Genomic DNA, 232,476 nt, shown 5'->3' with positions numbered 1-232,476 from the left:
TAAATTTAAGAGAATGAAAGTATTCTTTCTCTAAGAAAAAACTCATTAGCTTCCCTGGAAGGAAATAAAAATGAGTTAAAATTACATTAAACCAAGTACAAAAGCAGCGAATATTGCATTAAGGCAAGACAACGCACCCAATATTCTTTGTGCTTTGTATTGAAATATTTTTTTCTTTATTTAAAAAGAGAAAGATAAAGGAAAAAGTATTTATTGTGTTTATTTTATAAAATTTAATTTAAAAGATTATTTAATATAAGTTCTAAAAACACAGTTTTACTGATTTAATATATTTAGTTTGCATTAATATAGTATTTTTAAGTGTTTGAAATTATTGGCTCTTATTTAAGTATATTTTTAGAGAAGGGAATATTATTTATTATAATATGAAATTCTCAAGTTTTACTAGTAAAAACAGAAAATTTATCAAATCTGTTGTAACAACTCTAGTAAGGCTGTTTACATGTACTGTATAATGCACAGACAATATTATGTTGTTGCCAAGATTTTAATGCAGCTGATTTTTTAATAGAAAACATTTTGTCATACACAATGATATATGAAAAATAATAAAATTTGGGGAAAATTATTACTTTAGTAATTTTTTAAAAAAGCCGAACCAGACATTTCTGTACAGCTATTCAAATGTTCCTTAACTGAGATTTATATTAATTCAGAATGTTTTGATTTCCTCATTTGTTTTTAGTTAGCAATTGCAAAGAACTAAGCAACTTTGAAATAGGAATAAATATATTTTTTCTGAAATCACATTGTTGTCATAAGATTTGTCTATAGAATTGCAAAATATTAATAAATAATATTTTTTCATTTATTTTCTGAATTAATACTTATGAGTTGTTAAAGTATGAAGAAAGATTAGATACAATAAAATTATGATTTTCTACCTACAAAAATATTGAAGTAACCAATTAAAAAATATATAAATAAAAATTGAAATGTTGTTATTACATTATTTATGGATATATATTATATTTATTCAAACACCATTTGAAATGAATTTCAAATTCAGTTGACTGAATTTGTAAGTACAAATTATTAGAGGCCTTTTTGGTTACCATTTACAACTCTCTAAACTATTGGAATTTGTGATTGCTGCCACTTCCAGGATTATATGGCATTAATTTTTCCAATGTTGATGACATTTGGTGGCAGGTCTTTATTATCTCAAAAACTTTATTTGATTCTACATTTTTAAATGATATTGTTTAAAATATTTCATTTATTCTAATGGGCATGTTACTGAATTAAAAAAAAGTCTTTATTAATGTTTATTCGTATATTTTTCATTAATGTGTATTATTTTTTAATAGAACCTGTTTAGATTTTTTATTATAAAATTTTAAGCAAGTACATTAAAACCTTGTACTAGTAAATTTTATTCTGCTCTTTTTTTTAAGATAGGCTGTGGTTGTGATATGAACTGTGGTCAGTGTGTGCAGCAAATAATACTCCTTTTCTACTAATAGCATTCTATTGTTTTCTAGGTAGAATTATAAACATGAATTGCAATACAGTGGTACCTTGAGATACGAATGTCCTAACATACGAATGTTTTGGGATACAACATGAAATATTCTAAAATTTATACCTCGACATACAACGAAAAATTTGAGATACGAATTTGCGATGTGCGATAATTGCATAGGTGATCCCTAGATGGCAGAGTGTTCGCTCAGCTTTCCTCCTGCCGCTTCTGCCCGCTATGTCACTCTGTTTGGTTGTTGAGACCAGAGTCCTCTGTATGGCCGCCACGATGTGTTATTCACTTTGTTTGTGCCTGTTTTTCGTGTCATTTTGGATAGTATATATACTGTATTCTGCATATTTTGTTATTTTAACCATGGATCCCAAAGTTAAAGACAAAACTGGTGAAAAGAAAAAGCCTAAGAAAATGATCTCAATGGAAGCGAAACATGAAATTATTGCAAAGCATGAGCGTGGCGTTCGTATCATCATATCAGGAAGTGTCTGATTTTATGGAAAAGACACCCAGAGAAATTGTCTACAGGGAGAGCGAGTGCCTTATTTGATGATAGGTGTCTCACATTTTTTCGTAACATTTTAAAAAGAAGGCAGAAACAGACCTCTCTTGATCGTTACCTTGTGAAGGTCTCACGCAGTGAAAGTGAGGCCAAAAAGGCCCGACGTTACAAGTGATTATTAATAAACATTGTGTGTTATTAATATATTAATAAATAAATTAATAAACATTGTGTTTTATTACTAGTTTATTTATATACAAATTGTGTATATTATATGTAATTTAACTGTGTTTTGGGTTAGTTTCATATCGCTAGAACGCATTAATATATATTACATTATTTTAAATGGGAAAAATTGCTTTGAGATACGATTTTTTTTGCCATACGACGATGATCACAGAACGAATTAAATTTGTATCTCAAGGTACCACTGTACACTGTTGCTCATTGCTTGCCACTTGTGTAAGAGTCTATTAGAATTGGTTGTTGAGTTTGAAAACATGAACTTTATATGAAACCACTTTTAGTTACTTGCTTATATCACACTCACAGCTTTATGATTGATTAGTATTTTTTATTTTTATTTTTAGTGTGAAATTTTGTCTATGAAGATGTTATTTAGAGAAGCAATTTTCTAGTTATATCTGAAAAATCTTTCGGTTAACATTTATTTTATGTAGGAAATTAGTAGACTGAAAAATAATTATTTTCTTATTGTAAAATTATTTTTATTTTGGATAATAGAATTTTGTGAAGAAATTTTTTTCAGACATGTTTTATTTGTATTTTTAAAAACATTTAATAAATAAAATTGTTTATGTATTTATTTTAAGTTATTATTTTATGTGAATAAATATTTATCAGTTGCTAATATTTCTTAATAGTAATTTAGACTATAATATCTAAGACTGAATAAAAACCTGTTTACTTTTTTTTATACAACCTTTGTTGTGTGGGTAAATTTAACACTTCAAGTTTTAATTTATTTAAATTGTAAAAAAACATGGTTAACATTTCAATAGAATTATATTAATGTTTTTTTTTAATTGTGTATTCTTACTTTTGTAATGATTACAAACAAATTTTTAACATACATTATTATTTCTTAGTTTCAAATCTACATTCTATATAGACTTATTTTCTCATGTATTACCTAGCAAAACATTTTTTTCTGGATTTCATTGGATATTTCAAACCCTTTTTTGTGGATTGCTTTGGGAATCTTGATTTTAAATTATTGTTTTAAAAAATGCCACTATGTATCTCACTTGTCTATAGCAATGACACTTAACTATCAAACTAACTTTCTTTTGATTGTATTATTGGGAATAACATTATTTGGTTAAGTATAACTGATAGATCATACAACCTTTTCTTTTTTCAACTAGATGTCCTAAGTATGATGGTTTTAGTGAACATTTTATGTAATTTTAAGCATAAAAAAAGATCTGCTCAAATCAGCAACTTTAGGTGTGTTAGTAAATTAGTTCTGTCATATTTTCATGTTAACTCAGAGAATAACTAGTAGTGACTATCTATTTAAATGTACTATTTCAACGTTTGCTTTAGATTGGCTGGTAAAAAAAAAAAATGACCTACATATTTGTATTTTTACTGAACATAGTGCCACAAACATTCAGACTGTAGACACTTATCAAGGAACTATATGCTGAAGTACCTATTTACACTGATTATTAATCCCTTTCACAAATTCCTTACCTACATCAGAAGACTTGGTACCATGTTAAGCAATTTCCCACTTTAGTAAAGTCATTGTGCGATTGTGGATTAGGGCTGTGTATTATCATACAGAAGATCAATACTCTTTATGGATATTCCCATAACATCCATCTTAGATTATATATTGAAGTTTCTTCAGCATTTCACTATAGTCTTTTAATTAGTTATAGTTCTATGAATTTTATTTATTACGACTTTGTAGATGCTACATAAATTTTAAGTAATAAGCGAAGATGAATGATGTAAATTATTTAGATTAGTTTTGTCATCTGAATTACCTTGCAGTCCCTAAATACTGTAGCTATAATTTGTTTGATAGTGCTTGCTTGAATTTATTTTATTTTTTAAGCTTATTAGGTGAATGATTGCTCATCACCTTCTAAAAATAAAGTCTGTCGCTGAAGTTCACTTCACCATCAACACAGTTAGTTTTCAGTAGATTTTAGCAGCAGTGTATCTGTCTATTATAATGAATGAATTCTGTACAACACGCCCATACAGAATTTGTGAAAGATGTGTCATACTGTTACTTTACTTGACATGAGTAGAATGAATACAGGTAACAAGGTTATGCACCAAACACAGTTTGGTGCTGTGCGGGTAGTGTAACCAGTTAATTTATTTTCTTCAGCCAATCTGAAACTGATTTTGAAATAGGGCACCAATACATCAGATGCTAATATTAGCATGTAAGATTGGTATTACTTAAATTATCAGGTTCTTATTCTAAACTAAGAAAAACTTTGGAAAAATCCAGTGCATTTTTTTTTAATATGATTGCTTTTTAGTCAGTCATTTGTAAGATTTTTTTTAACTGACAATTATATTGTGTATATTTTTAAATATGAATATCTTTTAATGATTTTGAAACATTCAGCAGATTCATTGTTTGTTAAATATTTGATTATTATTGAAATAGTAACTTTTGCTAGTTGATATTTTGTGCCTTATTTTTTCAATATATATGTGTGTGTGTATGTGTGTATACCAGATATTTATTGATTATTTAAGTTAAGCATAATTGCTGTTTAATTTTAATAGTGACAGATTAAGTTAACTATTACCCATATACTACCATTGATGGGTAGATGTATCTGATGTGTCTGTTCGCTGTAATTCTTAAACATTTATTAATTCAAATAGTTACCGAATAATTTGTGCTTCCTTGGTTCTAGGATTTGTAGCAGTTATTTCTTTTTATTAAAACGTTTCATCTGAATCTGTTTTAATTCTTTTACATTCAAGTTGGGATCCACTGATGATCAGTACCTCTATAAGCATATCTATATCTATTGGGATTTCTTTTTTTATGATTATTTAAATGTATGGTGTAATATTTTATTGAGTATGAGTTTTTATTCGTTTTACATCCGGCATCAAGCTTCCTATTTTGTACAGCCACAAAATTTTCATATCATATCCTCATGTTAATAAATAAAAAAATAGTTTTGAAAAAATACCAATTTTTTTGTTCCATTGTAATAATTACTACTTTTAAAATAATTTTATTAAAACACTTGTTTGGTTATGTTTATCTTTCTAGTAAACTCATATTGTTTCCAAATTTTGACAAAAATTATTATTGAATTGCAAATTCATGCTTTTACAGGATACTGGAAAATACGGTCTGCTAGCATTATTTTGGTCTTGAGAGATCAGTACTCTTTATTGGATGAAAAAATCTTATCCATTCTAAAATGTATTTAATTCCCTAAATAAGGAAATAGTTAACCATTTTAAAGTATCCAGTTTGGTTGTGATTTCCATACAGAAATCACAGCCAATCTATTACAGTTTGTAAGGTGGCATTTTTACTGTCGTTCCAAAACTTCTAAATACTCTGGAAAAGAGGGAGGTTAGTTTTAGAAAAAACCATATTCAAAATACAGCCAGTAAATAAAAACACAAGCAACTTTTAAAATACTGAATAACTTTTTGTGAGAAAAATAGTAAATTTTTTTACTGTTTGTTTTAGCAAATTAACGAAAAACTTATCTCCTTTTTTAACTTGCATTAAAGAATTTTTTATTATTATAAATACAGAATGTATCAAATTTGATTTCTGTTTGTTTATATTAATTTTAAATAAAAACATGTTCCAATGCTCTTCCATGTTAAAGTACTTAATTTCCAGTATATAAAATGAATATGGGGCAGTTTGATAACAATATTCTAGCCGGTTTGGTTTGGGTAGGAGATGGAGTTCTGAAAGGAGTACATGATTTTATTGTAAAATTATTTTAAAAAAATAATAAGTTTTATAAAAATTATAAAAACGGATGTGACTGTCTCAAAGATGTGTTATGTTACAAGATGCTTTTAGTTCCTGAACATTTTTTATCATTCTGTAAAGGAAATATTTATTTAAGAAAATAAATATATGAGCCACATTACATAAATTTTATTAAAGTTTTGCAGAATTTTTTTTATAACTATTTTATTTACTGATGCAAACATCATGTAGTCAGTCAAAGGATACCTGATATTTTAGCAGGCTCTTTCTTCCTTTGGAGATTTTTAAAACTTACTTGTGGTGTTTACAATGCAATAGAAGTTTTATTCACACAATCCAAATGTTCAGAATCATAGCAAGTTGTAACTATGCAATTAATTGTGTGTTAATTGTCAAAATTAATTCATCATAGCTAATTATGATAAAGTGTGCAGCACAGATTGTGACCAACTGAAGGATGTTATTTCTAAGAAAAAGGGTATTTTACAATAGTCATTCGTTGATGCGATTTGCACAAGCCTTCTTCATAATTTTTGTTTTTAACTGAACTAAAAGCTAAAAGTTCTATTAAGTTACTTTTTGAAAACAGTTTGGGATTTTATAATATGTTCTTTCTCATTTTTAAAATAGTTTCTGTTTATTTAATACTACTAAAACATTACAGTTATGTAGGAAAGTAGAGTGCAATTATAATTAAAATTGCTAAGTCTTTGCTGACCAAAATGCTACTAGTACGATAAATCTCAAAATATTTAGATCTGCTTGATTTCTTACTTTTTTCTAAGGCATATAAACCTAAAGAAAGTGGGCAATGTTTCTGATTATGCCACCCTAGGTTTATCACATATAAATTCTAAACAAGGAGAAAAGGAAAGCATTGTAACATAAAATCTTAAAATATTAATAGCTTTTTTACTTTTCAAAATCACAAAGTTGTGTGAAATGTTTATTTTTGTGGAAAGTAATATATTATTTTTCTGTATCCTACTATGCGTTTTGATTATGTCTTAAAGCCTTTACAGTTGATATAGTTTTAATGTAAGTGTTAAATATTTTCTTCTATATTATTTAATTTAAAAAATAAGATGTAATGTAAATAATGGTTACTATGCAAGTTGATATGATTGTTGGTATCTGTTTAATTATTTTAAACAGTTTGTGACAACATGACTTGGTTTTGTATTAAAAGTCATATTAAAAAAATAAATAATTAAAATGAAATACTTTCAGATTATTTTGAACTTCCTTTCGTTTTCTATAAAAACAATTAAATACAGTTGTCTGTAATCTTTGACCAGGCATCTGAGAAAGAAGATTGAACTCTTGTATAAAATAATTAAATTAAACTAAATTTCCCGGGTCCAATGTACTCTATAAGCTTTATGCAACAGTTAAAGTATGATAAAAATATTGTATGACAGTGAGAACAAATGATTCACTGATCAAAAACTAGTGCATTTTGTGGAGCCAACATATTACCAGTCACAAACACATCCAAAGGTTAATAATGTACAGAAATGGAATTGTAAAAAGCTGCATGTAACTCCAGAATCCTTAACATTTTTAATATCTCTCAAAAGAGAGCAGTCATTTAAAACAGTAGTGTTCAACTATATTAAAGCTGCTTGCCATGGAAATTATATAAAAATGAGCAAATAATCTGTATCAAACTATCGACCAGACTTAAAGCCCTATCATGTTATCCTGTATCACATGAAATCAACATAAACATTAATGAGATATATTTTCATTGAAGTAATTTTTGAACAAAAATTTATGCATTCTGTATATACAAGTAATAGCAATTTGAAGACCAAACTGACCGAATGAAAGATATAGTTATTCTCTTTGAATAACATTACCAGAATTTTTTTAAAGAGCTGGATTGCATCAGAATATTCAAGATTCAATTATCAAAGAAGTGTCAGAATAATTAATGACCTAAATAAAAATTACATTTTTACAAGATATCAGTAATCACTGATCATAGATGTTTATTTTCTCCATTACAAAGCTTTGTATTTCAAGGAAATTTACATACAAACTGTTGCAGAATAATTACATTGACTTATTTGAAAATTTTGATGTTGAAGTGAATCATATTTGAATGTAGCTAACAATCTGAAGCATGCTGTTGAGTCTCATTTCTATATTTAACAAATATTAGTGAGAAATACGCTTATGAGATATCTCATGAAAAAATAGTGATTCACGAACTTATACTAATGTAATGTGTGTGTGTGTGTATACAGTATATATATATATATATACACAGTATATATATATATACATGCAGTATATGTATATATATATATACATACAGTATATATATATATATATATACATACAGTATATATATATATATATATATATATATATATATACATACAGTATATATATATATATATATATATATATATATATATATATATACTGTATTGCTTCAAATTTAGGACACTCCTTTTTTTACAGATTGAGGGTCAAAATGTCAGGTGTCTTCAATTGGAGATCTAATGCCAGTTGATATATACACATTGTTAATAAGTGTAAAATTAAATTTTTTGTTTATTAAATGAGAGTGAATGGCTGACTCTTGTAGTATTGTTTATGCTGATTTCTTATATGTTAATACATTTGTTCTATCAGGCTCAGTTTTTTGTAAAAATTTATGGTGAATGTAATTAAAATACATTATGTGCATTTTGTTCTCACGTAAAATCTATTTCTTTTTGATTTTCTACTTGTAATTTGCTGTAGGTAGATCCCTCTTTAGATTCCAGCAGTCTGCTAACATTTTTTGGTTCCATTTTTCCTGGTATTGTTTTTCCAGTGTAGATATCTACACTGGAAAAACATTCACTCTTGGTGAAAGCATTCTCCATTTTCATCACTGATAATGCCGAGATTGTTAGGGAAAAATCCAAATGTGAAGGTTTTGAATCCATATGCCCTGTTCAACATTGAATGGAGACTAGACAGCAAGATTGAAAGAACATTTGTCATCGCGTACAGAACGTATACAAATTTATAGAAAGATGACTCATCTCAAAAGCTTTATCACTATTGACTATTATAATTTAGTAAAGAGTCATTGTTCTAGAATTTGTGCATGTGCTCTATGCATGATGACAAACATTCTTTCATGTTTCCTGTCTAATCTCCATTTGATGTTAAATATGTGTACGGTATACTTCTGCAGTTGTAAATCAGCCCATTTTTTTTCATAACTTGTTTGTTTATTCTACCTGTTTGTTGTGTTCTTCTAACCATTTCATCATGGAAAAGCATTTCACATACAACACAGACTTTAAACGCTAGGTTATTTTACATGATGAACAGATAGGAAATCGTGCTGCCAGTAAGAACGCTCTGTAAATGAAGCAAATATGCATCCATGGCAAAGTATGAAACAGAAATTATTTGCATGTAAACGAACATAAAAATATTTTCTGGGACCAAAACAAGGGCAATATACAGAAATCAATGCTACTGTTTTAGCCTATTTAAAGTAACTCCTCACAAACGATCTTCCAGTGACAAGAGATGGACTGATGTTAAAGTTAACAAATGAAAAATGTGATTTAGCTGCAATTACGACTAGATGTCAAGGTTAATAAATTTTTAAAGATCGTATTTGTGCACAATACAATCAGTGGTTGAGTGAAAATAATCATCCCTTACACCGAGCAGCAAAATTAAAGGAGCTTCATCAACTATGACTGTAGAATGGATTTCGAAAGCTTGGACTGATCTGCAATCAGAAATAGTTGAATGTCATTCTTGAAATTATGCTTGTCAAATGCAATGGATGATTCTGAAGACGATGTTCTTTGGAACCACAGTGATGCAAATGAAACTGACTATGATGACTCGACAACATAGTAAGCTAATGAGACACACTGTTTAGTCACCAAAAAATTACTGTGATTAGTGGTAAAATAATGTACTTAAAGGTAAATACATGTGTAGCCAACTACATTACATCTGAGGTACTATAATACAATATACAGTGTTAAGTGCCTTCAATTTATGTTTTTTACTGCATATTTGCACAATTCAATAAACTGTTGAGTTATAAATTTAAGCAGTTATTATTTTAACTTTTTATATTCATTTTTCAAAACAGAATGAACTTGATGAAAAATACTGATATATATAATATGACTTACTGTAATTTACAGTAAATAAATTATACAGTATTTTAATATTTCTATTGGATATTTTCATTTTTCCCAGAAATGATCTACTAAATTTAGGGTGCATCTTAAATTCAAAGAACCTAGATATGTGTGTGTGTGTGTGTATATAATATGTAATATATATATATATATATATATATATATATATATATATTTTATTTTTTATTTAAGTCAATACTTACAAGACCCATATTCCTCTGCACCAATATATTGTATTTTTTTTAATCAAAAATCAACTTGAACAACCCAAGTACAGAATTACAAAGTAAATGAAATGACACCTTATTTATATATATATATATGAGAGAGAGAGAGAGGGTTATTTACAGACAAAAACTACTCGTACACCATACTAATAGTAAGCTCAATAAAAACTTATTTAAAAAAGTGATTTTCAAATCAGTTTTCATTTAAATACTATCTCAAGCAATGCATTATCTTCGTCTTATGTTAAACTGGCCAGCTATCATATAAACAGATGAGTTGCATACAACTAAGCCAGCTACTGAGAGAAGGATGCCAATTTAAACTATTCATTGTTTTTTAAATTTAATTATTAATTTGTAAGCGTGTATTTATGTTAATATTGTCAATGTAGTGTTTTTCTATATTGTTTGTTTTCTCCAACCAGTTTTCCAGCTACTGACCGTCTGGGTGTGTGTGTATAGTCAAATGCAATTATCACTACTTGCTTGCCAGTTCTAATGTAAGTGTAAATATATACTGGTAAACATGTAATTTGGAACAGACTCAGGTTGACCACTCCTGAGACATGTGGTTAATTGAAACCCAACCATCAAAGAACACCAGTATGCACAATCTAGCATTCAAATCCATATAAAATCAACTGCCTTTACATCGGTTTGAACCTTAGAACTCTCAACTACAAAGATCAACTGATTTTGTGGTGATGAGTTTAAACATTAGACTAACCTGGCAGATTAATGTTTTTCTATAATTTTATTTATTATTTTAACATTCAAACATTGTCAAACATTCTAATGTTTATAATTGCGTTTACGTGTAATGAGGTGATCAGCAATCAGCAACATTTGAAAAAATTCTTTTATATATATGCTCTCAAATGTGCTAAAAATATGGATCTATATGGTCCTACTAAGATCTATTAGTTTTACCAGTTTATAATTTATACATGTTTTTTAATTTAAACAAATGTTTTGCTAAATTGGTTTAAAATTTATACTATTATTTTTTTTAAATCGATCCTTTCAGGACGCATATCACCTCTGTATTAATAATTCAAATATGTATGATTCAACATGATCTACCCAAGAACAGAAAATAAAATAAAATAACATGACATTCACCTTATTTTTACATATGTTTCCTATAAAAGTACTTTTGCGGTAACCCACATCTTCAGTTATAGATATTTTTTTGTAAAATCTTTGTACAACTACAAATTAAACATTAAAATATAAAAAATTAAAATGAAAAGTTAAAAATATTAAAATTACATATAAAATATATGACGTTAATTAAAAATAAAGTAAAATAAAATAAAAACATACATGTATAAGGCCAGCCAATACCATATTACTGAACTATTAAATAAAATTTTTATGTAATATCTGTAAAAGTTCTACTATTTATTGTAGCTTTTATAAGTATGTCGTCCTCAAATTCTGTTAGTAAGTTGATCAAGTTGAATCGCCTACAATTATATATAATATACTTTTCAAAAATATCTAGATTTTTATTATTATTTTTTATACCTCTTTTCTAAAATTAATTTCTTTTTCTTAAGAAAGGAGATATAAAAAAATAATAAAAATCTAAATATTTTTGAAAATTATTATATAAATATAGGCCGGGATTCAACTTTATCAACTTACAAACAGAATTTGAGGCCACACTAATAAAAGCTGCAATAGATAGCAGAACTTTTACAGACAGATATTACATAAACATTTTATTTTTAATTGATGTCATATATTTTATATGTAATTTTAATTTTAATATTTTTAACTTTTCATTTTATTTTTTATATTTTAATGTTTAATATGTAATTTTATACAAAGTATTTTACAAAAAAAAATATCTACAACTGAAGATGCGGGTTACCGCAAAAGTACTTTTGTAGAAATCATATGAAAAAATAAGGTGATTGTCATTTTAAATATCTAATTTGTATTTTTATTATCAAATGGAATTAATGAAATATTTATTTTTTGTGTTATTTTTATTAATATTCTCTATAAAATTATTCTATATACATTTTTGGCTACATATAAATCTGATTTGTTTTATTTCTTTACCTAACTCTTGTTTTGTTATTGTGTACATACAGTTTTATGCTTTATGTATCATACCATACGTAATTATTTTGATTTGATTTTCTTTGGGTAGAGTGTTATATTTATTTTCTAAAATTTCCTGTAACTATTTGTTTTCATTAATGTTTTTTTCTTACTTCTAAAAAACTTATCTATTATTATCTGTTTTAACAGTAAATTTAATTTTCTGTTGTAAGAATTAATTTATTTAGAAATGATTAAATGTTTACTCTGTTTATAATAAGGTTACATTTTACTAAATTTCATCTACATATCTTTTCTACAAAAAGATATTATATATGGGTTATACCATACACTATATACTTCTTAAAATGTTGTATACAATTTTCAGACATACCAAATAATGGTAAGCTTACTAGCATTTAAATCATTGAATATAAAATAATACAGTTTTACATATTTTACAAATGATTGTAACTATGTTATTTGCTGTTTCAGATTTAAAAATTAAATTTATAATGTTTTCAATGACTTTGAATCTAACTATTTATATCATAAAATACCACTTTAGTATTACTTGTATTAAACTATATAGTACTATAAACTGATAAACGACATAGATATCACTTCATATCGATTCACTTCCATTACTTATGTTTCAAATATAAATCTAATTTTAATCAATTTTAGAAATAATGCAGATGCCATTTTCAATTTATGGGTTTACATTTCAAAATATCATTGTTAAATATAAATGAAATTGTTATGTACATTGTTTCATATTAGTAAAGACAATATAAAGTATTAACCATAACATACTGCTGCTTTAGCATCTTTTGTGTGAAACTTAGAAAAGCTACTCAAACAGACAAAATAAATGCTAACTAGAATGCTTTTACAACATATCACAATCTATAGAATGCAAATTTAATTTTAATTATGTAAGTACTATGACTGATGAAGTAACTTATTTTTTTTACTACTTGGCAGCTTGAAAGTTGATATAATTGATACATTTTATTAACTCTGCTCCTCAATGCTCGAGATAAAAAGATGTATGTTCTACACCCACTGAAAAGGATGTCATGATATGCATTACAGATAAATCAAAACTGTATACAGAGCAAACATATACAGCACATATTAATAGAAATATTGGAACAGGCTTACTTTGTTTAATGATATCATGGGTCAAGAACATGTCAATGATAATGTACACAACTGTGTGTGTATAACTGTGTAATGTAACTACAATACACAACACTAAACAGAAGCTCACGATAAACTTGTATTTATAGCCACTGAATGTATTGTAGTTGGTTTTAAGTATTAGTCTTAAAAGAATTTGTTCAGTTAACACTGGATTAAATACATTCAAGACACTGCATTAGGATTTTATACAGTGTCTGAGTCAATACCAATGTAATCTACTCAGTCTTGCATACACCATAAAAGATATATATCATGACAAACTGAATTAATTTAATTAACTTCAGGTTGAAATGGTGATGTTATTTACAACTGGAAATAAAATTTCTTTAATTTACAAACAACTCCAAATTTATCTTTTCATAGTCTATTATCCACATGTTTGGTTTTTGTGCATCAACTGGTATAGTTTTAATGTATATATAATCAAACTGCTTTGCTTACACTTGGGCAATGCTTCTCTTCAATTTTCAGATTGCTTTTACCCGGATTTTCTAAACATAATGGAATCATCCAATTGTACACAGCTAAAATACAGTACGTACTGATTGAAGAAATAATGATAGCGTCTTTTTACTTCAACAAATAAAACCTCCTATTTCTGTTATTTCAATATCAGAAATTTGGTTGAGCATAAAATGGTGAGAAGTTAAAAATAAAAAAAATGACAGACTAGTATATAATGCATGAAAACATTCGTACATACTGGTTGTACTATCAGTTTGATATCCAGCTAACTTTTTAAATATTGTACTAAGCACATATTTCAAAACAAAAGAAAAGTCTTTCAAAAAATGGCCGAATTATTTTTTTCTAAGAAAAACATGGTTTGATAATCTACTAGTAAAATTTTCCAATTTCCAACCTCTCTGTAGAAAAATATATGAAAAACAACAGATTTTTTAGCCAAGATTTCTCTAGTAATGAGATAAATTGGTTTTAATGTAAACAAGAGAGCCCTTCAAGATTTACAAAGGATCCAGAGAGAAGACAGTTTCCTCAAAAAATATTTTTTTATCTCTTGTTGCATCAACAAAGTAGTGGTCTGAAGGGTAGATGTACTTTACAAATAATGCAAACATATATAAAACTTAAAAATTATATTTAAAAAATTTTAATTACATTTGTAGAAGATTTATAACAAAATAAACCTATATTAATATTTATTTTCATTTAAAGTTCACTCTTCTTCTTAGCTGCTTTTGGAATAGATTTAACAATTTTATCAGCATATTTGGCCATAAGATTATTACACTCGCGTCTTGTCAAGCTTGATAAAGCTATTCTTCCTACCTCCTAAAATTAAAATATTTATAAATTAGTACAAATAAATCTGACAAAGAGTAACTAACTCATAAGACTATATATTATCTTGATTACACTGTAATTTAAAAAAAAAGCATGAAGCCCTTTTTATTAAATAATTTTTTTTACTGAGTTTCATTGTATTTGTAAAAAGCACATTGCTTTCTGAACAAAATAATAACAAATGTTTCATTTAACAGAGAAAAACACTTGGGTAGTGTTAACAGAAAATGACTAAAAGTAACAGCCATAAGCATTCTTTCACTGAAACCTAGCTTGGAAAAAGAGGAATATATATGTAAAAAAGAGAAAATGTTTATGTTTAGAAATATACAGCAGGGATTGTATGTCCCTATGTAGCAAAATGACATCAGGTGTGCTTAAAAATCTTAAGAGTTAGTGACGATAACAAAAAAAAAAAAAAAAAACAATGAAAAATGTCTCCTTGAATGAGCTCATTCAGTTGAACAAATTAATGCAGTTCATAAAAGTGTCTGAAAATTAAGAATGTTTATTCTATCTGTTTGCAGCAATTAGATTGCAAATCATCACATGACAACCTTATAAAAAGATATGTCTGGCATGGATGTAATATTTAATTGATATGGGAACTAAAGCTAGAATCATACATTTGGTGATAGACTCTTTAAACAAAGCAGTTGACAAAGGTTTTTGTAGAAAGTAATTTTCAGTGATGAAACTAACTTTCATGTTAATGGATATAGCAAAAACCAAACTGCTGTATCTATGACAAAATTATTCAAGAACAGCAATAATATATTATCTGGTGCAGTTGAACCCTATTTATTTATTTATTGAAAAATAAAACAGCTCAGCACTTACAATAAGTGTTGAATGCTACTGCAAGATGATAAATGAACCATTGCAGCCACAACACACTAATAGATTTAGATGACATGTAATTCCAATTAAGACAGTGTAACATGCCATACAAACAATGACTTCACTGAACAAATTTCAAAGGCAGAATTCTTCACAAAATAAATGATGTCCATTGATCTCCAAAATCATGTAATTTGACAAACTATTTTTTTCTTTGGGAGTTATGTGAAAAAGTAAGGTATGCCAAACTACCTATGAGCTCATGAATGACATCTGGTGTTTAATTTGTGAGATTAAACCATAATTATTCTTAATGTTATTAAAAATTTTGGTAAAAGTATGGTTAAGACTAAAAATGACCATGGGGCCATTTCCCCAGTAATATAACCTGCACATAACTGTAATTGACCATATTATTAACTGATATAAAGATGTTCAAACTTTTCTAAAATAGCTATATTTTTTTTTTTTAATGCCCAGCAGCTCTTACTGGAAAACCCCTTTACAGCAGCTGTGAAAGTAAAACAGAATGAAACTATTGTTCCTTGACAGCAGCATTCTTTTTTACAAATGGAAAAAACTTAATGGAGAATAACTTAATTCTTAAGTTATTGAAGGTTACAGTAATTTTTTTATAAGATTCAGACTTGCAGATTACATAATAATGAAAGACGTTCTATTCATTAGTTCAGTAGTGCATAATTCAGAAATCTTAATTCTCTGTGTTTTGAGAAATCTCATCTCAAAAAACAATGAGATATTTATAAATAAAATCTGATATTTTGACATGACAACAAATCATAATAAAATGCAGTTTATAAAATATTCTTCTTGTAGTATAAAAATTAAAATAGTTACAGTTTTAAAGTGTGTTTTAAAACACAGGGATACCAAATTTATTTCTCTCAAAGAAAATTTTGGATCAATAAGTTAAACATATTTTATTAGAGAACATCAATTCATTATTAAGAAATTAATTCTTATTTAAAAATTAAACATAAGTCCTACTTTATTTTTATTTACCTGTAAAAAATTATCTTTATTTTCTACTTGTGTATGATTTTTTAATAACATCAGACATCATTTGATGGCAAATTATTTAGCAGTAAATGAATAAAAACTACAATGCAACAGTTAAATTTGTCATTTATTAAGTACTTATTAGTAACTGATTTTATATAGGCACATATAATGATACTACAACAATGTATGCTGCATATGAAAGGTACCACAATGCTTTCTCATTTCTGCAAGTACACCAATATTTTTATCCAAGCTGAATAGCAAGTAATATAATCAGGACCTCAAATTACCCTTGCTTAATATGTTGAATAGCCATAATATTAGATACAGGTAATAGTACTTTTTGCCAACAACATTAAATAAATGAATAAACATAATCACTACTTATTGAATAAAAAAAAAAAATTGCAATATAATTTGATGTCTTAATTTAAGTTCTACTGCCTTACAAGTAGTAAATCTGTAAAGATGGAAATTTTATTATCAGTGACCAAACATTTACATGAAATTCATCATAAAAAAAATTGTTTGCCATGACTGAATTTCTCCAAACAGAAGAATGTCAGTAATTAAAAATGTAAAAAAAAAAATGCAATCAGTTTGGACTATATAGTGCATATTTACATTAAACATTTTTAGGTTTCTTTAAAATTGAACCATAAATGTTCCTAACAAAATTCATGAAAAAAAAAGTAAAATTATCACTAATGAATTAGGATCTTAAATGACACTAATGGATTCCTACTTTAAAAAAAAATTAAATAGTAAAATCTGTAAAAAAAACATGTGTCTTAGTAAGAATGATTTTTATAAAAGTAGCATCAATACTGAACCTATTATTATGAATCATTATTAAGAAGTGGATAGAAAAATATCATGATAAATTATTTCTAATACCTTTTCATCAATTAAAAAAAAAATAAAACATTAACAGATTTAATAATACGCTTTTAGTCTTTTATAAACATTTTTTGTAGCCTTCTTGTACAGTCCTGTATTTTTAAACTATTTAAAACAGTTAAGTACTTAAGTTGTATATGCTTTCTAGCTATCAATATAATACAAAAATATGCAAATACAAATTCGCATATTTATTGCTTTACCATAATTTATTTAAATTTTCTGTATTTAACATTAAATAATTTATATCAAAAAATTCAAACTGGCATAGGTCCTGTTTAGTTGAAAACATACCATTATATTCCTTATAGCTAAGCCCATTATATGGATGCTTATTTTTTTTATGTTTCAGTTAGTATACCTTATTTTATAATTGCTCAAATATTTGTATAAATATGCCTGTAAAACATTAAAAAACACATCCACTAATTTATATCTGAAAAAACTGAAGAAAACAAACACAAATTGGAGCGAGCCATTACTCAGTTTTATGGCTTTAAATTTAATGAACAAAGGCTGTATAAGTTATAAGCGTATTATTATTTTTTTTTTTACTGCAACAATCATGACAGTTCAGTTAAACAATCACCAGTTATATTTTATATACGTTTAAAAGATAGGGAAACAGGTACTAATTAAAACTGAAACCCCATCATTTGGGTTTCAAATTCATAAGAACAGGTTAAACAGTTTAAAAAAAAAGCAACAATAGATATCTTTAGCAGATAAAATGAATGGAAATAACTGGAAATTTTTCCTCCAAATGATTTAAAACATACACACCAAAATACCTGCCGAAAATTCAATTGCTACAGAATTTATTAGAAGTAAGTGCCCTTGGAATATCCTCTGATCTATATCAGGAATATTCAAGTTTTGAATCAATATCAATGTTTTTCTTTTGTAATCTTTACCTTATTAGCTGTGCTAAATAAAACTAAATCAGGTGAAGCCCCAGGTATAGGATTAAATGATGCCCAATTACTGATACAGAATGTTGAAGGAAAACATTGAAAAAAAAATATATATATATATATAAACATATTTTATTAAAGTATCAACTACATTTCCACACACAATGTAAATAAATAAATTGCCTACATTTTCACACAGAATGTAAATTCACTCATGCAGACTGGTAAACTAAAAATAACAACTGGCCTAATGGACCAACACAAAATTCTCATCATGGGTCTGCAGGATAAGAAACACAGACTAGGATGCCATGGAATCTCAAGATATAGGCTCTACAAAGGTACACCTGGGAAGAGTGATAAAAAATGTCCCACAGTTTGAAACAGGCTTTTTAGTCGGTATCAAAACAATAAACTCCATACAAGAATGCAAGTCACAATCCCCCAAGAATCTCAACGCTCACACTAGTGTAGAATACAATCTACACTATAATAAATGCCCATGCACCCACTAATAATAAAAATAACTCTCCAAAAGACCGTAAAGAAACAGCAAAGTTCTGGGATCTACTTGACCTTAATGTAAATAATACCCCCAAAAACCATGTTAAACAATTAATCTGAGACTTCAATGCTTAACTACGCAGAGAAAGAAGATACCAGAACATCATTGGAAAATGGCCCTCCCAAAAGTAAACAAACAAAAAATGGACAGACTCATCAATCTCTGCAGAAACCACAATCTAATCTCAAAATCCACATACTTCAAGAGGAAACCTCGAAATCTGGTAACACCCGAATTACACTAAGGGAGAATGTCAACTAGACTATGTCTTCATGGACAAACACCACCACAAGGAGATCTACAATGTAAAAAAGTCCTCTGAGGAGTAGACACAGGGTCAGATCAATATGTAGTCAAAATTAAAATTAAATTTACTCCCCAAAGAAAGCAACAAAACCAAGCCCCTAAAACTAAAAGAAAAATGGATTGTACCCAACTAATCAAGAATGAGAAATACAAAAAAAAATAACAATCATGAATAAACTTTAAGATCTAGTCAACAACCTTAAACATATCGCAGAAGAATTAGCCCCAATAAAATCCCCCAAAAAAAATAGCGAATGTGACGAAACAGTGGAGAAAAGACATCAAGCACAGCTAATTTCACCTAACCCCTAAAATCAAAAACATCCTTCCAAAATCTAGTAAAACAAAGAAAAGAAACAATAAAAAGACACCATAAAAACACACCAAAGTCAATGAAGAAGAATTCAATAAAACACAGTCAAGAGACTTCTACAAAACCTTAAAAAAAATCAGCTCCTAAAATGTGAACCCCCAACCCTACCCTACTAATAAAGAATGAAAATGGTAAACTGGCCCATAACAATACAGACAACGCAGAGATCCTAGCTAAATATTTCAACAAACTCCTATATTGTGAAGAACCTACAGAACTCCTAAACTTCAACATCCAACACCCCAACAACACTACCAGAAAACATCAACCCTCCTATAATAAAAGAAGTCTACCACCAAGCATTGGTTGAGATGAAGAATTACAAAGCAACGGAAGAAGATCATACTTTTGCAGAAATCTGGAAATAAGCAGGAACGTCAGCAAAAATTCCTCTTCATCAATAGCTTGACAAACATCTGGATCAAAGAAGAACTGCCAGAACACTGGACGATAGCCTTCATTCATCTGCTATACAAAAGAGGGGACAAAACAGACCCAAACAATTACAGGGGAATCTCACTCCTAGACACAACATGCAAAATTATTTTAAGAATCATCCTCAATAGGATCAGTTCACAACTCTAGAAAGAACTAGGAGAATACCAGGAAGGTTTCAAATCCTGGAGGAGCTGTCAAGACCAGATCATGAGTCTCAAGCTAATAACGGATTACAACAGGAAAAAAACAGAAATGGTGACAACCTTTGTAGATTTCAAGAATGAATGTATCTACAGAGAATCCCTACTAAAAATTTTATGACACCTCAGACTACATACCAAATTAATAAACATGTAAAACTGACCTTCACAAACGAAGGTAAAACCTTCAAAGTCAAAGGTAAAATTCAGAGGCGAGCTCTAGGAACCATTTGAGGTCAAAACAGGATTGCGCCAATGCAATGGGCTCTCACCGCTATTATTCAATTCCACTCTAGAAATGGTAATGAGGGAATGGCTCAAAAAATGCCCCCTAAAGCAAAAATAGGCCGAAAAATTAAAAAAAATTGTCTTGGTTTCGCCGACGACTTGGCACTGCTAGCAAGTAACATCGATGAAGCCAAATCACAGATATTAAAACTTCAAAACATTGTAAATAAAATTGGCCTCAAAATATAATTTGAAAATACTGAATTCCCAAAAACAAACACTATTAAAATAAGTAAACATAAATGGTAATAAAATCAAATAGTAACCCAATTTAAATACCTAGGAGAAATAATAAACCTAAACAAAAAATCCTCAATCCAAATAAGAAGAAAAATTAGCTAAAGCTCAAAAATTAACCTGGTACACTTATAATACAAAATCCTTATCAATAAACACAAATATAATATTCTGCAACACAGTTATAAAACCTGAAGCCACTTGTGCAGCTGAAACACTCTTCCATCTGAATGAACAATCAAAGACAGACTCCAGAAAACTGAAAGAATCTGCATCAATAAAAAGTACCAGAGAGACAGGCAGTGATGTATTGTGCCCAACAAAGTAGTGAACAAAGAGTTAGAACTCATCACTGATACCATGCGTAAGAGGAGACTAGGATTCTTTGAATATATCATGAGGATGCAAGATTCAAGACTTCTGACACAGCTAGTACAGTACAATCTCAACTCCAAAAACACAAAGACAGGATGCAGATGGATCAGAGAAATAAGCAAGAATCGGAAGGAAACTGTCTTCACACCAAAAGACACCACAGATAGATAAAATTACACAAGAAAAACTCACACCATGAACATTTTCAACACTAGAAAGGGCACAAAGATCGAAACATATGAAAAAGTACTGGGAGGACCACAAGGCCCAAATAGTCCCATTGAAGAGACTTGGACAATGGACTGGCTGAAGTGATCTGATGCGGTCATAAAAGATAATGATAATAATAATATATAATACATACACTAAGTAAATCCTAGCTGAATTAACAAAAAGATTTCCATTAAGGTAAGGAACAAAAAAAGTTAATTTTATTATTATAGAGAAATTACCCTATAATATTATAGGCTCTATATTATTATAGGACATAATGTTTAGGATCAGACTTTGTAACTTTTCTCCAAAATAATAACTTTAACAAAAGTCTGACTGAGCCTCCATGAGGTGCACCTGGATACATCCAGAACAAATAGGAGAAATTTGTCTGCTTCATCTATCATCAAATCACATGTGTGTGTGTGTGATATATATATATATATATATATACACACTATTATAAGAGATAAAGTTTGTCTAGGGTAAATTTTAAAACTGCAAATGAAATTTGAACAAATTTCTACAAGCACAAATAAAAATAAATATTGATTGTGATCATGGGTTACTGAATTTTGGTATAAAAAAATAAAAGTAAAAACTAAAACCTACTTAAACTGATGTAGTCCTAAAACAAACAGTAATATTCTTTTCAAAGTATAAAGGTTATAATTTTTGCTAATTGGAAATAATTTCTCACCACTTCAAAAAGCAGGCTACAACTTCGTATACAGAAAAACTTTGTATACTTTAGACGTATATTTTGTATGCGTTAGGTGTCATAAAAAAAGCCAAGATATTTGTTTTAATTGGGAAGTACAAATGTGAATACGCTTACTGTCTTAAGTACTACTTAAAAACAAAACAGCTTTTCACAATGATGCAAAAAACATATAAACACTTTGCTCCACCACGAATCCACTTTTGCAAACCACCTCATCGAGATAAAACATACATGTACAAACAAACAATAAAAAACATTACACACACAAGCAATTTAAAACATAATAAAACAACATTCTAAATAAACAAACACAATTTAAATCACACTCAATTTGTAAACAATAAGATAAACTGTGTAAATTATTTTGATGAGCAGATTGACCTTACTTATCACTGACCTTTTCCTTACTGAACTGACTCAGGAACTCCTTCTCCTGTCAATTGACTACTGCACAGTAAACCTAATTGTTGAAGTGGCTATTAGGTAAAACAAAGTTCCCTTTCATAAAAAGAAAAATTTATAAATGAAAAAGATCTTTGAAAACCTAATTCAAACAAGGTTGCTATGTTAAAGAGCAGCACAACATTCAACATTTCCAATGGCAGCTTTTGCACAAACTTAATTTAGAATGAAACCTAGCTCAAAAGCTTTATAACATCACTTTTAAATAAAGTATAATGTGGCCAACATTTAAAATATTTTAAAACTGTAAATTGATGTAAAACTACACACTATTATTAGCAAACTGCTTGTTTAATATTATACACCATGAACAGGTGTAAATATAATTATTGGAAAGAAGGAATGTGTATTTTTATTCTAAAAAAAAAACTTTATTTAAGTTATAAAGGATACTATTTTGGAAGATCATCGTAGATAAAGGATTTCACTTCACTCAATCTATTTAAAGAACATCCTCTGCAACTCTGTAACAAAAGAAAAATATTATTAACAGCTGATTCTAGACAGAAAAATAAGCAAAAATAGTTTATACACTATAAACTAAATCTACCCTAAAAAAAAATCAATCTGAACATATTTTAGTTGCTAACCTTTTATGCAACCCTAAGATGAGACTTTTAAGCAGACTGTATTTTCCAACAGATTACAAATAGAAATAGAAATTAGATTTGGGTTACACACACAGATTGGTACAAATAAAAAAAAATTTATAACTACATGGAAAGCTGCTTCCAAAAGATTTTTCATTAAAACTTATAAAAAATCAGTACTTAAGTCGTATACAGTCTTTCATTGGTGCCGTTGAAGCCAGCGTTGAGGTGTTAACAAAACTAAAATAACCACTCAATAATAATACTAATGAAGGCTTAAATAAAAGCTTTAAAAACGATCTGAAAGTGCTTCTTCCAGACACTTCAAAAAATTAGTTTATTTTTTTAATGTTACTACTCCTTTCCTTCAAGCAAATCTGTTAATTCACATGATTTATAAAATATAATAAAACTAAATAAAAATAAACATGGTTTCACGTAAGATCTTGTGAATTACGATGCTAGTTTTTTTTTAGGATTTGCACATAGAGCTTCACTTAATTTGGTTAAGAATTTCATAAGTTCCAGGTAGAATTAATTACATACTTGTAACAAGGTGAAAATAAGGCAAAATTTTAGGACTCTAACAAACAATTACAAAATATTATTAGTGTAACTGTTATTCCTACAATATCTTTAATGGTGAAGAATGAGTGGAATGGAATTTTATCAATGTTATTTTTTGTTCCAGTTGGGTTTGATGATCCTGTTTTGTGTATAAATATTAAGTGCGTTATTATTACTGCTGCTAGAATAAATGGTGAAATGTAAAGGATCGGTTTAATGTTGGGTAATCAAATCCACCTCAGATTCACTATACAATTTTTTCTCCTGGATTTGGGGTAGCTGAGATTAAATTTGTAATTACTGTTTGTCCTCAACTCTATCTACTCAGCAGTTGATTAACATCTATCTTTTTAATGAGACCATTAATGTTAATTTTAAATCAAATAATAATATTGAATTTTGGATCTTTACAGAGCATAGACTAATAAATACTGTGAACTAATTTTTATAAAAATGATAAAAAATAAAACAACATATAAAGAGAGCTTTTTGACTAAATGATATAAAGTTTGTCTTTAGAGTAGATTAATTAGGCATTTATCTGTTTTTGATTTTTAACCTTTTAATTCTACTTTTACTTTTCATGTTCTAAAATTTTCTTTAACCTATGTACATAACATAAAAACATTTTTCATTACTGTTCTGCTGCAATCATCACTTTTCTGCAAAATGAATTTTCTAGTATGTCTACTATAGTAAAGCAAGGTTGCAGATGTGGTGGAGACTTAAAAGAATTTAACATTGCATCTTGCATAAGATTTGTTGATCAGCATAAAAAATAGAAATAATTTTTTTTTAAATATTATAAATAATTTTATAATTTAGTTTTAGATAACATGGAAATACTTCTCAGAAATAATTTAGAGATATTTATACAGTTTAAGACTTTTTTTAAGTGTTAATTTCAAACAGGATAGGACACCACTTAGGTAGTCAGTTTAATAATACATCAGTCAAATTCTGATTTAATAAATACACAACATACATGATTTGAATATAATTTAATTTGTTCACTGGTTAGATAAAACCAATCTCTTTAATCTGATAAAACAAAGATAGATCAATAATGTACAAGTATACTAATGTGATTTTCTAACCACTTTAAGATATGCACCATTAACAAGCATACTACTAGTAATTCATCTAGCTCTGAAAAGATCATCTGGAATAACTACTGCATAAATTTTAGGTAAATTGTTAAGATAATGTAAAAAAGCAAAATACAGGGTCTGTTAACTGGACAATCCCAGCCAACAGAATCGCATCATGCACTTATCTGTTGATTACTGGCTGAAGCCTGGTTTTATCTTCACTAATGCAAAAAAAAACCATATATATAAATTTTAGGGGACCCAATGATGATGCCTACTAAAACAAAAAATACCGGACAGACAGCTTATTCCTTCTTTCAAAATACAGAATAATAAATGTGTGTGTATTGTTCAGGAAATGTCATCATTATCACTAACTTAATTAACAAATACATTGACAAGGACCAAGTAAACCAATTATTGTACTATAAACACACAATAATTGCTAATCATAAAAATAGAATTAAATTCTTATTAGACACAATTTTTGTAAGATACAACACACATGAAACATAAATCCTAGTAAAATTTTTAAAAAAATTCATAACACCAAATTTCTACCAATACTCGTTTTCTTTCAAACTGTCTATCTTAAAAAATAGTTTCCAAACTTGTTTTACTTCAATGTTTATTTTAAAAGTAGTACCATATTTTAAAACCTGTACCATGAAAATCTTAATTCACTTATCTCAATTTAAGTATAAATATTTTCCAAAACAGAAACCATTACGAGTTTACACTACAATAAGCAATATTTGCAATAACAATAACTGTACTGTTTCATTTATGATAATTTTTAATCAGTAATAAACCAACCGGTAAACAATCTCCTAACAAACAACAAAACGTAAACATTATTTTTAAGAGATTATACAGAAAAAATTAGTTTACATTAACATATTTTTTTAATAAAATATTTAAACGAGATAAAAGTTAATTATTTTTGATAAATCTAACCTGTACTTCGGCCCGTAACAAACCCTCAGTTCTAATGTCTGCAAATTTTGACATAGTGGTCCGAAAGCTTAAACAAAAAAGGAACATAAAACATACTGACATATGATTGAACATATTGTATGGATAATTTCAAATCAATAAGTAGAAATTTTTAGTATAAAAAGAATAAGATAATATCACTACCCCAGCCAAATGTAACGAACAAATATTATCAACTCGCAAACAGCAGTAAACAAAAAACGAGCTGTAGTTTATATGTATGTGATCGTTGTTGCGCTATCTATTGTATAACTTGTATACTTAACGTAAAAGTTACTTTATGCTACGCCAACAGATAGCAGCAATTCACTTCGTCTTCTTTATTGTATCGTAATATAAACAATATTGGCAGACGTACATTCGCTCCGCCACTTTTTATGTAATGGTAGTGGAGCGATATACATTATTATCATTATTAATGCGTTTAAAATTATTTAAAAAGAATTTTGAAGAAAAATAATAATTTGTAATGGAAAAAACAAATGTACTACATTACCAGAACTCGGAAAAATGTAACTGTATTTCTCAAATTGAACAATATACTGAATTTCTAAGAAGTAATAAAAAACAGAATTTATAAATAAGTTATTATTTTTTATTTTTCACTATTTTTCCTATTGTTACAACAAAAGAACTCTACTGATGTAGTAAATTTCGACTACATCTACTGAATGTAACATTCTTAGTGATTACACTGAATGTTATCCCAACATCATCTCTTCACTATTATTGTATTCTATTGTATTTATGATTTTATTTAAAATTTGTGTTTATTTATTGGTATTATCCCAAGGAAGTCCTAACAATAATTAAAGATCTTCCTGAGATAAAAAAATCAATAATTCAAGAAAAGGACAGATGTTCCCCAGGATTCGGCTTAATATCCGAGCAAATGAAACTACACCGCAAAATTAAAGGTTTTGCAGACCAATCTCTCTTTCATAAGCTTGCACAAATTTTTTTGAAAAACATTTGTCTAATCGATTGATCAAATTATTGATGAATGAACCACATCTTATGAATTTGGTTTCAGAGCAGGGCACAGTGCAATTCCACAGTGCAACAAACGCATAGCAAAATGTATTGCATTGCTTCAGATTTTGAATGTAAATCTCATGAAAACAGAGAATAAAATATTATGTTATTGAACAGAGATGTTATTATGTTTGCAAGCTATAATTATGATCTGATATGGAATAACAGCCTTTACAAGCTGACAATTATTATCCTTCTAATTACTTTCTTACATTAATATTTTACTGTATGAGAAACCATTGCATACTTCTATATTTTGTTTTATGCAGGAGTTCGCCAGTTTAATCACAGGAGTATTAGTTTTATTACTTCCAGTATAACATTTACACTGCCGATATCTCTGGTATTTAAGGAACGGTATTTAAGTCCTGATTATTTGCTAATTTTAAAACTTTATTACCAAGACGCTTACCAAATATTAATGTGATTCGTCTATGCGAACTTGAGATATAAATTTTTATATAAAAATAATAAAATGGCGGTCAGGGGGAGAACGAAGAAGAAACTACCATTTTTCCTAAACATATTTTTTGTTTAGTTTTACAAGTAGAATCCGAAAAAGTATAGCCAGCCCACCATTTTAGAAACACTCTGTATATTAATAAAAACCATTTGTTAAAGGTTCAATTTGCCTGTTGGAATTACATTAACACTTCAGCATCACTTAAAGGAACTCTCTGCATGGCTTAAAAGTTGGAAAATCAAAGTGGAACTTTGAAAATACCTTTTAAAATCAGTAAATTATCATCTTTGTTTCTTCTTCTAAGAACGTGCCTACCAGTATTAATTAATAATTTACTTTTCCATAATGTAATACAGTAAAATATTAAGTAATATTAGATAATCGCTATTGAACCAAACACAACTCAAATGGCAAACATCTGCCAGAATCTATCTCCATGTTTTTCTGGTACAAAAGTTTCTTCGCCATTTTCGAAAAAGCTAACAATGTATCTTTTAAAATCTATTTGAACTTGGATGTGAAATCTATTGAAGAGCGAAATGCTATCAAATATTTTGTACAAAGGTTAGGTAGTCTAAGATGCTCAGTTAATGGCTTATCATAGAATGTTTGTAAGGGGACATTACAAAATTATTCAAAATAACTTTATGAATTTTGCTTGTAATATGAGATTTATTTTAACTGCAAAACACGAAATACGATTGCAACAGTTTTTTTATGAACTGTTAAATCATTTTCTAACACCACCTCCGTAATAAACAATTAAATCTTACTACGAACGATTTTGCCATAAAACGAGAGGTCATAAGAGTAATTTTGTTAAGATTCACGCTCACACCACACACCGTACAATCGTTGAAGAAGAGTATATAAGTAATTATATGAATTAAGCTTAAAGTAATCTCTCATTAATCAATCTTAAGATTTAATTCAATACTTCTTCATAGTTAAATACTGGTAAGTTTTTAAAGGAGAGCATCAGGAAATCTCCTCTCATATTATTTTTATGCTTCATTTCATCTCACATTTACTTAGCAAATTTTCTACCGTACATAACGTACAGAAACAAATAAATAATAAAGTAATATTGCATTCTTCCAGTAAAGTAATAATTTTGCAATTTTACACTAAAAATTATATTGGTGTTTATTCTTTACCAAGCAATGTTTTATGAGAAGTGCAAAACATGTTTAAAGTAAACATGTTTAAAATTCGACCTCAGCATAAATAATAAGTTATGAGCTTAATTATAATAATTAAAATACTAGAAGGACCGGAAATTAAAATTCAGGCCGTAAAGAGATATATTTAACAGGAAATAATAAATACTTTATTTTATTCTAATACACACCATTAGTGGCTTGGCAGCAATGCTTTAGAATCTCTTTTGACGTATGGTTGGCTTTACTGCAGAACTACCGTGAATTTTGAGTGTTGTGTCGAATTAGTCGGTGTTTTTGTTTTGCCTTCATTATTGGAATTGTGTTCCACAAACTTGTGTGCTGTGGTGGATGAGATACTGAGATCCATTTTTATTGCATTTGGGTAATTGTTCTGCTTCATTCTTTTTTGTCTTTTATCACTGGAAAAAAGTTGTTTTCTCGAGGTTAACTGAAGGTACCTTTCTTTAAATAGTGTAATATTAGTAAAAAATGGAAATAATGTTTTTTTTTATTTCTTTAGAAGTTTTGTATCACGACGGAATAATTTCGTCTACTGAAAAGTTGTGTAAAAATTACCATTATCGATTTTTTTTACAGAACTTTAGTAAAAAAAAGTACAAGGTACAAAGCACATAGTCATATTTTTTCATAAAAATAACCATTTTTGTAATTTTCAAGGTTGACGCTGAAGGACAAAACATTTTTTTTTGTAATCATGTTCAGTTTATTTTAAACAGTAAAAGTAATTTGTAGAAATTTGTTTAAGATTACTTTTTTATTAGTTATGAATAAGATCTGTTATGAAAGCAATGCTAAGTTTGATTGTCACTAATTTATGTAGGTTATTGTGTATTATTCGAATCCTAATTTCCAGATTAAAAAGTTTAAAAATTAAAAATCTTAACAAATTATGTTAAATATTAAAATTTTTGAATAATAATAATTTGGAAGTTCATAAATAAACAAGACTGCTTTAAATTATTTATTGAAATCAAATTCTGTGTTATTGTTATTTCTTTGATTAGGAAAAACATTGATTCAGATTCACTGTTTTTCCAGATTACATTATTTTACTAATTAGCCAATTTTAATGTAAAATATTTAGTTTACATGCCCATATTAGTACCATTAATTCCATGTATACTAACTAAGATTATTAAAATGACAAAAGATTTTTGCAAAATGTTTATTTTGTTTGTTAGAAACATAATCTCTAATGTTGAAACACTACATTAATAAGATCAAAGATGATTGATAATGAAGATAAGAGAAGTGATTTTCACCTATTTGATAATCTGAGTTTACGACCTGTGTCTGATATTCGTATCCTTTATATTGCAGAATCTTTTTTTACGAAATATCTCATTTTTGATTGTGGTTCTTATATTTATTTAGTTTTAATGTTAGCTTTAATCTTTTTTATGTTCTAAGAAATCCCACTTTGTATGATTTTTAAAACAAATAATCAAAACATTTCAGATTATTTACAATGGTAAAAATTAATTTTAATTTCTTTGGTCAATTATTTTATTTTAAAGGAAATTTAATTTATGTACCCTTAAAATTAAATAAACTGATGTATTAAAAAGAAAACCTACTATTAAGTAGAAATATACTAAAGGAAACTTGAATTTTTAATTAAAAAAAAAAAACTTTTGCATATTTAATTTGTAAATCATGATAAATTATTTTATTTTTGTCTTTTAAACTTTACTTTAAATTGTTTCCTCAAGCTGGTGTAAATTTGAATGCATGCTTTCTAGTTTGTGACAAATAGTGTTCTAATAAATTATTTTGTTAAAAAGTATGAAGATGTTTTTCATATAGTTAATTATTTGTTCTATTTTTGTAGTTTTACACCCTTTTATTTAGCCTTAGAAACAGTTATGTCTTAAGTTTATTTATAAATAGTTTTTAATTTCATACAAAAACAAAACTGGGTAAAACGTTTGTGTTATTTATTGAATTCTCTTAAAGATATTTTTAAAAGCAGATAAATTATAAATGTAGGATAATGTTTTATGTTAATTAATAAAAATATTTATGATTATATTATTCTGTTTGATATATTTTAAGGTTTCAGCAGGAGATGAAGGTATATTTTATTTGTGGAAAATTTGCCAGGATTGTATCTTAATTTACATTTGCATGAATATTTACATCACTTTGTGGTTTGTACCTATGTAAATGTGTATGTAAGGATGTGTGGCATTATGCTATTTTATAAAATAATTGATGTGCCAAATGTTTGTTGATTATATAACTGGCTGTTACTTTATGGTGTTAATACATTTTATATTAATTATTGTTTTTTTTTTTTAATTTCTGGCTAGAAGTTATTCTAAGTTATACCTAAGAATGTCTTTACTGTATTATCTCTTCTCTATCAGTTATTTTCACTATACCTTGAACATTTGAGAAAATAAAGGTATTTGAGCTGAGGGTGAGATTTCTATGTCTAAAGGTATATTTTAATAAGATATTCACTAGGGATCACTAGTTAAAAATATAAACATTTATTGGCTGATAATCTTTATCTTGATGCCTAAAAAAAATGTTTGTAGGTGTATGTTTGTGCTCTGTATATATCTATAAGTATGTAATTTTATTATTTTTATATTTTATTTACTACCATTATCGTTTATATAATGTGAAATTCATCTCATGGTAGTGATTTTACTGTTTTCGAGTGTTTATTCTTAATATAAAAACATTGTTAAGCATTGTAAACATACTACATCTCTCATATTACAATTTAGCATCTTAACATATTACATCATATTAGATGTAATATTTACATCTCTCAAATTACATCTCAACTTTCATGTTTTTCCATTAATTTAGATTTCTAATTATAAAGTTTATGCAGTCACCTATGTACTAGGCATTAATTATTTCTTAAGCAGATATTTACTTTTAATGCTGTGTCATTTTGTAAATGCAATGTCCCCACAACTTTAGCTGATCTTCTGGATAATCAATTTTTATATTGAAGATCTTCTTTGAAACATTCTACCCTTATGTAAACATGTCTTAGCCTTTTAAACAATTTTCCTATCATACAAAAATTACTACTATATATTGATAGTATAGATTATGTATACTGGTAATATGCATTCTACTAACAAATACTGAACAACACTGCATTCTTCAACAATAAAATACCCCCTAAAGTTGCAGAAATTATTAATAAAACCATTGGGTTTTAAATAATACAATTCATAATTTTATTATTTCTATCTAGAAATAATAAAATAACAGCATTTATATCTAGAAACAAAAAATGGTTAATGTCCACATATTTTTATCAGTGTTGCCAACTTAAATAGAGAAATATACCCTATGTTTTTTTTTTATGTGCTGGTTTGTATCTTAGGTTATATAATATGCCTTATATTTATTTATAATTCTATATCTTTTGCTAAAGAACATATCATTTGTGTAATGATGCCAATATATCCACAAATTTTTTACATAAAGAATTTTTTGACAAATCTTATTTTATTTAATTAATTTTACATGGTTTATTATATAGTCATTCAGCAATTTATCTAATATTTTAATCTACTGTGGTAAATCACTGCTCCTTGACTTTCATGTTTAGCTGATAAGTATCGAAATGTTTTTGCTGCTTATCCATATTTCAATGCTATCCAGTCAAAGGTTTTGGATATACTTCTTGATACAGGTTTGTTAATTTTTTGTTTACATATTTTTTATCTATACTGGTTACGTATATTTTTATCACAGAATCTTAGCATTGGTAATTTTTTCTTTATGCTTTGAATATTATTTATGTTATGAGAGCATATTATTTCACTTATAAAGCATCTAAACTTTAACTGCTGTTTTTCAGCTTCTTTATTAGTGGTTAGAAAAGTGTCTAATTTATTTTTTTTAATCACATTTTGAATTCAACATTCTTAAAATTATAATCGTGGACATATTTATACACTTTTTTATTCGTTTATTCACTTTGATAACTGCAGGCTGGTATTCAGTTATAGCTGCTCTCATTCTCTTTCTTTAATGATGAATGAATTTTTATTAAGTGAAAAGTGTTGAGCCAATTGTTATTAGAATCCAGAAATTAGTGATTTAAAGGTAGAGATGTTGCCACACTATTGTGGAGGTCAGTCGAGTAAGATGAAATTGTAGATGAAAGACTTTACCAGGAATTGTACTATGCGAGGTGTGGCTATTAAATAACAAGACTAATGCTGTAAAATATTTTATTATAAATTTATACATATTTAGTTATTATCCCCTTCAATATACACCCCTTCTCTATCCCTACAACATTCCATGTGAATTTTCCATATTGGGGCAGTGCTGGAAGTCTTCTTCTGTGTGATCTTTCACTGCTTTTACTTTCACAGCTTCAATAGTCTGAAATCTTGTTCCTTTTAATGCAGATTTGACCTTGGGAAACAGATAAAAGTCACATGGTGCCAGGTCAGGTGAATAAGGTGGATGGTCTAACACTGGGATGTTATACTTGGCTAGAAATATCTTGACAGACATTTGCAGTGTGAGCCGGTGCATTGTCCTGATGAAGAACCCAAGACTTGTTCTTCCACTATTCGGGTTGTTTTTTCTTATTTTTTCATGAGTTGAGCAAGGACCTCAAGGAAGCAATGTTGATTAATAGCTTGATCTTCAGGAACCCAGTGAAGGTACACAATCCCATGAATATTAAAAAAAAATATAAGACCCAGGCAAACATCATCTTCAGCATCTTCTCGGCCATCTTGGAAATGCTTAAACCATTCAAAAACCCGTGCACATGATAAACATTCATTACCACATATACTTTTTTTAATAAAAGATAAGTTTCGACAGTGGTTTTTCCAAGTTTTGTATGAAATTTAACGACAATTCTTTCCTCTAATAAAACAATTATTATTTTTTTGGCAAAATAAAAAAAACAGATCTTATCCAAATGAAGGCCATGGCCAGACTAATATGTCTACAGAAACTTAGTGGCAACAATCGAAAGAGAAGGCTTCACGCTACGCAGCTGTCGGTCGTATGAATTTGACGCATGTGCAGTTATTCTGTAACAGCATTAGTCTCGTTGTTTAATAGCCACACCATGTATGTATTTTTTTTTAACAACCAGTTTCTTTAATTAAAATTAAATTTGAAATATGGTTTCTTTTTTTAATATGGAGTCAAGTCATACAAAGCATCAAATTCATCAAAATTCAAACTCTTCAGCTCATTTTCTCTGAGATACATTAAGATTTTAGTGTCTCAGACTTCCTATTGAATAGAAGTAGTAGTATATAATGCAATATTTCTTTTTTTAGAAAAATTCCCCAGTTTTTCTAATGGCTATGATGTACATATATATATATATATATATATATATATATATATATATATATATAGAGAGAGAGAGAGAGAGAGAGAGAGATAGCATATGAGGTTCATAAAGCAGTAATCATAGTTACTTTCTTGTGGCTGTACAAATGGTGCTTGTTCCGCATTCATTGTGTTAATTGGTGTTAAGTAGTTATTCTGCTGCTTTAATCCGATGTTAATTGATTATATCACCTATTCATAACATATTGTTCAAACTCAAATATATCAATTATGATTTTCATTATAAATATATATTTGAATATACATATATATTCATTATATGTACATAAATGAGTTATTTTATGACAAATATATCATCTATTGGTGACAGGTCTGTATATGTCATCATTTTCCATTGTTTTCAGTACATACTTAATTATTTATTAAAGATAATACTATTTTTTAAATTTTATTTTAGATGAACCATTGGTTGTATCTGCTCCCACTGGTTCTGGTAAAACAGTGCTTTTTGAATTGGCTATCATTCGTCTCCTGCAGCAGATTGAAATTGAGCAATATCAAGATTTTAAAGTTGTTTACAGTAAGTAATTTAGTTTAGTTTTCAGATTACAGTTTATGAATTTTATTATTAGATAACTGTACATGAATATTTTTCTGCTTAGTCATTTTGTTAAACTGAGTATTGGCTTACTATTGTGATTGTCTTTTAATTTTTGTGTGTTCATACAATGGAATTAATAATTTTAAATGATTTAGAATTGTTGAGATCTATTTCTTCATTCCGTTTTTTAATTAAAGTTTATATTATACTCAATTTGTGATTAAAATATTATTACTGTACATGTTACTATTTTTATAAGAAAATAGCTGCATCTTGATTCTTATCTGTAATAACTTAATTCTGCTGATAAAATTTTGTCATTTTTATGGAAAATTGTAAAAATAATTTCCTCATTTCTTTATTGCTTTGTCACCAGAAAATTCTTATATACAGATAAGATAACATTTAAAAAATATAATGTTAGGCATGGAAATACTAGTAACATAGTTTGATATTGATAACAGAAATTGATGGCTAATATGCATTTATGTGTGCTAGTTGCCAAGTTGTTTAAAGCTAGAATACAAAAGAAATATTCAGACCTACACTAAAAAACAGCATGACTGATATAGCAGACAACTTATGTGAAAAAAGTTGTGTTAAGTGAAAAATTAAGTTATTACTCAATTATGTAAATTAATTCTGCTTATAAATTGGTTTGTGGCATTTGTGTATTTTATTTCTGGAGGAATTCAAAAGTACTTCTCAAGGTATATCATTCTTTGGTGCTTGTAAATATGTACCTCTGACCTTTATTAGTAAATTAAACTGTCTTATTCAATTAGATTAATTAAGATTAATCAATATAATTAATTAAGATTGATATTTTGATGATTTTTTAGAGTAAACCTGGAATAAAATAATCTAATTTCCATGTGTAGTTATTATTATTTAGCACTTTGCTAAAACCTTTTTTATAAATCATTATAATAATTTGGTGGACAAGAAAGGACCTTATTATACTTCTGAATAAATGATCAGTTTATATAAAAATTTGCCAATCAGTTTATTCAAGTAACACTAAAATATATATATCTTTATAAACCTGAGTTTTCAGCATTTTTGTCTAATGTATACCAGTAATATGTACTCAAGTAATTTCCACTTATGTCTTCTAAAATTTTATTGTACCTATTTTTTTATTTGGTATCAATGCATATTTGTTTTGCTGTTATTTCATACATTTGTTATCTAGATAAGATTACAAAAAAAAACAAAATCACTTACCTTGCTACTTTGTTTATGCCCTAATTGCGAGAGTCACACTAAATATAATGCTGAAATGGAAGTAGTTATTTATTTGCTCGGATGGCTAGATTTGCTGCTCCTATTAGTTTATCTAATTTGTGCTCAATTAATTTGATTCATAGTTCATCTGTGACAGTGTTTTGTCAAACTTTTTTTATTATACCTGTATTTTTTAATTTAACAATTTTCATGAAGGAATTTTTTTATAATCTCCATTTTTTTTTGCAGTAAGAATCCCTTTTAATGATATGTTTATATAATAAATGGAATTCGCTTGTATGCAGAATTGGTCATGAAAGGCCTATCTGTTATGAAAGGCTTGTCATGGATAGATTTTTTTGAAGTATTCCATTCAATCTGAATTGAGAATTGAATTACCAAATAAATGTGTAATATACATTAAAAAAAGTGTTGGTTGATGTGTAATAAATCTGGTATTTACTGAGATTTAGTGAGAAACCAAACCAAATTATTAAATAAAATGTTTTTAAAAAACTTATTTCAAAAAATTTTCAGTCATCATTACAACCATCCATGGTGATTTGTTACATATTTACCGATTGTTATGTAGAATTTGATTGATAATTATCCACCATAAAAAAAAAAATAAATAGATCTTTAATGAATGTTAAAAATTTATTTTAAACATTCTAAGAAAGTGATGTTTAAGGATTGACCAGGATTGACCAGTGACCAATTAATAGTCAATTGTAGCTGAAAATATTTTAGGAATATTTGATTGGTTAAATGTGGGTTAGTAATTAGTAAATGTCAACTGCTAGCAGTTACTGCATTCTTAGTTTTTTAGTGATCTCACCATTACAGGTAAATCAAATGTAATGTTAAATATATATATATATATAAATGGCATTTAACAAGGTGATTGCCAGTAACATATAAACAAAGTCTATTTAATTTGTTGCTTTAATAATCATGATTGAATGCTCATTTTAATTATATAAAATATTTTACAGTTATGTTGTATATGCAATTATTACTTCTACTTTGTGAATTAATAATTTCTGTGAGTTATTTGCAAAGCCTGTGATGTCAATTTGTAATGGTATACGGGATCATAATTTAATAATGTTTAAATGACTGAAACTTTATTATGTAAAAAAAAGTTTGCTTTTTACTTTTTGCTTTGGTGGAGCACTTCTGGTGTCTTCAATTGCTGTTTGTTCTGAAGTATGAAAATCGGCAACAATGCTTCTGAATTTCAGAATCTTTTTATCATATTCTCGCTTACTGTTAACAATCTAATTGCCCTTATTTTTATCACGTTATTTCCTCTTATCTATGTACTATAACCATTGACATCAAGATGATATTATTTCTAAGAAATGATATCATCTCTAAGAGATGATTTCTATGTTTCAGATGATTTCTCTTAGTTTTAAGTTTATGATAACGTTATATTACAGGTAAAGTAATTATATTTTTATTATTTGGATATAATCTAACAAATTTCTTTAAAAATTAATTCAATTATGTTATATTTAGTGGCACCAGTGAAGGCACTTTGTGCAGAGAGATATAATGACTGGCAAACAAAATTTGGTTCGCTAGGCATAAATTGCCTTGAAGTTACTGGTGATTTTGATCTGTTGACTTTACATACAATACAAAATTACCACTTAATTCTTACAACACCTGAGAAATGGGATTCTATGACACGTCGTTGGAAAGATCACACAGCTGTAGTACAACTCATCAAATTATTTTTAATTGATGAGGTATTTAATATTTATGAAGTAAAAAACATATTTAATTTTATATACTTTGTTGTTTTAAATTTTTTATTAACAACTATAATTGTACTGCTAATGTTTACGCCAATGCGTAAAGTAGATTTAATCCAACACATTCAATACGAAAATATCAAATGCTAAACATTTGGGCATTTTTGTATTAATTTCATTGTTCAATTTTCTGTTTTATTATGTTTTAATGTTTGTATTTGTTCATGTTAAAAACTGATGTTTTATAGGTGGGCGGTATGTTGCATTTCTAACACAATTTATACTTCCAACAAATACACATATGTTTATCGTTGCTAAGGGCAGTTGTTTTGGCAACGGTAGGCATTAGGAAAATCTGTCCACTTTTAACTATTAAACTATTCAGTTCAGTACAAGCTTATTGTATCATGTGTTATACTAAACGTTCTTTATATAAACGTTAGTTTAATTAAAACCTAAAACCTATGCAGGTGAATCTTATTCACCTGCATTTATACTAAACATAATGAATTTTTACTTAAGATTAATGAATAAACGACCATTGCCGATGCAGATGCTCCATTCAGTTCTTGTTTGAAGTATTAAGTACACATGCAACTGGGACTAGATCTACAAAGTTTCTTGGTTTTCAAAATTACCGATGCTACTTCTATTTTGAAGCATAATTTATCACAAAAATACATGGAAAATGGGTATTTTTAATGAACATTTATGTAATGCGTCAAAAACATTTCATAAGAAAATAATATACTGTCTTCATCTAAAATTAAGTTCCATATCATTACATATTGTGTATTTAATATTATGTTTTATATATTCAGATTTAGTTTTTAAATAATCTAAATCAGTTTCAAAGCTTTGTCAATCTTCTCAATTTTATAGATTTCATTAAGAACTGTATTAATTTTGTTTTTTTATATATCTTACTTGAGAAAAATGTAGTGATAGAATCAGTGCACTAACATTATTAATAATAATAATGAAACATTATAATTTTATATATATATATATATATATATACACACAAATGCAAGTTAATAAAACATGTAGAATAATATTAACTGCATGAAATTTAGATGTAATTGATTATATTGTAATTAACTTTCTTTTTTATATTGGAATGTATTATCGTGGCCTTTTTTTTTCTATAACAAACTAGAAATGCAAGTTTTTTTTATTTATTGATAAGTATGAAGATGTTCATAAATCAGAAAAGGCCAGCGCAAATGATAAGAATTATTGTAGTTTATTTTTCTAAGTTAATGGCATTTGTTCATTGCTAATTTTTTTTTTTATTATTACAGAATATGTCAATAATGCAACAGTTTTTCAGTTATACTATATTTATTGATGTTATATTTATAAGTATATGATTATGAAAAAAGGTGATTTAAGTTCTTTTGTTTCCAGGCTTTGTTAAACTGCAGATTTTATTATTGTTAGCCTATATTCAGTTTATTTTGTGTGATAAATTAAAGTCCAATACTTTTTGACAAACGAGTTATGTTTAATTTTTTGTAATTTACCCAACAGCTGGTTTAACTGTAAAAAGTGTGCTTTTTCTGACAATGTGTAGGCTGTTTGCAGATTCTATATTCAATGCATTAATTAATATAGATTTGATCTACATGCAGTTAGTTTATATGAGAATGCAAGTGTTTAATTCTTATTTAACTTACTGTAACTCAGTATTAGCAACTTATACTCCATTTTGAGAATTAGAATTATTTTGTACACGGCTGAGTTTTGGTTATACTTTGTGAAATCTCTGAGTCAGAATTGAGAAAAATTATCTTGCTAAAAATAAGTGAAACTGGTTTAGTATTTTCACTAAGAATCTTGCAAGACCTGTTAGGATGATCCCAATGTACAACTACATCTTGTAATTATAATAAGTACAACAGTAGATAAGGAAAAAAATGTTTATCATTTTTGCTAAAACCCAAATTTTCCCTGAAATTATTATTATAATTTAACAGTAATGACATGCTTATGTCATTACTGTTATGGCAGTGGTATTCTCAGTACTGGGAAAAAATTTTGCTGATTTTATATTTGTGCTAAGTTTTTCTTTTTCTCTCTTGCCTGTTTATTGTTATTCAATCGGACAGTGTAGATGAAAAGAACAAAATGCCTCGATGTCAAACTTTGACAGAAAATTTCTAGAGCAATTACCCCAAATATCTTCTGCATTTGTGCTAAGCCTTGAAAACTAGGGTATTATAAAATTCTAAAAAAATAGTACAAAATTCTGCTTTTATACTAGCAAAACTTTCTCCCTACTGAGTGGAAATACTGTGTATATAGGATTATTTTCCATAACAAGGGTGTATAAAATTAGTTGCTAAGTCCTGTCTTTTTTATGCCAATACGGCATGTAAAATATTTGAGGTACAAATGGAAATAGTCAGAATGTCTTTCTCTAAGAGTAATCGCATTCACTCTACAGTCAGTATCAGTGGAAACAGATTTCATATTTCTGAATATCAGCTGCTTTCAGTAGTCTTGGGTACTGACAATATGACTAATTACCAAATCATTTCATTTTTCACTTTCTAGTATAGGATGCTCACTATTCTTGGAACTGGCAATGTCATTTTTAGGATTGTCTGGTGGGGAAGTTAGGGTTAGCTTCAACCATTACGATTAATAACACTTAACCCTATTCAACATGTTTTCATATCTGTTATTCAACATCTTGTTTATGGCTTTGTTTATTAACTAATCAATGCCATTATTACCAGTTAACCATTACCATTATATACCTTATTTACCTTATTACCAAATAATATTAACAATGTGTTGTGAATAAACTCATATACGCGTAATTTGTATTAATTTTAGAGTAGGCAAATTGTCTAAATTCAGATTATGAAATGCTTTTTTAGAACTTTTGACAACTTTATTTGATTTTTTTTGCCTTTTGTTATTTATTTTAGGTACATTTATTAAATGAGGATAGACGTGGTCCAACATTAGAAGCAGTTGTCTCTCGTATGAAAACTGTGCAAAATATTACTTTGTCATCAAGGACTGCTTCTGCTTTACGGTTTATTGCTGTTTCTGCAACTATACCAAATATTCTTGATGTTGCCCAATGGCTTGGAAATGAAGTTCCTGCACGTTATGAAATGTCAGTGTTTGATTCTAATTTTTTTTTTTAATAACTGGTCATTGAACTAATGTTAATCCTGTATTGGCCTTTATGTGCCAAGGCACTAGTTATTGTTGAATAATATGAATATAATACTTCAATCATTGAGATGAACTAGGTTGCAGCTAGTGATACCATCATTTTTCAGTGTTTTTTAATGATCTTTTGGGTTTTGTTTAATGTTTTCAATGGTCACAAAATGTTTTTTCATAGTATTTGTTTTTTATTCTTGGGACGAGAAGAATAATTAACACAATTTAAAGTCTGATAAATGTAGTTGGGGTATTATTTTTGACTAAAATCCTTGAAACACATTACATAATAAAGAATACAGTCACAAAAAGTATTTGATTGAGCCTACGATTATCCTAATTTGGTTCTTTATTTTGGTGTTGCTATCAGCATATGATTCATCACTGGATACTGTATTTTAGAGTAACAGTCATTTATAACTTAATTTATAATTTCCTCAGTAATTTCCTGATTATACAATATTTGCTACTATGTTTCTCATTTTAAAAGTGTTGGTGAAAATAGTTTCCTATGAACCATATGAGATCCCAATCTCTTTGATATATTTTCCTAATATTGATTCAGTGATAAATCATGAGCAGTTTCTCTTCCCTTCTTTTAACATCTTCTATGATTGATCTCTTTGGTTTTCTAACTCTACCTCACCTTAACTGACCTTAACCTCCCCTTAAATTTATGATCATTTTGGATGTTATGTAATTTATAAACTCTTTATTCCTGCATAACACTGTTAAGTTTTTCTTTCATTCATTTCACACTGTTAAAGCACTTAATCTCATTTTTTATAAAAATTTGATTAACATTTTTCCAAAGTAAAGTATTGCAAAATCATTGAGCACAACAAAATAACATTTACTTTATTTTCAAATTTGAAATACGCAATCGGCATAAATTTATATATTACATGTATCAAGAACATATATACTAAAATTAGAAAATAACAGGTTTTCATCTTGACATTTTTAATTTTACTCATTATTCGCATAAATTAACACTTCTATCAACATAATTAAAAATTAAATTGATAATTTTTTTTTCTGTCAGTGACCATATCCAATGTATATCACATTGAAATTTTTCTGAAAATGAAGCTCTTAGAGAAAAGGAAATACAGCACAGACAAGTACTGAATAATTTGTAACAGCTTTAAATTATATGAATTAAAGATATTAGCATCTTTAATGGAAGTAAGTAAACATGCATGAAAATAAATGTATCGGATTACCAGAATTATACAACATGCTGGGATCATATATACAAAATTACCATGTAATTAATTCTAATCTAATTTGGATATTTAAAAAACTTAATATATCTTAAATCGATGGTTAATTATCTACCTGAAAACAAGTGACGTAACTTTGATTTGGTTATGTGCTTAAGATCCATCCATCATAAACTTGTGTTGTGAAATAGGTTCACCTATGCATTAAGTAGAATATTTGCAAAACAATAAATTTTCTTCAAAATCATTAAATTTAACATTTGTAAATATTATAAAGACTAATATTTTGCAACTGATCCTGTAATAATTTATGTGCATATTAGTAGTTCAAATTCATACTGTCAAGACATGATCTTCAACAGTTTATAAGTAGTACTTTTAAAAATAAAAGATACTGTAGAATTCATTTCATTTTATTAGTTTACATTTTATGCTACCTTTATCTTTCTTGTGTTGGATTTTTACCTTATAGATATCCATTTATGTTTAAAAGGAAAAGGAGGTGTGTTACATATAAAATTGCATAAGGTAGGCAATCTGTGCTATGCAAGAGGTGTTGTAGGCAGTCTGAGATTTCATTGATTTAGATATTATTAAGTTAAATCTGTGCTTTTGAATGAGATTACATAAATGACAAACAGTTGTTTATAAGTTTTATTCTTTTTCAAAGAAAACATTGCGCTTATTTTGCACTGTTTAATTATTACTTAGTATTGTTAATTGATAAGTATTTTTCAAGTCTATGATTCATCATCTGCTATTTAAATATTTTCTAAGTAAAGTGTTACTTGAGATAGTATTTCAGTTAAATAAAATAACAGTTGATTTGTCAATGAATTTAATAAATTTGAAAAGTACTCATGTAAATTGGTAAGTTTAACTTGAGCTTGGTATTAATCTGGTATGTTTATGGTGGTGGTAATAATTAACTGCAACAACTGGAAAACATCCATCCATATATATATATATATATATATATATATATATATATATATGCAAATCAACATGTCTTGAGTGATTCATAATCAACACCCAGCAAAAACTACTGATGATAAATTGATGAAAATCTGTATACACATTCTTCCTTATGGTGTAAGTGCACACTAAGGAACTATTTTTTTGAAATTCCAAGTTTAAAGGGTTAAAATGGAATTTACTATTTTTTTTTAAATTTCTCTGTAACAAATGAAGATATCAACTTTATTTTTGGTGTGTGTAATCTTCATGTGAATATCTAAAATCCAATTTCTAGATTTTTCAGAATTTGACCTTAAAAGGAATGAAGAAAGGTAAAAATCTTTTTAAGAATGATTGCAAATCTTCAAGTTTTAATGTGTAGCAGTGTTGAGGTTTTTCAAAATACTATATATGTATGTGTGGAAGGACATACATACATCCTTCCAAAATATTCTGTGGGTTAAATAATTAGAGGAAGTTATGAAGTATCAATATTTACACCCTTCCTTGAACTAATAATTTGACTAATCACTACAGTTTTTCTTATAGCTATAGATGGTACAGCAACTGTATAGTTATTGCTAGGAATGCAAAAACCTGAAAAGGTAGTAATGTCTATAACCTCCAACCATTCGATTGAAGCTGTAAAGTAAATAGCAGCTTGGCCATTATAAAAATACTTATGAAGATTTCTTTATATATTTATGTATATTTATGCAAAACTGATATTGTTTTTAGGATTGGTGAAGAAATGAGACCCGTAAAATTAAATAAAATTGTTTTGGGATTTCCTTACAATGAATCAAAGAGTGCGTATTATTTTGACATGTCACTCAGTTATCAAATTCCTAAAGTTATTTTTAGATATTCAGAAGGAAAACCAACTTTGGTATGTTTTTTGGTATACTGTTATTTATTATTGAATATTTGTATTTTGCATTTATGATAGTATGAATATTTATCTGTTTATTATATGTAATGACACAATTACTATAAATATTTCAGTTCTGAAATATTAATCCCAAAACTGGGCTAGTTAATTTTAGATTTTTTCTCTACATTATATATGTGTTTTTTTTTTAAATTTAAATGTAGTTTAAAGTATATTTAGTTCAGGTTATGTTTAAATGTAGATTTTTGTTTTCTTTTGGGACTGTCTGGAGACTAGTTCTTAAACGAGTTACACAAATCCTAAGGTAGAATCCTTATCTTCAAGGTAACACAAAATGATAATGAGTTTAGTAACATTATGGCTGAACTCGTATGCAGCGAATATAATTTAATCTAATAGTAAATGGTAGTATTTAGTTGAATGGGGCCAGGTGAGACTTTCTTGAGATGAAACATTTTCCAGAAAGAACCTCCTTTGGTCTAAGTTTTAGGGTTCATCTGCTTTTCTTGAAATATTTTTTTCAAGTTTGAGAATTGTTCAGTTCTGGAGCCCAGTTAACAAGCTAAGTATTGTAATAATTGACTCTTTTTGCCTTAAAAAATAAATAAATCGGCGATTTATGTGAAGTACAAGTACAGGCAAAGTTTGAAATTTTCAAAGTTTCAATGTCATTTTTTTTTCATTGTCACAAATTGGCTTCAACAACACATGGCAATTACTAACCTTATGGTGGCCCTGAAAAGGGCTGTTGTCGTCGAATGACTTAGATGGCTCATAATTCATAACCTTGTGGTGACCCTGAAAAGGGCTGTTTTTTGCATTAGCTCTGAGAAGATTTGTTGGGTCTGGAAGCTGGTCTCTGGCAAAGTCAGGGAGTTGCGGCTCGTCCATTGAAGTCCGACCAAGCTTTCCCCTTAGTGGCAGTTGGGTCTCCACTACAGCTCGGCAGTGGTGGCCCTTAGAGCCCCGCGGTGTCGGGTCTCCTTCATCAGTTTGGCTGAGGCGGTTCTCCCCAAGCAATTCCACACTGGGCTAGCTCCTGCTGCTGAGTCCACCAACCAGGGTGATTAAAGCCCAGCACTCTGGAACTGGAGTGCCAAGATAGTGTCCGCATCCAGTGGCTCCCTCAGTGAGCTGGCCAGGCCTACTGCTCCAACGGGGCTGATGTCATCTGCCAGGAGGTCCCACATTAAGGTGGCCAGGGTACTTCTGTCTTCTTCCATCTTATTCTTCTTCTTCTATGTCTTCTCCAGGTGGTAGTCGATGATGAATTGAAAATTTACATTCATGCACACTTTTATTGGAGCCTAAGAGTAGTGGGGCTGCAGCGCCGCTATGGTGGGAGAACTGCACGGTCATCTGTGCGATGGATGTGTATCAGCACATTTCTCACATTGTTGCTACTGTGTTCGCCCGCCGATATTAAATTAGGCATTTATGGGATAACAACTCCTCCCCATCTAGGCAGCCGCATACGGATCCAGATCTGATGGATCTTGCTGTAGTTGAGCTGTCAGGCACAGTGGTGTGCAGGTTTCAGCCTGGAGAGATATGTACCTTTAGTTGGATGCCTTTCTGGTCAATTTCATAAACTTACCCAGTTTATTGGAGGACAATGTTATGGGCCTTCCCATGGAGCCTTGAATCCTGCATACCGACCATCGCGAGCAGGGCCAGTGTGCTGTCTGACAAACACTGGGTCGTCCACCTTGAATGTTGGTTGCTCTTCTCTATTGCCGGTGAACGTTTTTTTACAGTAGACCTTCTGGTGTGCTGCTGCCTTCTCCTCTCTTTCCTCAATAGTTGAGGTGGTTCCTTTGCTTTTGGGTGCTGCCAGTCCTCGAGTCTCTTTAACTGACTCTGAATGACCAGTTAGTCCAATTTCTTAATGCGAACAGCATTCGTGGCACACTCTTATCACATGTTAAGTGTTCGACATCCTGCTCAAGATCTATTCTCAGCATTTTTTTCACCTCCTCATTACGACGCTCCGTGGGATTCGTCCGTGGATGGAATATAAGTATTGTCCAGTGTGCAGTGTGTCGTTGATGGCATAACTTCTTCCAATTCTAGCTCTTGGGCACGCTCTTTTATTGGAGCCTGAGAGTGATGGGGCTGCAGTGCTAATATGGTGGGAGAACTGCACGGTAGGAGTGATGCTTGTATCAGCGCATTGCTCACATCGTTGCTACCGTGCGCTCACCTGTCGATATTAAATTAGGCATATATGTGGTAACATCATAATAGTTAAATAATATCAAGTTCTTCAGCCTACTGCGTGCTAAAAAACATCATTTGTTTGTTAATGACATAACATTTACACATTGACATCGATTTTTCTTAACTCGAAAAAATAGACAGAAAAACAAAAATATTGACAAAGATGAAAAAGAAGAGTTTTGTTAATAGGAACTATTAATTAACTATCATTAATCATTCTTGAATTTTATCAGTGTTTGGCACCCATAATGAATCATATAGTCCATAAGTAGAAAATTAAAAATGTTAACTTATACTTATATCTATTTTTATAAATAGACAAATTAATGTGCTAAAAAGACTAGTCACTTATTCTTAAAAAATAATGATTTCCTCAATCAGACAACAGAACTGTTTATGTATAACTCAACACAATATTGGCTTATAAGAAAGGACCTTGTTATGTTTCTATTGCTATTTTTAATAAATTGTTGAACCATTTAAAAACTGTTCCTACCAATTTATTAATAATACAGTTAAAACATTTTTATTTATAGGAGCATTATTACTCTGTCTATGAATTTAAAAAAAATAAAATGTTTGTATTTTCTGTATCTTGTTCAAAGTGACATAAATGTGTGCTGAAATAATATAATTAATGTTTTCTGAATTGTGAATTATTTGATATTTTTTTTATAATTAATATATTCATATATTTTCATTATTTTGTGTATATTTTAAGTAATAAATATGGAATTTAATTTAACATCTGTTTTTTTTATTTTATAATAGTGGCTTTTGTGATACTGCTGAAATCAAGATATTATCGTGTCCCTTGATCTATCCAGGCAAATGCCAGGGGCAGTTCATTTTGTTATCTCTGGGACAGTAAAATGATCTCTGTATACTGCTCAGAATAAAAGTCACATTTCCATAAATCATAGGAGTAAAGGAATTAAAATATTAAAAAAAAGATGAACCCAGTTTCCAGCACAATTATTTGTGTTTTTTAGTTTAGAGAAACAAATTTTAAAGAATTTATGTGATGAAGATCAAAGTTAATACTTCTACATTACCAAATGTAGAAGACCTCAATTTTTTTTGAGGTCCATTAAGAACTGCAGATACTTTCAAGGAATGGACATTTTGACTGGTCCCACACAGAACCAGACATTTCATTGCTTATTTTTCTAAAAATTATCATTATTAAAGTAACAACTTAAAATTTCAATTCAATTGACTATCATAAAAAAATTATCAGTAAGGATAAAATTGTTACATCTTGTAAATGTTTTTTTTTTTTTGGTATTTTAAGGACATCAGCTGGTAAGGTCATTATCCACTGAAATTGTTGAATAACTAAATTCACTAACTTCAATGATATATGCTTCACTGAATATGCCTTTTGCCTTTGGTATTTTCCCTTAATTCACATTTTTTAACTTTGAGAGTATTATTCTCTGACAATTTCAAGGTGTTGTGGAACCATTAAGTTTTAAAGGTGCAGTTTATCATCTTACTCTTTCAATTCAAGACCCTTGAATTTATGGTGTGACTGAAATATCAACATTTTTAAATTGCATTAATTTAAATTTAAAAACTTTGTTATAATATTTATTTTTGTTCTTCATATTGATTTTTTTTATAGATATTCTGCAGTACCAGAAAAGGTGTACAATACACATCATCTGTTCTCATAAAGAAGGTCAGATGTGAATTATCTGATGAAGAAATATATTATTTGCGTGAAGCAGCGCTATCATTATCTGATCAAAAGCTTCGTGGTAAATGTTTTTGTCACTTTTTTATTACTGATTTTTATGCATTTCTTTGTTACTAATTTTATATGAGTTGTTATAAGAATAGTATCTAACCAAAAGCTAAAATTTTAATGATAATCAACTTGACCATTAGCTATTATGTTATTAAAACACTTTAATAATGGCTCATGAAATGAAGTGGAAGATTTAAAATTTCAAGGAATATAATTTTGGGACTATAATAATAAATGTAAACGAATATTAAACTTTGAAATACCTTGGTTTCTCACAGCTACAATAAGAAACAGCAGAATTCTTCTGGGTAAACAGTACTTGCTATGATATATGAAATTTTCATAGAAAATAATAGTCACTTAAGTTGAACATTATTATCTAGTATTAATTGACAAAAGTTGATTTTTTTTCATAGTTTAAATGTGTTTTTAACTTTGAAATATGCTGATAAAAACTTGGGTTGAGTTTAATCAGTGGAAATATATGTAAACTACATTAATCTGGTTTTTCAACAGTTCTATGAACTGACAATTTTGGAGAGCATAGTAAAATTACAGTATTCTAGTTTTATTATTTTAGGAGTTTTACATTGTAGTTTACTTTTTTGACAGAGCAGGATGCTTAAATTTACTTGAAAAGTATCAGGTTAGTTTGGGCTTTTGTATACTGCTATCAGGTAGGAAACAGACAGAACTACAGACAGGTCAGGTATTTTTAAAAATCTCACAAAAAACTACCAGAGGAGAAAAGAATCAAGGTTGAGGGAAAGGGACTAAAACATGAAATGAGCAGAAAACTTCATCCAAAGGAGATCTCAGCCCTCTCCAGACAGGGAGAACCCATCTTATCCACAATCCTTCAGGAGATAGAGGTAATTTTTCTCAAATGAAAGCAGAATATTACCTACAGTTTTACAAAGACCAGTTTAAATATATATTGCAAAAAATTCCTCTTTCTTCATGCAAAAAAGCCACCTAAGTTGAACCACTCAGGCTTCCTTAGAGAAAAATCTTGCCTAACCCCAGAACTGTGTGGTATTTTAATCTTCAGAACTGAACTAAGTAAACATTTAACTGAATCTCCTACTAGACAGGAATAAATACATTAAATAGCCTTTTAATTTGGCTTTATGTGAATTTTGTTTTATATATTATTAAATAGGTTAAACAGATATTATATGCATTTTGGCTGTAATTATAGTCAATATTCTAAATAGATGATTAATATTTTTGACTGAACATAGTGGAGGAGGAAGGATGCTCTTTTGATAGATTGGTAGATATGAAGATCAGTGGTACATAGTTCATAGTTATACTTGCAATTGTCCAAAGAACTGCATGGGAACATTCAAAAGAGTACTCTTTCACTGTTTGTCAAGCATGCTGCATTTATGTGCAGTATATGAAAATATAGTAAGTATAAAAGTCAAGCCTGTAGGTTCAACAATTCGTTCCCTCACAAACACATTTTCTTCTTTTCAAAACCATATTATGTTTGGATGGTGAGCTGGCAACATTTGCAGTGATGCCTTCTTGAATCTTAATTATTTTTTAAATGTATGAAGTATGATTCTCATCTTAGTATTATTTTGTGCCATGTTATAAAAGTTGCTTAATATGCTGTGAATATAGTGCTAGCATTTTTTACTAGACTCATCTCAAGACTAAGTATTTTATTCCAAGAAGTGCCATGTTTGTAGGAAGCATCTTTTATTCCCAGTTATGTAGACTTGAATTGGTTGAGCCAATTAAAAAATTATTGACTATCAATTAAATCATTATTATTAGGTTATTCTCTGTTAATTCTTTTGATAACTGGTTCAATAGAAAAAAAATACTAAATTACGAGTATAACTATGAATATGTATTTGATGATTACAATTTTTAGAAAAGTTATCCAATTTATAAGCATTTTTATACCATCCCTGTTCATTCAGTACTAAGTATAGTATGAGTCAAAATTTAAAGCTAAATATTTAATATTTCTTCGAAGAAATTCTTCGATGGAGTAAACAATAGCTTAATTTAAAATTGCTTTAATCTTTTTATAAAAAAATTTCTATAATCGCAGGTATCATTGGTAATCTCTTCATGATCTTTTGCCCTACATAAAATAGGATGGCTTCCATTTATCAACTAATGTTATTCTATGGCTTTCTATGAACCTACTTGTTCGATTTCTTGTGTTGTAATTTGTAAGTATCTGAATTTCTTTTGAAATCTGTCTGTAACTAATTAAAGCTTAATAGATAAATAATAATTAAGTTATCATTGATTATTAAAACTCTTTAAAGGATGTGCTTATAGACATATAAGTTTATTAAGACATGTTTCTTATTTCTGTATTTCCCTTTTCCTATTATATATTTAACTTCTGTAGCCTAAAAATCTTTACATTTTTTTTAGGCAGTGACTTCCAAAACAGGATTGAATTTGAATTTGAGAGATTATTAATTCCTGTTAAGCTGCTCTCATCAATTTTTTATCGTAGCATCTCCATATTAATCTAATAGTGAATATATTTCAATATATTATTTTGTAAATATAATTCAACTTTGAGCTATAGCATTCCATTCTGTTTGTACTGTATGCTTAACTAAAAAATGTTTATTGTTGCACTTGATTGATATAATTATTATTTTATTATTAACATTTTTGATATTATTAGTAGTTAACTATTTTTTTAGTTATTTTAAAATTGAATTGTATTTTGTGCAGCACGAAACTATAATTATTCTGTGCAAATAGTAGTGTAGTTAAACTAATAAGGTTGTGTAAATGAATCTTTTGTTATCAAATTTTTTATATATATTTATTTTATATAAAAGTTTTAACACTATTTTAAAACGTCAAACAAAATGTGTAATTTGTAAAACTTCTTCTTACTATCTTGCTTAGTCTTTTACTACTACTACTACTACTACTACTACTACTACTACTACTACTACTAGTATGTATTCTTTGTAATTTTTTTTGTATATTGTCATATTGGTTAAATAATTAGGATGTACGCGTTAAAATATTTCTACAATTTATGCATTTCTGAATAAGTTAATGTTTGCTGATTGATATGTAAAATTTGACTCACAAAAACTAAATAATAGGTAAAAGACAGAAATCTGAAAAATATGAATTCAACTTTATGGTGTACATATACATAATTTGTCAAATATAACACGATACATTTTTTATTAATAAGTAAAGATAGAATATATTTTTAGTATAGTTAAGGAGTTTATCTGATTGCAAAAATGGTTTATTTTAAATTAATAAAAAGAAAATTAAATGAATTACTTTTTTAATTGTAGACTATATTTTGGCTGGAATTGGTAATCATCATGCTGGAATTTCAGCATCAGATCGTGCTGTTATTGAAGGGCTCTTTCGTGAAGGAAGATTACCCATTTTAGTGACAACAAGCACTTTAGGTATGTTGCAATGCAGTTTTTTGTAAGCATTTTTTTAATAGGTTAAATTTCTTACCATTTTATGAATAACCTTTTTTCTTCACTGGAGCAATCCCATGTAGGTTTTTGAGCTGTCTGTTTCTTGGAGTAATCATGCTCACTTAATTTTACTATTTTTACTTGTTTTGTAATGCTTATCACAAGTAAAATGAAAGATTACAGGTCTTCCTACTTACTAATTTAATGTGTTCTGATAACAATTAGACATAGCGAGGCATTTTTCACATACTGTAAAATCATCCTAAATTTAAAAAAAAATGAGTAGCTGTAATTGGATGAATGATTGAAAATAAGAAATAATTGATAAAGGAAATAAGCAAATAAATAATTAAGTATTGTTTAGTTAATGTTAATGTTATTAGCAATAATGTGGTAGTAAGTACTTGGAGTAAATAGTAACTTTTAAAAAATGGTTCATCAACCATTTTCAATGAAATATTTAAAATTTTTTCATTTCGTTGGTTTCTCATACGAGTATGTTCTCAGTTTCTTATTTTTGCCAATATTAGCTCCATGTTCTTTGATTTTGTTAGTGTAATTCATGTTAATGAAATAATTTTATTTATTTTTTATTGAAAAACAATATATTTTGGTAAATTTCATCATATTAGAGTTTATAAAATGTATTTTTCAATTTTTGTTTTTATATGTCTGTACAGTAGCCGCCACGTAACGGCCAGCTTGGATGATCAGCCTGCATTTCACTGCTATACTATTGTTCTCTGAAACATTGGCACATTGTGATTAGTCATCTCTTAGTAGCATAAACATGATGCACCTTTTGTTTACAAAGCAATGTATTTTTGTGTATTTACAGTATTAAGAAAGTGACATCATGTTTCAAATACAAAACAGTTATTATTATTTTATTTTATTTTTGTTTCTGTTCTGCTTTTCCTTGTATATAAAGTTCCATTCTGTGGTTCTGCCTCTTGGTACAGTTCTTTTTGTGTTCTGTATGAGGTCTGTTAAAAAAATAAGTGAACATTTTTAATTACGCACCAATGGAGATATTTAGTGACATGCAGTTGGCAGTATTGTGTTCCACATAACCTCCTCTGTAACCACATGTTCTTGGATTGTTGATATCTCATTTAGGTTTTGTGTTGTTGTTGTTTGAGTATAACATGTTTACGTGTTAATTCTGATTATTTGATGATTGAACTTTTGTCTCAATGTTGTAACCGTAAACCCAGTTTTCATCTCCCGTTATGATCCTTTGCATGAATGTTTCATCATCATTGGCTTGTTCAAGAGGTTGTCAACAAACATTCACTCTGCTGTTCAGTTATCAAACAAGGAACAAACTTTCCTGCAACTTGATGATGTTCAATTTTTCAGTCAAAATGTCACGGCATGATCCAGTTGAGATGCTAATCTCTTTTGCAAGTTCTCTTGACAGTCAGTCGGTGATTTGCATGCACCAGATTGTGGATTTTCGGAATGTATGTGTCATCAGTTAAAGTCTAAGGCCTTAGTTGAGAGTCATCTTCAATTGACTGATGACCATTTTTAAATCGTGAAAACCATTCGCAGCATTGCATACGACCCAGAGCATCATCTCCATAAGCCTGTTTAAAAACTTGAAAAGTTTCTGTGAAAGTTTTCCCCAGTTTCACGCAAAATTTTACACTGTACTGTTGCTCCTGAAAAAAAACATTACAAAAATTGCTACTAATACTTAAACACATTGCACTCGAATAACAATAACACAAAAACTAAACAAGATATCAACAATCCAAGAACATGTGGTTATAGAGGGGGTAATGCAGGAAACAATACTACCAACTGCACATCACTAAATATCTCTGCTGGCATGTAATTAAAAAAGTTTGGTTATTTTTTGAACAGACCTCATATTTTGTTAATTAGTCAATTGATGTACGATACAATATTTTGTAAAAAGTTTTTATTGTGGTTTGTGGTTTGAAGTTTTTAAAGTAGTTCATTCACGTGTGAATAGTTATGACTGAATTTAAGTCTGTTGTAAAAGGTAAAATCTTTGAAGACAGGTGTACGAAATTGTAAACAATATGTATGATTTCATAAAGAAAGCATTTTTAACTGTTGGAAAATTAAAAAACGACAACCATTTATTTGCTACACAGAAGTGTGAAGAGAGAACTGCAATTGCCTGTGGCATTTCCAGGACTCAGGTTCAAAGCCTAAGAAAAGAAAAAAATTAGAGAAAGTAAAAAAAGAAAAGAAAATAGAAAAATGGCCCCTTGGATTGAAGAATAAACATTCAAACCGGGGGGTCCGAATGTTTATTTCAAAACTGTTACATTAATTTGTTAAAAATTGAACAATTATTTGGTAAGGGGAATTACTAAGATCGAGAAACATGTTTTTATGTTGAGTAGTAATCGTTTCCACTCCAAGCTCACCATTAAAGCAGCAACTATAAATATAGATTACTATTACAGTTATCATTATTTATGTTTACAATAATAAATTAATAAAAAACGTCTTCACAGCATTCAGAACTTTGAATGACACTCACCTTTATTATAAATGCAATTTGTTTGTTTGTATAATGTTTATTCATGCAAGATTAACATAAAAGTTATTATAACTTTCTTCATTCAAATGTACCAAGACATAATGGTGGTATCAAAACATTGCTATATGAAAGTACCATTTAATTTCAAATGTTTTCTTTGATTTCTTATTCTTTACTTTTTGGAACAAATCTTTGTTAATCTTTTTTACAATGATTTGTGAATTTTATCTCTAATTTATTGCTTTGTTTCTTTGTTTATCGCTTTTTTATATATTTTAATACTCTTGAAGTTTTATTGTTTGACAAATAGTAGAGCCACTTTTTTAAAGAAGTGAATTATGGGTTCTACATTTTATTATTTGTTTTGATTTTGAGTCCATTTTTTTGAAATATTGATACTTCTATGTATTGCCTGTGATACTACTGTTTGGTGTTTTGAGAATGGAAAAATGGGCTAAAATTAAGGCACTTAAGCATTTAACTTTACTCTTAAATTATTTTTTTTTGATTAATGCTCTCTCCTATATTAGGTAGTAATTTTCTTTATGAATTAATTAGTTTGGATGCAGTATGTTGTATATCTGTACTAATGTTAAGAATTTGTGTACTTCAATTAATTAATTAAAGTTACCTATTCCATGTTTTTTTGTGGTAGCATCGTTATTGTGGTAATAACATTATTTCTGGTTACAGCATTTAAAAAATAAAAATAAAGGGCCTTAAAAAAATTCTTACTTCAGTTTCATTGCCAGTAATAAAAAACAAATTAAATTCATGTAATATAAAGAAACAAAAATTATGTTTGAGACTCAATATTTTGATTATATTTGATCAAAGAATCTGGTTGTATTCTACTCAGTCAAGATGCAAAAAATTAAAGTTGTCAAATGTAAAGTTTATTAAATAAAAATTTATGGTTTTTTTTTCATTTTGGACTAATGATGAATACCAACTGTCATGGTTATTAGTCTTTTCTCAAACAAAAAAGAAGAAAAATGTTTTTCCTCCCTGATAAAAAAACTAGTGACGTAGTCAAATAACTAGTCTTGTCAAACAGATCATCCAGAAAATGAAATGTCAACAACCCCAAAAATAATAAAAGGGCAAGGGTGTAAAGGGCTCTTGCTGCTTAAAAATTCATTCATTTCTAAAGAAATGTTGTCAAATGTGGCATAAGAACCTGTAATTACTTAATAATATAACACAATTACTTAAAAATAAGTCTGTTAATATTTAAAAATTACAGAACATACAAAAGCATAAAAATCTGCCATCTTTATAATAAAGTAATAACAACATTCATTTATTGCCTAGGTTTTCCCTTAGGCTGTTCCTTTTAGCTTATTTTTTTCTCCATCTTCCTGACAGCCACTACCTATGATTGCAGGATGTCTGCGGCCTTGGAGATGGAATCTTCCAATCCTTTGCAATAAATCACAGAAGATGTTTTGCTGCTGACATCAGTTGATACCGACCCAGATGATGCAGTGAGCATTGCATCAGAGTCTAGGCTTTATGCATTCCCTGCTAAAATGTTTGGGGCAGCTAAAATGCTTGCCTTCTCACTTAAAGGCCTTTGTGCTTTTTGGGGTTCCCATAGTTGGTTGTCCAATACTCTTCTTTTTTTTAAATATCATATTTCTTTTTTCCCAGTTCCTTTAATGGGAATTTTTTCAATCAGTCCTTTGACTTCAGGCTTCCTCTGTAATTCGGTTTCACTTTCCTTCACCTTTTGACTGGTCAAAGGCTTATTCCTAGGATATACAACAGTCTTTTGCTTGGAAACATCTGCTTTTTCTGTGTCAGTTTTGGACTAGTTTATCTAATTGGTTGACTTTCCAGTTTTTCATTGATGATACTATGTTTGCTAGGACTGGTGCCAGTTCAGAGATTATGTATTTTGGTGTAAAGGAAGCTGCAGGAGCTACAGCAACCTGAGCATAAGAGGCAGCCTTCGGCAATCAACTGAGCACAATTTTTCTAGGTTTGAAATAGCTGATCTTCTGAATGGTCTTTACCTTCTTATTGCAACCTCTTTCTTATAAATTGGACAATTTTGCGATCTTGCAGGGTGATGTCCATGGCAGTTGACGCAAACTGGTAGATCTCTGCATTTGTCATCCAGTGTAACAGGTCACCCCAAACACAGATCTGTTCTCTCTTGCATCGCACTGCTGTATGTCCAAATCTTTGTCATCCAAAACACCGTAATGGAGTCAGGATGAAGGGACAAACATCCCTTATGAAGCTGGCTTTATGAAAGCCAGCTCTTATTTTTTCAAGACAGTAGGTTTGTTAAACATCAGGACATGCGACGCCGAGGCACAACTTCTCCATTGCTTCATGTGTTTAATCGTCAACACGCAACAACTTTTGTTCATGAAGCTCCTTGATGATTTCCTATTTTGTGCAGTTCAGTAACTCCCTGCATACAACAACAGCCTTTGAGGTATTTAGCATACTGTGTGGTGCAACCTTAATGTCGATGACTCCAATTTTCTTCACCTTCTGCAGCTGTGATGATTGTAGGTTTGATGGTTTCAGCAAAAAATCCCATAGCAGTTTTCCTTTTCTTCTTTACAGATGCTCCTGCTGCTTCTATTATTCCTCAAGCGACATGAAAGAACTGATTTTAGAAAAATCTCCTTGTTTCTTCTTTATCATCAAATATTTTGGAACTGATCCACAGCTCTTCAGTTGAAACTTAGTTCAATCTGTGTTTTTGGTGTCACTGAATTGAATTCTCTTCCTTTGCTTTGCTTGTGAAGGAAAAAGTTCTCCTGGATGAGGGTTTTTATGTGGGCCCTCTGCCACAGAATGTGTGGAAGTAGAAATTTCCGTACATGAAGATTTGCCAGTCAAGATGTCTCAAGGTGCAGGCGGAGGAGTAGTTTGGCATGCCCTAGACCACTGATCTGCATGAGTTCCCCCAGTCAGCCTGCTGCAGGTAGCGAAACTGAAAAGCGTGACTGCGACCAGCTTGGATAGCTCAGGACTGCCAATCCCGTACTTCACAGGAGCTCCTGAGCAATATATTATTATTATTACTATTATTATTATGTTGTAATACTCAACTTTTTAAAACCTTTTTTAAAATTAGTTTTTTAAATATAGAATTATGATAATGAATTTAATTACTTTTTTCAGCTATGGGTGTAAATTTGCCAGCACATTTAGTAATAATCAAGTCAACAGATCAGTTTATACAGAATACTACTCGACCATATCCTGAGGCACATATTTTACAAATGATGGGGAGAGCTGGTAGACCTCAATATGATACTTCAGCTACTGCAGTTATTATGACTAAAAATTCGTGTAAGGTAAGTTTAATCCATCTTGTATTTAAATTTAAAAGTATATTAATTATAATAATAATATTAATTACACTTTTTGGGAAGGCTAAAAAAACTTATTCCCATTCATGTAGTTGACATCATTGCTATCGAGAGATTTGTATCATGATTATCACATTGTATTACTTCAATTTGTTGTCCTAAAATTATGAAATAAAAATTTTTTAATATAAAAGAAGCTTTTGTGATATGTAAGATACAAAATAAAATAAAAATTGTTTAACCAGTTAGATCTTAAAGAAAAGTAGGTGCACGGATTGACCAATCTGTTTCATACATAACAGGTGTTTATTTCTATATAGATGTCTTGAGTCTTAATCTGTTTATATTGCCTTTAGTTTTGACAATTAAATATGAGATATGTTTCATAACCTGAAAAGTATATCCTTTCAAATATGCTTGCTTAAGAAAGAAAAAAATATTTTGTTTTAACAACTTATAGTTTGCCGAAAAGTACGATATAATTTACAAATTTTGCTAATACAAGAAAGAAAACTATGTCAGATTATATTAAATTGGAATTAAATAAAATGTTTATTAATTTAGGTAACAGATTGTATAATTTTGTTTTGATAATAAATCATAATCTTGGAATAATCAGCAAGAAAATAATAGTTTCAATTATTTATCTACTACGTAATGTCTATGTGATACAAAATTGTTATCCTTTCACAGTAACTTTTTTTTTTATTATGTGTAATCAGTAAAAGGAGTTATAATAATATTAATACTAGTTTATTTTGCTTACTATCGATAAATTTTCGGATTGAATTATTTTCAAATATAAACTGTATATAAATTATTACCAACAGCATAACTACTGATTTAAGCTTGGCATCTAAATTATTTCCAACATTATCTTAACATTTTATTCTGTTTATTATTTTTTAATATTCTGATGTGATGGATAAACAGTGAGAGCATAAATAGAAATCTGAAAGTTTTGAATTCTGTCAACAGTGAATAGTTATTAAAAAGAATTGAAATACTTGCTAAAAATTTTAGAAATTGTTAATTAAAATTTTGAAATATTTCCTCAGATTTTCTTATTTTGAAAAACTAAAAAAATATAAATATTCAATGATGTTAATTAATAATTTATTAAGTTATATCACAGCTGTAGAATATAATTTCCTGAACAGCATCATAATTCACTCTGAAAGTGGAATAATTTTCCAAGGGACTTTCAAAGCTAATTATCAGCATCTGCTTCGGTAGAGTTTCTGATAACACTAGTGTTAAATGCTCCTCTTCTTAAAGAGTTTAGAAAGCTTAACCATTAATTAGTTCCACAAGACCTTTGGAAGAGAGTTGTTTATAATTTTCAATATAAATTATAATTATTTTAATAATTGTTTTATAAGTACATTCACTATACTGCATATATTATTTTTTTGTTTTGTAAGGACTGTAAGATTATTACTTTTTCATATGAATTTTATTAAAATAATAAAAACATTAAAATTTATTATTATGAAGCATGCACTCTCTTTAGTCAGTAATCAATTACAACTTATTATTCTACTACTAATATACTATCTGTTTATGTAATTAGGAACTGTTTATTAGGAAACCATTTAAATTAAATATATTACTTTTCTGAGCCAATTATCATTGCCAAATTTCAGTTCATTTATTATATTTTTGTTACTGTGTATTTGTAAAATATATTTTGTATTTAGAATAATTTATTTGTAAGTGATCTACTACTGATATATTTATTAATTTCCTATGTTAATTTGAGAATTTGTGTTTTTTTATTAATATGATGTGAATAAGTAGATTTTGTTTTCCAAATTTACAAGCTTATGAATTGTTAAAATATGGAATTACCATGAATACGTAGTTGTACATGGTGATTAGGAACTGTTTATATTACTGGCATTTGCAGGGTTAATAATTGTTTGAATTTTGATATGCATAATTTAAAAAATTGAGAAGTTTTGAAAGATCAACTGCAGTACACTTTTTTAATGGCAAAGGTGATAAAAATAATTTGCTATAATCTGAGCTAGTTTTTGTTATATGATAAAATCCTTTAGAGACTGCTGATGTGGACTCTGAGTATTGGTGCTGTTAGTCTAACGTTTGTGTTTGAATTGAGTTTTGGACGAGTGTATGCATTGTTAAAAATTTCTAAGGATAAACTGTTATTATTGTGACTGTTTTTATATTTTTTTTTATATAAAAAAAAAATTTAATTTACTATAAATTTTTTCATTTAAAATATTATTTTTGTATGCTTGTAAATTTTGAGTTGCTAAAGCATGTCAAGTTTGTGTCCTTTGATATTTGTATGTGGGATTTTCACATGTAGATATTTCTGCATGTGTGGCTTCTTTCAATGAGGTGGTTTATGAAGTTGGATTCAGTGGTTGAGTGAAGGTTGTCATATATCCTGAAAAGCTGTGTTTTCATAATAATAAAATAAACTAAAATGATAATTTCTTTCTAATGTTAAAAAATCCCTTAATCTATATGTTGGATGAAGAATGTAATTTTAGACAGTGATTTTACAGTTGGAATTGCATTATTTAAAAATTTCAGTGAATGGTTGTCCAGCTATAGTAAAATTAATAATACTAACTTGTTTTTTTGTCATTGTTTTATGCTGTTAATAAAAAAATTGTTGCATTTTAATTATGGGACTGTCTTTTCAGGTATCTTTTATGTCGCTTTAACAGATTGTTTTTTATAGGTTATGTAAATGATCTTGATTGGATAACATTATTTGCTGTAGTGTATGATGACCTTATGCAGAATAGTTGAAAGACTTGAATATAACCCTCCTTGTATGTATGAATATATTAAATTATATCTGCATGAAGTTAGTAGAAAAAAATATGTAGATGGCAGTCTGTAAATTTATAGGTACAAAAAATTAATTAAACTAACTTTTTAATTAATTAAATTTAATTTTATCAGCATTTTGATGTATGAAAGACTGTTAATTCTTAATAAGTTACTAATGATTTAAAAAAATAAATGTAAAATAAATTATGCATATTCAAAATATTTAGAAATGTGCTACTAAAAGATCTTTATGAAGCTACTATAAATCCACTTCATCGTTAGTGTTAATATTGCTCTGTTGTTCATGATCCTAATCTTGTATTGGTTATAAACAGACTCCTTTAGTATGTGGTTGCACATTATATTTGATCTATATCATACAAGTATATATATATATATATATATATATATATAAAATTATATGACATTTGAACTACCAAAACAGAGAAATTAGATGAGTTAAACTTAACATATTAATTTTCAATAACTAATTTTTGCAATATCCTGCATCTTCAGTTGGTATTAAATTTTATATGCATTACATTAAAACATATTCTTTAATTGTTTATCATTTTATTCAAAATTATGTTTTATATTTTCAAATTTTTAATAATATTATGAGCATACATATTTTGTTGTCTAGTACTGGAATGGATTCAATTCCAGTACTAAACAGCAAAATTAAACTGTGATATTTATTAAATCTTTTTAAATAAATATTTTGAATAAAAACTGCAGGAGAGGTGTATACTTAACCCTAATTAATCTAGTAGTATTAAAATACTGCTACTAACATTCCATTACACAAGCTATGCCAAAATGGTTAATGTGATCTGTATATGTGCATTTAGTTTCTATAATGTAATATAAAAATGTTAAATGTGTTGTTGCATGTAGCTTAGTAAAATCTATATACTAGAATATAGAAAAAATATAGTAAAAAAATAAATAGTGGTTGGCAGTCTTCCTCTAGAAGGCTAAACTTGATTTAACACAGTTAAAAGGTTTATTCAGTGTTAATTGATATTTAAGTTATCATAGTGAATAGGGGCAGAGGGGAAATTTTTACACCAATTTTATATGGTCCAAGAAGTAATCATTATGTAATATCAAGTAGAAATAAACTGTAAAATTCTTGCTAGTTACAATTACCAACAAAATCTGACAATAGGTTATCTGCTGTAGAATAAGGGAAAACAATATACATATAATACAAAATTTATTTTACAAATATAAAAGTTATAATTTTTTTTTTATTATTATTTTGTTTATAAAAAGTGTTAGCTTTTTTTTTTTGGTAACCAAAATTATGATATAAAATTTTTTTGTTGAAATATAAAAAAAATTAAGTATTAATACATTTTGTTTATATAATAAATAATAAATAAATCTAATCTATATTTATGAATATTATGCTCCTTAAAACAATATCAATATAATATTTATAGGTTTAATGAAATTTGAGCTTAAAATGGCATTATTAATATTACATATATATATATATATATATATATATATATAATGTAAATTTATGAAAAACCATATATCAGTAATGTAATAGAAATTCTATGATAATTTCATAAATTAGAAAAATTTAAATAAATTAAATATAAAAGTTATAAGAAAAATTAAGCAATGCACTTTGAATAAAGTTTTGTTAAATTTTTAAATCTCACTCATTTAAATATTGTATTAACTTTAAATGTGAAATAAATATATTCACATCATTAAAAAATAAATAACTTAATAAATAAATAAATATCAGTTGTAATCTTCATATTTCCTGGGAATATAAAATAAATATATTACATAATTCCATAAATTATAATATAGTTCAAGGTTTTATCCAAATACTTGGGCATTATCTTGGTATTCTGTTTTTTGTATAAAACCACTTTCACCTTCAACTGAGTATGTTACTGTCATCAATCGATTGTCAGGTAACAATACATAGTATTTTCCTTCAACTTTTCCAGCTTCATTTCCTGACTCTTCTTTACCATGGTATAGCTGTTTTTCTTGGTCTTCTACTTTGTATTCATACTGGTACTGAAATTATTAAAAAAATATGTTTAATATATATTAATTAATTTAATAATGTATCTCAAAATATTTTAATACCTTAAGAAATTTATTTTTTATGTTAGTGGTAACAGCTATGCAAAATAATAAAATAATAAAAATCTAACTAAATTAAAAATGTTAGTTTTCATTCATGTCATACCACTTTTGTTATGGTTCACCAGTTAGTAGTGCTGAGCTAGTAGCAGAACTAAGCTGCAGCTAGTAGCTGTTACACTTTGGATTCATCTGAGTCATTATTACTTTTAATCAGCATCAAACATTTAGGAAGTCTTAATTCAACCTGTGAGTATCTTTTTATAAGATATATATTCAAGATATGCATTTGTTTTGAACTGCATAAGATAATGCACTGATACCCATGATTATTTTTATCTGGTAAATGAATTTCATTGCATTGCTCTAAAGTAAATTTTCCAGATCATTATAACATGAATTGAATAATTATTACTTGAAAAAATTATATAATCATAAAGACCATTTTAAGATATTTTTATTTATTTATCATCATAACAACTTAGTGATGGATTGTTATATTGTTGTAAAAAGTCATTCTGTTATTCAAAGTATTTTTATCTGATGAAATTTCAAGAGAATAAGTTAAAAAAGGAAAAAAGTGGTTCACAGTCCCATATTCCAGCCACTTAAGGTTACATTTAAAACCCCAGATGTGGGGAATATTTTACAAAAATCCCCACATCTGGGGATTATTCTTTATTTAGTTTATCTGTTTCTTGTTTTATTTATATTCAGTTTCTCACTTTTGCGTTTCTTCTGAATGACTTATTTTTCATGTGGGTGCCTACTCTTTCTTCTTTTTGTCCTTTTTTTACCTACGATACCTATATTTCTAATAAAATTAGCTAAAAAATAAACTTAAAAGTAAAAAATTATGTTATATTTCTAAAAATATGACATTTTAAAATTGACACAAAGTTAAGGGTTAGTTTTAGGTAGCTGTTTATTTCTTACTTTTTAGTTTATTTTTTAATAAATTTGAACTTGTACATAATCCATTTTACAAATTTTGAATATCATACTCCTTCATAAACATATGATGCTTCTATCTAAAAGTCCTGTTACTTTGTTTCCTTGCAATCATTACTATATATTTTTAAAATTATGTTCCTGTTTTAATATTTAAACACAATAGTAAGATTATTTTATTTTATGTAATAAATTGTTGATATCTTAAATGGTGATAAATTGCTATTTTACAAGTGATTACTCAATTATTAGATTTACTCATAAAGAATTAGAAAAGGCACTCAAATTGATGGGGTCTTGGCCAATCTAATAACTAGTAAGTTTGGTTCCTAAAATAATGAGAAAATTTACAGGAATTAGATAATTGGATGTTCTCAAAATCTATTCAAATTTTATCAAATCAATAAAATGTTGATGAATTTCATCAATCTTTTACTATGCTTAAAAATTAATATATCTAAATTTTTGGTTTCACAGTTAATGCATTAAATATTGCATTAGTTAGTGAACAGAGAGAACTGTAATGACTATCATGTATTTAAATTTTCTCTAATCTACATTTGCAGATAAAGTTTACTTACTGGCATAGGTGCTTCATCTTGAGGTCGGGAATGTGAAAGAGCCACTAATACTAATAATACTAATAAACAGCACTTCAACATTGTGATTTGAAATCTACAAAAGAAAAAGATAAAAATAGAAATTAATTAGAAAAATGTTTGTTATGGCTATCTCAAAACAAAATATCAATTTATAATATAAATTTATGTTTTGCTATTGACTCATTTATTGTAATAATAATCAGCTGTATGCATAAAATTTATTGAGAAAAATGAAACTGTGGGTGACCCAAGAATCAAACCTAGGATTTTTTTTTGTACACATTATCCACTGTTGGCAACAGCTAAGATATTTAGTCAACTTATCAGATTTTAAAATATTGTAGTTTATAATACTTTAATGAATCATTGTCAACTCTTCACAACTACACAGCTTATGAGAATATTTATGGATTCAATAAACTTTTAACTTCTCATTCAACTGGTGGGGAAGAAAATTATTCAGTTTGATAGTATCGCTTCATACCCTCTCCAGAATCTCTTCGATTAACATTGAAAAAAATTTTAACATTGTGATATTCTGTTATTTTTCATAAATGTTCTATGTTGGGTGCAAATAAAGTACTCAGTGTTGTCAAAACAATCTAGCTTTCCTTGCCCCTGAGTTCTCATCACAAACGTCAGGTTTTTGTAACATTTAAACTGTCCTTTTTAAAAGATATGTTTTACTTATAAGGGCAAGTAAAAGTTTGAAAGTTGTCAAAAAGAATAGTGTCCCCTGGGTCCCTGTTAATAAGGAATAAATTTGCTATTCAACCCATTATTCTTATATAAGTAAAAAAAAAATAAATAAAAAAGAATAATAAGAGGAGACCAGTTAGGTTAAAAAATACTTTTTTTTATTTAATTAGTAAAATATTGAAACCTTTTCAGTTAATAAAAATTTAAATGCTTAAAGAAAATAAGCTGGCAGGCAACATGATTGCAAAACTTTGCTTGCTATATTTAACCTCCATGGGTTAAAGAAGAGCTGTCCTTAAACCCTAGTCCAATTTTGTAAAAAATTAATTGCATCAATACCCGATACACCACAGTCACCGTCCCAAATTTTGTGGTAATATGTTCACTTGTTTCAAAGATATTAAATTAAATAAATTTCAAAAGATTTCTCACATATATATGGACTATATCTATTGGTTGGTTTATATTCTTGGACTCGGGAGATCTCAAAATATCAAGAAATAAAAAATTTGAAACCCAAAATTTTGATCCTTGTCAATGTTTTTCATAATTGCAGTATTCTACACTGTAATAGTATAGGAAGTAATTAATATTTAATTCAAATTAAAAGTTCTGATTTCTTACATCCCCTTCAGTTAACAAGAATTAAATGATTGTTATACTTGAACATTTTAAAAATTGTTCTATTACATTGTCAAATAAAAAATACATTTTTAAAAATATATTCTTAATTTTCTTCAATTAAAAATCAACTGATGTAGACACCCTTCAATTAGAAATAAATAAATATACCAAAATAATAAATATTTAATAAAAATAAAATATCTGTAATGCAATTACTATACATGTCGTGAGCATGTATGTGATAACTACTTCAACTAATTCTTATTTAGAAGTCAGTTGTGTATTATTTTAATAATATTTATAACACAAATCATATCAAATTTTTATACATATATATATTTCCGTTTACTATTCCTTGGCTTAAACAAATAACAGATTTAATAAAGAAATTCTACTTGACACTGAGGAATTGAAGCTGAGTTATTTACCAATTCAGGTGAATCCAGTTTATTTGCCTTCTGGGTTTTGAGACCTGTACTGGGTTCTCCTTAAAAAATTAGAGGGGACATCTTTCATAAAATTTCGATTGAAACATTGAGAGGTTCTCCAGAGAGTCTTGAAGTTTTGAAAAATACACCCGTCTGAATTGGTAACTTCATCGCCCATCTGCTTGATTATTTCAAGTTCTCTAGTGTGTGTGTATGTGTGTCTGCACATGCGTATTAACTATAGTTGTATATTATAACTAATAGAATGAAGTAAAAATTTATTTTTCAGCTATTTTTTGACAGCAGTAGGCAGTGAAATTAAAATATTCACTCACATTCAAGTTAGATGCTGTTTTATGAATCATATCTTTTGTCAAACAAATTTTATTTTAAAAGAGATAACAAATTTACTTTTTTACAGTTATGACAAACTTTCTATTTTGATGTTTTTCTTTTAAAATTATGTTTTCTTTATTTACTTTACTATTTCTCATACTAGCTTACTTTTTTTTTTATGCAAATAACTTCTTAAAAGTGATTGATCCAACTTATCTGAAATGGCTCATTCAAATTTTTAAAGTTCCACAACCTATAGAGATTTCAGTTTCCTTTTATTAAAACTGTTTTATGGTAGATTGTACATTGAATTTTTAAGAAAATTTGAAAATGTTGTTTATTATTTCTGTTGATGTTAATAGTCTAGAGACCTGCCTATAATAATCACATGTTTTTGTTTTATTTCTTAATAAATATTTTATTTACTTTTTATTTATAGTTAATTATGGTTGTGGCCAATGTTTTAAGTACAAAAACATTGGCCACAACCAATTCTCTGCTATAAGTAAAATACTAATAACAAAAAAGTTCCAACTTATTGCCCAATCTTTATACAAAAGTTCAAAATTTTTTATAAAGATTAAATTATATTCTCATTAATTTTTTGTCATTAAAACAGCTGGCAGTCAAGCAAGAGAATGAAATAAATGGTGCTGGGAAAGAATGGATGTATCTATTGATATATATTTCTGGAATAATTTACTGTGTACATTTAAATTGCAGCCATGACCAAATTAGTGCACAAGTTTCATTGATACCTAATGAACTGTTCTGTTTTGATGGCCAAATAGATCGATTAAAAGGATTTCCATTTTTATGTATGCAGTGATAACATTTATAAGATTGTAAAGCTGATTATTTAAAATAATAATAGTAATCGTTTTTTGGTTATCTAGTTTTATAAATCCCTTCAAATCTAAAAATATAGAAATTAAAAACTATTGGTGTTAAAATACCTTGAAACTTTGCAGCAGTAATTAAAACCATTAAACAACAATAAAAGTTAATGGTCAATGGTATGGTAAATTAGAGAAATAATTTTTCAGGTAATGCACAAAGTGGAAGTACTGAACATTCTGTGTCTTCTGTTTTGTTGGCCCTGCCCTCTTACTTTAAGCACACCTATAGTTTAAAATTTGCACCTACTCTGTTTTGTAACATTTCTCTTCTGTTATTTTTGAAGGTTTTTTAAAAATATTTATTACACTTTTTAAACACTTTTTACCTGATTTATTATTTTTTTTGGTTGAATTTATTTTTTTACTGTGTATGTATTTTTCTTCTCCTTTTTTACAATTTCCTTTTTTATACCAAATATACATTTTTGTTAATTGGTTAATTACACACTTACTGCATTTGCTACACACAGTCTGTTAATCCATCATAATTTGATAATTTAAAAATATTCGTAATCTGTGCTGAGGTCGTGTCATTAATTGAATACCAAATGATCACAACTATTCTTCTAAAATGAAATTTAAAATATTTAACTTGAAATTATGTTAGAAGACATTTTATATCACAACTGATTAATTAGTAGTGATGCTTATCATTAAACCTTAGCAGCAGAGTTTACACACATGTGTCTGTTTATTACAAAATAAGTTTTATGTATATAATGAGTATACTACAAGAATGTTTAATTGTTTCTGAATAATTAAAAATTACTGATATTTAAAAATATTTCTTTAGTGATATTTTGTAATTTTAATTTGAAGTAGTTATTGTGTTAACTTATTTTCTAATAATTATATTTTTTATGTGTATTTTGTTTAAGTTTGCATGTTTGGGTTACATGCAAACTCATTATTCCTACTTATCATTATTACTTTTTTTTGTTTTATCCATGGTGTGGGAAAGTTCCATAGTTATTTCCATATTGTACCTTGAATAGAATTATTAAATTATATTATGTAATCAGATTCCACAGTCTATTTGCATATGTGTATGTATATGAGTGTGCACGCATGTATACACTCGTACACATACATATATGTAGTGAATGTGTACATGTGTGTCCACATTTGCACACACACACACACACACACACACACACACACACACACACACACACACACACACACACACACACACACACACACACACACACACACACTCTGTATTGTACTCAACACTGTGTTGTATTATTAAATATATCTTTCTTCACTTCCTAATACATTTTAAAACTTTATAAGCTTTGGAATAAAGCATTATTAACTATTAATTATAAATAATAAAGGTTTTTTTTAATTCTTATATTTCTAATATAAAATGGGAAGTACATTTCAAATCTTAATTATAAAAAAGTAGTTTAGAGCACTTTCATGTAGATTTTTAAATTGGTTTTTTTATCAACTGCTATTGCCATTAAACACCAATGTCAACAATATACACTAAAGACTCCACTCTGTAATTATTTCACTGACATGGGCCATCAGTGTATTAAAAATGGCTTTGACCATTAGCATTTTATTTCTTTAGTTCTTAGATTACTACTTTCAGTTTCAGAAATTCATTTTACTGTCACAATAAACAAGTTTTATTATCAGACATTGTCAGATTAGGTTTCAAACAGTACAGTGGACTATCAGTGTGGTTTCAAAGAAGGGAGACCCTGCGTGAGAGAATTAATAAAATTATTGAGAGACTCTAAGAATACAATCTCAAAACCTATTTAACATATTTTGATGTTTAAATATTTTTTGTTATAATGGTCAGGAATTGTGTTACGAATTACATTTCAGAACAATTAGTATCCTACTCTGAGAACTTAAAGAATTGCAGTTGTAACTTTGTATAAAAGGATATTAATGCTTACTGATGCAGACCTTGTAGTACCTGATGAAATGCTAATAAATTGAGGTACATGACAAGGGTGTGGTCTTTCATGTACTGTTTTTAATATTTATAAAAACTACGTGATGAGATGTTGAAAGTAAGAAATAAGAATCAGATATAAACTGTTAAGATTCTATTAACTTCTTGTTGTTTGAAGATAGGTTTATTTGTTGTTATGTATCAAAATGAAAGCAACTTTCAGACAGTTTTTTTTAATTGTATACTATTACTAGTCATTATAAGTCAAGAGTTTATACTAAAAAGATGGAAGTTGGGTTCTGAGTGAAACTGTAAACAGCATTTCATATAGCTGTGTTATATCCATAACATCTGCAATCGCAGGGGCTACCATCCTGGAAATTGAAGGATATGAAGCAAAGATAAAATCCAATTTATATAACGTGTATTAATAGACTGATTCTCATCGATTTCCAAAGTTAAATAGTGATGTGTACAATTTCACTTTATATTGTTGACATTTAATTGCTAATAACTATAACAGTTAATTCTGCTTAAAATAAAAGAAAAATAAGAAGCAAGTCTGAATAACATCTTAAAAGAGCTGTCCTACATACGTTATCATGCCTAGAATGTAACATATTTCTATGATGGATATATTTTAAATTAATTCTAAATGTTTTAGTTAATTCTAATTATCATGGATCTTCAAGAATTGCTGTATAAATCTATTAGTAAAATAGAACTAAGTCACCCCCCAATAAAAGATGGGTTTTTGAAATTAAGAACTGTATTGATGGCTAATCATGCCAGAGAGAACTTAAAAAAAGTGTTATTAAAGATGTAATCAACACAACTAATAAATGGGCAGCAGTTTATGTAGTAGTAGCGTAGTGGTTTCTAAATCATTTGATTCCTAGCAAGAGAGGTATTTTTTCACCTATTATGTCATCCATCTCATCTTTCTCATAAGAATACACGTAAAAGCATGTCTGAAATAATAGTAATTATAAAAATAACTCTTCCATTATTATTTATCAGTGTATACAATCTCTGTTATGGTTACAATATTTTGTTTTTAAAATTATAACATTAAACATTTTTAGTTACATATTCATTGAAATAGAACCAAATGAATACAGGCTATGTGTTAATAATATGAACAATGTACAATATTGTGTTATCGTATATATAACTATTTACAAATACATATATACATATGTTTTACTTTCTCTTCCTTATCTGCTATTACTTGAAATGCAAATTTTATTATGGTTCTATGTTAATGTATAAGTAACAGTAATAATAACAATATTGCAAGTTATTATCTTCTACTTTTTTATTTTTTTTATTGTTTTGTCATCCTCTTTCCTTTTGTCATAATTATAATTATTTTTAAATGTAGTTTCTATGAATCCATATAAGTTCATTTTTCTTTCTTTTGATTAAGAAATGCTTGGTATTGTACGATGTAGAACATCTCTTTATTAACTGTCGTGTTAATATATTATTTCATAAGGTTTAATTATTTTTCACTTCAGAAAAGTCTATATAAAATTGTTTTGAATCTTCTATGCTGGAAAATTTTAATGCAAATTAAAGTTTAAATTCAATCTAAATTACTTATTGTAAAATTTATGAAATATTAATTACTGAATAAGGATTCTACTGGGTAGTAGATAGGTAGATTTAGTAACTAGTATGAGAAGAAATTAAAAAAAAAAAACAATTTATGAATATTTTCCCATAAAACAATTCTGGGGACAGGTGAGGCTTTCCTTAAGGAATCCTGAGCCTGTTCTCTAGTAGTTTTATATCCGAGAAAAAGATTTTTTTTTGTATGTATTTAAGCTGGTAATTGAAAATAGTTCACCATAATTTACACCTCCATGGTTAATGATACCTTGCTTTCCAAAGGAATTATTGGGATGCATACCTTCTATTTGGAGGGTGCTATATGTACTGACAGGGTTTGTCTTGTTTTAAATTCATCTGAGAAGATTATATCCCTTTCTCATTTATCTTATCCCTTTATCCTTGATGTCGTTCAACAGGCTTTTCCTACACCAGAACCGTGATATGATTATAAAGATTTGTTTGATTTCTGTGTCACTGGTATATTTGTACTGTGGTGGAGAAAGGTTGGTTCTGTGCATAGAATTGTCTAAGGACCTTTTTCCTTTCTTGTGGCTGTACAAAAAGTCTAACTATTGGCTAAGATGCTTATCAAATTAGGTTAAACTGTTTTACCCTTTTTATGCAAATATTATATATACATTAATAGACTATTATGTATTGATATGTTTGACCTATCAATTTAATTAAGGCTTTCTCCTTTTACCGGTTTATTTGCTCTACCCATAAGTTCTTCTTTGGAAATTAGTATCAAAAAATAATTCAGATCAGGATTGTCAAACATCAAAATGCAAGATAGCAGGGCTTAAAAATTAATTCTGATTGATAACAGTATGAGAATGGAGTTATTGTGTAACTCTATTCATCTGGATGTGTTGATTATTTGAATTTATTCAGCATCAGGATATTTTAAAAATATACATTATTTATTTTTTATGAAACTAAAACCTATTTCTTTTTTAATTTTGTCCAATTTTTAAATGTCATGTTTGAACAGTATTATAAAATCCAAATTGTAGAATTACTTTTATATATACATTTTTTTTTTTTTTTTAATCAAAAGGTTTAGATTTCCAGTAAATTAAAGATTACATAAATTTTAGATGCATTAATTTATGTATGAATGTAAGTTGCCTTTTGTTGTTCCAGTATTGTGTTAATCATAGTCATCTTTCATTCAAAGTAATATGAGTCCATAGTGATTGTATTTTAAATCAGTCCTCTATTTTGTTGATCTATTTTCTTCAGAATTTATTTTATTTTAAATGAAATTATTCTGTATATATTATTTTAGCTTATTAATATTTACATTTAAAATGATTACAAATAAATTTTTGTATTTTACACTTCACACTTATTGTGATTTCATTAGACTGTATGACATTTCAAGATTTTTCAAACTTTCATTTATATATAAATGAAACCTATCTAATTTGGAATGAAATAGCTTATACTGTAATCCAAATTTGGTTTAATGATACAAAATTTCTCAGCTTGAAGTATTATTTAAAAAAAATTGAAAATAAGTATTTATTGTAACATGCTTTTGTTTATGTAGTTATTTATTTTATAATCTTATATATTAGGAGCTATTTTATGAAAAAATAAATCTGTCAGCTTGATATGATAATACACTGTTCTGAAAGGTTGAGTTCACTTAATTGTGTAGTTAATTAAAAATAGATTTAAGTAGCTTTATTTTATTTAATTTATTAAAATAAATTAATGATAATTGCCATTAATTTAATTAATGGCAATGATCAACCTCATGCTGGAGAAGCCCAAAAAGCAAAAATGTTTTATGAAGAGTATCATTCAGAAATAAATACATTGGATGTTTATAATAGTATAAAGTAACTTTTGCTGATAGTTAAGTTAAAGTTGTATACTTTTTAGATGTAATGACAATGTGAAAAATGATTATATAATCAGTTAAAAATAGTTCATTCATGATGAGAATATTTAACAGTTTTCATTGCTATATTTTGTAATTATAAGAAGTCCTTGGAACATCTAGTAATGATTTAGTTAGAACTGTAAATAGCTTCATTCCTTGATTTTGATAATGTACATATAGCTGTGTTATTAAATAGCTTCACCAGGCTAAGGTATGTTGTTAAGTAAAGTCTAGCAACAAATAGTTGTCATCAGAAAGCACAAAACAGAGATTTGAGTATGTTAAAATTTAACATGGTACTGCTAGGGCTTGATTTGTCAACATTTCTCAATGATGGAAAATTTATGATCTCTATTATTTACCTTTCCTCAATGCACTTTTAACTTTACTTAGCATTTTCAAATGATAGTTTAATACTTTTGGGGGTCATAAGAAATATTTTGATATTAGTTACTAAAATGTTACTTTTTTCCCTATATTCTCATATATAATCTACAAAATCTTCTGATTTATAATTGTTTTTCGGATGTAATTGAATAAATTAAAAAAAAATAAAAAGTAAGCTAAAATTAGGAACTAATTATATATGTTATTTTAGAATTAAATTTAAAAATATTTTTTAAAAAACTGAATTAAAATTTAAGATCACAATTTTTGTGGGCGCTTTACCATCCTATATTACATTTTGCTAAATTATATAAGGTTTATTATGAAATGAAGTTTATAGTAAAAGGTTTAACTGTTCAGCGACAAAATTTAATGTTAATATATTATTTAATATTCATAACCACAATTTCATAACAAAAAAAGAATCTGTTAAAATTATTATTTTACTAGGATGTGATAACTAGTTTTTTTAATTACTTAATGTAACAATTTAGAATTATGTATTTTATTTCTTCTTTCTAAAAATTATGTTCACTTAAAAATCTCCTAGGTATAGTATAAATTTATTTCTTATAAGTAATATTTTGGCTGACACATGTAAAATATCAGATATCATCTGCATTTTGGTGGGCTTGGCACGCTGATAAGCTACAGTATATTTGGTTTGGTAAAAAAGAAATCAAGAAATCACTTCACATCCCACTTTCCTTAGTAAGCCAAGCCTATGATGGGATATTTGTTATTCTTAAGAATTGCTATGTTATTTTGAAAGTGACATGTGTCTCATGTCAGGTGCCTAAAACTATTATTGTTATAGCACTTAATTTGTATTACGATTCTCTGGTAAGTTATTAAAAATGAATTTGTAAAATCTAGATTATACTACTGTTTTATTTTTTATGAGGTATTTAGCATGCTTGAATTCTGTTGTTTAGCAGACAAGGCTTTTTGAGAAGTTTGATATTTCTTTTTATCATGTAATAATTTCTATCCACTTCTTGAATTAACCTCAGTACTCAAGGATAATAGCCATCAGTAGTATTTATCATTATTTTTTTTAATTGATTTAATAATTAAAATTGATAATTATTTACTATTTCTGTTATAAATGCGCAATAATAATATTTTTTTAATGAATTTTTGATGAAAAGTGCCATATTCCATTTTTATCAGTAAAAATTTAAATGTGTTGGCAGCCAAACCTACTGATTTTTGGTGATGTGATATGAAATATAAGTCAGTTTTCTAAGAATAAAAAGCATCGATGTTAGGCTTAATAGTGAAGAATGAAGTGGTTTTTCATTACCTTCTTCAGTAACTTGGAATGTATTGTTGGTTGTTAGTATTCCAAGCCATAGAAATTCATATGATTATTTAGTCATAAAAATGGCAAATTATACTGTTCACAGTAGGGATTGGCTAATGAATAACACTACTCTTAGAGAAAGTAACTGAAGTAACTCTTGATTAGTATTACATACACTTCAAATGTTTTAGATGCCTTGTAATTATAATTTTAAGAAAGTTGGTTGGAAAAACTCTTCTTGCATCTTGTAATAATATAAAAGTAAAGTTAATAGACTACTTCAACTTTGTGTGATACCCATTGTATAGAAAGGAATGGTTGGCCTCCAATATCCATTGCTGGGATTTTGTGGAGCTTATAGTACAATTTTGCTTACCTAAAAATTCAATAAACCTACACCCGAATTGTTTTATAATTTATTAACTTAAGTTTTTTTAAATGCAAACATTAAATGTAATTATCATTACTAACAACAAAATTATACTCCAGGGGAAACAGACTAGTTAAATTTGAATTAATATTATCCAAAATACATTAAAATATTATTCCATTAATAACTGAATTATAGTCAAATATTACTTAATTTTATATCTTACAAGAATGTTTTTTATGCCTGTTTTTCAAAGTATTCTGGGCTTACATAAAAGGTTTTGGGATATTTTTATGGCTACAACCTATTTTTGATAACATTAAGTTTTTTAACATCTCCAAACGTAAATTTTATTTAATTTTGTTATTGGAATTTTAAAAGTTGTAAAAACTATACCTTTTTATATAGTGTTTAATTGCTTTGTGATAATTATATATTTTTTTAAATTGTTCTTTTGAACTCAATTAATAAATGTAAATGTTCAGTTTGTGTTGTATTTTACATATAGTTGGATCAACATTTAGATAAATAAATTAGAAATGTTAGGTTAAAAGCTTAAAGTGTTAGGAAATTTAAAGTGATTTTTTTTCTAAATTAATATTTTTGGGAGTATGTCCTGTCGTCCGTGAAAATCTTTTAATCAAAATTAAGGGTGATGTAGAGTATCTATAATTCTGTAAACATAAAGAGATTTTTATATGTGAAATCTGCATGTTTGTGTCTCATGAGTACATTGTTTTTTTGTAATGCTTTATCATTATTCATTAGAATTGCCTTTTTTTCAGTAAGCTCTTTAAATTACAAAACTGCAGATCAATGACAGTCAGAATATAACTGACCAACTGATAATTTCAATTGAATTGACGATTTTATTATTTAAATTAAAATATTATGCCAATTTTCAATACTTTGATAATAGATTACATTAATTAATTTTTTTATTAAAAAATTATTGATTTTATTTAATATATTATTGAATAAAACTTAAAAGAAAAAATCATTCATCAATTTTTACAATTAATAGTTTGTGAGTTACATTTTACAAAAAACGTTTTCTCTCTTCTTCAATTGGTAGATATACAATTTTATATTAACAAAAAGACCCTGTACAATAAGTTTTTAATTAAATTAATAAAAATTTTCATACAGCTTATTAGAAATGTTGAAAATATTTTCATAATGTTGCTTTTCTGAATAATAAAATAAAAATATAATCAAATTGATTTAATAATCATAACTTATTTACAATTTTCATTTCAGTATACATAAAATTCAATTTTTTTTCTATTGCATACTGTCTAAAAAAAGTGATGTATGTTTGAAATTGTGAGAGTATTGTAATTTAATTAGAAAGCTTTTAACAAATTATAAAAAATTTTTTATTAAAAAAAAGACGAACTGATACCTCGTTGTTTTAATGTTTACCTTCTAATATTATTAAAAATAAACTAAAAAGTGTTTATTTTATTTGTTCACTTCAAAACTACAGATTGGTCTCCAATTACAATTATATTTTAATGAGGATAAATTTTTTTAGCACGTGAAAAATTCTAAGTCTGATTGGGAATTGAATCAAGAATCTTCTGTAGAAAATTACTAAATGCTTTTTTTAATTTTCTTACAGATTAAGATATGTAAATAATTCAGAATTTGTTTGTACTGTTTTTTATTATGCAGCAGTTTGAAATTTATTTACTTAAACTTTTTTATGTTACTATTTATAGTGGTTATAATATCATTGATTTCATATAAAGTGTACATTTATAAATTGTGTGCTTTTCATTTTACTATGTGTATGTTTCAATAAAATAATTATGATGTACTTACTGTTAACACCACTGTCTCCTGATGGTCTGCACAAGGGAAGTGCATCAACAAACTTGCGTCTCTGTTTTATAAGTGCCGCCTTTTCAAGGACACCCACGCTTATGGGTGCACTTCTCTCCCCCACCAACTCTCATTATACCCTCCTGTCATTTTTAGTTGAATTTATTCAGCCATCTAACTAGACACTTCTACTACCTCCCCACTTAGAAACACACACACATTCTAAAGTCAACAACTCTTACATCTTTTTCTTTTTCTGTCCATTTAGAGAAAGTCTTTCCCTTAACTACTTTTTCTTATCTAATTTATACTAAAATATTGGTTGCATTTTGAACACTGTCATCTATAAATCTTAGGTAAATCATTGTTTTTTTGTATTATTTGTCTTTGATTCTACTTCTGGGGTCAATAGGGTGAAAGTAGCGACTCATTTTTTACAGATCATTCATTCTGTTAAATATCTGTTTCCCACAATATTGACTGATAGTAGAAAATAAACAAATAATAATATCAAATTATTACAATTCACATATCTTCAACTTTTAATCTCTTTATAAAATAAGGAGATTATTGGGCTTCTGGTATATCTATATATATATATATATATATATATATATATATATATACTCGTATAATGATAAACTTATTAAACGTTTCTTGTGATTCAATCCATTTTGTGGGAAACTGTTAGCTTGCAGGTAATTATATTGTGATATTATCCTTTATCTTATTTCTTATTACACTTTTTTGTAATCACTGTTTAGCTGGATTATTCTCTTCATAGTTCATGTATCATACCCTTCTGCATGATAAGATTAAATAGTAAATTTATATAAGACCAATATTTAAGAGGGCAAACTTCCTAACTAAAAGCTTGCAAAATGATATTTTATTTTACAGGATTTTTTAAAGATAAAAAGATTAGCATTTTCACAGTTCTTCTTCAGTGACATCATCGGTCAAGATCACTCTGCTCAATAGATTAATTGAAAGCCATAGATGACTTTCATCAGGTCCCTTGTTCATATAATAAGTGTACTTTTAGATTTTTTTTATTCATGAGTCATTCATTAGATCAATCGAGGATGCGTTGTTGATTAAAATTCAACAGTAGAATGATGTCCGTTGGTAGTATTGAGTAGTCGTTAATATTAAGTTATAACTGGTTTGGTAGAGTACTGAATTACCAATGTCCCAGCAATATCTGTGTAACTCCGATACACAACTGATAAAATTAGTTAAAAAATAATATTTCAAATTTGTGTAAGAGAAAATAATTTTTTATTGTATCATTTGTTAAATATTAAAATAATAAATAATTATTTAAAAATTTAATATTTTATTAAAATAAAATAAATATTGTATGCATAATTACCCCAAAACATAGAATTAAAGAAAAATTTATAGTTTTTTTTTGTTGATATTTAGTCAGATTTTATTGTTATCAAACTTCAATGACCAGTATTTTACTATCTTGACTTCTACTTAAGTCTGTTTCTAATTGGTATTATTATGACTTTGGGAAATTTTAAGGTAAACAGTAAAATTTAGTTTCATTTAGAAAATGAAGCGGGATAACAATCTGTTATGTAATTTGACAATCGAAATGGATCTTTGGTTTTGGCAATCAAAATCGTTGCTGTTTGATCTAACAAGGCAGTTGTAATTTTAAATTTACAATGTACTAAGATTGTCAAATATATTTTATACATAAGGCAATTTTAATAATCTTTTTGTGTTAAAATGATGTTTAATATGTACCATATGTTAAAACATATGGTTATATGTACAGCTGATTTATATTAGGTATTAATAATTTTAATTTATTGTTGCCACGTGAAACTTAAACAAACTTTTTATGTAACAAGTTTTTGTTGTGTGTTACAAAAATGAATGATACTAATTATGAGCAACGTTTTGCAATCAAGTTTAGTGTTAAACTCAGTGAGCATTTTAAAAATTGAAAAGGATGTATGGGGATGATGCTCTGTCATGAGTCCAAGTTTTTAGGTGGTTTAAAGCATTTTCAGATGGCCGGGAATCAGTTGCGGACGATCCATGCTCTGGAAGACTGTTAATGTCAAAAAGTGACGACAGTGTTGGGCAAATCAGAGACTTGATACGGTACGACCGGCGATTAACCATCAGAATGATTCCAGAACAATTGAATTTTAACCGCACCACAGATCATCAAATTTTGACAAATAAATTGGACATGAAAAATGTTTGTGCAAAATTGGTCTCAAAAAACCTCACTGTTGAACAGAAAAACAACAGGGTGGAAGTGTGCCACGATCTTCTAGGGTGAATTGAAACTGATCCTGATTTTCTACTTGTAATAAATGTTATTACTGGTGATGAGTCTTGGATGTTTGACTAAGAGCCATAAACAAAATGCCAGGGCAAGGAGTGGCACACTTTAAACTCACTGCATCCCAAAAAAGCAAAAATGAGCAAATCAAAACCATGTTAATTTGTTTCTTTAATAGCAGTGGCATTGTCCATAAGTAGTGTTTACCTACAGGACGGACTGTAAATCAACATGTTTCCCGAGAAATTCTTGAAAGACTGCGGAAAAGAGTTAACCACGTGAGACCAGCCATCAAAGGCAATTAATCTTTAAGGCTTTTTTAAACTTTATTATTTACTTTAAAACGCTTTACAATATGAAGTGCTATTTAAAAAATATTGGTAGCAGGGACTTCTTTATTGTTATTATTGAACTCTTACTAAAATAATGGATTTCGAAAAGAAATGGTTAAAAAATATTTGCACGAGTGGACATACGCGGAAAAATATATTTTACAAAGATATACAGAATTATTGACGCACTCAAAGAATGTTCCCGATCATCCGAAAAGTACATGCGGGTACACATAATTTTTTTTTTCTTTCGTTAAATTTTAAGAATGCGCCTATTTTTATGACGCTATTATTATAAGACAATACTCGTGGTTTTTAAAAAAGTGTAAACCGTATGGATTTGTTTATTCAAACTTTAAAATAATCCATTGATAATTTGCTTTGACGTGATTATTTTTGGTGTTAATAATAATAATAATTATTATTATTAATATTATTATAGTTTATAGATAATAAAATTGTATCTTAGATTATTATTATTGATATTATACATTATTAGGTAAATGTTTATTTTTACAAAGAGTTACGTGTCTTTACTAATTTACATAACACTGAGAAATAAAACTTACAGTTGAAAACCCCAGAAACATTTAAAATACATTTTTGATCATACTGTGATAACAAAGAACGTGCGGTAGCATCTGCTCATGACAAAATATTACATACTTTGCTGTCACGTTTATGACCCCTGCATCTACTGTATAAATAAATTAATTATATATATATATATATATATATATATATATATATATATATATATATATAAAACGGTGTGTGTGTTTTAAAGTAAATTGTGTTACAGAATATAGTAGTTACGGTTGTTAGCGAAATGTTGATTAGATCAAAATACTGGCCAACAAACGTATTTATATGTACACGCATTTTCCGTGAAAATCAATAACTTATTGTGTTTTATTTGCACTAAGAGGGCCTTGAAACGTTGACATGACATTTGTAGAAACCTGGATATCCAAAAATTTTGACCGATCGCTAGACTTTCCCTTAGTCTAGGCTGCTACAGCAGTAATAGTCGGTAAATTATTAAAAAAAAGAATGATTTGCCTAAAATATGTTACCATTAATTGCACTAATTATACACATACATCCAAGCGAAGAGTTATTGTTATTATGTAACGAACGAAAATCGTTCTTAACGATGCAACTATTCATTTAGAACTTTTATGGGAGTATATATATATATATATATATATATATATATATATATATATAAAACGGTGTGTGTGTTTTAAAGTAAATTGTGTTACAGAATATAGTAGTTACGGTTGTTAGCGAAATGTTGATTACGGTATTCATTATTTTTTTATAGGTCAATATTCTTTTCACTTCATATAAACATACATATCGGCATTTACGTAAAATAAGCGCGAATAGCGTGGTATTTTATGATTACCGCGGAAATTTGGCTTTTTTTTTTCTTTCAATAAAAATAACAAAATTAATTTTTTAAATTAACGAAGAAAAATTTCAAGGATAGTGTTAAAATTAAAAGGATAGTGTTTTTTTACGATAAAAAAATTAAATGTAGCTCGTTTAAAAGAATTTTATGCGTTGTACTAGATGACAAATTCTCGAGGAACGATTAAATTGATTCGTTTGAAAACAAAATGAAACATATTGTTTTGCTTTGAAGCGGCGTATTAAAACGCTAAGCTTGCTATCATTTAATATTTATTATACTTACGTATATTCCTGTCTGAAGTTTAGTATAATCTCTTGGGGTGGTCCTATCAGAATATTAGAACAAGTTTACACTAAGTGAGCTGAAGGTTTGCTCCGGTTTTTGTCAACCGAACAGTCGGCCGGCTTGGTCGCGACGGGCGAGCGGGGTTTGTTGTACTATCTAACCAGGTGACATCATTCGATTACTAATAATATGACACTATATAAAATTCAAACGCAACAGCCTAGTACACTAGACGCAGCAGTTTTTGAGGGGCAAATTTTCAGCTTACGTATTGTACAAGGTATGAAGATGGCTCGTCAGATCATTATTATTATTATTTTTTTTATATTTAAAATCATCATGTAGGCCTATATTTAGTGAATTAAAAGTTCTAACTTATCCGTGAGTTTGTATTTATACACCTTAAATATTTTACACTCCTTTATGGGCAATCGTGTAAAAGCAACCCAAACCTGAATTTTCTGAATCTCCATCTTTCGTTTATATATATATATATATATATATAAGCGAAATATGATATATATGTTATGATACATGTTCCAGCCGCTTAATTCAAACGTTATAATACAGCCGTAGAAAAATTATTATTATGAATATTAGTCGCTTCTAATTTATTTTATAATTGAGTATTTTATGGTTTTTACATGATTATATGCACGGGATGGGATTCGTTGTGTTATCTAACAGCAGACGTGTAGCTTACGTATTGTACCGATTAGAATAAAATATTTATTTATTTAAATTTAGTTTAATATTTTTAAAATAATTAAAATGTAAAGTAAGTGAAAAAATAATTGAAATTGGAATTAAAATCCAAGAAGAGAAAATAGAAATCTTTAAATTTGTTACTTGCAATCATTTGTTTTTCTTTACTTTTACGTTAAACCAAGATGAAGTGTTAGTGTGTGGATTTGTTGATCGAAGAGAAATTAAATTTGTTATTAAAAAATGGAGAGATAAATATTTATCTGAAATCGATAAATTTAGTTAAAAATCCGACTTTAAAAATGCTTTACAATCGCTTGTAGAACCTTTTTGGAAGATTTTTTCAGTTGTCGTTTAAATGTATGATTTTTTGAAGTCAGAGGCAAATGAGAAATTACATGTATTACTAATAATACTAAGTTTGGTTTCAATTTTTTTTGGTAAAAACCTTTAGATATAAAAAATTGGAAAAGGTTTTTTGTACTTTTTAGCGATATTTTTTTAAAGTCTGTTTGCAAGAGTGTTTATTTAATTTAAAATGTTCAAATGTTATTTTACTTTAAAGTACGGATAAAAAAACAAAAAACAGCCGTCCGTAGGAATAAAAAGACGCCCGCAAGAAACGAGAAAAATCTGAAAACTAATAAAAATAAGAAATGTAATGCAGACAAACGATGTTTCGAAGAATACCATCAAACGTAAACTAAGATTGTATGGAATACAGGAATACGTGATTAATTTACCTTTAGGTTTTTCTAGTAATTTTCTTTGTTTTTAATGTAAAAACACCTTGAATATGAAATATTCATATGCTAGATAACAATATTAAGCGATGGTAATTATAAATAGAAAATATATTTAAATCGTTTATTTAGATAATGTTATTATACATTAAAAAAAAACAACTGATATTTAAGTTATATTAAACTGGTCTTTTCATATAACTCGTTATTTTATTTTCTTAGTGTGTACGTTGCAATCTGTTCAACTATTATAATTAGCAACCCCTACCCTAGGCCCAACTCAATGAAATGAGGATGATATGTATGACGTGTAAATGAGGTATAGTCTTGTACAGACACAGGCCGACCATTCTTGAGACGGTGGTTAATTGAATCCCGATCAACAAAGTACACCGGTATCCACTGTCTAGTATTCAAATCCGTATAAAAGCAACTAACCTTAACTAGGATTCGAACCTCAGAAAAATTCGCTTCCGATTTCGAAAATCAGCTGTTAAACAACTGATTTGCGACGACGAGTTAACCGCTAGACCAGCCGGTGAGTTTATATAACTTAAATGAAAGATTTTTAAATAAAAAAAATAAATATGTTTGCAAAGTTGATTGTAAGATATTTTCTTTTTTTTGTCACAGTTACTTGATATTGTGTTGTAGCAAATATCCTGATATTGAAAATTATCATTTTGAATACTTTTCACGGGAAAGTCTGAGAAAAGTAGGAAAATTAAGGTAAACATAGTTTTATTATTAAATAAAGAAAAAAAGACATAATTCTACTAAACTATTTAGAATCTGTTTACTTTTTTTTTAAAGGTATTTGTATTTTAAAAGGTGTGTGTAAAATTACTTTCTTTCGGAAGATTTTTTTGTTATTCTGGCAGATTTTTCTTTGTGGTATGTCTGATTAAAATAAGAATAAAACTGGAAAACCTGAAAGAAAATCATTGTTTTAAAAAATTTCTCAATAAAAACGTGTATAAAATATAAAAAAAAAAAATAATTTCAATTCTTTTTTAAATTAGATTTTTTAAGTCGGCGTCAAACTAAAAACAAACAACTATATCGACCTTTGATTTGATTTCGACTTAAAAAAAAACTGAAATTTAAAAAATGATTGAAAGGTCTTTTTTCTTTTTATGGTGGTTTTTAAATCGGTTTTATTTATTTATTTTTATTAAACGCAGATTTCTGCACAGGCATCAGGTCACTGGAATTCAGATCAAATGAACTGCAAAAGTATAAAAAAATGATAAAAAATGAAAATTAATTTATTAATGAAAACTCAACTAAATATTTATTGTAGACGGATTACTTCCCTCTGTTTCTCGAACATTCTAGTTAATTTAAAGTAAAAAAAAAAGCGGCGAATTTTTGCATAAATTTCCCGGCTTTGCTCTTGACAGATTTTATTTCAAATACGCCAGATGGCTTTTAAATATTAATGACTTAATTCGCAATTTTTAGAGTGCAATTGTTAAAAGATTAAAATGTTTAGTAAAAAAATTTGGGTCCGATTTGAATCCCCTTGATCGAATGACGTCTCTACCTTAAAAAGTTTGCAGTATTAAAAGTATTTCAAAATGGAAATCGGGGGTTTAAAGTTATGTAATACTCGTATTTCTTAAGTTTCACGTACGTTGATTAATTAATCATGAAATAAAAGAGCAACTTAAACAGTTTTAGCTGTGCGCAAGCTCATAAGCTGTTTCCTATACCTTCCGCTTGAAAGCGCTAGAAGCAAAGATGGCGACCCCTCCCCCACAAGAAAGCGGTCTGTGTTTTGCAGTTTGCAAAGTGTGAATATGTGATCAACATGCATTCCGTTTGGAGTTCCGTTGTGATCCCCGAGTGACAATAATATTCGTAGATGGTATAAACAATTTGAAACCGCTGGCTGTATTTGTAAAAATAAGAATACAGGACGACCGAGTATGTCCGAAGACAATGTTGAACGTGTAAGAAAGTCTTTTGTGCGTAGTCCTAGGAAATCCGTTTGGAAGACTAGTCGTGAATTAGCAATTCCGACTAGTCTTGCGTGACGTTTCTGTGGAGGGTTTTAAGGAAACGCTTACAACTGCGTCCATATTATCGTTTACAGCTGTTACAAGCTCTAAAACTTACAGATTACGGTTTGCGTGGTGGCTTTGCAAATGAAACTATACACCGTGACGATGAAGACTTTCTTTATCCCGTCGAATTTAGTGACGAATCAACATTTCACGTTAGTGGAAAAGCAAACAATTATAATGTGCGTATCTGGGAATAAGAAAATCCTCACGAAATATTACAGTGTGAACGAGACTTCCCAAAACCGAATGGTTGTTATACCGTATTCCGACGGCAATTTTACGGGCCGTTATTTTTCGCGGAAGCAAACTGTGTTTGGAATGAACTAATCTTGATGTGCTACAACTATGGCTCGCTCTTTCCTGAACTGCAATTCGAACCGTAGAATTTTATTTGGGAACAAGATGGTGCGCCTCGTCACTGGCATAACGCTGTACATGATTGGTTGAATGAAATTCTTCCCGACAAAGTGTTGTTTGAGGTAGCTTGACAGCTACCTCATACAACACTTTTAAAGGCAGCCAGAACTTAAAAAACAAATAAATCGGAAATTAAAAAAATTCGAAAATTTAAAAAAAACTTTAGTCGGGTCCTTTTTTAAATAATTTCCCATGTCGTCTACGTAATACTTTAATACTAAAATGGAGTTAAATTTTTAATCTTGGAAATTTAAGTTAAAAAAAAAATTGATATTTAAAGTACAGGTCCTGATCAGCATCCTTGCCCTTTGGGGCTTAAAAGATTAATTATTGGAGTTATTTACTTTAATAAGTAGGCCGAAATTGGTGAGATTTTATTCAACGAGGCTAAAAAATATTATTGTTTACTATAAAAAAATAGGGCTATCGTTATGGCCACCTTGTCCGATGGGATCGAATCAGCCCAAAGCTAGAAAATATATAGCTAAATATTTTTTGATGAATTTCAACTTATTTGTTCAACAGATTTTCAAGATACGAGGTAGACACTGTTTAGAAATAATTTTTAATATCTCCCCACCCCTAAATCGGCATTGATTTAAAACTTCGGAAATTTATATAACTTAAAGATCGATTTTATATGAACGCTATAAAAAGTAAACAAATTAAAAATTGGATCCTCCTTTTTTAATTTTGTCAAAAAATTAATTCCTTCAATGCTCCATCTTTAGAAATTTTTTTTCTAATTTCCGAAGAATTTATTTCGAGCCAGACCGGAGATTTTAATCAAAATACTGGCCAACAAACGTATTTATATGTACACGCATTTTCCGTGAAAATCAATAACTTATTGTGTTTTATTTGCACTAAGAGGGCCTTGAAACGTTGACATGACATTTGTAGAAACCTGGATATCCAAAAATTTTGACCGATCGCTAGACTTTCCCTTAGTCTAGGCTGCTACAGCAGTAATAGTCGGTAAATTATTAAAAAAAAGAATGATTTGCCTAAAATATGTTACCATTAATTGCACTAATTATACACATACATCCAAGCGAAGAGTTATTGTTATTATGTAACGAACGAAAATCGTTCTTAACGATGCAACTATTCATTTAGAACTTTTATGGGAGTACTAGATTCTGGATTGAATGTATATATTTTTATATATTACGTATTAAATTTCGCATCGTTACCGCATACTTCTTGTTAGTAGAATCGGTCTGACATTTTGGCTTCTTAAGTGATTACATGCTTGTAGAGATATATGCTGCGCAACAATATACTGCTGTTTGTATGTTTCTTTTTGTTTGTTCATGTAGCCATGGGGTATTATAGTATGTAGAGTATATATACATTACGATACTTTAGACGCTATCATCTTTTTATAAGTAGGCCGTGATATTACACGACAAACTTTAAATCTAATTGAATATGAAATTATTTCGCTGCGTAATATACTGAATCAAACCGATATAATTTATTCATTTTTATGACAGTAACGTACGTGTGTAATTTTTATAAAAAAAATTTCACCCGTGGTGAAATGTGTTACAGGCTATATATATTTTACACTATTCTCTATTGTTCTTAAAAACTTAAGAATATATTTTACTATTTCTTTTATTATTATTATAATCTTTTTTTCAGTGATGATAAATTTTAATATCAAAATATTCGTTTAGTAATGATTATTGTGTGTATATGGTATTTCTGGAAGGCTTTCGTAAATCTATTGCGGAGTAAGTAATTTTATTACTTGTTTATAGAGGAAAATTGAGGTTATATTGAGAAAAAAGTGGCTAGCTAATTCAGCTACTTTTCGTCTAGAAAAATCTTATTTATCTTTTGTTTGTTTCTTTAAATGTTTCACTTACCACTTTGCAAAGCCAACTGACAAACTAACAATTTGCCGAATTAAACTTGTTTATGAGAATCTGACTTCAGTTGCGCTATACCTTTTCGTGACTAATAGATTTAACGATTTTTTATTGTGTATCTACAAGTGCTATTCAGTAATTGTTTATTTAATTATATTATTTCCCAATATTTGTTTTTTTCAAAACTATTGTATTCATTACGTTGTATATGTAATAAGATTTATTCTATTTTTGAATTTAGAAGACACTTTATAACGGTATCTGTTTTAAAATTGTTGTTACATTTACTTATACTCGTATTGCTGTTATGAAATAGTAGCAATTTACGATTTATTTTTCATCAGTTTAGTTAAATAAAAGATAACATGTTAAAAAAATAATTTTTTCTTACAGTTATAAACTGTATTTGTTAAGTTAGAAAATAACTTGAATACGGCAAGAAGTTCTAGATTTCAGAATATTATTCTGATATCCTTTTCAGGATTCTGATTCCTTGTAAATATTTGTAAGGAATTTCGCAAAAATTCCACGTGATCTTCCGTTCACTTCTGACTGAGTAACTCTTGACTTTTCAATTTCCTGACTTCATAATCTCCAATCTGCCTCTCGATTAATACGCGTAAGATATTTCTGAATACACGTAAAAGTTCACTCTTTCAGGTTTTACTCAATCGTTAAACCTTTCCCCTACTACTGTATAGCACCTTACCTTTTTCGGTAAGCTATTTTAATTTTCGTTGGTTTTCGTTAAACTTACTTTTTTTATATAATTTTTTCTTCAGATACAGTATTAAATAAAAATGAGTAGGAAAAAGGTAAAATATAGCGGGAGTATTTTCTTGACAGCCATAAGTTAGTTAATATTGTATGGTTTCACTGGCAGCGGTGCTTACAATATTGTTAATACGGTAAAATTCTTTTTAGTATCAATTAAACACTTCTCAGAAAAGATCGACAATTCCGTTTCGATTTTCGACAATTCAATTCCATTTTTGAACTCAATTTGTTAAATTCAATACAAAATAAGAGGTTTACAGTTCGGTTTTACAGTAGATTTGTGATGAAGGTAAATATATTTAAATGTTTTGTCTCAGTAACACAATCGAAACAATTTTAAAAACGTAAGAAAACTGATATTGGATTAGAACAAACTGTTTTTGCATCGATTGACTTAACGAGTTGAATATTCTCAAAATTAATATTATGTTAATAATTATCTTTTGTTAATTAAATTTTTTAAAGATTTAGTCGCAAGTATAACTCCAATGTAAGGAAAATATTTGAGGCGCTAAAATATAAATAACAAATGCAGTAGCGTTGTGGAAAGGATATTGTATAGTTTACATGAAAAACAATTCGTGTTAATAAGAGAAAAAAACTTCCGCAGTTAAGACCGACTTTTCATTATTTTATTTTTTTTACTTTTGAAAATGTATCAACTCATTCTAATCAAAAATCTTACAAAGAAAATGAATTAAGAAACGAATAGAAAACAGAAATAAGTAATAAACAGTCAGAGACAAATTAAAATAAACTAAAACTATACACAAATATAACAAAAAAAAAAAATTAATAAATTTTATTAACAATTTTAATGTAACACGAAAATCAGTAATAAGCTAATAATTATTCTGACGCTCTCACTATTCTGTAGTCAGGAACGCACTGATTTTCAGACTACAACACACTAGATACGTTCGATTAACCAGTAGACCCTACACACAAGTGTCAAGTTTCAACTCGCTCAACATTGTGACTCGCTGCATAAGCGCGTGTGAAAAATACACCGATACAAAGTCAACATAGCCCTAAGATAATAAACATAACCAGTCATCATGAACCTCAAAGTAGGTAACGCTACCTGAATACGCCGAACAATAGACACCGCAAATACAATTTTCCAGCTTGAAGCATTATAACGAACCACGCTCACGCGTCTAACTTTTTCTGCCAAATCTTTTCGACCTAAAATTGAGTGTAACTCTTTCAACCAATCTTCATTAAATTTTCACATGCAAAACTTCAAATACACTAGTACAGCATATTTAAATTTCAATGAAATTGATTCAGTAGTTTTGGAGATTTTCGAACCAAAAATATCATTAACTAGGAAATCACAATTTAAGTGAATGGTATTTTCATACTTCTCATATCTCAAAACGTAAAGAAAATTCTTTTTCATCCCCCCCCAGCCGTATCATTTTTAACATTTTTAAATAAAAATTCACCTCAGAAGCCTCTTACTTATTTTTTTTACTGGGATACCTATCTCCACACGGTTATAATGAAGTGCTACAATCGATTTAGATATTTTAAGGTATTTTTTTCTAATGTCTTAATCTGTAATTGGCAAAAACTGATAAGATACATATTTTTCTGTATAAACACTCCTGTCTTGTACAAATCCGGTTTTCACAGCGTTCTTTAATTCATCCCTCTTTTATAATTATACTGTTTATTGTGTGTTTTGTGACAGAAATATTTTTTACATAACTAAAAAAAAAAGAATTACTAAAATTATGTATTTGATTATAAATAAAGCTTGAACAATTGTAAGAATTGTTGATTTGAACACTGATTTTTTTTAAATCTTTAAAAAGTCTGAAAGTGTACGCTTAAATTTTCATGAAATATATGTGTTGAACTGTTTATCCTCTTCTGTAATTAGTATCACAAGAATTCATAAATTTGGTGATAATACTTTTTTTTTCTTGTAATGTAACGATAAATATTTTGTATAATTATAAAAAAAAATGTTGAATGTCTGTAAAAAAAAAACAAAAATTGTTATTTATCTTTTAATTGTCCTATGTATCTATTTTAATATTTTTTTAAATTTAAAATAACCTTTCATATATATAAAACTTGTTATTTGTTATTCGCTTATTATGTATATATATTCTTTATAAAATAGAAATTAATATTTATTAAAGTGATGATGTAGCAGCATAGATTATAATACGTAACTTGATAAAAAAAAAAGTATAAAAATTCCTATTATCTGTCACGTCAGTCTGTAGTTTTATTTCTTTACATTATAGGTTATGCGACTTATTTAGTACTTGTCACGATTAGTATTCGACATTATTTAAATAATTATCTAATTTTAATATTACATCTTGTATTATTACTGTTTTCGTCACATTTTATTCAAACAAACTACGGTAAGGTTTTTTAATTGAAAAATGTTTTTTTCATTCTAGTATACACAATGATTTATCAAGTATTTTAATTTTGTTTTTAAACTATGTAGTTTTTTAGCGTAAATATTTATAGTATATTTTATATTTTTATGAGCGCGAGCTACGTTTTCTTTTGCTTAAAATATTCGAAATCTACATGACTGCTTCTTAATACGTGTACGCATGTCATGGAAGAATGGTTTCGGGTTATTGGCCTTAAATTCAATCGGCATAAACTTCATTGGTGAAACTTTATTCGAGAAGACTTAATTTAGCCTCTCTATTGGTCGATAGTAAATTTAAAGGTTTTGAAGGCGTATACTATTTTTTCTTGTATTTTGACAAGTAGCCTGTTTTTAAATTCGCACGTAACACACAAAGTGTGCCTAGGTAGGTGGTCTGTTATGCTATTATGTTTTTATAATAATCTTAAAAATATATTTTCTTCTAATAATAAAATTTAAGTAAATTTTCTGGTGTCCAAGATTTATTTAAAATAATTAAAAGATCGAATTTTCGTTATTTTATTTTGTTTCCGTTTGAAAATGTATCGACTCATTCTAATCTAAAATTAAAAACAAAAACTTTTGATCGATAAAAACTAATTACTTGTCAAAAAACAAGTTTCAACTCGCTCATCGCTGTGACTCACTGCATAAGCGCGTATGAAAAATACACCAAAGTCAGCATAACTTCAAATTGAGCTTATGTTGTTTGTTTTCAACCTTAAATTGAGCGTAACTGAAGAACGACTCGATCTTCATCAAATTTTCACGTGCGTAACTTCAGCTATACTCTACTACAGTATTTCTAACTTGTAATGTGATTGATCAAGTAGTTTTGGAGATTTTTGAGACACAAAATTTTATTCATAAGCCTATATATATAAAGATACCCGAGTTTAAGTAAATTGTATTTCGTACTCCTCGTACTTCAAAACAGAAAGAAAATTCATTTTCACCTTCCCCCACTCCCACCATGCGACTGAAAGTAATACCGTACATTTCTTCGAAAAGTCGATTAAAAAACAGAAAAGGATTATGGAAAAAATACCTTCTCTTATTAAAAAGCCTGCAAATACTTTCGCTTCCATTACATATTTTTAATTTAATAAAATTTACCCAAATTAATTAAAAATTATTCTTTCTTTATATTCGTATTTCATTCATTCATTTTGCCATTAGGCAGTGTTCTGCCATTAGAGCTGCCGCTCTCCACCTTGTTCTATCTTTTTCTAACCTCTTTGTTTCCGCATATTTTCCTGTTTTCATAATCCCATTCATTACTTAAAATCTCTTCCTTCCTCTTACTTTCCTTACATTCACCAATCCTTCTGTCTAATCTACTAATAAACACTACTAATAACATATTCAAGACTCAGGACCATTCGTCCTAGCCGGTTCCTTTTCCTATATTCAATCGCATTTAGTATTTTCCTATTCTCTCCGATTTTCCTTTATACTTCTTCATTTGTATTATGGCCTTTCCAACCGACATTTATCATTCTTCACCACACCCGCATCTCAAAAGCCTCAATTCGTTTTCTGCCATATTGCTATTCGCATTTATAATTCTCGAAAAAAGATATACAGTATCTGCAGTTTATCGTGGTGTGACTAATTTTACGAGTGGATAAAATAGGGAAATTACTTATGCTCCGGAATTAAAATCTGTAGAGCTCTGGACTAAGAGAATATGAGGCTACCCTTTACTGGATAATCTTGCTGAGATCTTCTGTACAAATCACGGAAATTATTAATTATCACCGGTATGCAAACTGTCGTGTAACGAAATTGTAATAGACAATACATTTTTTTTAATAAAGATTCTTTTAAAAACATTATGTTTGATTTTACAAGTAATCGATTTCAAAATTTTATTCAGACAGTTAATCTCTTTTATTTAACAAATAATTTACCAATATAAAAAAATTATAAATTGAGGCTTTAAGACGTTATAAACCGACTTTTAGGTCGTTAAGATAAATGATGAATCTATGAGAAAATTTAAAATCTACAATTATCTAACTTACTTTTAGCAAATTATATTCCATATAGTTAATTACCTGGTCACTAAAAATATTACAAAACCGAAAAGAGGATTAATTTTGGTAAATATCTTAAAATAACAATGTTATCTCTTTTATATTACTGAGTCGATGTAGAATACAATTATTTATTAATCGATGTTGAAAATTGATCTGAAAATTATCTTTTGGTTATATTGTTTTATTTCTACAACATAAAATAATAAAAATAAACACTTATACTAGTAAAAAAGCAGTTCAACAAATTTTTTTCCTTTTTATTAAATAAGTACAAATTATTCGTACAAATTATATGGGAATCTTATAATTTTAAATATTATGTGAATTATACTTTACTTGCAGAACGTTTAATTTTTTTTTGAATTAATTTAATCCTTTTAAAATGACTCCTAAACCTTGAAAAATGTGCATGAAGAACTGTTAAATAAAAATTAACATATTGGGTAAATAAAATGTCCCTCACTCCTCCTCAAAAACAACAAATGAATGAATAGTAGATTTTATAAAATACCTCTAAAACGGGTAATAGATTAATTAAATCTTTCTGTAACTTTATATCTGTGAAGTATGGAAATGGGGAGTCACCTGATAAAATTATACAATAAATTTATTAAAGATACTAAATAACTTAAAGGAATACTTTAAAATATGCGCCAATATCTTTCTTTATTCAGTCTGTAAACATTTGGAATTCGTAGTTTCTTTTTAATATTTCTTGAACAGGATAATTTTTCTGATAGAAAGTGTAGTATACATACTTGTTCTCTTTAATTTCGAAAGAATGTATTTTAAAGTTTAAAAACTTACATTATTTCGGGTAATGCATTTTTCTATCGCTGTATAATAAATTTTGTTTTGGGCATACGTGTTTGTACACATGTTTTTTATAATTTATTTCCTTGGATTTTTATTTAATATTTTAAGTCAATTGTTGACTTTTCCTATGTTTACAGGGGTTTCTAGTGTACACAGAGTTGTGTGTGTGTGTGTGCGCGCGCACACACACACACACACACACACACACACACACACATTAAATTATATTCTAATTACTTTTATTATTCTTTGTTGGTATATTTAGTTTTTTCTTTCTTTTATACTTTTTTTACAGTTAGCTTTTACACTTAATTCTGTTGGTAAATTATCTAATCATGGACATTTTAATATGCGAGCATAAATATCATTATTTATGTAATGAGAATTTTACGTGGCTCTTTCCTTCAAGTTTTATCTCCAGTTTTTTTAACACATCATTCTTGAAAATTTTCATATAAACTAGAATTAAATTCTAAGATTTACTCCAACAATATCTTGAAAATATCTGGGACTTCTCTTTTGAAACAGGAAAAAAGATGAAACAAAACGTATTAAGTGAATAGATGAAACCACGATATACTACTAAATGAACAAACACATTTCAAATCACAAATTTTTTTTTACCGTATTCTTAATACGGGTCTGCTTAATTATAAAAGAGTAACTCGCAGCACTTTTATCACCCGATGCCAGTATGAAAACAACAGCATTAGTCACTGACGATGTTTGTTATAATTTAGAGTTGTAAGTTATGGTAGGTGGTGGTGGTTGGAAGAGGCTATAAAAGGATAGTGGGTTGTGTAAATACACTGATGAAAATCTGACAGAAGCCAAATTGATGACTGTGTTGTTTTATCGAGTTTAGAGGGTCTAAAAGACGACCTCCGATAAAGCCCATCAGAGGAACGGAGGGGGTGTTGCGGCGATCGGGATCGCCACAAGGCGGGTGTCTGCCCTTAACGAGGATCAGAATGCTGAAGTCGAGTAAAAACATTTTATTATACGATCCGGTTCGGCGTGTCATTGCAAAAGTTAAAATTTCAATTTTATATTATCGCCGATCGTCATAGACACGAGAATAGCAAACAGAAACCGTATGGATTTCTTAATTTCCATTGGTATTTAATGTCGTATAGTATAGATATTCAAAATTCGTTCATACACTTGTATTAAAAGAAGGGTGTTAAAGAAAAGCAAAGAAGAAAGATGTTCGATTAACATTCTTTAATAGTTAAAAAAAGATCTTAACTGAAATATTCAATATTTGTCGTGGGAAGAACGGATACTTTATTTAGTAAATACTAATTAATTCCTATTCTACCTTTCATACAGAAAGGTTTGGGTTCGAACTTAGTCATAGTTCGTAATTTTTACACGTAAAAGAACTAATTTCGTATCATGTTAAAAGAAGTAATAGAGAAAGAGCCTGGACAGCAGTCCTTTGCTGCTGGTTCTTTCTTATTATCGACGGGTATTTATTTATTTAATGTCGGTTATTTGTTGGTTTTGTTTATAGACAGAATTGTGGATTGCGTTCCGACCCTTACAGATCAGTTTGAAAATCATTACTCGGGCTGACTTTGGGAGACTAGCAATGCAATCGCGTCTTTCTCGCGAAACGATTCCCTTCAGCCCGTCTACTAAAGGCCTATCGGTGGTAGTGCCTTTCGGTCTATAAGGAATGCGCCTGATGGGTCCTATTGGAGGATCCAATGAACTCCCTTCGCAGGAGGGAGTCGCATGTTTTAGCGATAGGTCAAAATTGTAAGTTGGAGGAAAGAAAAGGACGGTTGGTGAATTAAGGTTTTGTTTATGTTTCACGGTTATATAATCTTTTAATATTCTGTAATAATTAACGGTATATTATTTTGTATCAACTTAATTGTAAATTAGACGTATATTTCAAGGTTATTGTATACATGCATTTGTATTTATATATTCTTACTCTAAAAATTCACTATAATTACAACCTTGTACGGCGGAATGATTGCACTATAATTCATTTTAATGATAAACTGTGCATGATGTTTAAAATTTAAAGATAATAAAAAGTTAAATGGCATTTAACTTTTTATTATCTCTAAATTTTATATGTATATATTCCATTCAATTTTGTTACGATTACCTTACGATTTCAATAATGAGCTTATCGATTAATTATTATTTTTTAAATAATTTTAAGAAACTGATTGTTGAATTATATGTTGTAATTAGATATATACACTTTTTTTTGTATATATATATATATTTATTATTTTACGCCTACTTGTATTATTACTGTTTAATTTGTCAAGTTCGATCGGTGAAAGGTTTTTAATGTTAACTTTAAACTTGAAATGTTAAAATGTTAACTGTTAGTTTAACTAGCGATGATGTAACTTTACGTTTACAATAAAATGTCACCGATAAATGTATTCATGTTGTTATATTGTAGTCTCAGCATTGTATTTAAAATATTTGAAAGTTTATCGACGTAATTATTTATGATATAAAATTATAAAATTTAAAAATGGATTAATTAAGCGATAAAAATAACCTTAAAAGTAATATAATTAAGCTATTAAAATCGGTATAAGAAATTTATGCGACTGAAGAAATGACCTCAGATTTCAATAATAGTTTTTTATTTTTATTTTGTTAGAATTAATAAAAATAAATTTAACAAAGCACGCTTTCGGATTAGTAATTAGAATATTTTTTTTAAATTATAGAATAAGAAATGGAAGAGGGGGCTGGATATAGGCTGTAATACCATACCCTTGCGTGAGCCCATGCTTATGATAATACGGTAGACAAATAACAAAATGAAAATGCATTTAACTCGGTGGGGATCTATCACATCTCTTGCAATCCGATTTGATTTTATTACAAGTCCGCAATCGCCTGTTAATATGATCAACAAGCATTCTCCTGCAGTACACTAAGTGAGCTGAAGGTTTGCCCCTGTCTTTGTCAACCGAACTGTCGGCTGGCTTTGACAGGACGGGCTAGCAGGGTTTGTTGTACTCTCTAACCAGATGACATCATCCGATTATTAAAACATGACAAATTTGTAGGGTGTTAGTTTTAAAACGCAACCCAGTTTAACGAAAAATAAAATGCTATTGCGATTAGTTATAAATATTACAATTATTTATGCAAAACAGTATTGAGATAAATTTTTTTTTATAAAAAATGTTGAAAATGTCCACCACCAATTTCATCATTGTAAGAATTTACTCTCTTTTTTCATATTCCGTGCAACCTTTCGATATGTAGCTCTCCCAGTTTATCGCAATTCTTGAGTTGTGTTGGCTTTCAGCTCTTCAATGGTGTGTGGATTATTTCTGAATGCACAACCTTTTAGATATCCTCAGAGAAAAAAATCTCCAGGAGAAAGATCAGGTAATCTAGCTAGTTATAAGCCAGTCGATATTACTCTCTTACCAAAGAAATTTTCAAAAGATCCATTGTTACTCTTGCCGTGTGGCACATGGTCCCCCTCTTGTTGGAACCACGAATTTCTGTCATTTAATTCTAAAATTGCAATAAATTGCGTTAAATTTCTTGGTAAAGTCTGCATTAAGAGCGTTTTCAAAGAATATAGAGCCAATTATTCTTCGCCTGGAAACTGCACACCCCACACCAATTTTCTACTGGTTTAGAGGTCATATGATATGAGGATTATTGGAGCTCCAGTAGCGATCATTCTGACTATTGACGTAACCACTCGATTGAAACAAGCCTCACCTGTAAAAAATACTTTATCCAACACTTTAATGCTCTCCCAAACAAACCGATTAAAACAGTGACAATAGTGGAGCCAAGCAGCATAATCAACAGGGTGTAATTCATGTGATACATGAATTTGAAGGCTTTAAGTTAAGTAGCCGGGGAGTTTTAAAAGCACTATACCGAGAAATTCCGTTTTGTTGCGCAAGTTTTCGTAATGATTTGCTAGGTGAGTTTAAAAAGGTTATCCCAACATCTTCCAATGATGATAATATTCATTCAGTTCAAACCCAGCTCACACAGTTGTAGAGACTCTCTGTTCACATTTCATTAAAGTTTGTGCTTCAACCGGTAAATCTTTACTATTACATATATACTCGTGTGTGTGTGTGTGTGTTTCGAGATGAATTATATCTTAACATTTTCTCATATGCCAAGAAGCACGGGTAAAAATTTGGTTGCGATTAATCGTGTAGGTTTTTGTTTATCCCGAACAGACAAAAACCCTCTTCCTCTTTATATAATCCGTGTGCTACTAGGTGAAGGCTAGTTCAGTTTCAAAGAAATCATGGGCTCATTAGATGAATAAAGTCGTTTTTTAATAAACTAAATTAAAAAAAAGAAAAGAAGAAAAACCAATTATCGATAACACTACTTTCTTTTTCCTGTTTAGCCTCCGGTAATTACCGTTCAGATAATACTTCAGAGGATGATATGTATGAGTGTAAATGAAGTGTAATCTTGTACAGTCTCAGTTTGACCATTCCTGAGACGTGTGGGTTAATTGAAACCCAATCACCAAAGAACACCGGTATCCACGTTTTAGTATTCAAGTCCGTGTAAAAATATCTGACTTTACTAGGACTTGAACGCTGGAACTCTCGACTTCCAAATCAGATGATTTGGGAAGACGCTTTCACCACTAGACCAACCCTGTGGGTTATCGATAACACTACTAAACCTGAATTTGGCATCTCTTCAAAAACGTGAAATGTAAGGGAGAATTAAAAAAACTTTAGTTTTTTAACGCAGATTTTTTTTCTATTTTTAAAAAAATTACTTTATTTTGCGATTTAGTTTAATTTGTTATCAATGTATGTTGCCCTATTAAATACAATAACCGTATGAAAACGACGTTCGCAACACAAAGGTGAGAACCCTGCTTCTTGATAAAAGAAGAAAAGTAATGCAGTAATACAACATGCAGAGTGTTACTAAATGTGAACTAACACTCTGGAATACGTATTTTTTTACTCTAACTTTTCGCAAAAAATTTCTTTAATATCAGAATCATGCCCGGCTATATATCATAACACTATAAAAATCCAATATTACACAACGATTACGACAAAAATGGAAGAATATCTTCAAATTTTCTTTCTGTAGACAATTTAATTTTTCATAAAAAAATGTTCTTACATTACTTAGAACGAAGCTTACATCTGGTTTACCAGAACAACTTCCTTTACTATACATGAATAATCAATTTTTATCCATTTAATGAAGTGTACTGAATATGAAAAAAAAAATCCGTATTGAATTGCGAACTTGCTGTTTCTATTAAACTCGATTTAAAAAAAATAAGGTTGGTAGCCCATGTATTAAGGTAGGATTTGTTTGACGATAAAATTAAATATATAAAATGCTGTTATATAAAATAGTTACTTAAAACAAAGATTAAATCAAATAAAGTAGGATCATTTTATCGTGCAAATCATAACGCTGCACACTATAATTCCACTATGGACTATAATGCAGAGATGCATTTGATTTGATTCACGGAATGCAGTTATGCACAACCGGTAATGTCTTACAGCAAGTGTTAGGAATATACACAATTTTCCTGATGGCAAGTCCAAACCCTTCGCACCATTTATTATGAGATGAATTCCATTAGCGCTGATGTCCTACGAAGGGTGTCAAAATATATGGTACGAAGGATTCGGACCTGCCTTCAGGAAAACGGTAGAAATTTCCAGTACTTGCTGACATTACCAGTTGTGTATAACTACATTCCGTGAATCAAATGAAATGTATCTCTGTATTACAGTCTATGATAGAATTATAGTGTATCGTATCACGACGTGCACGATAAAATTATCGCATTATAAAATTACCGATGAAAAAGGTATGTAAAAATTTAGAGTTTAATAGAGAAAAGAAAGGAATTCAGAAATGAATCAAAACTGCCAAATCAGAGATCACAAATAAATAATTATACAGTAAAATCTCGTTAATTCCAAATCAAACAAGAAAAGAAATTCAATAAATACGGAATTTTATTTACTCGGTTAAAGAATTTTTTTTATTAGAATTTGGTAATAATGCAGTTGAAATTGTTTTCCTTTCTTTAAAGTAATTTAGTTAATGATATGCACTTACAATGCTGTACATTACTGATAGATAGCCAGTGTGTTTGTCTGTTTTTCGTTATGATACTGTATATATCGATAAATAGCTTGAAAGCTTCCGTTCCATTTAACAGTTTTTTGTATTGTTCATTTAATCTGCAAAGTATAATTATTTCCAATGCTTTTGGTATCGGACACGGAAGATTCCTGTCTTTACCGTCCTTTCTCACTTTGCTTTATTAGTTTTTTTGCTTACGCTTTACCTAAATAATTTTTCGAATAAATGAAAATATCAAATTATATGATTTCAAACAGTTTGGGTTTCATTAGATTAGAGTAAAATTACAGATAAATTAATTTATTTCATAAATGAAATTTTACTTGTGATCTAAACGTAAAATCAGATTCAAGTAAATAAATTTAAAAAATCAAAACCGTTGGTTTAAACTGAAGTTGAGAAATTCAAAATATTCGTAACGTACGAGAGCTCGGCAAGTGGTAATAAACTATTGATATTTTAAATCGTAAACCATTTTATGCTTACGTACAACAAACATATACGTGACACGTGTATGAATCCGAGCAAAATTCCTAACTTGTAATGGATTCAGCTGTAAACTATTCACCCACCATCTTTGTCATCTTGCCAATATTTTTACCGATACAAAACAAAAAAAAAAAAACGTTGAAAATTTACCGACCTAAGTCGAATGCATAAGTCATTTAAGGTGATTTTGTCTTCAGTTCTTTGTATTAAAGACATTAATTTTTTTATTTATAAAATAATAAACTATTTTAATTTATTTTAAATAAAACTGAGATTATGGTTCAACCAATCCAATTAAAATAAATAAATAAATAAATTAGGCGTATTATCTGAGATACACGTATCAATAGTCAGAACTCCTTTTATTAAGAGTAGTGACGTTTATTTACCACCAATTCCTACGGTGGACAGTTTATAGTCAATCGTACACTTGTATGGTAAATATTGCCGAATTTTGGAGGGCTTGGCGTAATGGTACGCAGCAGTACATTTGGCTCGGTGAAAAAGATAACGGAAAACCACGTTTTTCACTTTTTCAGTGTATCTGGGATGGAATGCTTGTTATATTATTAGAAATTTACATATTATTTTCGAAAAAAACAAATTAAATCGATTTAATTTTTTTTCTGTTTTATTTTTAATTTTCCTTGAATTGAACGCGAAAATAGGTTCGATATAGAATAGTATCAGGTTATATTAAAGATTAATTGTCGAGTAATAACCATTGATAACGACAAAAAATTAAAAATACTTTAAAACATTTTCATAAATAATATATTTTTTTGTTAAAAATAAATTTTCATGTATGTCTAAGTGGAAAAATCATATAGATTTCCAGTAGAACTTTCTCTACAAAGTAAAACAAATTCTTCAAAATCGATCCATTTGGTAAAGCTTAAGGATTTGAAAGAAAAAAAAAATTCCAAAAGGGTAAAAATTTAGTCTTCTCTTTATTTTGAAGTCCGGTTAATAATAAAATAAAAATGCTTGTTTCTTAAATTTTTTATCGATTAAAATTGCAAAATTTGAAAGTTTACTTTTTCAAATTTCATCATCCAATAACGGTAAATTTTAATTAATGTTCGTGTTTTATTATTCGATTTATGAAACAAACATTTTTCGTGTAAAAATAATCATTCTTGATTGAAATACTTATTATTTGATGTATGAAAAAATAAAGTGGAAACTGTTTATCCAAAACCGCTCAGTCTTTATTAGGACATTGATAAAAAATTACTTAATTATCGCTTAAAAAGGCCACAGTTTTACACATATTTTTGTTTTTTCTCACGAGCAAGTTAATAAATAATAAAAAAAATCTGATGTGGACACCACATGACTTCCTTGTACGCCTATTAAATTACATATACACATTTTTTGCTGCACTTCATTTAAATTTATTTCATTTTAAAAGTGAGATACGATCCTTTAGTTCTTTAATAAGGTGGACAGTTACACAATTGCTAAAATATTAGTTTTTATTAACATCAAGTATTTATACAATTATTAATTCAACAATATTACCTGAAATATCAGGATGTAAAAGTCTCTTTATTACTGTTTACATAAATGTAAATCTTATATCTAACTAATACTATGTTCTTTAAATTGTTATGATGTAACCATCACAAAATGAAAATAAAAACGAATAGTCAGATGTTTCACCAAATGTGATGTGGACACCACGTGACTTACTTGTACGCCTATACATACAATTTTATTTCATTAATAACTTCTGGTATTTTTTCATATTTTTGAATTATTGTGTATTGTAATTTTTTTTACAGTCAGAGGTTAATATATTAATAAATAAATATATTTAAATTTTTAAAAAAGTTAAAAAATGGAGATGAAGTCTGATTCGAACCGATGTGCCTTGTTGGCCTTATAAGAACCAAATATTTCATTAATTAAAATTTCATTTGGCTATAACTCTGAAACCAATGAAAATAAGTACCACTTATGATATATCGTTGAAAAAATCTCAATGAGGGCTTATTACTGCAGTTAAGAAAAAGTCCAAAAATCCAAATGCTTTTGGATTTTGTGCTTTTTTTGGACACTTTTGGTTCAGTCAATTGCAGTCAAAAGGGGAGGTGCATAACTAGATGTTACAATTCTAAATCCAAAATTTCAACATAATACGGCCAATCGTTTTTGATTTATGCGAGATACATACGTACATACATGTATACGTACGTACAGACGTCACGCCGAAACTAGTAAAAATGGATATTTCCGTTGAAATCTGAAAACAGAAATTTTTCGCGATCACAATACTTCCTTTAGTTTGTACAAGGAAGTAAAAAGGACTGTTTTTTTTTTTAATTTCTTTTCAGATTTGTAAAGAAAATTTAACAGACTTATTGAAGTTACATCGATTAACAGAAAAATGTTTGTAAAAGAATAAGATAAAGCTGATTTAAAAAAAAAAATTTGGTACTGTTTAGGAAATTATTCTGCTTTAAACTTACTGGCAAGCATGTAATTTAGAATAATACATGTTACAACATATAAGATTCATGAAATAAATGATTTAAAAGCTTCTATTTTTGAGTTTCTTTTAATTATGTTTTGAAAATTTAATAAAAATTAAAATTTTTGTATAAAAAATGTTTATTTCTTAAACTGGTAGAATTTATTTTAACATGTGAAAAATTATTAAATTTATTCATTACTTAAATGTATTTTTTAAGTATTTATTTATTTATTTATTACTTTTCGTACTTAATGATATAAATTTTTATTAAATAATTAATTAAATAAATAATTACGTAATCAACATAAGAACTTTAATTATTGATTTTAATAATTAATTTTCTTAAACATAAAATATAAATAATTAATATTCTTTGTATTGCATAAATATATAAATGAGATTATAAAACAACAGTGAGAATCACGTCTATAAATATATGTTTGTCTGTAATGTGCTGTGTGATAACGCACTATATATTACATACATAAAATTGCACCTTGATTTTTTTTTCAGTTTAAATTTTAAATGCCAGTATGATAATTATTGTTGATAGCATTTTAAATACCATAGTATGTACTATTCTTATAACCTACTGCGGTTTTAAAATTGAACAGGCATTGACCTCCTACTATTCTTCTTTTTCGTTTTCTTAATTATGATCAAGCGGTCGTCATTAACGGATGAAGATGACGATATTCGTACTTGAGAAGGCCGTATCGTACTTTTTACATTCCAATTACCACTGCGAAGAATTTAATTTTTATTCATGTTTTGCTTGTATGTGTTACTTCTTTTATGTTCTATTGCTTCACTCGTAATTGTGAACACATTTATATGGTCGTGTATTGTTTTGATTAAATAGACGTCTCGTGTACATTATTATATGGTTTAGAAAATAACATTACTTTAACACTTTCATGAAATTTAATCTGTTTATAGTTCATAGTATGCAGTTATTTTGATCGCTTAATTTTTTGTTTATTTATTTTTAAATTAATATTTCAGTAAAATGATGATAAATTATCCAATTTATCTGATTTGTTAAATCTGACATCTGAAATTAAAAAAAAAAATCTTTTACGAAATTATTTTATATATACATTACTATTATGACCGTGGTTTGTGCGGGTTCTCCTTGTCAATTTGGTTTATTACATCACGCGCGCGCGCACACACACACACACACACACACACACACACACACTCAGTATGTATTGCCATATTGTTAGTTATGTCACTAATTTAAAATTTGTTTTTCTATCCTGATTTTTTACAGATTTAAAAAAGAAATAAAACGGTTTTCAATTGTACCGATCAAATGCACCTATTTCAATGATTCTTAGAGTATTTTTTTTTATTTTCTAAAGAAAGTTCCTCTGGTGTTATTATTTCTTAATTTTCTTCCAAATAAATCAATAATTGTGGATGAATTAAAAAAAAAAACAAGTTCATTCATCTGAAAAGAAATTTTTGTTTGTTTGTTACTGCTTAGAATCGGATTGTTATAAAGCGATGATGTAGATTGAATTCATTCTAGTACATAAAGAGTGAGTCAAACGTATGGAAACCCCTGAACAACTTTAAAACCGTTCCAGATAGAATACTGTAACTTTCAGGATAAAATATCGGTCAACTACTTTACTTTTTGACGAGAAATAGAGTTTTAGCCCCTTCTCCGGGGTTGACCCAGGGATTGTAACTCAAATATTTTAAATGGTAAGACCCTTTGTGTGTTACATAATTTTAAAGGAGTTTGTAATACAAAAAAAAATAGTATAAATAAAAAGTTAGTACGATATGTATTGGTATGTCTGTTGCATCGAACAGTTCCCAAACTTCATTATACGACGTAACTTATCATCAAAGCCCCTCATCATTAAAAGTGTGACCCTCTCCTGTTCACTAAAAGACATATTGATAGCAATGTTAGCATATAAAAAATTAATTCATTAAAAAACAATTACAAAAAAGCTAAAAAAGATGTAAATAAAAAAAGTGGTTTACAAATGCGGTAAAGAAAGACAAAATCAATTAGCCAATCGATCACAATAAATTCTCATAAGAAACTATCAGTATAGTAATGGAACAATCAAAATGGAATATTATATAATAATGAAGTAAGCTTCATTCTTGCAACAACGGTAAGAGATCATCAATGATCTGCTGCTAATCAGCATAATTAGGTGACAGTATTGTTATTTATTTACTCATTAAATTGGAACAAAAACAGTATTTTGTTTTTGTTCCAAAAACAGTTTTTGTTTTTGTTCCAATAAAAAATAAAAATGTTTTAATTTTTAAAAATTAAAATTTAACTGTTGAAATAAATTTTAATTAAATTATATTAAATTTAATTCAGTTTAATTTCTTTTTATTTGATTTTATTATTTGAACTTATTAAATTTAGTAATTTTCAAAATTCAAATTTTATCCCACCGCCATTTTGGGTACAGACATTGTACCAACTTTAACTATATACTATTTTTCTTGTCTTAAAAAACCTTTAAAATGAAGTATCACAGAAAGGGTGTTACCATTTTTAAAATATTTGAGCTACAACCCTTGGGCCACCCCCAAAGAAGGGGTTAAAATTCTACTTCTCATCAGAAGTAGTTATACCTTATCCTGAAAGTTACAGTATTCTATCTGGAACGGTTTTAAAGTTGTTGAAGGGTTCCATACTTTTGACTCGCTTTGTAAGTATTTTCATCTGAAATATAAAAAAATTACTTCAAAAAATTGAAATAAAAAGTCATATTCACCCATAATGTCTTTACTGCATTCCTTTTTTTAATTTTATTAGAATGCTGGTTTCTGGCTTTTATGTTTATGTGAACGGGTTTTTCTATACGAGCAGTGTATTTTGTACACTTACATACATTTTAAATAGATCTAAATAAACATAAAATTAAGTAAGAACTGACTTCAAGTAGAGGCATGACAAAATTTAAAAAATGATATTATTTATTCATTTCTTAATTAAATTTCATGATTTTGAACATGATCCAAATTAGCGTTATTTGTTTGTAGATTGCCTTGTTTTTTTGTGTTTTTTTTTTCAATTAGATGTGTACTTAGAAAGTCGAAATTTAATGAAAAATTCTTTAAAGTTTTGTATTGTTGGTTTTTGTGTAACAGTAAAATTGTATGACAGGCAACTTTTACTGTTTTCATATTTTTGGGTACGGAGATAGTTATGTATAATTTATGCATAGCGAAGGGTGGGAATTAATACCTACTCCGTTCCAATAAATTACTACACACTTGTGTAACTTCTAAATAATTACAATTAAAGCATATCTGGGTATGTTCTGTGAAATCCTTTATGAATTTATTTCTCTTGATGTAAGCTATATCACTGATGTAATGTGGTGAAGATACGCGAAGAACAGTTCCTCAGTTGTTCGTACACTATCTTAGGTTGAGTACATATGTGTCAGTGCCATAATTGAACCCCGACGAACTCAATATCCCTCTATAGACATTCATATCTAATTTAATCAAACTGTAACATTTTTTTGTTTTTCAATCTGAGTATTGCAGATCACACAAAATGTATAACATTTATTACGCTTTGAATATTTGTGCGTCAATAGTCTGTATTTCTATTGTTCTATCTGTTTATTCAACTTCTCCAAATGTGAATTATCCATAACGAAAATATTAATATTTTTATGAGAATTGGAATGTTACATAAATCATTTTTATTGCAGAATGATGTTGGCAAAACTTTTAGGTCGGTTTACTTCTGCAGTAATATGCAGTACATTTTTTCTAAAATCCTTGGATTAATCCAACAAAGCGCCATTGAAATTTATTTTTAAATTTTAAAGCTGTGTATATCGGGAGGTTCAGCTTTATTCGGTAAGCACGTTAGCCCTCTCTCTCTTTTTCTGTTCAGCCTCCGAAAATACCGTAAGGTATTACTTCAGAGGATGATATGTATGAATGTAAATGAAGTGTACTGTGGGGTGCCGCAAGGATCAGTCCTGGGGCTGCTGCTATGGTTGCTTGTCATAGACGACCTCCTGCTTAAAAGTTTCCCTGATGGAGTGGTATTGCTGGCTTATGCGGACGATCTCGCAGTCCTGGTGGTGGGCAGAACGGTTGATCAGGTACAAGAAAGAGCGAACGCGGCCACCCGCATTATATATGAGTGGATGGACTCTAGGGGTCTGAGTTTGTCATATGAAAAGTGTCGGTGTATTGCCATAACAGGCAGAAGGGTACTAGACTCCATTGCTGTATTTATCAACGGTTATGTCATTGAGGAGGTTCACAGTCTGAAGTATTTGGGTGTCACCCTCCAGAGGAATGGTAAATACACTGAACACATAGATAACATCTGTAAGAAGCCGAAAATATGGTGAGGAGTCTCAACATCATAATATCAACGCAGAACGCCCCTAGGGCATCCAAGCGCAGACTGTTAGCATCAACAATAATATCTTCACTCATGTATGCGGTACCTGTATGGCATCAGGCGATAGACATTGGTCGTAACAAGGAGAAACTTGTCAGGATACACAGGAGGATACTACTTGGCGTGGTGGCCGCTTATAGGACGGTGTCCTACCAAGCACTCTGTGTGCTTGCGGGTGTGCCACCGATCGATCTTATCGCGAAATACAGGGTTGAGAGGTCTAAGGGAAAAATAGAACAAGAGGCCAAAGAGGAAATCAATACTTTGTGGCAAGAAAAATGGACCGATGATGGTGTGAGTCGATGGACGAGGCGGCTCATCCCTGAGATTACATCGTGCGTAAGAAGAGGATACGGTGAAATGGATCACTACTTGACACAATTTTTCTGTGGACACGGCGTATTTAATTATTATTTAAATAAAATAGGCAGAAGGGAAGAAACAACCTGTATGTATTGTGACCAACTTGACGATGCGGAGCACACCTTTTTCATGTGCGACAGGTGGGCCGTCTTGAGATTTAATCAGAACATCAATGGATTAACACCTGACAATATAGTGCAATTTATGACTAACAGTGAATATAACTGGAACGCAGTAGCAGGTTACGTTAGGCGGATTCTAATCCAGAAATATGTTGATGAAAGAAGCCAAGGATATTAGTATAGACTAGGGTAGGGAGGACAGCCTCAGCGGGGAGGGCCGACATGCCGAGGTGTGTCGGTTCCAATGAGCCGCTGGGGACTCCAGGGGCTCTAAGTTAGGAATAGGAAGATTTGAAAAGGAAGATCGGTGAAAAGACCCGACACCACGCCACGACAAACCAGGTATAGCGTGGTGTCAGAAATTGGCAAATCTAAATAAGGAACTCTCAAGCTGAACCGGTGGGCCGACCTGTCATGCCGGACGTACAGCCGGTAGGTGGGGAGGCCCATTAGAGTCAAAAGACACTCCCCCCTGGGTGGCGTAATACCAACAAGTCGGTCCGGCCCAGGGGAGTTGAGAGGAAAAAAAAAAGAAAAGTCGACCATTCCTGAGATAATGGTTAATTGAAACCCAACCACCAAAGAACACCGGTATTCACGGTATAGCATTCAATCCGTATAAAAGTAACTGCCTTTACTAGGATTTGAACCTCAGAACTCTCGACTTCGAAATCAGCTGATTTGCGATGACGAGTTCGCCAGTAGACCAACTCGGTGGGTTTAAGCACTAGCCCTAGGCTGGACTATTTGTAGAGTCTTCTAACAAGCAATAAAATAAGAAATTGTTTATGTTCTCTTGTCTAGGAAGCCCCACCATTGTACACAAATACCAAGGGCCTGATAACAATAGATTTCTACAATCCTTAGCACAAATTTAATGAACTTCTAACCAAATCCACAGAAAACCACGGCGGAGGAAAGCATCAAGGATGTAAAAACGGGGTTTTGGTAATAAAAGGAAGATTTATCCACAGAAAGATAAAATGTAATCGTGTCTAAAATATTACTTCTATCCCATTCTGGTAGGGATTATTTCTCTGGAGATCGGTTTGTCTTCATTTAGCATGAGAACAGCACTTACTGGTCAATAGTTTTACAGCACAAATAAGCTCTGCAGCGAGTTGTTTTTTCTTCATTCATATGAATGATAATTAACATCATTGTTTTAAAGCATCTTTATATCATTAAAGCAACATCATTATTAATAACATCTTTATTTTTAAAGAAAATATCTGCTGGTCCTTTCAATTATGGGGTGTTTCGAAATATCCAATCGAAGTGCCGAACGTTTAGCTATACTACTCTCTGTAGGGTTTTGTAAATTATAAAAAAATAAACTCCAAAAGCGTGAGTGGCTAAATTGTCAAGAAACCTTTGTCAGTTAATTTTTTCAATCTTCAATTATTATTTGTTTTAATGAAACAAATTCGATTTATTATTATTTTTCAATTGTGAAACAGAATTTTAAAAAAAATTTCTTTTGATTGCAAAATAATACTTTTTTAATTAAGAAATTTATTTATTTTTATTCTGATACTTTAAATATTACTTTTTGTAATAATATTTACCTATCTTTTTTATAAGAATATTTATTTTTTTGGTAGTTTAACGAGTGTGATAGTTCTTTCTCTTAAATTAAAAAATAAATTTAAAAAAATTTACTCTACTTTTGTAACGATATGATTATATAAATACTTTGCTTTGTCAAGCATCTTTAAAGGTAAAATAATTTTTAATAAAAAGAAGCAACATCCTGTTTTAGCTTTATCACCCTCTTAATTTTTAATATAGATTACACCCTTAACATAAATGATAATAATAGTTAATTAAATACGATTGTGTATTTTTAGCACATCTTATTTTTAAATGAGTTTCCTTTTATTTTTCTTAATAAAAAATAACCTTGTATTATGTAATTTTACTTAAAAAAAAGTAAGATAGATTTATTTTTTTATTCTATTCAGTAATTGGATAATAACTAATTAAATAATATTTAAATAAGAAATTATTTAAGGATTTTTTTTATTCATACAAATTTTACTTTATTTCGTAATGCGTACGTTGCAATCTGTTCAATTAGTGTAAAATAAGCAACCCTCCTCCGGCCCAATGAGATGAAGATAATATAAATGATAGGTAAATGAAGTTTAGTATTGTACAGACTCGGGCCAACCATTTCTGAGACGTGTGGTTAATTAAACCCCAACCGCCAAAGTACATCGGTATCCACTGTCTAGTATTCAAATCCGTATAAAAGGAACTAACTTTTACTATGTAATGAACCTCAGAACCTTCGACTTCGAAAATCACCTGTTAAACAAGTGATTTTCGACGATGAGTTGCCCTATCTTAATATTTAATTCCTAATTATCTACCTTTCAATCACTTGTGTTTTTCTCTTATTTAGTTTCACATTCAAGTCCTCTCATAGCAGTAAATTTATACTCTTTTATTAATTTACGCGTATTTATGTTAAATCGAGCAAAATATATTTTATTAGATTTACACATTTTTAATATTAAATAAGCTTAAAGCAGTAGAAAAGGCTTTATAAGAAAATATTAATCATTTTGAAAATGCACTTTCTATTTTTGTACAAACAAGTTAACAATGAATCTAATTTAATTAAAAAAATTTAGTTTGAATTTATCTTAAACGTTATTGAAATTTAGGTTTCTTTTAACTTTAAAATTTGCAAATTATTTGTTAGTAATTTACACAAAAACCAGATACAAAATCATAAAAAATTTAGAAAAGCTGTATAAAGATTTTTTTTACAGTTTTTTAGAAAAAACTTCATATAAAGTTGAGAGGTATAATGAAAATGCCAGAACGCAGAGTCCCGTGCAATTTCAAAAAGATTCAATCTAATACCTTTTCTTTTTAGATAAATTACGAACAGTCTGAATAGTAATAATGTTTTAGAAAAGATAACTATATATATACTTGTATGGTTTTCTTTTAAACAAGCTTTTTTGTTAATTTGTGAAATTTCAAAATATTTTATATTAGAAATATAAATTCAATTATTTTTAAATTAGTTCTTCGTATTAATCCTTCTTTAAAGTGATGATTAAATTGATTATTTCCACTCAAGTGAACTTTAAATATTTACTTGATTATTAATAATAATAATTAAACATACAGAGTAATTAAAAATTTTTTTTTTATTGTTTTGAAGGTTCTCAATTCTACCTGGATTTGTGTGTGTGTGTGGTGGGGGAGAGTGTGCGTGTATAATTATGTAACTTTTTTGCATTTTTTCTAAAAGTCTAATATTCCAACTGATTAATTTTAAACAGATTTAGGTTTTCCATTTATTTTAAAAATGGTTTAACCAACTTCCGAAAAAATGTTGTAACCTTTAATTAACGTGGTATATCGATATCGCTGAGAGAAGAAATTAAATTAATGTGGTATATCGATATCGCTGAGTGAAGCTAGGGATACCTCCTTATAGCTTTAATTGTATCTCTTATAAAATATCTGTTTAATATGTATTTCTTTTGCGTTTGATGATAATTATACATAATCATTACACTTTTAATGATTATTTGGATTACATTTATTTACCCAAGGTGTTTATTACGACTGGCGATTAGTATACAGTAATTATAAAAACCACGTATTATTAGTATTATTATTATTATAAGTTATGTTAATAAGAAATAGCAACAATTCGTTTCTTTCTTAACGTTATGAGAATAATTCTTATTAAATTGTTGCTATTTTGTTGTATTGTTTAGTTAATGTGTAACCAGTGTGGTGTTAGTTAATAGTAGCTAGTTTACCGCTCGAGTCTTGAGAAATATTACCTGATTAAAACACGTTAATTAACACCTTTAAATTAGTATTATTACTACTTCGCTTTATTGCTATTAGTATTAAAAGAATAATTCTTTTTACTTTATTCCGACGGGAAATATTCGACTATGAACTTGGATATTGTTTTAAAGGTCGATGTGTTTATTATATACATTATTTACGCTGTTGTATATTACGAAATTTTTTTTTCAATTTTCTGCCCTGTATCATAATGTACATTTCATTTCCTCAATATTTGAGATTATCGTAAGTAGCTAAATTATATGCAAAAATGTTCTTGAAACTCTTGAAAACTATTCGGTAAAGAATTAAAATTTATTGTCATTTTCATGACTTCGTCAGGTAGATTTATGACGAAGCTGAAAAAAAGTGGCAGATAGTTATACAATTTTTCCAAATAAATGGAAATACTAAATTTGTTTAAAATTAATCAATTGGAATATCAGACTTTCAGAACAAAATAAGTCAGTACAACACAAAAATCCAATAAAAAATATACTTATATCTTTAGACAGTGTTACATAAAATGTTTCAAATACATAATTAAGGTGGTGTTAAAATGCAAGTCAAAAAATAAATAAAAATAATAAAGATAATAATGATAATGACGACGACGGCGACGATGACTTGTCAAAATGGATATCATTTCTGATTTATTTTTTGATTTGGTCCCAGCATCGTCTGTAACTCCTTTCTTTGGCCTACGGTGTCACCTTACATGGTACATTACAGGACCTAGATTTACTTCCGGGTCATTAATCACAAATTACAAAAAAGAGGAGCTAATTTATTTTTTATTAAAAGAATTAAGAGAGGATTTTAGTTCTAGACGGACCATTTATTTAAGGAATCAATTATATATTATAGCTTTAAAAATCTTTCTCTTAAAATTTGTATTATTATTTCTATTTTTTTGGGTGGGATTATGGGCATCAACTGCTGTTATCGTTAGCCCTTCCCCCCCACAAAAAAAATTATTATTATTATTATGTAATTAGATCTTACCTAATTTATTTTTTCTATTAAAAGTATAATTTGGCTACTGAATTTGAGTACTGATGTCATTAATATATTTTTATGAATGTTGGGCTCAAAAGTTAACGGCCTTGAAACCTTATATCCACCGATGTAAATGGAATCTTAAAACAAAATAAATGTTTAAAAAGCTATATTAATTTTTATAAACATTTTATTGTGATTCCTTTCTCTCAAATTATTGTAAATACTTTACAATAGCAGGATAGCTGAAAATATTTTTACTGTTAAATCGTAATCCATGTTTAATAACATTTAATTTAATGTTTTTCTTATTAAATGTCGATTATCTTATACCAAAATAAAAATCTTAATTAATAATAGATTCTGTACAAAGTAATTTTTACAAATTTAAATAACTGCGCGTATCAAGTCTGAATTAGTCAACTTCATACGTTAATGTAAAATAGAAATAATAATTATTTCTTCAGTTGTTTGCGTTTAACAAATAAATAATGCTCATATTTGGTTACATCGGGTGATTACTAATTTTCTATTATCCCGGGAACATTTCAACATTAAAATTACACGCATATTACTATTATTATTATTTCTTAGTATGACGTCATACTGCGTAATGTCGTAATGTCGTGGATATGTTGTGTTACATGTTTTTGTTCGTTTGAAAGAAGGGAGAATATAACTAATACGTGTGTGTATATACTGGGTATACAATAATATTAATTGTTTTATCTCTTTATCCATTGTTTTATACATATTACTTTACTACATCCGTTTTAAAAGATGTGTTTTTAAATAAAATAATTTGGTTTTTAAATTTAATCATTTTTCTTCGTTTTTTTTTTGTTTTGTCTACGATTTTTATTTTTTAAACTAAGAAATACAAACGAATTTTTTTTTAATTTTCTTTAAATTTGAGGTTATAATTAAAAATTGTTCCGTAATAAAAGGATGTGTATACTATGGAAAATTATTTATAAGAAATCAAATGTCTTGTGCGCTGGTGGCCGAATTTAGTACTAATGAACTACGCGAGTCAAAACTTGATGTGTTTTTCGATAAAATTAGACCTCAACCGAATCTGTAAGTTATCTAAATAAATTTTTATATGCTTTTAAAGTTATGAAGTTCTTTTTGAATCACTCCGTATATAAAAATTCGGCGATCGATTGTTTCCTACCGTTTTATATAAAAATACCTCATTTTAGAATACGAAGTGTGTAATTTTCATCTTCATTGAAACTAAAGAATACCCTTGTTTAAAAATTATACCTTGGTAAGCGGGAACAATATATATTGATCACTGTTTCCCACAGAAAGGATAAATTTATTTATTGTTTTACACTATCCGTCCCAGTCAATGATGCACGTAAAGCAGAGGTACAAACGGCATTCAGCTTCCTTCTCCGAGAATAAGGATGTTCGTTCACATGCAGCTGTTTATTGGATTAACTGAAAAAGGCAACGGGAAACCATACCTTTTCTATTTTGACCTGAAACAATTTATGGAGAAATCATCTCTAAATAGTTTTTTAGCAAAACTAAGCAATTTTAGGAGAATAAAAATAATACATTTCCAAAAGAAAAACAAGCACGGGATGGTTTTCTGGTCGGTGAACATTCATTTTGAGGCGATTGATGTCTCGTGCTAGTTCACTTTATTCGATCTGATTTAAGATCGACTCAAAGCTTCTTACCTTAGGTCGGTTATACATCTAACTTAGTACAATCAGAAATGATGTATGATATTGTGGACTCTTGAATTCCTTTTCGAACGATGACTATCGCATTACTGGACTGTGCCGTTACAATAAAAATATAGTTATTAGGTGTATTATATAATTTTATTTTTGATCCGTAAGAGTATATTTATTTGAGATGTTACAGTTGTTAACCGTTACAATTTAGAAAAGCAACTTCCAGTTACTAGATCTATTTCAATCGACACTATTGTCTTAATGTTATTTATCATTACCTGAAACGTGTGAAGGTGACTTTCAATAACCTTTGTCGGTCCATCATCTGATTTCACTTATGTTATCCTGGTATTACGAAATATATTTTGTTTTGGTACATGTATCTCGTTAGATTTTTTGTATTTACAATATTGTATAAGATGGCGTAACGTTTTCTTTGTATTTTTATTATTGATAAATTTAAATATATCTATTTTTGTTAGTCCTGTTTTTTTGTTTATTTGCAATATGCTTTTAAATCTGATATTTTTACACCGTTTTAACTAGCAGTTTTAACATTTTAGTTTGCTTTATTACAGTTTTTACACATTTTTTTATGATTAATTCACCATATAAACTTCGAAGCTTTTGCATGGGAATATGAAATGAGAATATTGTAGCGTATGAAAAATGACGTGCGTGATCAGGATTCGAGCCCGGGACCTTCGGATAAAAGGCCAAGAGCTACCACTCCGCAGTTTTCTGTTTATTGCAGTTATCAGTTAATTTGTATTCTGTGTCTGTCTTATAGTCATATCATATTTATTCCTTTGCTCACCTCCTTTATATATTTTAACATTTTAGTCGCCTTACAGCATTTTAAAATTCTTTCCGGTAATAAGCTAAGCTAATTCTTTTCTTCTTTTAGAATAAATGTATGAAGTCTTTTCATTAAGTTTTTTTTAACCTCTGTTAATGAATTATAAAAGGTTTGATTTTATTTGGAGGTATTTTAACTTCGAGCTTCAGAGATAGTTCGGAGATTTGGTATCTATCGGACCGTCATTTTATTTTCTTTAAAATCTTCTATATAAAATCTTTCGTGTGATTGAGGTAAATATTTAATTAATTTTTCATGAAAATCCCCGTTACAGAGTTATAGAACAATAAAAGAGAAAAGACAAACGTAAAACAACCCTTAATGTATTAACTAGGTTCTAGAGTATTCTGGCACTAATGAAAGTTATTGAAGAAGGTTTTATTTCTATAAAACAGCTTACTTTTTAAATGTAATATTTTTTTATTTTCAAAATTAAGCTCTTACTCTAAATTATCTCTGGTATGGTTTATTCGAATAATTTCCGCCGTGGTATAATACCCTGGTTAGGAGTAATTATCCGTATATAGATCGCTGATTCAACTAATAATAAATAAAGACATTGTTCCCTTTATGTTTAAATATGATCCTTTAATGTTTCGTGAATATTATTACATTGTTGCTTAATTTATGATTAAATGTATTGTATACATGCTTACTGTACGAGTGCTTCATTTAGACTGACCGATACAGAAATAGTTATATCGTTACATTATTAATATAAAATATCAACTGTTAACGAAGCTAGATGAATATAGATGAATTCAGTTATTTTACAATGAGTAAGAAGAATTATACAGTTAATATATTTATTTAATTTTACAAAATAATAAGGAGGAAATGATACATGTCTGAACATTGTTGCTATTTCATATCCACTAGTATCTGTTGAACTGAAAGATGCTAGTGCGATTTCTGTTTAAAGACTTTCGTTACCCCGAAGAAAAATATCATACGAGAATAGATCGAGTCAGCTACGGGGTGTTACCAAATAATGGGGTGAGATTCCTTGGAAAAATTTCTCTCAAACCTTTCATAGATGCCCTTTGCCAGTATTTGGAAATGTATTCGTTTCTATATCCGTAGAGTCTTGGCTCTTTGGTGCTTTGCTTTACTATGTACGTACATATTAGCATTGATATCCCGCTTTTTTGTTTTTGGGGTCTCTGGAGCATGAAATGTCGAGAAATGAAAAAAAACCATACCCTATTTTTTACTGATTACCATACTTTCCTTCTTGCAGCACAGCTCTAGAGCTATAATGCGAGGAAAGTTAAAAAGATGTACGTACGATAAGAGGCTATTTGTTTCCGTTAGAGGCTATTTGCTTTCCGTAGGGAAAGACACCCGCCTAGTGACGTTCCGGTCGCCACCCCTCCCGCCCTTCATAATTCTGTTGGTCTTTAACGGGAACTATTTGTTTACAGTTGGATCGCGAATGAGATTAAAATCCCTTTGAAAGGTTTGCTTCAATGTTTTTTTCTAGCAACGGTCATTCACACTGCCTACAAGCCTTGTTACATCGTTGTACATTTACCCAGAAACGGAATAGCATATTATTGATCAACGGTTTTTCGTAGACCAGCAGAGATATACACTACCTACAATGAATTGCTTTTTCTCTAAATATTACAGACTAACCGAAGAATAGACTTAGAAACATTTACTCAGACATCCGATGAAAAGTAATCTTAGAATTAATTTTTAATCCAAGAGTAGGTGAATGTACACCTATGCCGTAAGTATGGCATTGTATAAAACTAGATAAAAACATTGCTTAGATAAAAACAGTCATTTTATTAGTATACTATATTAAGATCTTAAATTTTTTTTAGATATATAATTTATTTAGAATACTTTACATATTTTTCGGTTTTTAAAAACAGATTTGTTTTTGCTAGGTCAATATCGCAAATACGGATTGGATGTCCATTGAGTTTTTTCGGTCGCTTCATTTTTAACGAATGTAAATCACGAGTGACAGTTTTTATTAGAAAAGAATTTAGGGAAGGCTAATCGATAATTTCAATCTATTTAACATATTTTTCGAGTTAAAAGTTTTTGATATTAAATATTTTTAGATTTCTTCAATTTTTCATCAGTTATACTATAGCGATATAAATTTTCTGTTGACTTAACATGGAGGTAAGATTATTTTGTTAAAAAAAAAATTCCTTAGTTTAACGGTAAAATATTTTGCACATTGCAAACATTTATTATAAAATAATAATAATTTTCAATTAAAATCAAATAAAATGAAAAAAAAATTGACGGTTGTTTTTAAGTTGCGTAACAATCGTTAAATTTATTTGAGGTTTATTTGTAATAAAATTGAATCATTTTATTTACTCGTACTTGTCACCGCTAAACGATTACTTCATGATGAAAATAAGTAATCTGCATGTAATTTAAATAAAATTAAATTGTTTGTTTTATATTATATTGTTTTAAGATAGAATAGTTAAACACCCATGTATTATTAAAAGTTCTCATTAAAGTAACTTTTCTAAGTATTGCACCATTTTAATAATAATGATGATGAAGTAGCGTGACGAAGAAAGAGTCTGCGTTGTTAAAATATTCGAACAGCATAATTATTGTTATTAGGGGGCTCTAAATTAATAAATTTCCCTTTCGTTCACAGTTATTTTTATGAAATATATATATATATATATATTTTATTTTTATATATATTATATATATAAATTTTTATATATTTTATATATATATATATATATATATATATATATATATATATATATATTACTTCATATGTAACTATAATCGTATCGTTGAAGTTTTCTGTCTCTTTGGCGACGCGAAAGACTACCCATTCGATATAAATTGAAACTTAGTGTTTCGCTAATATAGCATTTTTGAAAAAAGAAAAAAAATTGTTAAAAGCTTATTATTTATTCTGAATGGTTCATTTGTATAAAAATACAGATCGTGATTTGACGCCTATTACAAGTGAAAGAAAATCCATAACTTTGTAAATCGGATTCCAGCGCGAATTAAAAATCTTACGTCATTATGGATGTATCAGAAAGTCTTTGTGTATGTCTTTATTTTAAAGATGTTTGCATAAAATTCAGAAAACTCAGATTCTTTTACTTACGTTTTATTGAAATTTGAGTTAGATTTTAGGTTAAAAAAAATTATAAATAATTCTATTACTGATCGAGCCGTCAATAACTAAAAGCGTGTCGTAATTCTTCGAATATTACTATTTTCAGTCCTTCGTTACATAATCTGTAAGAGATAGCTGTATGGTTCTTTCAAATTAAATTTATAAAAAAAAGAATTTAGAGAACAGAGGGCTACGATAATCCTTAACAAAATGGCGCCACTATTATTGAGAGTAGCGCCGCCATTATTGAAATCCCCAATTGGCCGTCATTTTGTTTAAGGTTATCGTAGTTAAACGTTCTGTTTTTTAATGCCTTTAAAACTTACCTGTCACAACTCTACCTTTTCCATTTAAAGTTTTTGAGTTACCTCCTATAAGAATTTACTGGAAGCTTAGAGTGTGGTGTGGTGTTATTATACCGAAAAATAGGTAGTTTCGAGGTAGGAGCATTTATTAAATTCCATGTTTTTTTTTTTTTTTTTTTGTTTAACGATTGAAAACTAATCTAAGGATTCCAATACTTAATTAGTATGTATAATTTTTACATAATATATAACTTATAATTTTAATATATATATTAAAGAACATGTGAGTGATTCATAATCAACGCCCAACAAAAACTGCTGAAGATAAGTTGATGAAAATTTGTATATACGTTCTTCTTACTTTGTAAGTGTTCACTAAGAAAGGATTTTTGAAATTTCGAGTTAATGGATTAAAATGGAGTAACAGAGAGATTTACTACTTTTTTAATTCCTCGGTAACAAACGAAGATATCAACTTGATTTTTGGTGTATGTAATCTTCATGTAAATATCTAAAAACCGATTTCTAGATTTTATGAAATTCGACCTTGAAAGAGTAAAAAATTCTAACAATGATCGCAAATTTTCCCCATTTCCTACTTATTAAACGAAATATTTACTCGATTTGCGCTTACAGATACTGTTCAAATAAACATATAAAAACCATTTTTCGGGTTTTTTGAATTTTAATATTTTAAGGGGCAAAAAACATAAATTGTGTTTTACATTTTTGCCGTTTTATGCTATCGCTATTGACTCAATTTATATGAGATTTGGTAACTTTGTGATGGTAATTTATGTTTGTAATTCTGATTATGTGTATTGCCAGGAAGCCGCGACTGGAAATCTGAACACTGACCCTGTACTGACCAAACTGTTTCTCTGAAGAAATTATATTATACTGATACTATTTATTAACTGAACAGGTGTTAATTTTTATTTACCATTATTATTCTCACAAGCGTGAGTTTAATGGACAGAGGGGCTCAAGAGCCCCTGGCTAGACAGGAAATGCTGATCGGCTAAACATCCCTTGACCGCGACGAGAAACGCAACGCAAGTAAGCGCGGAAAAAGCCGTGAAGGTGATGTTAGTGTGTGCGCGCGCGCGTGTGGGTGTGTACATATGTATTATTATTATTATTGAAAAGTTATTTAAGGATTCCAATACTTTATTAACATTATACAGTATGTGTATAATCTATATATATATATATATATATATATATATATATATATATATATATATATAAAAACATGTCGTCAGTGATTAATAATTAACGCCCACCAAAAGCAGCTGAAGATAAATTGATGAAAATTTGTATACACGTTCTTCTTACAGCGTGAGTGCACACTAAGAATGAGTATTTTGAAAATTATTATTTTCTATTTAATTATGGTTATTTCTTTGTTGTTATTTGTTTATTTGGTCGTTTTTATATTAGTATATTTTGTTTAGTTCAAAGAAATTTAAAGAATTGATGGCTTATTCATCAGTTTGTCATATAGGTTTAGTTATATGACTATAAGTTATTTTAGTTAAAATAACTTATTAGTTCATAAATTATTTTAGTGACTTTATTTTTTAACAAATATGTTTTGAGCATTAAAAATTTGAAATTGCGAATTTTCTTCAATTTGGAGGCTTTCATACTCAAGAAGAAGCATTCGGGTAAAATTAATTTTTAAGAAAATAATCCCAAGCGGTGATAAAAATCTAAAAAAAAAAAAACTTTTTCAAATTGTTTAAAAAATACAAAGATACAAACAATTCTAAGCGATGGGAATGCTAGTGTGTGTGTGTGTGTGTGTGTGTGTGTGTGTGTGTGTGTGTGTGTGTAAGCTCTCGACTGACTGACTCTGTCAGTATTTTTCTCATTTCTTAAACCAAAATTGAAATAAAATCGTAAGTGTTGTTAATTTTTACGGAAGATTTCACTGCTTCTTCGGTCTGATTGAGAATACCAGAAGTACGTTTTTATGATATGAATGAGCTAACGGTTATCATTCATTTATTGATCATTATTGATATTACATAGGTTCAGTATTCGTACGGTAACCTTTTTCTTTCAGTATCTATCTACTCTGGAAGAAACCGGCAATCGTACTCGTATTTCCCATTACGTATTCAAACGAGCATGTGTATAAAACATAAAGATGTACTCTTGATTTAAAACATTAATGGATATTAATGCTCTGAATAAATAAAAACATAAATTGTATCGGCTTTTTATATTAAATTAAAAAATACAAGATACATATGTAATAACATTTTTTAAAAATCAGGAAGTACAAATTGGTAATTTATTATGTAATTGTAATTTACTTTTCTTCTTCGTTATAAACTGTTTATTATTTCTGTGCTTATATATTTATAAAAAAAAAAGAAATAAAAATATAACCTTCGTTATGTTCATGTATAATTTATATAGTCCTTGATTTGAATATATACTCTGAAGATGGCCGATGAACATGAATCTTATACGTTTATATATATATGTTTTTTCCTTTTAAATAGCCTTGAGGTAATTGGTCAGAAAATTGGGTTTTAAAACAACAATGTTGTTAAAAGTTTATAAAGACTAGAATAAAATAGATACAGGATGTTCGACAATTTAAACATCTTATTGAAAATAGTGTTAAACTAGTGTGCGTTTCTATATAACGTAACGTAATTGCCTTACGTACGCATCTTGTTAAAAATCGCTATTGTATCATTACTATAAGATGCAATTACGTTTCTCTTTTTTTACGCTTTTAAATAATGACAGTTATAAAATCTAATTTACTTTTTATTTTATGTTATATAAACTTATTAAAAGCGGGCTAAATTATTTTTATTATTACTATTATTACGTGAGGAACACGTATTTTTGTGTGCACGCGTGTTTACTAAAATAATTTTTTTCTCTTACCATCCTTCCGTTTCAGAGTACAGGTAGACTATTTTACAGTTAATTTAAACACTATTTACATTCAAGGGTATTCTATGAAGTTTTCAATTTACCTAATTTAATAAAATTTGTTTTATTTACGTGATGTAATTAAAACGTTTAATTGAAATTTCGTTAGGACTGTTATAAATAATATTTATGACAAACACGATGATCGGTGTAATTTATAGTTGAAACTTTAAAATTATTTTTACGGAAGAATGAAATTTTTAACTGCAATTCCTGTGGAGACTTTGATTATTTGGAAATAAAATTTTTACCGTTTTTACGCTAATTAATGTATTCTATAGAATTCCTTCAAAATTTTAATTTACGTTTGACCATTAAAAATGAATAATTTTTTTTCTATTGTCACAATTTTCATTTGATTATTACAAACTTGAAGCAATTTTTTTATCTGTAATCTATATAAATAAAAGACAATCTTCGTTTTTGTGTGTGCCATAATAACTAAAAAAACCCTCTACCGATTTCTCTGAAAATTTCACAATTTATTATTATTAGTTCCATAAAATTATAATAATGTAATAATCTAATAACATAATAGTTAATCACATAACTGTCTGAGGAAGTCAATATTGACATAAACAGCGATTGATATAGACGATACCTCTCGATTTATACAACGACATTAAATTTAGTAAAAGAACTTATAGGTTACTTATTTATACTTTTTTTTTATGATTTACACATTTGATCGTATTGCATAATTCGAAATGGGATATAGCTTACATCCAATTCAAACGACTGCAATTTCCAATTAAAATGGCTTTTGCAATGACGATAAAATTACAAGGTCAATCGTTCCAAGTACTTGGATTGAAAATACATATATGTATTTTTATATATAAATAATTTTATATATATATATATATATATATATATATATATATACTGATTAGAATGGAGATTTATTTATTTAGTTTATTGATGTCAGAAACATGTTAGTAACCCTTAATCTTATATCTCACGTTTGGTGTCATAATGGTTTAAAGGAAAAATCTGTAACTTCTTTTTATGTAATGTTGTAGTTAATATCCTTGTTAAATTAACAATTGTACCTCCGCGGGTATGAGAGATATACTGGTATACCCTCTTACCAAAGATTTTGAAAATGCTACATCTTCTAGAAGAACGTTAGAATTCTGAGGGTATATTAATGACAGGTTTTAGATCTCTAGAACTAGACCCGACGTTGGTGGTCTTCTGAATGAGTTCGCATCCATCAATAAAAACCAGGTATATTCTAGTAGACTTAAACTTATTTTTGGTTTTGTCGTGAAATAAAAAACAGCATGTATTGGAAGTTGACGAATTTTACTGAAACTACCTCAAAAAACAGAGTATTTTTGAGAAGGGCAACTTTCATACAGAGGACTTAATTTTCCCAGCTTAATGGAACGCAAAAGCTACTAATTTTAAATATATACAGGCTTTTTACTGTTTCATGTAAATTCAAATCTGAATTTCTTAAAAAACGTTTCGTATGATTTTAGTATGAAATACCTGATAAGATCTCGCATCACACGAAATTATTATTTTTTCTATATAAATTGGTCCCTTTCAAAAAAATTCCATTTTTTATCCAAACATCATCAAAAATTACTAGATTACTAGTGATCGTGCGTAAACATATTTATTTGGAATGAATTTATTCTTAATTTATCTTTTTATAGTAACAGCAAATTTTGGTCGACTGGAAAACTAAAAGTTCAAAGTTATAAAAATAAGGATTTGTAATATGATATTTATGAATAATATTGCAAATGAAATCGGCTAAAATAAATCTGCAATCAAAGAAGCTTGTGATAAAATATTAGTCAAAGATTTAATATTGCGGTTTGATGGGGCGTATATATTCAAGCGTTCAGTAATAGTTAATTTAATGCTGGAATTAAGTATAGAGGGTTAAAAACTGGAAGGTAAGTCAAATGTTAGAATAAGTGAAGCACAGTTAATTGAGGATGAAGGGATGTAGATATTGCAACAAGCCAGTCCAATATTGAATAAAACTTCATTTAATATTATGGATGAATTCGTTTTTATTTGTTGTATTTGTATTTTTATACACGCTCATATTATTACATACAAAATTCCGCGTGATTAGTGAATTATTATAATAAGATTCATAATAGTAAACGTTATAAAGTAATTATTTTGACAGGAGAACGAATTATATTTTTTATAATTATAATACAGTGAATAACGGGGAGAATTAGTCTTGATGGGTTCATCGAAACGTAAACATACATACATCCCTGGAACATCAAAATACACACTCATAAACACACATTGTTTGTATATTATCAGTACTCGTATTTAGCAGATTCCCTCTGAAAAAGTCAAGGAGACTTAAGGTTGACCTTTGACCTCTTTGTTACTATTATGTTACATCTTTTCTTATTCTTAAGTACTCTTCTTCTTATTCTATTCTTTTCTCATTATTAGACACGACATCACGATACAACGGTGTATTTATGTATTTTACACACACACACACACACACACACACACACACACACACACACATTTTATATATATATATATATATGTGTATATAATAATTTAGATTTACTGGTAGTAATATTATGAACATCATACCATGATGTAATTGTTACAACCTAAGAAACTTATCTATTAAAAGTAAATAACAATAAAATAATAATTATTATTATTATTATGTATTTAATAATGATAAAGTCACGCAAATGTGAAAATATTATTAATATTTTACTTTTATTGTATTTATGTTTTGTTTTTGTTTTTTCCTTTATATATTTATATATATATATATATATATATATATATAGTATACTTAATGATAATATTATATATTCATATTACGAGATCATATTTGTTATTTTAATTAAATTATAGTTTTTATAAGGTATGCGCAATATTATATCAGAACTATTAATTTTGTTTCTTTTAATTATAGAACAAAAATTTAATTACAAAAATATAAAACGATGGTGAAGTTTTCGCACATTAGTGATATCCTTATAATTATGATTCGTATTGATAGTTTTGAGAAAAAATTGTTTTAATAGCAATTTATTAAATATTCCTTAATTTTTCAAATATTAAGTGTATTTTTTCTTATATTATGCTCTTAAAGATAGGGCAGCTTCTTATGATCAAATTATATTGCATTAACTTTTGCGGTTATAGCGATATATGCTTCTATAGCTATAACGGGAAAGTACAGTATGACACAAGAAACGGGAAATTTTGAAATAACTCTCACAAAAGTAAAAAAAAATGAATTTGCAAGTTTTATTGTTGAAAACAAAAAGTAAATTACATGCCGTTATTTGTTCCAACACAAAAAATTTCATTTTCTAAAAACAATGTTCATTCGAACGTACGCATTCCTGGAAGTGAGTGCTGAGATTTTGTTTGGCACTTTGGAACACTTCCGTAGGAATTGCAGCGATTTCTTCTCAAATTCTCGTTTTCAACTCGGCGATTGTCATCGGGCAAGTGGTGTACACTTTAATTTTGAGGTGGCCTTACAAGAAAAAATCGCACACCGACTAATCTAGTGATCTTGGGGTCCAATGAATGTCGCCAAACCGTGAAATTACGTGGTTACCAAAGAGCTGTCGAACGGCTGCCGTTGACGCTTCGGCAGTATGGACCGTGGCTCTATCTTGCTGAAACCAAGGATTATGAAAATCAGGAAAGTTTTGAAGTTGTTCTGCTACAAAAGTCTCGAGCATATCAACATATCGTTCAGACGTTTCTGTCGTTGAATTCCCTCTCTCATCAACAAAGAAGCAAGGCCCGATCACCCCTTGCGTTATAAGGCACACCAAACTGTAACCTTTTGGCTGTATAATGGTCGTTTGTGCAATTGACGAGGGTTTTTAGCCGCCCAATATTTGCAGTTCTACTTGTTTACATACCCGCTGATATGGAAATTTACTCATCCGACATGAGAAGGTTGTCAACAAAATCGGGGTCGTCATTAATCTCTCCAATCATTTTATTGCAGAATTGTTGTCGCACGACGTAGTCTGGTGGTTTCAGTTTCTTTACGACTTGAATTTTGTAAGGTGAAACTTCAAATCACTGTAGAGTATTCAGCGGGCGGTTCGGTTTATGTTCAATGCTACTGCGTGTTTCCTTGCCGATCATTTTGGGCTCCTTCCGGTTGAGGCCCGAACTGCTTCAATGTTTTCTGGGGTTCGTTGACCTCCTGATGGTTTCATTTTTAGAGCTGAATCCGTCTCCTCGAAATTCTCAACCCATGTCTTGAGGGCGTCGCAAGATGGAACGCGACCATGACGTCGGAATTTCCGTTGAGCAGCAGTCACACTCTCACCATTCTTGTAAAATGCCTTCACACCCAATGGTCCATGATTACTAAATAGCAGGTAGTTGTGCACGGAAGGATTCCACTCCCACCTTTCTACCAGCTCTTTGGGCCGCCCCTACTGCTAGAAAAAACTCCCGTTTCCCTGTTCAACTCTGTATATAGATCGGTTAAAGAAATCTAAAAAAATTTGTCTTTTTTAAGTTTTGTGTCTTAAGAAGATAATTTTTAAAATGTTTAACGAAAAAAAGCAGTAAATCTAAATAAATTCTAAATAATCTGCGAAAAAATTTCATTCCAGTGCTCCCAATGCAAAAACATTTTTTTATCAGCCGTACTTTTGTGTGTGTGTATGTGGGTGGTGTCTGTACGTATTTAAGTTTGCCTGTATTTGGTCTTATGCTCTGGGCTCACTTAACAGATCTTCTTTAAACTTGGTAGACATATACTACCTTCGGAGAAAAATAATTTATTAAATTTTTGCAAAAATTGGGAAAAGGGGTGGGGTGTTTTGGCGGAAATAAAATTTGTAATATTTACTGGCACTTAGCAAAAAATTATTTGTTTTTTATATCAAGATCACAAATTACCAAAAATCTTTATTTAATATTCACCCCCTCCCCCGAGAAATTACTATATTTTGTTTTTGTTTTTTTTAGTTATATCTTGCTTCAAAAAAGAAGTTAATGGGAGTTTTTTATATTTTCTACATCAATAGACCTTCAAACCACTATAAATCTTTTGCCCCATCTCGTTCCAATGGTTTATGGTAACAAGAAATATTTTTAAAACTCTATCTGCAAGTTACCCGTTGCATTTAAATTGTAAAAATCTTAATTTTTTTCATAGCCCTTACTGTTTATAATTTCTTGAAAAAAAAAATTAATCAAGAATTTTCACCCCTTCCTAGAAAATTTTAACTTTAGTTAGAATTACGACAGTATCTCTGTATTTGTTAAGAAATTTAAAAAGTTTTTTTTTAAATTTATTATCACCAATTAGAGATTATTTTCTTAAAAACATATTTTACTCGAATGAAAAAAGTAATTCTGTTTTTTTTTTGTATTTATTTATTTAATTTTGTATCATATTATTAGAAATAAAGATTTTTAATGTAAAAATTTTAAATAAAGAATTCATAATTTTGGTTATTGTTTTTCAACAAAACGGAATTATTTTATCACAAAGATACAAATAGAGCTTAAAATTATTTTCAAAACTGAATTGCTAACTTGATTAGCGTAGCCGGGAAATAAAATAAATAAAAATTATATATTACCGGGTAGGTTTTGAATTCTATACATCATTTTATTGCTAATCACTGATCTCGAGACTCTAATCGCAATCTGTTCTCGATTTACATAGATCTAGATTTAAAAACAAATTAAATGGGGCAAGGCAAGTTATACAGTTCGCATGGTGATAGCTCCATATAATATAATTGTCTAATATGCCTAGCCAACAGTCCGTAGTTGGCTTATGGAGATTTTATACAAAGGAATTATTTTTTAATTTCAGTTTACAATTTACATCCTCTTGTAAAATGGTACGGTTATAAAGAATAATTAGTTAAAAGAATCCTTTCCCATAAAGAATATCGGTAGAAATGTAAAAAGGGGAGGTTTAAGAACGAATCTAAAAAAAATAATTACAATCCTAATAGAATTTCTTAAACGGTTTATCAATAAAATTTTGATGACATTTATAAAAAAAGAAAGAAAAAAATTAATTTAATTTACTAAAACTGCGGTTAAAAATCGTGGGAGTATTATCTTTAAGTATTTTATTTTAATATTTATGTTTAATTTAGCATCTTCTTAACTGTTCTGATGAATTAACATAATCAGTTATTATGAAACGGTATATTATTACTACTAATTTTATTAAAAGATATAATAATTTTACGAAAAAAAAAATTTATTTTTTCACCGCGGTGATATTGTGTAATTATTACTTTATTACCGTATTTTCTTTTGTACTTTGTTTTCTATTCTTTTGTAACTTACATGTGACGTAAACTATTATTAAATTTTTGTTTTATTGTCGCTGTAAATTTGTAATATATTACAGATAAAAAAAAATTGCTTCAAGTTTGTGATAATCAACTAAAAATTGTGACAGTCGTAAAAAAAAAAAGATACTCATTTTAATGGTCAAATATAAATTAAAATTTTAAAGGAATTCTATATACTAATTAGCGTAACAACGGCTAAAATTTTATTTCCTCCTTAACTGATTGAGACACATTTAAAATATTTAGCTCATTTTAGTTTTCATTACATTCTAGAGTAACTGGGAAATTTACCTAACTCCTTTATTGTTTCAAAAATTGTGGTTTAAACTGAATAAAAATGTGTGATGGATTAATGAGTTCCATTTGTTTTCCTGTTTTGTAAAAAATAATTATTATTGTTGCATTTATTTATTAAGTTTATTATAGGAAAGTTAAACTGTCTAGTTGACACTATTTTGAAAACAGTTTCAATTAAATTTTAAAGCTTATTGTCTGATGTCATTATAAAGCATTTATATATAGATATTAGCCTTCTAGTCAGGGCCCAGGTCGGCGCAGGCGAGCCTCAGAGCCAGCCCCGGGGCTGACCCCAGGGCTGCATGCTCGCCATTCTCGTTTACCCAGGACCCTTGGCAGCGTTCGTTACCCTCATATTTGTGAGAATAATACTGAAAAATAACAGTTAAAGTATTCAGGTTTTGTAGAAAACTGAAAAAGAAACTAAATTACAAAAGACAGAGTGGTAGTAACTACGGTAACTAAAGTACATAAACCTTTGACGACGAAACATTCACATCTTATTTCTTTTGCTTTGGTGTCAGAAATTAATCTTTAAATATTAATTTTTTTCTTTAACGAATTTCTTAATTGACAACTTCACCCTTCACCACCAAGGGACTCTACTTCGAGCTAGGGCCTCTGTCTGTAGCTTAAAACCTTTCCTGAATAATCCGAATGTATACTGCAAATTTGAAAATAATCGGTCGGTTAGTTCTCGCGTGCTTCGAGAAGAAAAAAGCAAGCAAAAAATTTCGGTTTTATTTATAAGATATATAAATAGAAATAGTGGTAGATAAAGAGAGAGTGAGAGTTCATAGTATGGCAGTTTTGTATAACTTTTTAACCGTTAAAACATAAAAAAAAGGGAATTTAGCAAATGTTGTATTTTTAGGTATTAAATCACTGATTGGAGTGTAATATGAACCGTTTTTGTAACTAGTTGTGAAAAATATTAACTGGATCCTATTTAAGTTAGGGTGTCGTAACCTATATTTTTTATGTCAACTTTTTTTATTTTTCACCTTTTAAAATTATGTATCACAATCCTCTCCTTTGAATTTAACATTTTTGAGTTACTACCCGTTCAGGTTTTCTGCGGGGTTGGGGTATGGTAGACTTATACCGAAAAATTGTTTGTTTGTTTCGAAGTAGGAAAATTTTCTAAATTTCATTTTTTATATTTATTAGTTAAAATATAATTTATGGCTTGCCATTCTTTTTGATTAATGTAAATGCATTCTTTGCCTACCAAATTGAAGCGGTATATAGGAATTATTTCCCAGTAGAAAAAAATGGATTTATTAGTTTGTGTTTTACGTTTTCTATTTTAGCCTTTCTAATAGTTTTTATGCGTTTAAAGGACGAGATAAAAGAGTTACTGATCGGATTCGGTTAGTCTCAGATTAATGATGTTCATTGTACCCATCAAAATGAAGATGATATTCATGACACTTTCACTCTATTTCACCCATAGATCGTCGGCACAGCGAAAAAGGCAACAGGAAACTACTTCGATCCTTATTTTTTCTATTAAGGCTGGCATAGAATGCGTGTTATTCTTGAGTACAATATATTTTTGAGTATATAAAAATGACAATTCCGATAATGTAATGGCTATTGGTAACCCAGTCACAAACCACTTTCCTAAAAATGACAACCGTTTTCAAGAATAACATAAAACCCATGCCGCGCTTATTTAAGAAAGTGGGTAGTTTCCGGTTGACTTCTTCACTGTAAGTTAGTGACTTGGAAACGATTTATTTTCGTGTTACGACCAGTAAAAAAGTCCATAATTTTGGCACCAACAGTTAAAACAGTACGGTACAGTACTTTCGTTAATTATTTATAAGGATAATTTTACGATATCAGGCATAATTTTTCAAAAAGAATTTAAAAATTTTTTATATAGTGGACATATCCTACCTAGTACACTGAATAATGTAATAAAAAAAAAATCACAAATCTTGTACAAAAAAAAACCAACATGGCAGAAAAATAAAAAAAAACCGTATCCTGTAATTTTGTAATATTTGATTATGAAAAAATTCATTTTAAATACACGAGACCCTGCCACAAGAATAAATAGATTGTTTTTTTAATGAAAGCAATATTACATAGATATTTTACCGAATATGACAATAAGTCATAGTTTTTGCCAAAATCAGTTAAAGGTTTTTTATCTTTTAATATTGTATAACTTGTTCATGTTCCGATTACGTTAGGAGTACAAAAATTTCTCTAATTATATTCTGTAGAAATTTTGTTGCAAAATTTTATTTTTCGATGGCAATTTATTTAAGTTATTGTACATCGAATCTAAAAAATTATGTTTTACGACACCAATTTTTTGTATTTTACAATAATTTTATCAAAAATTGCTAAGTTACTAAAGGAAGACTAGAGATAACGATCGAAGACGAAGCCCGTTTCCTGACTCATGTTTAATAAACTTTTTCATTAATTTAATCAGAGAAATTTACCTGTAATGTTCAGTAGGAATCTCCTTGAACAACTGGTATCAGTATATTTGTATATCGTAACTTGTAGTTATCTGTCTTCATATTTACATGAAACAGTCTACATTTAAAAAAATTGAATAAATATCTATTTCTTGCAGTTTTTGTTTTACCTTATAGCATGAATTATAATTAATGGAAAAAAATTCGATTCCGTAAAACGTTTACTTATTTCTAATTAAGGTATCCATTCTTCAAGTTTTCATGGATGTTATATTTATAAAGTCTGTTTTACTTTCCCGGCTTTATAGTTGTATCTAATGGAAAGTATGCTAATCAATTCAGATTTTGCATAGAGGGTTTTGTAGATCTTGACGTTTCATGACTCTCTCTAGCAAAAAAACGCAATTTTACCACTGAAAATTCAGGAAGAATGTGTATAATTACATACGTATGTATGTATGTATGTATACTGATCTGTTTTTTGCTTGATATCTTCAAACTTGATAGACCGATTCGGAGAAATTTGGCTTACATTTCTGTGGTTTAATGTCATTTAATTTCGGTCAGTTACTAAAGAGAGCAAGGAAAACCTTACGGTTCCTGTATTTCTGATTGATGATTGGTCATATTCAAACTGCCGTAAAGGGGAGGTGGGATTTTTTCTTTTTTGTTGTTTATAGGCTCAAAAAGTCACATTATTCTAATTGGGTGATTCCACTGCATTAATGTCAATTTGGTTATGTAGTCGGGCGATTTCATTCAGGGCTGGGATATAATATTCCTAATCGTTTTGCTTTTTTATCATCTATTGATTTGATTGATATCTTCAGATTTCAAACCAATATCGAATTTACCGTTAACGATTTTTATGAAAATTTGGATGATTTCTGAATACGGATCATTGATGCAATTTAGTTTTGGTTTCAATTGCTGTAGGAGATGTTGAGATACGGTCACCACGAGTCTCATATTTCAAAATTTTACTCTCTTTATCTGTTTAGCCTCCGGAACCATCATAAGGTATTATTTCAGTAGATAAATGAGATGATATGTATGAATGTAAATTCATACATATTCAAGTGTAGTCTTGTACAGTCTCAGGTTGACCATTCCTGAGATGTGTGGTTAATTAAAGCCCGACCACCAAAGAGCACCGGTATCCACGATGTAGTATTCAAATTCGTATAAAAGAACTGCCTTTACTAGGATTTGAACCTTAGAACTCTCGACTTCGAGAACCTTATAACTGTCGACTTTGAAACAGCTGATTTGCGGTGATCAATTCACCACTTGACCAGTCCGATGGGCTAAAACTTTTACTCAAAAATAGAATGTTTTTAACATATTTTCAATATATTTTACGAGGCTTATACGTACACTTTTGGTTGAGATTTTATATTTTTCATAAGCAAAGGGATTGTCATCGTATGTTAAGGAAAGTGAAGTTTGTCAAAATTTTTTTTAGAAAGTCAGCCAATTGGCGTGTACTTTAACCAGGTGTGTATATAACTGAGTTCTCTTTTCTTAACAAACAATATTTATTGCATCCAGTTGTTCGGCCGTATTATTAGCTTCGATTTTCGATCTCAATATTTTGTTAAGAAATTTATTTTCATCGACATCGTTTCATCGTCGACGTCATCGAGTTATACAACTCTTGTCGTCTCGTTTAGGGTGTAGTCATTATGATGAATGCTTTTGATTACTCTATTAATGTTTCATATTACATTTTAAGCTATAATAAACTAGCATTTCCGTCGCGGCTTCGTCCGCGCTATATGGTTACTTGCGTTCCCCGTCGCCATCATGGGATGTTTAGCCGTTCAGGTCTCGCTTCGCTCGCCCTTTCCGTTTAGCCAGGGGGCTCTGTCCTGTGTTCATTAAACTCATACTTGTAAGAGTAATAATGATAAACAAAAATTAAAGCCTGTTCAATTTATAAAAACCATCGGTGTATTTTAATCAGTGTAGGACCAAAGATGATTTGCGCCTTGTCTTATATGTCTGCCCCAGGTACGAAGCTGAACGTACCAAAGTAGTCAGAGAGCTTGCGAGGATCAATTCTGGTTTTGATTTGCAAGTTAATTGGAAAACCGAAAGGGAATGGAACATAGTTGCTGGCTTCCTTAGATTCTTAGCCCTGCGGAGGATTGCTGAGGGGATCTGATGCTGTTATAGATGTATAGATAGAATAGCAACCCGGATGGTTAGAGGCCCGCCTGGGTGCTTACTTCGCCAAGGTAGGCGTTTTGGCATCGAGCCCCGGTTAGCTGAGATAGTCGCTGTTAGGATGAGTATGAATATGTGGAGAATTGAATGGAACTGTATTGTGGGAGGGTGTAGGCATTGACCTCGCTACTGAAAGCGGATCACCAGCGAGAGATAGGGAATGTTTTCATTAGAGGCTTATTAAATTTATGATGTATTTCTTGATTTTTAAGTAAATCAAGAAGACTTTGAGTAAATTGAATCGTAGGACAAAATTGTCGTTGTTGCGATCAACACTTATTTTGTTGGTATGAGGATAGTAGTTTTGGTATTTAAAGACTCGATCAAGTAATGCATAGTCTAATAGTAGAGCATAGTAGTGCATAGTCTAATTGAAGTTAGATATGGGAGAGTTTTTGATAAACCTTTGGTATTAGAGAAAGGCGCGGGGACCGCGTTTCCGCGAATCGGATAATTTGATAGTTGAGGGTTGTAAGTTATAATAGGTGGTCGTGGTCGGAAAAGGCCATACGAAGGCGATAGCAGGTTGTGTAAATACATTGATGGAAATGTCTGCCGGGGAACATACACCGGTGGCATTCTGACAGAGGCCTAACTGATGACAGTGTTTTGTAATCAAATTTAGAGGATCTAAAAGACGACCTCCAGTAAAGCCCATCAGGGCTAGTAACGATGGGAGGGTTGGTGGGGCGACCGGGATTGTCATAAGGCGGGTGTCTTCCCCTACGGGGGTCAGGTTGAGTATATTTTAGTTTCTTCAGCGCAACAGTCTGGTTAGTAAAGGACCCACTAATTGGTTTTTAGATTTTCCGTCGCAGCTTCGCTCGCGAAACACACAATCAGAATTACAAACATAAATTACCATCACGTTGTTTCCAAATCTCAAAAAGATTGATTCAGTAGCGGTAGCATGAAACGCCAAAAATGTAAAAAAATAATTTATGTTTTTTACTCCTAACCGGAAAACGGTTTTTAAATATTTACCTGAAGAGCATTTACCAGCCAAAATCTAGTGAATATGTCGTTTAGTAAAGGAAATGGGGAAAATTTGCAGTCATTGTTCTTACCTTTCTTCACCCCCTTTTTCATGGTCGAATTTCAAAAAATCTAGAAATTTGTTTTTAGATATTCACATGAAGATTATACACAGCAAAAACCAAGTTAATAACGTCATTTGTAAACGAGAGATTAAACAAAATTAGTAAAATTTAATCCCTTTTTAACCCTTAAACACGGAATTTCAAAAAATTCCATTCTTAGTGTGAGCATTTACACCGGAAAAAGAACCTCTATACAAATTTTTATCAATTCATCTACAGTAGTTTTTGTTCCAGGTTGTTATGAATCTCTCACGACATGTTCTTTTTTATATATTTAGATATGACAGTTAATTTTTATTTTATAGAATAAAACGTAATCAGGTATATTTTATTTTTTCACTATAATTATAAAATAATAATCATATTGTGCTCTATAAAAATAATTTTCTGGTTAATTAAATTTTATATTAAAATAAAAACTGCACATTAGAAAACAATCTATTAATATTTTTACTCAGTTTTTTTTTAAATTTATATATATTTATGAAAACCACAACCACTTAGTGTGGTTGGTGACGCAAAATTAGTTATTAACACAAAGAATTATTATGCGTATTCACTGATAAAATTGTCGTGTTTTATTTCCTGCAGTTTTAATATTGCATAAGTTATACTTAATGTTATCTCTTTGTTAATAACTGCTCTTGGTAACTTATCTACCGAATTTATACTCTTTTTATTCATTTAGTTTAGAATAACATTTAAGTTACCTTTTGACTAACCTAAGTTACTCAGAAAAAGTAAAACCTAATGATGCTTCGCTTCCTTTATACCCTTATTTAGTTTATTATTTTTACCCATTCCTTTCCTCCTCCTTCATCTCCCACTCATTTTCGTCCACTTCCTTTTTGCTACCTTCTTCCTCATTTACCTCAAGCTAATCTCTCTATCAGTTACAGAATTAGTAATAAACATCCATTGCGTTTCAACTAACAAGCGTTCGACAAAATTCGCTGATAAAAGGACTTCTCTTACAACATTCAATTACTGCGGTATATACTATTTACTAATATTACAACACAAACCTATTTTGGTTTTAAGCTTATGAAATTAAAAGTATTATTATTGTTAATTAATATTAATAAATAATACATTCTTAATATTTCCTATTATAAAAAGAAAAAAATTGTATAAACGAATAAATTAATTTAAAGGAAATGCTATATAATGTAAAGAGATTTAAATAACTTAACCAAAATTTCTCATCAGTTATATAATCATTAACTATAGAATTTTTAGGAAGACATTCATATTACGTATAACCAGCCACTATAGATTTAGCATATACATATACAATCTCATTTTTCCCACTTTTTAAAATTAATTTAATTATAATAATAAAAAAAAAACCTTGTATAACATTTTTATTATCTAGAATAGATTAGGTCAGTGTGTTTCTGTTTTTGGTTTTTAGAATTTTCTAAAATTGTTATATCTGTTCCTCGCTTGGGTAAATATACAAAATGTTAATCGTAGCATCTTATCTTTTATTTATTTATTTTTATTTTTTTCTTAGGATTGTCAATGAGAAAAATCTTTTTTTCATCTTCTTTATAATGTCTACAGGAGGTAAAGTTTAGCGTTAGTTATCATTCAGTATGTAGCAGAAAAATAGTGAATAGCAGAGAAAGAAGGATTTTCCATTTACATTACATCTAGTTTTAATACCTCAGAAGTGGTGATTTAATTGTTTCTAGTACCTCCCAATTATTAACTGAAAATATGAAGCGGTTTTTTTTAAATTTCTAATTAATTGTTTTAGATTTACCATTGTTTGGTTAGATAAGCACGATCAATAATGGCAAGATAAGCATGCAAGCCTGTTTTGAGCTTAATATAAAATGGGGTTATGTTTGCAAAATTTTCAGAAAATTGACACTCAGAAACCTCCCCACCCCCTGGAGATAATGACCAGAAAATTTTACCAACAAATTTCCTCATACACACGACTGTACAAAATTGCATCAAAATCGGTGTATCCAGTTAAAAGTTATTAAGCTTCAAACACGCCAACGTTTATACATGCATACGTACGTACGTACGAATATTCCTCCTATTTTTTTTTGTTTTGGGGTCCCTGGATCATGAAACGTCGATAAATGCAAAAAACCCATACCCCGTTTTTTGACTGATTACCGTACTTTCTTTCCTTCGTGCAGCATAGGTCTCTAGAGCTATGATACCAAGTAAGTAAAGAGTAGAAATCAGGTAAGTTGGACAAACAAGGTTAATTTCTATGTCTCTTACATTCCGTTATCCTTAATTGTAACTACATGGCCGAAAAAGATCGTATACGATTCTAAATGGATAATCGATAGTATTTTCAGTACTGATTTATTTGTATCGAAAATAGTTGTATTTTAAGATCTGTAACGTTATTGAATAAATGAATTACGGTAGTAAAATTTATTAATTTATTTTATAATTATTATTATTGTTGTTTATAAACATTTAAGAAAAAAAAAATCATACGATTTTTTTGACGGGCAGTAGTTCGATCATGTAAGCATGTTTTTTTTTTTGGCTAAATATTAACTATATAATAATCTCTTTTATTGAATAATTAGCAGACCCAGCATTACTTCGCTATTGCAAGCTTTGAGTGTATATATATATATATATATATATATATATATTAATGAACACAATTGAAATTTGATAAAACATTAAAAAAATGAACATTACGGAACATCACAAAATTTAACCTTTCACTTTATCTCTTTTCCCCCTATTTCCCTTTTTTCCTTCATCACTTTCCCCTTTTACCTTTTCCCTTTTTTCCTTCTTCACTTTTCCCCTATTTACCTTTTTCCCTTTCTGATTTTCCCTTTTTCCGGAATGTAAATCGGTCCAGCAGTTTTTAGTTTATAGCGGACATACATACGAACATTACCTTTTATATATATAGAAGAAGAAAATCTGTTTGTATATTTGTTTGTTTCGTAAATATTTCGACACCGGCGTCACGTAGCGGTTATAGTTTTTTTTCCAAAAAGTTGTCTTTTCACATAACTAATGTATATTCTGAATATGAGCCAAATCGGACCGTAAATACAATTTTTCGAAATATATCGACCCCAGCGCCACCTAGCGGGTCCAAACTAATTCAGAAACCTTCGAATTCGTGCCCGCAACAACTCGCCAAAGTTTCATCGCAATCGGATGAACGGTTTAGGAAGGCATAAGAGACATACTAACAGACAAACATTCATTTTTGTATATATAGACTAGCATCTCACGTATGAGATACGAGGTTTCCGAATCGTTCAGAATGAAGCGTTGAGATGGGATGCGATTTATTCAATAACGACTCGTTAATCCGATAGATTTTTTTAATCTATCATTTGATAGATCAAATGATCAATTTTATTCATGTAACTAATGTTTTTATACGACTGCCCAAAAAGGAGTGTAATTGTTATTGTTTATATGTATGTGTGTACGTTTGTTTCACCGTAGAAGCTGAATTGTTGAACCGATTTAGATATATGATCACGCGTTGGAATCGTTACGTTATCGGGAGTGTCGTAGGCTATATTTAAATAGATTTTAAAAATTTGAAAAAAAATATATATACAAAATTGTCACCCGTTATCCTACATTTTAAAGAGCAATATTTTCCAGCAATGTTTTTTTCAACAGTCGTGTTTTTTTTTTCATTTTTAATATCTCTTCTCTTGTATAGGTTTGTTGCAAAACCATTCGATGATTTTAAGGGTGTAACACGTAATATTCGATTTTATTTTGCGGTGCTGTAACAGTACGTCAAACTAAGCTATCAAGTTATACTATGAGATCGGACATTAAATTTTCTAATAAACACACAGTTATGTTTGTTTTGTTTTTTTAATTTATTTGGAAATATTTAAAATTAACCAAGCTAGATTAATGTATTAAAAAAAAAAAATAAGCAACAACGAATCTTCATCAGTGTTCTATAAAAGCAAAAAGTTAGTTATTTACGACATTATCACGACAAAAGAAAGTTGTATAATTTAGCTAAAAGATTGAATATCATCCCTGCACGAGATCTATTTAACGGCTGGATGAATTTAAAACATGATCACCATCACGATTATAATTTTTTATTTTCATTTCTATTTTATATTTGTTTTGTTTAAAGATTTAAAATGATAGGTAATCTCTTTCGAATTTTGTTTTGATTTATTTTATTTGAATTTTATTCATTTATTTTTATTTTTAATAGATTATTTAACTAACTCTTCATACTTTTAGATTGAATTTATTAATTACCCTTCGGTATATCATTAAAATTTCAGTTTCAGATGTCATGTTGTTCATCATAATTGATTCAATCAATCATTTCGGTTTTTTTCTTTTTAATTCTTTATGAAAAATTTCTTAGTGAAAGTAGAATATAACTTAGTAATTACATCTGCAGTAGTTTGAAAAAAAATCGTTAAAATTTTGCATAATTTATCCTCCAGAATTATGTTCCGATACCGTAAAATATTTGTCCAAATAATCTGAGTTAATCTTAAAACAGGTGGCTTTCATGTTTTGTTTTAATATTCTTTTCCGTTTGGTTTTGTACCTGGCTTCTTTGTGTTTAATAATGAAGACGTACATAATCCGTTAAAAAAGTAACCAACCGTCTGTATGGTATTAAATCAAAAATATTTCACACGTTCAATTCTAGTAGCTTCTTCAAAGTATAATTCTTTGAGATTCGATCCGCGTAGATCAGTAGAGTTTCTTTTGTTAAAAACATTACTAGTAGTAATCTTGTTATGGGATCATATTCAACTACGACGTTACGTTTGCCTTTACATCTTCTCAGTCCTGAAATTATCTTGTAATTCTGTATTGTAAGTGACAATTTCGGTTTGGAGATAATTAAAAATCCATACGAAGAATTGTTCATTTAGTTAAAAAATTCTGAATTAAGTGGGTTAATTAACTGTAGGTGACATTGTTAAGATAAAATATGCAGTTGGGCGATTACTACATCTCTGATCTTTTTAATGAACGACAATACGAAGACATCGAAAAATCTTTTTATAATAAAATTTATTAATTGTTCGATCTCTATCCCATCACCGCTTTCCGAACTTTATCAGTGACGTCACCATTTCGGTTTATTAATAATATACCAGAATATTGATTATTATCGATCTAAATGGAGTCACTTTTTTAAAGGTTTAAAATATTTTTTGTCTGTGTTATCCTGTAATATCGTCACCGAATAGTTGTTGAACCATATATATCGTTTCACTTTGGGTATTATTGAACTGCTAGCAAAATTTAAAGCAGTAGTATTATTCAACAGGTTCTGTAATCATGTACAAAATGGTAATACGATTTAAGGGTTTAACACGATTACACTTAGATCACAGGATAATAACGACTTCATCGATAATTCTAGAAACGTTTATGCATACACACAAGGTTAAATACAATCCGGTGCCGGGCCAAGCCTCTTGACTCTTCTTTTAAAAAAATTTAGATATTTTGTGGATAGACCTAATCATCTAATGATGAGGCTTTGCAATATTTTAGCACGATGATATTTTAATTTAAATTGAAGATGGGTGATATTTTTAGTAATTGAAGTGTTCGCCTGACATCAGTTGCATTGATTTTCATGAAATCACATACACATATAAAGAAAACCCACGGCACATCTGATATTAGGCAAAATACAAATAAAAATAACAGGAATAACATCACAATTCACCGATCAAAAATACCAACGTAATCACCAATACCACAAATAATTACGGAACGTTGATACAGTTCCTGTCAAAGGAAACTAATAGTTCTGTAAGGCAGTGAAACAAAACTAGTCTCAAAATCAAATGTAATAATAAGCGTAAATAAGGTTAGGTAAATTATTACTTATAAGTGGCATATCGTAACGCATATATTATGCATAACATAGGCAGTATTATGCATAAAAATAGGAATGAAAGTTTAAAAAATGTATACAATTTATTACAAATACTCCTAAACATATTTTTTTTAAATAATAAAAGTAAATAACAGTAGGAACAAAAAAAAAATTTTTGCCTCTGGAAGAAAAATATGGGATTCCGATATTATTTTTTATCCTGAATTCAAACATGATTTTTCCCCATCACGCAAGGTTTCCGAGAGATAGGCATTTATAATTTTAAACATTTTAATAGTTTCTGCATTCTTAACTACACAATAGTCATACACTTGACTCACGTAGAAAGGAAGAAATGACGATTTTCTGCTATATTTTGCTTGTGGAGCATCCCTCTTGATGGTCCAACAATAATCTGCCAGAATATTAGGATTCCATTTGCCTTGATAATTCTTTTCCATAGCTGAAATCTCCTGATGAAAGTGTTCCCCGTGCTCATCGCTCGCTGCGCAAAGATTTTCCGAGAAGAAATCTAGGTGCGAGTGCAGGAAGTGTACTTTTAAGGACATATTACAACCCAAATTTTTATAAGATGTTATAAGATCGTTGACAATATCTCGATAATTTTCCGCGTTTCGATTTCTCAAAAAACTCTGAGTAACATTTTTAAATGCTTACCAAGCTACTTTTTCCAGTGGATTCAATAATTCCTCAAACTTTTCATCATGCATTTGTGATCGTATTTGTGGACCCACGAATATTCCTTCTGTAATTTTTGCATCACTAATTTTAGGAAACTTCTTTTTTAAGTACATGAAACCAGGAGTATTTTCCACGGCCCTAACGAAATTCTTCATTAATCCTAGTTTGATATGTAACGGAAGTAGAAACACATTTTTAGGATTACACAATGGGTCATGTTTCAAATTTTTCTGTTCAGGAATGAGTGATTCGCGTTCAGGCCATTCTTTTCTAATGAAATTGTTTTTTCTGTCCCTACTATCACATTCACACAGAAAACAACAGTACTTTTTGTAACCAAGCTGCAAACCAAGAATAAGTGCAATTATCTTCAAATCACTACAAATATTTCAATCGTACACTGCATATCGAAGCTTTTCCAATATAAATTTAAAGTTTTCATATGTTTCTTTCATACTAGCAGAATGAGCCACAGGTACTGATGGGAATTTATTGCCATTATGCAGAAGCACAGCTTTTAAACTAACTTTAGAGAGATCAATGAACAAGCGCCATTCTGTTGAGTTATGTTCATTACAAAGTGTCTCCCTAAGAGAAGAAATGTCATTATAAAACACTAAGCCATTTTCTTCGGAAAAATAATCTTTAAATTCAGAATGACGATTACGATAAGTACATATATTTGTATTGTTTTGAAGAAGATTCCATCCTTTTAGCCGGGAAGCAAGCATTTCAGACTGTTTTTTTGATAACTTTAAATCTCGTATGAGATAGTTAAGATTTTCTTCAGTCAATAAATGAGGCCCTTGTTTGATCCCCGACTTTACACCCAAAATAAGGTTCATAACACCTTTTTACTAATGGAGTAAGGTTTGGCCTGTGACTTGAGCGTCACTTCACCACATACATAACAAAAATTGTTAGGATGATTTAAACAAACTGTAGGCATTTTGTAACTAACGACTAATTAAAAGAATTAAAGTTGTAAATATGTAATACATAATAATTCAGACATACAAAGCACTCACAATGACGTGTTTACTGGTTCACTACTATCTCACAACTGGCATCGTTCTAATGAATTTGTGCTACAATAGATCACCTTTGTACATGTCTATACTCGTCTGAACCTGCACAACGGTAGCAACGCTACCCTTTGAGTTAGCTCATTTGGTTCTATCATAGTTACAATGCTCTAGGAGCTTACTTGACAATGGACAAACGGACGAAAAAACCCTTTAAAATATTTAAAAAATTAAATTAACAAAGAAACTGTGGGTGATGGAGAAATTCCGAATACATATTTGAAAATAAGATAAAAAAACTGCATTAAGTACACTTATTGATTTTCGTGAGACAAAAATCATGTTGACCAGTGTAATCATTTAATAAAACAGTACACTTTATACCTTTAGTAATTCAAATCAAATTACTGAAAAATCATTAGAGAAGTAATATGTAGAAAATTGAAATTGAAAATACGTAGATAAGTACTGAAATTGATACTGATAAAATAAAAGAAGAAAAATCCAGATTTTATTTATTAAATAATAAATATGTCCTGATTTTAATACTTTTAAATAATTTTCGCGAGTAATTCTTGATTTCTGACTTATTAATTTCTTTTATACAAGTCATTATTGAAATCCTTTTTGTGGTAAAGTTCAATCAACGAACAGTTCGTTATTTTGAATTCAATATGTATGTTTGTGAGCACTATTTGTCTCGGATTTCGATTTTGAATTCGGATTCGGATTAGGTATCGTTGGAAGATTACAAAATACACGAATGGTCGCGATCGCACGTCCGGTTCACCTCAAAATGGCCGCCAAAATTAAAATTTTGTAATCATTACGCAGTAACGGTGTAAACTATCAAGTTGATTCAAACGCATTAATGTAAGGTTTATTAAAATGCAGAAAATATATAAATATCAATTTTGTAAATCAAATGTAAGACCCCCAAAATAGCGGAAAAACTAACTTTTTGATTATCGAAAAAAATGTCATAAAACCGCCAAAACATGAAATAAATACATTATATAGCGCGTAGGACCCCAATAAAGGTTTATTAAAATCATAAACTCATTCGCACCATCTGCAGATTATTTTAAATTTAGAAAAAAATGTGTAACTTTTAAATTGCAACTGAAAAGGAACCAGTCATATAAGACTATAAATTATAATTAACATAATATGTGAGTACTGATTAGATCGGCCACCAAATATTGGTCACGTGACCTAGGGGAATTACATAAAAATAATCCCTTAAATACTTATGTAATCTTAATATATAATAATTAGCTTTAAAATGTATTGAAAATGATTCATTAAAGTCCTGTTCAAATATTTTTAATCGCTTAGGAAATACAATTATACAGTAATAACAAAAATGTTCTTTCGGGAAAATCTTAATAATCGTTTCATTGATAACCGGTTTAATTTTGCCTTTTTGAAGAGGTGTTGACGAATCAATTAAAATAAAGTTCCTTACTTTTCTTAGGTACAAACAATGAGGAATTTTACTTAGATTTTATATAATTTCATCTCTTAGAAAATTTTAAATGGAAATTCTCACTCATTCTTCGTACCTTATGTTAGCGTAGCAGGCGATTCAGTTAAAGTAAATTAATCCGTGTATATTGGTTACGATATTAGACGGGCTAAAAACGTCAGCCTGTGTTACAGGATGACAGTTAAATAACAATATATGATGATTTACTGTCAACCTGGGACTTTGATGTATTATATCTGTCTCTGTGATATGTTAGTAAACAATTAAGCCAAATGAAATTATTGAAGTTTTCAGTTCGCTCACAATAAATTGCAACTGATGTATGCGGAAGACTATACTTATATATTTCTCCCTTAAAATTGCACGACATGTTCCCATCTGTAATTGGATTGCTGGATTATAAATCGATTAATTATTTTTGAGTTAATAAACCTTTTTAATTTTTTATCATTCTATTGATTATTTTCATCTAATTATTATAAACATATTCAGCATTTTAATTGCTTCGCGTAGGCAATCACATGTTTTGAAAAAAAATTAGCAAAATAGTATTAAATTAAATTTACTCTCTTTAATTATACATACGAGTATATAAGTCCCAAAACAGTGACGGTTGTATGAGACCTGGTACGAGCCAAGAATCACTTACGAAAATGTATTTCAGTTCTGAAGAATAACACGAATTCCACGCTAGGCTTACTAGGGAAATTGAGAACTAAAATGGTGTCTCACTACCTTCTTCAATAAAACTAAATATATAGTAAAGACTGAGATGTACAATGTAAAACAATAAATTAATGTACCTTTTCTATCATGAAACAATGTATTTCATTCGCTGTTTTAAATCGGCAGGAAACACACACATTCCCTCCTCTATTGAGCAGAGGGAGTATATATATACCAGCCGGTCAGGGCTCGCTTCGCTCGCCTGATGTCTAGCCTCGACGCATCCGTTATCCTCATGGTTGTGAGAGTTTCGCACTTACATGATCGTTTAACCTCCAGGCGCTGATCTCTTTCCTGTTCAGTTTCTTGCTCTCGTGAAACCCGGCTACGTTTATTGGCGTTTGATAATCGTCCTAGATTAGTTCTCTTCTTACAGGACATGATGAAAAAGACTGAAAAACTACATAGAAGAAGAAGAAAAATGAATAATAAAAGGGGATGTTGTGTAAAATAAAAGAAAATAGAAGAGTTAACGACAAAGAAGGAAAAAAATTACAAAAGAGTGTAATAGTAACTATAGTAGTGTGAAACGAAATATTTTACAGACATCCAAAGAAAAATGAATTAGCCATTTTACTTCATTATTTTTCTGTTTCCATAGCAACAGAAATATATTGGAGTAAAAGGATTAATTTTTGTTTCTTTAACGAATATCTTTAATATTTTAATCCCCAAGAGGGATAAGATTTTGATGTTTGGCTTAAAACCTTCCCTGGGATAACAAGAATGTATCTTGAAGATTTGAAAGCAATCGGTCGGTTGGTTCTCGCGTGATGCTGTTGCAAACAAACTTTCGCATTTATACATAAGAATTATAAAATTATATTTTATATATAATGTATAGTTTCTGACAGAATGGATTAACTACCGTGGATCTTTACGATATCGTATGGCAGTACCATTCTTATGGCAATAATGCATGTAAAGCACCTAACACAAAAGACGCACTTACCAGAATCGCTCTTTGTGAGAGGAATGATGTTCATTTAATTGTTATTCCTCTCACAAGGTTAATAGTGTGAAGTTGTCATTTGCAGAGTTGAACGTCTGTATTTAGGTGGGCTTGGTATGCCTGTGTGCGGTAATACAGTATGTTGGGTTCGGTGAAGAAGGAAGGAAAATCACTTCATTTCTCATTTTTTCTTAGTAATCTGGACATGAGATGCATGGGAGCATGAGAGTGATGTGATAATTTCAGGAGTGATTTATATGTTATGTCACATAAACTACAATTTTGCTTTCCCGTCTAGATAGACACCTAAGGAACCCAAAAAACCGGAAGAAATTTTTCCGGATGTTAATGTTCCTATGTATGTGTGTTCGTTCTGTGCTTGCCTCTAAATCACCTTATATCTCCAGAACAACTGGACCGATTTTGACTAAACTTGATCAGATTACTTGAATATATGGGGCATTGATGCCATTAAATTTTAAACTTAAAAGGTCAAGGGGGTAGGCTGTAGAGCAAGGTATCTATCTCAATATCTCGAGATTTCGCCTAATTAAGGTTATATTTTTCTTAGGCACATTTGTTAACGATCAAAAAACAAAATATTAGCAAAAAATGTTTTGCAAAATCGCACCCCCACCCCAAACAATGCTCTTATACTTGTCTGCTATGATGTTACGTCACAGCTGAGCGGTAGAATTAAATTAATGAATAATATATAAACTGTAAAAAAGTAACTCGGTCTGGCTGAGTCTCGATCACCCGGTTGACTCGATACCTGGTGTGTTAGGCCTTGCGGCTATACCTGTCTGCCGACCGTACAGGCGAAATTTATTCTATGTGGGTTGTGAAATTACATTAATTTAAATTATGCCGACCGTCGCCGCTAGTTGTGTGTGTAAGCCGTGCATTAGAAACGGTCCACAGTTATAGGACATCCCCGGAACGCGGCTTTGGCCGCGCGACGGGAAAGTCCTACAACTGTGTTGTCAGCTTTTTTTTGTTACGGCACGTAACTTAGGCATATATACTTATATAAATTCTAAAATAAACATTATAATTGAATCATAAGGTAATTTAAAAATAATTTTGCTAATCATAACCAAATATAAAACGTAGCGTATTTTTATATGTTTTGTTTCATTTTTTCACGTTATCGAATTGTGTCATATTATTTTGCACTTACGATATGAGAATTCAAGCACCAGGAGTCTGAAATGGTTTTCTTTTTACTTTTTATTCGCATTACAAAGTAAACTTTAGAAGTAAATAAATAAAAATAATTTCAATAAACAGCACTAAAAAATAAAAAAATAATACTATTTAATTTTTAATTTTCGAAAAAATAAGGATTACTAAGTTGTTGGTAATTATTTATTTTTGACACCAACTTTTTAAAATTTTAAATTGAAATATTACGTTAATAGTTGTTTTATTTTGACTTTTAATTGTATTTTATTTTGTCCGTTTTATTAATTTTTATAAGCTTATTAAATTAATTTATTTGCTTAATTTAGCGTATTTAAATAAAACCAATAACCGTGTAAAATAAAAGACCATTCTTTACTTTACTTAATTTAGCATTTTACAAGAGAAGCAAAAGGTTAGGATTCTACGCCTTGATAACAAAAGAAAAGGAATGAGAATAATAAAGGATTTTACTACTACTGAGTGTGAAATAAGACTGATTGGAATGCGGGAATAGGTATTTTTTGTTGTTTTTTTTTGTTTTAAGCTTACAACCAAATTTCTTGAATTTTTGCACTAAAATACTTTCTTTATATCAGAATGGCATCAGGCTCGTTATTATGCTATAAAAATACTGATAAAAAAAATTAAATTATATTAATTGGATTACGAGACAGTATAATTTTCCATTTAAAATTTCTTCTACTTAAATTATGCGGAAGGAACTTACTTTCAGAGGAACTTCTTTTACAAAATATTTTTTTTGTAACTGGCAAAGAAACGCGTAACTTCTGCTTCGCCGGGGAATCTGCAAATCTCATACGTACGGTTCAAATAACATTTTAAACATTTGTTAAAAAAATTATTTAATACTTTTTAGTGGGTTTATTAACGTATTTTAAAATGATTTTTTATCTTCTGCTCGATTTAAATTTTATTTCTTTTTTTTTTAGCAAGAGTTAAAACTTGTAATCACATGAAACAATAAAGTTATATTATTATTAAACTGTAAAAGTAATATAAATTCTGAACAAAATATATTTAGACTTGAAGTGTAATAATTACATACAAATTTAACTGTATCCTTTAATTACATTAAAAAAATTCATGAATAAAGATGAGTGTTTTTTTTTTAACTGTATGCTGTAATCAGCGTTTTAGTCATTATTCTGATTAATCATTTTAATTATTATTACATATATTTGCATCGTTATTGTTACGCAATTTATTAATTTGTTTTAAGGCATGTGTGTTTGTATGTGGGCATATATGTATGTACGTGCGCGCGTATGTATGTGGGTACGATAAAACGTTACAAAGAATTTCAAACTTGAAATTTCAAGTTGTTTTTTTTCGTATAAATAATTTTTAATATTATTTCCGAATTGGGCTATATATAAAGCGAGGTCAAGATTCTTTGACTTCCTGTTTCTGAAGTTAGTTAGATTTGAATTTATAAAGGTAGACTACAGTATTAAGTCGCGTGACTGTTGGATCTGTTTCACTTTTCTTTTTTTTTTTAATACTGCTCCAATGTCGTTACGCGTCGTTAAACTTAGGCTAGTAATGATGCTATCTTTCCACATAAGATTTATTCTATAAGTAGTTAAATAATTTTAATTAAATAAATTAAAGACAACGTTTTTTAATGATATTATGCTGTTTTTCAAAAGTTTTTTATGGCGATATTTTGAATTTCAACTCAAAAAGTTTTGTGTTGATTAAAAAAAAATTATTATTCATATTTATTTTTTATAAGTTGAATTATCCGGTTACGCTATCCATTTACCAGGTCTTATTGTGTGGAAAGGAATCCTGGATAAAAATTTCAAAAAAAATTTCGTTTGTAAATTTTGTCCAAATTTTAATTACAAAAAAAGAAAAGTTACTGTCTGATGGGGAAAGGAACACCCGTTTGTTACTTCAAAAAACGTTTCTATGAAATCTTACAATTCTATTCACCTAATTTTCTTGACTTGAAAGTTTTCTTCAAACTGCATTCTCAGTTAGTATAAATCATGTAAAAAACGTTTTTAAAAGACTTTCAAAATAGAGGAGTTTCTCAATTTGACCCCTTATGTTTTTTTTTGTCTTCATCAACTAGTTTGATTTCAATATGTTTTTATTTTGTAGATGCTTCTAGTGGCCCTATGCAATTTTTTTCCGTTACCTTCAGTTGAAGCCTTTTTTTAAACCAAACGTTGTATTCATCAGTGAATTGAGAATTTAAAAAAATTATTTTATGTCCTCATCATTGCTTAATGACTATTTTAGTATCATGATATGTGGCTTAATTCCTTATAGTCAAAGAATTTTCTTGCACAAATTCGTGAAAGTTGAAAAACTTTCATTTGTAAAAAAGAAAATATATATTCTCTGATACCAGGGAGCATTCGCTTAGCAGTCTCCCCAGTATGTTGCTTGTTTTATTTTTATCAACACATACGTTTCTCACTTTTGTGTACCTTTTGATTAATTTTATTTCATATGAGCATTATTAGTAAAGTCCTATGCAAATTTTAAATAAAACAAAAAAAAATTAAATAAAATAAACTTAAAAAATAACAAGACCAATTTTTTTGGTGAATTCCTTTATTTACTTACAATCGGCTTCTACAATGAAGCTATAAGCAAGTCGTACGACTGACGTGAAAGAGGACCACCCAATAATAATCCTCAAGTAATACAAAAACAATGGCGTAACATAACAAAAATAATATAGCATTTGATAGTCCCTTTGAATGTCCAGTCAATATCAACATTAAAACAACAAAATAAATATTAACTTTAAATAGAACAGTAAACGAAACAGTAACTTTGAAACACCCAAGAAACAATAATCATATGCACTAAGCTGCCAAACCGGATCATCATAACGGACCATCAACAAGATCAAGCACACGGAGCCTTTTTAGTCTCCTAACGTCCACGCTTTTGTCCAGCAGATTCAAAGCGAGATGGTTAATATGCTTATCCAATGTGGATAATACCTTGAAACTAGAACGTCCAACTTCCTGTCGAACGTATAGAATGCCCGCGTAATCGTGGATCTCAGTATTCCTCGCGAACCACGGCGCGTGGGTTATACTCCGTAGAAATGTGTTCTGAAACCGTTGAATGACCTCCACGTTGCTGTTACTGGCGGTTCCCCTGAGTTCAATCCCGTACTTCCATATCGATTTCAAGAAAGCTTTCTAGAGTAGAACCTTGTTGGACAAAGACCGTTGAGATCTCTTACCCAACACCCAGTACATCTTCTTAAGCTTAATTTCAAGCAACTTCTTCTCCGTAATATGATCACTCCACGTCAAACCGCGATCAAGGTAAAAGCCCAGGTACCGTCCCGTTCTGACTTAAGGTATCCTGACACCGTATAACCGAACCGCAGGGCAATCTTCCCTCCTCATCGTGAACGTCACGTGGCTGGACTTCGCCGGATTAACCTTTATCCTCCATGTACTCAACCAAACGCTGATGGCGTCCATTGCAGATTGCAATTTCTCAGAGGCAGTAGTCGGGCTATCGTCAACCGCCAAGTTCGCCGTGTCATCCGCGTACGACGCAACATTGGCATTGACTGGAGTAGGCAGGTCAGAAGTGTAGATTAGAAACAGAACCGTTCCCACAACTGAGCCCTGCGGAACCCCCGAACACCTTACTATTATTATTATTATCCTTAGGTTCCAGATTTACGAAAAGAAAGTTGCCAACGGCTCCTTCGTTAGTCGGTGGCGAGCGTTTACGATGCTCCAAACCTTGTGTCCCTGACTCTCAATCTCCTGCTGTATAACTGTAACTGGGATCGAGTGATGAAGATGATTAAGCACCAACCGAAACGCCCTCTCATCATGCCTCTTAAAGGTGTGCCCTATCAGATTATTTTCGCGAACAACACAAATTATTTTTTTGTAGTTCTCAATATCCTTCGACAGTAGCCGAAGTTGTTTACTGTTTATTATTCTCATGGTGTGTTCCACCTTGTTCACCACTGATTCCAACAATTCATACAGCTTCGTGATACCCGAAATACCATACGATACTATCGGAGGCAGCTTAACCTCTTCCTTTTGTGGAGAAGCACTGGCAGATCATCCAATCTATTCGAGAGAGATATATCAATCCCAGGAGTCGTACTGGCAACGTGAGTAAAGCGGGCACCGTTTTCCGTGGTGGAGGGACCGGAATCGAGTCTTTAAAATCAGAATCACTGCTGTTACCCAAGGAACCACTCATATTTTCAATGATCTCATCCCTTATTAATTTTCTCCGCGATGACTTCCATGGTTGCCGGTTGAGTAATTGAGTGGGCCACGTTCTCTGTTCACCAGTGTGTTGCTGTTTACAGCCTCGAAACTGTCGTCCGCTTAGTGTTGCTATGCGGAACAGCTGGAAACCGGTCCATAGCAACGCCGCAACCGCTAGGCCTAGCCTAGCGGTTATATATCCTAGCCTAGGCCTAATAACTGAAAATAACTTTAAAAAAAACACATATAAATAAATAAAAACACAAACCTGAGGAAAACTAACATTTAACACAATTAACAGAACAAAGTAAACTCAAACTAACACAACAGAAAAAAATAATTAAAATAATTGACTCTAATGAGGAACGACTTATAGATATATAAATAAATATCTGATCACATAAACCAATTTTTAAAAACAGCAAAAAGTAAAATAAATAGATAAAATAAAAATAATACTTTTTAATTTTATCTATTTAAAATACCGTAATATGATTCTGGAAAGTAATACCGTAAGGTGATTCCGGAGGCTAAATAGAAAAAAAGAGTAAATGCTGAAAATCAAATAAATAAATCTTTCATTCTGATCAGCACATTATATAGATACATACATTATACAAATATATTATCCATACATTATAAAGATACATCAATAGTAGATATAATTGCTACTCCATTAATAAAAAATATACTGCCTCTGCATTTGTCTGGATGAATTGAGGGAAGCTGTGGTAAAACCTTGATCAGATTGATTAAAGTCAGTATAATGTAAAATATAAATGCATGAAATAATGTTAAAGTAAGTACATGTAGATACTAAAATAAATCACAATTGGACATTAATGAAAATTACTTGAATATGTATTTATGTAATTATTGAAAGGAGAGGATAAAAATCAGTTTTTAATTAGTATTATTTAACAATTCATTATCAAAATAATACTATTTATATAAAAAAAAATCTTTTAATTGTAAAAATAAACAGGTTCGCGCAAAGATTTTTTAAATGGTTTGGTCATTTATTAAATTACTGAATCATGTAAAACTATTTTTTTTTTAAACATCAGATGGCTCTAGTAAATATTCTAATGAAGACATAGTGTGTGTGTGTGTGTGTGTGTGTGTGTGTGTGTGTGTGTGTGTGTGTGTGTGTGTGTGTGTGTGTGTGTGTGTGTGTGTGTGTGTGTGTGTGTGTGTGTGTGTGTGTGTGTGTGTGTGTGTGTGTGTGTGTGTGTGGTGGTTGTGGGGGGGGTTTAAATTTTAATGGTCTAAATTTTACTTTCTAGTTAAATCGTCATGTTAAAGTTTTGTACATTCATAACTCTCCCCCATAAAAACCAAAAAAACATGCAAAAATTAACTTAGGATAAAGTGATAGACAAACAAATTGAAGTAAATGAGTTTTTACTTAGGTTTTGTGTGAAGCACAAAGACTGTATAAATAATATACATTATTATGTGACTTTTAACTATGTATGTAGTACTTATGATGAAAAATCATCTTACTCACCTACTATAAAAAAAATATGAAACTAAAATTTTTTATTAAATGTCTGATGTACATTACACTATTACTTCAACAGAAACATTACACTATGTATTAAATTTCATTTATTACAGAAGCTTTATAGCTATTTGTAATCAACATACCTAGTTAGTCAAAATATCACACATGTGTATAAACATAAATTTAATAAAGTTCAACATGCTGTTGAAGCCAATTATAAAATTTTCTAGAAAAACTTATTTTTAACTCTTTCTCAAAGTAATCTAGAAAAAAGTTTCTATATAACATAATACTTAAAAAGAGTTGCTGGATTAAAACTAAGTCAACGTTTTTTTTTTTTAATATTATACTGAATTTATTATAAATAGCTGTTTTTATCTACCTGAAATAATCTACCAGAAATGATGAAATTACAGTCTAAAATCTTTATTTAACCTCTTATATCTTAAGAACAGTTAACTTGATTTCAATAGATAAAATGCTAAGATAACGTCCTGTCTACTTTTCTAAAAATATTCATGGGAACCATGCAGATATGTATCACAGATTGTGACTTAGTCAGCAAGCTAAACAATTATTGCATAAGAATGGTGCTATATATGATGTGTGGCTATTAAATAACGAGACTAATGATGTAAAATATTCTATTTTAAATTTATACATATTTAGTTATTATCTCCTTCAATATACACCCCTCCTCTAGCCCTACAATGCTCCATGTGAATTTTTCATTGTTCGCAACAGTGCTGGAAGTCTTCTTCTGTGAGCTCTTTCATGATGTGTGGCGCTTTTTCTTTAACAGCTTCTACAGACTGAAATCTTGATCATTTTAATGCAGATTTGACCTTGGAGAACAGATAAAAGTCACATGGTGCCAGATCAGGTGAATAAGGTGGTTGGTCTAACACTGGGATGTTATATTTGGTCAAAAACATCTTGATAGACAATGCGGTGTGAGCCAATACATTGTCCTGATGAAGAACCCATGACTTGTTCTTCCACAATTTGGGTCATTTTTTTATTATTTTGTCACAGAGTTGAGCAAGGACCTTGAATAAAGAGAAGAATAGTTAACTGACGATCAGATCGGATCAGATTACCAATTTTTTCAATATTGTTTCCGTTTTTGACATGGAAGGGTGAACGTCATCTTCAACGTCTTCTTGGTCATTTTGAAAACGCTTAAACCACTACGCTAAAACCCTGTGCTGTGATAAACATTCATTGCCATGTACTTTTTTTTTAATAAAAGATAAGTTTCATCAGCAGTTTTACCAAGTTTCGTATGAAATTTCACGACAATTCTTTGCTCTAATAAAACAGTTATCATTTTTTCAGCAAAACAAAAAAAACAGATATTATCCAAACAAAGACCACGGCCGGACTAATGTCTACAGAAACTGGAGTGGCAACAATCAAAAGAGAAGGCTTCACACAACACAGTTGTCGGTCATATGAATTTGGCGCATGCGCAGTTCTTCTGTAGCAGCATTAATCTCATTATTTAATAGCCACACCTCGTACGATGTGCTCACAATTTAAACCTGGAATGCCTTCTCCATTAAGGAGTCATCTAGGTTAAATGCCTCGGTAAATGTATTGAATATTAAATTAACTGCATAATTTCAATGAGCCAGTTATAGTTTTTTAATTGTTAATTTATTTTATTATTATTTATATGTCATTTTTCCAAGTGTGTGGGGTTATGAATATACTTAGTTTTCATAATTATTAAATTCTGTATTTATATAAACCAAAATAACTATATCCTAATTTTTATTTGCAGTTAAAATATGAGAAGTTAGTTGCTGGAAAACAGATGATTGAGAGTTCTTTACACAGACATTTAGCTGAACACTTAAATGCTGAAATTGTTCTTGGTACCATAACTGATGTAGCTATTGCAGTCAATTGGATACGATCAACGTTTTTTTATGTACGTGCTTTTCATAACCCATTGCAATATGGGTTACCACAGGGTTTGTCAAAGGAAGCATTTGAAAGTAAATTACAAGGTTGGTATTAAAAAAATTATGCATGTTTTGTTTAAAAGTTTATAATAGTTACTGGAAGTAATATATATATATATATTATCTGAATAGTTAATTTTTTGTTGTTTTCTCAAGTAACATTGAGTACAAAATAAGTATTCTTGGTAATCAAAAAAATTTCATATGACAAAATTTAAGTTAATTACACTAGAAAAAAACATACATATTAACATCTTTGAATATAGACAATTTATTAAAATCCAAAAAAAATATGTGAATTGGTTAAGGTATAAATTAGTACTCATTAATTTATTATTATATGTATTATTTTCATGTAATTATTTTTATAATGCACTGTAATATATTTTTTCTTTTCTTACCAATTTTATTCTTTGAAACTCATTAGGTACAGATGATTTTAAGAAAACTAAGAGACAATGTACTATTGTTAGTTATTATTTGTGTAGAAAAGCAGCACTTTTTACATAATACATACTCACACTCACACACACACACACACACACACACACACACATATATATATATATATATATATATATATATATATATATATATATATACACACACACTACATATATAACACTTTTTTAGTTTTTTTTTAATTGGTGATCAGATTTAAAAGTAAAACATTTTTTAATGATTTCTATTATGTGTGTATAAATTAAAGTTAAAAAATTAAGACTGAAGATGATCTAGCAACTGAGAGGCACTTCTTAACTGGTAAATTTTGTTACTACTCCACCAATTTCCATGGTAGAGTGGAAGTGGCTCAGCCTTTCATCCAACAGGTCATAGGTTCAGATCCTAATCAAGCATTGCTTTACCATTCCCAGTCAGGCAGGCATGCTGCAAAATTTCTATTCTATATTCCACACCTAAGTTTCAGGCTTATTTGGTGAATTAATAATCAACAAAGAAAAGAATAACTAAATAAATATTTTAGTACAATTTGTACTAATATATATATAATATTATTTAAGTCGCATCAAGAATTGGAATAGTCAGATGTGTTACTCCATGGATTTCAAAGAAATTGCTCTAACATTCAACTGGATGGATCAAGGGAAACTATGGTAAAACGTTGATCAGAACAGTATCATGATATACATAATTAAATATAAGATAAACAGTAGATGTCCATATTAATAATTAAAAATAATAAATACATGAAATAATAGTGCAATATATATATATGTAAAAATATTAAATAAAAAGTATAAAAAAATATCAAGGAGTAAATGGAAATTATTTAAGCTTATTATTTTAATATATTAAATAATTATACAGAAAATTCAGAGTTGCTTTTTATAAAACTGAATTGTTTAAAATATCACAGACAAAATTACATTACTTCTATAAAGAAAATTTTTTTATTTAGAAAATAATAAATTGTTGGGTAAATGTTTTAAATGGGATGATAATTTATTACAAATGGCATTGGTGGTACAATAATGTTCTTTTTCATACCACAGTGTTGTGCTGACAAACATGTGTTGTTTTCTTTAGAAGGATGGACGTTATTGGTTTTTTGGGGAATAAATGACTAAATTTTTTAACAAAGATAGCAGCTATTTGTAATAAAAATTCAATGGATAATTCAGAATTTTTAATTTTCTAAATATTGGTGTACATGAGTCATGCTTGTGGATGTCAAGGAACAATCTAATGATCCATTTTTGTATCTTGAAATCTCATATCATTTTTGAAGGAACTCCAAGAAATGATATATTATTACATTTTGGTTGGAAATATAAGTAGACATAATAAATATTTAATAACAATAACAGGGTTAACAATTAATTAAAATCTTTCAAAATGCAACTGTACAATTTGATTTTATTGCAAAAAATTAGTTTGTTGAAGAACTTAACATCTAAACAAAATTTTTCATAAAGGGCAGTAGAAATATTAATACCATTAATAGGAAACCACACAATTAGCAATGTTTTTTCTATCCGAGGAGCAGTGGTTTTGTCTGTACTTAAATAATGACAGTTATTACGTATTCTTAAAAAATGTTTAGCAAACATTTTTCTGAACTGCTAATATACAATTTTTTTGTCCTTAAATCTCTAGAATTATATATAGTACATTTGTGAAGAAGATATGAATGAATGGCTTGAGATTTTAAGGAAAGTTATTTATTCATTTGTGATATATGTCTACCTGTAAAACAAGATGTCCTGACTGACTCATCACTAATGCCCAGCAAAAATTACTGAAGATAATTTGATGAAAATTTGTATACTCATTCTTCTTACAGTGTAAATTTGCTCGAAGAAAGGACTTTCTGTAATTTCAAGTTTAAAGGGTTAAAATGGAGTAACATTGAATTTCTCAGTAACAAATTAAGTATCACCTTAATTTTGGTGTGTGTGTAATCTTCATTTAAATATCTAAAAACCAATTTTTAGATTTTTCTAAATTTGATCTTGAAAGGGGTCGAAAAAGGGTAAAACAATTTCTAACAATGATTACAAGTTTTCCCTATTTTTTACTGTACTGAATGAGATATTCCTTTGATTTGTGCTTACAAATATTTTTCAGATAAATATCTATAAACCATTTTTGGGTTATTTGAATTTTTATTTTTTAAGGATGCAATGACATACAGTATGGCAGCTCAAACAACACATTAGTTACCACTGTTATTGTATGTGTGACATGACTGGCTGCACCTGCTCCGATTACGTGACTAAAAAACATAAAAAAAAAACTTTTTAATGAGAAACGAAGTGTACTGGTGTTTGTTGGGTAATGCTAAACTGGGCAAAATACATTTTTAATTGTACAAAGGATGGGTAACCATCTATAAATATAGTTACTATCTTTCAGATGGATGCCGACTGTTTAGAAACCCGCATTCTTCAAATCACTCAAAGTTTTGGGTCCTTTACTGACCAAATTGTTACACTGAAGAAATTACAATACACTGATAGTTTTCAATGAACAAACTTTAATTTTTATTTATCATTATTATTCTCACAAGCATAACTTTATTGAACATAGGGGGTTCCAGGGCTCCGAAAAAGCGAGACAACCATTTCATTTTCATCATATCTCCATTAGTTTTCATATTGATGACTTTTACCAAAGCTAATTTTAAAGGTCTTTTCATGTACTTTGAAAAATATTCTATAAGTTTTCGTCGAAGAATTTTTCGTTTTTCTGTTGAAAGGTTCGACTTCAGTTACGGGTGAACAAAAGGTTACCTTCAACGAGGCATAACTCGGTTCATATTGCATCTACAGAAATAAAAAAAATAATAATCTCTTTGTTATTTTATAAGCTTCATTTTTGATGATAATAATTTTTTCGATAAAACAGAAGGTTTTTGAGCTATTCATGAAAAATCGTTCAATGGTTGGATGAAAAATTAACATTTTCAATCATAAATAACTCAAAAAGTATTGACTCTAAAAAAAACTTTTATAGAAAATTTTTTGCTTAGAATTCATTCCTCCATCGATTTCTGCTGTTATTTTGAATTAATAATTTCCACCCCTGAGAAAGGGTGGCATCCACCCCCAGGCTAGAAGCACACATTGGCACTGTATTACTTTTGTTCTTTGAGCTATTCCCTAATTACTGTTCAAATTTCACGTCAATTGGTGTTGTCTGAAAGAATTCTGAGCAAAAACCGTCAAACACTGGACTATATCAAATGTGGATCAAAATATATTACAGTCATCTTACCACCAGACTCCCTGCCCTAGTTAAATTATAATATAAATAATAAAGTTTATCAAACTGTAATATTTAAATTTCCAACTCTCTCCAACTCTGCTTGAAATATGGTAAACAAATCCCTCATTGAGAGCTTTTCAACGATATATCATAAGTTGTACTTTTTTTCATAGGTTCCAGAGTTATAGCCAAATAGAATTTTAATTAATGAAATATTTGGGTCTTAACAAGGGGAAGGCACATCGGTTCTAATCCGACTTAATCTCATTTTTTTAACTTTTTTTTTTTTTTTTAAATATATTGATTTATTAATAATTATTAACCTCTGATTGTAAAAAAAATTTATGATAAATAATAATTCAATAATAATAATATTAAAAAATGACAAAATATCAGAAATTATTAATGAAATAAAATTTTATATACTTTTCATTTAAAAAAAATGTGTATGTGTAATTCAATAGGTGTAGGAAGTCATGTGATGTCCACATCTGACTTTTTTTATTTGAATGTTCAAATAATTCATTAACATTTTGACCACTGTGTGAATATAATTTAATATTGTATGAAATATAAATCACCAAACCACAGTAATTAGGTAAGTTAAACTTACCTTATTAATTTCCAATAACCAGTTTACGTGGTATCCTGCATCTTCAGTAGGTATTAAATTCTATATTTAACATATTAAAACATATTCTTTTAATGATTTGTCCAGTACTTCTTATTTTGTTGTCCAGTACAGAACAACAAAATTACATGTACACTTTTAATATAATTCAAAATTTTTTAATAGAAAATATTATAATTTTGAAAAAAAAAGACAATTCATTAAAGAATATGTTTTAATGTGACAAATATAGAATTTAATACCAACTGAAGACGTGAGATACCACGAAAACTGGTTATTGGAAATTAATATGGTAAGTTTAACTTATCTAATTACTGTGTTTTGGTGGTTTATATTTCACATACAGTATACTGTATATTATATACAGTAAAGAGACCTGTATTCTCTTCCAAATTAAACTAATTGCCTACCACTAGTACTGCAAACCATTGGTGAAGATTGAAAACTGTTGTTATGAGTTTATAATATTATTAGTAGATTATAGATTTATCAGATTGGCCAAAAGAGGACTTAATGTTACTTTCTTACATATTTTAAGAAATAATTATTTCTTACTTACTTTTAAAAGCAAAACTAAGCTATTGAAGTATTAATTGCTACAAAAGCACTAGAGATATTTTTATATCATTAAGGTGAGTCATTACTAAAAATAATTAACAAATGGCTATTATATTACATAGAAATTGTGTTTTCAGAAGATTATCACCAAAATTAATTAGTAGCATTGTTTTTAGCTGTGGTTTTTGTTGAAGTGGTTTGGAAAATTCTTTAGCACTGGTCAAGTAATATATTCGAACCTGTATTTATTTAATACATTTGGGTTTTGTCATGTTAGTTTTTTGTGAATTTTATACTTTTTAAACTTGTTGATTTGTGGTATATATAAAATTGCAAATTCATTTTATTTTTTTATTTTTTGTAATGTTCTGTTTCTGTAAAATGAATTTAATTTTCTTTGTATCTATAAGTGAAAATGCATCAGTCTACCCAATGTAGTATTTAGTGCAATCACTGTAATTCAATTTGTGTAACCCTGGCTGTTGTGTTTATCAGGATTAGTTTTTTTAGTTACATATTTATAATAAGCTACAAGTATATGAGTTTATACATATAAAATGTAGACCTTTACAAAATATTTATTTATTTTTTCTATATTTCTTATATTGATCCTTTAGCAAACTGACAAAACACTGTGATAAACAGTGCAACTCAGGTGTTAGTAAAGTACTAGATCTGCACTAAATACTAGATTTCACAAACTAGATGCACATTCATCCATAAAAACTCAAAGTACAGTTATAAATAATACCTATATATAGGGTATACTTATAACTCTATACATAATAATAGAATCAATCTTTACAAATATCTTCTTAGAAATAAGATGCATATATGAATGTGTTAAATTATTAACCACAACATTGCTTGAAAAAATAAAATTTACAGACGCACTAATCTTGACAAAAATAACATTTAACAAACAAATACAGCACAGTTAAATCATATTATTTGATCACATAGGATTAAAAAAGATCTAACTGTTAAAGATGATCACCATTGAATACAGTGCCACTATTCCTTTACTGATAAAGAATCTACATAATTTATTCCAAAAAGATCTACTAGGAATTTAGTTTCCCTGTAATGAGAAAATGATCATAAATTTTTAACAATTAAAGAATTGTTATCACGCTAATGAAATAGTTTTCCTGAACTGTAATATTAATTTGATTAAACTAGTGGTTTATTAAATTAGTATAACAATCTTGTATTTAATAACCTGATGTAATTTATTTGCAGATATGTGTGTAAGAGAATTAAATGGATTATCACGACATCATTTAATAGAAATGAATGAGGGTTATGATGTTGTTGCTACAGAAGAAGGACAGTTAATGGCTCGCTTTTATCTCGCATTTGATACAATGAAACAATTTATGCAGGTATTTTATATTGTTATTGGAATAAATTACCTTTTATATGTTGGATAAACTTTCTTTTTCCTATTTAGCCTCCGGTATTTACCATTCAGATAATACTTCAGAGGATGAATGAGGATGATATGTATGAGTGTAAATGAAGTGTAGTCTTGTACAGTCTCAGTTCGACCATTCCTGAGATGTGTGGTTAATTGAAATCCAACCATCAAAGAACACAATCTAGTATTCAAATCTGTGTAAAAATAACTGGCTTTACAAGGACTTGAACGCTGGAACTCTCGAATTCCAAATCAGCTGATTTGGGAAGACACGTTCACCACTAGACCAACCTGGTGGGTTTTGTTGGATAAACTACCTTGATGTACCCTAACAATAGATTGTACTTCCTCGCTGCTACTCCTTGTCCTTGATTGCTTCTTCTTTGTTATTGGTTCAATGAGTACAGATTAGACCCTACTAGGTTCTCCATGCTGAGGATGCCTAGACCTGAAGAGCATCCTTGGCATCTGACGGGACTGCCAGAGTCAGGAACTATGTTTCCTCTCCAATACTGCACATTAATAGCTGAGTGTTTCATAGTGTTTGTCCTCCCAATATACCCCCAAAAAGCATTGTTTGCTGGAAGGATGATAGGCGAGAGCATTTTTCTTTTTAATAAAGGAAAGTATATTTACTTTTTGTTTTCATCTTTTATGACTATATAGGATCACTTTAGTCAGTCCATTATCCAAGTCTTTTCAAGGGACTTTTCAAGCCTTGGGGTCCTGCCAGTACTTTTTCATACATTCAGATTTCTGTACCCTTTCTGGTGTTGAAAATGTTCATGTTGTGCGTTTCTTTCTTGTGACTGTGAAGCAAATGTCTTTGTCCCTGATTTTTTCATTTAATTTTATCTTGTCTGTAGAGTCTTCTGGTGTAAGGCCAATTTTCTTCAGATTCTCTCTTATTTCTCTGATCCATCTGCATCCTATCTTGGTGTTTTCCCTGTCAAGATTGTACTGTACCAGCTGTTTCAGAAGTCTCGGATTTTGCATGCTCATGATGTGTTCAAAGAATCCTTGTCTCCTCTTACATATGGTATCAGTGATGGTTTCTAACTCTGTATACAACATTGTTGGGCATGATCCACCACTGCTTGTCTTTCTGGTGCTTTTTGTTGATGCAGGTTCTTCAAATTTTTCTTTTGATTTTATGGAGTCTGTTAGTTTTTGATAGTTCGTTCAGGTGAAAGAGTGTTTCTGCTGCATATGTGGCTACTGGTTTTATAACTAACTGTGTTGTAGTATCTTATTTTTATGTTTATGGATAGACATTTTTTACTGTAGGTGAACCAGCTTAATTTTTGTGTTTTAGCTAGTTTTTTCCTTTAGATTGTTTGTTATTATTTCTCCCGAGGTATTTAAATTTGATTTTATTACCATTTATGTTTACCTCTTTTAATTTTGTTGGTTTTTGGAACATAATTTCTGTTTTTCCAAATGATATTTTCAGGCCAATTTTATTTGCAATGTTTTGAAGTTATCATATCTGTATTTTAGCTTCATTGATGTTGTTTGCTAGTATTGCCATGTTATCGATGAAACCAAGGCAAGTTGTTTTGATTTTTTGCCTACTTTTTATTTTTGTGAGGCATTTTTTGAGTCATTTCCCTCATTACCATTTTCATTACCATTTGACCGCAGTTTAATAATAATGGTGAGAGTCCATCGCTTTCGTGCAGCCCTGTTTTGATCTGAAATGGTTTGTAGAGTGTGTCTCTGAATTTCATTTTTGACTTAGTGTTTGTGAGAGTCAGTTTTATCATGTTTATTAATTTGGGATGTAGAATTTTTAGTAGAGGTCTCTTAGAATTTTTAGTAAGGATTCTCTGTAGATGCAATCGTATTCTTTCTTAAAGTCTACAAACGTTATCACCATGTCTCTGCTTCTTATTCTGTTGTAATCCATTATTAGCTTGAGACTCATGTTCTGGTCTGGATAACAACTCCAGGGTCTGAAACCTCCTTCCTGGTATTCTTCTAGTTCTTTCTCGAGTTGTAAACTGATCCTGTTGAGGATGATTCTTGAAAGAATTTTGTATGTTATGTCTAGGTGTTAGATTCCCCTGTAGTTGTTAGGGTCTGTTTTGTCTTCTTTTTTGTGTAGCAGGTGGATGAGAGCTGTCATCCAGTGTTCTGGTAATTATTCTTTGATCCAGATGTTGACAAGCTGTTGATGAAAGGCGATTTTTGCTGGTCTTCCTGCATGTTTCCAGATGTTTGCAAAAGTCTGATCTTCTCCCTCTGCTTTTTAATTCTTCATCTCACCCAGTCCTTGGTAGACTTCTTTTACTGTGGGAAGGTTGATTTCCGTTGCTGTTGTTGGGGTATTGGTGTTAAACTTTAGGAGTTCTGTTAGTTCTTCGCAGTTTAGGAATTTGTTGAAATATTTAAGTAGAATTTCTGCATTGTCTTTATTGTTATGGGCCAAATTATGGTTTTCGTCCTTCATTAGTAAGGTTGGGGTACGTATTTCTGGAGTTGTTTTTTGAAGGTTTTGTGGTAGTCTCTTGACTGTATTTTGTTGAATTCTTTTTTTATTGTTTTCAGTGTGTCTTTATGGTGTTGTCTTATTATTTACCTTAGAGTTTGGGTGGATTCTTTTCTTTGATTTATTAGATTTCAGAAGGATGTTTCCAATTTTTGGGACTGGTGTAATAGCCATGCTTGATATCTCTTTTCCACCGTTTCATCGCATTTGCTGTTCCATATTGATGCTTTTTACGGGGTTTTATTGGGGCCAATGCTTCTGTGAGTTGTTTAAGATTGTTGACTAGGTCTTTGAGTTTATCCATGATTGTTGTTATTTTTTCGGTTACTTTTTGGCTATTTTCATTCTTGATTAGATTTTATATGATTCAATATTTATTTTATTTATATATATTTACATATACTCCATATGATACAAGATTTTTACTTTCCTTTATATGATATGCGATCACTTTTTAGGGATAATACCTCTGATATTGGCGCTATTTTTATCTTATCAAAAAGGCCACTTATCTTATACTTTTAAACGAAAAAAAATTTCTAACCCATAATTTATAAAACACTAAACTGCTTTCTGTACTGGTAGCATATATTTTTGAGGTTGCTCTATTTATTTTTAAATATCATAAATTCTGTTATTAGATAAAGTAGAGCACAAGTTTAACATTCAAAGTATAGATTACAACTATCTGAGACACTTCCTAGTAACGTAAAAGAAGGGCCTTATTTTAAGAAATTACTAATCTTTTTACAAATTACCATTTATAAAAATTGTTTTAAGATATTAAAATTTAAGATCCTTCTTAAAACATTTTTTATTAGTCTGATTAAATTAGAAATGGGGAAGGATAACATCAGTTATCCTTCTGATAAATTGAGAGAAAGGGTCATGTCCATATATTAATTAATATGTTGTCTTCTTTAATACAATTAATAAATTTATTTTACTAATATTATATTTCTACCTAGTTCTCAGAGGACTTTCTCAATTACTTTATTCTACAGTTGTAGTATTTTATTCTATTTATGAAGAAAGAAATTCAAACCATAGACTATGATAAACAATTTACTTCCGTGTTAAACGGTGCCTACAATAATGTTTTAATAAAGAGAGAAGACAGTCTAAGCATAAATTAGTTGTATTAGTATTGCTAAATTATGAGTTTCATTTACATTTGGCGATTTTTGTCATGTGGTATTTAAAAAAATTATGTTTTAAAAAAAATGATGCTGCAAGAATACATTAAAATTGTTCTCTTTCTCCTAAGTTATCAAACCACTCATTTTACTGTCTTGGTGGAGTCTATTATCTACATTAAGTTATTTAAAGATTTTTTGACTAGATATTCAGTATTTCATTGTATCGATTTTTATTCTTAGGCTGTGTAAATTGAATAAATCTTTTTGAAACAACGTAACAAGTTTATATGTTTATATTTTTAAAGGTAAAAGGAACAGAAAAGTTACCTGAATTGTTGGAAATAATATCAAAAAGTAGTGAATTTTCAGATGTTCGCTTAAGAGTTCTTGAAAAACAGGTACTTAATGGCTTAAATAAAAAGAAAGATGCTGATACAATACGGTTTCCATTGAATGGTCGAATTAAAACTAAGGAACAGAAAATTAATTGGTCAGTCTTTTATTATTCTTTGAAAATAACTGAAATAGTTGTTTTATTAAAAAAATATAATCGTTTAATATTATCTGTTTTTATCAAGTTTTTTTTTTGTTTTTTTTTAAATAACATACTATTAGCTTTTAATATCAGGAAAAATATTTTTGAGAATAAGTGAGTTAATATTGAACCACATGTATGGTTTTTTTAATCTAGCTGATATATAGGTTAGATCCTGGGCAGCACATTAAACTACCTAAACCTCAATAGAAGCTGTGTTTTCTGCACACATGAATTATCCTTTTCTCCTCCTCCTGCTCTCACTCCTTAGTCTTATAATTGGTATTGTTGGAATCAGGTTCATTTCGTCTGTGAAACTGGATTGGCAGTAACCACTGGAGCAGTTGATTCCTTTGTGAAGTGTGGTGGTGACTGTAGACTTATAAAGGGGGACCGTTTTCTACCTGGGGATTATCACTCTTCATCTCAGGCTGAGAAAGTTTCACTGCTACTTAGAAAAAAAAAACAGTCAATTAATTACAATATCAGCTTCAGATTTTATATCAGATTTTTATTTTCCTGGCTATTAACTCATATAATAGAAATTACATGAGATATTTCTATCCCATCAAAACTGATCCATTGATATATATATATATATATATATATATATATAAATTATAAATAATTTGAGTACTGGACAGCAAAATTTGCATATGCGTTCATAATACTATTCAAAATGTTTAAAACAGAGAACAGTCTAAAATAACAAATTTTTAAAATAATTATATATAATGTAATTATAGAATTCAATACCAACTGAAGATGCAGGATACTGTGAAAATTGATTCTTGGAAATTAATGTGGTAAGTTTAACTTATTTAATTTATTGTGTTTTGGGGGTTTATATTTCATACAATATTAAATTTTATTAACACAGTGATCAGTATGTTAATGAATTACTTAAATTTTCAAAAGACGAATATATATATATATATATATATATATATATATATATATATATATATATATATGATATAATAATTTTTCAGCCTCTGCAAAGTACAGAATTAGAGAACACTCCTACCTTTACTTTTTTATGTTCAAAACATTTTCAGCCTAAGCCCATCTTCAGAAACATTTTTTTTAATAATTCTTATTTTTTACATTTACACATTAAGTTATTAAGTCATTAAGTTTTTACTTATTTTGTAAAAATTTTTTATTAATAAAAAAAAAATTAAAAACATTTTAAAAATTCAGAACAAATTCATTTGTTCAGTCAAGAGAATAAAAACGTATTGCAATAACTATTATAAAATAGGTATACTGTTATAGGAATGAGGCTGAAAAAATATTATATTATATATAGTTATGTAATGTACTAAGGAAAATTAATATTTACCATGTATATATGTATTATATATCATGGAAGTAATAAATAGATTTTACTCTCCATCATTTTTATTTTTGCATTATTATTTTTAATATATTTTTGTAATATTTATAGTGTTGCTTTATCTTAATAATGGATTATTGAACCAATTATTAATTATATTCATAACTGGATTTCAATTTTTTCAGTCTAATTCAAGCTTCTTTAGGATTTTTAACTATATATGATCCATCTCTAAGCCAGGAAGCTATTCATATAATGAGAAATGCATCACGTATTTGTAGAGGTTTGATATATCTTGTGTCCTTTTTTCTAAATTTTTATTTTAAAATTAGTTTTAAAGTAGGCTACTTTTTCTGCCAGGATGGAAATTTTTGTATAAATATTTCTGACTTAAATGATGGTCTATTAATAATATGTTGTAGAAAATCAGCTATAAAATAATAATTTTACATCTGTAGGTGGTATAATTATAATGTTTTTGCATCATGACTTTTTAGTTTATGTACAATAATTAATTATGTAGACAAATATTCCTGCATACATATATTTTATCAATTAGTAAATATATATATAATATTAATACTTCTTTTATCCTCCATTACAGTGATAGTCACCCTCCCTCTCATCTGTAAGGTTCTTCAGTTGAATCCAGTCAGAGTTAACATTTTTTATATCCTATAAAATTTATATGTCATTCTTATCATAAAAAGGTTTTGTGACTGCATTTGACCATCAACTTATAATTAGAAATATCAGTGTGATTAAATAACGATACTTTTATTTATTTTGTGAGGTCAGTGTTAAAAGAAACTGAACTTAAAGAAAAAACCTGAAGGTGAAGCCATGTTGTTGCCATCTATTTGATGAAAATAGGAAAGATATTGAAGAAAAAATATACTTATTAAATTAATTATTTGTTGTCATTATATTGCATTGCATTATTGTAGTAACAGTTGATTGGGAAAAGCTTCTCAGTAAACTACAACTGTGTTGTCATCAGTTTTTTTAAATAAGTTGTCATCAGACTGCCAAAGAAGTGGCAGAAGTTGGAATTGGTGAAAGTTATCACTTGATTTTGATTAAAACACAAACACTGCAGGAAAATTTTACTATGGCTACTAACCAAGAAATACGAAGAGATATGTACTGTTATCATTTGGGAGATTTTGCTTAACTGTATGATAATGAAGAGTTTTTGAAAAACTTCATTAGTGATAAGATTTGAATGTGCAGTTATGTTTTGGAAACCAAGGGACATCCACTGCTGCTATAAACAAATTAAAAAAAAGCCAGTGTTGAGCTGATATCAGGGTCATTGATTCTTTCTTTAAACTAGAAGTTACGTAGGAATTTGTCCTGCTTAAATAGTTAACTGAAAATTGTATTAGAGAATAATGCAGCATTTAAAATTGGCAGTGAGAAAGAAATGACCAGAAATGTAGAGCAATAATTAAAAATCTTCCAGCTTGGCTACTGTAGAGTTGTATTAAAAAAAACCAACCTTAAAAGGCTGCCATTTTCAAAGAATAGAGATAATTAAGGAAAGTTCTCCATGAATCTTTAATTCTACTCTACTAACAGAATTTCAGAAACTGTTCCAACAGTGGATAAAATGCTAGCAGTAAATTAAGAGTATAGAGTTGTAATTTGAAGGCAATAGAACAGAATAATTCTAAGTTACCAAATAAATTTTTTTTAATGCAGAGTTTGGCTTCTTTATGAACAGCCTTCATAAACAAAATTATCATATTTCTCATTGCTGAGTTTTGTATGGTAACATTATCTGCATCTTGTAAAATTGATCTGTGGATATACATTTTGAATATAATAATGATATCCACTTCTTTTCTCTAAACCCAATTCCGGGCCATATTACTGGATAGGATCATATTAATATCAGGCTTGTACATTAACATATTTGAACAAATTGATTCTATTCAGTCTGTTCTGGATCATTTAGGGGTTTTTCTGTCCAGTTATTTTGTAAGTTTGTTTTTTAAACTTTTTTATTTTTCATTTTAGTAGAAATTGTTGTTTTGTAAAGACTTTTTTGCGTTATCAACAGAATAAAACATTTTTATGGTTTTATTACTGTTTTATGTACAGAATGAAATATATACTCTACAGTAAAGAGCCAGTCAACTGTAAAAACTAGAATTTCAGTGAATAAATATGGTTCAATGGAAATATTTATTATATACTTTCTTTTTAAATTATGCTGTTTTAAATGGAAAAAATAAATAGATGTGAAATTAATTATAATTAAATTTTTTTCAAAAAACTACTTGAAAAACTGAAATTACAAGAAAACAAAAAAATGTATGTACACTTAAAGTATAATTGCTACATATACTGGGTGCAAGTTTATAATGTGATATCACATTTTAATTTCTTCCATAAAGTCCTGACTCAGACAATACCTCTCTTGACAGTTCCTCCTCTAAAAATAAAATTAAAAAATGTACATAAATGAAGGCCTGTTGATGAATTGGTGTACTAGTCTTTTCACCTAAGTATGTAGGGAGACTAAATCTCTTTAATTTTCCTCTTTAATTTCATATTTCCTTTTAGAATAGGATTTTTTTAATAATCAGTCACTTGATTGATTTGATGCTTTCCATAGTCGTTTCTGTTGTGTTCTAATCTTTTAATCTTAACATAATTGCTTCATACACCCTCAGTTATTTATTCTGTTTTATTAATCCAATGCTTGTCTTTTTCTTCAGTTTTTACCTTCAAAACATTTCTCTGTCATCAAATAAATTAAACATGGATGGATGTCTTATTACTGATCCATGGATGGAGTACTATATATGACTTAAGTAAAACTAGTTTCTATCTTTATAAAATTTAGTCAAAAATTTCTCTCCTTACTTATTCGTCTTAAGATCTCTTTATATTGTGTTTTATCAATCCTTATTTCAAAGGCTTCTTTCTATCTTTTTCTTTCTGCTTTTGCAGTTGTCCATATGTTTTGCTACCATAAAGTGCTACACTCCACACAAATATTCTTAAGAACATCTTTCTAGTTCTTAGATCCATATTTAGTTCCAATAGTTGTCTTTTTTCCATGAAACTCTCCTTGCTTGTACAGTCTGCCTTTCATCTTTACCTTAACGTTATTAATCCTTTGTATTATTTCTAGCTAGGATAAAAAAATTGTGGAACTTCAGGTTTAATTCCAAATCTTAATATTTAATCCTTCATTACTTAACTTTGTCACATTTTGTTGCTTTGGTTTTCTCTTATTTATTTTCAAAATTGAATTTCACTGAAGTAGTAAACCTGTACCATTTAGTATTTCTTCTAGTTCATGTTTGGTTTCTGACAAAAAAAATTCTTATTAGTGAATCTCATCATTTTTATCCTTTCTTCTTGGATAGTTAATCCATTCTCACATTTGTCCTTCACTTCCTGTATTTCTTTTTCTGTTTAAAAGTTGAAACACAACTTGACAAACTAAATCATTGTCTCATTCTTCTGAATAAGATTTTTCTTTTTTCATATTCTTCAAAATGGTTAGAAATTTATTCCATTCTATAATATCAAATAATGCTTTCTAAGATCAGTGTGTAAGGATCAAAATCATTTCCCTTGTATCCAGTCTTCTTAAAGTACTGGTTTTAATCTAGTACAGCTTTCATTAAATATTCTATTCTTCAGTAAACTGTCCTGGTGAGTATATTTTTAAATTTGAAAATTTAAAAATTTGATTTTGTTTAGCAAATAATTAAATAATTTTATAATTTTTTTTTTTTAAATTAAATTACTCGGTCAACTGGTGTCAAGTTGTAATATGCATATATTAGTATCAGTGAGAAAGCAACAGTGTTTATAAAAGTAACAACATTCACATCATGGGGTGTATAGAAATTTAAGTTTAGAATCTGATTCTAATTTTCCTATAAAATATACTATCAGTAGAGTAATTAAATGTCAGGAATAGAATAACTGGGTAATATAACATGTAAAGTAAAAACCTACTTTCTATATGTTATTCATGTGATGAATTAGCCAAAAATTATAATAAATAAATAAATACATTTGTATCTGTGTAACAAGTACTGAGTAAGAATGGAAAGTTTTAAGTAGAAAGATTAAGAAATGTATAAAATCTTTTTTAATTGTACTTACTTAGTTTCTTAAATTGACTTCATTACTTTTTTTTAATTTTATTTGAACAGGTCTTGCTGTATACACTTGGCAGAAATCACATTATAGAAGTCTAGTTAGTGCTTTACAATTAGCTAAGGCTATACATTGTAATATGTGGGAAAATTCAATATATGTTGCTAGACAGTTACATGGAATTGGTCCAGCTTTGTCTTCTCTGCTAGTAATGGCTGGAAAAACAACTTTCAAATCAATTTCGCAAGCTAATCCAAGAGATTTAGAAAAGGTTTGTTGTTTTATCATTTTACAAAACTGCCAATATCTTCTTTCTTTTGTATTATTCTGTAATTATATTCATGATTTGTTGATATCTATTGATATTTTTTCTTTTTTCAGTAGGCCTGTGAGATAACACTGGGCCACATCATATTCTTCCTAAAGTAAAAATCCAACACTTTTATTTAAAATGGAAATCTCATTCAAAACAAATGAAGAGATCTTCGGAGTCATTGTTTTTGCCAACTTGTACTGGTATTTTTATCAGTCATAGAATTAATTTTGTGAAATTGTGAAAATATTCACCTTGTTTTTTTTTTAAAGTAAAGCTTGTAAAATTATTATAGTAATGTCTAGTTATTTTGGTTTTACTTCAAAACTAATTTTTATCACAATAGTTGGAAGTATTGATTTTCAAATTATGGCCAGTAACAGTACATAAATTTATTCGTGGATGTGATGACTTGTCTTTATTGTGCTTGAATATTGATATAATTTTTTTTCATTGAAAGGATAAGATTTAATATGGTTTATTTTCTAAAATTTAATAATCAAAATAAGTTGCCAAATTTTGAACTGTTCATATTAACAGTAAAGAAATAAGAGGTTACATGTTAATGAGACTCATTTTACATAGTTTCATTACATTACTTAGCAGTTCACAATACCCAGTCAATGTAATAACCAGCAGCTGTTATATTAGTAGCATGTATATGTTTTATTCATTATTGAAACAAGTATATTCTATCATATTAAAAAAAAAAACCATTCTGACTATGTACAATGTAATGCCCTATGGATAAAAAAAAGTTACAATTATCATAAAATCCTTAATAATAAATTTTATGTTAAAGTATTGGTGAAACATATTAGCTTATGAGCAGTCATAGAATACAACAGGCTGTAATTGTACTTAACTTGATATTTGTTCAAATGTTTTAGAGCAATAAAAGAAAAACTTCAGCAGAAAAATGACTGTTCATTATATTTTTGAAGTACATACTGATTGTTACTAAATTTTTTATTTTTTTACTTACCATAACTTATCTTATATAAAAATGTTTCAGATATTGAACCGTCATCCTCCATTTGGAAATAATTTACAAGAATCTGTTCTACGACTTCCAGTATATGATCTGTCATTATCATTAAATAACAGACAACACCTTCAGGTTACTTTACATTTGGTTAATTATAGATATATTGAAGAAAATGGTCATTCCAGTCATAAACTATCTTTAATTGTTGGTGGATGCAACAATACAGTGCTTTATAAAGAACGATTAACGTCAGTATTAATTTTTATTATTTTATACTTAGTATTTGTTTGTATTAAAATCTTTGTCAGTTATTAACACTTTTAGTAATGAGGATGTTGTAATATCCAGTAGAATTTCTGAATATTTTTCAGTAAAATATTGTACAGCTATTAGTAGCTGTACAATATATGCAATGTTGTTATATGCGATGTGCTTTCTCATTCTTTTTTGTAGTTTTATAAAACAGTATTCCCTTTTGGGTGTATTCTTTTATGTTTGATAAATCTGATACTAGGTATCAGTGCATTGTGTGCTAACAAATTTTTTTTGTGCGTTATACATCTTGATTTTTGTACTTCCTCCATATGTGTGCATGTGCGTGTGTGTATATATATATCTTTACATATAAAAATGTTAAGTTCGTTTGTGTACGCTTCAAAAACTCAAAATGTTCTGCATCGATTGAGCTCAAATTTTAGCACGATATATAACCCGCATCAAAGATTGTTTTTATCTATTTTTCGCATCAGTCACATACCCACGACCGTGAGAAAACGGTTTTTTTAACGGTCAGTTGTGTACCAGTGACCACGCCATCTGCCGGAAGCAAGGGGAACACTCGCCATACTAGCTAACGACAACCGCAGTCACATGTGAAACAACACCTGTTCCCAATTACATTGTTTATTAACAACAACAAAAAACGTATCCGCTTGCATCTGATTCAGATTATTACACAATCTGAATTAAATATTCACTTTAATCGAGGTACTTTTGTGTGATCGTGTCGTGATTGAGCTGCACCTTTCACCAAGCTCTGAATTTATTAGAAAACGACCAACAGTGGGATTTATGTATTAATGATGCGTGCAATACTGCACATCCAAACCAAATTCGCGCATTATTCTTAATTATATTGACTGCTTGCTTCCCTTCATCTCCCACAGAGTTATGGGAAAGATATCGATCGCTTATGGCTGAGGATATTTTGCATAGAGTACGCCTAGAAAATACCAATATGACCGTGGAATTTACAGAAGGCATTTACAACGAAGCATTGATAAATATTGAAGACAAGTGCTTAGCTATTGCAAATAAAGTTCTTAGTCAATTGGGAATGCCAGCACCCACCTGAGCTGCGATTGCTTTATTTGATGTGGATTTACGCCGTGAACAGAGTTACAACATTAGTGATCTTCAATCATATGTCCAATCAAACATTCCCAAATTAACGCGTGAACAGAAAGGCATTTATGATCGCATAATGCAAATGATAAATGATGGAGTTGGGGAGACCTTCTTCTTGGATGCGCCAGGAAGAACTGGGAAAACATTCCTCATTAGATTGATTCTAGCAACGGTTCGATAAAAAAATGACAATTATCCTGTTGGGGAATATTAATCAGCCAAAACTCTGCAATGGCACGCGACTTGCAGTTAAGAAATTGATGAATAACGTATTGGAAGCAACGATTTTAACGGGGCCTTACAAAGGTGAAGATGTCCTCATTCCTCGAATACCCATAATCCCGACCGATACACCATTTTAATTTAAAAGATTGCAATTCCCAATTCGATTGGCATTTGCAATCACAATCAATAAAGCTCAAGGTCAGTCTTTAGAATTGTGTGGTTTAGATTTAGATGCGGAATGCTTCTCACATGGGCAACTGTATGTTGCGTGTTCCCGAGTTGGCAAACCAGATAGCCTTTATATCTACGCAGACAGTGGAAAAACAAAAAATATTGTATATCCACAAGTATTGCAAAATTAAACTTCTATAAAACGTATGCTTTGTTTTGTTTCTCATTACTCATCAATGCAACCACAATGTGCCACAGCGAAGCGTGGCGGGTAGAGCTAGTATATATATATGTGTGTGTGTGTGTATATGTGCATATGTGTGTGTTTTGAATTGTTAAAGTTATTATTAATATTAGTATTCTTTTAAAGGGATCAGATGTTAATCGTGAAAGATGGGATCTACTGTTTTTCAGTCTACCTTAATGCTTACCAGAATATAAATGAAATAGAAGCTCAAGTTATAAGTGAAGACTTCGGTTAGTATCTTTGTTTTTGTTTATTCATTTGATATAATGAGTTTTATATAATGAAACCACCGACTGAAGTTAAGTATTGATGAAAAATCCTTATTTAATCTTTTGCCGACCTTTTCTTTTTGTGTGGATCCAAATCTTCCTGTACAGGTCCAGTTAATTGCACAATAAAGTCATCGGTGATATATTGAGTTAGTGTATAAAGATTTTAATACTAGTTTAAAAATTCCTTGAAATTTAATTAAGCAATTTTTTTATTCTGTAATTAACTTTTATCTTTAATGTTATTATTTTTATAACATTTTTATTACAGAATATATTCTAAGCAAAAAAAAATGTAAAAAAGAATTATTTTAGCAATAAAATATATTGAACTATCAATTTAATTGATGGTGCTATAACACATGGACATTTTTTCAAGCAGCATTCTGAAAAATTAAAGTAGATGAAGTAAGGATTCCTTACACTTACTTTGGACCCATTAATTTCTCAACAGTTACAGCCAACTTTTATAAATGTGTTTTTAGTCATAAAATTTTTAAAACTGCTTGCAATACTATCAAATATAACATAATTTACTACATATGGTTATTTCTATCACCAAATGCAATGTCTTACTAACTAATCTACTTTTATGATAAAAGAACTTCATTAGTTGAATGGAACGCATTAGCTATTAAAAACACATTAACTATTAAAGGCATTAAAAATGTCTTTAATGGTCTTTTTCAATGATTTTTATTCTGTTAAGTTTTTTATGTTAATTTAGCCTACAAACATAATTGCATAATTTGAAATAATATAAAAATTATGTTTTCAATTTGAGTATTTCCTAGTTGCTATAGTTCATCATTGACATCTTTCTTATGGTGCTTTTATAATGCTTAATATATTTATTTAACTCATAACACTTTCATATACTTACAAACTTAGAGTTAATAAGTCCAATAATGCAGTAACATTTTTACATGATTTTTTAAAATGATATTTAATAAAAAGCTATGACACTTTTATGAATTTGAAAGATGTTTTTTTAAATTTGAACAAGATGGGAACAGTACAAAACAATTCCACATTTTTAATGCAATATAATTGTATATCGTGATATATTACTCCTTTTTTTTAACTTTTTTGATTATTCAAGTTTACAATTTTTCTTATACCATACTTACAGGATGATATTTTACCACATGAATCATCTCTATGTTTATCCCATAATAAATATTTATCTACTTGTAACCCCTTGAAATTTACATTTAACATTTTCATTTAGTGTATTGTTACAAATTTACATGTTTAATACATGTTTTTTTATTATATTTATTCAAAAAGTCAATCAAATTTTTAGTTCATGTCTTTTCTTTATGTGTAGATTTTACATTTTGTAATTAATGAAATCATTATGTAATCTCCATGATTACACATTGTAATTATATGTGTGTCCATTTTTCTATGAGAAGATATGAAAAGGTTGATTCTGTTGTTTAGTGCTTCTATGAGATCTTTATATCTGTTATTGAATTTTCATTTGTCCAATGCTGTAGTATTTAGTGCAGTCACTGTAATTTAATTTGCCTACTTCTGAGTTTTTGTTTTTAACTGTGTATGTTTTGATCAATCTGTGTATTTTGAAAGTGACATATTTTATTTTATTTATTTTATTTTTTTATTTTCTTTCATAAAAATGTTATAGTTTTGTATAAATTTAATTGTTAGAATCTTTTGTATTTTTTATTTTAATTCTATGCAATATTGCATAGAATTAAAATATTTATCCTTGTGCAACATGTTTACAGTATATTTCAGCTACAATGATAGTGTATAAAAGCAGTTCATATATATGAAAAGAAGTGACCTGTGTGTATGATGGCAATGTAATTATGATACCATCATGTCTACTATTGATGTATGTAGACTGAAATACATTAATGAGAAAGAATAACTTTGTTTCAGGATCGATCCCATTAAGTATATAAGTAATTACATCGTTCTATGCATTTGTTTACCTGCACTGTCAACTTAATTGAGGTTTACTGCAGAAGTTTAATAATATAACTTCTAATTGGTATTTATTCCCTTATTTTTGTCACCTGTCATGACTGTGTGTTTAATTCTAGGAGTATAATATTTTATACGATTGCAATTCAATTTATTACAATAAGTAATAAATTGAATTGCAATCGTATAAAATATAAATATTAACAAAATTTTAAATCATATATATCAGTTTTAAATCATATATTACAGTTGGATTAGACGTTACAGCAACTGTAAGTGGTAAAGTAAATGAGTCTACACCTCAAATTCAGATGGTACCAAGAACTCGTCAGACTGTAATTGATAAATTTATGAAGAAAAAAAAGATTACTCCAAAAAAGAAAATCACCAAAGAAAAGAAGCAAGTTAATCAGAAGGTTAGATTATCTATACAAAACTACATTTTTATATTAATTATTAAAAAATAAATAAACAAAATATTTGTATAAATATATTTATGACCAACTTAACTGTTACTCAGCATCATGATTAACATTCTGATTTCCAGACAGTTGGTGTTGGGTTTAATCCCTGATAAATATCTGGCATTTTTTCACCTATCATTTAAGCTACATCATCCTTCTCATTAAAATATGTGGAAAAAACTGTTATGTTTTTAAATAACTGGGAAGTGAAATTCTGTCTATGTTCTTGGTAAACTTAAGATTTACATGACACATGTTCAGTGTATGCTGACATTAGCAAAATTATTAAAATGTGTATGTTATCACAAAACTTTATAACTGTTAGAAAAGGATAATTAGATAGAGATGATGTTCTTGTTGGCAGCATTTTTAATCCATTTTTTTCATTTATTTTTCTACATTGGGCCACGTTACACCATTAAAAAAAAAACCTTTTTTTACGAGTTTGTTAAAAATTGGTTAAATTCCCTTCTATTAAAGTAAAGTTACTATTGCAGATTGTTTCCTATTTTAAAATATTTGTCTTGAATAGATCATAATACTTACTAAAGAAAGCTATTCACAAATAATATGAGGGTGAGTGAATAAGTATCCACAGGGTATTTGCATTTGTGTTTCTGTAACCATTACTGCCATTTTTGCATGTATCTGTTGTTTCTGAAACATGTCTTTGTAGATTTGAAGTTGATAAGTCATTATATTATAACAACCATGATGACTCTGCTTTCTGTTTGCACCGAAGAATCTGTTCAGTAATCTGTTTTGTGGTCTCAAGTTATATCACAAGCCAAAATCTGTCAAAGATTTGTAGCACAATATGGAAACAGTGTTTTACTGCAACAGAGTGTCCATGAATGAATTGAAAATTCAAAATTGATCTGCAAATATTGTACTTGAAGAAGGAGCCAATGCCCACCTATGATTACGATTGATGACAATATTGAGTATATATGTGTCACTGTTTGAAAGACAGATGAGTGACTATTGATAAAGTGGCAAATGGTATACTGATTGAATCATTAAAATTTATTTTTTCTAGTTACTACCAGATTTTGCATGTTTTTCTGAATGTTGGCTGACCAACACAGAATCCATTTCCAAGGTCTGTAATTTCAAACTTCCTGGAGTGTTTTTTGTAGAACTGCATATAAAAATAGGGAAGTTTCAAGTTTTATTAAAAACTACTTTTTTAATAAAGTTGAAAGTTACTGTATATTTGTGAAAAAAATCAATTTTGAATCCTGTGTGATTCAATACTTAAGAATTGATGTTGATGATTATTAATAGATTTCCTTCTGGTTCTTTTGGAACCTTTCTAACTAAACAATCATACTCTTTTTAAAATTCCTAATAAACTCGATATCTTAATAAATTTATAGGCAGTTCTTGTGATAAAGAACTATTAACTCAGTTTAAAAATATGTAGAAGATCTAAATATTTTGATCTCCCAAGCAATTAGATCTATAAAAAATCTGTACTGGAAACTTTTCAGGAAAGGGGCTCAACAATAAACAGAAAAGTGGTTATAGAGAACCTGAAATCTACATTCAAAGCAAATGGTGAAAAAATCTGTTGAAAGACAGTAAGTTGCACATCACTGCCCATCTTCATTCTGCTGCCCTCAGTTGAAAACCTCCAGAAAATCAAGTTTTGAGGGTCATCCTCCTTATAATCCTCATCGCACTGCCTCAGACTATCACCTATTGGTCCCAATCAAAGAGACATTAAGACTCACTGATTCATCTCCAAGAACCCAATTTCAGTTCTTAACTTCTCTAAGTTAAGAACTTAAGGAAGTAGTGCATGTGTGATTTGTTACTCAACCAAACATTTTTTTAAGAGTACAAAGAAACTTATGTAAGATGGAAGAAGTACCAGGTGTGTAAATATGAAACTGGAATTTGCCCATAGATGGCCATAGCTGTCAATGTAGTTACCGTCAAACTGCATCATTGGCGCCATTTTCTTTCTTTGACAGCTGACAAAGATTTTCAACTCACAACAATAAAAGTTTCATACGACAGCATAGTTTTAATTAGCGTTGAACATGTAGAATTTTGTACCTACAAACTACAATTTGCAGACAGCATTGATTTTCTGATACCATTTAAAGAAAATTGCTGCAGAATTGCATCGAATGCTTGTCGAAGCTTACAGTTAGCATGCTCTTGGTAAATCACAGTGCTTTGAGTGGTTTAAAAAATTCAAAAGTGGCAATTTTGATGTGAGAAACGAAGAACGTGGAAGACCACCGAAAAAGTTTGAAGACAGTGAATTGTAAGCATTGTTGGCTGAGGATGACGCTCAAATGCAACAACTCGCAGATCAATTAAATATAACACGAGAAGCTGTCTCCATATGTTTGAAAGCCATAGGAAAGATCCAGAAGATGGTAAAATGGGTTCCACATAAACTGAATAAAAGTCAGCAAGAAATGCCGATTGCCAGGTACAAAAGAAAAATCATTTCTCCATCGAATTGTGACAGGTAATTAAAAGTGGATATATTTCGAGAATCCTAAGCGTAAAAGATCATTGGTAAGTCCAGACAAACCATTGAGATCAATTTCAAGGTCAAATTGCCATGGAAAGAAGACAATGTTCTGTGTTTGGTGGGATCAGAAGTGTGTGATCTATTATGAACTGCTAAAACCTGGTGAAACCATTAATACTGAACGCTACCATATGATCAATTTGAATCTAGCATTGCGTGAAAAATGACCAGAATATCAAAAAAGGCAACACAAAGTGATTTTGCTTCATGATAATGCATAATCACACACAGCAAAACCAGTCAAGGAAACAATTGAGGTGTTCAGTTGGGAAATACTTTTACATGCGTCTTACTCACCAGACTTGGTTTCGTCCGACTACTATTTATCTGTATTGATGGGACACGTACTTACTGAGCAGTGCTTCACTTCTGAAGCAAAATGAAAATGAAAATGGCTCGATGACTGGTTTGCCTCAAAAGAGCAACAGTTTTTTGGTGTGGTATTCATAAATTGTCAGAGAGATGGGAAAAATGTATAGCTAGCGATGGACAATATTTCGAATTAAACATTGTGTATTTTCTTTACAAAAATTCCGGTTTCATATTTACACACCTAGTATGCTGAAAAGCAAGGGGAATGTTGAAAAATATTATAAGTTTTTTATTTTTATTAAAATAAAGTTTACAGCTGCTTAGCAGATAATCATTTATTCACCCTCATATATTTTAATTGTGAAGATTTTTTTTAAGTAGACACTACATGAAGCGCACAGAAAAATGTTCTTAATCTATGTACACAAGCAAAAAAAAAATTTAAATAAAACCTAATTTTGTTTCAACATATTATTTAGTTTTATCTGAACAAAGAAACATAACCTTACAACACCAAAAAGTAAATCATTCTTTCTAAAAAGAAAAAAGAAAAAAAAACGTTATATACAAAGACAATAAAGCAATTGGAATCAATGTCAATAAACAGAAAAAAAAAATTATTATGCAATATATTTTATTTCCCAACATGACATTTAATGTTGATATATTTTGTATCATTTTAAATGAAGATGTAGGTGCACTCATATTTATGTTTTTCACTGACATTTTTCAGGATGGTCATCCATCAAAATGAACATATCGGTTAATAATTAGAGTTAATTTGTATAAGTCAATAACATCTTGTTTTGTTACAGATTGCTGAAACCCCATCGATTAATTCAAACAATAAACGTACTTCTACCATGGATATTAAAAGCTTTTTATTTAATGCTTCAAAAAATAAAAGGATTAAAACAAATGGAAATGAGTTTGAAGAAGACAATGATCAAACTGTTTCAAATGCATGTGATTTTGAAGGTATAAGAGTAGACAATGATCAACTGATACAAACAAAGCATGATTTAGTGGTTATGAGAAATGGAAATTTTTTAAATACTTTGCAACAGAATGAGATAAATGAAAGATCAGATTGGAATGATAATGTGACCAAAGAATCATCACCAACTTCACACTCCTATAATCGCTCAATTTTTGTATCACATTCTTTACCAAGAATCAATTCAGATGTTCAAGACTATTTCTGTAATGTTAGTGGTGATAATAACATTGTTATTGATAATGAAAAGTTTTTAGTTCCAGTCAATTTAGATAATCAAGAAAACTTTTATCCAGTTTCTGGAAGTATAAATAATTCTCTGAATCATCATAGAAATTTAATGTATGATAATTCACAAAAAACTGTAAGTTTTGATGATTCCAATTTAATTTCATATCATGAAAAAGAAAATAATACACATCATAACTTTACTCGTGAACAGTATTCAACTGGAAATATTAATAATAGTCCTTCAGAATCTGTTAAAATAATGAGCAATCAAGCTAAAGGCAAATTATGTGAATTATTCAGTTTACCAACATTTAAACTTGATGCTATTGGAGATAATTTTAATAATATTGTAAAACAAATCTGTAAAGAATATAAAGAAAACTTTCCATTAAAATTAGTTACTAAAAGGGAATCAAATAGTTCAGTTGATGATTATGAGAAAAAAATATTTGATAGTATATGTAATGAATACAATGTAGATAAAAAAAGATTTTATCCACAAAGTAAGGTGAAAAAACAAATTAATACTACTAATAAGGATAAATTAAATACAAAAACTATACCAGATTATTTAGAAAGGTTATTTCAAAAGAATAAAGTTAATTTAAAGCAATCTGCTACAATTACTGAAGAAGAACATGATATCTGTAACGATCATAAAATTATAGAAGTAAACCACCATTTTTCAAATGTTTTAACACCAGTTAAAGAATTTAAATCTAGTAATATAGATTATCCAAATTTTGATAAAAATTATATAGAAAATTCTAGTAGTAGAATTCAAATGAAAAAAAATGCAAACAAATTAAATGATGATGTATTAATGAAAAATGAACAGCTTTATAAATGTACTGAAATAATAACACCAGAGTCTACTTACCGTCATCCATCACTACATAATGATGAAGAAATGAGCTTTACATCTGTATCATTATCTACAATAAATCACAATAAAAAGGTTGTAGAATTAAATGATAATAATAATTGTTATGCTTCACAATTAACACCTTACTTAGTTTTACCAGAAGATGTAATTGATAAAAAGGAAAATATTGATGGTAAAGTAGGAAAAGGAATCTTTAAAAATAATAATATTAATAAAAAAAATAATTTTTCTAATGAAGGAAAATTTTATCCATTATTTATAAAAAATGGAGAAGTATGCTCGGATAAAGGTGATTTACTAATTAATTCTGAAGTGCAGTACAATAATAATAATAACAGTACTGAAGATTCTAATAATAATGACTGTGTAAACAAAATTGTTGTTGAAAATATAGCTAAAGAAAAATTGGTAAAAGAAGCATTTGATAATAATGACAACACTTTTAATAGAAAATCAAATAATAACGATTTTAAAACAATTGATATTATTGATGATAATAAAATTGAAGAACACAGAATGGATGATTGTAGTAGAAATACTATTGTGAAGTTAGAAGTTGATGATGATGATGATAAAGAATTACAGCAAAATAAAATCAGTGATGAAGACAATTTTTTAAATAATACTGTAGATATATTTGAAAAATCTGAGAGAGAAAAAAACGAAAATAAAAACTCATTTTTTACTAGTAGTTTTCAATTAGAATCAATCTATGAAGAAAAGAATGATAATAATAAACCTTATGTAAACACTAATGCTCTTGATATACCCGTTTTAAAAAAGAATTTAACCGCCAAATCAGATCAATATGATTTTAATAAAAATGACTGTAAACATATAAAAATAACAGAAAAACAATTATGTGGTAACTATTAGATTTATTTTATCTTTTAAAAAGTTGTTTAATGATTCATGTCAGTTCATGCAAATCTGTGTAGTAGTAAATCATGTTGTTTTTTATTTAAATATTTGGGGTAAGGCTTGTTGTTTGTGTTTTGGCCTGTCACTCTAGAATCTAATTTAAAGCTGTATAGTGCTTTGTATCATGGCCAGTTAAGCAATTATTATTATTTTTTTTTTTTTTTTTTTTTTTTTTTATGGAATTTTATATGTTTTAAAAATCTCATTAACTACATTTTTCAGAAATTTAAGTATTGAGTATTTTGTGAATTTTACTTATTATTAATGTTTTATTACATTAATATTAATAAAATTGGATTTGGTTTCCAGTTTTCTGCACCAATGTCTTTAAAATGTAATACAATTTTTTTTAAGTACTTTTATTTTGGGTAAAAACTTTTCTGTTGCTTTTTCTTTACCTTCAAATTTTTTGTTGACTTTATTTTTATTTTCATCTGTGGATTGATCTATCCATTATAATGTACCTTGAATTGTTTTAGTTACAACTGTTTTTTCTTATTGTTTAATATACTGTTGCGTGTTTTCAGTTTAGTAAAGGATACTGAGAAATTATAGATGTTAAAATTCTTAAAATATGCAACTTATTTAATCTTTATTATCGTATTATTTACAAAATAAGTAAATTATATATCACAAACAATAATTCTGATTCTGCTATGAAATTTATAGCCAACGAAAATTAGAGCAAAATTAAGAAGTGATTATGGCAGTAAGATTATATTACAAGATAGATAATAAATTTTATACAAGGATTATTTACCTTCTACTTACAATAGGAACTGGCTTACACTTTTAACAGTGAATGGTGGCCTTGTTTTCTGTTTATAATTAACTCACAATATAGCTTCTTGCACCGCAGAACAGAATGTTGTCACACTTTTGTTACAAAATGTAACACACTAATGATGTGCTTTTTACTCACACAGTCTTGACTATTAACGCACTCATATTGCTCCTCATTGGTCCTTGACAGTATTTATACCTCGACCTAGGGATGGTCCTAATATAACAGTAGCCTACCTATCCATTGTTCATTCAAATGTATTAGTTTTAAAACATCTTTTGTCCCAAATCTTATGTTATTTTCTGAAATTCTCTTGATTTTGAACTGTCTATTCTATTCTGAAAATTTGTTCTATTGTTGTCTCTCAAATTTTTTTCTTTTTACATTTATTTGTCTGTTTATATTCTTCTTCATTCTCTCTCTTTCACGTTTTCACACCTTCATTTTTAGATCCTTCTCACTTCATCACAAAGTGTTTCCCTAATTGATTATTATTATATTTTTCTAGTTCTGGTAGTTGTGTATTTCTTTTTATAATTCTGTTTAAAGAAATGTTTTCAGAGTTATGTTTGCATAGTCCACTATGCTAAGTTGTAATATATCTATGTTGATTTTAAATCAGGATTCACACATGAGTACCAAACTTTTGTTATTTAAAAGTTGTAATGCTTTAAAAATGTGAGTTGTATTCAGAATAGTTAATAATTAATAATTTAATAATACCCTTCCATCTGTCCGTCAGTATGTTTTCAAAAATATTCCAGAATATTGTCTCTCAGTAGCCAAATCTACATAAAATGAAAAATGGCTTCTTAATTAACAGCAGTGATGTGAAGTTGTCATGACCTTTTTATGATATACGAGGTGTGATAAAAAAATACGGTGAATGAATTTTTATAGCGGCAACTGCCGACAGTACATCCATATGCTGTAATTTGTCCAATAGCGTGATCAACTGAGACAGGCAGGGACAAGTTGTAACACGTTCGAGCTTGCCAGTCAGCTGCCAGAGCCACTAGAGTGAGGTTGTGTTTATCGTGTCTGTCGCACAACATGGATTTTGAACAACGCATTAACATTAAGTTTTGTTTTAAGTTGCAAAAGAATGCCAAAGAAGCTCACGAAATGTTAGAATCGGTGTACGGCGATAATTTGGTAACTTTGAAGACTGTGTACAAGTGGTATGACCGATTTAAAAACGGAAATGAGTCTGTTGAAGACGAGAAGCGTGCGGGACGTCCAGTAACCTCAAAAACAGTTGAAAATGTGCAAAAAGTGGAAACAATGGATCGTTCAAACAGGCGAATGACTATTCGAGAGCTATCGGAATACCTCGTATCGGAACATCTCGTATGAATCCATTCAAAGCATTTTAACTTTTAACGACGTACGAAGAAAGCGACCAGAAAAATGGACCAATGGCTTCCTTCTTTACCATGACAACGCGCCGTGTCACACCTCGCTTCTCATTTGCGAGTTTTTGGCCGAAAAAAGTGTTCCTGTCTGTCCACATCCGCCATACTCACCGGATTTGGCACTATGCAACTTTTGGCTCTTCCCAAAAATTAAAACTGTGCTTAAAGGAAAACGTTTTGACACCATTGCTGACATTGAGAGGGCCACGACCGAGCAGCTGAAAGCCCTTCCGAAAGATGCCTTCCAGAAATGCCTCCAGTCATGAAGTCAACGTTGGGATAAGTGCATTGCTAGCCAAGGACAGTACTTTGAAGGGGATTAAATAAATCGAATTCTATGTAACCTTATTACTTTTTTTAATAAAAAATTATTCAACGTATTTTTTGATCACACCTCGTATCTATACATATATATGTCCCTCAAAACTACAGAGGGACAATGCAGTGGATAATAATGTAATTTTATCAGTAGGTAATGTTTTACCTACTGTTAATGTTTTAGTTATTTCCACAATGAAATGAGAAAATTTATGAGTAAAAGTTGTTTTAAAACATTTTTGAAGATCAACTACAGTATACTTTATTTTAAGGTGAAAATTATAAAAACATTTTATCTGTGTACAAGCTTTTTAGCTCACCTTTGTACTGTATTAAGCTCATTCAAAGACAGTCGCTGAGGATTATAATGATATTGGATATGGCACAGGTATAACATTTATGTTTTGAAAGATCTTTCTTGTTTATGGTGTGTTCAGAAAGTATGTGTAATAATATAATTTATTATGTGTGCTTATATTGATTTGTGAAAGTATTCTCTGTTGTTTATGTATAAGACTTTAATTTTGTTGATATTTTTTGTACATATGTGACTTGTACACATTGAAGTGCTTAGGAAAAGTGAATTTACTGTAGGAATGGAGTGCTTTAATGTATTCTTTGTATCATAGAAGGTTGCACTCTATTGCTCAAATTTTTTACAGTTTGAGCAGATTTATTGGATTGTTTACGTGAGTGTTTGTCTCATAATGTGTATTTTGTTTACTTATGATTTAGTAAGAAATATTTATACTATCCTGCTTTTTTTTTTTTTTTTTTTTTTCTTTTTTTTTTTTTTTTGTCTTGTTCTGACTGTTTTGATATTTCTATAGTTGTCAGTCTGTGTTCTGTATCCATTTGCTTCTGCTAAGTATTTTATTATGTATGGCTCATCCTGATAGTTTTTTTTATGAAAATGAAATGTCTAATTTCCGTAGCATGGTTCTGGAAGCTGAAAGTTTATTAGTTGTATTATAAGTTTATTAGTCTTTGAATAAGTTAATGTAGAACAAAAGCTAAATGACATATAAATTAACCCTTGAAAGAATTTTATTATAGTTGATTTTTAAAAACTTTTCAGTTTTTAAAACTGTCATGGACATCAAAATTTGAAAATTTTATTAATTTTTCTTTTTTTTATGTAATGAATTGAGATGAGAAGGTTAATGTGAATGTCAGTGTATGTTATGTTTCTCTTTTGCTTTGTTTTGCAGGGAGGGCAGCATCCAAGAGCCCTCTTTTATGAATGTAAGTTGTATAAGAGCTGTAAGGATCCATCTCTTATTTTATTTTCAAAGCCAGCTTTTAAAAAAATCACTTTGCATTTAATTTGATTTACATGACAAAATACTGTCACATTATTAATTTAAAATTATAAGCATGAAAACTAGATTAAAAGTGATTTTCTACACATGATCTGGGAAAAAGGATTACTGTAATATTTTCTATACTGAAATAAAAGATAAAATTACTAAATATGAGTATTTTAAAGATTTATGATTATAATTATTCATGAATTATAAAAATGATTACAACAAAATATAAATTTAATAAGTAAACATTTACTTTTAATTTTCAGAAGTGTTTTATTATTTATTCTGTTTCTTTTAGATACCGAGAATAAATATATTCCTATGAGTCAGTTTGAAAGTGATAATGAGAGTAATGAACCAGAAAGTAATCAACATGTACAACAAGCTATGTCTGAAAAATCCTTTGATTCTGAGACCACAGATGTTGAGTAAGTTTTAATATTGTAATTGAATCTTGATACTTGATACCTTCAATTAAATTGAGTTAAACTTGTTAAAATACATTAAATTTATATTATAATTTAAAGGAACAAGAAGTGTAATTATAATTGTTAATATCTTTATAAAAGAACAGAAAACCGGTAATTAGAGATCCTCTCATTTATAATAATTGATTCTCTACAGTCCATATGTTTTTCCACTTTTATAATTATTTCACTGGCTTCCATTTCTTTTTCCACATTTTTTCTTTCCTTAGCCATCCTACAATCTCTTAAGCCTTAGTTGTTTTACAGTTTCATGCTAATGAATATAGATCATAAACAAAAATAATGTTTCTGAGTAAACTGTTATTAATCTATATGATTGATATACAGAGTGTATCACGAGACTTTCATCACGTATTCTACTTGTAAAAATATTGGAAAAAGTTCATTATAAGCATAAGTCCTAAAATGCTTCATTTCCGAGTTACAGCTAGTGAAAATTTCACTCAGATTTCAGCTACCCTGGTGAAATGAAGTCGTACTGACATTTTTAGGAAATTAATTAAGCAGCAGAATCAGTGATCTCTGATGGTTTTGATTTGAAAAATTAAATAAAAAAGGTCCCAGAATGGTATCTGCAGTAGTTTTTGAGAAATCTGGGGTGAAAACCAATAAATTGATGTAAAAAAACCTGTTTTTTTGTTTCACGTACAATAACTTTTTAAATGGGTAATAAACATGTAAAACTTTTAAAGAATTTGATTCAGAACAAAATGGTGTAAGATAAATTGAATAAAACAGAGAAAAGTTAGAAAAATAACAAAATTAGGCAAAAATAACACATTAAATGATCCAGTACAACTCAGATCAGGCCATTTATTTTATAAACAAATAATATATTTCTTCATTCTATATTGCTTTCTTAAGGACGTCATAAAGAACATCATTAACAAGACTAGTGAAAGGAACTTCATTATAATTTTAAAAAGATCTTCTAAAACTACATTTCTGAGAATATAAAACGTAAATCTTGTTAAATTTATAGTTTTATGAAATTTCCTGAATAGCTTTCATGTAGCTGTATAAGAGCAAATGCTCTTATAGGAATAAATTCAAAGATTGCTTTAGCCGTAATTTTATTGTTAGTTTAAAGCTGATAATTTTTTTTTTATAAAAATGATTAAGAAAAAAATTTAAATACTCAGTTAAACTGATAAACATGAAATACACACAAATAGTACATCCACAAGTTACTTCAAAGTAACAATATCATTGCTTCATTGTCAGCAGACAAATACTTGATCAATTAACAGTAATAATAAATGTTAATAGTTAATAAAGCAAATCATGGAATGCTCTCTATTTCAGCTTAATATTTCTATAATTGATGGTTTCCATGTACTGTTTTAAGTTGTTTTAGCTCATAATCGTAAGGATGTTTAAGGGAACTTGGTAGTTCAAATCCTTTGTAAGCAGTAACAGTTGTTCTTGAAATTTTCACAATCAATTATTGTTTACACATTATATTATCTTGGGCTGTTCCTCTGGCTAATTGTGATTAGTGCATGATGTAATGTTTAATTTTTTTTTAAGTCACATTTACTTGAGTAATGTATAAGTCATTACCGATTTGTATCTGTTTGTAAGAGAAAAAGGTTATCTAACCTGCTGTTTTGCGCTTAGAATGCCTCACTTATGTTCCAAAGCTTTGTATATCATCGAGAGCAACTGCCTTCAGACATAAATTTTATATACAACAAAAATATTATTTAATTTTATTGTGTTTTAATTGATTCTTATGGTTGATTTAGCTTTTTAATGCAAGGCCGACAAATTTGGTAGTTTAATATAATTTTTTACATAGAAAATTCTAGAAAATTTAATTTTTAAAAATCATCAGATAAAAGCACATGATCAAAAACATAACATTAAAAATGTTTATGTAGGGTATTTATGATTTTTTGCAAATAAATAATATTTATTAAGAAAGTAAAAGTTTTATTGAATTTTCTAATGCATACTAATTGCTGTACATTTTCAAGTTTTGTGTACAGATATTTACAAATGTTAATTATGAGATTGATTTACAAATATTCATTATGGAATCCTTGTATTACATGGTAGATGTATCAATCATCTGTAAGCAATATTCCTTAAAATCGTGTGGATCATATATGCATTTACTTTCAACTGCTTCTATTCTCAAAACCTGCATCTTATTTAGAGTTTCAGGAAGAGGTAGGACAAAGACTATCATTATAAGCTTGCACACAAGAGAAATCCATAGATATTAAACTGTACAATTGTGGTAGCCAAACCGTTGTTCTATTATGCTTATCCAAACACTGATGAAGTGATTGAAGTAAGAGATAATTTCATAATTGAGGTGCATTGTAACCTATTACTGAAAAATGAATTCTCCATTCATGTAGTTGTTAAGTGCCATAAGCATGGTGGTTACAGATGACATGACATGAATTACATACAGGTCACTCATGAATTGGTATAACTATTCTCAAATTAACAAGAATCGCTTACCAATGAAAGTTAAGTAGTTCTGTTAGCCTTCAAGTAAGTTGAATATATTTTTGCACTTCAGTATTCCAAACCCGTGCTGGAGATATTTAGCTCTATGAAACCAGCATTCTGTTCATCATATAGACTAGCTGTATAATGAATATCATTACTCACAAAAAATCAATTCTAATTGTACTCGAGGATATTTATGTATATCACAGTATATAATAGACTGTGACATGTAGTATATATAGCAGCAAATTAATTTACACTTCCCGTTGTAAAACAACACATGATTGTGTTTTATCTCTGATTATATCATTCTTTAATTGTGCATTAAATAATGTTCAAGCATCTCTAGATAACTGATGTTAATCACAGTAAGCTCAGAAAAAAATAAAGAAAAACACATTTTAAAAAGACTTAAGACAAAGAAAATATTTTTTTGTTTGTCCCTCTACCTGTACTATTTTCTCATGCAGAAAATTCTCATGTGGCTCCATTCTGTCAAACATTAATAGAAAACTTTAATCTTTCTTACTATTACCCTGATTTTGTTATTGGTCACATCAGCTGAAATCAAGTTAAATTGCAGATATCTCCAAAATTTTCTACAATATAACTTTGAGAATATTAATTTCTAAGTTGGCCCATTCGTTACATTTCATTTGACTTAAAACTCTAATTTTGTTGCACTTAATTATCTCACCTGCAATTCTATACTAGCCTATACTAACCTAACTGTTAATCTTACTAACTGTCTGTTGAAATGATCCATTTGGTTTTGTTAAAAAATATTTATTTGAATCGCAATACAGAAAAGTAAAATACAGTGTATTTACTATATACCTGGAGATTATGTTCTGCTTATCACATGTTCAATATACCACTGTCACATTTAGCAACGTCTTCAACATGAACTCCTATGTTGTTAATAACTCGATGACACATAATGTGTCAGAGTATGTCTTTCATTGACACACTCTGTTATCGTGTCGCACACCTCAATGATCAGTATTCGCAGTTCCAGCAGTGTATGAGGATGTTTAGGGAAAATCTTTTCATTTAGAAATCCCCAAAGAAAATAATCACACGGATTCAAATCAGGACTGTTCGGAGGCCAGTTCTATCCACATGCTACGATTAGGAAATCGATTTGAAATGACATTTGCGTTTAAATATGCATCAGAAAGTCTAAAACAATATTAGCAGTGTGGTGGTCTGGTTCCATCCTCCATGAACCACTTGTCTTCTAACTGAAACCCTTTTGCAAGAAGCTGAGGAACAAAATTATTATTCAGCATATTTCGATAACATTCACTCACTCTTCACTATCTGTTCAAAAATGAATGGCCCTGTTACCCCATGACTTGAGGTAGTGGCCCATACCGTAATTCTTTGAGCATGGTGCACCTTTTCATGAAGCACATGTGGATTTTTGGAAGCCTAAAAACGTACATTTTGTTTATTAACAACCCCCATCTAAGTGAAAATGTGCCTCATATGGAAACCAAACATTTTTCAACAATATGTCTTGGTTCACAGCCCATTCAGCAAATGCCATTCTTTGATGTTTGTTGTCAACCTTAATTTAGGCAACACTATTATTTTGTATGGATTCAAATGCGAATCAGTTTTTAAAATTCGCTGCACGGATTGCCTATAAATCCCAAGTTGTGCTGCTGATTGTTGATTTGTCCGGGCTTCTCAGCAACGCTGCCCTGACAGCTTTGACATTCTGTGGAAAACGAACATTGGCAGGCCGTTTCCGCTTACTTTTAAATAGTGAACCATCGCTATTAAATTTTTCATAAAGTCTAGGTATTGTTTTAAATGAGGGCGACCACCGAGTTTGAAAATGTGCACAAAACCATATTTGTATTAGCACCACACTTTTCATTTCATTAAAAAACAACACAGTCTTTACATGTTATTTAACAGTCAGTCTTCCTTTGTTAACCATCTTGAAACGATACACAAACAGCGCACTCAGAAAGAGAAGAAACTAATATTCACAAACTGCTGTCATTTCTGCCAACATAAAACATGTTAATATTTATTAACCTAAACAATTATTACCAAAACAAATGTTGGATCATTTCTTGCGCCACTGTAATTTCAAGAAATAGTATTTCATCTTTGGTTTTTTGAGTAGGTTTTCTAGAATGATTGAACCTGAGTTTCATGGTGAGCAATTATAGTCACTTGTAATCCATGAAACAAAAAGCAATACTGAGCACACTCTGCATCCACATGCAGATGGTAACTAGCCAGAATTCAGTATAAGTACACCATCAATATACACCATACAATATTAGTACAATATTACAATACAGTTCATCGAAAAAGGTTGCAGCAACTGTATTTCAGAAATTACCAGAAATAATCAAGTAGTTTTTTAAAAAATTACCAACTCAAAATGTTTTTTTGCATACCGTTGAATGTTTAATATATGCTCCATTGGTCACTCTACAAATATCCAGCCAATAATTGACTTCTGCCCAGGTCCATTGAATCATCGCAGGCATAACTGTAGTAATAGTAGCGGTGATTCGTTAACTTAAATGTTGTACATCCCTGATTTTTTTCACTGTAGATAATGTTTTTAACATATCCCTATAGAAAAATGTCTAGGGGTATAAAATTTGGGATTCTTGGAGACCAAAGCACAGAACCGGCCCTATCAACCCAACGATTTGGGAATTTTTCATTGAGAGCGCATCAAATACCCAGGCTGAAGTGTGGGGGCACAACATCTTGTTGAAACATTACAGAACGTTACTTTCTTGTTCAATTTGGTCAGCTTGAGGAAAAACGTACAATTGTAGCATGTCTTAACCCTTTGATTGCGGACCGCATAAAAGGCAAGTCCTTTTATGCGGACTTGCAGAACATCGCAACCATGCATAGCAATTGCATGGTTGCGTACTATGGTACGGAGTCCACAGCATCTGCGTGGTCTTTTCTTGTAAAACAGTACGTGTGTAAAATTCCGTTCACCTTACATAGTTGTATTTTTGTTGATTCTGTACTTCAAAAATACTTAAAATAATTCATTTAATACTTAAAATAATTATGCTTCAGAAATAATTAGTGTTTGATTTGTGCACATTTCACATCGTTCTGGTGTTCAACCACTTTTTACCAGAACAGACAGTCGATTTCCAGCGTATAACTCCAAGGTAAGTTTTATAATTTTACAAAATTATTTTAAGTTTATTATTTTATAATATATCTATTTTCTTATTGAACTATGAATTCATAAGTTGTAGCAGATATGTATATGTTTTATATGACTTAATTTTTTTTTATACTGTACGCACATAAAAATGTACTCACGGTCTGTGTGTCCGTATTTAATATTTTTAAAATTTGCATAAATTTTCATCAATAGTGCTCAAACAATAATCTTTAATATTCTTCATTTTTAGATTTAATTCTGAGGTATTTATAATAAATTCACTATTATGGACAGAAGATTTTTTGTATTTTATTATAACATTGACAAATAAATTGTCTTTTAGTATTTTATAAAAAATGTTTAGATTTTAACTTTTTAATATGTTTTATTATATAAAACGTAAATTTTTTTTTTATTTTTTAAAAATATTTTGTAAATAAATAGACAAATTCTAAATTATACTATTAATCGCAAATAAAAAAATAAAAAATTAGTAAATTTATTTTAATGAATGTTATTGTATTTTTCATGTTTTATGAACAGCAAAAAATATTCTTAAAATTTGTTATACATTACTTGTTATTAACTTATTTTCACAATATATTATTAAAGATGAATTTATGTACATGTGATGTATAGTTGCCTACACTACAGGAGTAAAACCACAACAGATGTGTGGTGAAGGTTTCCCGAGTATTCCACCTTTATAATCACTTTTACGAAGAAGTAAAGTTAAAGTATAATCAAAAACGCTGATTTAACCAGAAAAAGAAAAAAAATTCCCGCCCTTAGATGGAGAATTTGATTACAAGTCCCGCAGTCAAAGGGTTAATAAACATTCTCTGAGTAGCCAGATTTGACACCCCTAGACTTGTTTCTATGGGGTTATATTAAAAACATTGTCTACAAGGATATACAACATTTAAGATAACTGATCACCACTGCTATTGCCACATTTATGCCTGCAATGATCTAGTGAACTTGGGCAGTAGTCGATTATCGGCTGGATGTTTGCAGAGTAACCAATAGAAATCATATTGAAACATTCTGACGTTTGTAAAAAACTTTTTGAGTTGATAAGTTTAAAAAAAAAAATACTTGTTTGATTATCTCTAGTTGTTTCTGAAACAATATTTTTAAATTGCTGCAACCTTTTTCGATGATCCTGTATAAGTACATATTATATTACAATATAACTACAACAGTAGGTGCATCATGAATTACAGCATTTCATGGAGTGAGCATTTCTAAAACTTGAAGTGTACTGTATTCAGCATTGTATTACACTGTTAAATATGTTCTATACATTTTAAAATAATTCTAAACATAGTTTTTATATAAATAATTTATAAATACTATGAATTTAAAAGTAGCAAGCAATTTTTTTTCTACATAATTTTCAGATTTTCTGATTTGGATTTTTTGCTGTCGCTTATAAATAAAAATGAAAAAGTTTTATCTAAAAACCAGGAAAATAGAATAAATAAACCATCTTGTATTGCTGTTGAACACTTAGATTTAACTGCAGGTGATATAATGTACGTGAATATTTCTTTCAAGAATATAATATTAACATTTATTTTTATCTGATAAGTATAATAGGTGAAAATATGCTATGTTCTGTCAACTATAGTTTAAAATATGTTGTGTTAAAATTAAATTTTATTCTTTTTTAATGTTTACATACATTCCTGACGACTTTTACAATTTTCCTGGAAGTTTCAAATACTGTTTGTTTTATCATTTTTTACTCAAACACAAATATATCATGAGCATTTTACATTTCAGTTCTCAGCAATGTTGAACTATATAACTGAAAAGCCAGTTTACTCCAATGAAGTTTTACTGTTGTGTCTTCTATATTTTCTACTGTGTGATGTAATAGTTTTAATAAAAGGAGATCAGATCAAACGAGATACTTAGCATTTCTATTTTTTTGGTTTCTTAAAACATAACACATTGTTTGTAAGCCAATTATAATCAAAATTGAGCATGGTTACTGTATTTTTTAACCTCATTTTTTGCATTTTATTACAGTCTTTGATGATGCAGTCAGAGAGAAGTAAGATTGAATAGGCTTTACGCATTAATGTCTAAAATTTATTGGTGTTGAAAGTACTTTTATATTTTTATAATATATAATTTTTACCATACTGAAGAAAGTAAAAACAGTTTTGAAAATGACTGCATTTTAAATCATCTCATGCTCCTTAATTTTTAATTAGAATAATTAATTTAATTAGAGGTAGAAAATGCACTACATAAAAATAAACTTGGTTTCTGGAAAAGCATGGGAATGCAATAAGCAATTTTAGTTCTGCAAATTACAGTAGATAATCTGAAGACAACCACCTAGGCTGCTTACTTAAAGATGTTTGTAGATCTTGAAAAAACATTCTTTAATCTACATTGAGATGTAATGTTTAAGATTGTACAAAAAATAGGATTGAAATGGAAAGAAAGAGTAATTATTTTTAAGTTTTAATAATCAAGTAATAAGATTAAAAATGAGAAAAAGGAAGCTGTAGTACGTGGAGTGAGACATGGATGCAACCTATACTCTTTATTTTTTTATTTGGAAGAACTAGTAAGACAAACTTACAGTAAGATTTGAGATGAAGTAACTGTTCAGGAATAGAACATTGAAAAATATTACTAATGATATTGTTGTCAAATTCAATTTGAAATAAACAAGAGTTAAAAAAGATTATGAAATCTTACCAAAAGAAAGATAATGACATTAAATATTGGAATAAGAAAATACAGTAGACCAGAAGTTGCAAAATTCTGATATCCAAGTAATAAAATTACAAAGCATGAATGAAGTGAAAAAGACATCAAAAACAAATGCTACAAGAGCTTAAACAAAGAAAATAAATCTATGTTTTTATGATAATATGCTAGTGTCAATGATAGATTTAAGAATTAGAAATAAATTCCTAAAAGTATTTTACAAAGTGTAGCATTTTATGACAGTGAAAGACAAACAATAGGAAAGCCAGAAAAACAAAGATAGTCTTTTAAATTTTGGTGACAGGAAAAAAAATGGTGAATTGATAAAGTATGAAATTAACATGTTTTAAAATGAATTACAGGAAAGTATTGCAGAATCATATAAAAAAGATAACATGAAAAAAAGTTATGTAAATGTTGCCAGGCTGCATTTATTAATAACTTCACTGTAAGTATAATCTGTTCTAAATATTATTTACGGACCTTTGATAAACTCTTTGTTACTCTACTCAGAACATACACTCATACTACTATGTTATGCTTGTAGATCGTCACGTTATTCTAATTGCATTTTTCATGCACAACTTTGATCTATGCTGAGGGCTATAATACATTTCTCAATACATAATTTTTTATTGTTATGGAACAGAGAATTGCATCAGACCAGTCAAACAATTTTGATAACACAAAAAAATCACAGTTTTTTTGATAATCATTGAACTTCTTGATGTATATATTTTTTTTATAATTTTAAATTAAACTTTAGTTGTATTATTGGTTATTTTATTATTATAAAGCGTTGTTTGATAGAGCTACGTTCTGTAAGAGGTAGCAGTTGTACTTAGTCTGTAAATGAAATTCAAAATTTACCTTAAAATATCCTTTTAAGCATATCTTTGATACACCTGTAATATTTCATTTAGTCTTAATGTTTAGTTTATTTTTCATATATCTTAATGGATTCTTCAGGTTTGTGAGTTCCTTTAATAAATAAATCCCAACCAACAAATAATAGTCCACTCTAAAAGAGGATACCATATTTCCTTCAATTTAATTGCAGTTGAGTAATGAAGTAATGTTTAATTACCACATATTTCTCCTTTAACTTTTAACAGAGTAATATCATGCTCTGATGATGTAGTGATGACATATATATTTTAAGGAAGAGAAAACAAGCATAAAATTTTATCCAAAATTTATTATATTTGTGAATAACAATTAATTGGTAGCTTGGTATTACAAATATTATCATGGTTATAATTAACTGATATTGATTAATGTCTTCCAGAAAATTTAAAAATACTTGTAAGTATGAATAATTAAACATTGGACATTTTGGAATTACATATTACATTTCAAGTCAAACAGAAAAATGTTCCGTTTAATTATATATATATAAATAAATAAATAAAATGATGCCATAAAATCAGAATAGTATGTGTATGAGGAATAACAATATCTTTTTTTATTTATCTCTAAACTAAAGTATGAAAAAGATATAAACTATGGACAATTGATTAATCACTGTAATGTTTACAAATAGTGTTCCAGATTCGCTACACTGACAATAATCTATTGATGTTAAAAAATAATTATAAAAATAGCATTATACATAATCATAGCTTAGCACAAAAAAATTTATGTTGTATTTACCTTTGGTTTGACCTGACAAAAGTCTGAAATTTTTTAAAACGCTATTTCAGTCATCCTATGTTCATTAAAATATATGTAGATCATATTCAAGATCATAATACTAAAACAAATAAAATAATGTTTTTAAAGTTATAAGTTAAATAAAATAATCTAGAATGAATTTTATTCTGTTTCAAGTGAACTTTATTTAATAAAAATGTGTTGCAGTATTGTTTTTATTACATTTCTGTTTTATATTTTTTGTAAATTTTAGCAGTATGATATTTTACTTATCGAAGGTTATGATATATAAGATGCACACCCTTATAAACTCCTGTATGGATGTCAGAGTGGCAAATGAGATTACACTTAGTCATGTTGGTTTCCGTCAAGCAGCAAGGCACTGGTGTAACTCATAGTCATTTGCCTATTGATGTGACTATTGAATGAGACTATTTGCATCCTTTAGTAGTATCAAATTTGACAAATGCAGCATAGCAGTTGTTAAACTGTAGGCTCTCTACTTAGTATCTACATGTCACTGTCATGAACCCTGTTCACCTGCCAGCATTTAACTGGATAGATCTAACCCCCATTCAAACAACAGTCTTGGATTGGACTATTATTTGGGCTGGACTAGTTCAGGGTTCATCATAAGCTTATGACATTGATGATTTCTACATGATGCAGTGACCCAACCCATGACAATTGACTCACTGTGCAAAAGCTTTGCTGAAGAGCAACTAATCACAGAGATTTGATTTGGTCTGGGGCCACCTGCTGTGAAGTGTGGGTATTTGTAGAGGTGCACAGACAGTGGCTACCTTTCATTAAGTGAGACTGAAACATGCCAGATGTGATAGTACAACTTCAAATGACATGGGCTACCAATACTCTCATAAATCTGACCTCAATTAGTCTCTCGTGAATGATTTGATGTTTATATTCCAGGGGATTACATTTATTTAAATGAGGCTTTAGAGGTGACTATGATTATTTCCATTGTGTCTGCAGTATTAAGCTCTCTAATGTTTTCAAACATTTAAGTTTGTTTAAACAATTTAGTTCCCTGCATAAGACTGGATTTTGGATTGCCTTGGAATATTGCATGTTGTTTATTACAATTTGTTATAATATAAAATCTTGTTCCAAGTTTTTATAATGAAAATCTATGTAAAAATAAATTGCTAATATATTCTTAATTATAAGTAATTACAACTTTTGTATTGTTTCAGTGCAAATTCACCAAGTAACTCTGATCATATTGGTTCTGAAATAAATAACCTAATAATAGATCCTGAAGTATCATATTTTAGACCAGCAACAGAAGTATATAGATTAAAAGATCTAAGAAATAAAGATAAATGTATGTATTCTCAAAATGAGATGAATATCAGTGATAACCAAAAAATAGATGATAACAGAAATAATCCAACAATTGTTAATAAATCATCATCTTATTTTGATTCAACCAGTAGTAAAGAATATTTTTTAAATATTTCAAAAGTGAATGTTCCCACTCCTTATGATTTCAATGATGATAAAAAAAGTCAAGAGTATCTTACTGATATAGATTTTCCAAAACCAAATTATAATGAAGATTATAGGAAAAGACTGGGTCTACCTCCTTTACAAAGTGAATATTGTATTAATTTAAGAAAACCAACAATTAATGATAATACTGCCTGCAGTAAGAGAACTTATATTCAGCCAGAGAAAAATAAGTGTCTAGTGAACGATAAAGAAGAGATTTTTGTAAATCCTGAACAACATACTCAATCGAATTTAATACAGATGCCACAAAATAATAACGTAAAACAAAATATTACTTCAGAGAATATTCCCATATATGAATCAGTTGATCTTGATAAAGTAATGCTCCAAAATGATAAACAACTGAAAACAGAGAGTTTAGATAATAATAAGTTTAATATATATCCTCAACAACATGTAGAAAATTGTATAAATTCTTCAAAAGTAAATTATGGAAGTTTAAATAATAAACAAATTGATGAATCTTTGCCTGAAAATTCAATTAATCATTGTTCTTTTAACAAACATTTAGCAGATATTTCTAATAAAAAAATCGATACATCATACAACTTAATTAATTCATGTGATTTGAGTAAAAGAGAAATGGATTACGAGAGCAACAAATCAGAAAATGATTTTGAACAAATTATTTCATTCCATAGATCATACAATAATGATAACAAAACTGAAACCAGTTACAATCATTTGAAAACATCTTTATTATCAGCTTTGAACAATGATAGTTTTAATCATTATAAACGTGAAATCATAAATGATCAGCATATAGATGGAAATTTAAAAAAAACACAGGATTATTCAAGTAAATTAAAACAAAAAACAATAACAGAAAATAAATTAAAATTATGTCATGTGTTATCAGATTATAATAATGATGTAATTAGAAAAAGAGATGAATATTTAAATGAGACATCAGTAGCAGTAACTCAGTCTAATTGTAAAAATTCTATTACTTTACAACAGAAAGCATTAGAACAAAATCAAAATAATTTTAGTCATCACAAATGTAATGAACTTTTAAATTGTTCTCATGATTTAGACATGAATCAATCTTTGAAAATGAATCATTTCAATTGTAGAGTGAATGATTGTATAAATCATCACTCATCAAATTATAACATGAACTGCTTCCCCCAAATAAATTCATGTAATAATAAACAATTTTTAAATTGTCATTGTATGAAAACTGAAAATTGTAGTTGTATTAGCAATAAATTAATGAGACAAAATAGGAATGATGTTCATAATTTTTATAATAAATTTAATGATGAATGTGTTTGTGATGTAATAAATTGCAATAAATTCAGTTCCAGAACAATGCATGATGGTGTATTTCATAAAAATAAAGGAATTTCTCTTTCACAAAATGATGTATGTACATCATGCCAAAATAGTTTACATTTTGTACAAAATCCAAGAACACATATAAAGTGTAAATGTATGAAGTTAGATATAAATAACAATGACTGCATATCACCATGTTTAACATCCCAACATCATGTACATAGTATGAGAGAATGTAAAAATAAATGCTTACATCATGAAAATATTACACCAAAGAAGGAATTTGTTGATAATGCATCTGAAAAAATATTTAATGAAAGAAAAAGAACATGTACTGAACAAAATTGTAAAAACTATAATGATTTAAAATATTTGCAAATATTAACTAATAATTCACAAAATTTTAATAGAACGAATGAAAGCTGTGATGGACATTTGCACCAGTTATGTAATAATAAAAGAAATTGCAATAAGAAATTACATGATTATAATCCTTATTATCAGTGTAATTGTAGAATAAATAATGATTATGCAGCAGGAAATGGAAATGATTATGAAGAAATTATCTTGTCTCCTACTTATAGTGAATATTCACAAACAATTAATAAAGGTAAGTTCTATTTTATTCTTATAAATTGTATAAATTTTTTTTTCATTATATCTTTAGTGATGTGTTTGCTAATATGCAGTCATTGTTCAGTTTCTTGGTTTTTTATCATATGTGAGTAACCTGATACAATAGTATTGGCTACAACTGAAGGGAAGCTACAAATGATGGATAGAATAAGCAAGATAGGAGAAAAATACAAAATGAGAATAAATGCTGATAAATCCACAGTAATGAGGATATCAAGGGAATATAATATAACAAAGATTATTATTGAGAAGAAACAATTGGAACAGGTTGGTAGTCTTAAATAACTTGAAAGCACAATAATTTTTATGAAAGTTGTACAGAGGAAATTAGAAGCAGAATTACAAATGGTAAAATGGCTTTCAGTAAGTTTAGAAATCTGCTTGCGACAGAAAGTATACCTATTGATCTGAGAAAGAGATTTGCAAGATGTTTTGTTTGGAGTATGGTATTGCTTGGTGCAGAAACATTTGACAATAAAGAAAAGAGAAACTCAATATCTTCAAAGTTTTGAAATGTGGCTAAGGAGGAAAATGCTAGGAATCAATTGGCAGGAGGAGAATAATCAGGTCTTGACAAAAATAAGTGAGAGTAGCTGTGTAATTAAGACAATACAAAGAAGAAAACCTAATTGGATAGGCCACATACTAAGGCATGACTGTTCAAAAAGTAATAATTGAAGGAAAGATTGAGGGTGTGATGGCAAGAGGAGGGTAGGAATGTTGGATGATTTGAAAGGGAGACAAAGTCACTGTAACTTAAAAGCAAAAGCTCAGGACAGACTGTCATGGAGAATGGCAGTCTGAATGTAATATAATCAGAACATTAATTGTCGAATGCTGAAAAGTAGTAAGTGACCTTATATTTTGTCGGCAGAATGTCTGTTAAATTAATGACTAGACCAAAACATGAACAGAATGGAATGTTTCTTCAGTATTTGCTGGTAATCTGCAAATATTCTTGCACTCCACTGGTATCTTTTTTCCTTGTCAGTGATATCTTGGAGGAAGCGCTCTGTATGTTTATCATTCATCTCTGATGGACCAGAATTGCAGCTGATGGAGAAGAAATACAGCTGGGAGTCTAAGAATGAAATTTGAGGAACATATTATGCCCCATATCTTTTTGTGACTAAAACTTTACCCACAATCTGATGGTAGTTGGAGCTTTATAATTCCCTAAAAACTTTTTCACAACACTTCTGAATGATCCTCCACATTGATTTTTCAACTTGGTCAAATAAATCTTCCACTTTTCCACCTTTAATCAAAATTCTTATTTGAGAGCCCACAAAAATACCTTCCTTGATTTTAGTATCATTAACATCATGAAATCTTTTCTCCTTCAAATAATAAAACCCAGAACTCTTTTTATGTATTGTCTTAACAAAGTTTTTTGTAAAACCCTAGTTTTATACGAGTGGGAGTTAAAAGAATAATAATGTCAGAGCTGACTATTGAGGGACGTATATTTCTCTGTCCAGATGTAAATGATTCGCACTTTGGCCATTCCTACTTGAAATGATTTTTCTTGTTCTGTTATCCCACACACGAGAAACAAAACAAAATTTAGTATAGCTGAACTACAAACAGTGCAGTGACTTTTAAATTACAAGATGTAGTTCAACATTATTTGTCATACTGAACTTTTTTCAAAAGGATTTTAATATTTGGCTTAGTTGCATAAACTAATAGCAAGTAAGGAAATGCATTCCCATTGTGCAAAAGGAGAGCCTTCAAACTAGTTTTTGAGGAATCAGTGAACAGCCTCCACTCTGTTGTTTTATGTGTACAACCAAGTACACATCACAGTGCACATATTTTTGTGATATAGTAAATCATTTTTTTTTTTCAGAATAGAAATCTTGAAACACTTTATTGGTTATAAAAAAAAACACAGTTCAATGTCATTCTGAAGGAAATTCCAACTCTTCAGCCAAGCATTCAAATGTTAGGACTATTTTTTGGACAATTCATTTGCTAAACAAGATCATGTAATTCAACTTGAGTTATCAGATGAGATTCAGAGGAAGAAGTAGATACTTGCTTCAAAAGTAATATCATCTTGCACCTCATTCTGAAATCCAGCAGCTACCTCATCTTCTACAGTTTAAGAGTTGGAATATGTGGTACACATATGACAGAATTCATATCTTGAAAATCCTGTGTCCAGTCTGTCAAACATTTCACACAGATTGACATTTCACAGCTGATATTAGGGACTTACTTATTACTTTTGAGTCCTGTTTTATAGACAAAATATAGGTCATAACATTTTTAAAATAGTGGAGTCAGACTTTGTTGCTGATCTTTAAATTTTAAATTAAATAATTTTACATAAAAAAATATGAATTAATTTTTTGCAATAATTTTGGTAGCCTGCATTGTTTCTTACAGTTGAAACATAATCTAACTGAACAGAGTTACTGCTGCCCCCTCTTCTGAAGAAATATGTCACTTTTGTTTATAAAATCTGTATGTTTGCTTTGAATATTCCTCGTATATATTAATGTACCCATTATGTGCTCATTGGATCTGTAAATTGTCTATATAAGTTTTACAAAAAAAACATAAACAACAGAAATTCAACTCTGTAAAATGCTTGTTTGTTTTTGTCATTGTAGAGAGTTTTTTTATCAGCTAGGAGCATATTACAAGGGTAAGTCAATTATTATCCGCAATGTAGTTATAAATTTTATTGCAATACAAATAGGAAACTTACATGTACATCATTTTTCAACATAGTCCACTTGTATTTCAATGCACTTGGTCCATCGTTGCACAAGCTTTCTGATGCCCTCATAAAAGAAGGTTTTCGGTTGATCTGCAAGCCAGAAATGCACCGCTTCTTTCACTGTTTTGTCCAAGCTAAATCTTAATGCCTCTTTGAGTGGACCAAACAAGTGGTAGTCAGAAGGGGCAAGATCAGGACTATACGGAGGCTGAGCTAGTACTTCAAAGTTGAGTTTCTGGAGCGTTTCAGCAGTGTGGGCAGCAGTATGTGGACGGGCATTGTCGTGCAACAACACAACACCTTTCGACAGCAGTCCTCGGCGTTTGCTTTGAATTGTAGGCTTCAACTTGGCAGTAAGCATCTCACTGTAACACACACTGTTTATTGTCATGCCCCTTTCTTCATAATGTTCCAGTACTGAGTGAGTACTTGTGAGTCCCAAAAAACCATAAGCATCAGTTTTCCTGCGGACGGTTGGGTCTTGAACTTTTTTTTGCAGGGCAAATTTGGATGTTTCCATTCCATACTCTGCTGTTTATTCTCCAGCTCATAATGATGGGTCCATGTTTCTTCACCAGTGATGATTCTGTCTAAGAATATGTCCCGTTCGTTACCATAGCGATCCAAATGTTTTTGGCAGATGTCCAAGCGCGTTTGTTTATGCGACTGTGTGAGTTGTTTTGGGACCCATCTTCACAGACTTTATGAAACCCAAATCTGTTGTGGATGATTTCGTAGGCAGAACCATGACTAATTTGCAGACGATGTGCCACTTCATCAATAGTTACTCGTCTGTCTAAGAAAACCGTGTCACGTGCACGCTCAATGTTTTCTTCATTTGTGGTGGTAAACGGTCGTCCAGCTCCTTCATCATGCGTAACACTTGTGCAACCATTTTTGAATTTTTCAATCCATTCGTAGACACTCCGTTGCAACAACACACTGTTCCCGTACTGTACCGAAAGTCTTCGATGAATTTTGGTCCCTGATACACCTTCCAACCACAAAAAACCGATCACTGAACTCTTCTTTGGTGCAAACAGAAAGCGGAGCAGCAATGGTTAACGGCAGGGCAACGATATGGAATTAACTTAGCAGCATCAAACTTGCATAAACATAACAACAATTAAACCATGCATGCGTCATCTACGCAACACGACAGTACTACCAACATAAACAAAAATATAATTAAATTGCGGATAATAATTGACTTACCCTTGTATTTACCAAAGCAGGAGTTATTGCTAAACACTTTCAATCCCATGTTAATTAGTATGCTTATGAACCAGTATCTCTATTGTTCTCTGCTGCATTTAAGGACAGAGTTTGCTGGAATAAGCTAATTTGATTATACCATATGAAAAGAGTCTTATTATTTTTAAGTTATCAATTTTATTTTAATTTGTTTATAAATAAAATTAGTTAAAAGTCTAAAAAGATACACTTAAAAAATACTTATTTACAAAAATTACAAACTAAAAATATTTATAATTGAAAAGTAGCTTTTTAGTATAAAAATATCTGAAAAAAATTATAAGAATATGAAGTTTTAGAAAAAAAGATTTTATAATTATTATGCAGATGCTGTTTTCTGTTGTACTGGGTTGTGCATGGGAACTAATATTTTGAGTTCTATTATACAATTTTTGCCTGATTAAAATTCAGCATGCTGTTTTAAATGAGGGCATGATAAAAGGACTACTTTGGTATACTGCAATACAGTAAGGGTGCAATAAACAGATGAACTCTAAAAGAGATCATTTTAATGAGGTAAAGAATTTATACTGAGAACAAGTTTTTATGATATCAGTTATATTTGAACTGGTATCAAAAGAAGTTTTAGGAAGATATCAAAAGACGTTTAAGAAGTTTTAGTGTAATGTTAAATGTAATCTCAGGAAATTGTATGTTTATCATAATGAATGTTTACTGTAGGAATCATTGTTACAGCTCATCTTTTGAACTATAAATTTTCTTTTACTGAGAGTTGCAAAATATTGTAAATCTTATTATTTTAAAACTTTTTAAATGTTATTACTTAATGTAGTCAAAACAACTGTTTTCAAAATTAACAGATGATTGTTTCTTTTTTTCAGAGAAGTTTAGTAATGAATATTTATCTGCTATAGATCTTCTTAAATTAGATAATTCTGAAGAAAATTCTGGACATATTCATAAAACTGAGACCATTTCTTGTGATGAAAAAGATATAAATTATTCACAAGTAGATATATTTGAGCAATAAATATTTGATTCTTTATTTATTACTTTCTTGTACCTTTCTCTCAGTCTGTATACATTACTATTCATGTTCTTATGAAATATATTAATTATAACAACTTTCTGTACAAATAAGTTTAAAAAGTTTAAAGTCAACGGTTTTTTTTATGATATATTTCATTTTCCGTAGATTCATATTAGAAATGCTGATTGTTTTTGTATTGTAATTTTATATCTGTAAAATTATTTTGAAATTAGAAATTATTTAAGTTGCTTATTTACTGTAATATGTGTTTGCTTTGCTATTCTTTGGTTCAAAATTGAACTTAATGAATGAAGTGGTAAAATTCACCATATTTAAGAACTTTTACTAAAGGAACTTATTCTATGAAAATGAAAACATCTGTAGAAGAGAAAGAATCTTTAGTTTTGTGCTTTTGTTAAATATTTGTTTAAATTTATGGTGAAGGTGTAAACAATTGGTTTTAACTATTCTTCTAACATGCCAGTAGTGTGAATCACTTTATAGTAGTTTGAATCACTTCATCTCTAAATTAACATCATTAGCAATCTCTTAGTAAAATTTAATTTCATAGTTTTATCATAAAGTATAGATTTTTATTAGTTTGCTTCTCCATTAAATTATAGAATTTTATTTATTATTGTTTGAGAAGATTTATGAACATTAATTTTTGTCAATCTAGTTAATTTCTCAAAAATGTTTTTTTTGTTTTTTACACATTGGAAGTAAACATTTATATTAATTACAATTGATAATTTTCCATGGTCAATTGAAAAACTAGATTTTTTACTCTGTAAAGCCAACTTATAATTGAAACTGTAAAGCTTGGTATTGGTAACTGTAAAGCTTGGACATGTTACTATATTACTACACCAAGTAAAATATGTAGTTACAAATAGCAACCACAGATGTTTTAGATTTTTTTGGTGGGGGGATAGAAAAGGAAATATATTTACTTTTCAAACAGGTTTTTGGAAAAGCCAAACCTACGTGAATAATAACTTATTATTAAATGAATGATATAATAAATTATTGTAATCTCATTACATTTTTTCTAATCCTTCCCCTACAGTTCTTCAAAGTTTCAAATTGATTAAATAATTTTTCAACAAATTTTACTAATATATAAGACAAACACTTATGGGATATGACAATTTTTGGTATTGTTGAATTCTTTAGAACAATAATACTTCAATTATAGTATTCTAAAATCAAATTAATAAAATTATGGGTTTCAATGATGGAGATTTATTCATTTTGAAAATGTTTGATAGTTGTTTACTGATTCATTACTAGAAAACTAGAGACTTCCAATATGTCATTAATCAATCAAAAACAATGAACTAGTGAACCACAGTCATCTGCCTGAAAATTTAGTTCATATTTTCAAAGTAGATTCATCTCTTATCATTTTGATTTCAAAAATTTCAATCAAATTTATACAGTTCTATTGATATAAATGTATCAGACATAAGCCAAAAACCTAACACAGCCAAAAATGAATGAATTTTCTTTATAAAAAAAATCCTGAATGGTTTTGGAATTTTTTTGATACTTGATATTTAGAAGAATTATAAAGACTAATTCAATTATAGTACTTAACAATTTTCTATCTTGGCCTGTTATCATTTTGAGTCATTTAAACTTGACTTTAAAAATCGACTGTCAAAGTTAACTGTCAGTGGAGTTAAAAAACAAAGAATTATGCAAATGTTATTTTATGTATTTTTCCCTATTTGTCGGCAGAGTTACATTTCTAGAATGTTCGTTTTTTGTTGTATTACATAATACATCAAACTCAGTTGCAAAGTTATAATGGAAATATTTGTTCTTTAATAATAAATAGTTATAATAATAAATCTTATCTCCATAGCTGAGTAGGTAGCATCTCAGCATTTCGTGCGGAGGTCCTGGGTTCAAATCCTGGTCAGGCATGGCATCTTTTCATATGCTACCAATTTCCATCAGTCTAGTAAACATAGATGTTGATGCCTGCTCTTACATAACAAAAAAAAAATGAATTTTCAAATTAACATAAAAAATTAATAATCCATAATTTTATTTTAACTCTATAACCAGTTACTTATAAAAATTAATTTTTCCACTTATTTACTGCTTATTACTTTTTTCTTTTTGTCTAATTTTGTAGAGATTTCTTTTTTCTTTATCAGGACATATATGAGGAGATTTAGATTAAAAACAACTATATTCAGCAATATATTTGTACTGAATTTTAACTGTGTTGTTTTTTATCTAAATTTCCACATGAAAATTTTGACAAAGCAAAGATCCCTGTGAAAATGCTAATTTTACAGGAAAATAAAAAAAGCAGGAAAAAGTAAGTTAATTGTTAAAAAATAAAATTACATGTAATTTTCTAGACTACATAGAACTAGTTTACAGATGTTATAGATTTATTTGAATATAAGAAGAATGTAACGGGTTTAATGAGGACTGTTCCATAAATAATAAATTTCAGTGATTAATATAATATTAATTTATTATGATTTTCTTTTAATTATGGTTGATAATTATATATTTTTGTTAAATATTCAATCTTTTTGTAGTTACCTAAGTATTATTCTATTTACATTGTTTATTTATTATATGAAAGAAAATATTTTGTTTTATTATGATCATAATTTTTGTTATCTTTCAAGGAGTCTTTTATTTTACTTTTAAAAGGTAGTTAAGGTTAAATAATTAACAATAAAATAATTAAATTTACACCTTTAAGGGACAAGATGTTTTGTATTTTATGTTATAGAAAGTAATCTTAGAAATATATTTTTATATGATGTAATAATGGTTCTCTACCCCGAAAGTTTATTTCAAAGTATCAGAATGGAATGCAAGTATAGCAGGAGTTTATTATCTCCCTAATAATCGCAGAGCCTGGACGAATGTCCCTTGCTGTTGTGGCTTTTGTTTATCAGGCGGGTCATTATTTATTTAGTGGCAGTTATAGATTTTTTTTGTTTTTTCAAAGTATCATAACGGGTTTAAAGCAGGAGAGAATGGAATCTAATGATATTTTTATTAGAATTTAGAGACTTTAAAGAAAAACTTCTTATCAATACAATTTTACTTCATGGTAAATTCTTGGGTATAATTTAGAAGAAGAAAGGCCTCAAAATTATAAAAATTTGTTGTAGTTTTTATTGTGTAGTTTTTCAGTACTTAAAATAATATAATTAATATTATAGTATAACAATCCTCATGAAAAGGAAAAATTTGATGTAAAAAAATTATTAATCAAATTATTATAATTGTAGTTAGTGGATTTTCAAAGTTTAAAAACTTGCCATGTGCTCCTTTATATATATGCCATTGTTTTATTAAAAAGTTAAATTGATTAATCTTAACCTTTTATAGATACCTTATAATTAATGGTAACAAGTTATTTATAAAAAAAATATGAACGAAGAAAATCTATAGTTGTTTAACCAATAAAATAGTTTTTAAATTTATAAAAATCGAATTATATCAAATTAATAAAGCTTGTTATTCTTAAAAGAAGGAGAACATGATGATAAAACATTTAAAAACCACTGTTGCAACATTAAAATATTTCTTGTTAAATGTTAGAAGGGAATTTTTTTTTTGTTAATGTTTTATCATTTTTATACTTGTAAACTTATAATTTTTTTTTTGTTTTTAAATTAATTTTTGTTGAAATTTGCATATAGATTATTATTTATATTTATAGAAATAAAAGAATTTTAGATGACATCCAATAAACTTGAAATTAGTTTGAGAGGAGGGCAATTCTAAATTCTAGCTAACCTAAAATTTGATTTACTTTGTAAAATATCACATGGTTACTTGCTTATTTAGTAGTAAGTCCCAGAGAATTGACAAACCACTAATCAATAAAGCAATCAATCACCTCAAATTGTAGAAGCACTTTCGTTGCAGTTGATTAATACATTTCATTAATAACAAAATAAAAGCATATTACACCCAACCCTTTTTTAAAATGAAGATACTGATTCCTTTCTTATGACTGCAATTTTAAATAATCCATGGTTGACAAATTCCGACAGGTGGGTTATAAGGTAATGATTGATTATAATAATATAAATTTGTTCGATTTTCTTACAGAATATTATATTCTACCTAAAAGAAATATTTCATATTTATACTCATTTAAAATTATCCACAACCTTATGAACCACCAGACTGTAATTAACAACCATGAACTGTTAAAAAACTTGGAGCCATGAGAAAAGAAACAGTAAATTATCGGTCTCTACAATAAGGGAAAGTGTAATATCTCTAATTTTATATTTATTAATAAAAAGAACTGGGACTGTAACAAGCGTTTAATGTTTAATAATTAATGAAATTTATGATATTTTATGATCCATTTTATGATGTTTGGCTGAAGATGCACACCTTACTGGTGTGAAAGTGCTTCCAGCACTTTGAAATAAATGGTTATTTTATTGAGTGGTAGTTTTATCACTATTTAAATAATGCTTTTTTTATTGTTATTTTGTAATCTGTATTATAAAATAAATTTATTTATTACAACTTTCATTCTATTGTTTGAATAAGGAAAATCTTTAGATATAATCCATATCCTTCTTCATCCTTACTGGCCTTCCCTTTTGTAAAATACTATGGGATAATTATTTAAAATTTTTTTTTACATGCTTGTTCTTTATTCACATTGCTCTTTTACTATTTAGTAGTTCCTTTTAGTTGCATTGGATATTTGTAAAAAAAAAAGAAATATCATTTAATACGTAATATTTACTTTGTCCTTAATTAATTTTTAAGAATTAGGGTGTATACTCACTGCTCATACTTAGTAGCCATACAAATCTATGCAGCTATAATAAATAGTAGATAGTGTGAAGCTGCCTTTATGTTTACATTTCTAATATTTTATATAGAAACAACTTGTGTGGATACCAGTTAATGATGCAGTATTACTGTTCATTCATCATACCATATCTACAACTAATTTCATGACAATCTTCTTAAGTTTGATTGTTTTCACTACATTATCAGATTGCTACTAAATAACTAATAATTGAAGTGACTGTTGTATGAAAGGAAATATCCATTTAATATTGATATAAAGTAATAGTTTGTATTTTATTCTAGTAAGGGAGAGAAATCCTCTAGTAGTTATTGAAATTAGTGGGAATTTTTATGCATAGATCATATAAGAGAGACATATATAAAATATCCATTGAGGTTTGTAATAACAACATATTTGTTACTCACAAGTTTTCCTTATTAAATTGATATTATTCTGGTTTGCACTATGCTATTAACTACTTGGAATTTATTTTATCTCAACTCAGGTCAACCATCATGTGGAATGGAGATAATAGGTTAAATGGACCTCCATAAGCAAAGCCTACCATAACATTGACATTTGGTTCAAAGTTTAAGTCTGTTAAATAAATCTATAGTGTATACTGCAACTTATTTTCACCATAATAATTGAAATGATATGAAAAATAAAAATATACCTTTATAAGTTTCTAAAATTTGGTATTAGCTTAACTTGTACCTAAGTGTTTCATAACAGTATATTACTGATGATGGCTTAGTGATTTTAGTTTTTTTTTTTTTAATTTTAATTTAAAAGAAAAAGTTTAATTTTCTTATTAAGTGCGTATGTTCTTATTTATTGTAATATATAATTTCTCATGTTATTAAATACTATAAATTTATAATTATCCTTAATAATTTTCATATTTTGTATTTCTATAGTATGTCTTCTGATATTTTCAGAGATAGTGCAAAAATGGCTGAGATGAACAGTTCTGAGGACAGATCCTTTTCAAAACAGCATTGAAGAAGCTCATGAAAAATATTTCCTTGTTTTTAGGAATGGTCATTTTTTAAATTTATTTTTATAAAGAAATATTTTTAATCACTCTTTTATCCATTGGTCAATAATATTATTCTCTACAGTTTTATTTCTCTTTGCGTTTTCATTTCTCTTACTGCTTTCTTGGTGATCATGAATGGAAGACCACAGACACATGAATTGACATAATTTGATCCATTGGTGGTAGTGATAATGTACATAAAATCTGTTATTGTAAAACTAGCTGAATTATACATTTTTATTGTTCTTACTAATCACTCGTTCCAGGACTTGTAGTATAGGTAGCAGAAAATGTTATCAGTTCTTTTAATTTTTTTTGTTTTAGCTATACCCATTCCCTTCAAATAATCCTTCCTTCCTTATCAAAAGTATTATTGTGTGTAATGAAACGTGTGTTGTATATGTATTACAAAACATATGCTGTATATGCAATGCTTTATGACAGAAAGAGGTAATTTATTATATTACTACATTCTAATGTAAATTGTGATATAAAAATATATATAAAGCACCTTAGGTGCAAGAAACATGTCAAAATTGTTTTCTTTGAAAGTAACAATATTCATTGAATAGATAGTTGGTATGGTGAACGAAGTGAAGATGTCACTTATAGGAATAGATTACAACCAGAGTTCAGTGGGCTTGATGTGCAGCTATATGTCTACCTCAGTGACAAAGGTTGCGGGAAATATATTTATTCTTACTCTCCATTGCAAGCCTGTAGTGGAATGCTTGTCTTTTCTGATAGAAGTTTATGATATTTTTGGTAATGTATTGTGTCTTATTAAGTATAACTATACAATAAATCCCATTGATGGAACTATGGGATACTGCACAAGAGTTAATTATTACTAGTTAAGTTGGCCCTAATTAATAAAACTTGCCTCTTATTTCTAACATAGTGTATTAATTGGATCTAGAAAAATTCATTACTCAAAATAACAGAAATATAATTTATTAAAAAAAAATATGCTTGCCATAATCAAAAATGTTGATACTTCACAAAATATCTATGCTAACATAATTTTAAAATGTGACTATTAAACACCATATTAAATAGGACCATTTAATCATTCAATTACAAAAGTTTAAATACTTAATTATTTCAAATAAAAAAAAAATCTAATTTTTTTTTTAATTTCCAGAACTTATGTTGATTTATTTGATGAAGGGGATACTTTTAGAGCCCATTTAAACTGCAAACATATATCCTAGTTTATCTTATAAATATTTTGCATTTAAACACCAAAAGCAGCAATGGATGCTTTATTTTACGATCATAAGGTCAGCCTCTTTTATGAACATGGTGATAATCCCATAGAGAATTGAATAACACTTGTATTTTGATGAATTTGATGTGCTAGTGTTCAACATTAAAAAATTAAAAACGAGTAATTTATTGTTTTATATTCGTAAATAATTACATATTTCCGGCAAGATTTTTATTTTTAAGGTAATTTTTTTTTTTATCTTCGTAGGTGATCGCTGAAGTGTGATGTAATCCCGCTATTTTATTGAAAAATAATGTAATGCCAACATAAGAATTTTCTACTCGTAGGGATTTTATGAATGGAAACATCACTGTTATCAAAACATGGCACTGGTGATTGAGGCGGTTAGCGATGTTGAAAAGAAGGTATTTGAATATGTTTCATCGAATGATATTAATGGACTTAAAACGTTATTTGCACAAAATAAAATACGACCAGATATATTTGATGAACACGGAATGACTCCTCTTCAACATGCTGCATATAAAGGAAATAAGGAGATAGCACAAATGTTGCTTGACCATGTACGGTTTTTCATTTGTTTTTATATTCTTCATTATAACAATTATATTAGTGTATTTAATTTGTGTGCGTGTTGATTTTGTTATATTACGTAGCTGTTAAGCCTTTGTAGTGGCGTAGCTAAAGCTGCTGAACGTCTTTTCTTTCTTGGCAAAATGCCGATTTTTATTAAATTCTCATGTTTTCATTATTACCAAAGAAGTTATATTTCTGTTGCTTAAAAGGTGATTGATTATTTTTATTTGATGACATATTTACAATTGATTGCTTTTTGTCATTACGTGCACGTTTATTCAGATTAAGTGAGGTTAAATATTGGGTTGGTTAGGATCGTTAGCAAATGCTAGGTGTTTTTCTTTTAAGGGATGTTACTTCGTCCAGAAATGCGTATGCTCTAAATTGCACATTTAACATGTAAAAACTCTAAAAGATTTTACCTGAGAATCTCTTTTAAGATGTATTTTGTTTTTCAACAATTTGAAGATGCATTTGCTTTCCATCTTGGTCATGAGGGTTTTTAGTCTTTTTTATAAGTGAAGGTTTTTGCATGACTGAGCTGACATACCAACAACAAACATGCTCATAAATTAGTACATGACAGATATATTGATATCATTGTTTTATATGTAAATCAATTTGAACTATTAACATATTTGTAAGTATACCACTGATTAAATGTTTCATCTGAACATGAACGCAGTAGATTAATGAATTTTATTGATTCTACTCACAAAAAACAACCAGCAAAACAATCTAAAAATATTTAGTAAGCCAATGACTGCCACTTATTTGTAATACCTCAAACTAATCAAACTCCTTTGAACTATGCTTTCAGAAGTATGATTTTCAGGTTTTGTAGTGAATCCATGTCACTTGAAGACCACATAATATAAAATACTTAGTTTAAAGAATATATCAAACATGTAATATATAGAAATAAGACTAATAAATAGCTAACAAATTTATAAAATCTACTTAGTTTAGACAACAAATAAACAGTAAAATTCATTACTCGCAGAATAGTCATGAAACAAACACATGACCCTGGAATATATAAATTAAACTACAACTGTGCATTGTGTTACATTAGACAGGCGGAATGTAATTATTATACAAGATTATTGTAAACACTTAAAAGCCCTCCCCCATAACAATACATGGTCTGCATTTACTAACCATTCATAGTCACAAATCCACCAACATTGACCACAGGCTTTATATTCTCTGTACATATAAAAGAACGCTGCCTATTAACATACTTAAACATTATGAAATGTATGTATACATACACAGATACAACAGCACCATAGTAAATGAACAAGCACAGTCAAATCTCAAGACCTTTTTATGTACCATATTTTAAACCTGTATCTGCCCAACCTGAAAAAATCAGCACTGGCATTAATAATATGAAATTATTAAAAATGTGTTAGCTGAAGTAACAGTAAATTAATGTGTATTAAGTGAAGTATATTTTTTTTAGTCGCACAGAGTTGAAACAGTCCAGAAAAGAATTAGGTCTTTTGTTTGTAAAATAATTTGAAATGTAATAATCCATTATATACTTAAATTGAAAACTGTTCATTACTTTTTTTTGGTTGTAAAAATTAAAGTTTTTTTAGAATTTAAAAAACAATATCGCTGATATCAGGTGTTTTGAAGAACATATAGATTGCCGCACCTTTTTTCTATTTCAGTAAAATTTTCTGTCATATTGTTTTTCATGGAGATTATATTATGCATTTTTTGGGCTCTTTTCTTAATAATCAAAAGCTATGTTGACTTCTTTTTTTTATATGACTGCTTCACCACATAAGCTCGAAGGTTGTGCGTGGGAATTTGAAAATGAAAATTTTGTAGTGTGTGTAAACTGCCATGCCTGACCAAGATTCAAACCCTGAACCTCTGGATGAAAAGAGTTGCTACCATTCCACTATGGAGATTGGCTGTTTAGTAAGTAGTTATTGTTTTTCTGTGTAGGGTGCTGATGTTGGCTCAGGAAGACATGAACATGGATATACAGCGCTTCACTTTGCTGCTTTGTCTGGTAATGGGGAATTGTGTCAGATTCTTTTAGCTGCCGGTGCAAAAAGTCATGCTACAAATTCATTGGGTAGAACTCCATCACAAATGGCTGCATTTGTTGGTAATCAGACATTAGATTTAATCATTTTTAGGTTATTTTTATTTAATCAGTTTGATTTTTGCAATCACTGACTTTATGTAATATTTAGAATAACAATTTTAGGCTAGGTCTCTTTCCTTTGTTGAAATATATAAAACTGAATATTTTCACTCTTTATTTCTCATGTTGAAGTGGATGATTTGCTGTAGAATATGTAATATGCTAGTACTTTACACAAAGTCTGTTAAAAAAATAACCAAACTTTTTCAAAGAAAAATTTTGTTTAGTGTTGACAGCCCTAGAAAGTTAATCTCCTCCTCATTAAACACACTTTTCCCAATGTTCCTTCGACTTTGAGAAGAAGCTGTGAAATTCATATTCCAAAATAGCTTTCAGAATGTTTACAAATTTTTTTTATATGCTTTATTGCCTCAAATTTATCCTTTTAAAATCTTGGGAAAATAGTCAGTTGAGACATTAAGTGGGGTAAGTACTGTGGGTGAGGGAAGACACAGCAAATTCTCATGAATTAGCAGTGACGTGTTGTGAAGCACATTATCATGGTGAAGGAATCATGAGTTGTTTACTAAATTTCAGGCCTCTTCTTCTTCATACTTTCTTGGAGACAACTGTTAACTTTCAGGTGTTAGTGGTGGTTGACTGCCTGCTCTGCAATTATAAACTCATACTGAACTATGGAATTCCTTTGATTTTGCCTGCCTTTTTCAGTCTCTGTGAGAATTTTCTGATCCACTGCGATAACCGAGACTTGTGCGTTTTCACATCATACCCGTGCATCTATGTTTTATTATTGATTATTATCAAAAAGAAGGTTTCATCATCATTTGTATGATTTATAAGCTTTTGATAAACCACTACACGATTGTCTTTCTGCTCCTGGGTCAAGAGTTTTTTGAATGAAGTTTGCGACAACTTAATGCATTCTTAATTTTTCAGTTAGGATTTTGTGACATGAACCCACAAAAATACCATTCTCTTCTGCTTTCTTGCAAATTGTTATATATTGTTTTAATGTCACTAAATCATTCATTTGAGGAATGTGGGACTTGTCTGTTGAGTATTATTATCTTTGGTAGATTCTCATCCACCTTTAAAACTCCTGAACTACTCATAGCATTATTTTCAAACCTGAGTCTTCCTTGTAAGCTACTTGAATCACTTCATGTGTTTCAATAAAATCTTTGCCAAGCTTAACACAATTTCACTGCAACTCGTAGTTCAGATAACACTGATTTCAAAAGTCATTGAATGCATCAAACAATTTATCCTTTGAATCGTACATAAAAACTAATTATAGTTATACACAGGTGTGGGAGATTATTTTTTATTTCCAGTGCTGTGTAGTGATGCCAACTGCATGTCTCAAAATATCTATAAGCACCAGAGAAAAAAGTTTGGTAATTTTTTGAACAGACCTCATAAATTTGCTACAAATTAAACTGTACACTTTATTATGATTATTAAGCATCATGGATTACAGAAGATATACCAGCTTTGTTTCTCCTGCTATCTAACTACTAGTTATTGTTTTCCTATAATAACCAGTTTTTTAATTAATTTATACTACATAAGAACTAATATCTTAATATGTATTTCTCCAAAAATATTTTTAAAATATTTATTTGTAAAGTAAAATAAATTATTTGAGTTATATAGATTTGTTATTTTTGAATTATAATGATTATTATAATTTTTAATAATTTTTTTTAATGAATATTTGCATTTGTTAAATAATTATATTCTCCTCATTATACTATCTATTCTCATTATACTATCTATTCTCCTCATTAATTCCTATCTTAAGGTTTAGTTTGATAAAATAATTAATTACATATGTTTTATTTAAGTATTTATTTTGGTTCTTTAAAAACAAATTTATTATTATACTATTGTTATTTATGATGTTAAGATTATTGTTGTTTAACTTTACTTTCATATATTTAGAACCATTGTTTTTTTTTTATATAAAGTTATGATAATGTTAGGGGTAGCTTTATCTTATATTTGTGTGGCTTTTAGATATCAACTTGTTTGATTTGAAAAAAATAATGTGATCTTATCTAATTATTTTTATGTGATCTTTTATTCTTCTAGGTAACCATCATTGTGTAGCAGTTATAAATAATTTTATACCAAAGTCTGATGTGGATTATTACACAGTTCCTCAGGGTTTAGAGAAAGAACCAAAATTACCACCAGTATTAGCTGCACCACTTCATAAATTTATAATGCAGGTAGACCTATTTCTGTATTTTTTGTTGTAGTTTGTTAATTTATTGGTCTTATAAAAATATATTTTAATATTATTCTTATAAGCAGAAACTTTTTTTTTATTTTGTTTAAATGGATAAGCATTATATACATATACATATATTTTTTTTGAAAATTCAAATAATTCATTACCATGTTGACCATTGTGCTAGTACAATTTAATATTAAGTGAAAATTAAACCACCAAAACACAGTAAATAGATAAATTAAACTTACCATATTAATTATCAATTTTTACAGGATCCCTTATCTTTAGTTCATATTAATTCTGCTATCTGAACATCAGAATTTGCATATTCATCCATAATAACTTTAAAATTTATAAAACAGTAACATTTTTGACAAATTTAAAATTAAAAAATTATAAAAACAGTTTATTTTAATGTAATAATCATAGAATTAAATACCAACTGAAGATGCTGGATCCTGCAAAAATTGATTCTTGGTGGAATTAATATGGTTAGTTTAACAACTATTTATTGTGTTTGATGGTTTAAATTTATTTAATACGTGCGCGCGCGCGTGTGTGTATTAATTACATTTTAAATATAAAATAAAAATTCATATATTACAAAATATAATATATATAATATTCATATAATCTTTGAAATTTATACTGCAACAATAAAAATATGTGGTTAAAATGTAAGATTTGTAATTTAGTGGTAGTTTAGGATACGGAAAACCACTTCATATTTTAATATCTTTTTTCTTCACCCTTAAATGAAATTTTTTGTAATTATTATTTAATGGTACATTTCTGCAGTTTAATATATACTGCTGACTTGAATTCGCCCACTTTTCTGGCCTCTTTCTTTTGGTTATTATCGAGATATTTCTGAGGCAAGTATCATACATGAATTTATTAAAATTAAAAATATGAAGTGGTGAAACATTCAAGTTATCTTATCTTACCTCCTAACTGCTTGTCCCTTTCAAATCAGCTGCATACTACAGTACTTAGATTATCAGTTTTGTAGTTTATGAATATTTTTTCTTTAACCTATAACCTAATTTGATTAATATAACTTATAAATAATAATATTAATTTCATTTAAGAGATTAATTTGTTTAGTTTTAAATAAAAATTTTTATTTGGATAAAGCAGATTTCGGTTTTTATTAACTGGTTTGGATCCAGCTAGATGGTAATCTGGTATACTTTCATCAGAGGTATCTGATTCACTAATATATTTAATAGTTGGAAGCAACTCAGATATATAATGATCAGACATTGAATGGGGGGGGGGGGGGGTCATCAATTCCGTGTTTAATCTGTCATTGTCAAACAGAGACAAAAATTATTTGGAACAATCTTGGATTTGTTTAACCCACTAGAGTTAGTACTAGAATTCATCTTTTTATATTTCATAAAATTTTAATACTTGTAAGCATACATACACACATTTTTTTAAAGGTATTTTAACAATTAAAAAGTATATTACAAATGGTAAAAATAAAAAGAAGTTGCTATTTAAGTTACAAATTGAAAAAAATAACATCTATTTTGTATTACACAGTGAAAAACATAACTACAAATAAAGCAGTCAGCCATTCAGGTTGGATTGTACAACTGAGAGCATAAAGACATAGAAACTAAAACAATTTTTATATAAGATAAAATAGATTTCTGACATACTCTAAAAAGTTCATTTTTTCTTCATAGAGAGCAGCACATAATGTATCCAGTGATTACAGTATTATTCTGCTAAGAAAGTTCATTTTTATACAGCCTTAACACACAACCTATGCAGAAAGTATAATGGTAAATGTCAGGGCTATTCTGACATTAGTGAAAAGAGTTAATTCAATTTCATTTAAACCATTATTCTGTTTTTTAATGTAACAGATAATGAAATTTGGAAGAACTTAAAAGCAAAAAAAAGCTATTATGTAGACAAAACTGAATACCTACTGAATGTCAGGTAGCAGTTAAGAATTTTCTAGGATATATTTTTTATTTAACTTAGAAGAGTATAATAATATCATAAATATCATATAATAATATCATTGTAATTGTCCATATGATGGATACTACACAGCATTTTTCTTTTTTTAGCATTTCATGATACTAAAGTATACTATATTTCATTTCAATTATACTTTTATTTTCATTTAGATTACACTGTGTGTAAAATGGATTTTATAAAACATATTATCAATAATACCCAAAAATGTAATAATTAGTCCTGTAACAACAAAAAACCCTGCATAAATGCTGAATAATACCTTACAGTTTTAGGTTTTGGTTATAACTGGGTATCTTCCATGAAAATAGCTGTACATTGGTAGAATTTAGAAAGTTTTTTATGTAGTTTAATAGAAAACAGCACAGAAATATTTATTTGTAGATATTGAACAAGTCCAATCAGCATTTGCTGATAGTCACTGAAATCCCAGTGACCATGGTGCATATAAATTTAATTTACAATAATTATGTAGTCAGCAGGAACAGCAGAACAAAAATTTACAAATATATGAGGGTTGTTCGAAAAGTTTTGAGCCTATCATAAAAAGATGTATTTTTTCTGTCAAATATAGTTTTATTTTTCAACAGTCTTCTTTCAAATCAATACACATTTTCCAGCAATGCTCTAATCTCTTTAACCCTTCCGAAGAGTAGCAGGCATCTTTCTCCACAAAATAAGTATTTATGTATGTGATAACCTTGTCCAATGAAAAATCTCTTTCCTCCAAGTGAAACTTTAAGGTTAGGAAATAAGAAAAAGTCACTTGGGGCCAGATCTGGTGAATACATGAGTAGTCAATCAATTTAAAGTACAATTCGTGAATTTAGCCGTGGCGACCGTCAAAGTGTGAGCCGGCACATTCTGCTAATGGAAAAGCACTTTCTTCTTCAAATGTGGTTGTTTTATTTTCAATTTTTGCCTTCAGTTTGTCAAGTAATGATGCGTAATACTGTTCTGTTATTGTTTTAAATTTTTGAAGATAATCGATAAACAAAATTCCATTACTATCTCGACTGATTATCAAACTACAACTGAGCGTCCAAAATGGCTGGAATTGTAGTGAGTACCTTTCAATGCATGCGCGAATACATTCCCTAACTTTTGTTAACGAATGTTGCCATCTTCATGTTGAGGCTCAAAACTTTTCAGACAACCCACTGTACATACAAACATTCATAGATCTGTTTGTCAGATATTTGCACAATAACAATTGTGTTTGGATTTTATTGAGCAAAACTGTTTCGCTTTTATTGTCATATATTTTTAAAACATTAAAACTTCAATAGGAGGATCTTAGAGGTAGATCTTTAGTGGATAACACTGCCCTGCACATACCTGTATTCAGAAGTAATATTTATAATGGAACATGAACAGTGTGTAAACCAAGGTATTCTCACAACATAGTCATAATTTAGACAAATCTTAAATTTGATGAAAGGAATCAATAAGAAGTCAAAACTTCCGAAAAAAAAGGTCAAATTTTTTAACAATTCAACCAAATTTAGCTTAGTTTTATCGTAACTGAGAATTCAGAAAAATCATAATTTATAGATTCACTTGTCAATCAAAGGCATCTTCAAAGAACTTTTTAATATATAGGTTGATTGTTAAAAATCTTGAGATTTTTGGATAGCTGTGACTTTTATTGATTCATTTAGTCAAATTTATGACATTTTAAAATTATGTCTAGTGTTGTGAGAGTATCTTGATTTGAAAACTTCATATTCATTTACAAAGAGTACTTTTAAATATCTGTCGACGGCAGTGTCATTCTACTGAAACTCAAACCTCTTGATCAAAAAGATGATATTCTTTGATGTCATTTGATATGTTTGGCTTTTAATGACTAGTGACATCTATAGTGATGGTTTGATGTTCTTTATATACTCATTGTTGGTAGAAACACTTATTTACTGTATTTGTTTCTAACTGAATAACCTGTACTTATATCAGTTTGGTAGAGAATTTTCCAGTCTATTGATATACTCAAGAATTTGTTTATTGATGCTTTTATATGATTTTTTTCTATTTCAATTAGGTGTGTGGCACGCACACGTGTTTAAACATGAGAAGCTTTAGTGGTTTGCTGTTATTGTGTGCTTATCTTTATACGTTTCAGAGTTTATATCTTTTTCTTATTACATGTATTGGTTTTGTTGTGCAGTGTAAATTATTAATTTAATTATTAAAATTGAGCTTTAGATGTTAAAATGTTACATAGCAAATCATTCATGTAGGGTGTTGGTTTATATTTCAGTGAACATGTAAATAATGTTTATCTTTTCGTTTTTTAATGGATTCATTTCTTTTACATCTGACTGGTGTACAGTTAGTTATATAGTACAGCAGCGCATGTATCAGTGTCATGTTATGGTTACCATCCCACTAACGCAAATCAACTTTTTGGATTATATAAATAAATGGTGGTAATTTAGTAATAATATGAAACTGTAATGTTAATTCTGTTATTTATGGTAATTTTTAAAAGTTTTACAATATTGCATTTGATAAAAAATCATATTATTAATTATTTATTTACAGGTTAATGTACATCCGATTCGTGTAGCATTAAATTTACAACCGACTTTAATCACTCAGATGCCTACAGTTAAAAAGGTTTTGGAACTTATGAGTGCTAAAGAAATGAGACGAAATATGGAAACTAATGAAGTAATGTCATTCAAACTACATTATTTAGCATTTGTTATTGGTGAAGTTCAACGATGCAGGTAAGAAGACATTTTTTGTTTTTTTAATAATTAAGTGTTCAGTGTGATCAGATAAAATATAAGTCAAATATGAAATTTTATTATTCAAAACATTTTAACAACATTATTGCCAACTTAACTGTCACTCATATTTATTTAGTACTAGGAAAAAAGCAGGCCTACAGTCCGCTGTAAAAATGTTACATGGTTTATGTCTCATTACACATGATTTTGTTAAATGTTTTTACCAATTGTAACAAAATAATGTTCATGAATTTAGCACACTAACGACAGCAAAAATTTTACAATGTAAAGCTTCAAAATCCTGAACATTTTTAGTTATTTCTTGAGTTGTGATTTTTTAAAAGCTGTAATCCCAATGTTTTCCTCTTTCATTCCCAAAACAAATATAATTTTAGATGAATCTTTCGTATCAAGAAGTATAAATCGTTCGAATGAATGAATTATTTATGTGCTGCACACAGCCGCCAGCCGCACCACCATTGGTCCGCTCTGCACCAATAGCAGCTAAAAAATAAAAAATAATAATTTGATCGCATAAAATAAAAATTTAACCGCATATAACAAACAAACCCATGCACCATCTTGTTTTATGAGAAAAACTTATTAAATTTAAATTTCATTTTTATATTTTCATAGGAAGATGATGAGAATGTTTTATTTAAGGAGTATAAGTCTTTAAGTATTGTCTTGTCTAAGTCCTATCCCTATTCCAAGGCTGTACTGTTTTTTCTATTTTGATTCTTACGTTATTCTGATAGTTGCAATCACCTTCACAGAACTTGAATTCACTCCATTATTTGTAAGAACTTTCCATAATTCCCTTATTAGTTGCCATAAAAAAGCTTATCTTTGGAGAGTTATTTCTTATTAATCACTTATTGAAAAAAATGAACTTTTACATCTTACACCATTAAGAGTTGTTCTTTTCTGTGTTATCTTTATAGTTTTAATTCATTCAAAGAAAATACATAGAAATTATGGTAAACTATTCATAAAAATTAACTAGTTTATTTGCCTGACTTTGAGATAGTGTAATTTCACTGTTCCATAATTTTGTTAATAGATCATATAAATTATTATTTAAAATAAATATGAAGTATGATAACAAAAAAAGAAACTTAAATTTTTTTATTTTGTATACAATGTCTTTTCATCCGAGTTCATTTTTTTCTACATGATAACAGCACTGCCTATAATGCATATCAATATTTTCAACTTATTAGACACTTTAGTACAAACTTGGCAGGCGAGTAATTAGGATATATTTTATTAAGAGTGACAATTTTTTTTGCTTGGGAATGACAGAACAAAATTTGCATTAAAAATGGAATAAAGTGCAATGAAATGGTGAAGATGGTAGAGAAGGCTTTTGGTAAGGATTTTATGTTGACATCAAGTTGAGTGGTTCAATGGTTTCAGCAGGACACAAAAACGGTTGGAGATCCTAGCACATTAAAAACTGATGAATATTTCAACATAATAAAGAACATTGCAATCGATAATTGTTAAATCACTATCAGAAAAGTTACAGAAGATATGGGAATCTTTTATGGCTTGTGTGAAGCAATTTTGACTCGCAATTTGGGTGTGAAACCAGTAGCACTAAAATTTAGACTGTATTTTTAGAATATTTTATTGTTTTCACTAATTAAGAAAACATTAAAAGGACAATGATTTGCAATGATAAATAAAATAAAGAAAAGGTTATTGAGTAAACTTAAGACTTTATCAAAAAATACTTTTCACAGATGTTTTGAGGATTGAAAGAAGTTCATCACATCTCCAGGGAACTACTTTGAAGCAGAAAATGTCAATATAGAAGAAAAAATAATTATTTTTGATAAAGTTTAAAATTCTTATGATTTTTTTATCACACCTGGTATATTTAAGAACAGTTTTTTCTGTTAAAAAAAGAAGTTTTTTTCTGAAGATCGGTTTCACTGTGGCACCCATTTTAAATTTATTTTTTAGTTTTCTGTATGTATAAAAAATTTTTTTTGCACTGAATTATACATTTTAGCAACACTATTACAGTATACATTTAATTTCAGTAAAGCCAAATTTAAAAGAAAAATTGTTAAGGTAAGAAGAATTACCATTAAAACATACTTGAAAATTTGCTTAAATTTAGGAAATTTCTCTTATATGAAGCTTTTTCTTAACAATGGGGTTAAAATTTCACATATCTTGGTGGAAATTCTCTCTTCAAAGCTTTTTTTCATCCTGTTGGATGAAATTGTGCATGTATTGAAACAGTTTGTAAAAATACAGTATAGTATAAAGAAAAATGTTTACCTTTAATTACAGCTGAAATTGCTTTTTTAAATTGCCACCACATTGAATATCCGAAAAAATTTTAAGTTCATAAACAACAAGTAAAAAACCATTTTTAAATATACTTAATCAATTTTTTAATAAATTTATGGAACATTAAAGTTGTACTACTCCAAAATCAAACAAAATTTATAATTTTTATACAGTTTATAGTAATTTTTACAAGTTTTCTTCAAATAAATTGAAACTTTTAAGAATAATATCAAATAAAATGAACAAGGATTAATATATTATGCAACTCTGTTTTATTCATAAACTGGTTTGTAAGATATAACTCTTTAAAGCCAAGCATTAAATTTTTTTGTGACAGTTACTGTGTAGGAAGACCTTCATTTATCATTTTAATATTAATGAAACAGAGTAGTAGCTCTCTAAGAAGATGCATTACTAAATCTCTCCCCCCTTTGAAGTCATTTTAACTTTTTCATAGTCTCATTTCCATCTTTATTCTTATTATCTCATACAGTAACCTTATAAATAATTTTGCATCAATATTAGTTATTGTGAATGTATGTAAAATGTAACTTATTTAGTAATAGTGAATTGTATTATAAAAACTAATGTATTTTTAGGCATCCTGAGAAGTCAACAGATCCAGTGGAATTATTTGCAAAAAAAATTCTTCGAACTGGTCGTGGTGAAGAATATCTTGAAAGATTTATTCGAGATTGTGTCAGAGAATTTCCATATCGGGAATGTGCTATTTTTAGACAGGTATTAAGATTTATATTGATAGTATTATGTTTATTTTAATGTAATTAATTTTCTTCATAAGATGTATTAGACAAGTTATTCATTTAATAAGATAGATTTATTTTTTTTATATGGAATGTTCAAAATCTATATATACATTTTTACAATAATCAAAATGGTATAAAATAACCAAAATTTTATTTGAATTTCATTTTATTTCTTGTTAACAATTGCATCTATTTTACTTTACAGATGGTTACCAGTTTAGCTAGAGGATCAGAGTCTCCACCAGCATTAAGTGTTATCAGAACTGCAATTAACGGTCAAAGAGCGTTTGCTGATAATGATACACCATCATGTTCAACGTGTGGAGAAGAAAAAGCATCAAAAAAATGTTCAAAGTGTAAAAAAGTACAGTATTGTGATAGAGAATGCCAACGATTACAGTGGTTTGCTCATAAAAAAGAATGTGAAAGACCTATTACAACACAGGTAGAACAGTTATCCATTAACAACAATTAAAATTAAAAAAAAAAAAAAAATATGAAATAGTCTAATAAATGGCATAAGTGTTAATATTTCTTTGCTCATCTGGTCATAGTGTTATTGTTCTCAATTCTCTTTTTCAATTAACTTGCTCAGATAATTTATTTTTATCATTACTGTTAACTATTGCATCACTTAAAAAATGAGCTCTGAACATTAGTCATTTTTTTGATTATGTTTTTAGATTGTTTGTGCATGGGTTGTGTATTTTTTTTATAGTTGATTGATCATAAAAAAAATAACTTTTTTTGGAATTTTAGAATACGAGGTGAGCAACATAAAACTGAACCCATAACGTAACCACTGCGGAATCAGTAGGTTATGTTGGAATGAAATTTTATGAATGATATGGATAAATTAAATGAGAAAAACATAAAACATAATTTAAATGTATTTATTTACCTTATTCTTACAAAAGATGTTCAAAATGACCACCCTGGGCATTGATGCACTCTTGTGCTTGACTGATCATATTGAGAGTCCTCTGATGCAAAACATTGTTGTCAGTTGCATTGATTTCTCGTTGAATGTTCACCTTCCGTTCATCAATATTGTGGGGATTAGATGTATAAACTCTCTCCTTTAAGTAGTCTCAAAGGAAAAAATCACAAGTAGACAACTCTGGGGAACATGGAAAGCCACTGTCCTCTGCTGACAGCTTGTTCATTGGTAAAAGCTGCATGAACACAATTCAGTGAAACGTTTGCTTTGTGACACGTTGCTCCGTCTTGTTGGAAGAAGCTGTATTTTTTTCATTATCAGTTAATTGCGCATAGAATTCTGTGAAAATTGTGAGGTAAACTTGTGTATTGACAGTCCGGTCAAAAAATATTGGTCCCACTATACGATTACCAGAAATGGCATAACAAACACCAATTTTCTCATTGTGAAGTGAACACTCAAATATCTCGTGAGGATACCTTGCCATCCAATACCTAGTGTTCTGCGAATTAACATGGCCAGATAAATGAAACGATGCCTTGTCTGACATGAATGACATCGGGTCTATCTGCGAATTAACATGGCCAGATAAATGAAACTATGCCTTGTCTGACATGAATGACATCGGGTCTATCTGTCCACCAACAATGTTTTAGAGAAGCCAGTTACAATAATCAAGTCGTTTTGGTTGTTCTGTCTCCTTCAGTTGTAATGCGGTATGGTTTCAATTTTAATTCATGAAGAATTTTACAAGATGTGTATTTAACACCAGATTGTTGGGATAACTTGCGTAGTAATTTTTTTGGGACTGGCAGTAATTCTCTCTATATTGGCAATGGCCTGTGGAGTTCTAAAAAATGGAAGGGTGCGTATTTTGTTTTGCATTTGAAACCAAACCTGTTGTACACCATTTTTTAACTAAATTGTGTATGCTACTCTTCGCTGGAACTGCACTGTAACAAAACGTATACTGCACTGACACGTAACCATCTGACAAACAGCAGTAACATAAACATCCACTAGTCGCACTAGTGTGAGATTCATTCATTACTAGTGTTGGGAAGCGGTTTCATTATGGGTTCAGTTTTATGTTGCTTGCTCACCCTGTGTTATCTCATTGTACAAGACCTTTTCATTGAAAATATTTTAAATCCAATATATCTGCATGAATATTGTGTTAATTCCGTTCCTAAAATATATTGCTTCTGTAATCCCATTGAAAGAAAATTATAATTTAAAAAAAAATAATGAATGTATTTTTGTATGTTCCATTTTTACTGTCTTTTGGTTCTTGATTAGTTTCTGTTATCCTCTTTATTTCAAAATGCTTTAAATATTTAATTTAAATTAAAATTATTTAAATATTTTATTTGATTGTTTGTATGTATATTCTAATTTCATTTCCCTATTATTAGACACAAAATGTCTTATATATTATTAAGTGCAATACTAGTAATGGGTTTTAAGTGTACAAGAGTTGTTTCATGTTAAATACTTTCTGTTAAGGCTGTTGAAATATTTGTGCTGATAGTACAAGCTTCAAATTATTATAATGTTTTCCATCCAGGTTTTATTTTCTTGGTAAAATGAAGTTATTTTTATAAACTAAGAATATATATATATAGGCCTGTTGCGTATCAGAAAATGCTAGCATGGCACCACATATGGAATCAGAATGGTGCCTGATCCAATTAACATAGTACTCTCAAGGAAAAAAGAACTAAGGAAAAGGGAAATGGAAGGGACTGGGATATGATCTCTTCACAGATGAACTGTCCAGTTACTGGTGTTTTTTTTTTAAGTCTCAGGTCGACCATTTCTGAGATGTGGGTTAATTGAAACCCAACCACCAAAGAACACCGGTATCCACGATCTAGTATTCAAATCCATATAAAAGTAAACTGCCTTTACTAGGATTTGAACGTTGGAACTCTAACTTCGAAATCAGCTGATTTGCAAAGACATGTTCACCACTAGACCAAACCGGTGGGTAAATCCAGTTACTGTTAGTCCAGATATAATGGTTTTTACTTTAAAAATCATAAATCGTTAAGCAATAATACAAATTTTAAATTAAAACTTCTCACATACATTACTAGTTTTAAAAAAAAGAGAAAATGTATTAAATTTCTCAAAATTTATAAACCTTGTTTTCTTTTATTGAAAAGTACTTTTGTGGTATTGTTAAATCTTAAGTACAATTTTAATTTTTTTTTTTTTAATTTACTACATTTATTGCTTTTATAAAATTAAATACTTTGTGTTTATTTTTTAAATTACCTTGTATTTATATAGTAAATATAATTATAGTAATTACAATTTATTACCAAACAACTTTTTAATTAAAGTTGTATTTAATATTATAAAAACAAAGTGAGGTAAGAAAAATTCTAGAATAACTTTTATAATAAATGTATGAATGATTTCTGCACAAATAAGTAGCAGGCAATAAATAAAATAAATTTGTGTATCTACCAGTGCACATACTATACAAAAGAGAAGACTAATTATATTCTATTTAACAAGTTATTATTTATACCTTGTAATATCTTTAGAATATATAAAACAAAAGGTTTTTGATTTTCCTTTTTTTTCATTCTAAAATATAAGCTCCTTAAACATATCAGATAAAAGTTGTTCAGTTACCCAAACAGATTTAAAATGAACTTATAATTGATGTATAAACAGAAAAAAGGTCAGGCATGTCTTATTCAAAACCATTGACTTATGATTTCTTGTATAAAATAAGAAAAGTTACTTTTAAAAATAATTATGTATTTTGCATAGCATTGTAAATAAACATTGTGTAAGGAATTAAAAAAAAAACTTTTATCTTCATGTGTTAATATCACATTTTACTGATAATTAAGTGTTTTAATTCCTTTCCACTTCATAAAATAAAATTTCTTTAAGTAAAATAAAGCTATAGCTTAATACAATTTTTTAGAGCCATTATTAGTAGGCAAATTACCAATATTTTTTGTAACTTCCGAAATCGTAAATTTAAATTTGCCTATTTTCTTTACTTCATTGGTGAAATTTTTGCCAGTGGGGCTGTTAATTGGTAATTTTTTAACTTAACATGTTTATTAATTTAACAATGGATACTTAACAAATCCATTGCTGTTAACCTTACATTATTTATTTTGAGCAGGAATTGTCCTGCTTTACAAAGGTTTTCAGTATGTGTTCCTTATGTCTTGTTTTTATTGTGTGATGTCTGTTCACAGTAACATTCAGCATTTTTATAACATAGTACAGTAAAAAATTATTATGTTAAATTTCCTGCTCATTGCTGTTATTTTCTTTTTTATAGCCTTTAATAATTAACTAGTTAATAGTAATATTTGTCTTTTACTATGCCACTGTTTACACACACATATATATATATATATATATATGTACGATTGTATTTTAGTGTACAAGTGGTTTTAATGGTTCAATATCTAGTATAATAAAATAGTCAATCTTTAGTTTATACATATCATATTGCAAATTAGGTGTACAAAACAATATTGCTGTTCATTATTGCAAACTTTACTGTCAAAAGTTCAGTTACTCTAAGATATAACCAAGCTTCCACTTTTAATTTCTGTGGTTTAATAATATTTTTTCCTATTTCTGGGGATGTTAATCTAGATGAAATTACTGATTTCTGTGGCAGTGGTATAATGTATAGTGGAAGTTGTCAAGTTCAAATCTCAGTCAGTCCGTGGTGTTTTTGGTATGCTACAAAATTTCACCTTTATTGTTACATACAAGCTTTGAGTATTTGCTATGTTAATAATTTACAATAAAAATTTACAAAAAAAAACTTCTTCTTTTTATTATGATTAAATAAATATCTGAGTAGGCTTAGAAAATATAATCTATGAGTAGGAAATCTTGTTTTTGTTTGTAATTGTGATAATGTTGTGTTTTTACAAGTATACTATCCTTTGAAACTTGCATCATAAATAATAAATTAAATTGATTGTATTTTGCAACAATTTTTGTCATTGGATTAATAGAAATTATATAATTAATATGTATTATTCCTTGTGTAAAAAACATATTTTATTTTATTCAGAGTGCTAAGTAATTTTTACGTGTAATTCACAAACGAGTTAGGTTTCAATATTGTTACTTTGATTTTGTTCACTTAGCATACTAATTAACAGAGCTGCTTCTGGCTTACTGAGTAAGCTGTTGTGTATGATGTATCTATTTTATGAACTATTACTGTGTATGAAAAGAGAACAAAAACTCAGCTGTAGTTGTGAAGTATGGAATTTTTGTAAAGTAGGTTTAGAACATATAGTATAGTGTAAAATTCTTCAGGTGAAAGAAAAAAAGAGAATTCAGTGAATAGTTGTTTTATTACAAAAAAAAATCATTAATTTTAATTATTATGTGTCATTTTGTAGTTGAATTTCTCTTTTTTTGTTTTAATTAATAACTGATATGATTTATTTTTATAAAATATAAATTTGTAAGCATTTGCAAAATAAAATTATACTATTTTGATGCTAAACAGTGAAAGTAATGAGACAAATTTTTAATTAGATTCGCATATTTCATTTATAAGAAGAATTTCTTGTAATTAATTTTACTGTTTCTGTGAAATTTAATGGAAGTTTACTATGTCATATATGAAGTATTAATTTTTAGAAAAAAAAAATTGATAATGTATATATCTAAATATCAGAAAATTTGTTATAATAATGTTTTCATTATATCAATATAATGAAATATGCTTATTTTTCCCAATACCTCATATAAAAAGAATTTTACATGGTAGCATAGTAAATGTCACACATGAAGTGGTCTATAAAAGTAGAAGTGTATGATTCAAAATTAATTTATGCTTCACATTATTTTGTAAGAGAATATTTATTGATCTCAGGAGTAAAAGCATGTTTTTAGGCACGTCACCGCTATTTTGGCTTAATTCCTCTATAGAAACACTTTAGACATGTTATAATCATAACATGACTATGATATTTTTTATGTAATTTGAGTGGGTTGCTACCCCATTTATCTCCAATAAAGAAGCACCTGCCCTCCTGTTTATCAAAAATTGCCACAGGTGGACAGGATAGTTGTGCTACCTGGTGCATTTAAAAAAAAGTAATTCAGAAGAAAACAAGAAAAATCATGAGAAAACTTTAATCTGTGCAATATCATCAAATTAACAATAAAAAAGAAGTGGCTAAAGTTCGTATTAAATCATAAGAATTTTTGACATAATAATAAAATAGACATGTGAAGATAAATAAAAAAATTACAAAATAAAACTATTTTTAAGGTGCTAATTAAAATTGTATAGGTGTGTAGATGTTAAATGGTGATTCTAAAAATGTTATCCTAAAAATTAGGAAAAATTAATTAATTTTTGGTTTAAATAACCAAGACAATAATATTGGAATATTGGTTTTAAATATAGTGAAGGAAAAAATAGTTTTTAATTTTGAATGAATCTATAGGAAGATCTTTTAATTGGGTTTCAATTAAAAGAATCAGTTAAGAATTAAAACAGAAATATAAGGCCCTTTCTTTAGGCTGAAGTCTTATACTGTTACATGAAAATAGTAATCCAATTTGATATATATATATATATTGTTATTTTTAAGGAAAAAGAACACTTCGTCCTCTTTTAAAAATTTTATGCAACTAAAATTTTTTTTGCTTGAACAGGGAGTAAATTCTAATTGTTTACAAAAATCATTAAACATTTAGTGAAACCAGAAATCTTATTGCTAAATAATTTTACAAAAGACTTTTTTTGAGAGACTTATTATTTTTAATTTTCTGATTTTGCTTCCAAAAAAAATTAGTTATTAACTGACATGCCAAATTATGGTTTTAAGCACTATGAATTTTCTTTTGATAATTTTTGCCAATTTTTTACTTACTGGACAATGCTTAATTTTCTTGTAAGGTTTTCCATAATCACTGTATTATTAATTTCTTCTTTATATCTTATATTTATGTGATGCGTGTTTGAATATCTAAAAGTACAATTTTTGTTCTTAGATTTTGAAAATATATTTTTTAAATAATTTAATATTAAAAGGTTATTTTTTGTGGTCGACTATTAATTTAACCATTATAAACATTGTAGTAATAACAGCAGTAGTATGTACACATTATTAGCCCTTTTATTTTAAGATTTTATTTAATTTTTCTATTGGCAATGATATTTAAATGTAGTAAATGTTTATTTGTTAATTACAGTAAATGTTATGTAATAAACAGGTTGTATGTACCAATATTTTTTTTTTAATTTCCAAATGATCTATTTTCCAATCCAGTAATCCAAATACTTTATTCCAAAACTTGCAGATCAATTAATCAAACTAGTTTATTTTAAAAATTAATAGTAACAAATAATTATGATACTTCTGCACCCATACAAAATAAATTCAAGACTGATAAATGTTCTGTGAATTTTGTTCATTAAATTGTTTTAAATATGTTGGAAGGCATTCCTTAAGATAAGCACCTCATATCAAATTATCAAGAAGTTCTGTATTGCCAAATTTCGATTGTACCTAAAAATAATGGCATTTTAATTTCATTAGTTGACAACACAGACTGTAAACTAAACATTACAAGAATACTGCAAATATGAGATGAATTGTGTTGATGTAACAGTTTCAGATAGGAGTCTACACCAGCTTAAGTGTTTATTGATTAAATAAACTGCATTTTGAAATGGTATTTTACAATATGTATATGCACTGCAAAATACAAAATATTTTGAAATAATGATTAAATAAATTGCATTTTGCAATCGCATAGAATTTATATGGTTCATACCGATTAAAGATTTAGCCTTAAAAGAGATGATTGATGTTTTCCCCATTACCTTAGTTAGGTACTACAACAAAATTTGTTTTAGGACTTCCATTTTTAATGATTTCCTGGTATTAACATTGTTTTGTCCTGCCTATAAGAAGTGCGCAAAAATTTCACACATGAAGTTATAGTGTTTCTAGAATTTTTAATTTCAGGCTGAAAAGCCTGGCTTTTTTTTAATATCTTTCCATGACCATGTAGAATTTTTTTTTCTAGTTAACAGGTTTGAACAAAAGGCTAGAGTGGTTAATTAAACTTCTACATGTGCGACTCATTAAAAATTCGGCAATTGACATCAATGCTTGGTTTTCAACCTATTTAGTAAAGACATACGCTGCTGCGTGCTCATTAGTGGTCATCTTTTTAATATTTTTGTTATTTAGTCGAATAATAGTTATCAGCTGGTGTAGTATACATATATATGTAACAATCAATAATTTAACCTTATTTTGACAATTTCATGATTTATAAACTTATAAAGCCAACCTGCTGATGTATTTTATTCATGTAGATACAAATTATTATGTCATAAAGTCCGTTGAATTTTGTATACCAAACAGTTACCTTAAACTAATGTTTTTAATAATGGTACTTATTAACAAAGCATAAAATTAAGCATTTATACTAATTATTAATTTATATTAAATTCATTTCCTTGTCTTTGTAAACCATATCTTCAAAAATTTTGAAGTTGAAACTTTTTTTAATATTATAGTCTGACAAGATAAACATAATAACTTGCTTCATATATTTTTAAGAATAATAATAAATTTCAACAAATATGTTGGATGTTATTCAGAGTAATATTGAAATTTTTTATTGATTAAAATACCTTCAATGTAGAAGTTGTGTGAAAGAATAAAAAAATTTATGCAGTTCTGTAGAAGAAAACAAACTTTTTGTTATTTTATTTTCTTTACATGTTCCAACTTGCAGCATATTAATAAACCATGCTTCTAACTTGCCTCGCTCAAATTTAGTGGAACTCAAGAAAGACTCTGATCAAAGTTCCACATACACTAGTACTAGTGCAGTAATGTACCTGTAGTGTAACAGCATTTAGATATGCTGTAGCATATCTAAATTTCAATGAAATTTATCTAATAGTTTTGGACATTTTCAAACCAAAAAATTTTATGATTAGCTGTTGCTTTTCTTTTTTGGGTTGTTTGCTGCATGGTTAAACATAGGAGGTTGATTGCCATGAGAAATAAAATTATTTTTCCCTCTACTAATGCAGTAGTTATCAGTAAGTCAGAAAAAGTAAGGGTAAAAACTTTTTCTGTGAAAATAGCATTTAATTTTATTTAAATAATCAAGTTATAACACTGAAAGTCCTTCTTGACATTTTATTTTCAGTGTTGGCCAATGTTATTATTACTATTTTTAACATGGCTGTGGTACCGGTTATGTATGCTCTGTAGTAGTATTTTTGATACCACAGCCATGTTTTATTTTTTATTAACTTTTTTTTTGTTTAAGATATTTCTTTATTATTGAGTACTGCCACTGTACTCTATAAACTACTGGTACTAAATTTTAACAATAATACAGTCAACTCCAGATAATTGGCACACTGGTTAATTGGTGCAGCTGCTTTTTTGGGACAGTTCTTTAAAGAACAAAAACAAAACAATATTTTATACTGATAAATACTCATTTATTCAAACCAATATCCAATGTATATTTCTTATTAAAAATGAATACAGGCCAGTGGTGAACAACGAACTTTGTGTATCTGAGAATTATGTAGCTAGATAACGGTGCAGGATAGAGGCAGTAAACATTCTTACAGATAAACTACAGTAATGACGCTTCAGTCCATTAATCATAACAAAGGAGTTTATCGTTGTACATGATATCACCTGCTATTTTATCAATGTTTAACAGATCCATTCTAAATTATGGTTTCTATGAATTTCAGCGAGTCATACCCACTGAAAGCACTAGCTCCTTTGAAATTTATGGTTAGTTGTCATTGTCTTTAGTATGTCTACATTGAACGTTCGTATTTCCATGCTTCTCTTTAGTTTTTTTTATTTCACGAGTGTGAATAACTTAATTTTGCCAACAAAGGGTGTACTGTCACACTTTTTTGTTACTGTCCGGTTGTTTTGTTTTCTGCAGTCATAGTTTAATAAGAATTCATGTGGATTGACGAAAATATTGAATATGTACAAAATGAAGAATGTAACATTGCTATTGTAGAAAA

At 28.8% G+C, this 232,476-nt stretch overlaps 4 protein-coding genes across 4 annotated transcripts; 2 read left to right on the top strand and 2 right to left on the bottom strand.

The window, feature by feature from the left end:
• Positions 1-14,727: 14,727 nt before the first annotated feature.
• On the bottom strand, positions 14,728-26,261 carry LOC142322995 (selenoprotein M-like). The gene is made up of 4 exons (XM_075362092.1): positions 26,014-26,261; positions 23,202-23,272; positions 18,628-18,697; positions 14,728-14,938 (listed from the first exon to the last, which is right to left on the bottom strand). Exons 1-4 carry the CDS (start codon positions 26,125-26,127, stop codon positions 14,816-14,818), a joined length of 378 nt encoding a protein of 125 aa, XP_075218207.1. The 5' UTR covers positions 26,128-26,261; the 3' UTR covers positions 14,728-14,815.
• Positions 26,262-28,959: 2,698 nt separating this feature from the next.
• Positions 28,960-202,648, top strand: LOC142322769 (uncharacterized). Its single transcript, XM_075361845.1, has 25 exons — positions 28,960-29,095; positions 29,916-30,036; positions 32,318-32,401; positions 34,499-34,621; positions 37,394-37,626; positions 40,572-40,765; positions 43,740-43,890; positions 47,741-47,876; positions 51,175-51,294; positions 56,984-57,159; positions 151,792-152,020; positions 158,136-158,278; positions 162,249-162,433; positions 164,003-164,100; positions 168,002-168,216; positions 169,274-169,494; positions 171,420-171,526; positions 173,771-173,937; positions 177,667-179,830; positions 184,012-184,141; positions 191,240-191,374; positions 195,437-196,161; positions 196,615-196,832; positions 197,541-197,646; positions 202,500-202,648. Exons 2-25 carry the CDS (start codon positions 29,961-29,963, stop codon positions 202,646-202,648), a joined length of 6,285 nt encoding a protein of 2,094 aa, XP_075217960.1. The 5' UTR covers positions 28,960-29,095; positions 29,916-29,960.
• LOC142322994 (uncharacterized) lies at positions 61,567-76,025 on the bottom strand. Its single transcript, XM_075362091.1, has 3 exons — positions 75,962-76,025; positions 63,636-63,729; positions 61,567-62,034 (listed from the first exon to the last, which is right to left on the bottom strand). The coding sequence occupies exons 2-3, from the start codon at positions 63,714-63,716 to the stop codon at positions 61,828-61,830; spliced, it is 288 nt and encodes a 95-aa protein (XP_075218206.1). The 5' UTR covers positions 63,717-63,729; positions 75,962-76,025; the 3' UTR covers positions 61,567-61,827.
• Positions 202,649-210,068: 7,420 nt separating the features above from the next.
• LOC142324145 (ankyrin repeat and MYND domain-containing protein 2) lies at positions 210,069-229,671 on the top strand. Its single transcript, XM_075364851.1, has 7 exons — positions 210,069-210,294; positions 212,273-212,438; positions 214,533-214,672; positions 219,220-219,407; positions 222,317-222,458; positions 222,690-222,929; positions 227,064-229,671. Exons 1-7 carry the CDS (start codon positions 210,094-210,096, stop codon positions 227,094-227,096), a joined length of 1,110 nt encoding a protein of 369 aa, XP_075220966.1. The 5' UTR covers positions 210,069-210,093; the 3' UTR covers positions 227,097-229,671.
• The last annotated feature ends 2,805 nt before the right edge of the window (positions 229,672-232,476 follow it).

This window comes from Lycorma delicatula, chromosome 4, assembly GCF_047948215.1.
Source record: "Lycorma delicatula isolate Av1 chromosome 4, ASM4794821v1, whole genome shotgun sequence".
NCBI lineage: Eukaryota > Metazoa > Arthropoda > Insecta > Hemiptera > Fulgoridae > Lycorma > Lycorma delicatula.
This window is presented reverse-complemented; position numbering and strand designations above follow the sequence as displayed.

Excerpts from the sequence above, each read along its gene's own strand:
- LOC142324145 (XM_075364851.1), top strand. The coding sequence starts at position 210,094 with ATGGCACTGGTGATTGAGGCGGTTAGCGATGTTGAAAAGAAGGTATTT. Across the intron at positions 210,295-212,272 it reads CACAAATGTTGCTTGACCAT|GGTGCTGATGTTGGCTCAGG; the intron begins GTACGGTTTTTC and ends TTTTCTGTGTAG. Across the intron at positions 212,439-214,532 it reads ACAAATGGCTGCATTTGTTG|GTAACCATCATTGTGTAGCA; the intron begins GTAATCAGACAT and ends TTATTCTTCTAG.
- LOC142322995 (XM_075362092.1), bottom strand. The coding sequence starts at position 26,127 with ATGTTCAATCATATGTCAGTATGTTTTATGTTCCTTTTTTGTTTAAGC. Across the intron at positions 18,698-23,201 it reads TACGATGATCTTCCAAAATA|TAATTGGGCATCATTTAATC; the intron begins GTATCCTTTATA and ends ATTCTGTATCAG. Across the intron at positions 14,939-18,627 it reads TATTTAGCACAGCTAATAAG|GAGGTAGGAAGAATAGCTTT; the intron begins GTAAAGATTACA and ends TTTTAATTTTAG.
- LOC142322769 (XM_075361845.1), top strand. The coding sequence starts at position 29,961 with ATGATTGATAATGAAGATAAGAGAAGTGATTTTCACCTATTTGATAAT. Across the intron at positions 162,434-164,002 it reads AAGGAACAGAAAATTAATTG|TCTAATTCAAGCTTCTTTAG; the intron begins GTCAGTCTTTTA and ends CAATTTTTTCAG. Across the intron at positions 196,833-197,540 it reads TGAATCATTTCAATTGTAGA|TGTAATTGTAGAATAAATAA; the intron begins GTGAATGATTGT and ends CCTTATTATCAG.
- LOC142322994 (XM_075362091.1), bottom strand. The coding sequence starts at position 63,716 with ATGTTGAAGTGCTGTTTATTAGTATTATTAGTATTAGTGGCTCTTTCA. Across the intron at positions 62,035-63,635 it reads AAGATGAAGCACCTATGCCA|TACCAGTATGAATACAAAGT; the intron begins GTAAGTAAACTT and ends TAATAATTTCAG.